Source organism: Apodemus sylvaticus, chromosome 1 (genome assembly GCF_947179515.1).
Source record: "Apodemus sylvaticus chromosome 1, mApoSyl1.1, whole genome shotgun sequence".
Classification (NCBI taxonomy): domain Eukaryota; kingdom Metazoa; phylum Chordata; class Mammalia; order Rodentia; family Muridae; genus Apodemus; species Apodemus sylvaticus.
Window position 1 is genome coordinate 57,986,460 of NC_067472.1, and position 243,464 is coordinate 58,229,923.

Here is a 243,464-nt window from a genome sequence, read left to right on the forward strand (position 1 = left end):
ACGAGCACTTGAAAAGTTCCACCAGTCAATTTTTTCCTCTTCCTCCACCCCCTGTGGTGTGTGATAAATGAATCTATTTACCAGAGTGTGTGCATATATTTGTGCATGTGCTCACACACACACATCCTTGTTAGTGTAGAGGCCACAGGTTGACACTGGATGTCTTCCTTGATCATGCTCCACCTTATTTTTGAGACAGGATCTTTCATGAACCCGGAATTCATCAATTTAGCTCATGTAGCAAGTCAGTTAGCTTCAGGGATCTCTGTGTTTCTGCTGGACCCCCAGTACTGGGTTACAGATGTAAATTGCTGTGCCCAACGATTTTACATTTGTCCCAGGTTTTTTACATGGGTGCTGGAGATCTGATTTAAGTTTTCAAACTGCACAGTAGGTGCTTTACAATTTGAACTATTTCCTCAGACTCTATAAGTTTTCTTTTTCTTTTCTTGTCATGTGTATGGTCACCCTTTGAGGCACCATCTCTCTCTCACCTGTACCCAAAGGCTGCTGGTCCATTTAGTCTAACTAGTTAACTTGTTCCAAGGATTACATGCCAGCCGCCATGCCCGCTTGCTGAACCTGGTTCTGGGCCTTGTGTTTGCTCAGCACACACTTGACACCACGAGCCATCTCCCTAGCATTGATCTCAAGCTTTCTTATAGTTGAAGCCTCTACTGACCACTTTGTTACAACTCTGAGCCGGAACCACAAGCCAAACTGTTCCTGAATTTCTATTCCTTGTAAACTGAGCACTTAACAGTGTTCATTGTTTTAAGATGCATGGTTCAGTGTGATTTGTTATTCCATACTAAATAGCTGTTGTGTGATTTTTATGAGACATCTAGGGTGGTGGTGCCAACAGCCTGAAGAACTCAACTTAATATTTCATATTGATGAGTGAGCAAGTTTATTAGGGTAATTTACTAAGCAGTAGACAATTGAGGACGAGTCCATTTTCCCAAGTGTTGCCACTCTCCACTTATTCTATTTTATATGACTGTAAATCTACAATAGAAATAATGAATTAATATAAACTGGGGCTGGCAAGACAGCAGTGGCCTCTTTTCCAAAGGACCCAGGTTTGCTTCCCAGGACCCAATTGTGATTCACAGTCCTATGTAACTCCAGTTCCAAGGGATCAGATCCCCACATGCTTCTGTAGGTCTGTGGTGTACAGACATGCATGCAGGCAACACATACAGACATACAACTGGATATGATCAAACGCACTTGCTTTTGCTTAGTTTTGTTGTATTTGTTTGTTTGTTTGTTTGAAACACCATTTCTCTGTGTAGCCCTGACTTTCCTAGAACTCACTATGTAGACCAAGCTGACCTCTAACTCTGCCTCTGCCTTCATAGTGCTGGGATTAAAGACGCACACCACTATGCCCAGCTATGGCACACACTTTTAATCCTAGCACTTGTGAGATAGAGGCAGGCAAATCTCTATGAGTCTGAGGCCAGGTCTACAACGCGACTCCCAGGCCAGCCAGGACTATCCCACATCAAAACACCCCCCCAAAAAAACCTCAGCACAACAACATAACAAACAACCCTCAGTACACATTTATGATCTTATTGTTTCTGGAGGATCTGGAGTCCAGGAATGGCTGAGAAGAACACTCTGCTTAGGGTCTCACAGAGTCTCATGGATGGTACTGGCTGGGACCATGGTCTTCTCTGGTGGTGTTAGGGTTGAAAGCCTTTCTTCCTGTTGGCTACTGGCTGAAAGCCATCTGTGCAGAGCTCTTTGACAAAATACCCAGCTTTTTCTCTTTATTTTGTTTTGTATCATGTTTTTTGAGACAGGGTCTCACTATGTAGACCAGGCTGGCCTTGAACTCACAGAGCTCTTTTTGCCTTGGCTTCCCAAGTGCTGCGATCAAAGGTATATGCCAGCACTCCTGGCTTGACCTCTGCTTTTTGACATATGGTCCCCCTTGTTATATCAGAACTGATGAAGGCGATTTGGAAATTAAACCCAGACAGCCTCTTCAGAAGCAGATTTTCCTTCATCAGAACAACGAAAGAGGCTTCTAAGTGTTTAACTCTTAGCCCTGAGCACAGCAGCTCCATTCTTCAAGGAGGAAGCCTCCTCCAAGACAATCACCGTGACCTTAGGAACTCGATTACCTCATGTGCATGATGTCATGTGCATTCCACCAGTTTTCCTATCTTCTGCTCAGAAGCAAGTCACAGCTCTTACACTCAAGGTGCAGGAACTATACAAGGGAGTGGGTGGGTGCCAGAGGGCAGAGGTTGTGGGGACTGCCTGAAGACCTTGCCTCATCTAGCCTTTAGGATACTGCCAGTAAACTTCTGATGGCCTTTGGCAAGGCTGACAGTCAAGACTAAAAGGAAATGAAGACCCTGTCACTGGATCTCAGGGCAAGCAAGTGTAGCAACACTGCCACCCGTGACAATGTGCAAAGTAGATGTGCCTGAGGAACCGTGAGGCGTGGCACAGGAGTTCCTACTGGAAAAGTTCAAAGTATTGCCCCATTTTAATTCTTGCTTGGATTAAATATTAGAGGTGAGATGTAAACTGGTAAGGGAAGTGCCAACTGAAAGAAAGTAGTAGTTGATGGGTTTGAAAAAATCCAGGCTCTTCAGCCTGCAGCCATTAACAAGCAGTTTCTGGGAAAGGATGAAGGAGAAAAAGAAGGGGAGGAGGAAGGGGAGGAGGAAAGGGAAGAAGAAAAAGAGGAGAATAAGAATAAGAATTTCAGCTGTCAGCCGGGTGGTGGTTGTGGTGCACGCCTGTAATCCCAGCACTTGGGAGGCAGAGGCAGGTGGATTTCTGAGTTCGAGGCCAGCCTGGTCTACAGAGTGAGTTCCAGGACAGACAGGGCTACACAGAGAAACCCTGTCTGGAAAAACAAAAACAAAAAACAAAAAACAAACAAAAAAATTGATCCAAAGACATAGGATTCCCCCCAGGAATTTCATGCAGGGAGAAGGGAAAGGCACCAGCTAGAAGGGAACTCATCTCCCAATAAGAGATTTCAGGAAGTTCTCACTTGCCAGAGCACCTGCCACAGGAGACTGAAGCCCAGATGAGGATGGCGGATGGAGGGCGTGGCCACACCAGACTGCGATTGTTGGGACTCAAAATGGACACTTGAAGGCTGCACCGGATTTCTTTGTCCCTATCCCCAGTGTGGCTAGCATTTAATAAATCTCATCTGTCTTCTTTTCATGTTTAATTGGTTTATTGAGGATGGGCGGCTGGACCTGACGTGAGGCATGAGGACCCCCCGCGAACTGTCAAATAGCTAAAAAAAAAAAAAAAAAAAAAAAAAAACCCAAACAAACAAAAAAAACAAAGCAACAGCAACAACCAAAAAAACCTAAAATGAGAGAAAATGGAACTAGGTAATATAATAAAGATAATAAACGTTTGTGATCTTATTTAATGTATTTAGTGGTACTGGGAGCTTGAATTTAGGCCTCGTGCACCAGGCAAACACCTCATCACTGAGCCATCTCTCCAGCCCTCTTTTTCACTTTTTATCATGAGACTCACTTTCACTATACTTCCCAGGGCCTGGAACACCCTCTCTATCGCGGGCGGGCATGGAGTCGCCACCCCCCTGCTTCAGCCTCCCAGGTGAGTACCTGAGGTGCCAGCGCTGTGCCCATAGGGCTGGCGTAAATGCTTGTCATTTCAGTTGTTAAATTCGCTGTTTTAAGACAAGGTCTCACTATGCCACCCAGACTGGCCTTGGACTCCTAGAGATCCCCCTGCTTCTGCCTTCTAAGTACTGAGATTAAAGTATGTACAAAAGTTCAGTTTTGCTATTTTGGTTGTTTTAAGACAGTGTTATACCACATACGTCAGATAACATGGACTCCTCGCTGTGTGAACCAGGGTTGCTTCCAATTCACAATCAGGGTGTGTACCACCTCACTGTAACTATCAAAAGGGAAGATATTTTAGGTAGAGATACTTGTCCTATCAAACTATTAAAATGATGGACTCCAAAGGATTACAATTTCTCCAGGAGTCTTATTTTAGAAGGGGAAGGCTGAAGCCTGATCCAGCCAGAGGAGGAGCCTGCTCCCCATGAGGAGATTTCATGGAGTTCTGACAAGTTATCAGGTCACCTGGCAGGACACATTGTGTGTCAATGGTGGGGACGTACCTTGACTAGGACCACTTAATTATAATATCTTAGTTATAACACATATCTCTTGCCCCATATTTAAACCTAAAACGCATGCCAGCACTTGGAGGCTGGACCAGAGAATCACTGTTTCTCTCTTCAGTGTGGCCACACGGATAAGTCTCCTTTCTATACTTGTTGCTATTACCTGTCTTTTTAATTAGCATGTCGAGGGGGGAGGACAGAGTCTAGTTTATTGAGACTGCCACAGTCCAGATTCTAAAAGTTCTAGTAACAGCACCTGGCTGATGTTTTGTTATAAAGCAATTAATAAGTAATATAGTCAGACACTGAGCTGAGCTATTCCCAGCAACATTTGTGTTTAACCTTCACTATGACCTCCCATGGGGCATCAGACACATCATTTGCAGAAAACATTAGTATTCTCAGTGTAAAGAGGAGATATAAATTATAACATTCACCACGTTCTAAAAACGGAAGTCAGCCAAATTTTAAGGGTCCAGCCATCAGCAGTTTTAGAATGGATAACTCTTCTACATCTCACAAGTACCCGGTCTTGTAGGGTATAAGTAAAAGGGTGTGGCTATAAAACAACAAAAGCATTCTCTATGGGGGCTGGGGAGATGGCTCAGCAGTTAGAGAGGACCAGAGGTCAGTTCCGGCACCCACATCAGGCAGATCACAATCATCCGTAACTCCGGCTCTAGGCAGATCCAACTCCTTTGGCCTCTGAGGTGCCTGCATTCATGTGAGCATGTCCACACAATATGTACACATAATTAATAATAAAAATATTTTAAAAGTATTAGCTACAAAAGCAGGTAGCAAACTGGACTTGCTTTGCATGCTGTAGTCTCTCAAGTCTGTTCTTCAAGGAGTACCCTCTTCTTATCCCTTTTACACCTCTTGGTGGGGGGGTAGGGGGGTGGGGGGAGGTGGGGGGGAAGGTGGGGGGGTAGGGGGGTGGGGGGTAGGGGGGCAATACATTCCCAGTCATTTCAGATTTCAAGAGGGTCTTCTTTATTTTATTTTATTTTATTTTATTTTATTTTATTGTTGAATTAACCCACCCACACACATATTGTGCCAACTGGTCATGAGGGTGTGTTCCTGTATTCTCAATTGTTAATTCATTCTCAGTAGCCAATGAATCTTTTTGGCTACCTGGTCCTTGTCACTCATTACTTATTACATGCTATTTTTTCATCTGGAATGATCTATAAGGCCCTATGATAGTTCGGCTATGCAGACCAAACTGACTTATAAAGATTGACAGATGCCTTTTACCTGCTTAGGCGTAAAGCAGAGAATCAACATTAGGTGATTTGTGCACAACACACAACACACATTTCATACAGGTGTTAAGACATAAATGTCCCTACAGTATTAGTTTTAGAAGTTTGTGTGTTTTCAGATCAAAATGACCAGATACCAGTGAAGTTAATGTGGCCCTCACAAGATTCATCCTCAAGGATGCTGAGATGTCTATCTGTTCCAGCATGCTGCCAGGTCAAGATGTTTCCTTGAAAATCTGCATCTGGGATAGTTTCAAAGTGGCTAGTCCCAGGTGGTGCAGCCTCCCAGACTACCTCAGTAAGGCCTGTACTTTTCTAGCCCTACATGACCCCACAGGGCCTGGACAGTGAATGAAACAGAAGAAATTAGATTCAGAGATCTCTTTTTTTCTCTCTCTTTCTCCTAGTCTTTCTCTCATATCTAGTGTTACAGGTGAAAACAGAAGGGGAAAAGGGGAGTGAGAAGGAAATGAAGGGTGGATTTATATCTAATTTTAAATTAAAAAGGCAACAAGTCTCAGATACTTTAGATTTGTTTGGATTTTTATATGATGATAGAAATTTTAAAATTACAAAGATCTATTCAGATTAACAAAGGCTAATTTAAGATTTATGTCCACCACCTACGTCTTTTCTTATTGCTCAACACCAAGTTACAAAAATTTAGTTAAATAACAACATATGTTTGGTAAATAAACTATATTTGATAATCACCTCCTTTAATGCGTTCAGAACTATACTTGTAGCCATGCTAGATACTAATATAGTTGATTGTAGAAGTAGGGTTTATTTGGCCTCCTAGGTATGTTTTCAAAGTTAAGCAAAATAAGTAACTAGAAACAAGCTAAGTTTGTCTATTTAGATATAGTTTACAGAAATGGTCCTCAAACACTTCAGAAAACTGCAGAATATCACACTTAAAATGTTTAATAAGAAAGCTTTTTATGATAGACAGACACATCAGTTCCTGGCAGTACTCTTAATCTCCTCCAAAGATGATGATGGGTGCAGGAGATCACCATCTGGAGTTTGCTGTAAATGTGGAAGAGCCGGCTGTGGGGCTACACTCAGTCCTTTCCCTTGCCCGCTGACAGCACGCCTGCCAAGTGGCCTCTGCAGAGTCAATTGTCCCGCTTTGCCTAGACAAGGTAGGACAGTCCCCCCCCAGGTTCCTGCTTCACAAAAAAAGTCTGTCAGATTTTCTGGGCCTGGTGACTGAAGACTGATGCTCCCCACTGACATAGAGGAACCTTAGGTGACTGTCCAGGTAGCCAGTAAGTCCTGCCATTTTTATTAGATTTGGAGGCTACTTGTTCTGCACTTCCTGTTTACTCAGGTGAAATTCATCCTTCTCCGGTCTCTGATGAAGTTGAAGTCTAGAATAGTTATAGTTTTATCGATTTAACAGCAGAAACCAAGGCTTCATCTGCCTTCTAAATTCTCTTCCTGTGTAAAAATCAGGCCCCGGGCCTCCCTCTCCTAGAGCAGCATGTGTGTCTTCAGTCTACGTTATTACTAGACTCAGAAAGATAAGAAACTTAAGTTGTGAAGATTTAAGAAGTGAGTTAGGGTCTAAGAAGGTTGATAAATGCAAGATATGAAGGTTGAAGGACATAGGAAAGTGATTTAGGATATATAAAAAGAATTAAATGTTTCAGATAGATACAGGGATATTTTCTCCAAAGTTGCCAGATACAAATAGACTGGACATTGTAAAAATAATTATATCCCTGATAGCTCTCATGATTGTTCTTGTTGTATATATTTTATTGATGTTAGAGATAAAGCCACTTCTTCGACTAAAAAGGGGGAGATGCTGGGATAACTATCCCCCATACGTATTATATAAACTGGCTATGAAGGTGTGTCCCTGTATTCACAACTGTTAACTGCTATTTCAGGGGCACCAGGCTGGCAGGATATGTAAATGTTTGTTGCCACCTCACTTGCCCACAGAGAAAGGCAAGCTGCTACAGAGGAACGCCGCGTGGAGGAGGTCGTAGCCCTCAATCTGGTCAAAAGGCTATGCTACTGAAAATAGTCTTGCTGTGATTGGTTCAGGGTAAGCTATGGAATTCTTTCCCACTGTGCTAATTGCTTTTTTGTATGGGAAAGAAGTGTGCATTTGAGCAGTAAAGTGCTGTTATGGCTGAAACTGAGGCACAGGAAGTGAGATCAGAGGGGCTGGCGCAGGAAGAGAGCAGGGCAGAGAGGAGAGCAGAGAGAACCACATAAAGAGACCCAGTGGCAGGAAGTCAGCGAGTCTGGTGGGCTAGCTGAGGAACTCCCCAACAAACAGGCCAACAGCCTCGCACTATATAGATGTCTCCATGGTTTTATTCTTAAACCCCAAGTGGGACCCCAAAATCCCTGAAATAATTTTTTGGTTTATTTATTTTTATGTATACGAGTGTTTTGCTTACATGCATGTATGTGCACCACAAACACATCTGGTGCCTGTAAAGATCAGAAGTGTCTGTAAAGACACTGGTTCCCTTGGAATTCAAGTTACTGATGGTTGTGAGCCATCATATGGGTTCTGGGAACTGAACTTGAGTCCTCTGCAAAGACATCAAGTGTTCTTAACCGTGAGCCACCTCTCCAGTCCCTCAGCTCAGCCTTGAGTCATCCATCTTCGTTCATACTTGTGGGATGATTACCTTGCTGACCTCAGGATGATTCCCTAGAGTCATAGCACTGGGAGGGTTGGGGGAAGCCAGAGGCTGGGACACCAGTGTCTCAAGAACCTAGCTGTCTTCCATGTTAGATTCTACAGAGATACTTGAATTTTGCTGTTTTGCTTGTCAAATCCAGGTACCCTGGGCCTTCTTCTCAGCCGTGAGTACCTCTCTGTCTTCTGAAGCATATAAATTCCAAGGCTCTCCCATGTCACTAATACCTTGGTTAGCTATGGTGCCTAATCAAGTACATACATTGCTGTTACCCCGACCCTATGGATTCTTTTTTTTTTTTTTTTTTTTTTTGGTTTTTTGGTTTTTTGGTTTTTCGAGACAGGGTTTCTCTGTATAGCCCTGGCTGTCCTGGAACTCACTCTGTAGACCAGGCTGGCCTCGAACTCAGAAATCCACCTGCCTCTGCCTCCCAGAGTTCTGGGATTACAGGCGTGTGCCACAACCGCCCAGCGACCCTATGGATTCTTGATGGAGTGATAGCATGTAAGGTCAAATCTCCTCTGCTTTGTTTTTTTTTTTTGTTGTTGTTGTTGTTTTTTGGATTTTTTCGAGACAGGGTTTCTCTGTATATCACTGGCTGTCCTGGAACTCACTCTGTAGACCAGGCTGGCCTCGAACTCAGAAATTCGCCTGCCTCTGCCTCCCAGAGTGCTGGGATTACAGGCGTGAGCCACCACCGCCCGGCTTTCCTCTGCTTTGTATCCCGAAATCCATCTGAGGGGCCCATCGTTTCCAAGCCCACCCTTTGGCCTCAGCATAGGCTTAAGGAAAAGTCGTTCAGTTCTGTCTCTCCCAAATGCCCAGCTGGAAGTTTGTTGCTGTTGCTTTTTGTTTGTTGTAATTTCTTTATTTTTACATGTCCATGTGTACGTATGTCCATGTGCATGCAGGTGCCCACAGAGGCCTTACCAGGGTGTCAGGTCTCTTGTCGCTGGAGATACCAGATATCGGCAGTTTTGAGCTGTCTTATGTTGGTGCTGGGAACTAGACTACTAAATCATCTCTCCAGACGCATTTTATCTTGAGACAGCATCTTGTTTGTAACCCTGGAACTGGCTGGCCTGGAACTCACTGTGTAGACCAGGGTGGCTTTGAATGGACAGAAATTCCCTTGCTGATACCTCTTGAACAATGGAATAAAACTGGTGATGCTGGAGCCCTTCTGCTCCCCACTTGGACTGGGTCCATATCAGGTGCACCCGGAAACTGTAACCTAGAAGAAACCTTTGAGCCTTGGTAAACTCTCAGTCCTTTACTGCTGGGTGGTAACAACGGGAGTTCCAGTTGTCGGCTCTGTACTTGTGAAACTTGAAGCAAGCTTTCCTCCCTCTCTGGGCCCCCATTTCCTCTGTGTAAACTGAATAATAATAGTTCAGTACACAGTCGTGAGGGTCTTTGCCGGCAGACAGTGTTGGGATACAAAAGGAGGACTTGCCTGCCTTCACAGTACAGGCCTTCAGAATCGAACCCATCCTCCAGTAAGGGATTTGTGTGGCCTTCTGAGTGGCAAGGAGGAGGAGGTTTCTCTATGACCAACAAGTGAGTTTCTTTGACTGCTGGGCCTCAAAACAGCTGGCAAAGCAGTTAGAGTTTTTACGTGTTCTTAGGCAGGGAGTTAGTGAAGTGGATGTGGGGCTTAGAGGGTCTGCGTGTTTGGGAGTGAGACTGCATTTGCTCCCTTTTAGGAACAAGTGGGCCCACCCACTTCCACTCATCCTCTGTGGCAGAAGTCACAGGCCGTGTCCTCTGGGCATAGGTCCTTGATTTCTTCATAAAACAGGTTTCAAACTCAGGGGTTAGGGCAGAGGTGTTGGCAGAGTGCCAGCTTAGCAGCTATGAATCACTCACTGTGTTTGATCCCAGGCACCAAACAGACTGACTACAGGCTCACACCTGTAATGCCGGCACATGGAAAGTGGAGGCAGTGGACTCAGAAGGTCGTCCTCTGAGTCTGAGTTCAAGGGTAGCCTGAACTACCTAGAAGCCTGCCTCAAAACAGATGAACAACGCAGGGGTTAATTGGCCACTGGGATATCGGTCCAGACCAGGAGGTACTAAGCAGGAGAGACCACACCTGAGCCTTTATCCTTCTATCTCTAGTTCATGGCAGCTTTCAAAGTCAGGAAGGAGTTCTTCAGACTGGGAGATCCTTGCTTTTAATTCCAGCTTTTGGGAGACAGAGGAAAGAAGGTCTCTGTGAGCTGCTCAGGAGGTTAGCCTGATGATGACATGGTGAGCTCCAGGCCATTCAGGGATATACAGTGAGACCCCTGTCTACAAACAAACAAACAGACAGACAGACAAAGTAAGGGGCAGAGAGACAGCTTGGTGGTTAAGTGCAATGGCTGCTCTTTCAGAGGGCCTGGGTTTGATTCTTAGCACAGACATGCTGGCTCACAACTATTTGTAACTCCAGTCCCAGGGAATGTGTGTTTCTGGCTTCTGCTGGCACCAGGCAGGCATACAAGTGGTGCACAGCCATACACAGACGCAAAACACTCATATACAGAAAAATAAAATAGATTTAAAATTTTAAAACAAAACAGACAACAACAACAAATCAAGTGAGGCGGTCCAGGGCTGGAGACTTTGGTCAGTGGTAAAGTGCTTGCTGAGCTGCGTGGAGCCGCGGCCAGATCCTCTCTTGGTTCCTCTTTAGCAAGCCATTTCTGTAAATCTGTTTCGTGGTTCCTCTTTAGCAAGCCATTTCTGTAAATCTGTTTCGTGGAGTCGGGTGCAGGGGTGATGGGACACAATTATTGTACCCGTCTCCCAGGGATTATAGGAATTAATTTGCTCAAATTCAACCCAGAGAGCCTGGTACTGACAAAAGAAAGCCTGTGGCCCCGAGGGACCGAGCACCCAAAAGCTTTCCTTTGAGGCTTTGCAAAGGATAGGAGGAGAGGACAGTGGTGCGGGTCTCTGCACAAGGAGGCCAGAGCTCACTGATTGTTGCATAGAGACAAAGTGGTTGAGCTGAACTGGAAGACAGATCTGCACTCAAGACAACCGCAGTGGCTTTCTTCAGTTTCCACCGGTGACGCACCTTCCTCCGCCTCTTCTAGTAGTTTCCTTCCTTCTGTTTGCTCTGGGCTTCTCTGTAATTCCCAGGTTTCCCCATATGGGAGGCAGCATCTTGGAGCAAGAGGTGGGGAGTCGCCAGTCTTAGGCTGGGAAAAGGAGCCTCTAGATTACTGTGTGAACGGAGGCTCCGGTCCACCCAGGAGACCCTGGAAAGAGGGTGAGGTGTCCGGTGCCTGGAATAAGAGACGGGTCTTGTAGACCAAGGGGAGTCCCTCAACCAACCAGGAAAGGATAGGGACTCCCTCAGTGGTAATCGCGAGCGGAACTTCTTTGGTTCCAGGGGCGGGACTCAGAAAGGGCCGAGGGTCCCTGAAAACCTCTAGCTTCGCAGACTACAGCTAGGGCAAGCCGCAGGAGGCGGAGCCTCCGGGTAAGGCGGGACCCTCTAGGGGCGGATCCGGGGGCGGGGCGTAGGTATGGGGTGGAGCGTGGAGGTTTGTGTGCACAGCCCTCCCTCCTCCGGGCCCCGGGTGTCCCCGTGACGCGGCTGCACGGAGCAACCGCGGGCCGGGCCCATCCCGCTGCAGCAGTCCCGGGGCGCAGTAGAGGTGAGGCGGGTGGGGGCCAGCAGCGCACAGAGAGCCCCAGAACGCCGCCAGGTAAGGCTGGCGAGGTGGGGGGCGGGGGACTGTGCCGGACGTGCGCTGGGGGCGTGTTTGAGTATCTGGGGGTGGCGGGGTTAAGGGAGCGGGTCTGAGGGCTGGCGCCTGTGGCGGTTAGCGCGTAGGCGCGACTCTGCCGTAGCCGGTCTTGGATTTGCTGCGCCCGTCTGGGCACTGCCCGCGGTGGTAGGGGTGTGCGGGACTGACAGCGGGTGCGCGCGTATTTGTGAGGGGCCGCCTGGTGTGTATCTGCGTATGCTGTCATTGTGCCCTTCCCGAGCACGGGGTGCGGGCCTGCCTCTGCGCAGACCTTCCGACGTTGGGGTTGTTAAGTAGGCAGCCTGCGGGCAACTGACTCTGCTGCAGGGGGTGCCCGACTGGGGAGCGCCTCCCCCACAGGCCTCCAGAGACCTAAGCGGCCTGAGGACCGCAGACAGACACCTAAGGGAGGGAGGATCTGGAGGCCTGTCTGCAGTGCCAGGTCAAGATAGGGAGACTGAGTCAGGTGGGTGGTAAGGGACAGACAAATAGAGGAAGGATAGAAGTAGGGAGCAGAGTAGGGAAGGAAAAGGACGCGCTGGGAGGACAGAGAGTCATTGAGAACAGACAGACTGACAGAGGGCCTAGACCTGCAAAAAGGGCAATGAGATTAGAGTGAGCACATAGATCCAAGAACCTGACAGAGCGGGTAACTGAGGTTTGGGGTTAAGAGCTTAAGCCAGGAATTAAGTCTGAGTCTAGCTAGAGGCAAGGCTTCCTGGCTGCTTCTCTGCCAGCATGTTCCATCCAAAGTTGGTCTATTTCTCTAACCAACCAAATACTCCGACTCTGACTTTGCCATTTCTTCCTTGGTCTTGTCTCACCTGTCTCCCTCCTTGGTATCCCAGCAACCTCACCATTTAGGGGAAATGGAAGTAGTTAGAATAGCAAGTGCTGGCCGACAACTCTGGCCTTGCCTCTAGCCAGAGCTTGAGGGGAGTCAGGAAGTTGCAAAGTTCTTTTCTCTTCTCCACTCTGCTCAGAATGGTGCTGGAAGGAAATCCTGAAGTGGGATCCCCCCGAGCCGCAGACCTTCAGCACCCGGGGAACAAGGGCTCTTGCATCCTCTCTTCTTCTGGTGAAGAAGCACTGCCGGGCGAGGACCCCATCAAGTATGGCGAACTCATCGTTCTGGGGTGAGCCTCCCTAGTCCAGGAGTGATGGGTCTTGGGGAACTGCCCCCTCAGGTCAGCCAAGATAACAGTGTGCACCGACTGCTCGTCCCAGGACTCTGATTCTTGTTACTTTCCCAGATGAAGAACAAAATTGATCAAACCCATTTCTGTGGTTTTGTTTTGGAGACAGGGTTTCTCTGTATATATAGCCTTGGCCTGGAACTCGATCAGTAGACCAGGGTAGTCTTGAACTCAGAGATCCACCTGCCTCTGCCTCTGCCTCCGGAGGACTAGGATTAAAGGCATGCACCACAACCAGCAGCCGGAGACAATTCTTAAAACTACTCACTACAGTTTGTGATCAGCCAAGAAAATGAATAGCAGAAAAAGAGTCTATAAGGCACCTACTATGTATAAGTGTAGGGTAAAGAATTCTGATTCTGCACAAAACTGCTTGGTTCTAATTCTAATTCATCATGTTGCCAAACTTTCCTGTGCCTTTGTGTCCCCATTTTGAAGACAGGGTTGATGCTAATCTCCCAAAGGTTATCTGAAGGAGGGAAAGGTGGAAGAGATTTTTGTAAAGTACGTAGACTGGTACCCAGCACAAACCAAGCATCTGGGAGACACGTGGTACTAAGCCTTTTCATGGACATTATTTCATCTCAGTCCTCACAAAGATGCTGTGGGGAAGGAGGTCAGGTAAATGAGGCTCAGAGAGGGGAAGTGACTGGTCCAAGAGCACACAGCTCATAAATGGGAGGGTTGGGATCTGAACCCAGATCTTCCTTATTGTATATCTAGCACACTATCACTAAACTGCAGCTCAACCTCATGTTACAGGTGAGAAAGTGGAGGTTATTACAGAGAAATTGATGGGACTTGATAGTTGGATGGGCCCTGTCTCTTTCTGGTCTTTTCTTGCCTGCATACCTACATCTCCCATGAAACTCTTCCCCCAGAGACAGATGCATCTCCCTCTCCTGATCAGCTGTCGGGTCATGATGGAAACTAACAATACATAACAATGGCTGTCACTTGGTGACTTTTATGTGCCACCTTGCCTTTTTCAAATACCCTCAGTAGCTAACTCATCTCAAGACTTTGCTGTAAGTGTGGCAAACTCGGTCAAGCATTTTAAAGCACTTTATCTTGTTTAGCTCTCAGAATCAACATTCCAAGTAGGTGCTGACAGGTGAGTTCCCTTTTATAGAGGTTGTGTGCTGAGTGGAAGAGTGGACGTGTGCCAGGCTCCTGTGAGCCCTCAGCTTGCGTCCCGGCCTGGCTCCCTGCAGGCTTGCCACTGCGGGTGTGTGAGAAGTGCTCAGAAGGGCAAATGAGATGTTCCTCACAGAGAAGCTAAAGTCTGAAAAGTAGGGAACGGCTGTGTCTCTGAGTGAAGGCAGCTCTCTGTCCTCCAAAGAGCAGGGAAGCCTCACTGTGTACCAGAGCTCCTGGGGAACACGTGGAAATCACACATAGGCCGGTGTAGTGCACATACCTGTAATCCCAGCACTCAGGAGGGAGCAACCTGGGTTGTCCAAGACCTCGTCCCCAAAATCAACAAAAAGAAGAGAGAGGGAATAAGAGAGAAAGAAGAGAGAAAAGAAAATAGGAGATATAGAGAGGAATCCCACACCTCAAGAGGCAGAATCTCTGGTCGGGTCTAGAGAATATGGATTTAAACAAACTCACCAGGAAATTCTAATTGGTCTTATATTTGGCATCTTATTTTCTCCCTTTTTGAGATAGGGTCTCACATAGCTCAGGTTGGCTTCCATCATTCTCCCTATGTAGCTGAAGATGACCTTGAACTCCCAATCTTCATTCCTCCCGAGTGCTGGGATTACAGGCATGTGCCACCAGACTGCACATATGTGGTGCTGGGAGTCGAACTCAGGGCCTTGTTCAAGCTAGGCAAGTACTTTACCCAGTGAGCTACATCCCCAGCCCTGTACTCGGCAACTGCCTGTGTCCTTCTCCAGAGCTTTCCGTGACTCTCCACTACTTAGAGAGAAGCATTCTTAGCTTGCTAGTTGTATTGCTACCACCAAAGTCACTAAATCCTCGTCTCACGGATCTCTGCCAGTCTCAGGGCCTTGGCTCAGAGCCAATAACTTCAGGGACTTTGGCAGATCTAGGTGAGTGTGACTCCAGTCCAGTGACCACAATCCGGCCTCTTTGTTTTGTTGTTATTATCTTTGCCTCTTTGCTTGAGACAACTCATTTTCCCTCCCTGGGCCTTGACTTGGCTAATTTATGAAATAGGAAGAAAGACACTTGCCTGGCAGGACATTCTGCAGATCCCATTAGGTAATTAAAAACATGAAGGGCCAGGAACAGAGGCAGCCATCCCCAGCAGCAATCAAGATGGCGACTCACCTCGTCCTTGCTTCTCATGCTCTCCCCCTGAATAGAAGCTGGAAAGGAAGGTGGAAATTAGACACATGTGGGGACGATGGAGGAGTGGAATTAGCAGCTGTTTTCTTCTTCTTGGTCATTTATGGACGTTGTGTGATGAAAGATCCTTTGCTGCAGATAAAGTCTTTACAGTTCTTCAAGGCCCAATATAGGTGCTTCCTCTCCGCACTCCTGATTCTGGGATTATTCCCACCTCCTCCCACTGGACCTGGTGTGTACTTGGCTTGTGCCTGGGTCACGGCAGGTGGAGCCTGGGTTCCTTGAGAAGCTGAATCCTTTCCTCCACCGAGCATGGCTGTGGTGCATCAGCCAAACCACCCTAGCACCTGCTGTTACAGCTGTGGCATGCAGGGAACACTTGGCTCCTTGAAGGAGGGACCCCCACTTCCTACCCCTCAATTCAGCCATTTGCTCTTCTGGGCTTTTCTAGCTTTAGATCGTTCTAGCCGTTGTTCATCAAGGTAGGGTCTGCCCCAAGTTGGCAGTTTCCTTCAGGTCTCCTGAGGGCTCACTCTCTCCTTTCTCTCCTCCCACTATCTCTCCACCACCACATCCACAGTTACAATGGGTGTCTGGCAAGTGGGGACAAGGGCCGCCGCCGAAGCCGCCTGGCACTGAGCCGCCGGCCACATGCCAACGGAGTGAAGCCCGATGTCATGCACCACGTCTCCACGCCGCTCGTCTCCAAGGCAAGCCGCTCATCCCCGGGGGACTGGAAGCATCCCGTTTGTCCTTTGTGCCCAGGCCTGGGTCTTCTTAGGCCTACCTGCAGTGGCCTTTGTGGATCAGGGGAGCACACCCACTATGTCATTGCTCACTCCCTGCCTGTCAGCTCGTCAAGGACATGGCGGCCATGGGTCTGGAGAGGTGATGGCTCTGTGGGGTAAGAGGGCTTGCTGTGCAAGCAGGAGGATTTGAGTCTGGATCGCCAGCCCTCGCAAATTAAAAGCATGTGTGCCTATAACCCCAGGATTGTTGAGAGCAAAGACAGGAGACTGGCTGGGGCTTGCTGGCTCTCGTCCTAACCCAAAACCACAAGCTCCAGGTTCAGTGAGAGACATAAATCTGAGTAATGGCCGACACCCAATGACCTCTATGGGCACATTCGTGCACATGCATGTACATGTGCCATAGAACAGATACACCCCAAAATGGCGATACTAGACACCCTCTGTAGTGTGCCCGACCCTTAACAACCCTTCAAATATTTCCATGACTGCCATACCCCATTCATTGGTTAGATATTTTATTTATTTTAAAATTTTTAAAAAGATTTATTTATTTTATGTATGTGAATACACTTTCACTGTCTTCAGACACACACAAGAAGAGGGCACCAGATCCCATTACAGATGGTTGTGAGCCACCATGTGGTTGTTGGGAATTGAACTCGGGGCCAGTGCTCTTAACTTTAACTGCTGAGCCATCTTTCCAGCCCCCTATTTAAATTTTTTAAAATTTATCTTTATGTATATAGATGTTTGCCTGCATGAATGTCTATGCACTGCAGTGCCCGTGGAGGCCAGAAGACAGTATGGACCTGGAGATACAAACCCTTGTAACCTGCCATATGGGTGCTAAGAATCAAACCAGGGTCCACTACAAGAGCAGCCAGTGATCCTAATCACTGAGTCATCTCCTTAGCACCTATCGGCATTATTTTAGAATTAGCCAAGACTCCGAGAGTGGAATGTGATGTTCACACAATGCCATTACTCATCAAGAAATAGAATGAATCTCTGTCTGCATGTCTATCTTTGTTTGTGTTTGTGTATGGGAATTTATTAGAATAGCTTACAGGCTGTGGTCCAGCTAATCCAACAATGGCTGTCTGCCAATAGAGTATCCAAGAATCCAGTAGTTGTTCAGTGTATAAGGATGGATGTCTCAGCTGGTCTTCACCTGAATATACACCTGAATCCCAAAAGAGTGGGCTGTAATGCCAGCAACGGAATGGACTTGCTAGGGAGAGGGAAAGCAAGCAGGCAGAGAGAGAACGTCCTTCCTCTATGTCCTTTATGTCTACGCAGCCAGCAGAAGATGTAGCCCACATTAAAGGTGGATTTTCCCTCTTGATAAGATCTTGATTAAAGTTTTATCTTCCTGCCTCAAAGATCCAGATTAGAAATAGGTCTCACCACTTCAGATGATTTAATTAAAGCAAAAATCCCTAACAGGTGTGCCCAGTCACTGTGTTTTAGTTCATTCCAGATACAGTCAAGTTGACAACTAAGAACAGCCCCTACATACAATATCACAGAGAAACCTTTGGTTTCAGAGAGTTGATGTGGAAGTTAAGTCTCTGCTGTTTGCAGCCGTGTGACTGAAGGCCGGTTCTCCTCTCTGAATTGTAAAAATGGAACAGTAAGCACATTTTTTTTTGAGGTAACTGAAGGATTAAACAAGAGAACCAACTAAGAGTTCCTTCTATGCAAGTCTCCTCTGTACAGGACAAAGCCTCCCCTTCCTGGGAGTGGCTATTGGGCCTGGAGCTGGCCTCTGGCTCAGAAGTTTACACCTCTCCTGTACCCTGGGAAGTGACTGCCTTCTCTCCACCAGGCCCTGAGTAACCGAGGCCAGCACAGCATTTCATACACACTGTCCCGGAGCCACTCAGTCATAGTGGAGTACACACATGACAGCGACAAAGACATGTTCCAGGTATGTCCAGCCTTTCAGCCTCTGCTCTGCAGGTCAGGGTCAGGTCATGGACACAGGGCCTGGGAAAGATGTTTCTGAGCCCTCATTGTAGTGGACTGCCCTTCAGATGGAGAAGTAGGATGTCTTAGACTGGGTTCCTGACTTTGCAGTCAATAGCAAGCCAGCAGCCCTCAGAGTCAAGACTCCTAGAGGGTAGGAGGCTCTACAGCTTTGAAGTTCAGAGTATAGGGTGACGCCTCATCATGCCTAGGTTTGGACGCGAGCTCTATGCACTTACCATTGGGTGACCTTGGGCAGGTGTCATGTAATATCTCTGAGTCTTGTTTTCCTCATCTGTAAAATGAGGCCCATAGTAACCTCCCGACGAGGAGAGTGGCTGAGGCCTTGTACATACAGTGCTTGGCTTGGCCCCAGAGAGCCAGGTCAGAGGTTAAGAGCACTTCTTGCTCTTGCAAAGGACTCAGGTTCAGTTCTCAGCACCTACCATCTGTTGACTTATAGCTGCCTGTTACTCAGTACCCGGGGAGCCATGCCCTCTGGCCTACATAGGTGCTTGCACACATGTAGTACAGTAAACTCACTCAGAAACACATACATGTACAAACATAATAAGCAGAGTGTGGTAACTTACACCTTTAATACTTGCACTTGGGAGGTAGAGTTCAGTGAATTTGAAGCTAGCCTGACTACATAGCAAATTCAAAGCCAGTGCAGGCTACACAGTGAGACCCCACTTAACAAAAGCAGCAGCAGCAAGAGCTGGGTGGCGGTACACAACTTTAATCCCAGGGCTTGGGAGGCAGAGGCAGAGTGAGGGTATTTCTCAGAGCTGTGGGGCCACAGAGCAGAAGTTGGTTCATGCCACAACTGATCAGATGTAAGAAACTTGCATGCAAGCCCACAGGGTCTAGACTCTAGAGAGGTGTGGTGTGCACTGTTCTCTTTGGGGCTAGCATATTCATTTTTTGGTGGCTGCTGAGACACTGGGTGAGAACACTGAATTTTGCCTGTGCATGTGTTCTGGCCCTCCTTTCCTTATAGATTGGCCGCTCTACTGAAAACATGATTGACTTTGTGGTAACAGACACATCTCCTGGCGGAGGGGCTACAGAGGGCCCTTCTGCCCAAAGCACCATCTCCCGCTATGCCTGCAGAATCCTCTGTGACCGCCGACCACCCTATACTGCCCGCATCTATGCTGCTGGCTTTGATGCCTCTAGCAACATCTTTCTTGGAGTGAGTGGTTTCCGAAGCATGGCTAACCCTTAGCAGAGAAGGCGGGGGTGGGGGGGGGGGAAATGCTGCATCCTGGAGCGATGGGCCAGAACACAGCCATCCTCTGTATTACTTAGCAGCCCATTTTTTGAAGAAGCAAAGTGAAGAACAAAGAGGTCAGGTGGTGCCCAGGACCTGAAATCCTCTCTGGGAAACCCGAGACCTCGAAGGTGGAGGAATACCATCTCTGGCATGCAGCCTCTGGGGAACTCTTGGACTTGTAAGCTCATCCTTCATGTGGTCCTAGGAACGGGCAGCCAAGTGGAGGACTCCTGATGGTCTGATGGACGGCCTGACAACCAATGGGGTTCTGGTGATGCACCCAGCAGGCGGCTTCTCCGAGGACTCTGCCCCAGGTGTCTGGAGGGAGATCTCTGTCTGCGGGAATGTGTACACACTCCGGGATAGCAGATCAGCTCAGCAGCGGGGGAAGCTGGTAGGTGGCCTCCTCCATTTCTCCCCACCCTTCCCAGGCCCCCATCATCAATTCCTTACCTCTCCACGCTGGGAGATGAATCTCCAGCACTTCTCTCCAAGGGAGTTCCACTGTGCTGTGCTTGGTGAGTCCCAGGCTCAGACAGTTGCTGACACTTGTCACTTACCCCACAGACAGGACCAGAGCAAGGTGCCTCGGCATATTTTATCTGCTGGGGATCTAGCAGGTGATGTGAAATAGAGCCATGATAATGCACTGTGTGGAACCAAATGGCTACCAGCAGCTTAGGAAATCACACCATCTTCACACCAAGGATGACACTTGGGCCTGTGCATGAGCAGTTTATAGCCCAGAGTGTTGGCAGCTTATAGTGTGCCTGTCACATTTGGGGGGGGGTGTTATTATTCTCTCCCAGGAGGAGTAAAGGGGCCTTTGGTGTAGTTCTTACACTGCTGGTCCGGAAGTGCCCCTTTGGGAGTAAGTTCTAGGAAAAACCTGAGCTGCATAGCTATGCTCATTGACTGGACCGCAGAATTGTCCCCGGTGTCAGCATGTAGGAAGATCATGAGTTCCCAGCCTGAGAACACAGCAAGAACCTGTCTGAGAACCAAACCAGAGGCTGGAGAGATGGCTCAGGGGTAAGAGCACTGGCTGCTCGTCAGAGGACCCAGGTTCCATCCCCGGCATCCACATGGCAGCTCACAGCCATCCATAACTCTAGATCTAGGGGACCTTCATGGGCACCGGGCATGCATGTAATGCACAGACATATGTGCAGGCAAAACAAACAAAACAAACCATGCACATGAATGTAACAGACATGTGCTTATTATGTGCCCACTGTACAGCAGGCATCAGTCCATGATTTTTTCAGTTGACTTATTTAATCTCCACAAGGCCCACTTGAGATTTGGAATTTACTTTGAGGTCCAGAAGACCAAGCTACAGAAGTTAAATTATTTTCTTGCTAACTGTGAGTAAGTGAATGGCCAGATCAGGGCTCAGATGGAGGCTCTCTGGCTCTAGAGTTCTTGCTATGATCCATGACCCGTGGGACACTCTCCTTGGGCTCAGTACCGTATCCCCCATGGATGGTGTCTGTTTTCCTTGTCATATCCTACTTCTGTCATTTTGGGAGAGCTTTGGAAAACGTTTCAGAGAAACCTTGCTTTGGGCCAGACCTCCTGATTTGACCTTTGAAGATACCAAAGCCCGAGTCCTGCTGAGAGTAAGGGGCTGTGTACTTGGGGCGTCCGCCTTCCTTGTCTCAGCTGGCCTAGGGTGTTTTCTTCAGGGAATGTCACTGGCCAGATAGATGGCTTCTCTGGGGTGAGGCTGCCTGTTGGCAGGGCCAGAGAGCTCTTGGGCTAAGGCCTTCTGCTGCCTCCGGCAGGTGGAAAACGAATCCAACGTCCTGCAAGATGGTTCGCTCATCGACCTGTGTGGGGCCACACTGTTGTGGCGCACTCCGGCAGGGTTGCTGAGGGCGCCCACCCTGAAACAACTGGAGGCCCAGCGACAGGAGGCCAATGCAGCACGGCCCCAGTGTCCTGTGGGCCTCAGCACCTTGGCCTTCCCCAGTCCAGCCCGTGGCCGCACAGCACCCGACAAGCAGCAGCCCTGGGTCTACGTCCGTTGTGGTCATGTCCACGGCTATCATGGCTGGGGCTGCCGGAGGGAGCGAGGCCCCCAGGAGCGAGAGTGTCCTCTCTGCCGCCTTGTGGGACCCTATGTGCCCCTGTGGCTCGGCCAGGAGGCCGGTCTCTGCCTGGATCCTGGGCCACCCAGCCACGCTTTTGCACCCTGTGGCCATGTCTGTTCTGAGAAGACTGCCCGCTATTGGGCCCAGACACCACTGCCGCATGGCACCCACGCTTTCCACGCCGCCTGCCCCTTTTGTGGAGCCTGGCTCACCGGGGAGCTTGGCTGCGTCCGCCTAATTTTCCAGGGGCCACTGGACTAGGCTCTCCAGGGTCCTTGCCGCCATGCTCGCCTGCCTACCCAGGTCCCCCATCTCCTGCTGTTCGGAGGGAGCTCTGCATGTGGGACTCTGCCTGCTGGCAATAACCACACCAGTTGGATGCATTGGATGGGCTGTGGCCCTCTCCTCAACTCTTGCCTCTAAGAGGGTCCCTGAGATCTCTATCCCAGTCATACTGATAGGGACTTTAGCACCAGCTCTGCCCCAGGCTGATGGAGGGCACCCCATGCCCCTGTCCTCCCTGGGGTACCCTACATCATGCTGCATACACTGTGCCCCTGGGGGAATGAAGGGGCCATGGCCCCTGACTTCCAGCTTAGACTGGTTGTGCCCTGAACCTGCCAATCCAGTAACAGCTATTCCTCCGTCCTGCTGCTGCCGTGGGTTACTCTATAAACCTTGCTGCTCAGCTGCCCCTAAAGATCCGCGTGTCCCGAATGCATGCAATGCCTCCAGCCCCGGTGAGTAAGTAACAAGTGGGCGGCGGCGGGCAGGCTGAGGTCAGCATCTGCTCACTTCCAGTACAAGCAGGATGGTGACAAGTGGGGGACACATGGACAGTCAGGATCACAACCTAGTGGGGTAAGGGTGGACAGCTCTTCATGTTTGTTTGGATCAGGGAATTCTAGGGCTAAAGAGCAGGCAGCCCTTGCTGGGTTTGGGAAAGTCAGAGGCTTCATGGAGGGGGTAAAACGAGTTCAGCCTCCGTGGTGACTTGGAATCTTCCAGGCCCACAAGGTAAGAGCTCTATACGCTCTTGGCAAAGGTTCAGGGTAAAGAAGCAGAGGTGGAGAGACAGATTAAGGGGAGCATGGGGTGTGGCTATGCCTGGTGGTGATTCAGATCCTCATTTATGGACAGTCAGGAGTCAAAGCTGGGAAGAGCTCACTGCTCCACAGCACCGCCTCTGAAACAAGGGCTACCATTGCTGAATATTCACTGTGTGCCCCACCCCATCCTAACAGTAATTACAGCTGCAGCCACCAGGTACCAGGGCTCTGCTTCTCCAAGATTTTATTTAATCCTCACAGTGATTCAGGAAGGGAGATGGCCCTACTTGGGTTCTTAGAGAATGATGATCTAGTTGGAAGCTATTATTGGAAGCCACAACTGTCCCTCTCAGATCATACTAAGACTGGGCAAGACTGAGGTAAGGCAGGTTAGAGTCTGTTTCATGGAAAAGCTGACAAGCAGACAGATAGATATCACCTGCTCAGTGCCTGATGTTACAAGAGCCGCAGCCATGAGCAGGGCCTTCCAGTCAGAGGAGGGGCCTGTGGGACTTGCCAGAAGCTGATTACCACATCCTGCTGGCCACCTGTACGCGCTGAGGTTGTTCTGAGAACTTGCATGGCCTAAAACCAGAGCCACAGCTTGAATGCCAGACCCTGTAGAGACAGGATGGAGTATGGATGGCAACCTGGGTGAGGGCACTAACATAGGAGAGCAGGGAGAACGCTTCGCAACCAACATGCAGGTCAGCAGAAAAAGGAGAAGGCTGTAGGCTGGGACCTGGTGGGCTGTGGAGTCTGTGGGAGTCAAGTCAGTGCTGAACCCCTCCCTGTGCCTCCCATGTGAGTCACAGCTTCCTTTGAGCCAAGGGCTAAGATGGGGTTTTCCCCTGACACAAGGAAAAATGAACGAGGTAGACAGAATATAGAGGGAAAAGGGCTCTGAGTGGAGAAATGATGCTGTCCTCAGAGCAAGACAGAAGCCAGAGCCCTAGGGGGAGGAAGAGTCCACGGGAACAGGCCCAAGGCCACACAGCTGCTGGTTGAGGCCATAAAAACCAGATGAGCTGTTGATAGGCCGGAAGGCAGCCATCCCAGAGTAGTCTACGCACCATAAAGCTACAGTGCAAAGCATGGCAGAAGGGGGTGCCAGGGTGTGTTGGGAACATTTCAACCCTCCCGCAAAGCACTAGAAATGGAACTCTACCCAGTTCTTGCTAATGATGACGTTGGGGTCCAGGCCAGGGAACACATCCTGATCTCATTTCTGGTGTTGAATCTCAGACTCTGCGAGAAAGAACAAACAAAATGTACTTGAGTGGGCTTTAGGGAGAGCTCAGGCTGGGGGTGGAAGCCAGCTCTTGGAGCTTCAGATCCAGTATTGTTCAGCGGAATGGCAGTCTCTAAAGCCAAGCACGGTGGCTTGTGCTTGTAATCCCAGCATTTGGTAGGCTTTAAGGAAGGAGGACCGTGTGTCCAATGCTAGCCTGGGCTACATGGCAAGACCCTGTCTCAAACAAACAAAAACAAAAAGTATTTTCATTACCAGATGGATGTAAACATACAGAAAAGCCATGACCATTAAAATAGAATATGTGTGTGTGTGTGTGTGTGTGAGAGAGAGAGAGAGAGAGAGAGAGAGAGAGTTGGTGCAGGAGTTGGAAACAGTATAATATATTGGAAACAGTGATATGTTATCTCAGGGTTTTTGCAAGAATTAAATGAGATTCTATATGGCAAGCTGCTGGTAAAGGACTTCATTTAATATGCACTCCTCTTAACTGAGATTATAAAATGGCACCATGCAACTTGGTTGGGGGTCTTGGGAACTGAGATTCTTCACTTGCCTGAAGTAGCCCTTGGTGGCTATACTTCTCCTGCCTGGTTATGATTATATTTCAACTTGATCTCAGACAACTTTATACCTAGTCTAAAAACAATGAGAATGGTGAAAGGAAAGAAGAGGACTCTCCTCAGGACACATTTTTACAGAATTCCCCCTTATAATGACACTCACCAATCAGAACCAAGAGCTACTAGCGCTGTGGTGACAGACTTGGCCTTAAGTACCTTTGTGAATGAGAAACTGGTGTCTGTGTTGGGGCACTGGTTGCACTGGGCCCTCTAAATAGGCAAGGTAAGGAAGGTGTGTTGAATTTCAGTCCCAAGACACTACCTCCTACACAACACTAGGGGGCAGCATACCTCTTGATGGTTGCCCATGCCTTGGAGTAGTCTCACTTATTAGTCCTGAAGTAAAGCTGACAACGTTCCAGAATAAGAGAAGTAACCTATCTGAAGTCACACAGTTGGTAAGAGACAGACATCTGATTTGACCTAAGTCCGCCCCAGGTCTAACCCAAGGACTTTTCAGCGCTTGCCAGGTTAGCCAGCAGGTACTCACAAGAGCTACAGGTCACCCAGAAAGACACCTCCCTCACTACCAAGAGTAGACGACATGCTTGCCAGCATCCTGGGCTGCGCTCCCGTCACTGGAGACTGCTTTTCTATTCTAGCTGGAAAATGGTCACACTAAGAAAATGCCTGCTACTGGCTGGCCTCAACTTTGAGTGCGTTGAGGAAACTGGGCTCCCAATATTTTAAGGATGGCTTCTAGGCCCAAGGTGACCCAGTGGAGCACCTGTAGCATTCTTCTGAACCCCCGCGTGAATGGGACTACTGGTCGCACAGCTAACATTCTTTGTAATAACTCTGTAGTCTCCAAATAGCATCCCCAAACTCTAAATCCAGAGAGAAGGGATCCACCTCACTATTCTCTTCTTTAAGTGGAGGTTCCTAACTGCCAAACCCAGGGGAGGGACACTGGAGGTGAAACCGCAAAGAGCAGGTTCCCAGCAACATGTGTAGAGACTCCCGATGTATAGGGACTCTTATGCTTGGGGACCTTGTCAGTCCCTTCTGTCGGTACCCGGCAGCAGCCTCGCGGGGTATGGAGATATTCAAACTACTTTACCAACCATCGCCCTACTCTACAGTGCAGTGAGGGCCAGCAGACAAAAGGCCAAGGCCTCAGGGTCCCTGCAAGCAGGCACCACCCTTAGCTCCTGCGGGCGGGGAGAAGATGAGGGGAGGTGCTGTCTTCCGTTCTTCTATTGGATGTAGCTGCTGTCCGTCTGATCCCTGGGGCGAGCCTATTGGTCGGTGGGGGGCGGGGCTTGTGTCCCAATGAATGGGGCGGGTAGCCGGAAGCAGGAAGTGAGTTTGCGAACGGAGCAGCTGCAGCAGGTGAGGTGCAGCGCCCTGGTTTCGGGGTTACGATGTGTCATCTTCAGGAGATCAGAGCGAGGCCTGGCTGTGCATGCAAGATCAACCTCTTTCTGTCCACTCTTCAGTGTCTCTTCCAAATCTCTCCCAGCTTTCGGGCAAGGAGAATTTCCAGACAGTAAAGAGTTAACACCTCTTTCCGAGCGAAGGGGTAGATGGGGCGGAGCCGCGCGAATAAGGAGTACAGAGGGTAGAAACGTGTCCTTAGTCTGGGGCGGAGCGTGGAGAACGTGGTGGGTTCAGAATTCCTTGAGTCCCAACTGGGCTGAAAAGCTTTGGCTAAGTTGCTTGCTTTCCAAGTGTCATATGGTTCCTATCTGGGAAATGGGTTGTGACCTTATGTGGCTTCCCAACAGAGCAACAGAAGAAAACAGGATAATGAAGGGCTGAAGAAAGAAATGAGACTGGGGCAGATGCTAGGAAGGAAAAGCTGGGGAGAAATCTTTTTGATTTACTTACTTTTTGACAGGGTTTCATGTACCCCAGACTGACCTTGGAATCTAACTCAGGGCCTGGTTGTTAGCTAGGCAAACTCTACCAACTGTGTTATAGCCCTGTCCTGGAAAGGCCTTTTCTAGTTTTCATACCCAACTGTTGAGCTTGGTGTCATAGTCACAATCAGTTTTGCAGAGGAGCAAAGAGATGCAGGAAAGTGAAGTGGCTGGCTTGGGTTTTAGAACCCATGGTAGAGCGGGGTTGGAACAGTGGGGTGGATATCCAGCAGGAAGCTTTTCTCAGCAGTTGTGATGAGCTAGAGGTGGTGGGAAATTCTGAACAGAGACTAGGAAATCTGAGAAGGTGGAGGTGAGACAGGGAGTGGCCAGAGCCGGGAGACTAATGAGGCTCTGTTCTGCTGGTTCTTTCTTCATATGTTTGGCATCTTTGAGCCTCAGTTTCCCCATCTGAAATATGAAGTAGTTGGATTCAGACTTTAAGTCTGAGAGGCCACAAGCCAACGCTGCCCCACTAGGTATTTGAGTCTTTGAATTTCAGCATTTCAGGTGAATGGGTGCAACTGGACTATTCCCCCCCTGGGCTTTTGGGTGGAAGAAATTAGTTAGCTCCTGAGATTTCAGAGCAGATGTGAAGATGCTGTGTTCTCTGAGATGACTGTGATGTGTTCTTTCAGGGCTCATGGCGGATACCCAGTACATCCTGCCCAATGACATCGGTGTGTCGAGCCTGGACTGCCGTGAGGCATTCCGCCTGCTGTCACCCACAGAGCGCCTCTATGCCCACCACCTGTCCAGAGCCGCTTGGTATGGAGGCCTGGCTGTGCTGCTCCAGACATCCCCTGAAGCCCCCTACATCTATGCCCTGCTTAGCCGCCTCTTCCGTGCCCAGGACCCTGACCAGCTGCGCCAACATGCCCTGGCTGAGGGCCTTACTGAAGAAGAGTATCAGGTCAGCTCTCACAGGCCAGCCTGGTTTCCTGAGGGGCTTCTAGAAGAGTATGAAGGACCAGAATCTAGGGCCATAGATCTCTCTCTCCAACTAGGTAGAGGATTAGACTAAAGAGTGCTATCTCAAACACACACACACACACACACACACACACACCCCTGTAGCTTCAGGCTTGTTATCTGTAGAATGTGCTCATGGTCTGCCCTTAGTATAGTGGTGGTCTACTTAGAACAGTGCCTGCTTCAAGATACAGGGAAGCAAGCCAGGCATGGTGGCACACACCTTGAATTCCAGCGCTTGAGAGGCTGAGGCAGAAAGATTGCTGTGAGTTTGAGGCCAGCCTAGGTACCATAGTTCTTGGCAGTCTGCCATGATTATACACCTGATACTGAAGGACAGAGGAATGCAGCCTGGGTAGGGACCTGGGTGCAATCTCTTCAGAGGTACCTAAGTACAATGTAGCTGTCTTCAGACACACCAGAAGAGGGCATCCAATTCCATTACAGATGTCTGTGAGCCACCATGCAGTTGCTGGGATTTGAACTCGGGACCTCTGGAAGAGCAGTCAGTTCTATATGCTGCTCATTTTGCAGATCTCAGTCTTGGAGAATTTCCTTTGAGTATATATCCTGAGCAATATTCATTTCATTTATTGGCTGTGAATCACTCTAAGTCAGTGTACATTGTAATCAAAGTAGTATTTGGGTTTTGTTTGTTTGTTTTGTTTTTTTCTTTTTTCTCTCTCTTTTTTTTAGCTGGGCAGTGGTGGCGCACGCCTGTAATCCCAGCACTCTGGGAGGCAGAGGCAGGCGGATTTCTGAGTTCGAGGCCAGACAACCAGAGATATACAGAGAAACCCTGTCTCGAAAAAAACCAAATTAAAAAAATCTTTCTCTCTCTTTTTTCTTTTCTCTCGAGACAGGGTTTCTCTGTGTAGCCCTGGCTGTCCTGGTACTCACTCTGTAGACCAGGCTGGCCTTGAACTCAGAAATCCGCCTGCCTCTGCCTTCCAAGTGCTGGGATTAAACGCGTGCACCACCACCACCTGGCTTGTTTTTGGTTTTTCAAGACAGGGTCTCTCCCTGGTGGTTCTAGAATTTGCTCAATAGACCAGGATGGCTTCAAACTCACAGAAATTTACTTGCCTCTGCCTCTTTTTTTTTTTTTTAATGCTGGACATTATAAATGGTTTCTAGTTTTTCTTGCAAACGTGCCGCAGTGCTCATTCTTGTATAAGTACATAAGTGGGAACTGTTTGTAGAAATAGAAATGCTGGGTTAAAGGCTCTGAACATTTATAATGATCTGATTCTGTCAAATTATCTTCTAAGGCCACACGTGGTGGTACACACATTTAATTTTAACACTCTGGAGTCAAGGGTAGGAGGATTGCTGTGGGTTCAAGGCCAGACTGATCTACATAGTTTGAGACCAGCCAGGCCTATATAGTGAGACCCTTTTATTAAAAATGGTTCAACACGTTACAGTCCCACAAGGAGTGTATGAGAATGTGACCTGGTTTTCTATAAGGGGAAGAAATTGATCAGATTGTTTATTTCTGAGCCAAGGTCACTATTTCTTCTATATCTTTGGAATTTTTGCTTATTGCATTCTGTCTCAAACAGTCCTTGGTGTACTGTTAAAAAGAGCAAATCTCTGTGATAGTGCCTGTAAGTAGGAAGTACTACCCAAGTGTTAACTATTTTCAGTGGGATGCCTTTGTTGGTAAGTAGCAGAGACCCAATCCAAAGTGGCTTAAAGAGAATTATGAGCCTCGTGTGGTGACATAAGCCTGTGATGGACCACTTGGGAGGCAGATGAGGCAAATCTCTCTGAGTTACAAGCCAGTCCACATAGTGCATTCCTGAACAGCTAGTAATACACCGTGAGGCCTTTCAGAGAATTACTGGCTCACATGATTGCGATGTGCAGGGCTAGAGGAGGCTTCAGGTGCCGTTAGCCGCAGCTGTTGGACGCTGTCTTGAGATGTGATCTTCATCTCTCCGTTTTCTCAAGCCATTCCCATAACAGAGCATCTCGACCTGGCGGTACCGGGCAGCTTGTCTATTAATAGCAAGAGAAGGTGATTCTCTGACCGCCCTACCCAGCTTCCATGCCTACCCTTAGAGCTGTGGGAGGCAGCCTCTTGCTATCACCAGCCTAGGTGTGTTTGGTAGCTACTAAAACCAGTTTTGCTACCCAGTAGGGTGGGGATAAAAATTCGTCTGTGACAACAAATTCGGCCAAATTGAGGCCTCTTAGAATCAGGGTTCTGCCCTGTGATTTCTTAGCCTCTCCCACACTGGTGTGACCTGGCGGAAAAAAAGGGCCACCTTTTCCTGAAAGGGGAAGGGTGTAGTCTCCTGTTTCTTACCGTGTTGTCTCTATTCCCAGGCATTCCTGGTCTACGCTGCAGGGGTCTACTCCAACATGGGCAACTACAAGTCCTTTGGTGACACCAAGTTTGTTCCTAACCTGCCCAAGGTGAGCTGGGGAGGGTGTCAAGGAGGCAGCAGTGGGCTGTGGTTAGAGAATAAAGAAGGGATTCTTGTTGGAGTCAAAGGTGCAGAATGATCCATAACCCTGTCACTGGGAGACTGGGACTGTGGTGTCACGTGGCATCCCCAGATACTGCAGATAAACATGTAAAGGAAAAGCATGATCCTTTCAGACAGCCCATCTGAGAGTCAAGCAAGTGTAGGTTGTGCGGATGTGAACTGTTAGACGCCTGCTGCTCGTCATTGGGAGTAGGCGGAGTCCACGCACTGTGCTTCCTCAGATACCTGTACTAGTGGCCTGGTAGTGTTGAATGCAATGTCTGAGTAGTTGTGTGGCAGCCTGAGGGTCAGCTTTTCTCGGGGCTTGCTGCTGCTGCTGCTGCTGCTACTGCTGCTGCTGCTGCTGCTGCTAGGCTATACTATGAGGTCTTAGGTTCAAGAAGAGGGAAGCTCTGGGAGTCTGAAGGACATTTGGCTAAACCAATAACGTCCTTTCTCCTTGCAGGAAAAGCTGGAACGTGTGATCCTGGGGAGTAAGGCTGCCCAACAGCAGCCAGAAGAAGTCAGGGAGCTCTGGCAGACCTGTGGGGAGCTTATGTTCTCCCTGGAACCAAGGCTTCGACATCTTGGACTGGGGAAGGAGGTGAGCCCCACCCTCCAAGAACTTGGTAAAGTGGAGGCATCCTTGCGGCTGCTTGGTATACGTGGAAGGGCAGCTAATGGTGGAAGACAGGAGGCTCTTACCCCTACTATCGAGCTAAAGCCACTTGGCACCACAGAGAACTGCACGGAATGTTTCTAGAATGTTCTTCCAGGTCTGTCCTGGCAGGATGTGGGTGCATAAACAGGGAAGGTGACATGATCTGGGAGGAGAAGGGAGTCTAGGAGAGAATGGTGCGGGGGACCAAGCGTCCCTGCCTCTAGGGCTTGCTTGGGGTGTGTGGAAAGACGCCATGGCAAGCCTTAGGGGTGGGCCAGCTAGAGAGGATGGGTGGAAGAGGGACTGGTCCAGCAGGGTGGCACACACCTGTCATGTCCTGTCATCGTAGCCCCCAGGACGGTGTGAGTCTGAGGCCAGTGTGGGACTCAAAGAAGAAAATACCGAAAACAACCTTTCCCCCTAGAAATAGATGGGACAGGGTGGAGGTGCTGGGAGGACACACAGAGCCTAGGCAGGAAGCCGTCAGCTGCCTCATAGGGTCTGCTCTGCGCCCTCAGTACTCCAGGCTCGTGTCTCTCCATACACCTTTTCTCTCTCTGTCTCTTCCCCAACAGGGAGTCACTACCTATTTCTCTGGAGATTGTACCATGGAGGACGCTAAGCTGGCCCAGGACTTTCTGGACTCTCAGGTTTGGGAATTGGCAATTTGGGATGCTAGTTTGATGGGGCTTCCTGACCCCGCCCCTTCTCCACAGCCACCTGCTCTTGGGTCCCAGCTTGAACTCACAGACATATGGGCACCTTAGGTCCTTGAGAAGGAGAAGACTTAAGTGTGTGAGAGGTAAGCCTGCGCCAGTCAGAAAGAGGGATGTCACACGCGTGCCAGGGTGCATCTACCGTGTCCGTGCTCCTCAGCCACATGGCAGCTCTGTGGCTGTCTCCCAAGTCCATCTCACACAACTAAGGGCTAACTGAGGTGGTTCTAGGCCTCACACAGTCAAGCTTGTGAAAATTAGTGCTGGCCGGGCAGTGGTGGTGCACACCTTTAATCCCAACACTTGGGAGGCAGAGGCAAGTGGATTTCTGAGATCAAGGCCAGTCTGGTCTGCAGAGTGTCTGCAGGACAGCCAGGGCTACACAGGGAAACCCTGCCTGGAAAAACTAAAAAGAAAGAAAGAAAGAAAATTAGTGCTCATGGGGCTATTGACTGGCTCAGTGGGCAAAGGGTACTTGCCAGTAAGCCCAAGGACATGAATTTGATATTCCAGGACCTCCTTGATGGAAAGAGAACTGACTCTTGAAACTATTGAGGCCTCCACACAAGCACCGTGGCACATGTGTGGGCCCCAGATATGTTTTTTGTTGTTGTTGTTGTTGTTGTTTGTTTTTTTTTCAAGACAGGGTTTCTCTGTGTAGCCCTGGCTGTCCTGGAACTCACTCTGTAGACCAGGCTGTCCTCGAACTCAGAAATCTGCCTGCCTCTGCCTCCCAAGTACTGGGATTAAAGGTGTGTGCCACCCCCTCCCATAGATATGTATTTTTAAATTAGAAAGTCTGTTTATTTTAGTGTGTATGTGTGTGTGTGTGTGCGCGTGCGCGCGCGCACATGCGCGCGCACCTAAAGTATATAATGTGTACCCGTGTACGTAGGAGCCCATGGCTAACCTGAGACTGGAGTTAGAGACAGTTGTGAGCCCCTGTTTACGTGCTGAGAACCAAAGCTGGGTCCTCTGCAAGAGCAGTGCAGTAAGCGCTCTTAACTGCTGGGCCACCTCTCAGCCCCAGTGTATTATATTATTTTATTCTTTTTGAGACAAAGTCTCACTATATAGATCAGAAATCTGCCTGCCTCTGCCTCCTGAGTGCTGGGATTAAAGGCGTTCACTAGCACTACAGACAGTTATCCCTTGCCCTCCCCTGTGGGCTTGGGAAGGTTCCTCAGGCCCTAGCCGACTTCTCCTCACTGTCCTGGGATGGCCACTCCACTCTCCTCAGTCTCCTAGATCTCACCGTTTTCTGTTTCTTTTCCCAGAACCTCAGTGCGTACAACACGCGGCTCTTCAAGGTGGCCGGCCAGGAAGGGAAGTCCCACTACGAGGTGCGACTGGCTTCAGTACTCAACACAGGTGCGCTCAGGCCCTAATGTCCAACGTCAGCCACCTAATGACCCAGGAGGCTCAGGCCAGCAGGCCAGTTGTTCCAGCAGAAAGAGTTCTTTGGTGTCAGTTCTTTCTTCATACAGCAAAAGAGTGGCTCTCGACTCTCCGGAGTCCTTTACTAATGTGAGCCAACACTTGGGGGTGGTCATGGCTGTCTGATTGGCTCTACCTGGTTTCAAGCCCACCCCAGAGCGCATTTGGCCTGTCCTCACTCACTCAGACACAGTGGCAGCAGTGACCTGTTAGAAAGCAAGGATAGCGAATATATTTAGGCCTCTGTGTCACCCTCTGCTCACTCGTTTTCACCCATCCACATCCCTAGTCAGTCCACATCTCCCGCTCCACACCTCCCGCTCCCTGATCTAGCCACACTCTAAGGCTTCTGATTGCTACGTCTTGTCACTAAGTCTTTTTACAGGATGTTGCCTACTTCCTGCCCAGAACAGCCTTGAGCCCATCTTGTCTACCCAGCCAGTTCCTCTCCATTCCACAGCTGGATGTGGGTGGCTCCTTTTCAGGGATCCTTCCAGCACGCCCACTAGTGCCCTGGTTGGGCTGTGTCTTGATGACAAGCTCTCTGCTAGAACGGGCTGTGTGTTTCTGTCAGAGTCTTTCCCAGTCAGTGCCCAGTGCTTGCTAATACTCAGGTGGAAATGTGGAAACGTGGGGCATGTAGCGGATGAACATGCCATATGCACTCCAGACAGAGGGACAGTATGAGCTGCAACAGGGTGATAGCAAAACTTAGGGGACAGCACAAAGTCTGTTTTGACAAAAAAGGAACACATTAACTAAAGATGGTTCTGCAGTTAAGAGCGCTGCTGTTCTTCTAGAGGACCTGGGTTAAGTTACCAGCATCCTAGGTACCAGGCGTGAGTGTGATGCACATATGTACACACACATACACACGTGTATATAGATACACATACATACACAGATACATCCATACGTATGCACACATTCATACATATACACAAAATAAAAACAACTCTTTAAAAAAGAAAGAAAGAAAAGGTTCACCAGTCCAGGAAACAGAAGGGGATCATGTTACAGTGGAGGCTGAAATAGATTCCATGCTCGCAGCACAGACTGCAGGGTAAGAGAGTGGCCAGGAGTGGCTTTGGGGCTGGGAATGTGAATCAAAGGTAGAACAGTGACCTCGAGTGCTCACGGCACTGGATCAAGCTTCTAGAAGACTCCCTCAGTGTCTGTCGTCCTTGGTTAGTGGTCCCTTCCTTGTCTCTCACAATCAGGAGTCACCCGCTTCTGTTCCCCAGTTACACTCAGCTCTCATAGTTTTTGAGATGTGACTCTTTTTTTATTCTTTTGTTTCTTTCAAAGATTGATTTCTTCCTCTTTTTTCTTTTTCAAGATTTGTTTTTATGTGTATAGTATATTTGAAGGTGCTTGAGGCAAGGAGAGGGTGTCAGTTCCTGTGGGACTGGAGTTACAGATGGCTGAGACACCAGATGTGGGTACTGGGAACTGAACCTGGGTCTTTCACAAGAACAAAATGTGTTCCCCACTCCCATCCCCCAAGACATAGTTTCTCTATATGGCCCTGGCTGTCCTAGAGCTCTGTAGGATGGGCTGGCCTTGGATTCAGAAATCTGCCCAATGGGACTCTTGGTGTGTGTGTGTATGTGTGTAGTATTGGGCTTTTGTTGTTGTGCTGGGATTAAAGGCATACAATGCTACCTGCTGGAGTATTGGGTTTCTGTGGAGGTTATTTTTTGGTTTTTTGAGATAGCATCTTCTGCAATCTCCGGGGCCACCCTAAACTCACTGTGTATGGATCTGAGATAGTCTTGAGTATGTATCTGAGATGACCTTGAACTCCTTCTCTCCCTAATCTACCTCTTAACCAATGGTGGTACGGTGTGCAGGCTCAGACACTCTCTCTCTCTCTCTCTCTCTCTCTCTCTCTCTCTCTCTCTCTCTCTCTCTGTCTCTCTCTCTCTCTCCTTTCACCCTGTGGAGGACCTAGGGACTACACGCAGGCTATAAGGCTTTATGGTCAGAACCTGTGCCCTCGGAGCCATAGCTCCAGCTCCTGTGTGTTTTGAGACAAGGTCTTACTCTAGCTCAGGCTGGCCTCAAACTCAGTGTAATCCTGTCTCCACCCCAAGCACAAGATTACAGGTGTGCACCATCACACCTGGTTTATGCAGTGCTAAGTATCAAATCCTGGGCCTTTGTGCATGGTAGGCGAGCGCCCTGTCCATCGAGCCACATCCCTAGCCTGTAACATATGCATGTTGGAATTTAGATAAAGAGAATTTATCCTAATTTCTGTTGGCAATGGGGAGCCATTAAAGTTCTTAGTGGGCCAGAGTGAGAAGCCTGCTGAGGTGCCCTGTCCCCATCCTGGCCTTTTCCCTGAGTGTTGCCTCATTCCTTAGACCCTGCTCTCGACTCTGAGTTGACTTCCAAGCTGAAGAGATATGAGTTCCAGGGGAACCATTTCCAGGTCACGCGGGGGGACTATGCCCCCATCCTCCAGAAGGTGGTAGAGCACTTGGAGAAAGCTAAGGTAGGGCCGGCTGGAGACTGAGGGGCCACTCCAAACCCTCTGGGCACCAAAGGTGGATGGTCCACGGCTGACCAAAGCCCTTTTCACCTCTAGGCTTATGCAGCCAATAGCCACCAGGAGCAAATGCTGGCCCAGTATGTGGAGAGCTTCACCCAGGGCTCCATTGAGGCCCATAAGAGGGGCTCCCGCTTCTGGATTCAGGACAAAGGCCCCATTGTAGAGAGGTGAGGTGCCAGCCTCTGCTCCCCTTCACCCCCATGCCTTCTGCCAGGTCACCTTCATCTCCTCTTTTCTCCTCTAGTTACATTGGCTTCATTGAGAGCTACCGTGACCCCTTTGGCTCCCGAGGAGAGTTTGAAGGTAACTTCTTGTGGAGTGGGGAGGGTGGGTGAAAATCCCTTTGCACAGGTCCAAGTTCACTTGCCCATTCTTCCTTGACGGTTCTGCCCTTCCTCCTAGAAGTAATAACAGAAGCCTGGGACAGTTCATTTACAATGCCCCGGGCACTGTAGTACAAAGTTAAAAGATTTTCCTTAGTGGAGGCTGAGCCCAGGTTACCCTGACTTTGAGCCATTTGGCTGTTAGGCCCTTTGTGGCTGACCTGACAAGGCTCTCGGGAGACAGGCAAACATGATTTCTTCACTTGGATTTGCCCATCATCCATCTGTAACCATAAGCCAAGTGGTCAGACGCCTGAGCATCACAGAGTCCCATGTGCAGTGATATGCTCAGCAGATAGGAGTGGATCTGCCACGCCGGTGAGACTGGTGTGGTAGCTTTCGTCCCTAGCGGCAGCAGACTGCCTCAGTCATCATCCCGCAGGCATGTCATTGCCGGAGGCTTCAGACTGGTCTCTGCCTACGCTTGTTCTCCCCATTCTGGATAGAGGGGCTGGACAACAAGTTGCTAAATCCAGAGATTAGCCTGGCAGGAGGAAGGAAAGTGCCAGCACTACATAGGGGCTCAGACATGAGGTCACAGGAACATGAAGGAATTCTGCCTGTTGTTTTCCTGCCTGGGGCCTGGGGCTTGGGGCTTGCGGTCCCCAGCAGCCAGCATAGGCTGTGCTCAGTGTAAATATGCGTGGGGAACTTGGAAGGGTGGATGGCATCCCAGGATGCTGCCAGACCACAGCCCCACCTCCCCATAGGCTTCGTGGCCATGGTAAACAAAGCCATGAGTGCCAAGTTCGAGCGGCTGGTCGCAAGTGCTGAGCAGCTGCTGAAGGAGCTGCCCTGGCCTCCTGCCTTTGAGAAGGACAAGTTCCTCACCCCTGACTTCACTTCCCTGGACGTCCTCACCTTTGCTGGCTCTGGCATCCCTGCAGGCATCAACATCCCCAACTGTGAGTGCCCTCCCCCCACACCACTTAGACTCCTCCCCCTTTGGCCACAAACTGACCTTTGCCCCTCATCCTTCTATCAGTGCCTCTTGACCTCTGCCCTTCCCTCTGTCAGCTCTCATCCCTGTTTTCTAGATGATGACCTGAGACAGACAGAAGGCTTCAAGAATGTGTCTCTGGGAAATGTGCTGGCTGTGGCCTATGCCACAAAGCGGGAGAAACTCACGTTCTTGGAGGAAGAAGACAAGGTGGGCATTGGCTATCTGAGCCTTGGGGCTAGGGTTATACTAGTCTGGGAAGGCGTATGGAGCAGTACTGTGGTGAAATCAGAGTCCAGCTTTGGTTCTGGCTTAGCCACCTTTCCTGCCATGGGGCCGACCCTTTGTCCCTGGAAAGTTCCCATTTCCTCACGGGGTGCATAGTGGAGGGTCATTATGCTGGCCCTTCCTGCTGAGTCATTGTGGGGGTGAGATTTGTTGCTCCACACGTGTGGACTGGAATAAGCTTGACTTCCTGAAAGCACATTCCCCACATGGGCCTTGCTGGGAGGACTGGCATGCAGTGCCCACAGTGAGATGGCGGCGGTCAGTGGGGTCCTTGTTTGTCTTGACAGGACCTGTACATCCGCTGGAAGGGGCCGTCCTTTGATGTGCAGGTGGGGTTACACGAGCTCTTGGGCCACGGCAGCGGCAAGCTCTTTGTACAGGTGAGGAGGACCAGCAGGGACCACCTGACCCGTCCCACCCATAGGTGGAGCTGTTCATTTCTAGGGAGCCATGGCTCCCCTAAGTGTCTGGAAAAATACAGGCTCAAGGTGCAGAGACAGACAGTGCCTGCAGCCTTGGCACAGGCAGTGGCAGAAACTGGCCCCTCCCTGAGTCATGCTTTTAAGGGGAGCTTCCCTGGCCTGAGCTGAGCATTCCCTCTCGGTCAGCAGCCACCAGTTGAGCTATCGTGGAGAGCCCTGTTACCCATTCATTTCTCTGGGTTCCTGGGGCATTTTGCAGGGAGGTCAATTCAAGTCTTTTGTGCTTAAGGGACTATCTCCCCAGAGCACTTCTTCCGCATTGGCCACAGTGCCTGAAACCCTTGGCTTGTACTTGGGTAACATTGTAAGGCCGACATCTTTACAGCATGCTAAGGAGACTTGAAGGCTCGCCGCGTGGGGCCACATAGCTGAACTATCCATGGGAGAGTAAGGTCCGTCAGTGTGAAGGGGGTTCTGGGCTGGGTTTGCTCTCACTGCTGGGGCTGCCTCCCTAGATGAGGGAGGGACAGAGCTACATCTGGTAAGGCCAGAGAATCCAGAGAGCAGCGGAAGGGGCCGCCCCCAGCACGCTGTCTCATCTAGCTTTTTATTCAGGCCATGACTTTAATTACGTCTTTTCTTCTGGCGGGGGCCCCAGTGGATCCATCTGTACAGTGGGGTTCCTGACATGATCATATGAACTCCTGTGAAGAACAGAAGGGGAGGTGAAGTATAAGCCCTGGCACAGTGGGGTTTTAGTAAACGTGTTAGTGTCTGGGAGGCACAGAGGTGACTTGGGCTGACTCCAGTCTGGGGCTCTCGGTCTCAGAGCCTCTGTTTTCTCACCGGTGATTTGTGTTGGTGATAGAGTCTTCCCCAGGAAGACGCTTGGCATGGTGGGCAGGGCCATGTTGGCAACATGAGTGGTAGCACCAGAAGCACATGGGGCGAGGCAGCCATGCTCTTTGGCCCACATATTGGGTGTCTCTTCACAGCTCTGGAGAGCGAGTTCCCATACAATTTCAGGTGGTCCCTCCCTTGTCTGGACCCCAGTTCGTGCAGTGAAGTGCATGGTGGTTCCTGTCTGCTGAGGGATCTGAGGGAGTAGTTGGCATACTAGAGCTCGGAGGGTTGCCTCAGAACTTCCCCTTCCTCATCTCTCTGAGCCACTCTGATTCTGCCCGGGGACACTGTCCCCTAGCCCACCCACATCCACCACCTTTCTTCTACAGGATGAGAAAGGTGCTTTCAACTTTGACCAGGAGACTGTGATCAACCCAGAGACTGGGGAGCAGGTAAGAGAGCCTCTGTGGAGCCAGGTGACTGGGACGGGGGACACAGGCAGGCCCTGATTTCTTGGGTCCTGTGTCATCCTTCTAGATCCAGAGCTGGTACCGGAGTGGAGAGACATGGGATAGCAAATTCAGCACCATTGCCTCCAGCTACGAAGAGTGCCGGGCCGAGAGTGTGGGCCTCTACCTCTGTCTCAACCCCCAAGTGCTGGAGTAGGAACAGTGGGCTGGAGGGGCGGTGGGCTGAGTCCCCATGCTGGGCTGCTACTGGAGCACGGGGGGAATCTGATGCTTCCTGTCTCCACTCCACCAGGATCTTTGGCTTTGAGGGAGCTGATGCAGAAGACGTAATCTACGTGAACTGGCTCAACATGGTTCGCGCTGGGCTGTTGGCTTTGGAGTTCTATACCCCAGAGGCAGCCAACTGGCGACAGGTGAGGATTCTGGGTGCAAGGATGGCACAAGTGCACCCCCTAAGGCAGACAAACTTATTCTAACCCCAGACTGTACTGTGAGGAAAGCTATGCACATTTCTACTGGAAGAAGAGAGACAGGATTCAAATTCATGTAGTCTTCCTTCTTAGCCACTGGGCTCAGCCACTCAGTCACAGTTTTTTGTTGTTGTCTTGTTTTGTGCTTTTCCAGACAGGGTTTCTCTGTGTAACCCTGGCTGTTCTAGAATCCACTCTGTAGATCAGGCTGGCCTTTAACTCACAGAGATCCCTCTGCCTCTGTCTCTTGAGTACTGAGATTAAAGATGTACACTACCATACCTGGCCAACATATAGTTTGAAACCGTGTTAACCAACAGTGATTTAATTTTTTTTAAACTTATGTGTGTGCATGTGTGTGTGCCCAGTTTTGGAGAGCTAGCTGTCTCCTTCCATTTTGAGTCCTGGGAATCAAACTCCGTTGTGAGATTTGCATGGCAAATGCTTTACTCGTCAATCCACTTTGCTGGATTTTTTATTTTTATTTTTTAACAAAATCAGATAAATACATTTTGAGGAGTCAGTATATGTCATCAAGAGGGGCACACTATAAAGCCTTGCAGCCACTAGAGAGCTAAAACGGGGTTTACCTGAGTCCAGAAGAAGCCGAGAAGCCCGAGCGACATAGCAAGATCCCATCTCAAAAGAGAGGGCTGGAGAGAGGGCTCCGTAGTTATGAGCACTGCTGCTCTTCCAGAGGACCTGGGTTCAATTCCAGCACCCAGATGAAAGCTAAGAAAATTGTCTCCAGTTCCGAGGAATCCAATACCTTCTTCTGGATTCCACAGACACTGCACACATGTGGTGCACATACATATAAGCCAAACACCCATACATATAAAATAAAACTGTAATATATTTTTTAAAATCTTAGAAAGAAAATGATGTGTGTGCACACACATACACACATAAAAGAAAATACACATTTTAGAGTCTGGACTGAGGTTTGACTCCTGCCTCCCTTGGCAGCTGGGTGATACTGAACCAGGCACTTCAATCCTCTGGACCTCCATGTTTTGCCATATGTGAGAGTGGGGTAATGGAGCCTGCCTGGTTCCATTGTTGGGCACAGAAAAGACTGGGAGAGCGAGTCCTCCAGGTCTTCAGTGAGGGGACCCCATGCGTAGCTGCTGTCTGGAGCACTGAGAGGCATGGCGGATTATGAGGGGAATAGGGCACCAGGTTCTGCCCACACAGCCCGCCTCACAGGAGAAAGGAAGAAGTGAAGGGGAGAGGTGTGGGCTGAGTGGACCCCCTCACCCCCGCCCCCACCCCTTCCCCCCACCCTCAGGGTAAGAGGGAATAAATGGATGACGTCAGCTGGTGATTAGCATGCTGAACTCATGTGCAGACTGTGCAGTAAGCATTCAGTATCTGCTCCACACAGCCTCTTTCCCTTGGCAGGCCCACATGCAGGCCCGATTTGTGATCTTGAGGGTTTTGCTGGAAGCTGGTGAAGGACTCGTTACCGTCACTCCTACCACAGGCTCTGATGGGCGCCCAGATGCCCGGGTCCACCTGGACCGCAGCAAGATCCGCTCAGTGGGCAGACCTGCCCTGGAGCGGTTCCTGCGGAAACTCCAGGTAAGTGAAGGTCTCTCATCTTGGCTGCCACCAGCCTCTTCTCTGTCCCTCTCTCCCACCTGTGAGTACCTCTTAACCTCCTGAACGGTTCCTTCATCCAGCAAGTCTTTTTAGTGGCAGAATAAGCTATGAGCAGTTTCTCACATGGACATGAAGGAATGCAGACAGCGAACAGATAAAGAAAGCAAACAGGACACCTTTAGACCATGACAAGAGCTGTGTGGCAGTGACGCTGCTGCGTGTGGTGATGCGCAAGACTGGGGGTCCACTCTGCCCACGCCTCTCCCCTCAATTTCTTCCTTGCTCCTGTGTTCACTGAGGTCATTTTTGTTAATTTGTTCTTTTTAAGAATTTTTTTTAATATTTTGAGACAGTCTTACATGTATCCCAGGATGGCCCAGACCTCACTATGTTGGACCAGGCTAACCTTCACTCGTGCCCTCCTGCTTCTGCCTCTACCTGCCAACTGCCAAGATTGTAGGTGTGTTCTGCTACACCCAACTAAAACACTTGTTAGTAAAGTTAAATAAAATTAAATTAGGGGCTGGGGGTAGAGTATGATTTAATACATCTAAGACCCTGGGTTTCATCCCTGGACTACCAAAAACGTGAATTAGGATGAAAGGCACTAGATAAGAACCGCAGGGTCCTTGGTGGATTCCAAGATAGGAAGGGGCACTGTGGGCAAAGCCGATGAGACAGACCTGGGTGGGCTCCGGTAGTCCCTAGTAGTCCGACTGTGTATGAATTGGAGGCAAACACGCTGCCCTGGCAGCTTCTGGATGCTCACTCTGCCATCTTTGCAACAGTTCTATGTGATTTTTGCTGCAAATGGCAAATGCTGTTGTCAGAGCATTAGGAATAGGAGTCAAATCTATCAGCTCCTAGGCAGTATTGAATCAGCCCCTTGAGCAGAGTCTCACTGCATAGCCCTGGCTGCCTTGCAGCTCTCTGTGTAGACCAGGATGGCCTCAAACTCACAGAGACTGAGCTGCTTCTGTCTCCCTAGTGCTGGGATAAAGGCATGCTCACCGTGAGTGGCCCAGTTTGGTCCTTGTACAGGGCAGTCTTACCTCATCATATTCAGTCTCCTCAGCAGTATGTTATAGACACAGAAGATGACATCATCCTTGATGTAGCTGTTTATTGTATCAGCCATGTTGGTTTTTTTTTTTTTTTTTTTTTGTCTTTCTGATGTTAGCAAAATTGGCTTCTTGGAAGGTCCAGCAACAGTGGGCTCAATTCGTATGTGACTGACTGGCTGGAACTGTGGCAGCCCCACATTCAGACATGGTGCAGGTTCCTCACTTTGCTCAGGGCTCCCTGACTCCTGTTATTCCTATGGTCCTCTTTCTGGAGCCCCCAATTCCACATCCATAAAATTCAACCAACTGTACACACCCACACTCACATACACATGCACATGCATACACACACACACACACACACACAGAGGAGAGTCATTTTGCATGTACTGGACATCCACAATTTTTTTGTCATCATTCCTTAAATAGTATGGATTAAGAACTAATTACATAGCATTACATTGGAAATTATAAATAATCTAAGGGCCTGAGCTATCAGCCAGTGGGTAGAGTGCTTGTATAGTGTACATGGAGCCCTGGGTCCGAAAGTGTTAGCTCATGCCTGTGACCCCAGCGCTTAGGAGTGGAGGCTGGAGGATTAGGAGTTTAGGGTCATCCTTCACTACATAAGGAGTTTGAGGTTAACCTAGGTAGGCTCTGTCTCAAAAAAAAAAAATGTAGGGCTGAAGAGATGTCTCAGTGGGTAATAATGCTTGCCACATAAACAGAAGGACCTGAGTTCAAATCCCCAGTCTTATGTAAGAAAGCCAGGCCTGGTTGCATACCCTGCAGCTGCAGCACCACTGAGGTAGGAGGATCGCTGGAGCTTTCTGACTCCAGATTTGTGAGAACTGCGTTTAAGGGAGTACGCTGGAGGATGATAGAATAGGAGCTAATGGCTTTCTCTGGTTTCCTATGCAGACACCAAACACACATGTGCACATACATCAGACACATATACATAACATTTTGTGTAATAAATCAAGTGCAATATAAAATATGCTATACCAGAAGACGCATATAGCACACCGATTTGGATTAGAGATGTAGACATTCAGGTTTTAGGATCCATTGAGGGTACCGGATCCCATTCCCAGTAGTCTGTTCTGCCTGAATCACTTCTGATGCTACTGGCTCCTTTGGTGTCCATGTTGCTAACTCTCCAGTTTGAGCTCCCCAGGTCTGGCTTGTTGGTGAGATGATCATGTATGAAGAGATTACATATTACTAAGAAGTGAGAGAGATGAACTCCAGAGTCCACATAGCAGAGGGAGATAATAGACTCTATGAGGGGAGACAACATAAGAGTTGGTGGAAGGGAAAGGTGACGCTTCCATAGCTGTCTCTACGGGGGTCTTAATCCTATTTACAGCGGAGGAGCCTGGGTGCTTTTAAAAGCCCCACCTCTTCCATTTTTCATTTAAATTGTGTGTGTGTATGTGTGTGTGTGTGTGTGTGTGTAATGTATGTGTGACATATGCACATGTGTGTCCTGTTCCATTACTCTCTGCTGTGCTCCCTTGAAACAGGGTCTTTCACTGATCCTGAAGCAAGACTGGCTGTACCTGCCCCCTCAGCACTGGGATCACAGCCCATATGTCAGGGCCTAGCTTTTAACATGGGTGCTCAGGACTTGAACTCATGCTTCTGGTTCTTACCCACTGAGCCATCTCTTAACCCCAAAGCCTAACTTCTTAATATACACTAGCTTTTTGAAAAAATTTAGCTGTCAGACATTCTGCCGCATACCTTTAATATGCACTCAAGAGGCAGAGGCAAGCAAGTCTTGCGTGAATTCAAGGCCCAACTGGTCTACATGTCTTTAAAAAAAAAAAATTAGCCACCTAGGATGTTAGGATGTATAGCTCAGGTTGTACTCCCTATGTTGCGAAGGATAGCCCTGAACTATTGATCTTTCTGTCTCTGCCTTCCAAGTGCTGGGATTATAGGTGCCACCATATTTGATATGGGTACGTCTTAGCCATTAGGTTTGTAGCTCTGAAATTTGTTCTTTTGTTTTGTTTTGTTTGCTTTTTTCGAGACAGGATTTCTCTATGTAGCCCTGGCTGTCCTGGAACTCACTCTGTAGACCAGGCTGGCCTCGAACTCAGAAATCTGCCTGCCTCTGCCTCCCAGAGTGCTGGAATTACAGGTGTGTGCCACCACCGCCCAGCCTAGCTCTGAAATTTTATAACAGACAAACCACAACAGATCCCTGTCCAGGGCTAGGTCCGACTGGCCATGGCTGCTGGCAGAGTCCTGTGGCTGTGAGGTGAGTGCCCATCGAAGGCACTTTATCCCTCCTCCCTACAGGTGCTGAAGTCCACAGGGGATGTGGTTGCAGGGCGGGCCCTGTACGAGGGCTATGCAGCGGTCACCGACGCACCCCCGGAGTGCTTCCTCACCCTAAGGGATACAGTACTGCTGCGCAAGGAATCCCGGAAGCTTATTGTTCAGCCCAACACCCGCCTGGAAGGTAACGGATGTTACAGTGATCGGTGGAGCTACCTGAGGTCTCTCCAGAGAGCACATAATACACTTGGTTCAGGGAGGGCTCCCTCTGCCACAGTCTTCCGACAGACTTTTGGCATTTCCCATCTCCCACACACAGGGACACTGGTTGTCAAACAGCAGGGAGAGCTCTCAGGAAGGCCAGCAGAGTAGGAGCTCGTAGAGGCCAGGCCAGGACCTGGAGGATCCTGACAGTGCAAGGTCCTAGAAGGAGGTAAAGTCAGGCAATGAGCTGGGACCGCATAGGACCTAAGAGAATTTGAATCAGCAACATTCAGGGTGGAGATGTCCTGGATCACCCCCTGCTTCTCAAGTAACGTTTCCATTTTCAGAATCCCTGACCCTGCTTGCATGGTGCTGGTACCTCGTGTGCCCTATCTCTCCAATGCACCAAAGCCTCTGCTCGAGCCTTTGTACACACTGTACCCTCTGCTTGGCACGGTGCCCCTCAAATCTGTGCCTGTCTGACTCTTCTTGTTGTCCCTGCTAAATGGCACCTTCCTGAGACATGTTGTCTCTAGCCCCTCAACACGAAACAGCCCCTCAGTCTCTTACCTCAGCCTCGCTTCCTTTGCTTTGATACACGGAGTTCAGGGGAGGCCACTGAGGGTTGGAGCAGTAGATGGAACTGAGACCATCTTCTGAAGTAGTTCAGAGACTGTTAGAGATGAAAACTCAACAAATATATTAACCCCACATCTGTAGCTTCAGAGTGCCCAGCAAAGGTCTTGGGAGGAAGTAGTGGAAGAACCAGTCTTGAGGAACAGGTTGGAGTTTTCAAAGGTAGTGGTGATCTGGGGTGTGGTCCATGGTAGAACATTTGCCTAATGTGTAAGAGGCCCTGGGTTCTACCCCAAGCACTTCGGTAGTTGGTGGTAGTGTTGACAGTGGTGGTAGAGGACTTGCAGGACCTAGGTGAAGCGTTTTCACGATAGGCCGGGATTGTAGCTCACTGGCCGCATGCTTTGCACTCCCAAATCAGGTCCCAGGTTCCAAAACTAGTACTGAAAAAACAAAACAAAACCAAAAACAAAAAAAGAGGAGCTTTTCAAGCATGAACTCCCCAAGCCTAATGAAGAATGGTTACTATATCCCCACACCAGTTTTCATCCGGGAACTGAAGTACACACAAATGATCTTCACAGAGTCAGGACTTGAACTTAGGCCGTGTTAGCTACTGTATACCTCTCAGTGCCACATGCCACACAGACTGAAAAGGTTGAGCAGCTGAGGAGTGATCGAGGGGACGATTCCCACCAATCCAGGGACCTTGAGACACACCCATTTAACAAGTCTGACGCTCAGAGCCGCTGCTTGAGCACACCACCGATGCTCTACCATGTGCAGTCCCCATAGCACAACAGGAGAGGTACTGTGCTCAGTCCCCAATTTACCCACAAGGCACTGAGGCTTAGAGCAGCTGGAAAACTTGCCCGTGGTCTAGACATAGGAAGCAGTTGCTGCACTGTAAGTTTCAAGAGGCTGAAGACTGTCTCATTTGATCTAATACAGCACTTGAAAATAGATTTCAGATTTATTTATTTGATGTGTGTTTTGCCTGCATGTATGTGTGGACCATGTGCATGCAGAGCCCTTGGAAGCCACAAGAGGGCACTGGATCCCCTGAGACTGGAATTAAAGATCATTGTGAGCCACCAAGTGGGTGCTGGAGGCCCAGCTAAGAGCAGTTTGGGTCCTCCACAAGAGCAGCAAGTGCTCCAACCCCTGAGCTCTCTCCAGCCCCGACAGCACTTTTATCAGTTATTTTTGTTACTGGTTGTTGGGGTTATGTTGGTTTTGTTGAGACCAGAATTTCCTAGGCTAGCCTTCAAATTAATGATCCTTTTTCTCAGGCCCCTTGAGTTCTGGGATTATGGTGTGTGCTACTATGCCAGACTTGATTTAATCTTGACTTAAGGGAAGGATGAGAGCAGGTGGCAGGTTATTTAAGTCTAAGTCTCCCTGCATGTAATCCCGCCCTTCCTTGCAGGGTTATTCTGATGCCTTAACATTGAGCAGTTTGTGCCACAGAGCTCAGTCAGAACTCGCTGCCCCTGTGAATGTTACTGTGTAACCTTAGCTTTCTGTGCTGCTGTTTTCCTCCATCTCCTCCCAGGCTCAGAAGTACAACTTGTAGAGTATGAGGCCTCAGCCGCTGGCCTCATCCGATCCTTCTGTGAGCGGTTTCCTGAGGATGGGCCTGAGTTGGAGGAGGTTCTTATCCAGCTGGCCACAGCAGATGCTCGATTCTGGAGGGACCAGATCCAGAAGGCTTCATCTGGCCAGGCTTGAGAAGATCTGTGTGCTCTCTCCCCTCTTTGTCAAACCAGGGCTGCCAGTGGCCCTGAATTGTGTGTGATTAGGAGTCAGGGGAGGGGCAGGAGCTTGGACTTTGGTGCTACCTCAGCTGAGGGTGGTGACGCTAACCCCTTCCATTTGTCAGCACTTTCCAGTTTACCAGATGTCCTCAGTTCCTGGATCTGCACTGCCATCTGTGGCAGGAGCTCCATAGGGTGCCTAGTCCAGTTTTCCACATGGGAAGGCGACAGTTCTGAGAAGTGACTATTCTAGATCTGGCGGGTGGCGTGTGACAGAGCCAGGGCTCAAAGCATTCTCACCAAATCCAGCGCTCTTCGTGTACTACTTTTATAGCCAGAAAAATAAATATGACAACCACCACCTTTGCAATGTGTGTGTTTCTTCCTCTTCTGGTTCAAAGCCTGGGGAGGGCACAGTACATCACTTTTGATTTCCAGTCCACAATAAGATTTTTATATCATTTCCAAAGGAGGGCACAAACTCACAACATGTGTTCTGGAGCTCTCCTTTGTGACATATCATTTTTTAAGATTTGTGAGTATGTGTGCATTTTCTCCATGTGTGTGGTGCCAACAGAGGCCAGAAGACGGCATCAGATTCCCTGGAACTAGAGTGAAAGAATTGTGAGCTGCCCTGTGGGTTCTGAGAAGCAGTCCAGGGTCCTCTGCAAGACAGCAAGCATTCTTGTACCTTGGAATACTTAAGGAGCTAAGGAACTCGAACACACTAACATGAGATCCCACCCTTTAATTTGTTTTTCAGCCTAGTCTTCACCTCTAAAAAGGGCTCCTCCCCAGGCCTCAAAGCCAAGGCCCCTGTTTTTGATGCAGAAACCATAAGTCAATGTTGCATAGGACAAGGAAACCAGCGCTTATTTGGTGGGGCAGCTAGGACAATTTCATCCCGGAACTTTTGTTTCGTTGTTTTCGGATGCCCGGATTCTATTGGGCGTCGCGCAACAGCTGAGCTGGTTGCCAAGGCGACGCCTGGGAAGATGGCTGCGACGTCTTCATCGGATTCCGACAGCGGGCGAGCTGAGAGGTTAAGTCCCGGGGCCTCAGTGCTCCCTTTCTCTTAGATGAATAGATGGTGCTTGGTGGCAGGTCCTGGGCTCTTGATTTCGAGCAGCGGTGGAAGTTCTGGAAGAGCCCTTTAGAAATCAGATACGAAAGCTGATGGTCGAGAAGTGTCCGTATGTGATTGGCTGGTCACTCTGGGCGCCAGTAAGCCCAGATCTAGACTTATTGTATTATCCTTTCGGAGTTTGTGCCTTCAGTCTCAGGCGTCATCTCGTTTAGAGCTTCCTTTTTTTTTTTTTTTTTTTTTCTCCTCCTTCTTCTTCTTTGCCTTGGTACACACTTTCCAACTATCTTGTTTCCCTCTCAGCAACGAAGCCAATTCTAAATGGCTGGACGCACACTACGACCCCATGGCCAACATCCACACTTTCTCCTCCTGCCTGGGTGAGTCTCTAGACAGACCTATGAACACCCAGAGTCTAGGAGGATGGGAGGAACAGGTAACAGTATCATGGAGACTCATTTATGACCCTTTTGTGTTTTCTAGCACTGGCAGATTTGCATGGCGACGGGGAGTACAAGGTAGGCAATCAAAATGTTGAGTGGAGGGAAACTCAGAAGTGAGATTTGCAAAGAGGCTCAACATACTGTGGAACTCACCAGTACTAAAAAGGCACACTTCGTTGCAATTTCTTTCTTTCTTTTAATGATATATTTATTCTTATTTTGTGTGCATTGGTGCTTTGCTTGCATGTGTGCTTGTGTAAGGATGTCAGATCCCTTACAACAGGATTTACAGACAGTTGAGAGCTGCCTTGTGGGTGCTGGGGTTTGAACTAGGATCCTCTGGAAGAGCACCCAGTGCTGTTAACTGCTGAGGCATCTCTCTAACCCCGGAATTTCTTTGTAATTTGGAAAGTGAACATTAATTTTATAACATGATATGCAGAAATTAAACAAAGCAAGATGTTGTGGATTTATAATACCAAAACATATGATTCTCTAAAAAATAATTTTGGGGCACATGCCTTTAATCCAGCACTTGGACAGTAGAAACAGGGAGATCTATGAGTTTGAGGTTGACTTGTGAAGTTCAAGGCCAGCCAGGTCTACTTAGTGAGACTGCATCAAAAACAAAAAACAGCCGGGCAGTGGTGGCACACGCCTTTAATCCCAGGACTTGGAAGGGCAGAGGCAGACAGATTTTTGAGTTCGAGGCCAGCCTGGTCTACAGAGTGAGTTCCAGGACAGCCAGGGCTACACAGAGAAACCCTGTCTCGAAAAAGCCAAAAAAACAAAACAAAACCAAAACACCCTAACAAACAAAGCAATCCACATCCCAAAACAAAATTAACAATAAGATTAATTAGTTCCAACACTAGATTGTGTTGGAAGGAAGCATGAAGTATAGTGGTCGGGTAGCAACCTTTCCGAGTCTGTTCTCTCCCGTCATGTGGCTCCAGTGACTGAGCTCAGGTCATCAGACATGGTGGCAAGCACCTTTACCCACTGCAGGTCCCAATTCTTATGTCTAATTATTATTGCTTAACTTTTTAGTTTATAATACAAAACAATAGGCTTGAAATATGATTCACAAAGCTGTGTGTCGTTTTTCTTTTCTTTAGTCCAAATTTTTCTATGTGGTAGTCTTGGCTGTTCTGGGACTCAGTATGTAGTGCAGGCCCCAGACTGGCCTCCAACTCACAGAAATCCACCTGCCTCTGCCTCTCAAGTGCTGGGATTAAAGGCATGCCCAGTTTCTATGTCATCTTTGAGTAGAGACCATGTTAATAATCTTCTCTGCATCATTCACGATTTAGTATATGTGCTGCCGAGTGAACACACAGCCTCTTAGTTTAAATACTGTGATGTGATTCTTAAGTGTAAGGGAAAATACCTTGATTAGGAATAGGCATTAGAGTCTCTTTAGGTAAAGGTGCTTGCTGCTAAGCTTGATGACCTGAGTTCAACCCCTTGGATGAATAGGAGAGCAGGAAAAAACCAACTCCCTAGTGCTGTGGCATGGATGTACCCCCCCACACATATACATATATGTAACATAGAATGTGGAGGGAAATAAAGCTCAGGGAAGTGAGTTTTTCTGTTTCTCAAGAGGACATAGATTATCAAGAGGCTGGCGATCATAGCGGCTGACAATGTTATTATGGGAATTTTCTTTATTTTTTTATTTTTTAAAGATTTATTTATTTTATGTATATGAGTACACTGTAGTTGTACTGATGGTTGTGAGCCACCATGTGGTTGCTGGGATTTGAACTCAGGACCTTCAGAAGAGCAGTCAGTGCTCTTAACCACTGAGCCATCTCTCCAACCCTTAATTGCAAATTTTCCTTAGTAAAAAAATTTATTTCAATGTAAATATAAAGTAAATATATCTTAGCCTCATAACAGAGACCATTACAGCTATGTTCAAAGTCCCAATTTCAGTCCTCACTACCACAGGAAATGGAAAGGAATGAATAATGAATGGATAAACTCCTCCTCTGCCCCTGAGCACTGGCCAGGCCTATAGTTCAGGATCTGATTTGATTTCCCTCCAGGTGTCATGAGGTAGGCATTCCCATTTTGCAAGAGAGAAACCTGAGCTCAGAATAGTTAGGTAACTTTCCTAAGGGATACCTCTTCTAAGCCTCATGGCAAAACCTTGGTGAATGTGAGGATGGATTAGTAAGCACCAGCAACAAGGGTGAGTGAGATGGCCGTTATGCTGAATGGTCTCTTCTCCCTGCAGCTGGTGGTGGGAGACCTTGGCCCGGGTGCGGGTGGGCAGCAGCCCCGCCTGAAGGTGCTCAAGGGACCCACAGTGCTGACAGAAAGCCCCCTGCCTGCCCTGCCGGCCTCGGCTGCCACCTTCCTCATGGACCAGCACGAGCCCAGGACACCTGCCCTAGCACTCGCTTCGGGACCTTGTGTCTATGTTTATAAGAACCTTAGACCCTACTTCAAGTTCAGCCTGCCCCAGTTACCTCCAAACCCTTTGGAACAAGACCTTTGGAACCAAGCCAAAGAGGTGAGTGACATAGCAAACAAGAACTCAGAGACAGCAGCCACTGAAGGAGGAGGGCCAGACTCTCAGGAGAGTGGGCTCGCCGTAGTGGATGGTGGGCCATAGCCCAGCTCTGGAGCAACAGTGAGATGCTGTGCTCGGCCCTGAGCGGTAGCTTCTAGGAAGGCACAGAGCCAGGTCCTTTGGAGAGCAGAAGCCATAGGATCCTCTGCACTATAACTACATCCCTTCCTACCTGTGGAGAAAGATGAACCAAAGAAGGAAAAGGCTCACCTGAGTGTGTGGGGGACACACTCCCTGGAGAGTAGGGACACGTTGGGCGGCAACGATAAAGAGGATGATGGGTGTGGACATGACCCTGAGACGATTCAAAGCAAGATCTCAGCCTTGGGGTTGAGTGGCAGGCCACTGGGAAGAAAGTGAAGAGGAAGGCCTGCCCCTCGTGCCCAGGTGCAGACAGTGAGCTGGCTGAGGGCATGGCTGCTGGAGCTCACAGGCTCTCTCTTCTCCCCGTGCTGACACAGGACCGGATTGACCCCTTAACCCTGAAGGAGATGCTGGAGGACATCAGGTGAGAGCCCACTCCCCACTCCGCAGCCCTTCACCCTGAAGCTCTCCTGTGAGCCCTCGTGAAAGGCGCCATGTCGGCTTCTCATTGCAGGGAGAAGGCAGAGGTGCCTTTGTCTGTGCAGTCACTTAGGTAGGAGTCCTGCGGGGGACAGGATGGAGGGCATCTGTCGACTGGCACCAGAGGCAGCCAGACCATGGCATGTGGGGGCCTGTCCTGTGTGTGCAGGTTTCTGCAGCTGGAGCTGAGTGAAATGGAGGCATTTGTGAACCAGCACAAGTCCAAGGTTATCAAGCGTCAGGTAATACCCTTTCTCTCTTTATTGCCCTATCAAGATGCTTACATTTTTTAAATTGTGTGTGTTCATAAGCAGACAGGTCCATGTGTGCATGGGTGTGGGGGACAGAGAATGACCTCAGGTGTCATCCTTGTCCCTTGAGATAAGGTTTGGCATAGAGCTCACCAATTAGGCTGCATTGGCTGTCCAGAAGGCCACCGGAACCCATCTGTCTCTGCCTCCCCAGCGCTGGCTTTACAGGGAGGTATCACCATGCCTGGTGTTTCTTGCGTGGCTTCTGAGGATCACACTCAGCTCCTGGTTGGTAGGCAAGCACTTTACCAACAGAACTGTATCTCCAGCTCCAAGCACTAAAAACAACCACGTAATCAGCGGTTAATTCTAACACCGAGCCTGGCCAGCGGCACTCTAGTTTTCCTTCCAGTGACACTACAAAGCAGAGAGCCTTCTATATTTCTAGTTAACAGTGATGGATGGCTATGAAACAGTTGTGACATAAGATTAGCACACTTATGTTCTTGAGGATAAAGATGATCGCATTCTTATTACAGAATATTCAAAAAATAAAAGAGAACTATAAAGATGAGTCCACTACCTAGAGACACCCACTCCTTGCCATTTCTGAGCATTTCCTTTGCAAATGTGCATTTTGTACTGCTTCCCTTGAGTAACATCTAGAGGACACCATATTTTGAGCCTTTGAGAACTCTAATTTTAGTAGCTCGTTAATTGGTTGTGATTTTTTTCATTTGTTTGGTCGGCTGGTTGCTTTTTGCGGCAGGGCCTCATTAGTTGAGTTTGGCTTTGCCCCCCATCCTCTTGCCTCTGCCTCCCAGTGCTGAGTGTGCAGGCTCTCACTGCCGCCCTCAGTGCTTGGCTTCACCATGTACCCAGCACCCCTCTGTGCAATTGTAATGATGCCTGCACAGCATACAACGCATTCATTCAAAAGAACATTTTGATTCTGCTAGTTTCCATAGAGAAACTTTGAAAATGAAGCCTTCCATTTTGATGTCCAGTAATGATTGCCGAATGAACAGGTGTCTCCCATAGGCAGTCCAGGAAATCTCTGGTCTGGTTGCTCAGAGAGAACCAGTATTCCTGCTTGAGGGTTTAGCTTCTAGCATGTTTCTATGTTCACATACATTACTTTATAATTTTTTTGTTTTTGTGACAGGGTCACACTATATAGTCCCAGCTATCCTGGAGCTTACTGTGTAGACCAGGCTGGCCTTGAATTTACAGAGAGTCTCCTGTCTGTGCCTCCTGACTGCTGGGATTAAAAGCTCGTACCACTCCTGGATTGTAAACATTTTTGAAAGATATATTTTATTTTTATTTTATGAATGTTTCCCACATGTACACATGTGTACTGCATGTGTGCCTGCTGCCAGCAGATGCCCATGTCATTGGATCTTCTTTTAAAACATGCCTTTTTGTTGTTTGGAGTGTTTGTTTGTTTGTTTGTTTGTTTGAGGCAAGGTCTTGTTAGGTAGTTTAGGCTGGCCTGGAACTGAGTTTTTAAGCCAAGCTGGCCTTGAACATGCAGCAGTCCTACAGCTCCTGCTGCCACAATTCTTTGACTCCGAGTGTGAGTCACATCCAGCTCTTAAGTGTGTGGCGTGTTGATTCTGAGTCTAAGTGGCACATAAGTGGCTTAGACAGTTGTTATTGTTAAGCATTCAGGTTTGTAGAGGAAACGCCTATCAACACTCAGGCAGCTTCTCAGAGAGCCTCTGGCTCTCGGGTATCTGGGAACATGGTGGGGGTCTTCTGCAGACAGTCATCACCACCATGACCACCCTGAAGAAGAACCTGGCGGATGAGGATGCAGTGTCCTGTCTGGTGCTAGGCACAGAGAACAAGGAACTACTAGTGCTGGATCCTGAGGCCTTCACCATTTTGGCCAAGGTCAGTATCAGGTCTCTCCCTGGTTACATATAAAGCCAGGCTGTGTTCCTCTTGTTCTCCCATTGTGGGTAGCGTCTGATCATAAAGTGTAGCTAATCATAAAGAAAGATTAGATGTCCCAAAAGCTCACCACTCCTAAGTCTGGTGTGAAAGGTTCAGCACGGATCCTTCCAGACATTCTCATGTGTGGAATAGTTGTCTAGCTTGGCTCAAACATTGTTGCTTTATAGATAGGTATATTTCTAGTTCATTACTGCTGCTGTGACAAAACACTCTGACCAAGAGGGAGTTAGGGAGGACAGGGCTTGGTGGCTTACAGCTCCGGGTTACAGCTCACCATTTCAGGGAAGGGAGGCAGGGACACATCCACAGTGCAGAGCAGAGAGGAAGGAACACAGGCGGGCTGTCTGTCGGCACAGGCTTCATGTGTAGCTGTCTGCTCCACTCAGAGAGCTCAGGGCCCAGCCAGTGAATTCACATTGCCCACATTCAAGGTGTGCCTTGCCAACTCAATAAGACAGTTGCCCACAGGACAGCCTGACCTAGGTAGCTCCTCCACTGAAACTCCTCATGGGCGAGTCTAGGTTTGGTAAAGTCGGAGTAAGTGCAAGCAGTGCCGTGTCCTTAGACAGACAGGCTCGTGCGCACACCCACCAGTTTGCTCTTTTCACCTTACTATATAACGTTAGTGTCTTCCTTTGTTCACAAAACCTCATCAACCTTTTTGTCGTTATTCTTTGCTCTTTTTGCAATGTAGCCCAGGATAGCCTTGAACTTGTGATCCTCCTGGCTCCATTTCCCAAGTGCTGGTATTATGGGGTGTACCACCACTGCAGCTGCTTATCACCCCTTTTAAAGGCTCCGCCTTCTCCATGTAGTTATGTATGTAAATACATACATATATGTAATTACTTGGCCATTTGGTGTCCATGTAAATGATTTTTACTATTATTAATGCTGTTTCGGGGTCTTCTTTGTTCAAGCATCTTTGTATATCTACTTATATAAGTCTCATACTTTGCTGGAGGTGACAGGGTTTAGACAAATGGTGTAGACTTAGATCTGTGATCAGTAGGAAATGAAAGAAGAGATCAAGATTTTAGTCAAGAATTAACAGTTTCTTCCCACCATGGTCAGTAGGTTTGAGCCATTTTCTCTGCAGATGAGCCTGCCCAGTGTCCCCGTCTTCCTGGAGGTTTCTGGCCAGTTTGATGTGGAGTTCCGGTTGACTGCTGCCTGCCGAAATGGAAGCATCTATATCCTGAGAAGGTAGCTACAGCTGGGGCCTCAGACAACTGGTGGTTTCGAGGGTAGAAGGGAGGGAGGAGCCTGAGGGGTATGCACCTGGCATGAGGGCTATAATGGAGAACAGCACAGCCAGAGGGTGGAGGAAGCAGTCAGAGGGCAAAAGAAGCAGATGATGATCTCTTGTATTTGTTACATGTGACACTTGCATTAGTTTGATATTCCAGACAGTGTTTGTTTGTTTGTTTGTTTGTTTGTTTGTTTGTTTGAGACAGGACTTCTCTGTGTGGTTCTGGCTGTCCTGGAACTTGCACTATAGACCTCTGTAGCCTTGAACTCACAGAAATCAGTATACCTCTGCCTCCTGAGTGATGGGATTAAAGGTGTACACCACTACTGCCCAGCTAAATTATTTTATGTTTATGAGTATTTTGCCCATGTGCATATCTGTATACCACATGAACATTATATCCAGAGGCTAGAAGAGGTCATCAGCCTCCTGGGACTAGACTTTTAGGTGACTGTAAGCAGTGATCTAGATGCAGGGAATCAAGCCTGGTTCTCTTAGAAGGGCGTCAGTACTCTTAACCTCTGAGCCAGCTCCCCAGCCCTCCTTGAGTTAAATGTCTGTTAACTCAAGACATTTATTGAGCATCTACTATGCATTCAGTACTTTTCAAGGGGTTGGAGATTCACTGGTAAGTGGAACGCTGTAAATACAGTTCCCGCCTTCCTGGGGAAGATATCTAGTAAAAATTAATGTAAGTTAGATGAGTACTTATTGAGAGGAGATGGAGACTCTGGGAAAAGAAACATCATCTCGGTTGGCAGAATGAAGAGGGCATGCACCTGTAGTCCCAACACTTGGAAGGCTAAGAAGGGAGAATTCCAGGGGCCCAGAAGCCAGTGAGATGCGGTCTACACAGCCTGGAGAAAGTGGGTCACAGCTATGGCTGAAAGGCAGAAATCACTCCCTCTGTCTGGAAAAGTAAAACTAAGGAGGAGAGACCAGTAAACTGATGGGCCACACTTTTCTGATAAGCCAGGAAACTTTCCAAGCCCAGTAGCACTGGCTAGAGCACTCTAAAGTAGACCGTATTCAGAACTCTGAAATCCCAGGACACTTGTCACATAGCGAAGGGCAGAAGGAGACAGGAAAACATACTTGGTGTCATTCAGGGTCACACATCTTCTAAATGGTAGGTGGAGAAATGATCTCATCATTTGCTCAGGACCAGGGATGCCCTCCTGTTAGTCTAGGGGCTCAGCCAGGCGGCTGGACGCAAGGCTTCTCTGGGCACAGGGATCATGTCTTTATTCCACAGAGACTCCAAACACCCCAAGTACTGCATCGAGTTGAGTGCCCAGCCTGTGGGGCTGGTCCGTGTACACAAGATCCTGGTGGTGGGCAGCACCCAAGAGAGTCTGCATGGCTTCACCCACAAGGTGTGGACTCTAGCCCCCTACCCCTCCACACTGTGTGCCCTACGAGCCCAAAGCTGTCCCTTACCTGCCACCCCAGCCACCCTCGGTTCCACATGAAGCCCTGGGCTCCCTGCAGACACTGGCCTTTTCTTGCCAGGGTAAGAAGCTGTGGACCGTGCAGATGCCTGCAGCCATCCTGACCATGAACCTCCTGGAGCAGCGGTCCCGAGGCCTGCAAGCTGTCATGGCTGCTCTGGCCAATGGGGAAGTCCGAATTTACCGAGACAAGGCCCTGCTTAATGTCATCCGTGCCCCTGTGAGCACGCCTCCAGCACTGCTGCCGCTTCTTCCGTACCTGAGCCCTGTTCTTTTTTCTTCTCTAATTTTTTGTTTAATCTTTGGCAGTTTCATACTTGAATGTAATTGATCCCATTCACCCACATTTCCTTCTATCCGCCCCCAACTCCCTGTGATACCCTCTTTCCCAACAGGTCTCCCTGTTTTCATGGGGTTTTGTCTTGTTTTATCTTGTTTTGTTCATATAACCCACTGAGTGTAGTTAGAGCTGTTTGCATGTGTGGGGGGTTTATTTACCAGGGCATGGCCAGTCTACTGGTGGCAACACCCCTGAATAAAAATGAGTCCCTACCTCCAGCAGAGCTAACAGCCAGAGCTGTTGGCTCAGGCGAAGCCTCATCAGCGGGTCCAACTCAGGCCTCCTTCTTCTCTGCCTCTCCTGACCCCACAGGGCGGGCGGGCCTTAGAAATGCAGGTTGAACCCTTCATGATGTGTACGGTTAGCAGCATCAACAAAGGCTGAGGGGCATAAAGATTCTTTGTTTTTAGAGATAGGGTCTCACTATGTAGCTCTAGCTGGCTGGAATTCACTCTGTGGACCAGGTTGGCCTCTAACTCACAAAGCTCTACATGGCTTTGCCTGCTGTGTCTCTATGAACTGTTTCTTCTTCTTCTTCTTCTTCTTCTTCTTCTTCTTCTTCTTCTTCTTCTTCTTCTTCTTCTTCTTCTTCTTCTTCTTCTTCTTCTTCGTCTTCTTCGTCTTTTTAACAATAGATTTTTTTTTAAAGATTTATTTATTATATGTAAGTACACTGTAGCTGTCTTCAGATGTACCAGAAGAGGGCATCAGATCTCTTTACGGATGGTTGTGAGCCACCATGTGGGTGCTGGGATTTGAACTCATGACCTTTGGAAGAGCAGTCGGTGCTCTTACCCACAGAGCCATCTCTCCAGCCCGTCGTTGTCGTCGTCGTCTTCTTCTTCTTCTTCTTCTTCTTCTTCTTCTTCTTCTTCTTCTTCTTCTTCTTCTTCTTCTTCTTCCTCCTCCTCCTCCTCCTCCTCCTCCTCGTCTTCCTCCTCTTCTTCTTCTTCTTCTTCTTCCTCCTCTTCTTCCTCCTCCTCCTCTTCCTCCTCCTCTTCTTCCTCCTCTTCTTCTTCCTCCTCCTCTTCTTCCTCCTCTTCCTCTTCCTCCTTCTCTTCTTCCTCTTCCTCCTCCTCCTCTTCTTCCTCCTCCTCATCATCTAATTTCATCATTTTCCTTTTCCTCCCTCCAACCCTTCATACATACCCACTTTCCTTGCTCCCTCTCAAAATTATGGTCTTTTTTTGGTTGTTATTGTTTTATACATACACACACACACACACACACACACACACAGTTACAGTCTGATCAGTCCATATAGTATGTATTAGATTTTAGGGCTGACTTGACTGTTGGGTTTTGGATAACCAGTTGGGATTTATTTTTAATTAATTTTGTATGTATGATTGTTCGCCTACATGCATGTCTGTGTACCACATGTGTAGTTTCCATGGAGGCTAGAAAAGGACATAGGATTGCCTGGATCTGGGGCCACCGTATGGATGTGGAATTCGAACTAGGGTCCTCTATTCAAGTAGCCAATGCCTTTAACTCCTGATCCATCTCTCCAGTTCCAGGGCTTTTTTTTACTTATAGTATATTTAAAAATACTTATAATATACTTATAATATATATTTTAAATATACCATAAATAATATGTTTTATGTGTGTGCATGTGCCATGGCATGCATATGGAGATCAGAGGACAAGTTTTAAGAGTGGTCTTCTTCCTCCAAAGGTTCTGGGGACTGAACCTCAACTGGTTATCTACTACCCAATAGTCAGCCCTGAAATCTAATACATACTATATGGACTGATCAGATTGTGTATGTGTGTGTTGTCAGACTTGCACAGTGAGAGCTTTTACCCTCCAAACCATCTCATCTCATAGAACTTAACTCCCTTCTAGAGTTTGGTGTCACTGTATAAAATCTGGAAGCAGTGCTTGGCCCTGTGGTACTGAGAAGGTACGAGGTTGGGAGAACTAAAGAGGAGAGACTGGGTAAAACAGGCTGGAATAAAAAAAAAAAAAAAAAAAACCAAAAAAAAAAAAAAAAAAAAAAAGCTGGGTGGTGGTGGCGCACGCCTGTAATCCCAGCACTCTGTGAGGCAGAGGCAGGTGGATTTCTGAGTTCGAGGCCAGCCTGGTCTACAGAGTGAATTCCAGGACAGCCAGGGCTACACAGAGAAACCCTGTCTCGGAAAAAAACAAACAAACAAACAAACAAACAAAAAAAAACCAGGCTGGAATCTGATGTGGAGGACCTGAAATATCTTGCTAGGAAGAGGAAAAGCCCTTGGAGGTTTGTGGTTTTGAAAAGCAGCAAAGGTAACCAAGGCAGATTAGGTAGTCCAGGAGACTGATTAGAAGGCCACCCCCAAAAGAGGGTAGGGGTGCTTAGTGTAGACCTTCAGCACAGCCAGGGAGATCTGAAGGGAAATGGACAATCCAAGCACTATTTCCAAGGCCACATTGCTGTTACTTCTCACACCGTTCCCATTGTAGCTTTCATTTGGGCTCTCCCCTCCAGCCTGTCTTGCATTCCTTCTCAAGATCTTTCCCCAGCTAAAGTCTGGTTTCCCCACGTAGGATGCCGTAACCAGCCTCTGCTTTGGCCGATATGGGCGAGAAGACAACACTCTCATCATGACTACTAGAGGTGAGGACTCCGATCTGGGAAGGACAGTGGGGCTGGAGTGCAGAGGCTGAGAGATTCTGTGGGGAAGGAAGGGCGTGGATAGACACAGGTGGGACCCCAGGCCTGCGGACATGGCCAGATCATAATAGTTGGATTTTTTTTGCCTAGGAGCTAATCCTGGTCAGGCTGTGCCTCTCCAGCCTGTGCCTTCAGCATCTACCCCAGTGCCAAGAACATCACAGTTCTTCATGAACAGCTGCTGAATGAATGAATGAGTGAGTGAATGAATGAATGAGTGACTGAGTAATAAGACACTGCTGACAGCCAAATGTGCTGTCACACAGCTGTCATAGCAGCACTTGGAAAGGTGGAGGCAGAGATTAGGAGATCAAGTCTGTCCTAAGCTATATGGATCCCTACTTCAGGAGAAAAAAAAAAAGACAGACTTGAGATATGTCATTTCTTCTAGAAAGAGTCTCATCAGAAAGACAGACATGCTTGGACAAGAGTGCTGTTGTTTTGGGAAGAATGGGAGTGTGGGTCGGACAGGGCAGTGGATGTTCTGTTTACCCACTTCTCAGGTGGTGGCCTGATCATCAAGATCCTGAAGCGCACAGCAGTGTTTGTGGAGGGCACCGGTGAGGCGGGCCCACCGCTGGCACAGACGACAAAACTCAATGTGCCCCGAAAGACCCGGCTGTACGTGGATCAGACCCTGCGGGAGCGGGAAGCTGGCACAGGTGAGACGGACGAACACAGAATCCCCCTGGGTGCATTGGGCAGGAGTGAGATTTTAGCCAGTGGGGAAAGCCAGAGGTCTACTGCCCTCAGGTAACAAACTAATCCTCCTGGCGGAGGGTGCTGCTGGTGAGAGCCAGGGCCCTTAGTGCCAGAGGCAGCAGCTCCTTTCAGATGCAGACACCAGGCCGGCCCCTTCCTGGGGAGCTTGGTCCATCTGGCCAGCTTCATCTCCTGTGCTGGTTGATTTCTTCTAAGGGCGGCTGGGGCACTGTCTGGAGCATAATGATGGCTCGTGCCTTTAATCCCAGCACTTGGGAGGCAGAAATAGTAGACCTCTATGAGTCTTGAGGTCAGTGAAAATTACATAGTGAAATTCTGTCTCAAAACAAACCAAACAAAATAACAACAAAACATATAAGTGAAATAATGGAAAATGTCAAAAAAATCAGTAGGGACTTAAGTTCTATAAGAGGACCAGATATAAAAGTCTTTTTTTTTTTTTTTTTTTTTTTTTTTTTTTTTTTGGTTTTTTACGAGACAGGGTTTCTCTGTGTAGCCCTGGCTGTCCTGGAACTCACTCTGTAGACCAGGCTGGCCTCGAACTCAGAAATCCGCCTGTCTCTGCCTCCCAGAGTGCTGGGATTAAAGCGTGTGCCACCATGCCCGGCATAAAAGTCTTAAAATCCCATAATTTGGGCTAAAGATATGGCTGTTCTTCCAGAGTAACCTGGGTTTGATCCCTAGCACCTGCATAGTGACTCACAATCATCTTAAGGCCTTTTCTGAGGGATTTAGTGCCCTCTTCTGGCCTCTACAGGCACTGCAGTCAGGTGCACATACCCACATGCAGGCATATATACACATTAAAAAAAAAAACTTGTAAGCTTTTTTTATATGTACGAATAATATCTGACAGGCAAATGTCAGGAAATGATGGGAAAAGGTCTGTTCACAATAGCAGAGAAATTCCTAGAAATAAATATTGACAAGAAAATGTACAGTCTAGTAAAGAAAATTGTAAAACTACCTTCATGATGTATGTGGTGGTCCACACATGTAGTCCTAGCTCCTGGGAGGTGGAAGGTAGCGTATCAAGTTCATGATCAGCTTTGGCTACGTAGTGAGACCCTGGCTGGAAACCAAAGCAACAACCCCAGAATAGCAGCACCAATGCAGTTAGCCACATCTGGAGGTAGATTTGAAGAAGGGTCGTCTGCACCTGGCTAAGGATCAAACAAGGGGACTTAAGGGTGGTGAGAGTGGGTGGGAGGTTGAGCTTGGTGTGGATGGACCTTAGATGGAGATGACCAAGAGGTAGTTCACAGCAGAGGCAGGCCTGGGCACCCACAACCATACTGTAGTGTCTGTACACCTGGGACTTAGCCTGTGGATATGAGAACAAATTTGAAGCCTTTAGGAGATGGAAGCTGCTATTCTTTGGGATGGCAGAGTCAGGGTAAGTCCTGTATTATCCAGAGAACAAGATTGGTGGGTGAGAAGACCAAGGCCAAAATCAGCCTTGAAACTGTGAAATCCAGCCTTGAGGGCTGAACTAGAGGAGCAGGGATGGAGACTGAGATTGTGTGAGCAGTGAGGTGGTAGGAGGACCAGGAAGGAGGATCAGGGTGTGGTCCACAGCGCCCAGCATGGCCCTCCCTATCCCGATCTTCCCAGCGCCTGCAGGCCTTGCCCTGCCTATCCTGTTATGCCTTCCTTTCCTGTTCTTCTCCTGTAATCTAAGCAAGAGTCTTGCCTTGCACTACGTCAGCCTTCATGTCTCCTCTGCAGCCATGCACCGGACCTTCCAGACTGACCTCTACCTGCTGCGACTGCGAGCTGCCAGAGCCTATGTTCAGGCCCTGGAGTCCAGCCTGAGCCCCATGTCAACCACAGCTCGGGAGCCACTCAAGCTGCATGCTGTGGTAAGTATCCAGGTGTAGGGACGTTAGGCTAGGGGCGAGTGGCATCCTCCCAGCCGCATAGGCAAGCACGCAGAGCCACTGCCAAACCACTCAGCCCTGTGCTCCCATCTCACCTGTGGGACATTGTATAGCCCAGGAACCTGAAGGGATTCTCTTGGCCACAGATGAAGGTATAGAGTGATTTCTGTTGGCACGAGCAGCCTATGGAATTAGTTACTAGGAATTAATTACTAGGACTGCCTGGTACCAGGAAGGTTCACCCTGACCCGACCCTAGGTGTACACACAGACACATGCACACACGCAAGCCTGAGGGTCCTCATCAGTTCTAAGTGAGCCTGAGTGTGTTTTCAGAGCCACCTGTATTCTGTATTCTGTGTTCCTTTTCTTTTCTTTTTCTCCCTCTTCCCCTAGGCATTTCTCTGTGTAGCACTGACTGTCTTAGAACTCACTCTGTGGACCAGGCTAGCCTCAGACTCAGAGATCTACCAACCTCTGTCTCTCCAGTGCTGGAATTAAAGGCCTGTGCCACCATGCCCAACTTCGGTTTTTTCTTTTCTGAAGAGAGGGCTAGATACAGAAGATAAAGGGTTACTGAGCCGCTTAGAATAGAAGGAGGTGGCCTTTAAATCACTGGGCCACCAGGATGGGAAAGGAAGGCAGTCACGCCCTGGGGTCAGTGATGAGCACAGCTGCAGCCCTGAGCCAACTGTACTTGGCATCTTGCTAAGTAGAATCCATCAAGACCTTCCCTGATCTGTGCCTTTGCCGCATTTCTCTGCTTCTGTGCCCTTTAAGAAGCAGAGAGATGGAACTGGAAGAGAGTATCGTGAGGCCCTTGATGGAGAGGCAACAAGCACGATGGTGGTATTCAGTGTTCAAGGCCAGTGGGTCCTAAGGGCCTCTCCATTTTACTCTCTCCACAGGTTCAAGGCCTGGGCCCTACCTTTAAGCTCACACTTCACCTGCAGAATACCTCAACGGCTCGGCCAGTACTGGGGTTGCAGGTCTGCTTCCTGTACAATGAGGCGCTCTATGCCCTGCCTCGGGCTTTCTTTAAGGTACAGATCTCCACGTTGCCATGGGCTCCAACAGTCAGGGCTGGGGCTGATGAAGTGCCCATGTTAGGTTCCAGTAAGAGTATGGGAGTGACCAGTAGACCGACATAGCCAGAGACCAGACTCAGCCCCTGTCTACGCTGCCTTTCTCCCAGCCAAAAAGACCCCAGGAAGCCACACAGAAGAAACTGGAAAAGAGCTGTGTGAGGTTTTCCTCTGCACCCCTGATTGGCAGAGGCTCCAAAACTCGTAGGGCTTCCCAGCTGTGCCTGCTGAAGAAAAGGAGCCACTCTGTGCCCCAGGCACTGCAGTAGCAAAGGACCTGGTCCCCAGGGCCAAGGTGTCCTCAAGTTGGGAGAAGCACTAATCAAAACTCTCAAGCAGAGAGGAGTCAGACCTCACAAGGTCTAGGCTTAACCACAGACACTTGGGCCCAGGCAAGCACTTACCCTCTCTGCACCTGTTCCCTGGAGCTGGTTAGACATACTTGCCCAGGCTGAAGCATCCTGAGAGGACAGGTGTAAATGCTTTGTAATCTGCCAGATGCTGTCTAAGTACGTGGGGTTTGAGGGCTAATCTATTTCTGTTCCCTAAATAGGTTCCCTTGCTGGTACCAGGACTCAGTTACCCACTGGAGACCTTTGTGGAGAGTCTCAGTAGCAAGGGCATCTCAGACATGATCAAGGTAGGTGGCTATTTCAGAGAGGCTAGTGGGACCCTGGGGAAGAGTAGGATAAGGGTGGAGAAGACTGTTGGGGCCCTGGGCTCTGATTGGGTGTGTAAGCACAGCAGATGCCTCCCAGCCTTCCCATCCCTTTGGCATGTAGGCTGGGAGCCTGTCACTTGAGCCGGCACAGACAATTGGCTGTTAGTGAAGAGGAGAGGTCAAGTTGCCCCTCTGCCGTGTCTTTTCCTTGCTAGGTGCTGGTGCTTCGGGAAGGCCATAGTGCTCCCCTGCTGAGCGCCCACATCAACATGCCTGTGAGTGAGGGGCTAGCAGCTGCCTGAGCCCTGGGCCGGCATTCAAACCTTCACAGAATGGAGCCAGTCAGATCCAGTGACTTCCAATGTCGCCAGACTACTTCCCCCAGCAGCAGCGTAGTGAGCCATCAGCTCCCTGTTCCTCTCTGAAACAGTCCCTTGCTGCCCACCTCTGCCAGAGGCCTGAGCAACAGGACACGGAGTGCTCAGAATCAGCCCCTCCTCCCCCGGAACCCACCCAAGCACTGTCCCCCATTCCTGCAGTCTGCCACTCTCCCCAGGTCCCAGGAGGTGGTCAGGGTGAGCATAGCCCCAGTCCGTCCTTCCTTCCTCTCTTCCTTCCTCCCTCCCTCCTTCCTTCCCTCCTTCCTTCTCCCCTTCCTTCCCTCCTTCCTTCCCTCCTTCCTTCCCTCCTTCCTTCCCTCCTTCCTTCCCTCCTTCCTTCCCTCCTTCCTTCCTTCCTTCCTTTCTCTGTTCCTTCCTCTCTCCCTCCCTTCCACTCACCTATTTCCTATCAAGACCGCAGTTGATCAAGGGCTTGAGATTTCGGCTGGTACTGATCCTCTGTTGCCCTTTGAAGTTGTAGGGGTGGGGATGCTGCCAGCTTAGTTTACAGGCACATGTGCTAAGCTTTCTCAGCTGAAGAGGGGCTCCACTTTCTACCCTGAGGCCCAGGGACATGGGGCTCTGTCCTCAGGTCCTAGATTAGCCACAGAGAGGAGCTGGTGCAAATAGAAGGGACCCATGTGAGGGGCTAGGTCCACACAGCAGCTGCTCATCGTGGATGCCCATGTCCAGAGACAGTGTTCTGAAATGGAATGCCAAGCTAGATAGCAGGGCTAGGGCTGGTGGCACTGGGAGAGGTGTTTCTGGGACCTGGGAAGTGACCCAAGAGGCAGCTGCCAACAAGTGCCTGTCAGAATGTACTTAGGTCCAGGAGCCCAAGATGGTCCCGAGGGTGGAATATTTACTGTGTAGTGGCCAGAATAGGTCACTGAACAGGTACACACCAGGGCATGGAATGAGGCAGAAGACTAAAGGAAGATGTGTTTAGATGTCAAGTGTCAGGACCCCTGGCCCCCCTCAGAGACTGTGCTGAATTGCTTGAGAAGCAGGAGCCCTGCTTCATGGAGAGCAGCATTCTCTCCAGTCTGATCAGGTTCAGCCTGGCGTGTGGCACCCGCTCAGGCTTACAGGCCCCCACCACCTCTCCAGTACAGAAGTTTGCCTGGATTCATTCTAAGCCGTTGTCAGTTCTAGCACCATTCAAGCTTGGCAGCTCCTCAGGAGGAAGGAAAGAATTGGACCAAGAAGGCATTACTTAACTGCACAGCTTCTGTCCACAAAACCACTGGCCACCACTGCCCAGTAACAGCCTCTGTGCCCACTCAGGGACCAGGGTGACACTGCCCACCTTGACCCTTCCAAAGAGACAGTGGGCCTGGACCCAAGAAACAGCCCATCCTCCTCCTCATACTGTCCCCTCAAGACAGGCACCTCCTGAGCAAGGGTAGCAAAGGGTTCTTTTCTTTGTGCACCAGTAGGGGGAGGAGGGGGGGGCAGAGCTGGACCAGGCGGGAGGTCTAACTGGAGATGGGAAGATTAGCCAGGGACAGAGGACGGAGTGTTGCTGTGAGTCAGAAGCCCCAGCCTAACCTGCAGCACCAAACAGGAAGGAAGGTCTACTCGAGGTGTTGAGCCCTTGTCACTGGTGTCATGTGAGTGGGGCTGTGCTATCATGGGGCCAGGTTGTGTGTTGGGTCATGGCACCCCATTCCCTTTCACCCAAGTCAAGCTGTGAAATCAGAACAAAAATATTTGATGTGTGCTCTTTGCATAGCTATTCACGATGGTACAAGGGGTGAGACGTGCCCAGGCCTACCATGAAACACAGTGGCTTACTATGCTTGCCCAGTAAGAAATGTCTGCCATGCACTTTATGCACATAAGAGAATGTGAAGCATAAACAGTGCAGAGTTCAGTACTCACGGCAGTGAGAGCTCTAGGAAATTGTGGACCTTAAGGATGAGAAGAGTCTCTTTTTTAACATAATACTTATTTTGAAAAACACACCTATGTAGTGATCTGGAAGACTATTTAAAGTAAATGCCCTCTTCCCATTCCACAGGACCATTCCTGTACAACATCCATTTTCATTAACTATTTTAAATGTGTATATATATATATATATATATATATATATATATATATATAATGAGAGAGAGAGGGGGGTTCTTTTAGAATTATGTGTATGGGGGGGGGGAGGAGGGATATGTCTGTGAATACAGGTGCCCAAGGAGGTCAGAAAAGGGCATTTGGATCCCTAGGAGCTGGAGTTACAGGTGGTTGTGAGCTACCCAGTATCCGTCTTAGACGTTACCTGTTGACTCCCTGCTGTAGCAGATGAGTGTTTGGTGCTCTTGAGACACCTCCCCTGCTCTCCGTGCTTTAGGTTATCAGTACTTACTGTTGGCATTGCTGTTTATATTGATTTGTGAAAGTCTCAGTAAAGCTTAGAAATAACTATAACCAGTTTTGAACTCTTAGATGTTTTAATGAATCGGCACTTGGTTTGACTTTAATTTCTTTCATTGCTTAGTTTTCTTATGTACCATTGAAAATTCCCCCATCCAATCTCAGTTCTTTTCTTGGGACACTTCTTTCATTCCTTGCTTCTGTATAGACTCCTCTATAAGAGAGTTCCTTTTCCTGTTATCCCAGGGTTAGAGCCCCTGATTCCTGGGTTCCGTGTCTTCTTTCTTATTCTGCCCTGGGATACCAGGGTGACTTCATTGTAAAACCCACCATTGTAAAACTGTGATCCCCAGTTGTCAACCCGACTATGTCTGGCCTGCACTACAATCCAGAAATGGAGGGCACACCTGTGATCCAGATCTTGAGGCCGGAAGACACAGGCTTCTGACCTGGATTTTGAAGCACAGTGACCATGGAAAGCTCAGGGCCAGGGAGGGTAACTCATGCCTTTAATCCCAGGAGACAGAGACAGACAGATCTCTTAACAAGCCAGCCTGGGAAAGAACAAATTCCAAGAACATCTTAGGTCCAGGTGTGGTGGTACACATCTTTGATCGCAGCCATTCTTTCTGCTGGAGGCCTACACAGCTAAGGACGATGGAACAAGGAAGGCTTGCTGCTGCTTTGCCTGCTTGCACTTACTTGCCAGCACATCTGGTGGAGCCGACTTCTTCAGGATTCCAGCCTATACAGAAGAGCAGCTGAGACACCAGCCTCGTGGGACTGAGCAACTACCAGACGCTTGGACTTCCCATTAACAGCTGCCCGCTGTTGGGCTGGTTGGATTGCCGCCTGTAAGTCATTCCTGTAAATTCTGTGACTCTAGAGAACCCTGACCAAGTCTTTATACCACTGTTTGTCTGGACACTGCTGTATTCCGCTCACATATGTAACAGTTTGGGTAGTAAAACAAAGCCAGGAACAGTTCTCCTATGACAAAGCTCCCGTGTCTTCTGTGATCTGTTCTTATTGTTACTTTGAGATAGATGGGCATTCCTCCTCTGGGCTGGCCTGTTGTTCTCTCTCTGGGATCCAGTTAAGCTCAATGTCTGACAAATGGTTGCTCCTGAAAGGACTAGATTGATCCTAATTTTCTTCTCTCTTCTTTCATGGTCATCTTTTTGCTTTGTTTTTTGAGAATGAGAATTTTGTAAGCTTTTCTTAAGTTTCAAACTGCTTTTCTTAGTTCTGAACTCCTCTGTTCATACTTATATTTTCTTCTCTTTAAGCTTTGCATTTGTTTGTATGTGTGTGTAGCCTAACAGCATCTAATTAAACAAAACTCATAATGAATTTATTTTATTTTGTATTTTGGGGGGAGAGGGGACAGGAAGCACTCAAGGGCTGTAACTGATATTGAACCAGAGCCAGAGAATGAAGCAAAAATAGAGTGCTTCATGGGGGGGAGGGGGGACGAGAGTTTCTTTTTGCACAGAAACCCAGGCCTCTCTGAGGGGCTTGTATGGGGTCACCTGCAGCCACAGCAGAGCCCCCAAGGGTCTGGCCTCTCCCTCCAGGCCAGTCTGAACTGCCTTCTCCACCAAAACTGTGTTTTAGAGGAAGAACAAAGATGATTGCAAGTATGGTAAACAAAAGAATCTACAGTGAGGGGGCCACTGAGACAGGGCAGCAAGTAAAGATACCCACTGCAAACCTGGTGGAAAAAACCAAGTTACCCTGTGACCTCACACATCTGCTGTGGCACAGGTGCGCCTCTCCCATGCACACAAAGGGAAAATTAATCTTTAAAAAAATCTAGTGCTCTTTCTGTGTGTTCAGCAATCTCTTCCTGAATCCTTTATAGTAACATTAAAATATAAAAATAAATCACTCAAAAGACACGATCTTTGTCAGAAAAAAAAAGCTTTATTGAAAATATTTAAAGCTGGCATGGTGATACATTTAATCCCAGTGCTTAGGAGGCAGCGACATCTCTTAAGTTTGAGGCTAGCCTAGTCTAAATAGTAATTTCTAGGCTAACCACAGCTACAAAGCTACAATGTAAGATCCTGTCTCAAAAAATAAAAATATTTAAATATTTATAAACCATGTTCATGACATGAAAAGTTGAATCTCACATTGATTTTCTCCAAGCTAACATACAGTCCATTGGATTCCACTTATTTCAAGGTGGGCTTTCATTGGTGAATCTGAAGCTCTGATTCTCAGATTGGTAAGGAAGAGCAAGGGCTCCCAGGGTGTGGTTCCCACTAAGTGGGGGGAGTATACATGGGGTGGGGGTGGGGTGGGAAAATGACCAGTGGGAGAAAATAGAAAGTGTTTGGTTGTGGTATATTCAGATCTACATGTGGAAAAGAAAAAGAGGACCACACCACTACATGCAGTAATTTGGACACATCTCAGAAACAATACGGCCTCTTCTCGTCTCCATGGGTACCCACACATACATGCCCATGCATGCACACAACCATGCTCTCTCTCTCTCTCTCTCTCTCTCACACACACACACACACACACACACACACACACACACACACACACATGAACTCTGGAGCACTTGAAAGCTGTTTGGCCCTGATGTTCCCTTCCTCATTTCAGCTGTGCAAAAGTAAACCATATTCAGAGACCTGGGTTCAAGTCTAACCTCTTAGGCCAGTCATGGTGGCATTTAATCCTAGCACTCAAAGGAGAAGCCGGTGGACTTCCTTGAGTCTGAGGCCAGTAAGGTCTACATTTCTACCCCACAATCTTGTCACATGGTCTAGCAAGGCTTCTCCGTTTCTTACAGAACAAAGATAGATCCTTACTGTGGTCCCACATACAGGTGAGCTACAAGAGCTTCCTCCAACCCCCTGCTGCAGACATGTTTCTATGGAGTGCTAATCTCTAGAGCATGTGTGGATTCTGCTTGCCTGGATCCCACCACACCCTGCCAGGGTCAGAGGAGGCAGAGCCCTGGCCCATTGGGATCTCAGGCCTTCTGTAGTCTCCAGGCCCGACATGGGAACTGGGAAACAACAACCAAACCAACAAAGTGAGGGATAGGAACCTGGCAAAGATGGGGAGGCCAAGAACCAGGATGGCACTTTACTGTAGAGGGGGAGTCAGTCAGGCCAAGTAGCCCCCTTGCTAGACCCTCCTCTGCCAAAATGGCCAACTACAGAGAAGAAAGAACCCACGTTGGTCAGGTTCAAAGGAGCCAGAGCTGCCCACTACACACATGAAGGGGCAACCTGGCCTCCCTCCTGTGGCCGGAATGAAGCTAAAAACAATCTCTCAGTTCGATCCTCTACTCCCTTCTGCCCTGTACAGTTCTGGCTCTACCTGGACTCAGGAAGTCACAAGACCCACATCTGCTGGAGTCTGGAAAGTGATCCCATCTCCAGGCAAAGGAGAGGCTAGAAAAGGCCAGAACCAGACTAGGGCCCAGCGAGGCCCCAGGGCTGCCTGCAGGTTGTGGCAGGTGCCCAGGTCGTAGGAGTGGTGACCCCGAGCCCACTCCCAGGTGGTCTGGCCCCGAAGCAGCAGCATCCCATGGAAAAGCAGCCCAGCACCACACAGCAGGGCACCTGCCACACACGTGTCCACCACAAAGGCCAAGGCGAACTGGGCCAGAGACACTTTGCCTGTGGGGAGAAAACAGGAAGGGTCTCAGGGAATAGCAGTTGGCTGGCCTTCTCAAACCCCAATCCTGCCCTCCTCCCACCAAAGAAGCTCATGCCTCCATTCTGTAAATTCAACTAGTTATGCCTGGGATCTGGGTTACATGAAAAGTCTATCATTTTCCATCTTGACTTCAGTAGGCAGCTAGTTCCTGCTGAATAATTATTTGACCGCCAGAGGCCATGAAACACTGTGCTAAGTGGAAGAAGTGAGGCGTGAAGGGCCAAGAGTCGTGGGATACGCTGGCTGTGAGCTGCCTTGAATGGGCAAACGCATGCGCAGAAAGCACACTAAGGATGGTCAGGGCTGAGGGAATCTAGGGAGTCATGAGAGGAGCTCTTACTGGACACAGCATTTCTCTCTGGAGTGAAAATGTTCTGGAATTAGATAGTGGTGATGGTTGTACTACACTCTATACTAAATGCAGACATTTGTATATTTAAAAAATATATTAAAATCTACTGAGTTGTACACTTCCAACTGGCTAACATGATGTTTTGTATCAGTAAGAGTTCTTAGTCTGGGGGAATGGTTCATGCAGTGCAAGTATGAGGCTCTGAGTTCAGATTCACAAGACCCACGTAAAAATCTGTATGTGGTAACATATGCCTGTAACTCCAGCGATGATTGGATGGGAGGAGGACACCGGTGTATCTCTGGAGCCCATTGGCTAGCTGGCCTGGCCCAGTTGATGAAGTTCCAGGCCAATGAGATACTGCCTTAAACAGAAGGTAGAAGGTGCCCACGATTGTCTTCTGACCTTCACAAGTACACACACACACACACACACACACACACACACACACACACACACGCATGCACCCATCCCCAAACCATGGCTGAAGTGCTGTACAAAAATAAATAAATAAATACATACATACATACATACATACATACTAAGGGTAGAAAGAATAGACTTCACTATTTTGATAAAAGGGAGAGAGAGAACATTCTGTCCAGTAGAGACTCTCCTAGGAGACAGTGTCAATGGTCTGGCAGTTTAAGTCCTGTTTCACAGCAGATCTGTACGCACTGGAAACCTGAAGGGAGGGGCTCCAAGAACAGCAGGACAGGCCAGAATGAGGGAAGAGGCTCCCTATACTCAAGTACAAGTTACCAAGTGTGTGGAGACCAGGTGAAAGGAAGACCAAGGGGCTGGAGAGATGGCTCAGTGGTTAAGGGCACTAAGTTCAAATCCCAGCAACCACATGGTGGCTCACAACTATCCATAAAGATATCTGATGCCCTCTTCTGGTGCTACAGTGTGTACTTAGATATAGTAATAAATAAATCTTTAGGCCAAAGTGAGCAGGGCCTAGCTGGAGCAACTAGAGCGAGCAGAGGTCCTGAATTAAAATTCCCAGCAACCACATGATGGCTCACAACCATCAGTACAGCTACAGCGTACTCACATTCATAAAATAAATAGATAAATCTTTAAAAAAAAGAAAGAAAGGAAAAACAAAACAGAAAGTAGAGATGGAAATATCAAAGCCTGAGCTGTAGATGATACCAAGGGCAAAACTGTCAAGATTGTGGCGCTGGAAGCATCTGAACCTGAGAGGTCCCTAAAGCAAGAAGAGCGCTGGCTTTTCTAGACAGCCTGGCTTGTGCCACCCTAGGAAGGGCAGAGCGAGACCAGGTGGGAGCCAGGAGAGGAATGAGCAAGAAGAAAGCAGCTGTAAACCTGCACAAGTCCTTTGAAAGGAGAAGGCAAAATAAGGAGGTGTGTGGGAACCCCCAAGAACGCCAATAAAGAGAGCTGTGCACTCCTGCTGACAAAAATAGCTCAGGCTCATCTTTAGCTCCATACGTAACACAGGTCACCCACGAACTCTCACTGCTCCTGTCAACCTGGGTTTCATACGGAGAGTAAGGTGAACCAGAGCATGAACATGGCTTCCGTGTGTCTGACAGCTCTCAGCCTCAGCAGCCAGGGAAGGGAAGCTGAACTAGGAGGCTGGCAGGAGAAAGGTGGAAACAAAGGGCTCTATGCTAGCAAGACAAGGCAAGACGAACAGTGACCCCTTCTGAGTTCTGACAAGAAGTAGGTGTGGGTGTAAGCATTGGGGAAACGCCACACAGGCCAAGAAATGGAAGCCAGAAGTGAGCACATGCCTGTAAGCCCAATATCTGGAGAGTTGTTGAAGTGGATTATGAATTCAAGGCTAGCCTGGACTACACAGCAAGACTGTATAGGAAGGAAGGGAGGGAGGGAAGAAAGGGGAAGGAAGGAGGGAGGGAGGGAGGGAGGAAAGGAGGAAATAGTCAAGAAAGGAAGGGAGGAATATCCAAGCAAGCCTTCTAGGCATGGGTAAGGCTGTTGGCAGTTGGTGCTTTTGGTTCGACAGATTCTGGCTGGGAACCCAAGTCAGTGTCTGGGGACAGTGAGGTAAGCTATGATAACTGCAGAAAAGCACCTAGCCTCAGAAAACACAGACCCACTGAGAAGAGCATTTGTGCATGTGTGTGCACGTGTGTGTGTGTGTGTGTGTGTGTGTGTGTGTGTGTGTGTGTGTGGTGAGCGCATGCACGTGCATGGATGTGTGTGTGTGTGGGGTAATGGGGGGATGGGGAGTGAGGGGAGTGGGACAGAGGTAGGATTCAATAAGATGAGGCGGCATGGTGATTTCTCTGAGTGGCCAGGGAGATTGCAGAACAAGGTTAACAGGAACAGGTCCGTAGATTCAGGAAACAAAGGAGTGTCTGGCCAGAAGGGACAAAGATACGCAAATCCATAGGAGGTGTCAGAGAAAAGAAGAGTGCTCACACCAGCCAGAACCTGGCCAGTAACTCAATCAAGTCTCCTCCCAATTCCCAAAAGGAAGACCTTCCCTGCATGTAACTTTCACTGGCTCCCCACTGCCCTGTCAAATCAGACCCGACCCGACTCACCCCATCATTCATGGCCTCATGGCCTCTACCACCCAGTCCTGACCCATCGTTCTTGCCCTAGTTCTCACCGTGTCCACGAAACTGCATTTGTTCCTTTCAGGGTTTGTATACACGCAATAAACTCATTCTCTCTCTCTCTCTCTCTCTCTCTCTCTCTGTCTCTCTCTCTGTCTCTGTGTGTGTGTGTGTGTGTGTGTGTGTATCTGTCTGTCTGTCTGTCTGTCTGTCTGTCTTTCTGTCTCTGTGTGAGTCTGTGTATGTATGTAAGACATTTGGACCATTAGGTCCACCTCCCCTAAAATAACCTTCTAGCATCCCAACAACCCATGGGCTCTCAAATCAGCCTCTCCTCTTCTGTAGCAAGCCCTGGGGTCCTTCTTGATTCTGGGGGCCAGAACTCTGCTCTTGTCTTGGAGCACCAGGTAAAGTACAGTACTTCACACTCAGCTAAGTAGCAGGCTTCCCTCTCTCCTTAAATAACCCTGGGACTGGGTCCCCAAAGCACTGGCCAAGAGAGCCAGCTGGACACACCTCCTATGGGAAGGGGCCTTGCTCCCCAGCCCAGTACAAGGGTCTCTGGCTCCCGAAAGCTCCCACCTGTGAGTAGCATGAGCCAGGGCAGCAGCAGGAGGGCCACGGTGTAGAGGGCTGAGTGGGCCTGCAGCAAGGCCGACAGGGCGGGGCTTAGCAGCACTGAGACGTGGAGCAGGGCACCAGCAGCGTGAAGCAGGAGGCACAGGAAGGGCCGGTAATTATGGAAGCCCACACAGCGGCCCAAGAGGCGACAGTGATGGTCACGACGTAGGATACACACACGGCAGGCAGAGCAGTGCCCACTACGTGGTGGCACCTGGCTTTGGCACTGGTAACAGTAACTGCAGGGGGTGGGGGCAAGGACACAGGTCAGTGCCCCCTGTAGCTCTCAGTGCCCCAGACCATGCCCAACCTCAGCCTGAGAAACCATCTTGGGAAAGCAAAAACTGTCACGGTCTTCGCCAGGCACCTCCGATTAGTGGTTACCTCCTGTGACAGGCCCACTGAAAAGCGAAGCTTTCAAAGGCTTGGCAGGACTTCCGCCGCCACTAACATCTCTTTCTCCCTCTCTACTCCAGTCACTGACCTTGTGGTTCTGGAATATTCTGGGCATACAGTGGCTTCTGCCTTTTCTTGGTCTGCTTTCCTCTCCCAGAAACCAGATCAAACATTTCCAAGTGGCTGACTCCACCACCTCAAGGCTTTGTGGGAATGCCTGAGTGACGTCCACCTTGACCACTTATTTATTTTTAGGTTTTAGTTGCAAATGAACAAGTTAGTCTTAATATATTTGCGGACGCTATGGCTTTTTAGAAAAATACAAATTAATTAGTCAAGCTAATTAACAAACCCATCACCTCAAAGTCTTCTACTGAATATTGACTATTTAAAATTGAAACTTTATGCTGGGGAGATGGCTGGGCGGTTAAAGGCATTTGCTTCACCAGCCTAATGATCTATTCACTCTTCTGAGCCCTCCCCGTGTACCTCCACACGCATGCCTGGACTTAGACACACATCATACATACAGACACAGATAATAAAAATAACTTCTCGCCTTCTTTACACTGATCTGTTTTTTGTTTCCCTGCCATCCTTTACCATCTATTTTATGCAATTTGCTTTTTTATTGGCTTATTATCTTTATTATCTGCCCCCTTCCGCCACTGAAATCAACTCCAGGAGGTCGGGCATCTGTTTTCACTTGAGTCCTCGGAACAGTGCCTGCCCGATATCTGAATGAATAAGTAGCGAATGCTAGGTTCTAAAGGAGTTCTACCTACCTACGGCTCTAACAACCCGGATGCTAACGTCACTGGTTTCTGACACCTCAAGTTCTGGGATCTCTCTAGGTACCAGCGCCCCCCAGCATCCCGCTTCTGCCCACAGACCCCCGAGCCCGACACTCACGCCCAGCCTTGGCCCAGGCTGCGGCCAGCCAGCATCACCCCCCGAATACTGGGATCCGAGCGCAGGAAGAGCCCCACGTTGCCCAGCAGATTGAGCAGCTGATAAGCTGCCAGCGCCAGTTGCAAGGCCCGGGCCAGTGGTCCCAATGGGGGTGGCCCAGGCCCCAGCACCATGACGTAGGCCAGCTCCAGGACCACGACGACGACCCACAGCGCGGTGAGCACCAGTGGCATCCGCGCGGGCGCTCCTTCTGTGCCCCGGGCCGCCCAGGGCTCCCCCATGGTCGGACCCACCAGCTTTCGGATCGCTGGGATCCCACTGCTTCCGTATTGGGGCGGGCATAGTAGAGGACTGATGTCTGCCGTGACCAATGGGAACTCTGTAAGGGTTGCATTGCGCGGCAGACTTACAGGGAGGAGCCACAGATATAGAGAAGTGATTGGCTAACTGACCAGATGTTCGAAAATCCGATTGGTGCTGCAGTCCCAGGTGTCAAAACGAAGCCGTCTCCCCGCGTACCGCAGGGGCTGCCCTCTGGTGTGGCTTGCTGCCACTTGGTGGGGATTGAATTGCAGCCCTCGGGGCGTCGGGGTTTCCCGGCTCAGCACATTCTCCCTACACTCCTCTACAGCCGCCCCGGTATTAATAGACCTGGCTGGCCCTAGCATCTGGCCCTGAGTTCTTCCCCATGCTCAGGTGTCTCCATCACCCTAGAAAACTCTCCCAAACAACTTGTTGCCTTGGTGTTACAGACTGTGAAATAGAAATAGGGGTCTGTTTCTCGCGTGCAATGCTTAAAAGGGACAGACTCAGGTCCGAGTGGCAGCCTTTAGGGTGCCTGCAGCCACCACTTGGACTCCACTTTATAGAGGAGGAAACAGACAAAGACCATGGCTGTCCCAAGATCACACACCAAGCTAACCACAGAGCTGAAATGCGAACCCGCTATTTAGGCCAGTAGTCACCCCAGCATCCCCCGCGATTCTGCAATCTTCGACTCCAGCACAATCTCTTCTCTGGTCCAGACCCAACCTCCCTCGCCCCCTATCTGGCCCCACCCACGTCCCCCATATTTAGTACGAACCCGATCTGGGGGCTGGGCCGGGCCCTACTTAACCCGGCCTGAGCGTGCAGGAGCTCGCCCAGTGGAGCAGAGCGGACCCAAGAGCCTGAGCAAGATGATGATGGTTATGCAGCCCGAGGGTCTGGGGGCCGGGGAGGGGCCCTTCTCTGGCGGCGGGGGCGGCGAGTACATGGAGCAGGAGGAGGACTGGGACCGCGACTTGCTGTTGGACCCGGCCTGGGAGAAACAGCAGCGGAAAGTGAGTGCTCACCCATTTCCCAAAGGCAAAAACTGAGGCTGGGAGGCCAGGCAGTTCTTCCCGGGCATCTGGGCAGTTCAAGGTCAGAGCCTGCCTGTAATCTAGGCTACAACTCCCCAAACCAGTCTCTGCCCACCAGCTTTCTGCTGTCTTCAAAGATCAGAAGGCTGGGAGTTCTCATGAGGGATTTAGGATGTCAAGGACACCGTGGAGTCCCTCGGTGACTCCCCAACAACTTAAAGCCCACTACCTCTCTTGTGTTGGTGAAAGTGGATTTTGGACAAGGTCCAAGAGACCTAACTTGTACTTGGGTGGGAGGTGAGGGGTTCTCAGGGAGTTATGTTCCTCTATGCACCCACCCTATTCTCCAGTTAAGTATCTCTAGACCCCATCCTGAGGAGAACATACCAGACACACAACCAGTGGATTTGGGGGTGTAGGAGAAAAGAATCATCTCATAGTCTTTCCCATCCTCTCCTATGTCTTCTGCTCCTGGTGATGTCCACAGACCCTCTACTGACAGTTGAAGAAACTGAGGCCCAGAAAATGACACAGATAGGCAGCCTGTTATATACTGTGAGGAAGAAAAGAATGCCCCACCTGAGGGTCTTTGTTCCTTGCCCCACCCCAATCTTTCCCAAGATATCCCTCCCTGTCTAGAAGCCCTGAGTCTGCTGAAAAGGCCAGAAGGTCAGGAGGAGGGGAGCCCCGGGTCCCCTTACCAGTAACTTAACCCAAGCCTCCCACATGGACACTTGTGCTGAGGCAGCGCCTTTGTGGGAGCTCAGGAGGGCCACGAGGGCAGCTGTTGGCCAGGCCAGGCCTTGTAGGGCACTGCCCCTCCTTCCCGGGATTATTTTCACTCCTAGCTCCCCAGCAGAGGGAGTAGGACACCTGGGTTCCCTGAAGAGAAAAGTATTCCATCCGAACTGAGAAATTTTTGTGGCTCTGCAGGCCAGATTTGGGTGGGCACCGTGAAGTCGCTGGACTTGTCTTTTGCCAGCGGTGCATGCTTTCAGGGGAGTAGAGGACTCTGCAGGACCTGAGAACCCCAGACTTTATAACCAGGTCATTTCCGCTGTGTTAGATGACAGGAGCTGACTGCAGGGTGAGAAGGCTGAGCTGAATGGACTGAGGCCTGGAGTGATCCACCCTCCCTCCTCCCCCTGCTTCCCCTCCCCCCTGCACCTGTCTCCAAGCATGGCTGTGGTCCCTGAGTTCCTGCAATCCCCAGGGTGATGTCATCCCTGCCCCTGACTCCAGTTGCCATTTGCTCCTCAACAGCCCTTGCCCCACCCCAGCCAGCTACCCCTCTCCTAGATCAGTCTGTGTGCCCCTGCCATAACATCTGTCAGTCTCTTTCTTGCCTTTGTCATTTAAAATATCAGAACCATCCTTTCATTCCAATTTCTAGCCATCCATGCCTATCAGCAATGTCCACCACCAACCCAAGTCCACCATTAATCCATCAACAGAACAGAGCAGATGCTCTGGAAACCAGATAGCATGGCCTGCAGATGGACATGTGGGCTCTTCTTCCTCATTCCACATTGTTTATCTCGCTGCTGCTGTAGCATCCTTGTGGTACAGCGGGTACCAACCACCCTGCCCCATCCCTCCCTGCTCCTGCATTCTGCCTCACTTACCAGGGGCTCCAGTATCTGTGGTTTCCAGCTTTGGAACACTCTGTTCTCCCCTGATACCAGAGTCCTCTTTGATGGACAGTATTAAAAAAATTGGTGCCAGGCAGCGGTGGCACACGCCTTTAATCCCAGCACTTGGGAGACAGAGGCAGTGGATTTCTGAGTTCGAGGCCAGCCTGGTCTACAGAGCGAGTTCCAGGACAGCCAGGGCTACACAGAGAAACCCTGTCTCCAAAAAAATAAAAACAAAAAAAATTGGTTCATAAACATTTCTAGGCTTTTTAATGGGCTCATGTAGCCCAAGATGGTCTTGAATTTGCCATATAACCAAGGATGACCTTAAACTTCTGATTCCCCAGCCTCCCCTTTTTTGAAAAAAAAGTTATGAGATTTCTTCATTTTATTTTATGTGTGTTTTGCCTGTATATATGTATGTGCATTACATCCATGCTTGGTGCCTGAGAAGGTCAGAATAGGGTATCAGATTCCTTGGACCTGGAGTTACGGGTGGTAATGAGCCATCAAACAGATGCTAGGATTTGAACCTGGGTCTTCTGCAAGAGCAACAAGTGCTCTTAATCACGGAGCGATCTCTCCAGGCCTTTACCCTCTGAGTGGAGGGTGCAGATCTGCTCTACCACATCGGGCCCTACGCAGGGCCAGGAGTCAAGCCCAGGGCTTCCTGTGTGCCAGGCAACTGCTCCACCAACCCAGCGGCATCTCAGAACATCCCACTAAAGATTTATTTTTATTTATATGTGTGTACACGGGAGTCCATGGAGACCAGACGAGGGTGTCAGATCTCTGGAGTTGGAGTTACACACAGTTAGAAGCCTCCTGACAGGGGTGCTGGGAATCCAATCTGGGTTCCTCGGAAGATCAACCAGTAATCTTACCACTGAGCAATCTTACCACTGCTCAAGCCCCCACACATAGGCCATCAGAAGTGTGGAACCAGAATGGAATAAACACAACCCCACCTCCTCATTCCCACTCCCATCTCTCCTTACCCCTTGTATCCATCCCATCTCTTATTTTTCCCTTCTGTTCTGACAACCATCACCCCTGCCCTGCAACCAGAGTGAGCCTTTTAGTGTACGGTTCTAGACTACATTTGGGAGAGAAAGAGAGTCAGTCAGACCTCTGTCAGTTGGCCTGTTCCACATAGGGAGTTCCAGGATAGCCAGAGCCTCTTGCCTGAGACTTTGCCAACTCTCTGTGGCTCTCGGGATCAAGTTCAAGCTCCCCAGCTTAGCACCCAGGACCATGCATGACCTGGCCCCTGCCACCCCTCCGGTCTGTCTCTCACCACTGATAGCCCAACACCCCCAGCTTCATTCCAGCAGTGCCACAGTGCAGTCCCATAAACAGAACAACTGTTTTCACTGCATGCTTTCCCGTGTCTGCCCCTGCCCGGCGTGCCCTTGTCTGCCCTTCCTGGGCCTGCACAAGCTCCTGCTCTTCCGTCGCTGCTCTGATCCAACATGAGCCTAAATCAAGAAAGTTCCACCTAGTTGAGACAGTCCCCTCCACCCCAGATCCCTCTGCATGTCTCTGTCAGTACACCTCAGAGACCAACGTGACTCTGATTGGCTGTGAACTCCTTCAGGACAGGGTGACATCTTATTAAAACTCGCATTTGAGAGTGAGGATGTAGCTCAGTTGCTAGTAAAGTTTTGACTTAGTCTAGCGTGAGTGAAGACCTAGCTTGGATTCCCAGCATCAGATAAACTGGGTATGGTGGTACAGGTCTGTAACCCCAGGACTCAGGAGATGGAGATAGAAGGATCACTACTGGCTACCTAGTAAGTTAAAAATTATATATGAAACCCTGGGATATTAAGTCTCTGTCTTAAAAAACAAAAAGCCCTCATATCCACATACACACAAGTTGCCTACCCGCCCCCCACTGCCCACCACCATTTGTAGACCCAGGGCATCCAGACTCCAGCAGTGGAAACAACTGTAGTAAATATGAATGCAATCTCTTGTGCTCAGTCCCTATTGACTAAGGACCCACTGACACAGCCCCTGTGACAGACGCTCACCCAGTTCCCTTAGCCATGACAGCTATCCGGTATTTATAGCAGGCCCTCTTCTACTCCAGCTCCCAGCACACCTGGCAATCTGACTGAGGAGAGAATTCCAATCGGCCTCCAGGGCAATTCTCTCAGGAACAACTGTTCTGTGGTGGGGGGAATGTTCTGACTTCCAGGATCCTTCCAGGTCAGAGGAAGAATGACCAGAGACTTATAGAGTCTGACTCCCTGCCCCTTACTTGGAGGAATACGGAATCTAGCGACAGAGAGATCAAGGGTTGGCCTTAGGTCATGGAGAGGGACGGCAGCTGGTATTGGAGCCGAGCTGTGGTCTCCATGGAGGATCCAGAGCTAGTGGTAGTGCTCAGAGCTTAAAGACCTTTGGATTGGCGAGTGTATGTGTAGTCATAGAGCACCCCCATTCCCAACAGGCGCAGGCGCACTCTGATGCTCTTGTCCCAGGTGGAAGCTGAGGCTGGCTGTAGGACCAGGTCCAGTGGATTGCAATTCCTGGCAAGCATCAACAGGTCACTTCTTTGAGACCCTGATGGGGTCATTAGGTGCTTAATGAATCATTCTGAAACAATAGACTGTTGATCATCCCTGCAAAGCTTTTCCTGCCAGAGTCTCCCTGGCAGGTGATCCCCACTTCTCATCTAGATATGGCTCCCTTGAGGATCTCTCAGTTTAGAGACCACATCTCTAGGCTGCCTGGACCTCGGGGAACTCCACACTTGAAAGTGTGGTAATGTTTCCTAGTCCCATCTCCAGTGATTAAGATTAGATAAAGCTGACACAGGGAGGTCCCAAATCCAAACTGGTACTTGCAGAGGCTCCAGGGCCATTTCTCTTCTCTCAGAGAACTAAAACCCGAGGAGGGAAAGGAGCAGAGAAGGATACATAGAGGCCATAGGCTGAGCCAGGATTCGCATTCAGGGCCTTGGATTCTAAGATCTATCCTAACGGAGGAGCCAGGACTGTGTGTCCCAGACTCAGTCCCAGGCATCCCCATCCCAAGATCCAGTCCCACAGTCCAATCTCTGTCTTCTGCCCTAGACCTTCACTGCATGGTGCAACTCACATCTGCGCAAGGCAGGCACACAGATTGAGAATATCGAAGAGGACTTCCGCAATGGCCTGAAGCTCATGCTGCTCCTGGAGGTCATTTCTGGTGAGGGCGTACATCAGAGTCAGGAAAATCTGGAGACCTATGGGAATGGTGGCACAGAGTGCTGGGAGGGACTCGTGTTGGAGAAGGCAGAGCTTGGGAACAGCAATTTTAATATTTTTAATTTTAATCAACTAATTATTTATTGCTAAGAATCCAATTCAGAGCTGCAGTCAGTCAAGACAAACACTATAGTACTGAGGTACATCTCAGGCTCATGACCTTTGACCCTTACCCACTCCTTTTATACTCAGGAGAGAGGCTGCCTAGGCCAGACAAAGGCAAGATGCGCTTCCACAAAATCGCCAATGTCAATAAAGCCCTGGACTTCATCGCCAGCAAAGGAGTTAAACTAGTGTCCATCGGTGCTGAAGGTGAGGAGGGGACAAGAGGTCTTGGCAAGGACTCGGGGTGGGGGGGATGTCAAGAGGTTTTTTCTACCCACAAGACCCAGTGGAGATAACTATTCCTGTCTATCAGAAGCAAATATACCTAAAATAACACTAGCTGACTACTGTGTGCTTCTACTAGCTACTAGGGCTTGGGAGGGACACAAGGGCTGGGAGACTGAGCCAGAGGATTGTGAACTGAGGCCTGGACACAAAGGTCTGGAGTCCAACCCTGTCCCCTCTCCCTGGCAGAAATTGTTGATGGGAACCTGAAGATGACCCTGGGCATGATCTGGACCATCATCCTCCGCTTTGCCATTCAGGATATCTCTGTAGAAGGTAAGGGGAGGAGGAGCCATGTGGAGAGGGCCAGCTCAGACCCTTCCCACTTCCCAACTAACACTTTGCCTCTTTGCTATCCAGAGACTTCAGCCAAAGAAGGCTTGCTTCTCTGGTGTCAGCGGAAAACAGCACCATACCGCAATGTCAACGTACAGAACTTCCATACCAGGTCTGTTTGGTGGCCTCAAGGGGCACAGTGAGGGTGGTCTGTGAGGGTGTAGACTGGCACCATCCCAAACCTCAGCAGTTGGTGGGGGCTCTGGTTCAGTTCTTGGAACAGCCTCTGAACTGTCCTGAAGTGAGGACTCAGAATATATTGAGGTGAATGAGACAGAATAAGGAGGTTGTGGAACACTTCCGGGGCAAGGAGCAGTTGTGACATCCCTGGAAGTATATTTCAGCCAGAGAAGATGTGGAGACCCGACACATCTAGAAACTGATCTGGTCTGGGCCCTAGGAATGGGAAGCTGGGAGAAGCTGGCAATGGGGGGCAAAGGAATTTGCACTTGACTACTTCTCACAGAAAAGGCTGTCCTGCAGGCGTGCTTCTAGGCTGAGGGTGGGGCATGGCCTCAGCCTGGACTGGGGCCTGACAACCCTTTCCACTGTCCAGCTGGAAGGACGGCCTGGCCCTCTGTGCTCTCATCCACCGCCACCGGCCGGACCTCATTGATTATGCAAAGCTTCGCAAGGTGGGCCTCTATCCCTCACGGACCCAGTTCTGTAGCCTGTGCCTTCAGCTGATCTTTTACCTTCCCTGCTTGTGCCTATCTAGGATGACCCAATTGGAAACCTGAACACTGCCTTCGAGGTGGCAGAGAAGTACCTGGACATCCCTAAGATGCTGGATGCAGAAGGTAGGTCAGTGAAGGAGAGCAGCATTAAGTACTCATCTGACCTGGTCCAACCTTCACACAGTCCCCACCTCTCCCCCACCTCTAGTGATATTTACTCCTGCTCTGTCCCCTTCTTTCTTGTCAAGGTCTTATGTTTTATAAGACAGGGCCTCATGTAGCTCAGGCTGGCCTTGAACTCCTGACTTTACTGCCTCCACCACACCCAAGGGCTGGAATTATAGACCTATGCTACAGTGTTTTCTGCCATCATTCCTCTTCTCCATGAGCTTTCCATTACACTCTCCCTGCCCTCCCTCTCCTGGCTTTCCTCTATGGAAGAGATTCACTCTGTTATACAGCCAAGCTCCCTGATTATCCAGGATAATTGGTTCCCATGACTGGAAGCTTCTCTGGGGCACATTCTTCCTGTGGATCCTGGGCCAATGGAATGTTCAGTCAACGAAGCATCAGATATTTTCTGAGCAGTTGCAGCATGGTACCCCAGATGCCTGTGTACCACAGAGAACTGCTTTCTGTTGTGTGTAATTTTAAAAACATGCTTCCGCCTTTCCTGAGAGTTTGTCCTCGCTCTGACCTCTCCCTGTTCCCTTTGCTCCAACTCGATCGCAACCATTCCCCAACCCAGAAAAGCCAAAGTCTGGAGCTGCTGGCCTTGCTTACTGACTCCTTCTCTTTAGTTCCTCCTCATGGTTAGCCCCACTCCCCACTTGGCTTTGCCAAGCACCATCTGTGGCCCAGCGACTGTCTACCCACCTTTGCTTCGAAGAATGAAAACCACTCAGACAGCTTTATCATCTTAGAACTTGCTGGATAACACAACTGCTGGGCACAGAATCTCCTGCCCTAACCTTACCAGCTAGCCTGTATCAGCCATCCACTGGTGGTGGACAGAGGCTGCCAGTTCTAGCTACCCCAAGATTTTACATGGTTGTTGGGTGCACCTTGTTCCAAAGCCTGGTCAAAAAAGCCCTTTCTCTTTTCTCAGGTCTTTTCTTCCTCCTGGGACCTGGAAGTCCTACCTTTACCCTTCACCCAAGCAATTGGCTCCCACCTTCTTTATTGACCAAATCAAGAACCAATTAGGGAACCAGATTTTAGTATCAGCTCCTCCCCCTGCAGCTTTCATCCCCAAGGAAATCATAAGACTTAAAGACTTAGGGACTCAGCCGGGCTGGTGGTGTGCCCGCCTTTAATCCCAGTACTCAGGAGGCAGAGGCAGGTGGATTTCTGAGTTTGAGGCCAGCCTGGTCTACAGAGTGAGTTCCAAGACAGCCAGGACTACACAGAGAAACTCTGTCTCGAAAAAAAACCAAAAAAAAAAAAAAAAAAAAAAAAAAGACTCACTTACAGAGTGTGCACTGATTCCTCACGAGGACCTCAGTGGCTGCACACTCACGCATGGTCTCACACCAAGACCTGGGGTGATCTTAGAGGATTTCCCATCATTCTGTCATTCTGAGGATATTCTCTGAATGGAGGGGAGAGTCTTGAGTTCATTCCTCACTCTGGCTTTGGTCAACATACATACTATAAGAGAAGAGTTTACCTATCATGAGAAAAGCCCTGAGTTTGATTCCCAGTGCCTCAAAACAAACAAACAAACAAAAACCACCTTGCTGTCCCCCCCCCCCAGATATTGTGAACACCCCCAAACCAGATGAGAAAGCCATCATGACCTATGTTTCCTGCTTCTACCATGCGTTTGCTGGGGCTGAGCAGGTAAAGGGGGCCCTCACTGTTGCCTCACTGAGGGCACTGCTGCCTAGGTAGGGGCTGATGGCCCAGCCTTGGTGTTAGCCCAACATTTGTAGGTGCCAAGGCATATGTGGGAGGGAGGGCCACTGTGTCTGTTTTAGACAACGGGCTTTCAGAAGCCTTTGAGCTGAGTGCTTCCTCTCATCTTAACGATGTGCTTACCTGCCCTTCTTGATTCATACACGGGCCAGGCTTTTAAGAGCTTTACAGAGGGAGGGAGGTTGGGCTGTGTGGGGTAGCTTGTCCTAAGCCCTCTTGCTGTCTCCACCTCAGGCAGAGACTGCTGCCAACAGGATCTGCAAGGTCTTAGCTGTGAACCAGGAAAATGAGAAGCTGATGGAGGAGTATGAGAAACTGGCCAGTGAGGTGAGGCTAGGGCTAGAGAGCCCCTTCCTCCTGTGCTCCTCACTGTCCCCGCTGACCCTCTCAACTCTTCTGACCTCTGGCATGAGTCTCCAGCACCTCCTTCCAGCTTTTCTCTGGCCGGCCTCCCCACCATCTCCACCCAGTCTGTCAACCCAAACTCACCTGGTCATTGCTGATTCCCCCGTTGCTCGTTCATTCACCGGTCCCTTCCTTCCCTTGTATTTAGGCAGCCATATGGCCCTTGTCTCCATGCCAACCTATGTTGGCCCCTGGACTCAGAGATTGTCCTGGAAGTGGGATGTGGCTCAGTGGTAGAGTGCTTGTCTAGACTATAGGAAACTCTAGATTCATATCCCAACACCCGCCCCCTCCCCACACTTAAGTATCCCATTCCTTCTCTGACAAGTAAGGGCAGACTCCCCGGTTCTGTGCGCCATAGTTTTGAAAGTCCCTTCCATGTCTTTGAGGCCCGACCCTGTGTGTGGAGTGGAGATGGGTGGGTGAGGCGTGAAGCCCAGCTCAGAACTCTGCCCTGCTCTGATCCTCGCAGCTGTTGGAGTGGATCCGCCGCACTGTCCCATGGCTAGAGAACCGCGTGGGTGAGCCCAGCATGAGCGCCATGCAGCGCAAGCTGGAGGACTTCCGAGACTATCGACGCCTGCACAAGCCTCCCCGTGTGCAGGAGAAGTGCCAGCTGGAGATCAATTTCAACACGCTGCAGACCAAGCTGCGTCTGAGCCACCGACCTGCTTTCATGCCCTCAGAGGGCAAGCTGGTTTCGGTAAGCTAGGCTAGGCATGAGGGTGCTCTAGCTTTGCCCGTATGTCCTGGGTGACCTTGAGTTCTTGATCTTCATCTGTATAATAGGTGAACCATGATGGAGGCCACCTTTGTTTTCCACACAGGACATAGCCAACGCATGGCGGGGACTGGAGCAGGTGGAGAAGGGCTATGAGGATTGGCTGCTTTCGGAGATCAGGCGTCTGCAGAGGCTCCAGCACCTGGCTGAGAAGTTTCAACAGAAGGCTTCCCTGCATGAAGCTTGGACCCGGGGTGGGTATATTCCATGGGGCTAGACTCTTTCCTGGGACAAAATGCACAGGACACAGGCAGATGCTCTGCAGGGAACTGGAGACAAAATTTTCTCCCCCCACCCCCACTTCAGAAATTGCCTTGCTACATAGTTAGTGCTAACTAGCTTAGAATTCCCTATGTAGACCAGGCAGAAATTCACCTGCCTCTACCTTCCAAGTGCTGGGATTAAAGATATGAGTTACAGAACCTGCCTGGAGATTAGATTTTTTATTCCATCCTGACTTGCTGTTATGCAATCAATCTGGGCTCCTCTTGGGACTAGTTTTGTTGTCTATAAACTTAACCTCCCTCCTCCCAGGCGCTGGTCCTCTGTACTCTTGACTAATTTGTCACTTAGCTTCTGTATATGAAACAGGTGTCCAAAGATAAGCCTGCCCCTAACCTCAACATCACTGACATATTCCAAGTATATTAATACAGAATACTGTATAAGTCAAATATATCACTCTCCATAAGATCATCCACTCAGGAGTCTATGAGAGATTTCAGTCCTACAAAGGAATGAGGCCTGGGGGAAGGACTCAGGAGTTAAGAGCATTGACTGCTCTTGCAGAGGACCTGGATTCAATTCCCAGCACCCAGATGGTCGCACACAGCCATGTGTAACTACAGTTCCAGGGCATCCAGAACACTCTCCTTGTGCACCAGACACGTATGTGTTGTACATATGTATGTGTAGACAAAACACACATAAAAATGTTAAAAAAGAATGACTCGTGAAAAACCAGTCTATTCAGTTAAAATAAGTGAACAAAGATTCATGATGGATTACAGCATAGTGGATAACAGTAGTTTGGACTTTTTTGTTGTTGTTGTTTGTTTGTTTTTTGAGACATGGTTTCTCTGTGTAGCCCTGACTGTCCTGGAACTCACTCTGTAGACCAGGCTGGCCTCGAACTCAGAAATCCGCCTGCCTCTGCCTCCTTAGTGCTGGGATTAAAGGTGAGTGCCACCACTGCCCAGCAGTTTGGATATCTTTATAAGAACTTTTGAAATTATGGTGACACACTTGTTTAACCCCAGCATGGGGAGACAGAAGGAGGCAGATCTTTGAGTTAGAGGCCAGCATGGTCTATATAATGGGTTTCAAGACAGCCAGTAGAGAGACCCTGTCTCAAAAACAAACAAACAAACAAAAAAGAATTTCTGACATTTACAGCTTAGGTGACCCGGGGCAATCTCTGAACATATATACCTGTTACCTCCAGCAAAATGCAGGGGCCTCTAATGATGTGTTTCTACCACTGTTGTGATGATGATGGTGATGATGCTTTTTATTTGGAAGATTATAGCAATTATTATTACTTATAAAACAATTTCACACACATGCACAGCGCTTATTATTCATTCATACAGTAACTATTCATGGAGGGTCTGCCATCCACCATTTGTCAGACACTGTGTCAGGTGCGGGGGAAGCAGTGGTGTATAAATGAAGCCAGGTCAAAAGATTGAGGGGTTCACAGAGGAATGGAGTAGTTCAAAGTCGGGGTGGTGATGGCAGAGGCTAGCGGGTCTCTGAGTTCGAGGTCAGCCTGGTCAAAATAGCAAGTTTCAGTACTCCAGGACTACATAGAGAGACCCAGTCTCAAACCAGCCAGCCAACCAAACCAAAAAAAATAAACAACAAACAAAAAGTAGGGGGCGGGGTCTCAATATCAAGAAATTCCTTGTAGCAAAGGTCATCCTAGCCGGTGCTGGGTCAGGGTACACTGACATCAGTTTGCAAAGCAAAAGATCAGGCTGGTATCTCAGAGTATGCTGGGAAACCTAACACTCCAGCTATGGCGGCCTCTAAGTGGCAGAACCCTGTCTTCTTCCCGAGCAGGCAAAGAGGAAATGTTAAACCAGCATGACTACGAGTCAGCTTCGCTGCAGGAGGTGCGTGCGCTCTTGCGACGTCACGAGGCCTTTGAGAGCGACCTGGCTGCGCACCAAGACCGGGTGGAACACATCGCTGCCCTAGCCCAGGAACTCAAGTAGGCGTGGCCAGAGACCCTGCCCCACCACCACCCCCTCACTGAGCCCGGCTCTACTTCTCTGTCAGATCCTTAGTAAACAAGTGGTTGCATCCTGCTTCCTCTCATACCATTACTTGGTAACGCCCTTCCTGAAACACAATCGCCAACCCTTTACCCACTCTGCTGCCTGTACAGTTATCCACTCACTGTCCCACTCTATGGGGAGACCTATCCCCCACAACCTGGAAACCCTCTTCACCTCAGGATATTAGCCTCCCACTCCAGTCAGCCTTGGCCTCACCATCCACAACCTCCAGTTTCCCTTCTCCCACAACCCTGCTTCTTTTTTTCTTTTCTTTTTTCTTTTTTTTTAAGATTTACTTATTATTATGTGTAAGTACACTGTAGCTGTCTTCAGACACCAGAAGAGGGCATCAGATCTCATTACGGATGGTTGTGAGCTATCATGTGGTTGCTGGGATTTGAACTCAGGACCTCGGAAGTGCAGTCACTGCTCTTAACCACTGATCCATCTCTCCACCCCCACAACCCTACTTCTCCAACACCAGGCGCCACATCATGCAGGACACCTCCAGGACTGAGGATCCCGAGTGCCAGTCTTCCTGAAGGAACACACTGAGAGCCCTGGAAGAACAGCTCCTCGGCTCCACGCTTGCTCTGGCTACCTAACCCCATAGCTCCCGCACCCTCACCTTGCCTTGGGTCCCACCAGGGTCTGACTCTACGCTCATTCCCCTTTTGCCCCATCAGTGAGCTGGACTACCATGAGGCAGCCTCGGTGAACAGCCGCTGCCAAGCCATCTGTGACCAGTGGGATAACTTGGGTACACTGACCCAGAAGAGGAGGGACGCACTAGAGGTGGGCAGGAGGGCCGGGGGACTGAGGGCAAGGTGACTAGGCCAGCAAGCTGGAAAGGATGTGACCCATGGTCCCTCTGGCCTCTAGAGGATGGAAAAACTCCTGGAAACCATTGACCAGCTGCAGCTGGAGTTTGCTCGGCGGGCAGCCCCCTTCAATAACTGGCTGGATGGGGCTATTGAGGACCTGCAGGACGTGTGGCTAGTGCACTCTGTGGAGGAGACCCAGGTGAGTGAAGACATTAGGGAAAAGTATGAGAGGCACTGGATGTGATGAGAGGAAAACTGGTCTCACATCTCATCAACCAAACCTTTGGGTTTCTGCATAATAGAAATAGGAAGCAGGAAAAACGAACAAACAACTCAGTTATGGAGTGCTGGGTGAGAGGCAGGGGCATGGGCTTTTGGACCAGTCCTGAACCAACTACTAGGTGTCCTAGCTCCCTGTTCTGCTGCCTGTGATAAATGGGTATGCTGGCTGAATCTTCCTGTTTCCGCAGAGCCTGCTAACAGCACACGAACAGTTCAAGGCAACATTGCCTGAGGCTGACCGAGAGCGAGCCGCCATCCTGGGCATTCAAGGAGAGATCCAGAAGATCTGCCAAACATACGGACTGCGGCCCAAGTCCAGCAACCCCTACATCACCCTCAGTCCGCAGGACATCAACAATAAGTGGGACACAGTGAGTGCCACCAGCAGCCCTGTGTGGTCCCCACTTGATCTCCCACATTTCAATCAAGGAGGTCTCTGATGACCCAAGATATGGGGAGTAAAGCCCACTCCCATGCATCTGGGGCCCACACAGATTCCACGTGGCACTGCATAAACCTCCAACATCATCCCTCTATCAGGTCTGATAGACATAATAGAATATTGTTTGTATGCCATCCACAAGCCCACCTATATGTCATTGGCCCCATTTTACAGAGGAGAAACTGAAGTCTATAAATATGAAGTCATTTGTCTCAGAGTTTATCCACATATCCCAACTTGGCTCATGAGAACAAAAACTGAGGTTTGAGGTCCTGAAGGCCATCTTGTCTCAGCACCCTCTCCTGGCGCCCACAGTTGGCTATGGTATGATCACTCTCCTCCCCAGGTCAGAAAGCTGGTACCCAGCCGTGACCAGACACTGCAAGAGGAGCTGGCCCGGCAGCAGGTGAATGAAAGACTCCGGCGCCAGTTTGCAGCCCAGGCCAATGCTATAGGACCCTGGATTCAGGGAAAGGTGGAGGTAAGGGCTTAGAGAGCTGGGCTGGCACAGGTATTGGGATGAGGACTGGCTCCATGGGGAGCCGAGAGTTCTTATTCTGCCTGGGTACCCTTGCAGGAAGTAGGGCGACTGGCAGCTGGGCTGGCCGGCTCTCTGGAGGAACAGATGGCAGGTCTGCGACAGCAGGAACAGAACATCATCAATTACAAGAGCAACATCGACCGGCTGGAGGGTGACCACCAGCTGCTGCAGGAGAGCCTAGTCTTTGACAACAAGCACACAGTCTACAGCATGGAGGTGGGGCTCTAACCCTTGGGAGAAAGGCTGGCCTGATCACAGCTGGCTTGTCTGTACTGCAGGGTTGCCAATCAGCCTGGCAACCATGTGGAGGCCAGCCAGTCACACCTGGTAATGTCTTTATGACAATTTGTCTAACCTGCAATGCAAAGTGTCTAGGCTAGGTATGGTAATGCCTATCTCTTATGCCATCACTTAAGTATCAGGAGTTCAAGATCATTCTCAGCTATGTAGCAAGTTCAAGATCAGCTTGGGCTTTATGACACAGGAAGGAAAAAGGGAGGGAGAAAAGAGACTTGTTCAAAGTCACAAAGTATTCTAAACTCAAGATTGGCCATGCTGGTCAATCAATACTTAATCAAACTTTAAGACAGAAAGGGCTGCTTCGAGTCATTTAAGGGGATCTTGAGGTAGTAGGGTTAAGACGTCCAATAAGGGGGAGGATTTGCCCAATGACACACAGTGGATTAAGAGTACAATTAACTAGACAGCTAGGTATGGTTGTGCATGTCTTTAATCACAGCATTTGAGATGCAAAGGCAGGTGGATCTCCGTGAGTTTGAGGTCAGCCTGATCTATAGAGAGAGTTCCAGTTCGGCCAGGGCTACATAGAGACCCCGTCTCCAAATAAACAAAAACTGGAATAAAACTGGAGTAAGGACCAAGCCCTGGCCACTCACTGCCCGGTCTCTCGCTTTCTAGCACATTCGCGTGGGCTGGGAGCAGTTGCTCACCTCCATTGCCCGCACCATCAACGAGGTAGAGAACCAGGTACTGACCCGAGATGCCAAGGGCCTGAGCCAGGAGCAGCTCAACGAGTTCCGCGCATCCTTCAACCACTTTGACCGGGTCAGTGGGGGTTCAGTTCTGTGGGCTAACAGACTTGTGAGCTAGTGGGATTTAGAGACCAAGCCTGGTATCCATTTGCCCTCAACAGAAGCGGAATGGGATGATGGAGCCGGATGACTTCCGAGCTTGCCTCATCTCCATGGGATATGATCTGGTGAGTCCCATGGCCACTTCAGAAGTGTCATCAGATCCCCTCCTTCTGCCTGGCCGCCTCTTCACACAAATGATCTTTTCTGCTCATCACACTCACACAAAGGCTATCTTAGACACTGAAGGGTAAATTAACTAGTCCTACGTGACCTTAGCTTGGACCACTTTCCCCTCTAAGGAACAATGCTAAGTTGTAAAATATCTGAACCATGAAGCAAAAGGGGGAATTGCCACAGGCAAATGGCTACTTTTTTCTGCCTAGCATGAAGGACTCCCTAAAGCCAAGCTGCCTGATATCTTGGGAAGATGGTAACTTGTCACTGGGGTGATGATATAAGACAAGTATGAAAAATCCCCAGGAGGGGACATGAGGAGCAAGACCTCTTGCCTTTAGCATGTATGGACACAGTGCCTGACCCCTATCTCTGCAGGGAGAAGTGGAGTTTGCTCGAATCATGACCATGGTGGACCCCAATGCAGCTGGGGTTGTGACCTTCCAGGCCTTCATTGACTTCATGACCCGAGAGACTGCTGAGACAGACACAGCTGAACAAGTGGTAGCCTCCTTCAAAATCCTGGCAGGAGACAAGGTGACTCACTCGGTGGAGGGGCTGGAAGGCTAGGCCATGACCCCAGACCCATGGGCTCTGAATGTCTCCTCTTTTCCAGAGCTACATTACCCCGGAAGAACTGCGGCGAGAGCTCCCAGCGGAGCAGGCTGAGTACTGCATCCGTCGGATGGCACCCTACAAAGGGTCTGGGGCTCCACCTGGAGCTCTGGACTATGTGGCTTTCTCTAGTGCCCTCTATGGAGAGAGTGACCTCTGACAGTCTTAGTGGAAAAGGAGAGAGGTCATTTCTGTGGTGGATTCCACAGTCCCTCAGAACAAGGGCTTCAAATCATCCAGTACCATGTTTCTGAATAAAGATCAAGCTGTGGGCCTCTCCCATCTGCTGTTTGTTTGTTTTTTAGATTTATTTATTTTATATAAGTACATTGCTGCTGTCTTCAGATACACCAGAAGAGGGCACTGGATCCCATTACCAATGGATATGAGCCACCATGTGGTTGCTGGGATTTGAACTCAGGACCTTTGGAAGAGCAGTCAGTGCTCTTAACTGCTGAACCACCTCTCCAGCCCTGCTTCTGGTATCTAAGAGGAACCTGATCTCTGGAGCTCCTTGGTGGGACCATCTACCCCACCCTGACCCACCAGGGGTCCCTTAAGACCCATCTTTTCCTTTGGAGACTAAGCACTTACACCACACAAGGGAAGCAGACTATTTCTTTATTGCTCTTAAAGAAGGCTGGTTACAACTTTCCTGGATGTAGAAGGGGACCAGAAAATTTACAGCATCAGACTGAGGAACACCAAAGCAGAAAGACAGAGCCTGCTGAGGACAGATCTAGTTTCATGACGAGCATAGTTTCACCCTGCATCGTACTGTAGCCCAGAGTTCTTGTCCCAGCACTGGCTTCCATGACAGCCTCCTGCACCTCAGGATCCCCCTAGCTACACGATCCAACCATGATGCAGCTGGGGAACTTCAGGTGAGCAAGAGAGGAAGGAGGGGCCCAGGGCCCACTGCTCGCCTTGAGGTACAAAGTGTCTGTTCCTCAGCCAGCTCTGTCTCTTGAGGAAGAGCCTGAGCATGAGTCAGGCTAAGGAGGGGCCACATCATGTGACCACCTGATGTGGTCGACATCAGGTCCTGAGCCAGCAAGTTTCTCAGTTCACCACTGCTGAGCTGGCCATGGTATTCACACCACAGGCCCCGGACCCACGATACAAGTAGTAGTAACCCTGAAGGAGAGTGGGGCTTGGTTAGAGGGCTTGGGTAGGGGAGAGGCTGGAGGGCCAGGTGCCAAGCAGGCAAAACTCACCTCCTCACCCCAGTCGCTGCCCCAGCTGTTCTTGATGGCCCAGTAAGGAATGTTGGAGCCTGGAGAGCAATATGGAGTACAAGAAGTCAGACCCGCTGGGCAGCGGTGGCACACGCCTTTAATCCCAGCACTTGGGAGGCAGGGGCAGGTGGATTTCTAAGTTCGAGGCTAGCCTGGTCTACAGAATGAGTTTCAGAACAGCTAGGCTATACAGAGAAACCCTGTCTCGAAAAAAAAAAAAAGTCAGAAACCCCTCTCCACTCAGACATTTATACACTGCACCCTTTAAATATCTTCTGTGGGCCTATGGTGTAATAAGAAGCAGGAAAATAGCAAAGAGCCGGTAAGGCCCGCCTACCATCCTCATGGAGACCTCACACACCTATAAGGCGTGGGGGAAGCACTTGTCCAGTTGCCTCTAGAGTAACCCTCCAGCCTCCCCCAGCCCCAGCTTTCCAGCCTACAAGACACACGGGTGTTTTTCTGAGGCTGGGGTTCAGGACAAGGTTCTCAGGCATGACCAGGATGATCCCCTCAGAAGGCCAGAAGCTGCTATCTAGTCTGACTGGGGCCTGAGGTAGATGGAAGGGAAGCAGGAGGCCAGTGGAACTCACGGTTGCCATAGCCCACCAGTAACACTGCATGGTCGATGAACCAAGGGCTGCAGAGGGGCCGGAGTGGGTGAGCAATTCCGTGGCGATAGAACTGAGAAGGAGGGGGAGGGAGGGAGGGTTAGAGGAGAATCAAGGAAGGCACAGGGGAGACGGGAGGGACGGAGAGGTCAGGGCCTCACCTGCATGCCGAAAGCATTAATGGCAACTGAGATTGGTCCTTTCTGGGCCAGCCAGGCTGCTATCTCTGAAAGGGAAGGCAGTGCCAGTGGAACCTTGGCCTAGCAGCATTGTAGTGGCTATTCCTGGTTGTCAACTTGGACCCACCCACGGGGACCCCCACTCACTATTCTCATTCCGACTCAGCTCCACTGAATCATTGATGTAGACTTTTGCCATCTGTGCTGAGAAGTTACACGCCTGAACGTGGCCCTGGTAGCCATAGTCGTCCTCTGTCTCCAGTCCTCCTGGGGAATGAGTAGGCTCCTGTTTATCACTTACTCACGGTCTCCCAGACAGAAGACAGCCAAGCATCCCACGGACATGAGGTCACATGCTCCTTACATACCCCCAGGGCCCCGGCACCCCTCTGAGGAAATCTCCTCAGACTAGCAATGATGACACATCTAGGGATGAGAGGGTGTGGGGAAGGAACTACAGTATCAACAAAGACAGAACTCCACTCCCATCTCCGCCTCCTTGCTGAGGCCTTATCTCAGGCTGCCTGGCACCTTGGCCCTCTGCTGCTCGTCCTGTCTGACAGTCTGCTGCTAATTAAGGTAGTCCACACCCTTGAAGGCTCTTGGACCAGCTGCTTTCTAAGCTACCTCAGGCCCTTGGCTCACCATCCTTCTACCACTGCAGCCCATGGCTGGATTTAAGACCTCCCCTCAGGAGAGAGAGGCAGCGCTGTCTAGTCTGGTGGAGTAATAAGAACACACACTTCCAGGAAGTGAAAACACCAAGATTCACTGGGCCCTCGTCAAGCACCAGAAGCTACATCACAGCATCCACTACATCACTTGCCCATTGGAGACAATCATACTAAGTGGACATTGTATATCCCATTTCACAGATAAGATAACTGAGGCTCTGACAAAACTGACTTACTATAGGTAAGAAATGGTCAGTCAGAAAGGGTCAGCATAAAGATCAGGACCCAGTTCTGTGTGACTCTCAGGCCCTCTTGCAAAGAGGTGGTACCTGCTTCCCCTCCTGACCAGATTAACACATACCCAAATTCTTTATGGCTGTGTAGGCGTTGGAGGGCAGTCCACCCAAACAGGCCTTGTCCATCTTGTCACAATCCAAGAGCTCTAGGAGACAGAAGGCTGGTTCCAAGGGGCCCTCTGAAGGGGCTAGCCTGGGGAAAGGGGACTAGAGCAGGATGCTCACCCTGCTCGGACAAGGAGAGCAGAGTCCCCCGCTTCAGGAACCATTGGCCCTCCACGTTGCCTGTGACCGAGAAGGCCCAGCAGGAGCCACACATGCCCTGCAAGACAATGGTCACGTCGAGGCTCTGTCTTCAGCCCCATGCAGCTGCCTCCTATTCCCACCTCTGGGACTCCAACCTGGTCCTTCACTTCAGTGACAGCCCCTTTCTTCCTCCAATCCCACTCAGGTGGGGCAATGTCATTTATGGACTGGGCTAGCCTCATCTTCCCGCCAGACTCCTTTTGTAAGAGGGGATTCAGGTAGATGGCGTGGAATTCCTCCTCTGTAGGTAGAGATGGGCAAGGCAGAGAGGAATGAGTATTTTAGGCCAGCCCTCATGAGGAGCCTGAGGAGCACACGTTCTGGGCAGGCCTTGGTCGTCATTCCCACCTGTGAGGTCACTGAACTTGGTGATCCCATACTGAGCTGTGCCACGGTCCAGGGCCTGAATCTTCTGTGCTCGTATCATATTTCTGGCAAAGACAGCCAAGCGCCGCTGGGCTTCTGAGGACCAAAGAGAAGGAGGGAGCCTTAAACCCAACTGGTTCATAAAAGGAGAGATAAGTGGGGGTAAGCTCCTGAGTGTGTTTGAGTGTGAGTGTGAATGATTGTGTGTATGAGAATTTGTGTGTGTGTGTGCACATGTATGTGACTTTGTGTATGTATGTATGTATGTACATACATGTGTGCGCATGTGTGGTATGCGTTGTGTATGTGCACATGTGTGTGCCTTTGTGTATACTTCTGTATGCATACATATGTGCGCGTGAGTGTGTGTTGTGTGTGTGTTATGTATGTGGTGTATGTGTGTGTGTTGTGTGTTAAGTATGTGGGGTGTATGTGTGTTTTGTGTGTGTGTGTGTGTTGTGTGTGTGTGTGTGTGTGTGTGTAGACCAAAGGACAACCTCTGCTGTCATTTCTTTCTTTTTTGTTTTGTTTTTTTGTTTTGTTTTGTTTTGTTTTCGAGACAGGGTTTCTCTGTGCAGCCCTAGCTGTCCTGGAACTTACTCTGTAGACCAGGCTGACCTCGAACTCAGAAATTCGCCTGCCTCTGCCTCCCAAGTGCTGGGATTAAAGGATTAAAGGCGTGCACCACCACTGCCCAGCTGCTGTCTTTTCTCAAGGTTTTTATTTGAGGCACAATAGTTTCTTTTTGGCTTGGAACTCAAGTAAGTCAGATTGGCTGCAATGAGCCTATCGCTTTCTCCCTTTCCACTGCTGCTGGGCTTACAGGTCCAGGCCACCATATCGGACTTCTTCAGTGGATTCTGGGGATTGAACTCAGGTCTTCACACTGGGGATTGAACTCAGGTCAGGGCTTTATTAACTGAGTCACTGCCTTAGTCCCTGAAGCTGTTTGTAAGGGTTGAGCCCTGGGGCCGCAGACTAAGTCATGAGGGGGGCAGACTTCAAAGCGAGAGACATGCTCAACTCTGGCGGCCCAAACCGGAGCAATGGCTTAATGAATACAAAAGCAGTAACCTAAAGGAGACCTAAGGGTGACAGAGGAAATCCAACAGGGAAAATCTGGTCTAAGCCTTACCCCATCCTGCCTAGAGGGAGGAGACTCATGGTTTCTGGTTAGGAAGACGGAAGGAGGAAACAGGCCACTCCTTGACAAGATGGCTACCTAGAAAGCTGGATAGGAGCTTAGGGATATGGGGTCCTTGAGAGACACAAGATCCTTTTCAGTTGGTTTCAGACCCCTGGGCCTGGGACTGAGGTGCACACGTCACATATCAAAGCAGTCCTGGCCTCCAGGTTCTCCCAGCCTCCCTCAGTCCCTACCCTGGCATACCTTGTCCCCAACCCTGAATTTTGCAGCCCAGTGACTGGGCTGCTCCCAGAGGCTCTTCCGGAGATAATCCAGACATTGTAGTCTCCCCGCTCTCTCCCTTTTCTCTTCTTTCCCTTCTCGTCTCTCCCTGTGTGTGCCCTTTCTCTCTTTCTCTCCCTCTCCCCCTGTTCCCATGGTGATTCCCATGGCCTATAGTCCCCAGGGCCGGGGAACTCGCCAGAGAGCAGCGTTTCAATAAGTCTGCATTTAATATAATCTAATCTGGCTTGACTTGACTCATTTTATAGGCAGAGAAATAACTTATCACTTGTGTCCTTCATCTCCTCAGTATCAAGGTGCCAGGACAGGGGAAGGGCCAAGGCTGACTGAGACAGGGGCGGACAAGGCTGGGGCCTACCTTCCCTTGATTCGTAAGTCCGGTTATAGGTAGTCATGAAGTCCTTGAAGAGCGGAGCCATCTTCACAGCAAAGTCCTAGGAAGGCAAAGGGTGCTCGTTTACAAGTTCAGCCAGACCCTAGAACGCTGACTGAGAGCTTTGCCCTAGAGGGCAAGACAGGGAAATCACCATGGGAAGAGGAAGTGAAGGGGAAGAGAGAGAAAGGGCGTGCAGAGGGAGAAGAGGAGGAAAAGAGGAGCAAGGGGCCATTGTGTCTCCTAGACACAGGGTCCTCACCTGGGGCAGAGGATCCTTGTCCAACAAAGGAAGGAATGGGCAGAAAGTCTCATTTCTATACTCTGGATAGGGTTGGAACAGAGAAGTAATCAAGGCTGGATTCTGACTCAAGTTTGGTCTGGGCTATCCCACTCTCCTTGCGCTATCCCAGCACCTGTAACCTTGGCATTCACTGGGCTACAGTCCCTCCTCAGCAGCAAGTGTTCTTTTAGCTCTTCCAGGACTTCAAAACTGCAGAGCTGGGGGGAAAGAAAGAAGACAGTCTGGGACAGTGTGGGACAAGGTGCTGGCAGGAGCAGCCAGAAGTTCTTCAAAGGAGAGCCACACGGAAGGCAGTGTAACTTGGTGAAAGGAGGGAGGCCAGCAGCAGACACCCAGCACCCAAACACCCACCCTCTGGGAGCACCCTGGTCTCTACTTGGTATCTCAGGGGTAACCGATGCCTCGACAGGACCCATCATTCCAACTGCTTGCCAGCTAGGGCCAACAGTAGCCGACCCCTTCACTCACCACTGTTTTCTTCGTCTCAGGTAGCAGGCACACCAGGGGATCATTGCAAGGTGGCTCCTCTAGTGTGGCTTCCAGAGAGAACAGAGAGCCCCGGCCCGCCTGAATGGAGAAGGTGGGGCTAGCACAGCCATGTCCCCCGCCCCACTTTGCTCCTCTTAGAAGACCATTGCCCATCTGTGCCTCCCTACCGGGAACAGGTCCTTCCCTTCCCACCCCCCTTCCTGGCCATCACCCCAAATTTAAGCCAAACTCCACTTTGCACCATTCCTGGGTCCAGGCCCCGCGCCTCCTCACCCGGCGGACGCGCCCGCGCACGGCCCCTAGCACAGCCCTTGTCCCCGCAGCACGGCCGTAATTGTACATGTCCAGCGCGAAGCGGGCCGGCGCCAGCAGCTCCTCGGACGACAAGTTCCAGGCCTGCTCGTCATCAGCCTGGGGCTTGGCGTGGCCTCTCATGGCCACGGTCGGGAGCAGCGTCAGCAGCCACAGAAGTTGCAGTCGGGGCGCCATGGCCGGGTCGAGGCTGCTCGCCCGATTCACTGACCCACAAAGCCGTGGATCAAGCGACCCGAGGCGGAGCCTACAGTCTGCGGCTGCCGAATGTCTCTCCCACAACCCTGGAGAACGCCGGGGCAGCCAATGGGCACCGATTCCTGGCGCTTGCGCTCTTGCTTATTTACGCGAGGCACGTGGACCACGGGGGAAGGGGGCGGGTGAGGAGAGGAGAAGACACTAAGTTGAGAATAAAATAAAAAATCTACGACCTTTTCTGTCTTTCCCAGGAAAAGCCAGATCCCTTTAACCATGGCAGACCTGTGACGTATGTGCTGTCCCATTTCGTAGATAAGGAAAAAGAAGTTTACAGATAGATGGCTCTGGTAAGAGTTGAACTTGAACCCAGACAATTGGTTCCTGAGCCTGCCTTCGCGGTGTGATCTCTTTTGAGGTCCCTATCGTCGTCATTCACGAGATGGCCAGTAATATTATGGGTTCTGGGACCAGAGCATGTATGTAGTTCAGTGGATAGTGCTTGCCTAGCCCTGTGTACCATCCCCTAGCACGGAGTAAACCTAGCATGGTGACGCACTCGTGAAGAGACAAGAAGTTCTAAAGTCCAAGGACATTCTTGGATACATGAGTCTGACTGCTGTGAGGCTTAAAGACGTCTTCTCTACATATCATCAACAAAACTGCGGAGGGTGGGATCACATCTTAAATCACTTAAGTACTTCGTTCCAGGACTGCCAAGGGACAGCATCACAACTGAAAATAGGGGGTGAAAAAAATCTCCAAAGTGTAAAAATGTATGAGGGAATAAAAAATGAATCATAAACCAAGATGTGATCTCTGTAAGCCTCAGGTACTCTTGGAGAGGGCTTTTATTACTGAAAGGGAAATTTCCATAAACTGCTTGGATACAAAAATCCACTGGTTTTGGATCAGAGAGGCAGAGATTACCCTGAGCTCTTTGGAGGAGCTGCTGCCTGGAGTATCTTATCTAAAGCTGTTAAAATAAGCCTTGCTAGCCGGGCAGTGGTGGCACATGCCTGTAATCCCAGCACTTGGGAGGCAGAGGCAGGTGGATTTCTGAGTTCGAGGCCAGCCTAGTCTACAGAGTGAGTTCCAGGACAGCCAGGGCTACACAGAGAAACCCTGTCTTGAAAAACCAAAAAAAAAAAAAAAAAAAAAAAAAAAAAAAAAAAAAGCCTTGCTACCAGAAATCTTGTGTATACGTGTGTGGTGTTCAAAGTATATAGGAAGGAATTTTTTTTTTAAGACTTTAAGACATTTCTCTTGGTTTGTTTGTCTTCAAGACAGGGCCTATGTAGACCAGGCTGGCTTTGAGCTCACAGAGATCCACCTGCCTCACTGCCTCCCTAACGCTAAGATTAAAGACATATACTGCCAAGACCAGCTACGAGATGTATTAGTTGGTAAAGCACTTGCCTCGAAAGCTTGGTAATTTAAGTTCAATCCCCAGCACCTCCCTGCTCCCCTCCCCCACCTACATCTAGGACACTCACTGTAATCCCTCTGCCTGGAGGTAAAGGCAAGAGGATCCCTGGGGCACATGGACTATCCACCATCCTGTGTAGTCTAATTGATGAGTTGGAGACCAGTGAGAAAACCTGTTTCATAGGAGATAGACGACTTTCTTGATGATGACATCCTAGGCTGTCTTCTGGCCTCCATATGTGCACATGTACACACACACACACACACACACACACAAAGATGGATGTCATCCATGGAGGAAGATATGCACATCTCTCTCTCTCTCTCTCTCTCTCTCTCTCTCTCACACACACACACACACACACACAGATAACATCCAAAGCTTTCATCTGGCCTGCCCATAGATATTCCTGTACAGAACTATCCTCTGAGCCAAACTAACATCATCCTGAGGAATTCTTCTCCTACTCCAAAGATCACCACGGTTTAGATGTTATCTGGGGGCTTGTCTTCGCACTTTTGCTCTTAAGTAACAACAGGGCATTTCTATGCCTGCTCTAGCCGGTTTCTAAATAAAATGGCACAGAGACCTAACAAATTTCTGAACACGCTGCAGGCAGTATGCCGGGCAGATGGATGTTCATCTACCCCCACCCTCAACAGCGGCTTCCCAGCCACGTGGTCCTTTTCCTGCAGTCTGAGCCTTGCCCTGGCTTGCCCTGTTCCACTTGTGTCCTGGCAAGTCCTCCTGGTCCTTCTCCTCTTCCTCTCTTCTTCTCTGTTCCTCTCTTCTTGCTTGTCCCCCCCCCCCCCACATTGGGGTTGGAAGTCTGCTCCTATTCTCTTCTGTCTATCTTTAGGTTGAATCACTTCATTTTTAACCAAGCAAAGGTAATGGGAAAAAATTTTTAGACATCATTGGGACAGGAGGTGCTCCAAATGTCATGATGACGCCAATGTCTAGACTGCAACCAGATCTCCGGGCATGGCAATCAGCATCTGAATACAAAGGGCATAAAACCCTAACATCACAGCTGGGCTTGTCATCTATAAACTGTTCTGTTCCTCTTGGAAGGAGAGGGCAGGACATCAGACCCTCACCTGCGTATTCAGCTATTCTACCAACCAGGTGTTTGCAATTCTATCCTTATTGCACATGGCTTCTGGTCTGTGGGAAGAGCTAGGGCAGTGGTTCTCAGCCGATGGATTGAGACTCATTTGGGGGTCAAATGACCTTTTCATGGGGTTTGAGTGCCCCAATATCCTGCATATCAAATAGTTACATTGTGATTCATAACAGCAGCAAAATTACAGCTATAAAGTAGTAACAAAAATAATGTTGTGGCTGGGGTTTACCACAACATGAGGAACTGTATTAAAAGGTTGCAGCCTTAGGAAGGTTGGGAACCACTGGTTAGAGGAAGGATTAGTGACAGAGCCCCATTTACACAGCCACATGTGTTGGCTGGCATACAAATCCCCTGGGCTCCTCCCGGGGACCTGGCAATAAGGACTTAGCACTAGAGACACAGCAATACCTTGCTTGCCATTGCTTGCTGTGCACTAGCCAGGTGTGGCAACAGCCATGTACAAAAAAGTTTTCACGTGTTCCTGGCTGACCTCTTTTTCTTTCTGTCCTTTCTGTCCTTCTCTGTCCCTGCGTTCTCTGCCCTCGTGGCTCTGTCTGCCTCTACCCCTTCTCCAGGTCCTCATTCCCCTTCCTTCCCAAATAAGCCTCCCTCACGTGGTCTGTCACGTGGCATGATTTCTCAGGGGTCACCTTGGTGTGGGCCCACCAGGTAACTCCTCGCCCCGCTGCCACTGCGTTATATTTCAGAACAATTCATGTGTCTCATGCGTCTGGGTGCAAAGCTTCCAGGGTGGCTGCTTCACGGTGCTCCTAACTTAAGCTCTCACCCCTCACTCTGAAGAAAGCCCGATAAACTCTGGTTCTGCAGAGTGGGACAATACCCCGCATTGCTGCTGGGACCCTAGGAGCAGGGCAGACACTGAGAGAGGCATTACGTGAATCACCCCCAGGAAAGGAACTTTAGCCACACACAAACACACATACACAAAAGAGAAATGAAAACAATAAATGAATTGTAGCTAGAGATCTTGCAAAATGCAAATTGAATTTATATTTTTTGATATAGCATAGAATGATTAAATCAAGCCATTAACCTAAACATCAACTCAAATGTTTGATGTTTGAGGGGATGAGGATATTTGAGATTTATTCTTCTTTTGTCTGTGGAAATGACAGCACTTATTAGCCATGATAGCTTTCAAAGGGAAAGAATCTAGACCCTTAACCTTTATAATCTTCTAAAGAAGTCTTGACACTTAACCTCTTTACAATGCTTAAAGCTTTATCACCTTTGATTTTCATCTCCCCACAGCTCCCTTACCCCCTGCTCTGCCCCCTTCTCTGCCCCTCCACTCCCACCCATCTCTACCCCACCTCTGCTCTACCGCCCTCCCCCTTCACCCCCCACCCCCACCCCCACCCTCATCTGGTAGCTAGCCATCATTCCACTCAGCTTCAGTGAACTAATTGCTTTAGATCAAGTGTGTGAGGTCATCAAGGGTTTGCCTTTCTGAACTCGGCTTTCCTCACTGAATGCTTTTCAGTTCAGTGACTGCCGGCTGGTATCTATTTATTTTGAGGATCCCCCCCACCCCCACCCTTCCTTGCTACTTCTAAATTTCCCACAATTCGTAGTCTTTCACTTAGTTGGACTTTTTCTCCTTCAGGTGGAGCAGATGAAATCTGGGAGTCCACTGCTGCTGTGCCTCCTCACTGGCACAAGGTGGCATTGTTGAGGCTGGATCCTGCACCGGCAGGTGTAAGGAGCCCTGGAACTCCTTGAAGGCCTGGAGATTAAGATTCGAAGCTTCCACTCCGAATATGCAGACCCCTGAAATTTCCTCAACTGTTGGAAACTTAACCACATGATTTGTAGTAGTGGGTAACTTCGTTCACACTTCCCTCTAAAAAAGAAAGAGATTAAAAAAAATTTAAAAACTTTTAAAAATTTAAAAAATTAAGAAAAAATATTTTAAAAAGATTAAAAGTTTGAGATGAGGTAGCAAACACTTGTTTTCTTTTTTTGTTTTTTTTGGATTTGGTTTTTTTGAGACAGGGTTTCTCTGTATAGCCCTGGCTGTCCTGGAGCTCACTCAGTAGACTAGGTTGGCCTTGAACTCAGAAATCCGCCTGCCTCTGTCACCCAGAGTGCTGGGATTACAGGCATGAGCCACCACTGCCCAGCAAGTGACAAACACTTTTAATCCCAGTAGGGTTATCTCTGTGAGTTCGAGGTTATCATGAACGACATAAGGAGCATCAGAGGAGCCAGAACTACACAGAGAGAACCTGTCTCAAAAACGAAGGAGATGGGGACGAAGAGATAGGTAGTTTAGGCCATCCTAGCCCAGCCTGAGCTACAGGCAACTCTGTCTTGAAAACAAAGACTCATGAATTCTCTGCTTTAAAGGGAAAAATTAGGTTTAACTGAGTCATTTGAAGAGCATGTTGCAGTTAGCAGAGCATGGGCAGACATTGGTTTAATATTAGACCCGCCAAACCTATGAACAGGATCAGCAGTGAGCAGTAGATCTTGAATATATAAAGAGCCCGTACAAACTGAGAAAATAAAAGTCAAAACCTTGGGGGCTGCTTGGTGGTTAAGGACACTGGCTGCTCTTGGAAAGGACCCTGGTTTAGTTATCAGTTCCCCATGGCAGCTCACAACCACCTGTAGCTCGAGTTCCAGGGTATTCAGTAGCCAGCCCTTCCTGGCACCACACATGCACAGATGTGCATCCTATACACATGGAACAATTTAAAAATGTTAAAGGTTAACGAAATCAAAACCTTGAATCAACATGCCATGAAACAGAACTAGAATGACTAGAGACCAACAAGGATTTGTCCTTTTAGAGAGTGCTCTTGAGTTTCTATATGGGAAAGACGTTACAGAGTTTGTGGCCCCCTGGAAAAGACCATAGACCCAATCCAATTATAATTAACAGATTTACTGATTAGCTGCCACTGGAATAACCAATTTCTGAGTCAAATTTGTGATTTGCTGTAAAGGAGTGGTTTGGGAAAGGACTTCAGTATCTATGTAAGCAAGTAAAAATTGTTCTGTTCTACCAGGTAAATGATTAAAGCAACTCAAAACAGTCTTTGGGTATCTGTGTAAGCAAGTTACAGAAGCAAAAAAAAAGCATTTAGTCATATCATAATAAGCAGAAAGGCACGGATGTACATTTTTGGGGGTGTGTGTGGGAGTCACTGAGTCAGGGTTACTGGGAACTTATCTTCCAGGAATTGGAGTCAGAGACAAATGACTGGTGGGTACCAAAATGAATGATTAAATGTCTAGCATAAAATAGAGCTTCTTTAGTCATTAACACTACATATAAAAAGATGAAATTGGGCAACTTGAAGATAAAAACTCCAAATCTGTGACGGATCTAGAATGGCATAGGAAATTCAATGACGTGGGCTCAGGGCTCAGGGCTCAGTTCTCAAGGTCAGGGTGTGTCCTCCTATGCTATCTTTTTTTTTTAAAAACGGGTTTTACCTTATAGCTACAGTTGAACTTGGAATTCACTATATATCTCAAGCGAACTTCTCAGCAGCCCTCCTGCCTTTTTCTTACTTTTGTGTCTTACTAAGTTACACAATCTGGTCTTGAACCCATTCTGTAGTCCAGGCAGACACTGGAGTTGTGAGCCTCTTCCTCCAGATTGCCTACGTAGCTAAGGTTACAGACTTCTGCCACTAGGTGAGACTATGTCTCAGCTCCATCCCTGGCCTACCCTGCCCCCATTTTTGAGACAGGTTCTCACTAAGTAGTCAGTCTAGGATGGTCTTCAACTTGTCTATGATTCTCTTGCCTCAGTCTCCCAAGTGCTGGGGTCATGGGCATGTACAACCATGTTCAGCTCCAAGATATGATCAGTTTTTAATTGTGTGTGTGTGTGTGTGTGTGTGTGTTTACAGGTGTGTACATGCCACAGCACATCTGTGAAGGTCAAAGGATGACTCTTGGGGGTCAGCTTTTGCCTACTACCTCATCAAGGAAAGGTCTCCTTTATTTCTGCCATCGCCTGGTTTGCTCCAAGCTGGCTGGCCCATTGCTTTACTTGAGTTCTGGGGACTGAACTCAGGCTGTAGACCTGTATAGCTAGTGCTTTTACCTTCTGAAGCATTTTCCTAGCTCAAGAGCTAAGACATTTATTCATTCACTTAAGTACTTTTGCAAGACTGACAGTTGAATCCAAACCTGCACACTAGATAAGCACTCTATCACTGACTGATCTGAGCTCCAGTCCCCCAAAAGATATCCCCACTTTTTTGAGACAGAGTCTCTCCACATAGCCCTGGCTGTCCTGGAACTCAGTGTATAAACAAGGCTAGACTTGAACTCACAAAACTCACCTGCCTCCCTAGGGCTGTGACCAAAATTTTATACTCAATACAATTGACTCTAAGATAGTCTTGATATCCTTAAATGCTGGTGTCTGTGATGACTGTTCTTGGATGTCAACTTGACTACATCTGGAATTAACTAAAGCTCCAAAATGACTGGGTGGACACGTGAGGAATTTTTTTTGCCTAATTAAATCATTTGAAGTGGGAAGATCCAGTTTTAATCTGGATCTTTGATGTGGGAAAATACATCTTTAATGTAGATTTTTTCAGGTGGGTAGATCCACCTCAGATCTGGGCCATACCTTCTGCTGGCAGCCTATAAAAAGGAAGTGGGAGAAGTAAGATTTTCTCTCTGCCTGCTTGTCACTCTCAGAAGAACATCCCTTCACTGGCATTAGAGCCTACTTCTTTGGAATTCTAATGTATACTCAAAAACAACTGAGAAATCCAGCCTCATGGACTGAACAACTACTGGATTCTTGGACCTTCCATTGGTATACAGCCATTGTTGGACTAGCTGGAAGCTAGTTGTTGGACATCCTGTAATGCCATTTTAATAAATTTTTGTCTATTATCTATTTACCTATATTCATATGTAGATATAGACATACATATATAAATTTATTCTCTAATTTCTGCTCATTTTGAGAACCCTGACTAATACAGTACAAAGTTATGAAAGCTTTAAAAAAATATACAGCTAGCAGCTGGGTGGTGATGATGCACACCTTTAATCCCAGCACTTGGGAGGCAGAGGCAGGTGGATCTCCAAATCTGAGGCCAACCTGGTCTGCAGAGTAAGTTCCAGGACAGCCAGGGCTACACAGAGAAACCCTGTCTTGAAAAAAAAAAAGAGTAAAAATAAAAAAAAATACAACCTATTGCTATCCACCCCTTCCTGAGAAGTGGAAGGTAAGTCCCAGTTGGTGGAAAAGACATGAGCCCTCCTGAGGACCAGCTTTCAGGTTGTACTAGAAAGATTCAGTCAAGCTTCCAGAGGAGGAGGCAACCTACACTCCTGCCACTGTGACACCCACGCTTCCAGCGTGGCACAGTCACCCTAATTAGACTTAAGGCCCACTGAACAAGAGGCAAACCATTCCTGGAACTGAAAACGTAGCTAGCGACTCAGGGCTAGTGAAGTCACAGAGCTTGGAGAATTTACAACCACTACTTTACTCAATCAGCATAATCCTTAACAACTAATGAGACATTTGTCTTTATGCCCACAGATAGTGTGGTCCAAACCCCTCATCAAGAACACTTCTCTTTGCAAAAGATGGAGTGTATACAGAAAATCGCAACCAATAAAAATGTAGAGTAGTGGGAGGCAGAGGAAGGCACATAGATCTTTGTGAGTTTGTGCCCAGCCTGGTTTACTACATAGTGAGATCCTATCCAAAAACAAAACCAACTAACCAACCAAAAACAAACAGAATGAAGAGGAAAGCGACATATAGTTTGAGCGTTAACACCTTGTAGGTGCCTCAACAAAACTTGCTAAATGCAGAAACTGATAACAATTGTTTTGCAAGGAAGGAAACTGGGGTTTGGAGGGTTTTTGTCTTTTTATTTTTAATTGTGTTCAGGTGCCCACAGAGACCAGGGGTGTCAGGTGCTGGAGTTACCTGTGCTTGCAAGCTACCAGCGAGGGTGCTGGGAATCCAACTCCAGTCCTCTGCAAGAGCAGTGTGTCTTCTTAACCACTAGGCTCTCTCTCCAGCCCTGGAGACTTACTCTTCAGTATATACCTTGATATACCAAGTGATTTTATTACAGGTAAAAATTTAATAAAGAACGTTTCAGTCCTGCCAACAATGTGTAAGCACTACAAGTGACATGGACCTAACTCCTCGCAGAGAAATTAGGTGACTTACCATAAGTCATACAGGCAGAATTCACATATGTCTGTTAATTCCAGAGCCGTAGCAATCAAGGATTATGCTATTGGGCTTAAGCAAGTGTGATTTGGAGCTCTAATCAGCCAATTTAATGCAGTGAGATAGTCAATATATATATGTATATGTATACATATATACATGTATGTGTGTGTGTATATATACATACATACATGTATATGTGTGTGTGTATATATATATATACATATACATATATAGTGTCCTCTTCTGGTGTGTCTGAAGACAGCTACAGTGTACTCATATACATAAAATATAAAATTAAAAAAATAAAGATAATGGCTTGCTGTGTCTGACCTCTATAATAACTCCAAGAGACCATCTGATACGGGATTTTGGTTGTATTGTGCAGGATGGTTGTTGACACACACGGGGATACCAAGTTTGGGGATCCTTTTATTTAGAATATCGAGAAAAATAATCTCAATCTCTTTTGAAGATAATTTATATTTCTTCCGAAGTCATTGAGCATTTGCGGGTGGGGAGGGTGGAGCACTTGGCCCCCTTAGCGAGTAGTGGGAGTGTTCCCAGGGGCAACTAAAGCCTGGCTGCTGCCCCTAGTGGACGTGGACAATTGCGGGATGGTTTTCTGGGCCCGGAGCAGATTGCGAACCCGCCGCTGCTGCTGGAGCCAGTAGAGCATCTCCACTTTGTCCTGCTTCATCTTCTTCAGATAGCTCCGCCCCTTGAAGGTCACTGGCTCCCCAAAGACTGACTCTATCTTTTCCAGCAAGGAAACCAAAGACGATTCCATTTGATTGAGTTTCCTTTGGAGATAGCTACGGAACCGATTCTCCTCCAGGAATCGATTCGTTAACAAATCAGGCTTTTGGAAGAAGCGGTTGGGGTCCGAGGCCTGTCGCTCAAACCACTCCAGTCTTCCTAGCAACAACTCCCGATTTTGAATGGGCTTCAGAACCCGCTCCCAAGCCCTGATCAATGCTGGTAGCTGCTGCAGGCGTGCATTGGAGCTGTACTTGATGACCATGTCTAGCCGACTCTGTTCAGGGACTTCCAGCATGACCCACAGTCGTTCTAGCCGCTGCTGCAGGTTACTGATGTAAGCTTTCCCAGGTCCTGGCCTGTCTTTGATCACTGAGCGCCAATCCCATTCTCCCGGCACAAACTCTGGTTCTTCATCTTGCAGCACGGGAGGGGGGTGCTGAATCTCTAGGGACTCTTTGACAGGGACTGGTGTCTCCACAGGAGCCTCTTCTTCATACATTTGGAAGATGACATGGAGGAAATCCGACTCCTGAGAGGCGAGGTACTTGAAGTAGTCATCCGAAGACACAGAGGGTTTCATCCAGTTCAACCATAAGCCCTTGTTTGGTCGCCTGTCCCAGCTTTTGTGCCTCTGGAATAGTGTGAGAGAAGGCATCTTCTCAGGTAATAGCTGCATAGCACTTGTTCTTCTGCAGTAAAATCCAATCAGACTATGGTTGATGATTGGCATATGTTTATCTTGGTGTAGAAAACATGATGCCAAGTAGGAGGACCAATCTTTATCTGCCGAAGGCTCAATTTGGAATCCTTCCTCAAAAGAGAAGTGACTAGTAGTGACTCGGCTTGTCAATTCCTTGTATACCTCTTTGGTGGTGTTCCCAACAAGACGGTCAGCATCCATTTCTTTGATGGCTTTACAATCCAGTTCCCCGGTCAGATGGTTGTATAGGACTCCAGCCCCCTCAACGTGGAAAGAGTCAGAAAAGTATCTTTCAGAGAGTTGCACAGTAGCTACCTGGACTACGACTTGATCGTGTACCTTCAGAGTAACAGTGACTGGCTGTGGGTGAAGTGGAGTGATTCTTGGGGGTTGGAAATCCCACTTTCCAGAGGCTTCTTCCTCCTGCAGGCTCTTCAGCATTTGCTGCAGTTCCTCTATGTGCTGCTGGGCAGTTAGGCGCCGCGTAAGGACCCCGAGGAGGGGAGGCAGGCCAGAGTCCAGCAGGGAGTAGCGACTCCACTCCATTGTCATAATCTTCATCTTCTGCTTCAGATCCTCAGCCACTATATCCCGGAATGGTAGTGGCTTGCTCTCTGAAGCCAAGACCAGCGGGGTGAGGGGATGAGGAGAGAGAGGAAGAAGGCCCAACTCATCTGCCAGACTCCACCCCTCACGAAGACAGGGCATGGACTGGCCCCTTTGGAGCCAGGAATGAACTGGTGAGGTGGGGAAGTGGGGAATCTCACTGCTGAGGGGAGAATGGCCAGGCAGGGAGGATCTCCCTTCAGTTTCTTTTTCCTTTATCATGGAGGACATCCAGAGGAGCTGCTGTCTACTCTTTAGCTGGGGGATGGATTTCAACTCTTTCACTGGATCAGATTCGGGCTCACTGTGGAAATCATATGGGCGGCTGAGTTGAACAAGGTAGTTCAGGTTGAGGCTAGTGCATGGTACTTGGTCCAAGCCGGTGCTGTGAGGCCAGGAGATTGGACAGAGCTTGAAAGTCCCAGGGGGACAGGTAGGGGGACGCACCTTGACTGTGCCTCCCTGGGTGTGCTTTAAATTCAGCAGGTTCTGAAAATCAGCCAGCAGGCAGCGATAGACATCGGGGCTGGTGAGGAAGACTGTGCAATCCCTGGCAAGGTTGACTGCCAACCGGCTGAGGGTGGCAGATTCAGTGAAGACCCTTCTAGAGGTCGGCAGGGTCACCAGCAGGTGCAGGTAGCGTACGAAGAGCTGCTCACTACAGATCAGCACGTAGGACTCCAGCCGCTGCCACAGCTTTTGGTTGTTTTCGTAGTTCAGAATGGGTTCTATAGGAGGTTCCCGCCAGTTGCACTTCAGCTCCTCCAGGATAACCTCAGTGAGACAAAGTCGGTCCTTGGCAGTTACCCGTGCCGCCCGCCCGCTGCTGGCTAGCCGCTTGGACACCTGGCGGCACAGCGGCCCAACTTTCAGCTTAGCCAGCGGGATGGATTGCAAAGACGTGGCATCTTGAGAGCTCTGCTTCGGAGGCTCTGGAGTCTTTGCCTTGCTGGGGAAGAGCGACAGCGGACTCAGCAACCGGTGGTAAATCAGCTTAAGGTCAGATTCCTGACTGTGAGGTTCCATCTTTACCAGGTGGTTCCCGCTGAGCTGGTAGAGGACGCCAAGTGGTTACTAAGGAAACTGCATCAATGCGCCTGCGCAGCCGATAGCCGCTACCGGACCGCTCAGACGCCTGGGACTAACAAGCGCACGCGCCAAGGAGGTGGAGCAAAGGGCGGCCCCCGAGGCTCCGCCCATCCCGCAAAGCAGAGTTGTGTTGGTCTCTGGACCCTACCGCTTGTGCGGCCCAGGCGAGTGACCAGTCAGGATGGCTTCGAAGTCGGGGGACGGTGGGACTATGTGTGCGGTGAGTGAAAGCCTCCTGTAGAGCCTCGCATAACTTCAGCCCTTGCGGGGGAGGGGGGGCGACGGGGATCGTTATCTTGGGTAGCCAGGAAAGAGCAGGCTCCTAGGGAGGTGAAATTCTGGGGTTAAGGTAGCGATGCCCCTCACAGTGGGAGTGTGAGACCACTATCCTGGAATACACATAAGATAATAAAGGAATTTGAAGAGAAGTCATGTGCAATGTGTGATTAGAGACATAGGGCAGGAGGCGAATCAGGATCATGCCTGACATGTACCCGGGCCTTGCTTCCCTTACAGCTTGAGTTCACAGTGCAGATGAGTTGTCAGAACTGTGTGGACGCTGTGCACAAGTCCCTGAAAGGGGTGGCAGGTAAGAGCGGAATACATCTTTCTGGGATCAGCCCAAGGGTTTGTGTTTAGAAGTATTCCCGTTGCACAGATGCAGAAAGAATGAAAGGAAGTTTCTCAGGGTCCCAGAGATGCCGGGGCAGAGCCTAGATAGAATGCAGGCCTCAAGCTTGCCTAGCCAGAGCTTTCTTCTAGCACTAACTGCCTGTCCAGCTGCTGAACATCATGAACTAGCCAGAGTATAGAACACCTCCTACCCAGGGCATTCTGGCGATGGGAGGGCACTTGAGGTCTTGCTTGGGGAAAAAGCACAGTTCTTAAAAGAGAAACAGCACAGTTCTTAAAAGGGAAACAGCACAGATCTTAAAAAGCAAACAGCATCCCTGGCCCAATTCAGGGAGCTTAAGCCAGGGGTCTGCAGGTGACCTGGCAAAAGAGGAAAGATATGAAAGGCAGAGTCATCTACCTGACACTGGAAACTGGCTTTTTTGATTCTGTTAAGTGTTCATTCAACTTTTCAACCAGTATAGATTAGACACTGGAGGCTGAATAAAGATCATATAAACATTGCAAAAGGAGCACTCATAGAGCACTTCATTGGGAAGCCATTGTGGTGAAGGGAAGGAAGGAGATAAGAGTCTGAAGTCAGGACTCTGGTTGGGGGAGGATCAGTGTGTATAATTTCACAGGTGCACTTTGGAGTTGGATCTGTTTACATTTAGACGCCCTCTTTGCCACATATTAGCACCACTTCATGCTTGCTTTCTATGCTTCTGTTTCTGCAGTGTTTGAGCAGCATTCATAACTCAGTGTTGTTGTGGGGAGGGAATTAGTCGATACAAGTCTTGAGCATGTAGTGAGGGCGCGCACCCCCCCCCCACACACACACACACGAACACAGTGAGAGTGCAGTCAATTTCAGGGCATTGTAAGAGGAAAGAGAAGAGAAACTTACAGGCAAAGGTGATGTTTTAGGAGGGAGATTGGGGGAACTGGTTGTTTTGTGTTTTGTTTTATTTTGACATAAGGTCTCTCTACATAACCCTGGCTTCCTGGAACTCACTGTGTAGACCAAGCTGACCTGCAGTTCACAGAGATCTGCTTACTTTTCCTCTCTCCCCGAGGGCTGAGATGAAAGGTGTGCGTCACCATACCTGACCTGAAACTGTTATTTGATTTATTATTAGTGAATGTGTGTATGATGTGCTTTGGGGAGAGGGTCGTGCAGGTGGAAGTCAAGAACAACTTCAGAGTCGGTTCTCGGCTTCCAGCTGTCAGTTGTGTAGCAAGAACAGGTCACCTGGGGCTAGGAAGATGACTCAGCGGTTAGGAGCACGGACTGCCCTTCCAGAGGTCCTGAGTTCAATTTCCAGCAACCGCATGGTGGCTCATGACCATCTGTAATGGGAGCTGATGCCCTCTTCTGGTGGGTATGTACTCATGCACTTAAAATAAATAAATAAATAAATAAATCTTTAAAAATATTAGCACCATGGGCTGGAGAGATGGCTCAGCGGTTAAGAGCACTGACTGCTCTTCCGAAGGTCCTGAGTTCAAATCCCAGCAACCACATGGGGCCTCACAACCATCCATAAAGAGATATGACACCCTCTTCTGGTGTGTCTGAAGACAGCTACAGTGTATTCACATTAAATAAATAAATAAATCTTTAAAAAAAATTAGCACCAAAAAAAAAAAGAAAGAAACCCAAAACAAAACAGAAAAAAACAACAAACAAACCTGAACAGTTCACCCATCAAGCCATCTGCCTGGCTTGGGATGAATTTTTTTTAAGGCTTACTTTTAAAATTTGATTTATTTTATATGCACAGGTGTTTTGCTTGCATGTTTCTGTGCACCATGTGTAGTCAGTGGCTAGGACGATGGCTGAGTCGGTAGAAGCGATAGCTGCATCAGTGTGAGAGTCCAGTTTGGATTCCCAGCACCTGAGTAAATACCAGACTGGTGTAGTGGCTCACCTGGAGCCCCAGCCCTCAGAAGATAGACATAGGTCCCCCAGGGCAAGCTAGCTCGCTAGACCAGCCGAATTGGTGAGCTCCAGGTTCAGGTGACAGAAACTGCCTCAGCATAAAAGGGAGAGAGCGATTAAGGAAGACAGGTGGGGCTGGAGAGATGGCTCAGCGGTTAAGAGCACTGACTGTTCTTCCAGAGGTCCTGAGTTCAAATCTCAGCAACCACATGCTGGCTCACAACCATGTGTAATGAGATCTGATGCCCTCTTCTGATGTGAAGACAGCTACAGTGTACTTATTTATAATAAATAAATAAATCTTTGAAAGGAAGACAGGTGGACACCATATGCACCTGCACAAGTATCTGCCCCCACACTCCCAAATATGCATGTATACTATACACATATACACACCAAAAAAAAAAAAAAAAAAAAGTAAAAGCCATCACCTTGGCCCTTATGTGGAAAGCTACTAAAAGAGAGGATTTCAGCTCAATTTTAGTTAAGATCCCTTTGGAGTTTGCCTAAGACCATTGTAAAACACAGATATTTACATTGCAATTCATAATGGTAGCAAAATTACAGTTATAAAGCAGCAGCAAAAATAATTTTATGGTTGGGGATCATAACATGGGGCACTGTATTAAAGGGTCAGCATCAGGAAGCTTCAGACCCACTGGACTAAAGACAGAAAACAGAGAGTCCATAGACAGTGTTCATGAGCAGGCTACGGAGAAGCAAGGTGTCTAGGGTTAGTGCTGAGGCCTGGTTGTGTTTTCCATACACAGCAGATAAGGTTTCCTGATGGTCTGACCTGGCATAGCATGGATTACCAGACCCAAGCTCTCCCAGGAGGAGCTGATTCTGTGCCTTGGATGTGGGAGGGCCAGAGCAGATTGTTCCTTAGAATTCCCAGCCTCACTCTGAACCAGAAGGAGGCAGGGCTTCCAACAGTGCAGCAGGTAGGTCTGTTTGGCAGGTGGATCTTGGTGTGTAGCCAAGCCAGCCTTTAGTGAGGGCACAGTGGAGAAAAAACAGAAGACACAGTTACGGTAGGGCAAAAGTAGTGAAGGACTTCGGCGGTAGGGCAAAAGTAGTGAAAGACTTCGGAGACAAGCTCCTCCCATGACATTTGGGAGGAGAGTAAAGTTCTCTTTCCTGAGGTCTTGGGCAACTCTCTCCCTCAGTGTATTCTGTAAACTGAAACTCTTCTGCTCAGCTAGGAGAAAGCCAAGTTGATTTCACTTACTGAAATCAGAAAACATGATTATCTGAAGTCTCCTTTTGGTGACTAAGCTGCCCACGGAAGCCTTGAAATTGCTTAGGGTTCAACCAAAGTCCCACGTGTTTTCCCAGCAAGAATGCTCCTTAGAAAAACTTTGCCTGGCATATGTTACTTTTAGTGGTATGTCTCTAACTCCATTAGATCTTCACTTACCATTCCAAAACACAGTTTAGGCAAACCTGGCTTCAACAATATGTCCCTTCAGTCCCTGAAAGCTGTCATGGGTTTGTAACCCTAGCACTCTAGAGGCTGAGATAGAGTGTTCAAGGCCAATTTAAATTACAAATCAAGACCATGTTTCAAAAAAAAAAAATAGTGTGTAGCTGAGAGATGGTCCAGTGGTTAAAAGCACTCCTGCCCTGGGGAGAACCTGTTGGGTTTCCAGATCCACATTAGGTGGCACGGTTACTTGTAACTTTAGCTTCAGGTGATTTGATACCCTCTCATGGACTCCACGGGCATCTGCACTCACATACACACCCTCCCCCAACATACATATAAATACATAATTAAAAATAAAATAATTTAGGTGCTAGAGAGATGACTCAAGAATTAGCACTGGTTGCCCTTCCAAAGGACCCAGGTTCCATTTCTAGCATCCTGACTCTCAACTGTCCATAACTCCAGTTCCAAGAGATCTAATGCTTCTCATCTCCACAGGCACCGAGCATGTGTGGTGCACAGACATATGTGCAAGCAAAACACCCACATTCATAAAATAAAAATAAAATTAAAAAATTTATTAAAAGTCATAATTCAGAGTAATATGGCATTAGTTATGTAAAAATCTTTCCATGAGAATGTAAGAATTATCTCATAGGATTATACACACTGAGGTGACTTAAGGATTTCAAAGGTAATAGAACTTAACTAGCACTTTGATCTGACACACTTACTTTAAATTTGATCTCTGTGGACCACAAATAGTTTCAGGCCTCACTGACTTGACAGCCTGATGAGGGAAACAATGGGGTGTAATCAGAGCAGAGTGAGTGCAGTAGACAATGTGTTGTGTGGGTGGGTCCTGGAGCCCCAGGAAGCGTGGGCTAGGTCTTCCTACCATGAGTAGAAGGTTTGGGCTAATTGTTTTTGCTCTGTAGCTAGGCCGCCTGGACTGAGTTCCAGTTCTGCAACTTGTATACTTTCCGTACATTGCTATTGTTCTGTCATACATTGTATCTTATCTGTCAAATAGATAAATTCCCAGGGTTACCCTAAACATGAAATAGAACAATCTAGGTAAAGCACACCGAAAAGGGCTTGATGGGCTTTAGCAGGAAAGAGCACTGACTGCTCTTGCAGAAGACCTGGCTTTGGTTTCTAGCACCTACATGGCAACTCACAGTGGTCCAGGAGAACCCTAACTAAGACAGGATCCAGTGTCCTGTGAGGGTCATCGCAGGCACTGCATGCAAATGGTGTGCATACACATGGGTAGACAAAGCACTCGTCCACATAATCAATAATCTTAAAGAAAAAAGAAAGCTTGGTTTATGGTACATGCTCAGTGTCAGCTCTTAGGATGGGAGCCACCCTCGGTCCTCCTTTGTTTGGGTAATAGCTTTATTGTGCTAAAATTCACATGCTATAAAGGTCACCAATTTGAAGCATATGGTTCAGTTAATTCATTTACTGAGCTGGGTAGCCATCCCCTCCATTAGTTATATATTCTTTGCCTTATAAAGAAATCCTGTATCCTCTATCACCTTCCTGTTCCTCCACTCTGTCCTCTAATCCATTTCCTGCCTATAGATTTGCCTGTCTCGGACAGTTCATACAAGTGGTATCATGTAATTTATGTAGCCATTTCTGGCTTCACATCTTGCCGTGCAGTTGATGGACACTTGGGCAGTGTCCACCTTTCAGCTGTCATGGAGAATGCTAATATAGTTAGCCTACTTTTAGCATTTCTTTATTTACTTACTGAGTTGGGGACACACGCACCATAGCACACACGTGGAGGGCAGAGGACAACTTTGGTTGTCGTAGAGTCAGCTCTCTTCTTCCTCCTTTATGTAAGTTCCAGGTTAGCCTACTTCTATAAAAAAAATTAATAAGAATATTCCATGTTTCAAAAATCTGAGGTGATGGTACATGCCTGTAATCCTAGAATTTAGGAAGCTGAAGCAGAAGAATTCACCTCAAGTTCAAAGGTCACCTGGGTTAACTATTGAATTCCAGACCAGCTTGGACTACAGAGTGAGACCCTGCCCTCAATAAACCAAAAAGTCAGATAATATCTGACGTGTAATAACTCAAAAAAAGGAGTGAAGCTCAGTGATAGAGCACTTGCCTAGTATGTGAGAGGCCTTGAGTTCCGTTTCTCCCTCCCTTCACCTCCGCCCCCCCACGACTCACAAAAATACCACACCCAAGTTCTTAATACTAGAAGGAAGCTTCTAGGTTTCCCTCTGGCCATATGAAGCGTTGCAGAAGTAAAATTGGGATGGGAAAGCGCTGTGCTACCAACATGTGGTGCCAGCTCTCTGCTGACCCCTCCCCTCTGTCTCTGCTAGGTGTCCAGAATGTGGACGTTCAGTTGGAGAACCAGATGGTGCTGGTGCAGACCACTCTGCCCAGCCAGGAGGTGCAAGCACTCCTGGAAAGCACAGGAAGGCAGGCTGTGCTCAAGGGCATGGGCAGCAGCCAATTACGTAAGTGACTGTTTATAGTCTCTGTCTTGGCCTTTGGGGGTGGAGTTCTGGAGCAAGAACTGGTATTAATCTAACCACTGGAGTCTCAGGACTGGGCTGGATTGGCTTTGGGGAGTTATGAAAATTATGTGAGATTCCTTCCTCCCTCTTCCCGAGCCACTGAAAGGAATGGATGTTGATTCCTCTGAACAAGAGTTAAGGCCACTACCCAAATTCTTTAGTCAAATAAGTTTTTTCCCCGTTAGACAGGGCTGTCTCCCTTAAAGCAGTGTTTGAGAAAATAGAATTGAACATAGGAAAATGTTGGATATATATATATATATATATATCCAAACTAACAGAACAAAAAACAAACAAAACAACCCTATAAGGCTAGGGGGTTTCCAAGAGTTTTTGGTAACTTGGCAGAACATCTCAAAATTAATTGGCAGAGCATCCCGTCTTAGCAGGCAAGAGGTTAGGGTATAGAGTGTAGGAATATGTTAAATTCCAGAAAATATGTCAAGACACAGTTAAACCCAAGTTTTACAGAAAACAGGAATGAACTTATTTTGACCTTGTAACCAGATGGCTTTTAATCTAACAATGCCCTCAGGCTGGTCCACTAGGGGCCAGGTGAGATGGGAAGACAGTGAGTATTTCCTACCTTGCAGAGAATCTGGGAGCAGCAGTGGCCATTCTGGAGGGCTGTGGCACTGTACAGGGGGTGGTCCGCTTTCTACAGCTATCCTCTGAACTCTGCCTGATTGAGGGAACCATCGACGGCCTAGAACCTGGGCTGCATGGACTCCATGTCCATCAGTATGGGGACCTTACAAGGGATTGCAACAGGTGAGTCATCCTTTACATCCTTGTAGCGTCTTCAGCTACATACTTTCATCTGTCCTCAAGAGCACTCTCGTGGGAGGTGCATATACACAGGCCCAGTGTACAGATTAGGAAACTGAGGCTTACAGATGTTAAGTGGCATATAAAAGGCTTCAGAGGATATAAATCAACATCTGAGATACAGGGTGACTCATGGGCACAGAGAAGGAAGAGGCCCTGTGTCTAGTGGTGTCTTCTGTAATATGATTGGTTGTTTACTCTTCTGCATCTTCTGAAGCAGAAACTCGCAGAAGACACAATCTACACGATTAGTTTCTATGTTTTTTGCCCTAGTCCTGGCACAGAATAGTTCTGTTTGTTGAATAAAGGAATGAGTGAATGAATGAATGAAAAACAAAGGTAGTCAGAGAAGAGGGTCGAGACACAATTCTTTGGATACCTATCTGCTACTTTTCATCCTTAGCTGTGGGGACCATTTTAACCCTGATGGAGCATCTCATGGGGGTCCTCAGGACACTGATCGGGTAAGTGTAGGTTTGGGCTGGGTTTGGGCATAGAGAGAATTCAGGGACTCAGAGGTAAGCAGTCAGTTCTTGGGCTTTGCACTGTGATTGCTTTATGTGTGGGTTTTTCATTGCATCTGATGTTGATTAATTTAGTAATTTTACTTGAGAAGTCTTGTGATCAGGGCCCTAGGGATACAATACTATACACCCTAGTGCCTGCCCTGAGGAATCTCAGTCTAGCAGGGGAAGTTCCTGCTAGACTCTTGCCAGGGACCCTTGTGGCTCCTTTTTCCTGTTTTTCTTCATTCTTTGTCCCCTTTGTCCCTTCTTTACTCAGCCCTCTTCTGTCTTGTACTAGGCGTGGCGCCTAAGGCTGCACACCTGCCAGCCAGTACTCTGCTGCTCAGCTGCATTTCCAGCAGCGCTGAGGTTTCATTTTTTTCACCATAGAATTCTTTTCCTGTTTTCAGGGAGCTCCTGCCACTTTAGTAGTCTTTGTCTTAAGTGAGTAGTACATCTGTACAGTTAATTATTCCATTGCTTCATTGAGCAGGAGGTCAATGTGGAGCACAGGTCAAGGTAGAGGACAGTTCACATAATGGTAGCCAGAAAACCGAGAAAAAGGTCACAGGAAAAGGACCGACAAAATATGGCCCTCAAGGACATTTCCCTGTGGATGATTTCCTCTGAAAAAGCCCCACCTCCTACCCTTCCTGGTCTCCCAGTGATGCCAACATGTCATGAATCCATCAAGGGGTCTATCCATCATTTAAGTCTTCATGGTTTACACATCTAGAAGTGTGCTTTACAAATCTCCGAGGTGACTGTCAGTTCAATCAAACTGATCATTAAACTCAGCCATCACAACAACATTGCTTTCTTGCTCAGAGATTTTTGTTCCTTAGTGCTCTTGTGGGACTTCTCAGAGGAGTGCATCCCTCCTTGTACTTGGAGTTAAATCCTAAGCTGAGTTCTTGTTCTGAAAGCTAGAAAAAACACAATTCCTTCCTGGATCTTCTCAGGACTCCAGAGTTTGTCTTAATTTTCTATCATTTTTGTTTGTTTGTTTGAGATAGTATCTCAGGTAGCCCATGCTGACCTCAAAATCATTACATAACCAAGGATGGCCTTGAAGTTTTGGTCTTCCTTCCTGTATCTCTCAGACGCTGAAATGATAGGCAAGAGTCACTGTGTCCTGCTTTCTATCTCAATGCCACTCCACAACTTCCTGGCACAAAATTAGTGAAACCACGGTACAAGCCAGGCATCCCAATCCAGTAGAATTGTGGTACAGCTTGAACATTGCTATCTGCAGGCCCCAGATCAAGTGTTCCAAACTCAGATTCTATTAAGAGTGTATTTTTAATTAGGAGTGCTCAACCAGTAAAGTGTATGAAAATGTTCTAGAATTGTGGGGCTAGAGAGACGGCTTGGTGGTTAGGGTGCTTGCTGGTCTTTCAGAGATGAGTTCAGTTCCTGGCAGCCATGTTGGGTAGCTCACAATTGCCTGTAATTCCAGATCCAAGGGATCCAACACCATCTTCGGGCTTCCACAGGCACCCATACACAATGTGCTATACACACTTACCTAGAAATATAGACATGAAGAAAATAAAAACCAGTGTGTAAAGCTGGGCATCCTGGTACACATCTTTTCTCCTAGCATGTGGGAGACAAGGAAAGCAGAGCTCTGTGAGTTTGAATTTAGCCTCATCTCCAGTGAGTTCTAGGCCAACCAAGGATATGTAGTGAGAACTTATCTCAAAAAAAATATTTTTTAAAGAAAATTCTTTAGAAGAAAACAGAATAAAGCACTACAACCAACAAAGGGCACAGAAATAAGACATGCTGGTATTGAATATTTTACAGCCTGAGTGTGTTTGTCTGTTTTTCCTTCCTTTATAGGTTGTTTTTTTTTTTTTTTTTTTTTTTTTTTTTTGAGATAGGGTTTCTCTGTGTAGCCCTGGCTGTTCTGGAACTCACTCTGTAGACCAGGCTGGCCTTGAACTCAGAAATCCACCTGCCTTTGCCTCCTTAGTGCAGGGATTAAAGGTATGTGCCACCACTGCCTGGCACCTATGTGTTTCTTTTCTTTTCTTTCTTTTTTTTTTTTAATTTATTTATTATATGTAAGTACACTGTAACTGTCTTCGGACACTCCAGAAGAGGGCATCAGATCTCATTACGGATGGTTGTGAGCCACCATGTGGTTGCTGGGATTTGAACTCAGGACCTTCAGAAGAGCAGTCAGTGCTCTTAACCACTGAGCCACCTCTCCAGCCCCCGTTTCTTTTCTTTTTAATTAATTAATTAACATTCCCAAACACTGGCTCGCTCTTCCTGGTCTCCCCCTCACACACACAGAGTCCCTTCCCCTCGCTACTTCCTTTCTCCTCTGAGAGTGTGCCCACCCCCTTGTATCCCCCTCCCCTGGCACATGAAGTTTCTACCAGATTAGGTACATCCTCTCCTATTAAGGCCAGAAAGGGTATCTCTGTTGGTGAATGGATACCACAGTCAGTCTATAGTTTTAGGGAGAGCCTATGCTCCAGTTGTTAGGGGACCACATAGAGATTGAGCTGCATATCTACTATGTATGTGCTGAGGGCCTCGGTCCAGCCTGTGTGTGCTCTTTGGTTGGTAGCTCAGTCTCTGAGAATTGCCACTCACACCATATGAATACCAGTCACAGTTAAGCAAGAATAGTTTATTGAACGCACTAGACGTCCAGGTCCACAAGAAGGAAAATCCTAATTGTGGCACTAGTCTGTGCTTAGGGCAGGCTTTTTATAGAAAAAAACAGGTTCAAAAGTTAGGACATGGGCTAGAGAGATGGCCCAGCGATTAAGAGCACTGACTGCTCTTCTGAAGGTTCTGAGTTCAAATCCCAGCAATCCCATGATGGCTTACAACCATCTGTAATAAGATCTGAAGCCCTCTTCTGGAGTGTCTGAAGACAACTGCAGTGTACTTACATATAATAAATAAATAAATCTTAAAAAAAAAAAAAGAAAACATTAGGACACAAGCAGTGAAGTGGTATGATGTTTTTGGTTACTTAGACAAAGCATTATCAGCTAACCTTTAAGCTGACTGGTCCTGAGTGAGGTAAGGTGGTGGACAGGTGGTAGACAGGGGAATTTCAGAACATTGTGATAACAGGATACAAGTGATACAACCACAACCTTTTGGCTTATTAGCATTATTCAGTGTCAGGGTAATAACTATTAATTTCACCTTGTGAGGAACATGGAGTCTGAATACAAAATGGCTACATTTATGTTAAAAAGAGCAGGCCTCAACAATTGTTTCCCAGTTTTTCTGGGACAGATACCTGGGTGCCTCTGGCTCAGTCTCTTGGATCCTGAGTTGTTATGGACACCAACATGGGAAATCTGTTTCCCCAATGGCATTGGCAGTTGGCAATGTTGCTGTTGGGAGGCCTTGGGTTCTTGGCTAGAAAACAGTCCTTTGCTCTGTGAGCCTCTTCCTAGAGCAGCTCACCAAACATAAGCTGGTGTCTCCTAGGACACGAGATTCTGTAATCTAATCCAGGAAATGATACTTGCTCCAGTCCACACAAAAGTGGCTAAATCACACAGGAGGTGAACACAGGGAGGGCGTCCAGAGGCTTTCTGCCTCCTTGAGTTTTGAAGGGTGAGGGTGAGCTCTACATGTGGACAGGCTAAGGCAGGTTGGCAGCTTTGGCAGAGGAAACCATTTAAGTCACAACAGAGCAGAAATGTTCCTAAAAGACAGAAGACTGCCTTGGGACTTGGGACTTACCCTCATACCCTTGGAACAGGGGATCAGAAGCAACCAAGGAAACAAAACCATAGAATTGTCTCAGTTATAGCAACACATGCCTATAGTCACAGCATTTGGGAGGTAGAGACAGGAAGATTAGGAGTTTAAGGCCAGCCTTGGCTACATAGCAAATTCAAGGCTACCCAGGGTTATATGTGACCTTGACTCTAAAGATTTATTTATTTATAAGTAAGTACACTGTAGCTGTCTTCAGACACTCCAGAAGAGAGAGTCAGATTTCCTTATGGATGGTTGTGAGCTACCATGTGGTTGCTGGGATTTGAACTCTGGACCTTTGGAAGAGCAGTCAGTGCTCTTTTTTTTTTTTAAAGATTTATTTATTATATGTAAGTATGTATGTATTATTATATGTAAGTACACTGTAGCTATCTTCAGACACTCCAGAAGAGGGAATCAGATCTCACTACAGATGGTTGTGAGCCACCATGTGGTTGCTGGGATTTGAACTCAGGACCTTCAGAAGAGCAGTCAGTGCTCTTAACCACTGAGCCATCTCTCCAGCACCGCAGTCAGTGCTCTTAACTGCTGAGTCATCTCTGCAGTCTGTGACCTTGTCTCTAAACAAACAAACAAACAAACAACCCTCCCAAAAAGCAAAACAGGGGGTAAAGACATTTGTTTCCATGTCTGACAACTTGAGTTTGACCTCAGCAACCTGTGACAGATGGAGAGAACTGTCTCTTGTAAGCTGTTGTCTGATTTCCATATGCTCATGTCTGTGTGTATGTGAACATGCATTCACACACACACACACACACACACACACACACACTAAATAAATAAATAAATAAAAAATAAGTACATGAATAAATGTAAAAATAAAACACCAAAAAGTTATGTATCTGGTCTATTTGTAGAGCATATGCTTAGCATGTCTAAGAGTCTAAATTGTTTGATGTTTTTAAACCATTTGCGCCATCTCTCCAGGAGATGAAGTAAGAAATGAACTAGCATGCAGTGATGAGGCCCAGGATCAGCAAGTTTCTTCTCCATCCAGATGGCATTAAGGGCCAGCATGGGAAATGATATCCAAGCCTGGCTGTCTCTAGCTTACCCGCTGACAGTGTCTCAGGGCCCATTCATCTCACCTCCTTTAGTCCTCTGAAGCATCAAGGAGACTTGGCATGCTCTATGTGACACCCTCTTGGTTCCCCAGGACCCAAGAGTATATAGGCTGGGCCCAGCATCCTGCAGACATGAAGGCCTCTGACCCAGTCTACCTGTTGTGTGTTTAGGGGCGGGATTGAAAGGCTGCCTTTCCCTAATACCCTGTCAAGATCATGCCTTCAGCCACTCTGCCTGGCTTGTTCTTCAACCCCAGAAACAATTGGCAAGGTCCCTGTCATCTTCTCCACCTTTGGCTCTCCACCATTTAACTCTTTAGCACAGGGCATTGTAACAAAAACAAACAAAAGAAATCATCATCATCATCATCATCATCATCATCAACAACAACAAAACAGGTGCCACCTGTGTCAGCTGTGCCTAGAGACAAGATGAAGTTGAAGCCAAATTTCTGTTTGTTGTTGTTTCCTGATACAGGGTTTCTCTGTATAGTCTTGGCTGTCCTGGAACTCACTGTAAACCAGGCTGGCCTCGAACTCAGATCTGTGTGCCTCCCACTGCTGGGATCAAAGGCGTGCGCCACACTGACATTCTTCTCTGTTCAGCAGTGGGACTGTGGGGACCAGCTCACCCGAGGCAGACATTTGTGTCTGCTTATGCATCAAGCTGGGAATATTCCATTTGTACGGATGTAGTTTTCTGAAGCTCACTACTTGGGTCCTGTCACCTCAAAGCGCATGATCAACTCTCCTCACTCTTCTCTAATGACCTCTGTTTCCTATTGTAGGCTCTTAAAAGTAGGGCATTGTGTATAATGCTCACTATGCCTGGCAGAATGCCTTACATTGGGCATGCGTGCGTGCGTGCGTGCGTGCGTGGTGTGTGTTATGAGCACTTACACACACACATGCATGTACCCCAGTGGTTGACTTTAGTTATCTTTCTTTATCGCTCTCCATTTAATTGTTTGGGACAGGGTCTCTTCATTGAAACTGCAGCTTGCTGTTTTCACTAGACTTGCTGACCAGTACGAGCCCCCAGGCTCTGTATCCGTACCCCTGGCACTGGGATTATGGGCATGTACCTCCATGCTAAGCTTTCACCTGGGTGCTGAGAATCTGAACTCTGGCACCTATACTTTCATGACATCCACTGAGCCATCTCCCCAGCACTATGGCTTTTTTTTTTTTTTTTTTTTAACTTCACAGGAGAAGTAGGCAAAGCCATTTCTTTGCCCGCCCTCTCATATTTCTCCCCTCTTGTTCCTTGAGGCTGGGAGTTAGACAAGGAATGCTGCCCGCTGTGATGTTAAGAAAAGCTGGATGTAGCCAGCTTAAGCCCCAGGGAATGGAGGCTGGCCTGGCCTAGGGATCCCAGAGTTCCTGAACACCTGGGCTTAGGAAGGGACAGGAACTCAGCTGATGGGGATGGAAGCCACACTTGGCAATAGGCTTGTAGGGAAAGAGGTTGAGTCTGACTGAGAATGCTGGTTCTTTGCAGCATGATGGCTTTTTGCCCAGAATTTCACTCTTAGGAAAGGGAGTGTCTGGTGATGAGTCTGTAACTTTTTCTTTCCCCTATGGGTCTCATTTCAGCACCGTGGAGATCTGGGCAATATCCAGGCTGAAGCTGGTGGCCGAGCTACCTTCCGGATAGAGGATAAACAGCTGAAGGTAAGATGAGAAGAATGTGGGGACCCTCCTTGGAGGACAATGGAGACCAGGCTGTTGTTTCCCTTCAAAGGTGTGGGATGTGATTGGCCGCAGCCTGGTTGTCGATGAGGGAGAAGATGACCTGGGCCAGGGAGGCCATCCATTATCCAAGATCACAGGGAATTCTGGGAAGAGGTGAGTTATGCCACCCCCAGCAGGAAGCAGTGATGTACCAGTGGGGTACATGGGACCCTGAGGAGGCCCAGGGGAGGCCTATGCTGACCATAATACATCCTCCCACAGGTTGGCCTGTGGCATCATTGCACGCTCTGCTGGCCTTTTCCAGAATCCCAAGCAGATCTGCTCCTGTGATGGCCTCACTATCTGGGAAGAACGAGGCCGGCCCATTGCTGGTCAAGGCCGAAAGGACTCAACCCAACCCCCTGCTCACCTCTGAACAGAGCCTCATGTCAGGTTATTTGGCGCTCTTAGCTGAATATCTTCTTGCAGAGGGAGTCGTGGGCCCTTGCTTGTACAGGCCTAAGTACCGGTGGTATTGTATCCTGAACAAATTAAATTGTTACTTTCATATGGCATTCCGTGTTTCTGTGTCTCTGTGTCCTTTAATGGGCTTGGTGAGTAGACTCTCTCTGCTGTCTCTATCCAGAGCTACCACTTGGCTTTGGTATCAAATGAACTTTAAGTCCACATATATCCTGAGTATTCCTCATCCTCTTTGAAGTCATGCGAAAGGCCACAGCAGTAACGTGTCTGTGTGTGATCTCCCTGGGTTCCTCACTATTAATGAACAGAACTAAAAGAACTCTTGACCTAAATCAGGGCTATAGCATTAGGTCCTGTGGAAGGATTAGGGAAACCACAGTGGCCCTCTTTTTTTCTCTGTCAACTCTGTCAGAAAAAAAGCCAGGCCAGCTGGGTGGTAGTGGCGCATGCCTTTAATCCCAGCACTTGGGAGGCAGAGGCAGGCAGATTTCTGAGTTCAAGGCCAGCCTGGTCTACAGAGTGTGTTCCAGGACAGCCAGGGCTACACAGAGAAACTCTTGTCTCGAAAAAAAACAAAAAGAAAAAGAAAAAAAAAAAACCCAGAAAAAAGCCAGGCCAAAAGACAGAGGAATGAGGCAGATGCCCAGTGAGAACCTGAGAACTGCTGCAAAGTTCTGGCTACCCTGCCATCCCCAAATTGGGTCCCTGTATAGCCAGCTGCTTCCTGTCCTGAGATTCAAGAGGTACACTTATATCCCCCTGCAATCCATATCCCTTCCTTTTTAAGAACTTAATATGTCTTGAGTTGATTTATTTTACTCATTTTGTGTGTACCTGTTGTGTATGGCTATATGCATGCAGGTTTGCATGTGTATTTACATACATGTCATGGTTTGAATATTGACGCATTATTTGGAGGTATGGTCTCGTTGAGTAGGTGTGTCACTGTGGGCGTGGGCTCTAAGACACTCACCCTAGCTGATTGGAAGTCAGTCTTCTACTAGCAGCCTTCAGATGAAGACGTAGCACTCTCAGCTCCTCCTGCACCATGCCTGCCTGGATGCTGCCCATGTTCCCACCTTAATACTGAACTGAGCCTCTGAGCCTGTAAGCCAGCCCCAATTAAATGTTGTCCTTTATAAGACTTGCCTTGGTCATGGTGTCTGTTCACAGCAGTAAAACCCTAACTGAGATGCATGTGGAGGGGAATTGACATCTAGTGTCTTCCTCAATTGTTTTCTACCTTAAATATTGAAGCAGGGATCTCTCATTTGAACCCAGAGCTAGCTTATTTGGCTAAGCCATTTTGTTCCACCAAACAACTATCTCCATCTCGTGAGTGGTGGTCACCATGCCTACCCAACATATATATGGATGCTGGGGATCCCAGGTCTTCAAGCTTGTGTGGCAAGCCCTTGAGTCATTGCCATCTCTCCCTATCCTATTACTCTTTTTCATGTGTATGAGCACTTTGTATGCATGTATGTCTGCACACCCAAAGAGGGCATTGGATCCCATTATAGATGATTGTAAACCTCTGTGTGGTTGCTTGGAATTGAACTCAGGGCCTCTGGAAGAGCAGCTAGTGCTTTTAGCTGCTGAACTATCTCTGAAGCCCTCACCTTAACTCTCAATTAACCTAAATAATGTTAATAAAACATTTTTTAATTTGGTTAGAAAGAAGATCATGAATAAATTTCTGGTTATATTTTTATACATATATATATCATAATTAAATGTAATATACTATGTATGATTGTATATTGCTATTTTTGTTATTGTGACAAGGTATTCATGCGGAGTTCAGAGGATGACATTTTGGAGTTGGTTCTTCTACCTTTATATGAATCTAACTCAGGTTGCCAGATTTTTGTGGCAAGTCCCTTTACCCACTGAGCCATTTTGTATTATACATTATTATCTGTATTATATACATTTCAGATTGCTAAAATATATTTCTATTTCTTCTCCCCAGGATATTTTGGTTTAGAGATGGGGTCTTAGTGGGATGGTGGTATATGTCTTTAATCCCAGCACTCAGAAGGCAGAGGCAGGCAGATATTTGAGTTGGAGGCCAGCTTGCTCTACAGAGTGAGTTCCAGGACAATCAGAGTTATACAGAGAAACCCTGTCTCAAAAAACCAAAAGCAGAGAGAGACAGAGCATCTCTGCATAGCTCTAGCTGTCCTGGGACTCACTCTGTAGACTGGGCTGGACTTGAATTTGCAGTGATGCACCTGCCTCTGCTTCCTGAGTGCTGGGATTAAGAGCATTGCCACAATGCCTGGCTCCCTTAGGCTATTTATTTATTTATTTATATTTTTTAGTTAATATAGAACACAGTGAGTTTCATCAGGACATTTCATCCACATAGACCATTGTACCTTGTACTCTTCACCTTCAGCCAAGTCATTCATTCATTCATTTAATTTTTTAAAGACTTACTTTTTATTTTTATTTTATGTGTCAGAGTGCTCTGGCTGCATTGCATGTATGTCAGTGTACCATGTACATATCTGATGACTTTAGTGGTCAAAAGTGGATGATACATCCCCTGGAAACTGGATTTATAGACAGTTTTGAACTGCCATATTGGTGTTGAACCCTGCTCCTCTGAAATAACAATATATGCACTTAACCACTGAGTCTTCTCTTCCACTACCCCCCTGCTTTTTTTTTTTTTTTTTTTTTTTTTTTTTTGAGATAAGGTCTCATGTAGTTCAGGCTAGTCTCTGACTCCCTATACAGCCGAGGATGACTTTAAACTCTAGACCATCCCATCTCACCTCCAAATGCTAAGATTACCTTGCCCTGACTTATGCCCAATTAAATGGCACAGAACCTTAGATACACAAGTTCAGGATGATGTGGCTATGAGCCTGAGGCTACATAGAGCACTGGAGAAACTACCAACAAAAATCCATTCTTGGCTGATGGCTTGCTAACTAGGAAACGGCATGTGGGGCTTAGATCCAGTATTCATACTCATCTGTTCTGCCCCAACAGCATTCCCTGAGGCACATCAGGCTTGCTGTTCTTGACAAAGCAGCTTTTATGACTGCGTGAATGCCAGACTAAAGGCCTTGTCCCTTTTGCTGAGCTGGGCAGTGGTTTACGCTTGGCCTTGCCTTGGAGCCTCCTGGCTCGGTTCCTAGTTCCAGATCCTGCCTCTCCTGCTTCAAGGCTGCTGGCAGTGTCAAGCCATGGACTCTGTTCCTTCTGGCTGCTCTGCTGATTGTTTCCCATCTCTCCTTGGGTCCAGGGAGCCAATCTTGTAAAGCTTGGGGCCTAAGAGCTGTTTCCCCACTTTCTGGACATTTGCATGCACTCTTGTTTATAGTCACCCTTTCGAGTAAAGTGAGCTGAAAACCACATTTAATTTACATCAAATTAATGATTAATTTCCAATTAATCATTCCCCAGTATCCACATAGTTTCCATTTAGGACCCTAGTAAGTTATTAAAATTCATGGATGCTCAAGTACGTATATAAAATTGTAAAGTATTTATTTACATTGAACCTATGTATGCCCTTTAATATTTATTTGAGACAGGATCTCAATGTAAATGTAGCCTTAGCTATCCAGGAACTTGCTATGTAGACCAGGCTGGGTTCAAACTCACAAATACCCACTTGTTTCTACTCCCAAGTACAGGGGGAAAAGGTATGTGCCAGTACACTCAGTCTGACTCAGGATTTTGAGTTGACTTTTTTGCTCATGTTTTTAGAACTTTTCACTTTGGCCAACATTTCTGAACCTACCCCTACATTAAGTTACATGACCCCATATAAGGTTTGACTCACAGTTTAAGAAGCTACTCTTTAATTCATTATCACACCCAATAAAATAGATGCTTTTGTATATAAATGTTAGCATGTATTGTTACATATTTTTTCCTGAGTTTTTTTTTTCACATTCAGTTTTTGAGAATTTTACACTTGAGTATTGTATTTGCATCCTTTCCACCTTGAATGTTATCAATCTGTGGTTGGCTGAATCTGTGTATTGTGGTTAATAGTATTTGGGTGTTTCTACCCAATCTCTGATCATTTAGTTGCCAAATAAAAGATAAACTTTTATATTCATAATAGGCCTTAAAGCATCAGAGCTGGGCAGATATCAACCCTCTATGCTATTTTGTCTGCTTTTCTGTCAATAATCCTGAGATATTCACTTGCCATGTTCCACCTGGGCTGCTCTTACTCCAGCAGGTCAGCTGTCTTAGGGTTTTACTGCTGTGAACAGATGCCATGACCAAGGCAAGTCTTATAAGGACAACATTTAATTGCAACTGGCTTACAGGTTCAGAGGTCCAGTCCATTATCATCAAGGTGGGAGCAGGGCATCATCCAGGCAGTCATGGTCTGAGAGTTCTCTTTTTGTTTTTTGGATTTGGATTTGGGGTTTTTTTTTGTTTTTTTTTTTTTTCTTTTCGGGACTGGGTTTTTCTGTACAGCCCTGGCTGTCCTGGAACTCACTCTGTAGACCAGGCTAGCCTCCAACTCAGATATCCGCCTGCCTCTGCCTCCCAAGTGCTGGGATCACAGGCGTGTGCTACCACTGCCCGGCTAATTTTTTAGTTTTTAAATTTAAAGTTATTTTATGTGTGTGGGTGTTTTGCTTGTTTCTCTGTGTACCACATACACGTAAATGGCCAAGTTCCCTAGAAACTGGAATTAGCTGTTTGTAAGCCAGTTTTCTGGGAAAGCAGCAAGCTCTCTTAACCAGTGAGCAGCTCCTCTTAAGTTTTTGTTGTTTTTTAAAGACGGGGTCTCTATATATCCCTGGCTATCCTGGACCTCACTAGTCCAGGCTGGCCTTGAACAAATTCCTCCTGTGTTTGCTTCCTGGGTGCTGGGATTAAAAGGGTGCCCACCACTTCTGGCCCTCTCGTATTTTTTAAAGATCCAACTTGGCTTCCACATGATTACTGCACTTCTATTTTATGGACCACTATATTATGATAGAAATTCCATCAGGTAGAGACTGACAGACGCTCAGTATTCAGTGTCTGCAAAATCCTCCAGAGCCTAAGCAACCCCAAGTAATGTGCTTGCAAAGAAGGATATTGGCTTTTCCCGAGGAGGCGCCTCTCGGTCCCCTCGGATAGCCAAGCATACAGTGTTGGGGGCCAATCCTAGACTAAAGGGGGTTCTTTCTGGTTTCTCCCGCCGGGCGCGGCCTTACCGCAGACATTTAGGCTGTCACCACAACACTCGGGGTTTGGCTGAGGCAGCTCGAACATAGGAGCCCGGACTTCCCTAGAGAACAAAGTTTTCCTAGGGGCCCCGCCGGCACGCCACACCCCGGCCAGAGGCAGCTCTTCCGACTAGGCCTCTGCCGACTCAGCCGGAGCGCGCTTCCCGGTCCCAGCCCTTCTTTCCCCTCCCCCCGAGGGTGGCGGTTGGTCGCGCGCCTCTATGCCTTTTCCACCCTCTCCGTTAACAAGGGACTCCAGGCCCTCTGGGATTGGCTGCGTCAAAGGACATCTGCTCCCAACCTCTTTGATTGGTTGCCATCCGCGCGCGATGCCGCCTCCAATTGGCTAGGTTAGAGCGCCTGCGCGGCGGGGTTCTCGGTCGCCAGCCATTCCTGTGGAGGACTGCGGGTCGTTCGGACGTTTTGCCTGTCGCTGTAGGAGAGGTCCCGTCTCTCCGAGAAGGCGGTTGCGGCGGCAAAATGAAGATCTTTGTGGGTAATGTCGATGGGGCGGATACGACGCCGGAGGAGTTGGCAGCCCTCTTCGCGCCCTATGGCACGGTCATGAGCTGCGCCGTCATGAAACAGTTTGCCTTCGTGCACATGCGCGAGAACGCTGGCGCGGTGCGCGCCATCGAGGCCCTGCATGGCCACGAGCTGCGTCCAGGTCGCGCGCTCGTGGTGGAGATGTCGCGCCCGAGGCCCCTGAACACTTGGAAGATTTTCGTGGGCAATGTATCGGCTGCATGCACTAGTCAGGAATTGCGCAGCCTCTTCGAGCGCCGTGGACGCGTCATCGAGTGTGACGTGGTAAAAGGTAACGCGGGAGCGCGCTCGGGGGAGGGGACACTCGCGGTGCTCTCTGCCTGTTAGCCACTCCCCTTACCCTGGGGTTGGTCCTCAGGGCTAGGAATGATGGGGAAGTGTGCTGGAGCTGGGCCTAAGATGGCTGGGGGGCGAGTTCGGTAGAGCCATCCTTCTCCCCTGCGGTCCAAGCAACATTCATCAAGTGGGAGGAGTCGGCTCTGGGCCGGTTCTGTGGCCACTGCAAGCCGAAGCCATGGGGCTGGGGACGCGCCAGAGATTTGCGAGTGTGCGGGGTTGGGAGGAGGCGCCTTTTCTTGGTTGCAGGAGCCTGGCACCAAAACGAAATTGGGAAGGGCACCAGTCGGATTGTGGAGCGGGGAAGATTTCGCCACTTCCCCACTTCCTCTCCAGACTTTGGTCATCCCGAGGGAAGAGGGAAAAGTTGGGCTAAAGCCCCAAGGCCGCTCGCCCCCCCTCCCCCGACGAATGCTCCCAAGCAGAAGGTAGTGGGGCCCTTGGTGATTTCACGGGTTCGGGCCTTTTAGCATTGTCTGGAATGAATCTGCTTGTGGGTACGGGAGGGGCCTTTTCCGAACCCCTTTTGGCCTTTCAGTATTGGATGGGTTAGCCTTGGCGGTTTTGTGCTTTTTTTATTCTATCCCTCCACTTTGTGTTGGGTTTACAAACCAAGTGGAAGCCCAGGTTTTCTTCGTTATTTTGCATGTAAAAGAAGGCTATTAAGCCTCTCCCCAGGTAGCCTTTACTTGGCTAAGGTCGTGCCTCAGGGCACACGTTTTATAAGCTTGGTGAGATTGCAAGGTGGTGTGCTCTGGCGGAAGAGGCGCGGTATTGAGGGGTGTGTGAGGTTTCTGTTAAACTTGAATTTAACATTTATTCAGTTAGTACTTTTTATTTCTTGAATAATTCTTAGGACAGCTCACTAGTTTGCCCTTTTCTTTGAGGAAATGTGTCTTTTTCAGACCCTGTTGATTTTCATAGGTTGGGGTTTCATTTCTTTATCTTTTAAATACTGGGTATTTGTGTGTGTGTGTGTGTGTGTGTGTTGGCAAGATTTTATGGGACACCCAGACCAGTGTGGGTTTCACTGATCAGAGTTAACTTTGCCCTGTCATTTTCAACAATGCACCCTAGGAGTGAGGCCCTGTTTATTTCCTCGTTCTGCTGTTGTTGGATTCATACCTGCTCTTGCCTTTGTAAGGGATTTTGAGGACAGAACTAAATGTGGGTATAGGTACTTGCTCATTCTCATCCAAGGGTTCATTTGCTGTTCTGGAAAGTCACATCTTTTAGTCCATTCCTTGTCTTTTCAAAGAGGGGTGTGAAGGGTCATAGGGTGTACATTAATAGGAACAAAATTTTTGTTCTGCCTTAATACTGTATTCTGTTTTCTTCAATTCAGGTTATATCTGGAATCTGACTTTACTGCAACTTTGAGCAAGCTGTGTGGTTTTGGGGTTTTTGCTTCTGTTTAGTGTAAGAATGGGAAAGATCTCAGTGTGGGCACTTGGTCAGCAAAGGTAGGGGATATATGAGCTTTTACAAAAGTCATGTATTTAATTGACCTATTTAGTTTCTTTTGTAGTTCTTAGGTATTATGGCTAGTTGGGTTGGAGTAGAATTAGTACCTCAGGGGACAGACTCATTGGAATTTGTAAGGTTCTATAAGCTTTTTTTCTCAGATGGTAGGCCAGAAATTTGCTTGAATTTGTTTGGGACTGGCAGTAAGTGACAGGGTGGTGGTTGGGAATAATATCACGTGAGATGTAGAACTCTAGTTTGATTCCCTGTGAGAGAAGGTTATGTGCATTTCTTTCCTTTTGAAAAAATATAGCAGAACTACACTCTAGACTGATATGACACAGACTCTTTCCTTTGATATAAGAAATTGGTGAGATTTGAACATAAACTAATGTCTATTGGGATATTGGGATGAAAGATTTTAAAGTTGGAAGTGGAGTAGAAGAGATTGGCTCTGCTTCTATAAATAGCCTACTCATTTTGGGAGGGGAGACTGAAGATGGTCATTTGGTTGAGGCCATCAAGTCTTTGAAAAGTGCAGGAGCTTGATCTTAAACAGGATGGTTAGCTCTGTTTCACAGGAAAAAAACATAGTTGCTTGGTTACTTGTGCTTTGGTATGATTTGTAGAGCAAAAATCTCCATAGCAACAATGATAACTATTCTCCACAGCTATATACTACTGGATATTCAAAGATGAACAGTTTCAGGAATCATACAGGTTTCAAAGGAGGTTTGAATATCAGATAAGAAAAATACTCTCTTGGGGGGGAAGCGCCAGACATTCTTTCTGTATACAGCTTTGTTAATTTAAGCTAAAAGTATTTAGTTTCCATTTGGAAAAACTTTTGGTATTCTCTTAGTCTTGTTGCTAGAGCGATTATGGAGCCATAATACCATAGAAAGTCCTAAAAAACTTGTTTGTTTACTTGTTTATGAGACAGTGTTTATCTGTGTAGCTCTGGCTGCTCCTGTGCCTCTGCCTCCCTAGTGCTGAGATTACAGGAGTGCCATATTGCTGGGCCCAGCTTACTATTCTTATTGTAGTAGTTTCTCTGAAGTAGTTCTCCAGGCAAGTGGGTCTTTAGAGTTCCTCAAAGTCTAGTTCTTCATTGTCCCATTAGTCAGCTGGCTTTTGAGTGTCTTTGACAGGTCGGAGTTTGATTACTTACTGCAATGAGACTTAGGTCTCATCAACTAATTAACTTAGACTCCCTGGGATTCTACTGAGCTACATCTGCGCGTGGACACACACACACACCCCTTTTAGATCTATTTTATGCCTATTGCATTTACGTATGTGTATTATGTGTATGTATGCTTGATGCCCACAGAGGTCAGGATGGTCAGGAGGGATCCTTGTGAGCCACAGGCTTGAGTGCTGGGAACTGATTCTGGATTCTCTACAACAGCTGCATCTTTCCAGTCCCCCTTCCCCTTTTGAAACAGTGTCTACAGTCCAGGCTGAACTTGCAGTGTAGCTGAGGATGGCCTTGAAATCCTCCTCTGAATTGCCACTACCTCTTATGAGCGGGTATTTCAGGTGTGTATCGCCATGCCCACCTCACATTCCCTTCTAATATCAGGCTTAGAAACTTAACTTCCTGATAGAAAATGACTATGTTTGTATCAGAGGCCTTCCTTCATTAGAGATGATTTGGGTAGTCATTTGAATTAACTCATTTGAAAGTATTGTTTCTCTTTTCTTCCCCCTCCCCTTTCCACTTCTCTCCCTGGCTTTTATTTATTTATTTTTTGTGGTGTGGTGCAGTCAAATCAAGGGCCCTATACTTGTCATATATACACTATTCAGTTCTTACATTTCTTTTCATTGTTGCTGTGCCCTCCCACTTCCCCCTCAAGACAGGGTCTCATTGTGTAGCACTGGCTGTCTTGGAATTCACTATGTATAACAGACTGGCCTTGAACTCAGATCCACCAGTGTTGGGATTAAAGGTGTATGCCATGCCACTGTGATCAGCCAGTTCTTAAATCTTAATTTTCTGATTTGCTGTGTGTTTTATTTTTATTTTTTTAAATTTTTTAATGTATTTAAAATGTAGGAGTGTTCTGTCTGCATGTACATGTCAGAAGAGGACGCCTCCTTTTTATAGATGGAAATGAGCCACCATGTTGTTGCTGGGAATTAAACTCAGGACCTCTAGAAGAGCAGCCAGTGTTCTTAATCATTGAGCCAGTTCACCAGCTCCCCCACCTATTTTAAACAGGGCCTTGCTGAGTAATGTATGTTGGCATCCCATCTTTGGTCCTCCTTGCTTTCCCTCCTGATTGCTACCATATGATGGGTAGCACTTGGCTTTTAAACTCAAAACCAGGTGTAAGGTGTAGGTGGGATATCTAATTTCTCTTGTAAACCCATTGAAATTTTTGTTAGATGTTTTTTTTTTTTCTTTTCTTTTCTTTTCTTTCTTTTTTTTTTTTTTTTTTTTTGATTTGTTTTTTTGGTTTTTTGGATTTGGTTTCTCTGTATAGCCCTGGCTGTCCTGGAACTCACTCTGTAGACCAGGTTGGCCTCGAACTCAGAAATCCGCCTGCCTCTGCCTCCCAGAGTGCTGGGATTACAGGTGTGCGCCACCACTGCCCGGCCTCATTTTTTAATAGAATGATAAACAGGTGGGTGGTCATGGTGGTACACAGGATTTATTTATTATTTATTATGTGTATATGTGGAATTTAGAACTAGAGGACTTTAGATCCCCTGGAATTATTATAGGGAGTTGTGAACCACTGGATAGGGGTGCACAGTACATGCTCTTAATCACCAAGCCATCTCCAGATCCCATTGCATGCCTTTAATTTCAGCACTCGGGAGCCAGGCAGGCAGATCTATGTGAGCTGAAGGCTAGTCTTGTCTAGTTCTATGTATTCTCTCTCTCTCTATATATATATATATATTGAGTTCTAGGACAACCAGAACTACATAATGAGGGAGAAAAAAAATCAAAGAAAAAATAAGGTTCCTTTGTCCTTCACAGTGTTTGTCTCTTTTCACCTTACCTTCCTGCCCCATCTATCATTAAGCTTTAGCTAATCTCGACGTTTTCTCTTCATTTTGACTGGGTGTTTCTCTCCTGGTTGAGGGCAAGTTCAGCTTTTTAAGAACATTTACTTATTTCTTTATGCAGTGCCTCACTTTGAAGCTCTTGTTGGTCTCTAACTCATCTTCTGTCTACTTCACCTCCTGAGTGCTGGGGTTGTAGGCAAGCTTTACTATTCCTGGTCTCTCCGCTTTTAAAGAAATCTTAGACCACAACTGCTATTTTTAACTGATTCAATCCATAGTGGAGATCAGCAGTCAAAGGACAATTGAAATGTCCATTGGCTAGATGAACGGTTTACTTTTCATAATTGAGGTCATTGAAGACTATCATTTGTTGAAGTAGGAACATTAAACTTGGCTTTTTTTTTTTTTTTAAATTAAGCCAGGCATAGTGCTCCACACCTTTAATCCAGTACTTGGAAGACAGAGGCAGGGGGAATCTGTGATTTGGAGATTTGCCTAGACTATGTTCTGAGTTAAAGGACAGCCAGAGCTATAGTGAGAACCTGTCTCAAACCTACCCTCCCCACAAAAAATAGATTATTTCATGTGTATGAATGTTTCTGCCTCCATGTATGTGCATAGGTCAGAAGTGAGTGTGGGTTTTTTGGGAACTGGAGTTATGTATGTAAGTGGTTGTGAGCCTAAGAGTGCTGAGAACCCAGCATGGATCCTGTGTAAGAGAACCAGTGCTCTTTACTATTGCTGGCTCAATTCTCCTGCCTCATTTTATCCTTTTATTATGGTAAGCAGCTCTCAGGTTATAATGTGGCATTATGTTTTATTAGAGATTAAAAATATTTTCTAGGGAAATAAATCTCTGGTTAGTTTAGGTTTGAAGAACTGTCATGACTCCATTATTGCCCTTCATTCATTTTAATCTCACAAGGCATTTCTGTCTTCTTACTTGAACCTTTAACTTGAGGTTGGTAGGATAAATTTTTTCAGTGGGGAAATAAATGGAAGGTTTTCTAAGGTCACCTAAATAGTCAGTGATGAATGGATCTAATAAAGCTGGGCCTTTTAGTTTCTAGCCCAGAATCATTTACATTATACTGCACTTGGCTTTTGTCTTTTATTTCTTTGGAGGTTGCATTGTCTTCAAATGCAGGAAATGACTACTAGTCTGGGAACAGCTTAGAAAAGGCATCTCAGAATAAAAGCCCTAAAAGTAGGGTACTTGCTTGGAGGCTTTTGAATGTCATTTCCAATAATCTGATTAAAATGGAACCTTAGTCCATCCAGATAACTTTTTATTTCTTAAATTGAAATGACAGAGATTGGATCCTAGCTCTTGAATGCCTTAAAGTAGCCACAGGTCCAAAATGGAGTTAAGTGCAGAGCCTTATTTCTCAAGATAGGTTCCTATTATTGCTCTTCAGATCCTGTGGATGGCACTATTATAGTTTGTGGTAGGGATGTTACCAAGAATTTCTTCCACTTTAAAGTTTTTCCCTATGTTGTGGTTAGAGTTCTCGGATCAATATCATGTCTTTGACTTTCTCCCAACACAACTTACTCAGGCCTTTAATGAGAGGGTGGAGATAGGTGGCTGGTGTCATTACATTACTCAGTCATGAACTAGCATATGTGAGGCCCTTCTATGTTAACACTTGCCTCTCCCCCCAGAAAGTGCCACTTATGGTAAACCTGAAAAAGCAGTAAACAGTCTTCTAAACGGAAGGTATTCCTCTGTCTCTGAAGGTGGAAATAGAGGAAGTAATGTAGGATTATATCTATTCTCTTATCTAATTGACACTCACAGGTTCTAACTTCTGTCCAAACTAGCATTTTTAATCATATTACACAGACCTGTCCATGGACTTCTCAGGATAAAGACTACTGAAACAGAGGGACATGGAAGAATTAGCTAGGCGGTTGCATTGATTGATTTAGAGCAAGCTACATAAAAACACTGATCATGCTTGCTTGAAAGAGAAGACAATGGTCTTTTCCTAACAGGATTGTTGAGACTTCCTGTGTATGAAGTGACTATGAAAACTGGAAAGTAATGTGAAATGGGAAGGCTACATTGGAGGAATTTGTGAATGCTTCTTGTAGTCACTCTGCTTTTACTAAATTGTACCTAGACTGAGAAATGAGTCATGCCAAAACGTGAGTGGTTTCTAGTGTTTTACGCTCTTAGCTTTAGAAGTGTGCAGTAAGCAGTATTAGATGTGCTTGACTTGAGAAAACTGAGTAATTGAGTCATCTAGGAATAATTTCTGTTTGCTTGCTGGTTTATATTTATAGAAGCTGTGAAGATTTTTTTATCTTGAGTTGTAGTTCATCTTTGGTTTTCCTTTTCTCAAAGTTAGTGGTTGAGGTGGCAGGGTAACAGAGAAGGCCAAAGTTAAAGGTGACTGACTGCTTGAAACAGTCAAAAGTTTTGTTACACACCAGCCACACTTCATGGCATACTCACATAGAGGAGGGTTTAGCGAGCCCTGGATGTAGCTGGCAACAGCTGGGTGCTGTTGTGTGTCCAGTTTGGGACCCAACAGGTAGCATGCCCTGCCCCCCTAATTGCTAACCCTCTGTCTGCTGCTTTATCAGACTACGCGTTTGTTCACATGGAGAAGGAAGCAGATGCCAAAGCCGCCATCGCGCAGCTCAACGGCAAAGAAGTGAAGGGCAAGCGCATCAACGTGGAACTCTCAACCAAGGGGCAGAAGAAGGGGCCTGCCCTGGCTATCCAGTCTGGGGACAAGACCAAGAAACCAGGGGCTGGGGATACAGCATTCCCTGGAACTGGTGGCTTCTCTGCCACCTTCGACTACCAGCAGGCTTTTGGCAACAGCACTGGTGGCTTTGATGGGCAAGCCCGTCAGCCCACACCACCATTCTTTGGTCGCGACCGCAGCCCCCTGCGCCGTTCACCTCCTCGAGCCTCTTATGTGGCTCCTCTGACGGCCCAGCCAGCCACCTACCGTGCCCAACCCTCAGTGTCTCTGGGAGCTGCATATAGGGCCCAGCCTTCCGCCTCTTTGGGTGTCGGCTATCGGACTCAGCCCATGACAGCTCAGGCAGCTTCTTACCGTGCTCAGCCCTCTGTTTCCCTCGGGGCCCCATACAGGGGTCAGCTGGCTAGCCCTAGTTCCCAGTCTGCTGCGGCTTCCTCGCTTGGCCCATATGGTGGAGTCCAGCCCTCAGCCTCAGCCCTTTCCACCTATGGGGGTCAGGCAGCTGCAGCTTCTTCGCTTAACTCCTATGGGGCTCAGGGCTCCTCCCTTGCTTCCTATGGTAGCCAGCCATCCTCTTATGGCGCCCAGGCTGCCTCTTCGTATGGGGTTCGTGCGGCTGCTTCTTCTTATAACACACAGGGAGCAGCTTCTTCCCTAGGTTCCTATGGAGCTCAAGCAGCCTCCTATGGTGCCCAGTCTGCAGCCTCCTCACTAGCATATGGAGCCCAGGCAGCATCTTACAATGCCCAGCCCTCAGCCTCTTACAGTGCCCAGTCTGCCCCATATGCTGCCCAACAGGCTGCTTCTTATTCTTCCCAGCCTGCTGCTTATGTGGCACAACCAGCCACAGCTGCTGCCTATGCTAGCCAGCCAGCTGCCTATGCTGCACAAGCCACTACCCCAATGGCTGGTTCCTATGGGGCTCAACCAGTTGTTCAGACCCAGCTGAATAGTTACGGGGCTCAAGCATCTATGGGCCTGTCAGGCTCATATGGAGCTCAGTCTGCTGCTGCGGCCACTGGCTCCTATGGTGCGGCAGCTGCTTATGGGGCTCAGCCTTCTGCCACCCTGGCAGCTCCTTACCGCACTCAGTCATCAGCCTCATTGGCTGCTTCCTATGCTGCCCAGCAGCATCCCCAGGCTGCTGCCTCCTACCGTGGCCAGCCGGGCAGTGCCTACGATGGGACAGGCCAGCCATCAGCAGCCTACCTGTCTATGTCCCAGGGGGCCGTTGCCAACGCCAACAGCACCCCGCCGCCCTATGAGCGTACCCGCCTCTCCCCACCCCGGGCCAGCTACGACGATCCCTACAAAAAGGCTGTCGCCATGTCGAAAAGGTACTGTATGCCCCCCCGCCTCAGCCCCCAGCTGGGGCTTAGGGCAAGGGGCTGAGGTTGGAATGGGAGGGAAACAGGAGCCATTGGCCCCTCACTTGGACTTACTTCTGTGGGATGTCCAAAGGTCATGAGGGCAAGTGTCTGAATAATTCTGGCCCTTGGGATTCAGGTGGAGCATAGTGCTCAATCTGGGGTGACACCAACAAACTTAGGGCCAGGAAACATCACCATTCTAGGATAGCCTGATGAACCAGTGGAGCCACTTTTTGCAGGATTGGCTCAGATTTTTCCCACTGTCTGAAGGATCCTTAAACTCACTCCCTTGTTCTGGTTTTGGTGGGATGGATGTGAAAGAAAGTAGTCCTTTTGGCACTCACTGGCTGAAGGCAAGCTTATGAGGTGCGTCCACCCTGGGAAGTTGGGGACCCTACTTTCGTCCGTCGTTCTGTTGATAAACCAAGGTCTTTTTGTGCAGGGCCCATGAATGGGAATAGTTTGTTTGGGGATGTAGACCAGAATTCACCTTGGCTGGTTTGGAAGGGAGAGAGCTTCAGCAGAGGGCTTGTTTTCCCACTGACTTGAAGAACCCAGGTTGATTTCTTGGCCTGGATAGGATGATGAGCCTTCTGACAGGGAAACCAAACTGTTTGAGACAAATCTGGTATACCCTTCCTGTCCCCAATGGCATCTCCCCTAGGCCTACCTGGAGCCCTCCCCTCAACTGTCTCATTCACCAACTGTCTTCTTCTCTCGACTAGGTATGGTTCCGACCGGCGTTTAGCCGAGCTCTCTGATTACCGCCGTTTATCAGAGTCGCAGCTTTCGTTCCGCCGCTCGCCGACAAAGTCCTCGCTGGATTACCGTCGCCTGCCCGATGCCCATTCCGATTACGCACGCTATTCGGGCTCCTATAATGATTACCTGCGGGCAGCTCAGATGCACTCTGGCTACCAGCGCCGCATGTAGGGCCATCCTGGGGATGGGGCACCACAGGAAGGGAGAGAGAGGAAGAGGTAGGGTAGGGTGCAGACCCAGGTTATCACCACCCTCTCTCATACCTCTCCCAATGGTGGCTTTTCATTCCCTCCCTCCCTCTATCATGTGGGCCTTCCCCAGGAGAGGACCTTTTTGTGTTTGGCAGTAACCTGCTTTGTTTCTTTGCCTCAGCAGCACATCTTGCTACTGGCTTTAGATCTGTGGTTTGCCCTCTACCCAGGCATCTCCCCAGAATGGGAATTTCTTTTATATTTTTATTTTTTTCCTGGCTCCCTTTTATTTTTGTGCGCGATACTTAAGGTTGTTTGGAGGTGATACAACCTACAGCTGAGGTCAGGCGGTGCGTTTTTCTTTTTAGATGTGAGGGAGGCCAGGAAAGGTTGCTTTAACCATTTCCTATGTGCCCAGCTATGCCAGCAGTCCAGAGGGGGGCCCTGACTGTCCTTCTGTAGAGACTGTTGAGACTGAGATCCTGTTGGACAGTCAGTTGGTATGTGTCCAAATCCCTGCTTACCACTGATGTTTTAGCTGATGGTGACTGGAATAGTCCCAATTCCCTATCTCCCCAAGTAGGTGGTGTTAGAAATCTTAATTTTTCCCCCCTCTTTTGTATGGACTACAAATAAAACTTGGGGCGATTCGTGGTTTGGAAACCTGGTTGTCATTGTCTTGATTGCACTGTCAGGTGAGCCAGTTTGACATCCAGGAAGACGTGACAGCTAGAAGAAAGGCAGCCAGAAGACCCAGAGTGGGTGTGGAAAGGTGCTTGAATGTGGGGATTGGAATGGTTCCCTGGTAACCAATGGAATTAAGCTCATTGTCTTAAATAGCATGCCAACTTTGGGACTGGAGAGTTCAGATCAAGTGGTTGGACTTTCTCAGCAAACAATTGTAGTTGATCACATCAAAATTCAGTAAACGATACCCATTTCCCCTGCTTATTTATGTTTGACCAAAGTCCCTGATTTTTTTTTTCCCAGTTCAGGACAAACAAAAATAAAAGCTACAGTTCAGCAGCATGGTTCTGGCTGGGATGGGTAATGGGTAATGGGCAGCTGCAATGTTTACAAGGCTAATGAATCCTTCAGGCAGTGGGCTTGAGGGAATATTGAGCCTGGGAACTGGGAAAGGAGCTACAGTGGGGTGGGAGTGATACCATTATCTGATACTGCCCTGTGGTTGGAGAAATGAGGAGCAATGGGAATTTGAAGCATGTGGGGTGTTCTGGCCAATCCTGGTACTTTGCCTATTGAACTTCACCACGGAACATCCTTCCTGTATCCTGCCAAGCTCAGTCATCACAGCACCTGAGACTCCTTTTCCCCCGTCTGCATCTATCACAGTTTTTAGATGTCATCTTACTGGGTTTATATTTGAAGGTGTTACAACAGACATATTCTTGAGAAGGGGCTGGGGTGAACATTATCAAGTAGGGATGCCAAGATTGGGTAAAGAACCCAGAATTCTTTTTATACTTTTGGAGTGGAAGACCTGGGTAGTTTGAACCAGGGATAAGATGGAGGCATGAACTTGGTGGGTAAATGAAAGAAGACTGGATAAGTGGAACAATAACTGAAACCCAATAGTCCTTGGGGAAGAATGCTTTAGAGACATTTTTGGGTCTTGCTGAAGGAAGATGCCTTAGCAAAAGGGAGGGAGGGAAGGAGGGAAGGGGGGAGAGAGAGAGAGAGAGAGAGAGTGTGTGTGTGTGGTGTGTAGCTGACAAATTGACTGGGTGGGTTGTATATGCCTCCTTCATTGGCTTCATATGAACTTGGCTGTGATAGTAGCTTGCCCCAGATGTCTTCTTCCTTCTGCCCATCATGTAAAAATGCCTCAAAGTTACGAGTTATTTGTGGTTAAGTGGGATAAATCTCAGGCTGTGTAGGGGTCAGAGTTCTTTTATTTGCTTCTCTTTCTGCTCATTGCCTCTTTTGCCTTCAGGTGCTTTGCTGCTCATTTTCATTCTTCTGCAGGACTGGGTAGGATGGGAGGATAGGTGTCTTACTTAATACTTTCTCTCTGATGGTAGAATGACTTGAGAGCCAAGTTACAGGCTTGGCGTGACGGGGAATAGAGGGTTGAATGTCTCTGAGATTGTGGCCTTTGTATTTGCAGTATTCCTTTGTCATTTTCCTTTCCAGTTCTTGGTCTGCCACAGTCACAATTCTATGGTTCCTGCAAAAAAAACCAAACACCACTAACAAACAAACCAAATTCCCCTGCTCCCCAAACCAGCTTAATATGCTTCCAGGGCCAGTGTTGTTCATCTTTATTGCAGTCCAAACTCTTCAAAGTGCTTTGGCCTGTGTCTGCCATTTGTAGATCTGCATGCCTTGTTGCCTCAGCCCTTGGGATTTTCACTCAAGCCAGAAGAAGCTACAGAGCTAAATCATTTGTCACTTTCCTTTCTCTTGCAGATTGTTTAAAAACATCTTTTTATTTACATTACCCACCTGTGTTAATTCTATAACCCACTCATACTTTGTTTTTTATAGATTTCTGAGTTTCAAGTTCTTACAAGTTGGTTGTGGTGAACAGGAGGACAGAAATGTAACGAGTGTTTTGGGGAACGGGGCTTTCATTGTATCTTCAGGTCATTCAGCTTCTACTCTGCACTTGTATACCTTGGCCATATTGGAGAAGTTGTTGGTTTATTCCTGGAACAGTACTGCATAGAGGCTTCTAGCTAGCCTTGTCAGTCTGCCCTCTTCTGAGGGTTGGCTTTTTTAAATATTTTGGGTGGCCAGTGGCTCCATTTCTTGCAGTAGAGATAATGAGACTATCAGTGAGGACCCAGTCTCTAGAGGTGCTACATTTCTATCTATACACAACCTTCCTGTCCCCCAGCTATGTCAACAGTCTTTGCACATCTGTTGGTCTTTCAGGCATTTTGTCCTATCAAGGCCAAGTCAGTGGACAACAGCATGAATGCATAAAGTCACGGTGAAAACATGTTCACTATGTTTATGCACTAGTTTTATTAGTAGTATTTTTTGTTTTGTTTTGAGATCTGTCTAACTGTGCTGGTTGTTCTGGAATTTACCATATGGACTAGATTGGCCTCAAACTCACAAGAAATCTGCCTGCCTTTGTCTTCCAAGTGCTGGAGTTGAGGGTGTAAGCCTCCACTCCTGGATGGACTAATTTTCTTTAATAGAAGTTTGGAGCCGGGCAGTGGTGGCACACGCCTGTAATCCCAGCACTCTGGGAGGCAGAGGCAGGCGGATTTCTGAGTTGGAGGCCAGCCTGGTCTACAGAGTGAGTTCCAGAACAGCCAGGGCTACATAGAGAAATCCTGTCTCGATAAAACCAAATAGAACAAAAAGTTTGGATAATAGAGAAGCTAAATATTTATCTAAATCCTATTTTAAAATGTTAAATGAGAGTTTGCAGAAGAAAATTTCTTTAAATTGATTTCAAAAGTCTGAGTCTTTTGAAACCGTATGTGGGAGCTTGAGATAGCAGTGCTTGGGGAGCCTAGTCTTGTTGACCTAGAGAGAATCTTGAGAATTCTCTGGGAAGACTTGCCTCTGGTTCATTGAGTTTGAATGCTGGCTCCCTGCTGCCTCTCAGCTGTATGACTGATGAGTCAGAACCTCTGTCTCATTTTGTCAACCAGCATTTTTTTTTTCTTTTTCAGTTTGAGTCAGGGTATCATGTAGCTGTGGCTGGACTGGAATTCAATATGTAGATCAGGCTGACCTCATACTCAGCTGTTTGCCTGCCTCTGTCTCTTGAGTGCTGTAATTAAAGGTATGCACCACCATAATCAGTTTTTTCTCTTTCTTTTATTTTATTAAGACAGGGTCTTTTGTGTCAGGTTGGTCTTCCAACTCCATATGTAGCTGGAGATGACCTTGAAATTAGATCTGTCTTCATATCCCAAGTGGCAATACCACCATGCCCAATTTATGTGGTGCTCAGGATTTGAATGACTAGGGACTCCTTGTTAGGAAGCACTCTCCCAAACAAATTGTATCCTTAGCTCCTTATCTGACAGTGACAATAGTTCTAAGTATTGCTTTAAAAGTCTTTTTTTTTTTTTTTAAATCAATGGACTCAGAAATGTAAAGAGGCGATACTTTTATTACCAAAAAAGTCCCCCACCCCCATCCCCAGACAGGGTTTCTCTGTGTAGCCCTGTCTGTCAGTCCTGGAACTCATTCTAGACCAAGCTGTCCTCCAACTTAAGAGATCTGCCTGCCTGCCTTTGCTTCCCAAATGCTGGCATTAAAGGTGTAGGCCACCACTGCCTGGTTTAAAGTAATTTTTATGTTAATGTTCATGGAAACCAAAATGCATTTACCCCTCTTGTAATTGTGATTATTATCCATAGTTGTGCTGGATGGGGTAAATGAGCACATGACAAGTGATGGGATCATAGTCAGGTACTAAATCTCATCTTAGGGCTACAGAGATGGCTCGTTGGTTTAGAGTCCTTTCTGCTCCTGGGTTTGGTTCTTTGAACCTTCTTGGCAGCTCAGAACAACCTTTAATTCCAGCTTTAGAGCATCCATTGCCCTCTGAAGGCCCTGTATATGGTGCACATAAATTCACTCAGGTTCATACACATGCACATGAAAAGATATTAGATCTGGGTACACCAAGATGACCTAGTGAAGTGCTTAGTTGTGCAAAGAACTTGGGATATAGGTATGAACGCAGCGCATATAAGTCACATTAAAATCTGAACTTTTGCTATGAGTAGTGCATAGTCCTCCTTCAGTATGTGTCCTAGCATCACATTCTTTGCTTTTCAGAAATAAAGTTTACAGTTCCAGAAGAGAGTTCTGAATGTAAGGTGATTGAGGTGGCATGTCTGGCAGTGGGGTTGGAGCTGGCACACTTGGTTGGGGTTATCCTTTTGATTCCTATGACCATCCTTGAAGGATACTGGCTTTTAATTTGAACCTTTGTTGGACTCGTAACTCATTTCTGGACCAGGAGCTAGTTATTAGTGTAAATTATTAGATGAATGTGTTGGTTCATGCCTATATTCCTAGCATGAGAAAGGCTAAGGCAGGAGGATTCTGAGATTGAGGACAAATGAGGCATCTAAAATTTTTTTGTCATGTTGCTGGGGGAAAAACCCAGGCCCTTGCTAGGCAGTCATTCTGTTACTGAGCTACATCCCATAGACAAGATGACTTTAAAAAATATTTCAAGATAGTGAGGGGACTCTGAATAGTCTGTAGGTGGGATGATGGACTAAAATAGAGAATTTGGTGCCTTAATTTTTTTTTTTTTAAACGTGAAAACAAGTTTGTATAGTTGTGAATAGCCTATATTTGGGTAAATAGACATCTGTATGAAGACACAAGCAAGCTATAGTTAACCTCTTTACCTATGCTTTCATTTTGCTGCATTTGTCAAAGTAAGGATTAAAAGCCACTTTTGATTACCAGCTTTTTGTTTTGAAGAGACTGGAAAGTTGTTCTAGGTGATACAGGGGACAAGAGTATGTTTACACTACCAGTAATGTTTTCCTTACTACTGGGATTTTAAACAAAGAACCTATAGGTTAGGCAGTGAGTGGCCCTTATTAAGCATATAACCTTTCAGCCAGCAACATATCTTGTTACTGAAAAGTCAATCTCTTCCTTATGGTTATCAAAAAGTTATCTCATACATTAGTTTTCTTAGTTAAGGATTTTGAGTGTCTTTCATGTTACTAGGGTAGTTCCAACATTGAGGCCATATAATAAAGAAAATGAGCAAGATAGAATTTCAAATGATAGTAATTATTTGCTGAAGTGAATAGTTACAAGTGAGAGTCCATTCCTTTAGATGGAGTGGCCAGTAAAGCGTCTGAAGGAAGAATGGTGTATTCTGAATAGGAAGAGACAATACAGCCAGCCTATCTGGAGGGCTGGTAGTAACTAAGACTGAGAATGTAGTAACAACCTGGATAGGTAGATTTGTTAGTCCACAAACAAGCTCGAATCCCCTTCCCCATTTTTCCTTTAAACCGAGTCACACTATATAGGCTTGGCTAGCTTAGAACTTGCTGTATAGAACAGTCTGGCATTTAACTCAAGTGCTGGATTGTCTGGCTCACCTGTGATAGATTTTAAAAACCAAGATTATTTCCATTTGGGTTTGGTCATAGGATGAGGTCTGGTGGTCTTGATGTCTACACATTGGTGGGAATTGTGATTCCTTGAATTGTTACTAGTCTCTTCCCCTTCAAACCTGTAAAAATTCTAGTTTAGTGGTCTTGTTTGCTGTTACAACCCCCACCCCTAGGAATTTTATTTCGGCATAAGAAAACTTAGATGATTAGACTGAGAGAAAATGATTTCTATACCTTATGCATTTCTGGGTGCATATTGAGATGCTGTTATGCATGTTAGACCCCCCTCAGAAAGGGCCTGTGCAGGACAGTAGAATTTGGTTGTATTACTGATCTCAGGTGGCTTTTACTCAGTCTCAGGTGCACCTGAATGAAATGAACTGAGGCCATATTTAATGCCATATTGTGACTTTTTAAGGGGCCTATTTCCTAGCCTTAAATTATAGACTAATTTTCTGCTACTGAACCCAGTAGCTTATTTTCTCTCTGCCTTTTGTTTTGTTTGGCTTTTTCTTTTGTGGCAGTTTTGGGTGATAATATACTCTATTATTTTACTTCTGATCATCCCGTTCTCATGAAGTCTCCCTGCTTTCCGCCTGTTCACGTTTAAGTTCTCCATTCAGCACCTTTCCGTTTTATTTTCATCTTCAAAAGCTGCTTTGCAGAGGGTCATGACTAAAGTTGCTTGCTCAGTGAGTATGGAATTATGTGAAGCAGCCAGTGGGTGAAAGAGAAAAATGTGATTAGGGAATTGGACCCTGTGAAGAATGTTCTTTTGTACTTGTTTACAGCTGATTGTCACAAGCCTTTTTTTCCAAGGTCAGTTTTAGGGAGTTTAAACTTAACAGTTTTGGCTAATGGCGCCCAATAAAACGAAACAAAACCAAACTTTTGCTGTTCCCGTTTTTTATTTTGTTTTTTTGTTTCTTCTCTTGGCGGGGTGAAGTTGGGGTGGGGGTCAATTTTCAATCTCCGTGTTTCACACCTTTTGGGGAGGTGGGAGGCTGTTTCCTAGAGGGAACTTTAACCCCAGTGCCTCCTAGGTCTCTGACCAACTTATTTTTTGGACAATTAAACTGTTATCAAAGCTGGATCCATTGACTTTTGGAGTTTTAAAGTTACCTACAGATACCTTTAATTTCGGGGTAACTGGGACTCAGGACTAAATTGGAAAGTGGGGGTTGATTTTTAAGTAGGGGCGGGAGCTTGGCTATTCCTTAGCGGGAGGTCTATGTAGGTTGGGCTGATGCAGCATCCATGCTGAGGGGTGTGGTGATGCTCTGTTGGAGAGGGGTGCGGAATCATGGATAGAGGACTTGAATCCTGTCAGGGTGTGCACATGTAAGTGGCAAAATGTGAAAGCTTAAAGTTGGAGCCACGAAGCTACACATTGCCACATTGAGGCACCTTGCTCATTCTGCCTAATGGCTGGCCGCGCTTCGAAGAATTCCGCGTTTGTAGCTCCTCCCTCATACATCTTGCCCAATCAGTGGTTTCGATTTCACTAGGCTGGGTGCTCATTGGCTTTCATATAAAAGCTCCGGTTACTGACGTTTCCACCTCTTCCTGGCCTCTCAGGTAATTGGCGTTCGGGGTAACCAATCAGGAAGAGGATCTTCGGGAACGCCAGCCTTTTACTTTACCGAACGGCCAATCCGGTGGGTAGGTTCACCCTCTTTCTACCCAGAGTCACTGCTGTGGCCGCCGCCATTTTAGCGTTTTGTCAGAACCGTCCGCGCTAGCTGGAGGACCTGCAGGTTTCCATGCGGTGAGAGACTCCACGTTTTTCCACCACCTGTGTTCTTTGCTCTGCTAAAACCTTACCTGACTCCCTTGGGCATCAGGGCGGTTCTAGTGGGGTCGCGGTCCGCGCACCCGTCCCTGAGAGCCGACATCGGTACTCGACTTACTGTGGTAAGCCTGAAACAACCTTCCTCCTAGTCCCCACCCCCGACCCCGGGAATACCTTTCTTTTGTCCACCTTACCCTCTGCTTTGCTCAATTTCCTTCTTTGGGGTTTCCGCCTAGATAATTTTTAGATTTAGACTTGAGAATCTCTCATGCCCCGAGGCATTGCTGGCCTCCTTAACAAACTGTAGCACCCGTCTTTGACCAGTTTTTCTGTATGAGACTGTAATGACATGCCCCACAAAAAGACTTCCCTTACTCGGGAACTTTCCATATTTCCCATGCTTTTTATCTGGCTGATCCCAGAATTCACTACTCCGAGTGAAATTCCTGAACCATAGTTACTGTAAGGCTCACTTTTCGGAAATGGTTGTTAAGAGAGGAAGAGCTAATTTGAAGCAATTTTAATTAGCAAGTCTAGTAGTAAGAACCTTGTTTTCTGGATGTCCTCACAGTGAGTAGCTTCTCAGTACCTGTAGCTATTTATGCTGAAAACTTACAGCGTTAATTGCTTTTTTGTCTGAGTTAGGGGATGCGTAACTCAGTAGTAGAATACTTGCCTGTAATGTTGCGCTGTATGTTTGATCCTTAGCACCACAAGATCCCCTTTGTCTACAAAAGTCTGCCTTGTTATAGTTTTCTTCTTTTATAGATCTTGTGAGGAGTAGAAGCAGGCTCTTGTTGAACTCCCCATTCGTTATTGTTTAGATGTGAGAGCATGCCTGTAGGAGAAAACATTTGGGACTATATGCTAAAGTGAAAGGAGATGATGGGAACCATTTATTTGAGATTTTTGTTTTGTTTTGTTTTGTTTTGTTTTTTTAATTAGTTGTATGGACTTGAGATCTTCTCTTAAAAATCTTGTTTCTTTACTTGCAGGCTGTGTGGAGATGGTGAAGCTCTTCATTGGAAATCTTCCCCGGGAGGCCACAGAGCAGGAGATCCGCTCACTCTTCGAGCAGTACGGGAAAGTGCTGGAATGTGACATCATTAAGAACTATGGCTTTGTGCACATAGAGGACAAGACGGCCGCTGAGGATGCCATACGCAACCTGCACCACTACAAGCTGCACGGAGTGAACATCAATGTGGAAGCCAGCAAGAATAAGAGCAAAGCTTCAACCAAGTTACATGTGGGCAACATCAGCCCCACTTGTACCAACCAAGAGCTTCGGGCCAAGTTTGAGGAGTACGGCCCAGTCATCGAATGTGATATCGTGAAAGATTATGCCTTTGTACACATGGAGCGGGCAGAGGATGCGGTGGAGGCCATCAGGGGCCTTGACAACACAGAGTTTCAAGGTGAATCACTCTTTTGGTAGAGTGCTCAGTACAAGGCTGTTAGGAATGAATTGGTTGAGAAAATGAAGGAATTGGGATGGGAAGGTTTTGCTGGCCGATGAAGGATGGGGTTTTATTTATTTAGTGTTCATCAGCATGCATTGGAGGTCAGAGGACAGTGTGGGTGAGTTTGTTCTCTCCTACCATGTGGGTCCCATGTGGGAACTCAGGTAGTTAGGTGACAATGGCTTCTTTACTTTTTGAAGTCCGCTGACTTTTAACCTCTTTGTGACGCCTTCAGAAACAATGTTGGAAATGTGCAATAAATTTGGTAAAATGGAGAATCTGGGAGGTAGGGGGGAGCTTGAGCCTGTTTTGAAATCCTTTATCTGAAGACTTTGCCTATTCCCCCCTCTCCCTTTTCGGTATTAGAACACACTGCAGAGTGCTTTCCTATGGTTTTATTGGCCAGCACAGCATCACCATTGTGTTGTACTTGATGGAGGAAGATCAGGAGAAGACACTTTTAGGGACAGAGTTCTGGGTTGAGCTTACCTTCTTGTCTCAATTTTTTCCAGTAAAAATAATGAACTTTGAAAGTTGTGGCTCTATTTAATTTTGTTGTACATTTGTGCCAAGGACTTATATTTGAAAAACCACTTAGAATTAGGATTTTTTTTTTTTTTTTTTTAAAGAATCTAGGGAGGAGACATTGGGATTTGGAGCAATAATGGCATGTCTTCCATTGGGTTTCATGGGCATGTAGGGGTCGATTGACTTAGACATCTAGACATCTTGGGCTAGCTTATGTGTTACTGTGGAGTCCTGGTTAGCTGAATTGTTTTTATGTAGAGGGCAGCTTGGTGTCGATGTGCATTATCATTTGTTTTGGAAGGTAATTTGTTTTAAAAGTTTCTTGTCAAGAGTGGCATTTAAAAGACTGTTGAAGCTAGGTGGTGGCAAATGCCTTTAGTCGGTCCCAGCCCTTGAGAGGCAGAGGCAGGTGGATTGAGACCAGCCTATTCTAGTACAACCAAAACTACACAAACCTGTCTCAAGAAAACAAACAAAAAACCAAACAGAAAAAAAAAAAACCCAAAACACTAAACAAAAAAATAGGTTGAATTGCCCGCTGAACTTTCAAATTCTCTCATCCTTGTAGATTCCAAGAGTCAGAAACAGTTTTTAACTTGCAGATCAGACCTGTAACTCATAGCTATGTTTCTTTTTTTAAAAAAAGAAGAAGAAATAAGCCCACACACAAAGAATTTGACAGATTTATGTGTGTGGCCTCTAGAGGTCAGAAGAGGATGTCATCCCCTGGAACTAGAGTCTGATGGTTATGAGCCACAAAATGATAAAGGTGCTAGGAATTTAACCCAATACCTTGGAAGAACAGGAAGTGCTCTTAACTGTTGAGTCATCCCATCAGACCTATAACTGTATTTCTTTTTAAAATCACATATATAACTTTATGTGTGTTCTTGAGTGTGTGGTGTGTATGTGCATACCATGTGTGTAGAGTTCCCTATAACTATGTTTCAAACTTGGCTTCTGGCTGTTTTAACATAAAGTAGTGGCTAGTTCTTTCTTCAGTACTACTTTTGAACAGTACTTCACAGCCATCTTTGTTCATTTTCCTTAAATGTTTCTGAGAATCTGACTCCCCACCCCCATGTGACAAATGCCAAGTGTCATGGGCATTGCTGTATATTATTAAAAATGTCACAGGTCTCTTAGGTCTAGTTTGCTTTTCTCTTTTAATTAGCAAGCTCAGAGTTATTTTGTCAACAACTTAATTAGAAGCAAAGACTGCTTTTGTGGAGGGTTGTGGTATGATACCTAATTTTTGGAGACTTCTCAGCACTTCACTCACAAGAGTATGTGCTGGTGGCAGTTCCATGTGTAAAGGGGGAAAAGTGTGTTTGAGGGCAAGTGATTTTGCAATTGGGTATCTGAAACTATGACTCTGATGTTGACCTATGTCTGGCTAATTTTACACTATTTCCCTTAATATATTTAGAAAGTGTTATTAGAGATGGATGGAGCCCAGGCATTCTGCTGCTGAGCCACAACTGGAGACAATCTCTTCTCCCCTCCTTTATTCATGATATTACCCAAGTTGGCGTTAAACTCCTGGGCTCAAGCTATTTTCATGCCTCTTAACTTTTTCTAGGTGTGTGCCCCTCAAAACCCTAGCATTACTGTTTCATTTCTTCATAATTGACTAAACCTTTGTGTTGAGTAATGTTATTTACCTGATTGATCTTTTCAGTTTATTCTAATCTGGTATATTTTCTTTTTTGTTTGCCTACTTGAAGAAAATTAATTTTAGATTTAAAAGATTTAGTTCCTTTTTTGGATGCCAGAGTCCACAAATCATTAGATCAGGGTATTTATCAAATACTTTCATGTCTTAAATGTGTCTGCTGGTTTCTTGGTTGTGTGCCTTTTCTCTAATTTGTTATGTACTAAAAAGTAGTCTCCTGGGCAAATGGGTAGTTGTTATGGTTTGTACATACTAATTGCCTATCTTCTTTTGATGATCTGCAGCCTAAATTTACTGAGATTTACTGGTTTTGTATTTTGTTCCTCCACTTCCTTTTCTAATTTTTTAGAATCTAATTTTGATTTGCATGAGAGATTATTTTACCACTTTCTCTGCTGTTGGAGAATTCATCTTTCTAGTCACTGGTCTTTGTTTTGTTTTTTTTCACGACAGGGTTTCTTTGTAGTCCTAGCTTCCCTGGAACTCTTTATGTAGACCAAGCTGGCCTTCAACTCCGAGATATGTGTGCCTCTCGCTCTTGTCACCTTTTTTGAAAATTATTTTTTATTTTGTAATCGGTGCCTGCATGTATGTATTTGCACCACATGTGTGCCTGGCACTGTGTGTGCTGTCAGAGAGGGTGTCAAGTCCCCTGGAAATGAATTACAGGTGGTTGTGATCTGCCATGTGAATGCTGGTTAGAACCTGGCTTCTCTGGAAGAGCGTGTGATCTTAACCTCTGCGTCATCCTTCAAGTCCCCTTCTCTGTTCACCTCTTAAGATGGGGGTTCCATGCATTGTCTATCATTCATTACATTATGATTTTGCTGGATTTAGATCCCTTTTGAATTCATTTGCCAGTAAATTGGTTGACATGATTAGTAGAAGTTTCTTAAGGTGAAAGATTGAGAATTTGGTTTTAACTTTTATCCTAAAAGTTATCTGCTTTTCTTTTATTATAGCTTTTAGAACTAGCTTTTATTTTTGATACATGTTCTTAGAATCTCATTCTTACTTAGTTTTTGAGACAAGCTATATATAACTCAAATTGGGCTCAAGCTTAACAGTCCTCAGCCTTAGCCCTTAGAGTGCTAGGAATAAGGCATGTGTCAGCAGGCCCAGCCGTTGTCATCTTCTCTCTTGTACGAGAAAGCACTTTAATTCTGCTACTCTGAGCAGTTTATTTCACTTAGCATTGGTGGTTATTCTTTCTACCTTTCTTGTCTTCTTTTATTAAAATTCACTTCCTGTGTGTGTATATGTTGACAGCCTGCCCTATTTTCTTTTGACTTGGAGAGTCAAATTTTGGAGAATCCCTATTAGAATGATTATCAGATGAGAGAGAACAATTTAAAAAGACTACTTCTACCTTATCTTGTGTCCCCGACTTCCTTAATTCATGGCTGTTCCACAGATCTAGCCTGAAAATTGCTCCCAGGCTCAGCTTTGAAACAAATCCTGAGCATTCTGAAGCGATGGGAACTTTGGTTTTGGGTATCGATGCATAATATTGGCTCAGAAATTTTTCCTGTGTGATAGAATCAGTCTTGATATAGAAGTGGAGCACTCTAGTTTGAGTCTCTTGTATTGGGCTACTGGGATGGGTATTTATCCAGTTGTCAGTGGATGAAATCTCTTTCTGTGTAGTAAAATTCTTAGAAAGCTGGTGTCAGTGGTTATAATATTTCTTCATCTGCTTGACCTTTGCCTGGAATCAGGTCATTTATACTAAGTCCATATTTTGGGCTTCCCCTTCCCCCAACGAAAGTCTTTTTGACAATTTGTCACACGTCAAGAGTTGTTTAGGTGACCAGTGGCTGGGGTAGGGGTTTGGGCTATTACTTTGTGATAGCAACCCTTCTTGCGTCTGTTTCTTCAAGGCAAACGAATGCACGTGCAGTTGTCCACCAGCCGGCTTAGGACCGCGCCCGGGATGGGAGACCAGAGCGGCTGCTATCGGTGCGGGAAAGAGGGGCACTGGTCCAAAGAGTGTCCAATAGATCGTTCGGGCCGCGTGGCAGACTTGACCGAGCAATATAATGAGCAGTATGGAGCAGTGCGTACACCTTACACCATGAGTTATGGGGATTCATTGTATTACAACAACGCGTACGGAGCGCTCGATGCCTACTACAAGCGCTGCCGTGCTGCCCGGTCCTATGAGGCAGTGGCAGCTGCAGCTGCCTCTGCATATAGTAACTATGCAGAGCAGACTTTGTCTCAGCTGCCACAAGTCCAGAACACAGCCATGGCCAGTCACCTCACCTCCACCTCTCTTGATCCCTACAATAGACATCTGTTGCCGTCTTCAGGAGCTGCTGCTGCAGCGGCAGCAGCTGCTGCTGCTTGTACTGCAGCTTCTACTTCATATTACGGGCGGGATCGGAGCCCCCTGCGTCGCGCTACAGGCCCAGTCCCCACTGTTGGAGAGGGCTACGGTTACGGGCATGACAGTGAGTTATCCCAAGCTTCAGCAGCTGCTCGGAATTCCCTGTACGACATGGCCCGGTATGAGCGGGAGCAGTATGCGGATCGGGCGCGGTACTCAGCCTTTTAAAGTTTGAGGTGAGAGTGGGGGGTGTCACCTGTTGGTTTTGCCATCCCTCCTGTGGCCTATAAGGCTCCAATTAGGCTGCTTTGCTTGCTTGCTACTGCAGGGCTAGGGTGAGGTTACTAGCATTGTTCAGTCTACAGACAAATCTTTGAAGTTCGAGGTAAACATCCTTTGCTCTTGTGCCTATTTTTTCCAGGGCTTTTAATAGTGGGGGTCATTCTCATTGAATTATGTCTGGAAGAACAAACAGTGGTATACTGGTGAATCTTGGGTCAAACCTGCATGCGGTAATTTGATCTGGGATCTAGACATTCAGACTGAGTTAGGTGCACTGCTTCTCAAAGTCTGTTGAATTTCTTAGCTGTGGGGCAGTGTTTTCAAGTTGCTGTGATCTATTACGCTGTGAAAGAGTCTGACCACCAATATAAAGTTTGTAATTAGTTAACTATTGTTCAAGTCCTATGAAAATCTACAAAATGGAATCATCTTAATCTTGAATATATTTCTCATATTCTCAAAGGTCTCTTATAGGCATTTAAAGAACTTAGTGATAAGTTGAGGCAGCAAATAGTAGAAAACACACTTCTCATAGAGTAAGGAGTCTGGCATGAACTTCAAAGTCCAATTAGCTGCTCAGTCCAGCTTCATGTCCTTAAGAGTCTGCTTTTGTTATCTTTTATTCTCTTGTGTTGTAGCTTCTTATTTTATTCAGATTTAAAATGTTTGGCCCTGGGTTTAACATCTTCCACTTAAGGTAATGTGGCAACATAAGTCTGTTGTGCATACCTGTGTTTATTCATTGGTAGTGGTGAAATCTAGGATTAGGAACTTTACCATGAACACATCACTCCCTCATCTTATTCAGGACATTACTCAACAACTTCACCTGTGTCCATTTGACCATGACCATGACAGGGTCTAAGTTTGTAGTATAACCTGGCCTCAAACACAATTTGGCAGTCTACTTTCAATCTTGAGTGCTGAGATAATAGGTGTCTACCACCATGGTGGTGCTTCTGTTTTGACTGTATTCTCTTTTGATGCTTCTTGTCAGCTTTGGTCTTTCAGGTTTTTTGTTTGTTTTTGTTTTTTTGAGATTGCTGTTGTACTTGGTAATTTTCTTTTAGTTTTGAGAAGCCCTATTGTATTCCTGGTATTGTCATAGATTCTTAATCTTGTGGTACAGTTACTTTGTCATCTTTCTTATTAAGGCAGAAGGTATATGACTTGCCCAGGTCCATTGGATAGGAAATTACTGACTGGGCTCGTTAACTAGGATTGTACTTCAGGAGAAATTTACATGACTTGATGTAGCTTACATCTTTTAAAAGTTGATGTATGAACCTTGAAACATGTTCCGTATCCTGGGCAGTAATTCTTATATTGAAACATACTGTTTGTTCACTTTTTTCCCAGAGGCTAATTGGAACTTTCTAGGTTTTTTTTGTTTGTTTGTTTGTTTGTTTGTTTCTGTTTTCTGATGAGTTTGTGGAATTACGTTATTTTGGGAATGCTAATAATGTTAACATTGAAAGTAATAGAATGTCTTCCTACTATCATGAAAGATTTGCTGTTTAATTTGGAGAGAGGCCTTTGTTGAGGACTGTTTAGCCTTCCCAGTGATTCTCTGACCTTCAAGCTGTTTTCATTTTTAGAAATTGTTGATACTAGGGAAGGGTACAAGTAAATTTAAAAGTTGTAAGATGGTCTTTGAAGTTCTAAGTGGGAAAGCCCTTTTGAGCTTTGCTGTAAAGCCCCTGTACTGTGCTCTCTTTCAGGTGGGATGTGTGTGGGCTGAAATTCCGAGCTGCGGTTGTGCATGAGAATACACCCTTCGTGGTACCCCATCTCCGGGACGCTCTCGGCTCTGTGCATTCAGTCCCTCAGGAACCATGGACCTTAATTTACCTTGTTAAGTTCTTTCTCTTTCCTATTCTCTCTACTGCTCAATTTCCTGTTCTCCTGTTTGTTCTTCTGTAGCTTCCCATTTGAGTTCTGTTCTCCTAGCATGCCTCCTATGCAGAAACTGGTGGGGGCTGTGCTGTCTCCTCCCTGCCTCCTGACTGCAGTGGGTATTGAATTTGGAAGTGACCTTGATGAGAATCACTGCTCCTAGTTTTCTTTATCGGCCCAAAGACTAGACTTAGAAATTTGGAGCACTTTCCAGTGAAATAAATGGTTTTTCAAATTAGGGTTTGTGTGCTTTGAGAAAGTTCTTGTTTGGTTTTGTTTCTGGGTTCTTTGTTTATTTGTACTCTGAACAGAAAGTGGGGGAGTGGTTAAAGTTTAAGCTACTTAGCTTTGGCTAATATTACAGAGGTTTTTAAATTTTGCTTTTTAAAATAGTAGATGACTTTAGGTACTAAATAAAAAGAGGTTATACAGAACTCAAGTAGGCATCTTTGTTTCCTACTGATCTACTTTTGATAAAGCTAGTTAATTAGTGATTTAGAGCTATAGATCTTTACTTGCTGGGAGAAATAATAATTATATATATGTGCATCCGCTGTTAACATTCAGTAAACATATCTCCCTTGACTTATTTTCAGGAAAAAGGTGAAGGTTTGAGGAAGAGGAGGTAGCTTTCATCTTTGGGGAAAATGAAGGTATGGCTCCCACTAGAGTATATTTAGCTACTCCATAGGCCAGAACTACCTCAGGATGCATTTCAATATTTGTATAGTTCTGCCAGAATTAAGAGACTACATGGGTAGTTCCACAAGCATCTCATAGCTTATACTTAATACCTTTGGATGAGAAATAAAGGGCCCAGCAGGTCCTTTATAAGTCCTTGATAAACTTACTGAGTCTTAACAGTGAAGCCAAGCTTGAATGCAGTGAGGAGCCACTGTCAGAGTGTCATGTTTTCATTAAAACAATTTATTTTCCATGTTTTATTTTAATATATATAGGGCCATGTCTCAGAATCATTTACTTGGCCACTACTGGATACCTTGTTATGCCAGATATGCTTTTAGTAAAGGGCTCACAAATGATAAAAGGAAATTATGATAGAGATAAAAGAGCTGCTTTTGTCTTGGGCGACTTCAAGTTTTTCTACTAACTGCTCTATCTCGTTGATGCATTCTGATTTATAGACGACTGGAATTGTGACAGCTCTCTGTGGACAAAGGTAACTTTTTTTGTAGTGTGAGATCCTGTGCTAGGTGATATATATATATATATATATATATATATATATATATATATATATATATATATATATATGTTCTTCAATTTTTCCAGGAAATGTTTCCCCTTCCTGGTTGAGTTTTCTTTGCTACTAACTTGGAAAGGTTCATACCTATGTTGTTTTCCTCTTTCTTTAATGGATAGATGTAACTACTGTTGTGCACTTACAGTTTTAGCATGATTTCTTGATATGATAGTTGGGAATGGCACAGTCTCAGAAGATAGACTTATGATTTGTTGATTCAACAGGCTTGAGGATACTTTTACAGATGGTGACCCAGGTGCTGGGGATTTTCGAGCTTTTGGGTGGTATAGAGTGAGAAGCAGAAATAAAAGATCCCCAAGCCAGGCTTTTTTGGCATATTCCTTTGTCTTAGCTTTTAGCACTTAGATCTGGGTGTGGTGGTGTATGCCTTTTTTCCAGCTTTTGCAAAGCAGAGACAGGCAGATCACTTGAGTTCAAGGCCAGTTTGTTCTACAGATTGAGTTCCAGGAGAGTCAGAGCTGCATAGTGGGACCAACTTCAGAAATAAGATAAAATTGCATATCAGATGGAGCATCCAGTCTGAATGGATTGTTTTTATTGACTTGTTGGAATAGACCTTGGTAGTTTCTCACCATGTTGCTCAGATGGTCCTCCTGCCTCTTACTTTCTGAGTAATTGGGGCTAAAGGTGTACATACTACATTGTGCTATACTTTTTACATTATTAAAACATTCAGAGGTGAAAATTTATCTGAATCATCTTGCTTTTTGTTTTAAGAAACCGGTTCCTTTAACAGCTTAGCAATGTTTTCATCACTCAGGTGTGGGCTGGCTCAGAGCTTCTTTTAAATAAAAGATGTTTTTGCTATGTGTGTAACCAGACTGGTTTAGAACTCTTGTCTGCTTCAGGTAGAAGGTGCTTGTAGGCAAGCTTGATGAACCCACTTGGAGAAACAACTTCTTAATTGTGTCCTCTGACATCCACATGTTTACATGTGCACATAGAAGGGGGAAAGCTATTGGCTGAATGTGATGGCATACTGCTGTAATCTCAGTAGCACTTGAAAGTGAAGTGATTCAGAGATCAAGTACTAACCATATTACATAATGTGGTTCAGCAAACAAAATTCTTCCACTCATTGACTTGCTGGAAAACTCTAAAGTGCAATGGAAAAACAGTGAATTGAAAAGTATGAGTTGGGGCTGCTGATGTAGCTAGCTCCGTTGGTTGATAACATGGTCAGCATGCTTGAAGCCCTCGGCCTGATCTCTAGCATTTACAGAACTACTGATATTGGTAGTCTAGCACTGAGGAGGTAGAAGCAGGAGTTCCAGGTCATATTTGTAGCTATGTAGCCAGTTAGTAGAGCAGTGTGGTTTTCAAACTTCTTAATGCTGAAACCTTTTAATGTAGTGTCCCACGTTGTGGTGACCTAACCATAAAATTATTTTTGTTGGGGCTTCATAACTAATTTTGCTAGTGTTAGGAATCACAATGTAAAGATCTGATATGAGACCCCTGTGAAAGGGAAGGTTCTTATAACACAAAGGAGTCATGGTCTACAGGTTCAGAACCAGAGTTAGAGGCTAACCTATGCTATATGAGACTCTGTCTCAACAATTTGTAGAAACTGAATACAACTGATTTTGAGCATTAAAATGGTTTGAAATTATTTTAGTATAAGTTTCCAGTTAAGTGAGTGAGCATTTCATGGGGTTATACTGATGTGTATGTAGACAAAGGTAGCACTGGCATGACTGAATTCAGGAATCTGTTTCAAGAAAAATACCTTAATGGTAAACATGTTTTCCTTAGCACATAATGAGCATCTGTGAACTGGCTTTGGACTTTTCCTGTTTGCTATGTATGGGGCATGTAGTGAATGCATATCAATAAGGGCATCAAGCCTAATCTTACCTTTGCTTCCATTAACTGCCTCACCCCTTCCCGCATGTCCCCCAATCTTGGGTATACAGAGATTTGGTATGTCCTTGGAAGAAGACTGGGTGACTGAAATGATCACACTATTTTGTATTGAAAGTATGATCCATTCTGGTTCTAAGTGGATCAAAGATGCTATGAGGGTAGTTAGGGAGTTCTCAAGTAGTGGTAGACATTTTGTTTTTGGCACTAAGGCCTTTTCTTGGGGCCTCATGAAGACTCAAGAATATGCTCTTCCCTCCGAGCTATACCTTGTACACTAGACCAAGTTGACTTTGAAGATTTTTTTTTAGGACTCTTCAGAAGCAAAGTTGACTTGGTAATGCCAAATTGAGTCCTCCTTACCCTAATGCATTAATACTAATGTAGAGTTAAGGAGGAAGGAATAGTGAGAGGTGTTGATCATGCGTGCTGTGGGAATGGAATGCTATTTTCAATTGTTGGAATTAGTTTTCTCAGCTCTCTTAATGCATGAGGTTATACTGAGATAAAGATTGACTTCCCAGAATGATGGTAGTGCAGTCCAAGAACTAGTCTCTAGTGCATTTAGAAAATAAGCAGGCTTATTAGGTAGAAGCAGGAGAGTTTCAGAAGGAGACGGCTCAAAGACAAAGTATTTAAACATTTTGAAATGTGAGATTCTTTTGGAGATTTAAGAGTTGAATTATCAAGTACAGATTTTTTATTTTTTAATTAGAGAAGAAAAAAACCTTATAATAAATTTAAATATACTATGAATACCTATAATCTTGGCATTTAGGATGCTGAAAGAGAATGATTGTGTATATTCTGGTCACTCTGAATAAATAGTACATAATGATGGGGTTTCCAGGTTAGTGTAGGCTGTATAGAGTGACAGGTGGAATAGTGGTTTGTCTTAGTTTGAGGTAATACAGCAAAGTACCATGAATAGAATAGTACATGCACCCAGTAGAAACAAATTTATAGTTTTTTAAGACTAAAAAGTCAGAAGTTTTTTTTTTTTTTCCCTGAGACAGAGCTTCTCTGTGTAACCATGACTATCCTCAAACTCGTCTGTACACCAGGCTGGCCTTGAAACCAACAGATCTGTCTCTTGAGTGCTGGGATTAAAATCATCCGATACCACTGCCCAGAAATCTCTGGTTTCTTTATAAAAGGCAGTTCTAATCTCATTTGTGAAAGCTTTGCCCTCATGATTTGACCACTTCCTACCTACTAAGGTCTCTGTCTTGTTTGGCACTTCAAATGAAGTGAAAGAAAACAACACATTGAATCCATAGTAGTGCGTACTGTACACAGAGGCAGTATTTTCTTTAACTGAAGTATGGATTGGGTGGGGTGTATAAATAAGGGCAGTACTCTTTGTTTTAAATATTAGAAATTGGAAGGTAAACTGGGTATGGTTGTGCATGACTTGGATCCTAGAATTGGGAGAAGCAAAGGCAGGTGGGTCTTAATGAGTTTGAGGCCAGCCTGGCCTAGATTTTAGGACAGCCAGCAGTATGTAGAGAGACCATAAAAGAAAGAAATTGGAAAGTTTTTGGTTTTGGTTTTGGTTTTTGTTTAGCCCTGGCTGTCCTGGAACTCATAAATCCACCTGCCTCTGCTTCTCAAGTGCTGGGATGAAAGGCATGTGCAACCATTGCCCGGCTCTGGAAGGTAATTTAGAAACATCTTAATCAGAAACAGGAAAGGAATGTCTAAAAATAACCGGTTGGTTCTGGAGAGGGAGGGGGATTTTGAAAGTCTCATACATTTGTTCATGTTTTGCACTAATTGTTAAAAATAAAGGGTTAGTCGTGCTTGTACTGTATCCTTCTCAAGCTGACGAATGCCTTTGAGATTCACATTTTGTGACAGGAATAATGACTTTCTAGCAGGTAAATAGCTAGCTTAAGAACGAAAGATGATGCCCTCTGTAGTAATGAGCTAAGATAGTTTCTTGGAATAAGGATACCACCCATTTGGATTCTTGTGTATAGGACTTAGTGGTAAGCTGAGCATTTTATTCCCACATGTTTTACCTAAGTTGCCAAGTCATATAGGAAGTGCTAAGAGTATGCCTTAATTTCCTTTAGTTCTTCTGTATCTAACACATCGGCTTCAGGTATGCAACAAGGTGGGACCAATTTTACAATGTAAGGACTATTGATACCAACTTAAGAGAAGTCAATAGTACAGAATTTAGTATAGAACATTAGTACAATATAGTCTAATCTGTTCCATGGTGTAGAAAAGGGAAGAAAAATGGCTTTTAGTTGCTGACTTCAACTAAACTAGAACATTGTGATGTATTTAAAAGGCATGTTAATACAGACAATGAGACATTTTGTCTGGTGGATAGAACGGTAGGGTGATAGAACTGCAAGTTTGAGACTATCCTAGTTCTCCATAGCAGTTCTCAGGGCTACATATCAAGATCCTTTCTGGGGAAACAGAAACATCAAAGATTCTGAGAGCCAGTGTAAGAACTAAAATGGAATGAAAAGGTCCCAACAGAATTATAGCATGGAACATCTGTGGAGTATGGGTGGCCTAGAGGGAAAAGGGAAAAAACATCTGGGCTTAGTATATGGCCATAATCCTGGCTAGTCATGAGGAAGAGGCAGGAGAATCACACATGATAATAGGCTCCGCAACTTTTCTAAGACCCTTTTTCAGAGTTTGGGATTGTAATGCAGCTGTGAAGGGCTCTGAGTATACAAGCCCAAAACTGCCAAAATTAAACTCTGGCATTTGCCTTAGGTGTCAATTCAAGAAGGCTAGTTTGGATAACATAATGAGAGCTTGTCTCAGGAAAAAAGATTTATGGGATGAAATGACTTGCTATATGTGTTTCCAGTCCTTAGAATGTGATTTTCACAATGTATCTGAATTTGATTATACATATGCATCATTTTATATTCTAAGAGCATGAAATAGTGTACCTTAAAATTTTTTTTTCCATGTATAGTGGATATATGCCTATAATCTAGCTTTGGGGCATGGAGGCTGGAGGATCGTTTTCAAGGTTATCTTTAGTGAATAATGAGTTCTAGGCCAGTCCAATACCCTGTCTGGGGATGGGAGAGAAAAGGAGGAGTACTATTTGTATTTAAGAAGGCTGATTTACAGTACTTTCTCTGAGATTCTGACCATCAGGCACAATAACAACTAGAGCTGGGATTGCAGGTCAGGGCTTCACTTGATGTCATTCTCATCTGTTGGGTTTGTGATGTTACCTTATAAACATACACCTCTACATTTACATCTCTTTTTTAAACTTGATTATAAATGGTCTTTGGGCTGGGTTATAGCTCAATAGTAGAGTATGCAGGAGGCTCTTGATTCAGTCTCATCACAAGAAGTGGATGTTGGGTACACTTGTTTGTGACTCTTACACATGGGATCGGAGGTTTGGGAGGATCAATGAGCTCAGGTGCTCTAGACAGGCCAGAGCAATATAGTGCCGCTCTTTAGAAAAAAAGATTAGTAATCATTATGAAGGCCATATGTCTATAGAAAAAAAATGATAGTGGTTCTATTAAGAGCTCTTTTTGGTTGATTACTACTTCCTACTGTGCGAACTAGGTGAGCTCTAATTCAAAAGCTTTGTCCTTAACTTCATAATGTATGATACAAATCATTTTTGCAACTTCTTTACACCATGGCAGGTCATTTCTTTCATTTTAAGCTTTAATATTTCTGTCATTGCAGCTTTGCCTGAGGCACAGCCACAGTAACCAGATGAAATACTTGATAGGTCAGCCATACAGAGCTCTCTGTCCTGTCATTTGCACTATCAGACCCCAACACAACTGCAGCCCAAAGGTCTGTTAGCATTGTAATGTGTATAAGCATGTACATACATGATCACTCTTATCTGTAGTTCTAGGTTTTGGAGATGTTTAGAATCTAAAGAAATGATGCAGTCAAAGTTATATATAAAGTTGGATGTTGCTTTTTCTGCTATATCTTCTCATGGAAGAGCATGTGCTAATAAACATGTTCCTATCATTCTAACATGCCAATCAACATTAAAAGATTTTGGAGACATAAAGTTTCCAAAGAACTAATTTTTTTGCTCCAAATACACTGCCATCTTTACGTTTTCTCTTAATTGCCTTTTATTGTTTCCCCAGCCTTTATGGCACATTCAATTTGAAAAACTCTTCCAATAGGAGAGTAACAACCGACAGGCCATACCTGGTGCAAATGGAGTTCAGGGTGCTGGCCCACCATACAGGGTCCTCTGTGTAGCCCTGGCTGTCTTGGAACGTCCCAAGTGGACCAGGCTGGCCTCAAACTTCCTAAGATCTACCTGCCTTTGCATCTGCTTTTTATAACATTTTTATGTTATAAAACATACATTTTTCAAGAGCCCATTGATAAGTGTTAGGTATTTTTGGTCATCTGACAAAGAGTTTGCTTCTTCCTATGTAATCCAGTCCAACCTAGAACTGAAATCCTGGTTCTGCCGGTGAAGTACTATGAGATATGTTCTCCCTCTGTAGCCCTGGCTGATCCTGAACTTAAGGTTAACCTTCTTCTAATCCTCCTGCTTCAAGTCTCTGAAGTGCTAGGAATTACAGGCCTGTGTGGTCATGCCTAGCCTTTTTATCTTTTTTTTTTTTTTTAAAGATTTATTTATTATATGTTAAGTACATTGTAGCTGTCTTCAGACACCCCAGAAGAGGGTGTCAGATCCTCATTACAGATGGTTGTGAGCCACCATGTGGTTGCTGGGATTTGAACTCAGAACCTCCGGAAGAGTAGTCAGTGCTCTTAACCGCTGAGCCCCTAGCCCCCTTTTTATCTTTTCATGTCTAAACTTCCAATTTGTTTATAAATTGGTATGACTTGGATATAGATGATAGCTTTTTGATACTTCATTTCATAGTTTTTCAGGTAAAGTTTAACAACATACTGTCACCTGGGTTTTGAGCCTTATTAGATAACCAGTGTTTTCTCTTGGATTGGAAGTTTTTTGTACTTGAATATAAGAATACTTTTCCTTTTTGTTTTATGTATATGAGTGCTTTGCCTGCATGTATGTCAATGTACCATGTTCATGCCTAATATACTCAGGTCAAAATAAAGTCATCAGATTCCCTGGAACTGCAGTTACAGGTGGTTGAGAGCTACTGTGAGAGTGCTGGGTCCTCTACAAGAGCACCAAGTGCTGGTCACTTGAGTCATCTCTCCACTTTTTGCATTTTTGTACAATTTATACTTTTGCGTATGTATATCTAATGTGCACCATGTGCATGCTGCTACCCTTAAGTCTTGAAAAGGGTATATTATATTACCTAAAACTGTAGTCCCCAGCCATTGTAAGCTACCACAGGGATGTTGTGAATGAATCTCCAGGTCCTCTGCAAGAACAGTATTTGTTTAATTCTTGAGTCTTCTTTCTATTCCCACATTTTAAATTTACTTGATTTGCAGTGTGGGGTGAGTAGCTGAGTTTGATTTCTGAATGACTATTTATTTAGTTGAAAGAATTTAAATCTCTTCTGAAAGAGCCAATGAGCTGTTTTAGTGGGTTAAAGCCGACAGCTTGAGCTCAATACCTAGAACCTTTGGAAGGAGAGAATTGGCTGCTGAAACTTGTCCTCAGACTTTCATGTATGTACACTTAGATATTCATATACAACACACATACTAAATAAAAACCTCAGTTACAATATAGGTAGGGAATTATGGTCCTTCCTCCCTTCCTCCCCTCCCTCCCTCCCTCCCTCCCTCCCTCCCCTCCCTCACTTCCCTCCTTCCTTCCCTCCTTCCTTCCTTCCTTCCCTCCCTCCCTCCCCCTTCAGTGTTGTCAAGGTGGGTCTCTACAATGTCCTGTCCTAAAGCTTGCTATGCAGCTCAGACTGTACTCATATTTTCATAGATCCTCCTGCCTTTGCCTCCCAAGTGCTGGCACTGAAGGGGTGTACCGCTGTGACTTTTTTTACTGAAGGCCTGACATGAAGACAGGATGTTCCTTGCCTGTAATACCTTGCATTTCTAGGGAAACTACTGTTCCAGACCAGTTTAACTTGGCTCCTGGGGGCAGAATTAGGCATGGAATAAATTGGGCTGGAATCCTTTGAGGGTCAATAGATTTGCTGTAATTTGAGATGTTTTATGTTTTAGAGAAACCTTTGGTGCTTCCTCATCTACTTGTCACATAATACCCAACATCTGCTTTTCAGAATTGAACCCATAGGGGCCTATTAGTCATAACAGGTAATATCTGTCTCCTGCCTATTTCTTCTCAATCTAGTAACAGTTTACTTTTTTTTTTTTATGGGCAACTTGGAAACTTTGAAGCAAGAATATAGTTATTTTGTACTTAGGACTAAACCTAGGGCTTCATGAATGATAATAAATGCTATGAATTCCAGTTGTGTATTGAAGGGGAAGGAATTTATGCATACTTTGTATGTGAGACCTGAGTTTCAGCTAGATGTTCTCCACGTTTTGTTTTGGAGAGGGCCTCTGAAGTCTTGGCTGCCCCACTTGCTATATAGACCATACTGGCCTCTTAACTCAGATTTACTTGTCTTGAATGCTAGATATGCACCACAGTGTCAGGCTCCACATCATCTTTAAAAATATTCTAAATTTTGTGTTTTTGTATGGGAGGGTGCAGGCATGCTAATTGCTGAGCAGTCTTAGGCCTGTTGCTCCCCCCCCCCCCACCCCCAAGCAGATGGCTGGGTAGGGTCTCTGTTATAGTCTCTTGGGTATTCTGAAACTATGTAGATTAAGCTGGCCTCACATTCATAGAACTTGCATCTGCTGGGATTAAAAGTATATGCTATCGTGCCCAGCCCTACTGCAGTTTTTGAGACAGGGTTTCTTAGTGAACCTGAATGTTTTAGGTTAGACAAACCCACTGGGAGCTTATTTGTTTCTGTTCCTGTTCCTGGGTTGCTTTTTTATTTAATGTTAGGGAATCATATCTTAAGTTGCGCTTATACAACTAGCATTTTATCCATAGAGACATCCCTCCAGCTCCCTTTCCAATTTAGTTTTGTGTATTCTTTGGTTTGGCCTTTTCCCTGTATATATTTTAGTGTATGTAGCATATCCATGACCTGGTACCCTTTGAGGCCAGAAAAAGGCATCAGATCATTTAGAACATAGTTACAGATAGTTGTGAGCGGCCACATAGGTGCTAGGAATTGAACCCAGGTCCTCTGAAAAAGCAGCCAGAGCTCTTAAACTGATAAGCTATCCATCAAATTTTGTTTTTAATTCTTGCTATCTGGTATTAGTAGCTTTCAAATGGTTTATCTCCTGCCCTTGCTTTCCAAGTGCTGGGATTATAGGTATGCACTATTCACATTTTAGCAGTCTCACTACATATACCTACCTGCTTTCAGGTATTTGAATCCATATCATGTTCCCTCTTCATTAGTCTTAATAAGGCCAGTCCACTCGCACACATTTAGGGCCACTTCCTCTTTTCTATTTCACAGGTTTATATCCCGTAGTTTCCTTTTTTTACTGGATCAATGTATCAGTATTACATTGTGTTATTTCATGTAGAGAGAGTTTGGTCATGTTTTACTTACCAGTTAACTTTGTTACTTTCACTTGTTTGTAGCAAAACCTTTTGTATTGTTTGCTTTCCACTATTTGCTTTAATTTATAATTTTTGTGTGTGTGTGTGTGTGTGTGTATGGTATGCATGTGGGGGTCAGAAGTCAGGTTGTAAGAGTTGATTATCTCATGGGTCCTGGGGATGGAACTAAAGTTGTCAGGATTAATGGCAAGTGCCTTTACTAGCTAGCTGAGTCCCTTGCTTCAGTTTTCTCTTAAAACTTATTTTCATCCAGCTTCTATTTCTACCAATCCAAAGTTAGTTTTGTACTAAGCTGTGTCTTTTTTTATTTTAAAAGACTAAACTCATGTTCTGTTTGTCTTATATGTTGTCTTCACCACCAAGACTAATGGAAGTGCCATCATTCAAATAAGCTTTTTATTACGGACAGTGAACACAGTAAATAAATAGAATTATGGGTTAGGATTGTATTGTATTATAGTGCATGATAGTGTTCAGAGAGTGAGGAGAACTTATACAATGAATATATGTTCATGTTTTTATAGTAAGTGAGGTCTAATTTTTTTTTTTAATGAAATTTAGCAAAAATTTAGAATGAGAGGTAAATAGACACCTGGGGAGTAACTACTCTGTTTTCAGGCACATTACACTGATGTTTTAAAACATGTTAGATCCCTTTTCTCTTAGCATTTGGATCTGTCCGTTCCTTAGGTAATCCTGATAAGGGATTTGTTTTTAGAATAGTAGGTCTTGAGTTTTCTTTTTTCCAGTACTGGAGATTACACAAAGGTCATTGCACATGCTCACACAGCCTTTGAAGTTAAATTACCTATTCTGGACATGAACTAAGGCTGCTGGAGTAACTTGGATTATAGAACTGCATAACCAGGCCTAACTCATTTTGAAGATGAAAAGAAAGTTAAGTTTTTAGGCAGTGAAACTGCTATGGTTTTGTCTTTTTCCCCCTCTGTTGTTCTTTGAAATTATTTTACACATAGACCAAAAAAAAAAAAAAAAAAAGTGAATTCATGTAGATCAGGGATATTTAAACATTTTCCTTGTTTTTGGTGACACATTTCTTACCATGTGGATATGCAAATGTAAAAGTCTATATACTATAGATGAGCAAATTTGCATGCTGATAAAATAGATGTGCTTATTTTATAGTTCTTAGCTTGTGTGCAAGTATGCCTGTCAATGTGTCTGAATGTGGGTGTGCATATGGCACTAGCTTGCTCTGAAGCTCCCTTAAGGCAATTCTGTGTTCGCCTCTATTCTTTAGGAATGCTAGAATTATAGAAATGTTTTTATCCAGAGCCATGTCCCTGGTCTGTGTTTATTTAACATAAAAGTTTAAATGTTAATCAACAGTTATTAAGTACTTTTCAGAGTTGCTTGCTATTTTGATTTCAACTGTCAGTGCTGAGCATATTAATTATTTTGTATAAACACAGAACACAAAATGGCACAAACTAGGGCTATTTGAGAAATTGTTGGAAAAATTTATCCTAATCCTAAACCATAGTTCATTTAATCAGTTAAAAACTGTAACTGTAGTCAGCAACTTAAAACAACCATTTGTAGAAGGAAACATGTTAACACAATACAGGCCAGGGATATACCAATGTGCTGCAGTAATGATAGGAAAGTATTAAAAGTCCATTTTTCTATGTTCAACCACTGTGTTTCTATGAAGGCATAAAAACAGTGTAATTCATAAGACACAATAGTCTGGACTTAGCACTGAAGTTTTTCAGTGTTTGTTGACACTGGATGGGTGTGATGACATGTCCAAGTGTTGTTTTGTTCAGAACCAAGATTGTTGATGACTCATGCACTTGGTTTTTAAACATCCTACATCTATTTACACGAGTGAGAGAGGAGAGAAAAGAGGAGCAGAGAGGTATATAAATGGTGCAAGTGTGCAGGTCTGAAGACGAGTCCTGGGAGTCTGGTTTTGTCCTGCCTTGTGTATTCTGAAGATTGAACTCGGATCATGAGGCTGTGTAACAGGCACTTTTACCTGCTGGTTCATCTCACTGACCTCATACACATTTTTTTATTTGCAGATTCACCTTTCATTGTTGCCAATTTTTTTTTTTTTAAAGATTTATTATATGTGAGCACACCATAGCTGTCTTCAGACACACCAGAAGAGGGAGTCAGATCTCATCAGATGGTTGTGAGCCACCATGTGGTTGCTGGGATTTGAACTCAGGACCTCTGGAAGAGCAGTCAATGCTCTTAACCACTGAGCCATTTCTCCAGCCCCATTGTTGCCAATTTTTAATGACACACTCCTGCCTGCCTGTCTCCCCAAATATTACACCATTCCCTATGTCACAGTACCACAGTTCAGGAGACCAATCTCCATTCTCAGCTATGTATTTCTTGGGATCATGGGGCTTACCTAGTAACTTCTGTTAGGATCAAGGCTTCCTGAACATACTTGTGATTTCTCTTTAGAGACCATTGTCCTCAGTAAATCTTCCTGGTTGTTGGGAAGGAGGACTAAGAAAAGATAAGAGTCAAGCCAGACACACACACACACACACACACACACACCAACAATCTTAAGTTACTAAAGTGTAAGGTAGGAGGATCTGGAAGGTCAAGAGCTGCCTAAGCTATGTGGAATCAATCAGTTCAAGGCCATCCTAGGCAAATTACCAAGTTTCAGGCAGAGGATTGTCTCAAGAAGTAGAAGAATGCTTGTCTAGCATACCGAGACACTATATTTAGTCCCTAATATTGTACCAAAATGTGGGGGCAGGACATACTGAGCTAAGGATGTAATCTCCATACATATACTACCTATACAGATAAAACATAACAATTTAAAAAGGATAACTCAATTGGGGTAGAGAAGATAAAAGTAGTATACTCAAGGGAAGCTCACTTTTACCTGCTGGTTCATCTCACTGAACTTATACACATTTTAGATGTTTATCACTGCAAATTTGCTTTTTACTGTTCGACCTAAGTCACAACCCTGCAGTTCACTGATCTCTATTCTCAAGTATGTATTTCTTGGGGTTGGTGGACCCCAGGAATATATGTTGGAGAGTTCACCTTTGACTTTTTTTTTTTTTTTTTTTTTGGATTTGGTTTTTTCAAGACAGGGTTTCTCTGTATAGCCCTGGCTGTCCTGGAACTGGAACTCACTCTGTAGACCAGGCTGGCCTCTGCCTCCCAAGTGCTGAGATTAAAGGCGTGTGCCACCACCGCCCAGCTAAATTTAACTTTTTCTTGTTGGTGATCACAGGGTTATAGTCTTGATTGTCATAAAGCTCACTATATAGATCAGACTGATCTCAAACCCATAGATTCTCCTACCTCTTTACCTCCTGAGTGTGGCATTAAAGGGGTGTGCCATCTCTACAGTGTTCTTAACTGCCTTAGTAACTGTCCTGTAAAATCTGAGGATCAGTCCAGAGCTAGATTCTGAATTCTGGAGTGGTACCACAGGAAGCCAGGAACCAACTTAGGCACTGCTTCCCCATTTTGCAGAAACCAACCTTTCTGTCCTTGGGAAAAGCTCCATGCAGTGCAGCACACACTATTCTGTGCATCTTCACTTTGTGGCTGGACGTCAGGGGAAGGAGTAGGTGGTCAAAGGCTGGCCCAGGCAGACCTAAAAGATGAAGCAAGGCTTTGTTACAGGAGCTTTTTAATCTTTTTCCTTTCCTTGCCAAGCAGAGCTGAGCCTTAGTAGTTCTGTGCCTCTGTCCTAAGCAGCAAAAGCATTCATTGCACCAGCACCAGCATTAGGAAGTTTTCAAGGAACCTGGCCCCTTTTCTCCCAGGTAGTGGTATTTAAGTCAACATTTAAATGATATGTAAATTTACCTTCCTTTTTTATTTACTGTATTTGCGCAGAATGCTGCTACTAGGGTTGTTCCTTGCCTGGGGGCTGTGCACAGTCCCTAGGGTTTTGCCTCACACAGGTTCAAACAGTACAGGAAGAAAATCATGGAGGCAAAAGGACAGGGATATTATTTTTCCCACTCCACCCCAAACTGGGCCAGTAACTTACCTCAGTTTTCACCATTCCTCAAAATCGTTATCTCTTTGTAGACAACTGATAAGTGTCCGTTTTTTTGTTTGTTTGTTGACAGAATCTCTGTATCCTGGCTGGCCTGGAACTCATGTAGACCAAGCTAGCTAGCTTTGAACACATGATTCACCTTCCACCCCTGAGATTAAAGAAAGGCATATGCCACTACACCTGACGAGTGTAGTTCTGCTTTAAAGTTTTTTTTTATTGCCTGCAAGTGTGTATGTGTACCACATTTGTGCCTAGTACCCATGGCAGTCAGAAGAAGGCATTGCATCCCTTTGGATGGGAATTAAGAGTTATGAGCCACCATTTGCATGCTGGGAATGGAACCTGGGCCCTCAACTTCTTTGAGATAGGTACTCATGTAACCCAGACTATGTAGAAGATAACTTTACATTCTTTTTTTTGTTTGAGTCCTCTATCTGTGGATACACCTGCAGCCCAGAAGAGGGCATCAAATCCCATTATACCTGGTTGTGAGCTTTACCACTGAGCTATCTCTGCAGCCTAACAAAATTCTTGATCCTTTTGCCTTTACCTCCCGAGTGCTAGGATTACAAGTGTGTTTCACCTCATGAGGCTTTGTAGCCTTTAAATGCAAGTAAATGGTTGCAATGTAGTATATAGTATTAACCCTACAACTTTGATTTTAGACCTACGCTCCTAACCCACTTGTCATACTCAGTTCTCCAAGGGACTGTTCTGTACTATTCAATTCAGACACAGCCTGGCCCACAGCAAGTGCTCAGACACTGTTCAACAGAACTGGCTTGATCAATTTCAGAGATTTAAGCCTCCATTCAGACTGCTACTTGAATGCATATATACCTCTGGATCATTTTATATCTACAATGTACTTTTCTTTTGATCTTTATTTTACTGGCTTTAGAGCAGTAAGCATACTAACCTATAGTACTGTTTATACTTTTCCTCTTCCATCAGTGATTTTTAAAGAAAAATTAATGAGTTTATGATAAGCCTGTGTTTTACAAGATAAAAGTAAAGTTCCTTCAGTTTACTATAAAGTTCAGTGTGAGTGGCTCCCATCTCTTTAACTCTTCTGGTTTTCTCCACAGCTTTGCTCAAGCTCTAGAGCTGCCTTTTTGGGTAATGAGTGTCTCTCTCTACCCCTTCATTTGCCACCAGCTCTGTATAGCCCTTTGATGTTTACACATTAGCTCTTAATGGTGCTTAACACAAATGAATTAAGGTTTATTTCTTTAGAAGTAATACATTGATGACCATATCCTGGTGCATAGCAGGAATTCAAACAGCAGATAAAGAAGTTGTTTAGGAACATTTAGAGAAGTTTCATAGGATTCTGGAATAGTCTATATAGAAGAACTTTCTCTTGGTAAATGAAAGGAATTTTTATACCTACAACATGTAGCTTCTCATGTAAAAACTGAGGTTTAGAAACAAATACCTTTTACTCTTTGGCAGTTCTAACTAGCTGAACACTTAGTCTTTCCCAGTATTTATTTATTTTGGGTAAGTGAAAGAAAAAGAAATTTTACCATCACAGTTGTTGTAGTCACTAACTACTTAGATTATGTAAACATTCATGTACTTGGAGAGATGGCTTTGTTAGCATGCTGCTCTTGCAGAGGATGTGAGTTTAGTCCCCATCACCCTTATGGTAGCTAACAACCTTCTGTAACTCCAGCTCCAGGGTATCAGTGCTGTCTTTTGGCTTACACATGGCATACAGCAGTTGTATAGATAAACACACAAATAAAATACGAAATACCACTATAGAGGTTCTGGGGATGTCAATACCTGCACATTTTATTGTTATAATTTTTTGATCCAAGGTCTGTGTAGTACTGGCTATCCTGTAGCTCACACGGAGATACTCCTGCCTCTGCCTCTGCTTCCTGAGTCCTGTGACTTAAGACTACCATGACTGGCTCAATCCCTACACATCTTAATTTTGTCTGGTGCTGTGCATACCAATTACAAAGAAATCTCAGTGGCTTTGTCTGAATTTCTTTTGTGTAACAACAGGGACCATCCCACTTTCCTGTGGGATGTTGGAATTCACATGGGCCTTTTGTGCTTCATTTGCTAGTAGGAGTGTGGGCATGGACTTATGTTGATTGTCATTCTGGCCTTTTCAAAAAGTCAGAAAACTGTAGGGTATAAAATATGTGGAGTCGGAAGTGGTGGTGCACTCTTGTAACCGAAGCATGAGAGAATGATGCAGGGTGACAGTTTGAGGACAGTCTGGATAACAAAGTAAGCAAGATCCTATCTCATAAGAAAGTGAAGGGGATAGAGAGATGGCTCAGCAGTTAGGAGCACTGGCTTCTCTTTCAGAAGACTTAGGGTTTGATTTTCCACATCCATGTGGTAAAAGTATAAAATCTGTGCAATGCCCTCTTCTGGCCTCCATAGACACAAGGTTTATATATGCAGGCAAAATAACCATTCACATAGTCTTGTAAAATTTGTTGGGTGGGGTTATAGCCTAGGGGCATTTGGAATACATAAGGTTTTATGCTTGGTCTCAAGCACTCTCATCCAAATAAAGAAAATTTCACATGTAATCAATGTTCATCTCACCATTTCCATATAGGGGAACAGTAAAACTTAAGTAGGATTTAGTTCATCATTCAAATTTAATATACAGGAACTCAAGATTTATAAAATATCGATTAAAATAACTTATCAGATTGTTTCTTGAAGCTTATGCCTGCTTATAATTTTAACACTTTGGGGGTAGAAGCTGGAGGATCAGGAGTTCAAGGCCAGCCTCAGCTATATAGCAAATCAGAATCCAGCATGGGATAAATGAAATGTTTCAAAACAAAAAATGAAAAATAAAAAAAGTTTTGGGTTGGGGATGTAGCTCAGTTGATAAGGTGCTTGCATACCATACATTGAAGTCCTGGGTTTGGTCCACAGGACTACATAGAACTAGACAGTTGGATATATATAAACCCAGCACTCAGGAGGCAAGGACCTCTTCAACTATAAAATAAGCCTGAGACCAGATTAGGCTACATGTGACCCTGTTTCAGGAACTAAAATGGTTAATGTTTTAAGCATAAGACCAGAGGTCAGATTCCTAGGACTCTTAGGAGAAGCTGGGTTCTTCCTTGAACACCAGAGATCGGCAAAGTAGGATGGGGACAGGAGAGGATACTAGGACTGGTTGGCCAGCTAGTTCAGGTGGACACCCCATATTGACATCTTATTTCAGTCTTTGTGCATGGGTGCAGGCGTGTATGCACACACAAGATATTTTTAGAAGAGCTGGTGGATAAACATTTGCTATCCCCTAGGACCTATGATGAAGGGAGCAAAAAACCTCTGAAAGTTTTCTTCTGACCTCTACCTGTGCTTCTGCATTGGCACTCACCCACATACAAACTTAAAGAGGGCCTGTAGAGATGGTTCAGTTTTTCTGAGATTGGGTCTCATAGCTCAGTCTCCCATGGCTATGTACACTCTTCTTGAGTGTTTAACAGGTTTATGCCATGGACCCAGCATAGTTGTTTCTCTGTACAGATACTTGTTTCAGATCCAGCATTACTCAGGTGTGGTGATCCATACGTGGAATCCAAGCACGAGGCATTAAAAGAGAAAGATCGGTAGGAGTTCAGAGAAAGCTTCAGCAACATAATGATTTCAAGACCAATGCACACTATAAATACTGTTTTAAAAATTAGCTCCCAGCCGGACAGTGGTGCACTTGGGAAGCAGAGACAAGCAGATTTCATAGTTCGAGGCCAGCCTGGTCTACAGAGTTAGTTCCAGGACAGCCAGGGCTATACAGAGAAACCCTGTCTTGAAAAACCAAAACCAACAAAAAAAACTTGCTCATTTTAGCCAAAGCCTAACCCTAGCAGAAATATTAACACTTTTAGGGAGAAATCACTTTTAAGAATTCATAATTTACACACACTTTGGAAGAATCTAGGAAACTCACCCCGGCTTTGTGCTCTCTACAGCTAGCCTCCTATTTTTTTACTTTTTATTATTTTTGAGATTTTAAATTTATGGATGTTTTGCCACATGAATGTTGCACCTACCCTTGGGGGTCAGGAAAGGACGTTGACTCCCCTGGAACTAAAATTATAAGCTAGTTGTGAGCCACTAGTATGGGTACTGGGAGTTGAACCTATCCCCTCTGAAAGAGCAGTCAGTCCATGCTCCTCGCTGCTCAGCCATTTCTGCAGTGCTTTGCACCCCACCCACAATTAACAAAAGATAAACATCTAGATATGATGGTTTATGTCTACTCCCAAGATATGGGAGGCAGGACTATCAATACAGGTATGAAACTGGTCTACATGGCATGTTCTAGTCCACCAGAGCTACACAGGGACAATTTGTCTTAAAATATATAGAAAGGAAAAGATGAGCAGGAGGGTGTTAAGAAATTCTAAAATGGCTGGGCGGTGGTGGCGCGCACCTTTAATCCTAGTACTTGGAAGGCAGAGGCAGGTGAATTTCTGAGTTTGAGGCTAGCCTGGTCTACAGAGTGAGTTCCAGAATAGCCAGGGCTACACAGAGAAACCCTGTCTTGAAAAAAACAAAAACAAAAAAAACCCTCTAAAATGTTCTTTAAAAATTTTTTTCCTAAGTGTATCTGAGTACCTGCATGTGTGTGGGAGCATGTGTACACTCATGTCTGCCTAGTGCCTGGAGGGCGTCATCACTTGGAAGTGGAGTTATGTATATAAATGGTTGTAAGCTGTCATGTGGGTGCAGGGGACTGAACTGGGTCCTCTGCTTTCTCTTAATCACTGATACTGGTCCAGAACAGTATGTTGTTAAATTAAGTCCACTTGACAGGATTTAGGAGCTACCCTAGCATAGCCTTTTTATGATGCAGTATTTTCTATGGGGCTTCTATCACTAGTACCTGGTCTTTTTGGGTGGGCTAACCTTTTAGCTGTATAATAGCTTTGGTTAGAGAAATGAGCTTGACCAGATATACTTAAATGTCCAGTGTTTCAAGATTCTAGCTAACCTCTGAAACCATATTGCTGTGCCCAGTTTTTCCCCTGTACATTTTGGGCATTCACACATTTGAATTTTGTAGCTCAAGTACAACTTAAGAATCAGAAGACACTATGATAAATTTACTATGGTAAATAATGGTCACTCAGTTAAGAAAAGATTAAGTAATAGAAACATTTATTTTTTTTTTTCAAAAAAAATGTGGGAGGAGTGGAATAAAACAAGGCTAAATTTCAGCAAATGCTGTACCACGATCACAGGTCAGACAAAACCGAAAAACAAAACAAAATCAAACCAAAACAACAACAAAACCCCAATGGTTCTAGGAACTTTAGAAGACTAGCTTCAATGTTAAGAGTCCAGCAACTAACAGAAGAGTTAAAGGTTGCTTGCCACTACATGGTCATTTTAAAGGGAAAGGAGATGCTGCAGGAAGGCAGGGAGAAGGGCTTAACTCCTAAGGAAAGCAAGATTAAGAAGGGCTTCCACCGTACAGGAAAAGGGATGCCAGCATAATCCTTACCTAGAGCTGTTCAGAGGCTGAGAATATAAGGAACAGAGTGAAAAGCTACAGACAACTAGCATTGAGGAAAGAAAGTCAACTTAGAATTAAATTAAGAAAGAAAACATAGTTGGTCACAAATTCCTTTGTTTACTGAAACATGAAGCAATGGAAACATCCTGGCAAAGGGGACCGCGAGGACCAAGTTCTCATATATGACCGCAGCCCGAGGGTTCAGTCCGCAATTATCCTACCTGAAAGAAAGCAGAACACAAGAGGCTTACACAATGCCTGGAGTGCAGTCTTGTTCCGAGTACAAGGGCCCTGGTCCCGTCCTGTATTCCAATGGGGGGGGGGGTGACACAAAGAACAAAACAAAATCAAGTCAGGTTTTGGGTTGAATGTATATCCCACAGAATCACCCCAAAGTCTAATAGGTACAGCTAGGAACCTACTTAAGCTGTATGCTGCACAAGATATAAAACTGCTGATAGTATAAACCCATTCTATCTTTTAACTCAGGTAACCCCTATAGTAGAAGGCTTCAAGGAAAGAAGGTATAAATTTTCAGTAGCTACAGATTAATTTTGGGGTCCAGAAAAAAAAGTAAAAGATGCTTAGATATCAGATAACGGTCAATTTCTTTTAAGAGTTGGGATCTAAGTATGAGCATAATAAACTGTTCTGAAGCAAACCTGAGTAGCTGGGACTACAGGCATCCACCACCCATGCATGCCCGGCCCAATTTTACTATTACAGATGTTCCAAAGAAAACATTCAAAAAGCATAGTCACAAAGAATACTGTTAAAGAACAGTGGTCATTCACCCTTTAAGGTATCTATCTGCATGTCACACTGTCAGTTCAGAGCCATAGTTGCAGTAGTTTCTAATTGACCAAATAACCCCTGACAAATCAAAAGAAGAAACTACTGCTAGGATTCTCTAATGCCTCCATTGATGGTGGGAACTCCAGACACCAATGGCAGTGGGAAAAAAAAAATTAACTCACACCAAGCTCCTCTACTTAATACAGACACAGGGCCAAATCTTGGTCTTGATCTGTGCCAATCGACTTCAAAAGCTGTGATGTTCTTGCATCAGTTCTGTTAGGGTGAGACCCGAATTTGGATCCCCAATAGTTGTGGAGTATTTCATCCTGGCAGCCTCATTAACATCAGGCTCCTGGGACTGCAACCAACTCAGGGTTATTCAGTCCATTTGAGGTTCACACCTGGAAGGTAAGTTTCTTTAAAAGTCATCACTAAAAAGGTTAGTTGAGCACCTAACAATTGAAGTTAAAACTCACTTTTAAAATGTCCCAAAAACACCATTAAAGGCTATAATATTCTAATTTAATGTTTAAATTGAAACATACTTGAGAGAAAAAAAGTTATCTAACAGATTATGCTAACTTTACCAGAGGTATCTCACAAAGTAGACCCAGGTGTAAAATTAGCAAACTCCATTCACATGCTGAACACATGACTGACTGATGGAATCCCAAGTCTCAATGACACAACTGTATAGCATATAAACTTAACCAAACATGCATGCCATTCTTTTCTCAATACATATATGAGCACAGGGGATAAGGTGAGAACATTGAAGTGTCAGTGGTAACTGTACTGTTGGGGCTTTAACTCAAGTGATGCTCAATTTCAGTGTACAAGGAAAACAAAATCTCAGAGAAACAGGAATTTTATCATAGGCTACAAAGAAGGGGTATAAGTGCCTATATCAAACAGATGGATGCTTTGGGCTAAAATAAGGACTTCATAGAATATAAACAAAAACATGCCAATACTGAAGTGTCTTAGGGCTTTATCTGATGTACAAAGTAGCACACTTAAGAGCTTCCTTTGATAAAGGCTAATAGATAGTTGGGTTTTGTTTTCTGTAACTTGGGGGTACTGCTGTATTTCCTAGACTTTGCTAGAACTGGCTGTGTAGCCTAAACTTTCCTCTAACTCATCATAATACTCCCACCTCATCTTCCCTGGTACTGAGATTAAAGGTATGCACTGCCATGTACTACTGTAAGAAGTATTTTATTAGCAAACTAGAAGTTAGAACTCTCACTGTGCTGTCCATTACTAGCTCCCAAATGGCATCCTTTACCTTAATCATCACAGCAGTTTAGTAGTGGAGAGTGATTTCGTTTGGGTTTTTAAAGACAGGGACTATCAATGTAGCCCTGGCTGTCATGGAACTGTATGTATATCAGGCTGGCCTCAAATTCTGAGCTCTAGCTGCCTCTGTCCCAAGTGCTAGGATTGGGTGTGTGCCACCATCGACTGGCAGAATTTAAGAGTCAGCTCTGAGTCTGAATTTTGGCTCTATCATGAGATACCCAGATGATCATAGGCAAAGTACTGATGCTCTCTGAGCCTTAGTTTTTTCCTGGATGAGAAAATAACTACACAATAAAGGGCCAACATGTTAGCTCTCTCCAACTTTTCTTACCAAGTATTATTTTACAACTGGTTAAATAATATTCTCACTGAGCATGTTCATGTTTCAGAAGAAACACATTGGAATCACACTAACTCAACGGGCCAAGTAAACCTGTGGCCTAAACTACAGAAAATACTCAAAACATGTAATTTTTGCTTTTTGGTATGGTCCTGTTTGGTGAATTGGCTCCTCAGTGAAGCAAAAGTCTCTTGTAGGGAACTAAGTGCAAATTTCAACCACATCTACCCCATTCTCACCTCCAGTTTTTAAAAGGCTGAGTACCGTGCTCGGTCCACATACTGCTCCCGCTCATACCGGGCCATGTCATACAGAGAATTCCGTGTTGCTGCTGAAGCCTGAGACATCTCACTCTCTGGCCCATAACCGTAGCCCTCTCCAACTGCGGGGAGCACAGCTGCATTCCGACGTAGTGGGCTCCTGTCCCTTCCATAATAGGAAGAGGAAGCGGCAGCAGCCATTGCAGCTGAGGTGGCAGCAGAGCCAGAGTTCTGCAATAGGTGTCTGTCATAAGGATCAACAGAAGTGGAGTTGAGGTGACTGGGTACAGCTGGGCTCTGGACTTGAGGAAGATGAGACATGGTCTGCTCTGCATAGTTGTATGCGGAAGCTGCAGCTGCTGCCGCCACAGCTTCGTAAGATCGGACACGGTAGCGCTTATAGTAGTCGAGTGCTCCATAGGCATCGTTGTAATACATGGACTCCCCATAACCCATAGTATAAGGTGTGCGCACTGCTCCATACTGTTCATTGTACTGCTCAGTAAAGTCTGCCACACGCCCTGTACGGTCCACTGGGCACTCTTTGGACCAGTGTCCTTCTTTACCACACCGATAGCAACCACTCTGGTCTCCCATCCCAGGGGCAGTCCGAAGCCGGCTAGTTGATAACTGTACATGCATTCGTTTGCCTTGAGGAAACATTAAAATTATAACTCATTAACACTCTTTTCACTCAAATAAAAGTAAACATAAAATACATAGAAATACACACTCCTGGGCCCCTTCATTCAGCAATCCTTTCCAAAAAAATTGATGTTTCAACAGAAGTGAGACTCATAAAATTGGAGTCCTTAGAGATCAGTCAGATCCTGTTTATACCAGTAACATAGGAGACTCTCCCCTACTTGTATCTCTACAGCTAATTTTCTTCCCCAATGCAAAGAGTGCAAAGATTGTGATCTTTTACTATGACTGCTACTACCTCCAAATCAAACTAGATATCTAACAAAACCTCATTAATAATAAAACTAATAGAAATTTTAGAAAACATCTTTTCCACCTTTGAATTCATGTTAGATCTGAGAAAAGCATATGTCCCTCAGCATGTATGTATGACACCATGGTCAACTGCAATCTTCTACCTACTATGTTCTATAGATTTCAACTCCTTTCCTCACAAACAGAATTTTTGAACATAGCCTCTTAGATACTAAAAATTACCAGGTTCTGGGGTTGGACATGGATCTCTCAATGGTTTAACACTTGGCTATTGTCATATGAAAGGCCAAGTTTGATCCCCAGCGCCAAACAAAAATAAAATGAAAACAGCACTTGCTTTTCAGGAACTATGTTCTCATGTAAAAGAATGATCAACATTTTATTCCTACCATGCAGAACATAACTTTTCTACAGTTGCCTAAAAAACTATGAGCACTCATTCAAGCAATACACATATACATATTTCTAGAAAACTACCACTGAGAAACAGCTAAGAAAAGAACTCTTGTCCAAGAGTTTATGTACCACCCAACCCAGGGACCCATGTTGTCTCCAACATAAACCATCTTTAGTGAGAACAAAGATGCTTAGCCAGGCTGTAGTGGTGAATACCTTTAATCCCAGCACTCAGGGATCAAAGCAGTCAGGTGAATCTCTGAGTTCAAGGTCAGCCTGGTCTACAGAGTGAGTTCCAGGACAGCCAGAACTCTGGATAAACCCTGTTTCAAAACAAAACAGTGTTCAAGATTGTGACCCCAGCTAATAATAGACAGTCTTCATAACCACTGATGCTGTCAGTAGTTAGATGGTGTTAATCATGCTACATGTACTCATCAGAAACATTTCTGTCCTCATTTATACCTTATATGTAAAAGTTCTCTATAATTTAGAGGATTAAAAGCCACTTTCAGACAGACATACATAGTGACATTAGGCTGTGTAACTGACACATTGCTCCAATTCTGAAGTCAGAATTGCCAATCTACAAAGAAAACTCTGGGTTGGCCTAGAGATCTAGAAGTCTACTTTTAAGAGAAAAATACAATTGAATTTGTTGACTCATGGATTCTGACAGTCTATTTTCCATTGAAATACAGTGATTTTATTGGATTTTCTGCCCTATCCTAGTCATGCTTGTAGTGTAGAGGATGTGAATGCTTTAATGTGGCAAAATCTATTTCCACAGTTGTGAAAAGGATGCTAGTAATTTTTTTTTTTACTTAGAGCTAGAAACACTTGTAAAATAAGTGATAGGTGGCTTATTTTGCATTCTTTCAAAAGGTTATGTGTGCTTTTTTCAATTTAAAATCTCTAAAATTCTGTGCTTTAGAAACAGGTAAAAGTTTTACCATTCTACTAGGTATAGAGAGACCAAACTCTTAGATTTTGTGAAACCTCCAAGTTACTGAAATTTTCCAGTATTTACCAGAAAGTCAGCCCAGAAAAGGCATTTTTTCTCTTGAAAACTGGAACAAAGAGACTATTAAAATGCTAAAAGGTGGGAAGCTTAATCCTAATTCTGCAGTTCTATTTTAGGTAAGGGTTCACAGAAGACTGGAGATGTAGGTGACATATTGCTACTAAAACAACACCCCTAACTTCTTGCATATCCTTCCCAACTCAGCTGCCCGGATGGTTACTTGGGAACAGCTTCTTTATGGTTTCCAATTCAAACTGCATTCACTGCTGCCTGTGGAGAGGAAATATCTTGAAAGCCTCAGGTAATCTTAAATCTATGTTTAGAAGTTATACAATGCAGAAACTTAAATATTAGACAACCATTAATGCACAGAAGAGTCAAAAGATGCTCAGAGTGGTTCTTTTTAGATAAAAAAAAATGCATTAAGTTAAACAAATTGCCAAGTTGGCATCTAGATTGTAATTTCAAGAAGATATGTGACAAGCTTATATGTACAACTCCAGCACTGAAAAATCTGAAGCAGGATTGTGATTTTGAGGGCTGTCTCAGCAAAGAAACAAACCAAAACAACCAGTTACCCAATACTAAACTTTACATTACATCCTAGGGAAAAAATTAGTTGATTACAAAAATATAAGCATATGTAAGCAAGAGTAACTCACTCTTCAGAAGAGCCAGAAAAAGAATGTGATACCAATAAATGATTCTTTTTCAACTCAGTTTATTGTCTGTACTTTCTATGGAAGTGAATAGATGAATATATATATATACACACACACACATATATATATATATATGTCCATTTCATTATTCAGCCCCTGTTTCTTATGTAATTCTATGTTATTAAGCAAATACAAGGAATAAGAAGCATAACTCAGTGGCGCTGTGTACACAGCATGCTCAGGATCCTGGGTCCAATATTCAGCACCAAAAGAACAAGCAGACAAACAAAAAAATCCCACGTACTCATCCCTTTAACTCCCGTTTCCTTTTTTTTTTTTTTTTTTTTTCCGAGACAGTGTTTCTCTGTATAGCCCTGGCTCTCCTGGAACTCACTCTGTAGACCAGGCTGGCCTCGAACTCAGAAATCTGCCTGCCTCTGCCTCCTAGAGTGCTGGGATTACAGGCGTGTGCCACCACCGCCCAGCTTCCCGTTTCCTCTAAAAAGTAAAAGGGCATATAATATTATACATTGAGAGTCTTATCTGCAAATATATTTATTTTTTTCATTTTGTTACCTTCTTCAGGGATGGGGACATACAGACTCATGGTAGAGCACTTGGCTAGTGTTTGTGGAGCCCTTGGATGACCCCAGAACCAAGAGGGGTGGGGCAGGAACTCCTTCCACATAGAGTAAGAATAGTTAGGAATATTTTGAAAATTGAAGTGTGCTAGTGTTGTTCCAAAATAAAAGAAAAATAAAAGATGTAACTGTCACATTTTAAGTACTTTCCTAACCAGAGTAGAAGCAATCATGGTTGCAAATAGCACTTAACTTTCATTATATATTACTTTTACTGTCAAAATGTACTTATTACCACTGCCAGCCTTTCACAGAGGAACATGAGAGATTATTTTATAATGGGGAAAAGCATAGGAATACCCTTGTCAACTTGCTGGTTAAGGACAGGAATTAGCTCCAACTTTTACCCTAGGCTTTCAATAACTAAAGGCAAGGGTATTGGTGATGAAGCTAGAATATATGATAGTGAGCCTCCAGTAAGTTTCAGTAATTAAAATATTTACACTTTTCTGATTAAGTTTCCCTTTTCCCCCACCATTTCATTATTTTCTAGGTTTAGCAGAGGACTTTTGTATATTTAACTTTTAGGCCACAAAAAGATGTTGACTTAGGAACTGCAAAAGTAGCCTTGAATTTGTGATCCAACATGACAGTGTCATTAAAGACTTGTAGAACTGCTAACCAATGAACTTTCTGCAATGTGGGTCTGATCTGTTTACTAATACAGTAGCCATTCCCTCATATGACTCTTGCCCACACTGGAAAAATCTAATTTGAAAATTTGCTTCAACTAATTTAAATTTAGTAGCCACATGTAACTAGTCTATAGTAACATGATTCAAGGGTTTTCAGACAAGCTCCTATGGTATTGGTGATAATAAATACACACTTATAATCAATGTAAGCAATATAGTAAGCTCTATAATTCTTTTGGGGGAAACTGGAATTTCCCCAAAAGCAAGACCATCATTCTATCCAATTTCCAAAGAAAAAATTTTTTTTTCCTAACCTGTTAGATAAAGTAATAGTTAAATGGTGCAGAAGAACCTACGACATGTTTCCTGGCTTTGCTTGTAGTCCACAGACTGAACAAATTTGAACGCCCCAAATATACCATCACCCAACCAGACTCAGCACAGATTCTCACACAGTGCTTGCTCTAGATGCCCTTTCTCCTCTTTACTACTACCATCTATCACTGAAAGCAGCAGAGCGTAAAAACTCTCAAAGGCTTCTGGGTCATAACAAACCAGCAATGAAGTCGTAACCTCTAGGCCTCCTCACACTAGCTACTTATCTGCCTAGGCAACTTAGACTTCTGACAGCACTCAAGTGAATGAAGACCAAAGGAAGGAACCCACACAGTGGTGGAGAAACATCTTGGCAAACAATGGAAAATGTTCCCTTTCCTAAGAGAAAATTGTACTTCAGAATAGTAAACATAATCTATTCTTTTCATTTAAAAGAATGGTAGAAGCCACTCTCATAGCCCCATGGTCGTGTGTTCTTCCCTCTGCCTTGAGCTAGAGACTCCACGAAGGTCTGCCACCCAAGCCCCCCGAACAGTTCACCTTGAAACTCTGTGTTGTCAAGGCCCCTGATGGCCTCCACCGCATCCTCTGCCCGCTCCATGTGTACAAAGGCATAATCTTTCACGATGTCACATTCGATGACTGGGCCGTACTCCTCAAACTTGGCCCGAAGCTCTTGGTTGGTACAAGTGGGGCTGATGTTGCCCACATGTAACTTGGTTGAAGCTTTGCTCTTATTCTTGCTGGCTTCCACATTGATGTTCACTCCGTGCAGCTTGTAGTGGTGCAGGTTGCGTATGGCATCCTCAGCGGCCGTCTTGTCCTCTATGTGCACAAAGCCATAGTTCTTAATGATGTCACATTCCAGCACCTTCCCGTACTGCTCGAAGAGTGAGCGGATCTCCTGCTCTGTGGCCTCCCGGGGCAGATTTCCGATGAACAGCTTCACCATCCTGACAAGAGCCTGGCAGAGAAGAAACAAGATTTCAAAAGTCAGGTGTGAAGTGAGAAACTAACACTGCAGCGTTTCCCGACCCTCACAGTTCTTTTTGAGAGAGGAACTGCTGTGTGACAATGCCAACAGAAGTCCAGGCTCAGAATGCACAACAAGGTCCAAGATATATTATTGGCGAGGTTAGGCACATTGAATCTACAAGGTTAGCTGCTTCACGGTTTAGCACAGGGATGGAAAAGACAAGCGGGAGGCATGAAGTATCTGAATGTCCCTAGTTACAGGATTTTGGAGGGAAATCTGTGTACCTCTCCACAGTGTGGTATCACCTCCCACCATACTCCAGGAACGAAAGCCCTCTTTCACCCAGCACCTGAACCCCTTTCCTCGGCGGCCCAACCTCCGCTCCTACATCCCAACAAAGACTCGGCCCGACCCCTGCCCCGCCCCCTCCGGAGACCCGGCCCCGCCTCCTTTCGTTGTCTTCCCGGGACCTTCCTCTGAAGATGGGTGGCCCCAAACCCGAGCCGTCCGGGCCCTCCGAGGTCCGGCCCAGCCCGCTCCTGGACTTCCCACACACCCACAGCATCCTCTCCTACCTCCGGGTGGTGGCGGCGGTGGCGGCGGGTCCCGCGTCAGAGAGAACCCTACAAAATGGCGACGGCCGCTCGAGCCTCGGCGCGACCGGGCGCTTTCTCGCGCGCCAGCTCACGCACGCGCGAGTGCGCGCTGCCTGCCTCCCCTCCCCCTCGCAGGAGCGGGGCGACCAATCCTGCGGCCGCACACAACTGTCCGCCCCCCGTGCGGGGGCGGGGTCATGTGGTGACGGCACTGCGGAGCGAAGGTCAGCCCGCCCCCAGCCCCGGCTAGCCAATCACCGCCTTGGGAGAGGGTCGCGGCTGGCGCGTCAAAAGGGCTTAGGAAGCAACCATTGCCTTGGCAAAACTGTAAGGCTCGGGGGAGTCTCTAAGCATCACAATGGATGGTAGTATTAGGCTCACTGTCGAGGGGGCTGATGACAAAGGGTTGTCTCACTGGGCCCGCTAGAAGGGGGTTTTCTCAACGTCTGGCGGCTGAGAGCGATACTTCAGAAATCCAGGCACTACTACATCCTAACCTAATCTCTCCCTTGTTTGGGTAGGAAGGGGTAAGAATTCCCTTAAAACAATTGATTTTTCACCGCAATAGTGTTGTTCATTGGTAAGAAGCTGAGAATCGAGGAGTAGAAAGATAATCTGGGTTAAAACTGGGTTAGTCTGAGGGAGGCATTTCTCTATCCAAACTATACTTTGTCATGTTTATTCATGAATATACGTGGGCTGGGCTTTCCCTCGTAGTGTCTGTCTGTTGTGGTTCCTGAAATGTGGTGAGCATTACCAAGGAATATGTTGTCCAGCGGTCCAGAAAGAATCCAGGTTTGGGGGATGTGAGTGACAAAGGTTCCACATCCATTCCAAGCTGCCTGAGGTACAGGCGATTGTCAAGCTCCCAACGCTCAGTTGCGGTCCATGAGCACCTCCTGGTGGCAAGCAGGGTACCAGCTTGATGGACCACTTACTACTCCATTCCACAAAGCTGAGCCGGTTACAGACATTGATGGTAGAGGCACCTGCATGGTTGTCAGACCATCCCCACTGTTGGCAAAAGTTTCCCCCTTGTGGTGGTTCCAACAGCAGCTCTTCCAAAAATGTAGAGATCAGTTTTCCAAATTGACTTCCTCCACTCAAGCTACTTGGAAACATTTCTTTACCAAATTCATGTTTCCCACTCATTTCAGAAGCCATTGTAATAATAGACACATTTCTAAAACTACATTCTTTTTTCGAGATTGGCTTTCTCTGGTAGTCTTGGATGTCCTGGAACCTCCTCAGGGTCTGCTGTTGCCCAACGCTGAACATTGTATTTTGGGATCCATCCTTTTCCCAAATTTGCGGGGGCACCACAACTAATGCTCCACTGACAGTTCCCATCTTTCTATACAATTTCATTTCACTCCCCTTCTCCACAATCCCCTTTTAGACTTTCTGTGTAGTCAAGGATGTCCAAGAACTGGTTGTGTAACCCAGACTAACCTTGAACACACATTTCTCCTAACTTGACCTCCCAAGTGCTGGTAATTACAGGTGTGATACCATTTCTAGCCTCCAGTTTTTCTTTCTTTTTTTTTTTTAAATAATAAAAACATATGTGAGCTGGGTGGTGGTGGGCATATTCCCTTAATCCCAGCACTTGGGAGGCATAGGCAGGTGGCTCTCAGTTTGAGGCCAGCCTAGTGTACACAGCAAGTTCCAGGACAACTAGAACTACATAGAAACCCTGTCTCAAACAAAACAAAGCAAAAACCCACCTCCCAAAAACAACCAAGCTAAGACAAACCCTAACGTGTAAGTAGTACCAAGTTCTCAGAAAAACTACTAAAATATACCTCCTACTTTGTTTTTTCCTGTCATTACTAAGGTTTGACATTAACTTTTCTAATTTTTGTCAGTTGAAGAGATGTAAAGTTTCATTCACAACTCGCTTTGTTTTTTGTCTTGTTTCTAATAAATTTGAAAATCGCTTGTTCTTATCATTGTGCTCATATACATTTCCCGCCCCTATCTTCTGCCTAAATTTTAGGATTCAGCCTTTGTGTTGAGCTGTAGAGATTTCCTGTGTATTGTAGCTATTTCTAATTGGCCTCAGATATCTTGTCATTACACTAATAACTCTGTTTTTGAGGGAAATATTTTTTAGTGTAACCAAATTATTGTTTTCTAATGCTTTCTCTTTAATGTTCTCTGTAAGATACCCTCTCCTACCACAACTCATGTAGTCTATTCTCCTCCATTCCTCTTACCTTTCACTCTTAGATCTGTGGTCCATTTTGAACAGTGCAATACAATGCAGATACAATGAGCCTTATAAGTAATTCATGATAAACTGGGAAAATGGTCTGTGGGTTCAACTAAAGCATTAATCTAACAGCGACAAGGTTCTGGGTTTCATACCTAGCACCGCAGTGAATAAATACAAATTTCCAGGAAACATCAAATTATACAAACTTGAAATCTATTTTAATATTTTAGACATTTTAACATGAGATCAATATAAAAATTGAGATATTAGAATTTCCCTTGAAGTCCTGAAAACCTGTTATTTCATACCTTCAGTACATCGGAGTTTACACTTGCCACACGGTGTACTCAGTAGTTCAATGTGGTCCCTGGCCACCATGTGGGTCAACACAGGCAAAATCCACCTCTTCAGTGGTGGTCAGTAAAAGTACAAAGTATAAGCCCGTTTATTTCTGCTGATTCCTGTTTCCCACCAGTTTGCAGGGCCAACACTGGTGTTATTTTTATCCTAACCTTTTTTGTAGCCTTCAGGGTCCTATTCTATCTTTCTTTTCTTCTCTTCCATCAATATTCAAAAAATTTCTTTCCTGAAGACTTGCTTTCTAGCCCTATGCTTACCCTCTTTTCCGGAGAGGCTGTGGTCAGGAAAGCACCACCACCAAGATGCAGCGAGAGGAGCTGAGCTGTTCAATCACCTCCTGGGACAGACGCAAGGATGTAGCTTTAGTTGCCACATATGTGTAAACTTTCACCTATTTCCTGTCCTGTTCTTTTCATTCAGTGACTTCTCTGTAGGTGCTTATTTGATAGCAATGCAATAATTTTTCCATGAATCCCTCTCACACATCTGCTTCTAAATTTTTCTAATTACTGCTTTTTCCCCAAGCCCCATAATCTGGTGTAACAGGGCAGGTTTCACAGCTGTACTTGAATTATAAGGAAAATGTGTGCTACTGACGATTGTTTTGCCTGAGAACGGGCTGTTGCTGTTGTACTGCTGCTGTATGTGGGTAATTGAAACCACTTAATAGAAAGGGCATCCTTAAGAAAAAGAATGCTTATCCTGTGAATAATCTGATGTGTGGAGCCCATTCTGGGGCTGTGAGGTCCTAGTTCCTAGTCTTCATACTTGTCTGTTTTGACTGATGGTGCCAGGGCTGCTTGGGGTTCCAGGCCAGTTATGCTGAAGACAGTAGTTTTCCTGAGTCAAACAGACCCAAGACTTCCAATTTTAATACCTTCTTTTTAAACAGTGCAAAGTTTAAGAACAAGCACTTCTCTCTCTGTCTCTAGAATACATTGTGTTGTGTTTATTTACATACTCAGGATATACCTTATGGCTTACTAGGGTGACCTTCTAGAGTTCAGGAGGTGGGACCTGCCACTCTTCTGATTCTGTGTGAACTCCCTTGATTCTATGGGAAAGACAGAAAGGCGCTCACCTTTCGACTGTTGACTGATTCCAACAGTAAGCAGTAGTTAAGACTAGGTTGTGGTAATATCCCTCACTACTCCTTGTTGAAAACAGTTGAGACACTTGAGAGTGAGGAAAATTATGGGGCGAGGAGTGTAGTTTAGTGGTAGAGTGCTTGCCCAGCATGTACACCACCCAGGGTATCACCCCCAGCACTGCAAAAAAATTAACAAAAGTGTGCACCAGGGAGAGTGACTTACTTCCTTTGAACATGAACACTGCTAATTATCAGCCCAACCCATAGAGGATGTCTTTGGTTTAAACAGAGCACAGGTCAACCCAGTGAAACAGATCACTATCATGGGAGACTAGGCAGGAAGGATCTCAGGATCACACAGATTTTGGGGGCTCAGAAGCTGGGCATACAGTGGGTATCTGACATGCAGGAGACCAAACTGGAGAGGCTATGGTCAGGAAAGCAACAACACCAAGAGGCAGTGAGAGAAGCCGAGCTGTTTAATCACCTCCTTGGATAGACTCAAGGATGTGGCTACTCCTGAACAACTCACACTTGGGAGCCACCTAGAGTGGCTAGAAACAAGCAGCCCCTTGAGTCAGAGGGTGAGGCAGGACAGGCAGGGAAGGCTTCAGCACCTCCGATTTCATCATCTGGCACTCCTGCCCTCCAGTCCTGCCTGCTTCAGCTCTGAGGGTCCTGGCTGATCCCAGAGGCAAAGAACTGAATGGTGGATGGCACACCCTAGCTGTGGTGGCACAATGACCCTGAGGGACAATGGTTCCCACATAGCCCGCATTGAAGGTGACGCTATCTGCACCATGGTGGGGGGGGGGATAGTGGTATAAGGCTTGGGAAGAGGTGACAAGGTGGGAAAGGGTGGTATTAGGGGTAGCCTGGGTCCCACCACCAGTTGAATTAAATAGCAGAAAAGAAGGTTGTGGGATCACTCGTTTGTCCCCAGTGACAGTTCCTGGTGATGGGTTGACCTTAGCAGCAGACCCTAGCAGCAGGCAGTGGTCCTGCCAAGAGAGTGGTCTCTGTCGACAGTCCCTGGCAGTTTCCTGAACAGAGGGGAGGGAGCTGGCCTGGGAGTCTTGCCCCAACTACTTGTTCTTCTTAAAGAAGCTGAATCGCTTTTCTCGCTCTCTTTCTCTGCCATCTTTGCTGCGAAGCACGATGGAGCCCTCGGGCTGTGACACTGGGGGCATGGTCATGGCCCGAGTGAGACCCCGGCTGGCACTGGGCACCACTGGCTCTTCTGGCTCTCCAGAGGCAGAGGACGCAGTGGCAATGGCTGCATTCACCACTCTCAGCCACGAGCTCATCTCTGCCTGCAGGGGACAGGGAGACATCAGGTCATACACAAGGACTTTGACCTGGGGCAGCCTGTAGCAGACAGAGGGGAAATATGAGAGGACGAAGTAGAAAAAGAGAGTGAGGTTTTCATCTTAGAAAGAAAAGGGACCTCGTTAGGATGGGGAGCATCAGTTGGTCACAGTGGTATATACCTGTGAGCTCAGATTGGAGACTGTGGTAGGCGGACTGGTATAAGTTCAAGGCCACTCTGGAGTAGGAACTAAGTCTACAGAGTGAGACCCTGTCTCATAAAACCCAGTGCTGGCAGGGAGAGAGAACACAGCGGGGCAGGGGCATGCTCACCTCATCCTTGGCCTGGAATAGGTATTCTTTCCCATCCTGTAAGCTGTTGGGAGAAAAGGCACAGGGAGAGCTAAGAACCTGTATTTGGCATATCAGTGGTGCTGTGAGCTCAGAATTCTCCCAGAACTGGATTGACTCAGAGGACACAGCCCTCAAGGCCAGATTATATTTTATACATTCATCATAGTTTCAGAATTCTGCAGAAGTGCAAAAGCAAATTCTCTCTCTCTCTCTCTCTCTCTCTCTCTCTCAAGACAGGGTTTCTCTGTGTAGCCCTGGCTGTCCTGGAACTCACTCTGTAGACCTCGAACTCAGAAATACGCCTGCCTCTGCCTCCCAAGTTCTGGGATTAAAGGTGTGCGCCACCACCGCCCGGCAAGCAAACTCTAATAGACCACAGAGGGCCATGGTAAGCTCATGTCTTCCACCTACAAATATACCCAATCACCTAGCATGGCATCCCTGGTCATGTGCTTTCTCCACGGAACTTCCTTCCCTCTGGGCCTTGCGTATGATCCATCCACCTTGCTTATTTCTGGCTCCTTCCATCCCAACCTGAGAGTAGCCCAGGTTCCTACCCCAGCTTGAAGACATGTTTGCGTTTCCGATATTCAAAGGCCACACTGCCCTGGGCCCTGGCCAGACTGACAGGCACTTCTCCATGGTATGGCACTCCCGCACTAGCTGCCCTGGCATCTTTGTAAAAGCCGAGGCTCCCACGCCGAAGTACACAGTACACGTTCTGCCAGGACCTGGGGGAAGATATGTCAGGGTCAGAAACTTAGTGGGCAAGCCTTTTTGGGACCTGTAACATGGGTCACTTGTGGCCATCCTTGGAGTCCCTTTCTCAAAGGATGAACTCCTATAGTGCCCCCCTCTCTGTCTAAGAGGTTTCCAGGAAACCCTCTTCAGAAGTAGAAACCTGAGAGGCCACAGGCTCTGTCTAGCCAGGGCCGATACCTGTTGGCAGCTTTCTTGTTGAAGGCTTCCATCTCTTGTTTGCGGCACAGCATCCCTTCCATCTGTTCCTGAGCAGAGAGCTCAGGACCTCGTGTGGGCAGGGTGGCACCATGAGCTGATTCAGATGATCTGCTCTGAGGCATTGGAGAAGGAGCAGGGCCCCGGGGCAGGGTCTGCCTCTCTCCCCGGGGCCCACTGGACTCTTCTCCTGTGCCAGATCCCTGTGGGGGAAAACAATGTCGTTGCTAAAAGATGGCATGGATAGTATCCTTCCTTGGAGTTAGAAGGTTCTATGGGCAACAGCTCATCACTCAGCCCAAGCTTCTGTTGTGCTTCATACCCCAAATCCCTACCCACTTCTTCTGTCCCTTCATCTCCCAGGCACCCACACCCATCCCTCTAGAGAGACTCACAGGCCCTTCTGGGACATTGCTCTGTTCAAGTCTTTGCTGTTCCAACAGGGGCTGCAAAGACAAGAAGCTGTGAGGATTTGGGGGCTGGCCAGGTTGAAAGAGATGTTCAGGGACATGAAATTACCTGTGAGGACTCTGTGTCCGTGCAGACCCCGTTAACACTGGGTGCTTGTGCAGATGGTGGCAATTTTGACTGGGTCCTAGAATAATCAAATGTGACAGAATAATTAACTGGTGGCTTGCTTGGCCTTAGCTTCAGCATCCTGGCCCAGGTATCTAGCTCTTACCCATCCCAGGCAGTGTCAAGAACTCTCTGGCCATCTACCAGACTCCCTTCGGGCTGACTAGCCATGGGCTCTGATGTAGGGGGCTGTTTCCTCCGCTCCTCCTCCTCCCTCTTCCTTTTCCGCTCATTCTCCCGCTCTTCCAGCTGTTGAGAAATGCTGAGGTCAGCAACCATCATGGTGAGGTGGAAAGCTGAGATGTCTCACCTCTAGCCCAATAAAGCAGCAAAGATGGACAAGAGACTCTAGCAGGGGTCTCAGTGGCACCCAGGCTGACATCTGTGGTCCTGGGACAGAAGAGCACTCTAAGCTCACATGCAGAGAAGCCCTGTAGTGGGGTTGGGTGCCTCTGAGGTCCCAGTGCTCACCGCAGTGAGCTTCTCCAGGGCACTGAAACGCTCTTCCCAGGCCACTGCCGACTTCTGAAAGGCTTCATGCCGCTTGATGAGGCTCTCCACTTCGTCCACCGTGCAACCCAGCTCTGCACTTCGCACCAACGGCTCCTGACTGCACAGCCAGGCCTCTGCCATCCCTGCATCTCTCCCAAACACAAGCACCTCCAGAACTGCCACGATTGGGGTAGGGGGTCATAGAAAGACGAAAGGTTAGAGTGCACAATGGCATGGTGGCAGGTCAAGCTCAAATATAGGGACAGCATTGTTAGGAACCTGGGATTCCACACCCAGGGTTCCTGGGAGCATGCGCTGTGGCTACCACATATAGGCAATGCCCAGGTGTTCCCTCACAAAGCCCCTCCCTCCCGCCGGCATTCCCACAATGGCTCACCAAGCTGTAGCCAGTCCATCTTCTCCTGCCACTTATCAGCTGTCTCCTGGCGCCGGGACTGTAGCTGAGACAGTTTCTCTGAGATCTGGGGAGTAGGGAAAGGAAGCATGACTTAGGACCTAATGGGGCTTTCCCAAGGTCTCCGGGAGCTACCAAATACAGCAATGATTTTTAATGTCAAGAGGAGAGGAAAATAGTCCTGTGAGGAGAAATGAGATGTTAGAAATCTATGAACAGTATTGAGATGAGAGAGTGAAAGAATTTTTGCTAAGAGAGAATGACAAAAAGCAGAAGACAGGCAATATCAAAGCTGGGCATGGTGGTGACACCTGTAGCTCAGCACTTGGCAGGACAGAGCAAGCGAACTGTGACCAGCCACAGGGTGAGCCCCTGTCTTAACAAGCAAACAAATAAAATCCACAAATAAACAAAAAAGAGCAGAAAGAGAAAGTACAGGAATGGGTCCTATTTGGTGTAGCCAGGTTCTCTCCAGGCCTCACCTACCTCCTCAGCAGCATAGTGGTTCCGGGCCAGCAGCTCCTGCCCCATGTCAATGCAGGAGGAGAACCGGTCTGCTCTGGCCTCTATCTCTGCTTTGATGCCTTGTTGGTTTTTGATGACTAAATCTGCAGAGGACACATCCCTGGGCCAAGACAAAGGTGGTATTATAGGCTGTCCCAGCCCTGCCACAGCCACCAGTAGCATCACACAACCAGAGAAGGACGCCAGGCACGAGGTCTTACCGGGGGCGCTCCTGGGCATCCATCTGTAGGTTAATCCCATCCATCCACAGCATCAACTCTCGGACAGCCTTGAAGAATCGGAATTTGTCTGTGGTATCCAGTAACAGTTGACGGCGGGCAGCAGAACTTCCCTGGAGCTGGGCCCAGGCCTCAGCCACTGCCTGCATGTGACGGCCAATTTCCTCGGCCTTGTCTCCAGCATAGGCCTTTTGTAGCCTCTGGCCATCGTCTTGAACCTGCTGGACCTGAAAGTGGGAACCCAGGTCTGAGTCAGGCAGAGCTGGGAGACAGCAGTGCTGAAGTCCCTCTCACCCCACATGGCTCTCTACTTCCTGTCTGATCCACCAGTCGAAGGTGCAGAAGGAGGAACCAAGGTTCAGAGCCCTACCTACCACTGAGGTTGAGGCTGAGGTCAAACCTCACCTCACCTGGGGCCCAGGCCTAGCCCCGGGGATAGGGGCCTAAAGTCGGGTTGAGCTAGTCTATCCAGGGTATAAGGGACATTAAAAACCACTAGAATGAGATGTGCAGCCTGCAGAGGAGGAGATTCGGGTTGGGACTGAAAGAGTTATTGGTGTTAAACTTATGAACAGAATTCTGGCCTGAATGGCATCAAAACAGGTAGGATCTTGCAGCCATTGGACCCATGAACTTAGCCAGGGAGATGCCTCAGTATGTAAAAAGCACCCACTCAAGCCTGATCTCCAGAACCTAAAGTACAAGGATAGAATCACCTCTTAAATGTTGTCCCCTGACCTCCATATACATTGTGACATGTGTGCTCTGACGCATGTGCATGCACACATGCTATAAACGAAATCCTGAATGTGATAACTGATAGCCATAGGCTGGAGATAAATTTCCAGAATGATTTTGAACCATCTCCAAATGCCCCTTCAGGGGTGCCAGGTTCTCAGAGACCTTCCCAGCACAAAAGACCCCTCTCCAATTTCCCACCAAATTGTTTCCTCTCAGCCTTTCCTTCCCAACTAGTTCAGGTAGGGTCAGACCTGGGTGCTGAGGGCTTGGATGTCGTGCTCGTAGGCACAGTGCCGGCGCTGCAGGGCCTCAGCAGCATTGAGGTCGCGGCCGGTTCCATCTGGAAGCTGCTGCTGCTTGTGCTGTACCCGTGCCAGGGCTTGCCGGGCCCCATGCAGGAAGCGCTGCAGTTCATACGCAGCAGCCAGCACCTGACCTCTTGTGTCCAGCAGCTCCAGCAGGTCAGCCCAGGCCTCATTGAGACTGTCCTTCCACTCGGCCACAGTGGCCCGGGCAGCATGGCCCCCAGCAATAAGCCCATTGGCCAGCGCATTGGCACTGTCTACACGCTCCTGGCCAATGGTGCTGGTGTCCCTGGAGAACTCTCGGAATTTGTCGCGAAGCATCTGATGGAGGAAGCATTTGTAGAGACAGAGATGAGACCTTCTGTGTGAGGTCCCTGCTTCAAGGAGCAGTCACCTCTCTGAGAACCTGCTGGTCAGTGAGCAGGTATGGCAGCTTTAAATTTACACTTGTGAGTTGATTAATAGGAAGGACACAACCTGAGAAATGCATCACTGGGGAATTTCACCGGGATACAAATGTTAACTAAAATGGCTAAGGTGACATAATACCAGTGCTATATGGCACCTGGCATCCTACAAAAGATACTTAGAGATACTCCAAACCTATCTCTCTTAACAAGGACACCCTAACTATGGGCTAGATTTCTGCACCAGAGGACCCAAACCTCCAATCCCAGCAGCAATTCTGAAAGTCTCCCATTTTGTTGAGGTCTGTTGGGCAAGAGTAGCAATTTCATTTTTATCCTCCCCTATGGTCATCCCCATGCCCCTCTTTCTGCACAACTGCTCAAGTTGGATAACTCAAAACCCACCTACTCTGGCTCTGTGTCCCCCACCCTCATCACTCTGCCTGGGCCACCTCTTTGGTGTCCCTTTGGGCCCTGATCCATCCTGGTGCTGATCTGCATGGCACTCACAGTCACATGCTCATAGTCCTGGCCCAGTTCATGGGAGGCCGCCACGACTTCACGCTCCTGTATCCACTGTTCCAGGTCATCCAGCTCTCTGCGGAGCTGGCACAGCCGGAGGTGCTCCTGCAGGCGCTCACGCCGCTCTCCTGCCAACTCCTTTAGGCTGGCATACAGCTTGTCCACCTGGGCTTGGCGTATTGTTAACCTTGTGCTGCAGAGGTAGAGAGAATGGCTTGCTCTGCGGAACTTTGTCACCTAACTGCTCTGTCTGCTAACTGCTTGCCAAGTTCCTGCTTCTTCCAACTTTCTATTCTACATGGACAAAGTTCAAAAGATGCCACAATTCCTATACTTTCCCAGAACCAGCCCTCCTCCTCTCCAGGGTCTAGGCTCCTTGATACTCACACACTCACCTCTCTGGGTGTTCATGGTCAATCATATCTTGACTGCTGGCTGCTAGTTGTTTGATGGTCTGGGCATAGTCAGCAAGGGCTTGTTCCAGTACCTGATGCTTCTTCACCTCTGCCTGGGCACTCAGCTCATCCTGGGGGAGAGTTGAATGTGAGGCTGCAGGGGCCAGGGTCAGAAGAACTGGCCACACAAACCAGCCATCGCTCTGACTCTTACCTTGGCCTTTTCTTGGCCCATCATGTGTAATTCCTGCTCACCCATCCAAGCCTCGGCCTCCGCAGCGTCACGATAGAATTGCTGGGCTCGAAGGGCTTCCTCCAGTCGCTTACCCCGGAGCTCCAGCTCATGGCTCAGGCGTTTCCACATTTCCTGGAGCTCAGCCAGCTCTGGACCTGCTGCTGCTGTTCCCAGAGTGCGCTGCCTCTCTTTGAGGTCTGCAATCCGGGGCTCGTGGCCCTGGATCTCCTTCTGCAGGGTCTGTCCGGAGGAACAGAAGATACACTAAAGGGCTTGCGAAAGGAACTGCAAGCCTATATCCCCTTGGACCTGCTCCACCTTGAGCCCTCCCTACATTCTTCCCTCTCCTGAATCATCTCTAAGGTTCTTTCTTTGTCAAGACTCGGAGATACAATGTGATACTCCTTCAATCCTCATGCTTTCCTGCCTACAGAGGCAGCTCTCCTGAGCTAGGGAAAGGCAAATCACCAAGTCTAGGGCTACAAGCAACAAGATAATGCCATCGACACCAATCAAGGAAAAACAAGGGCCTGGACATGGTAGCATACATGCACCATTAATCCCAGCAGATAAAAGTGGATCTCTCTGAGTTCAAGGCCAGCCAAAGATACACAGTAAAGCCTTATTTCAAACAATAGCACTCATCATCCACTTCCCATCACTACAAAAGGCAAAAGAACAAAGGTCTGAGTGTGAAGATGTTCTGCCCTCTGCCTCACCTGGTTTTTCTTCATGAGAAGCTGGACGCTGGGCAAGTCCTTGCCATGTTCCAGAGAGCTGGCCATGGGAAGCCGCTCAGTCACCCACAACTGGAGAGAGAGAGAAGGTTAATGGAGTTGCAGAGAGGTGCTACCTACAGCTACAACTGTGTATGCTAAAAATGGACATCTCATTCTAGGGTAGGGGGCCTTGCAGAGCATCCATGAACATCCTTAGCAGGGCTGCGGCACTTGCCCAGTGCCCAGGAAGTAGGGGCTCCAGAGAGCCCATGTCTGGAGCAGCTGGTCATTCCATGCCCTCACTCACTATCTCATCCTCCACATCCCGGTGGAACTGGTGCTGCTCCCGGGAGGCTTGCAAGCGCTGGCAGCGTTCCTTCATGGGTTGACACAAGGCCCTGAACTTCTCCTCCACAGCCCTGGAGGTCCTTTCTACTTCCCCTGCACTCTGGTCTTCCTGGGCCAGGGCCTTTGCCTGGGCCTGGATTGCCTCCACCTCTTTCTCTCTCACAGCCATCTCTCGTTCCAGCATCTACAAACACAAGGAGGTGAGATCAGTGCACATTTCTACCTCAACTCATAAGACATAAGCCTGTATCAAACCAGCCATGATTCTGATTCCTGGGGCCTCCCCACAGGAAGAACAGCCTCTTATGGTCTGGATAGATCAGTCGCAAACTTACACACACACACACACACACACACACACACACACACACACACACACACACGCACGCACATACATTTTTTAAAAATAAAAATGCCAGGACTCTGTGACAACTCTGCATATTATAAACTCATTGTCTCTCAGTCACAGATCCACTTTAGCCTTACTTTGAGATGCTGAACTAGACAGCATTATTTTTTCCAAGCTGGTACAATGCCAGCCTTGTCAGAAGAGGGCGCTAGAGGAAAAAAACAAAACGGGAGCAGGCATGCTTTGCTTTTTGCTTGGGCTTTAAAACTAATGTCAGAGTACAAGGGATCTCCCGGCTCTTTCCTCTCCAGGGACAGGAATCCTGCTGTTCCGGATTTTTCGGGTCAAGGAATCAGCAAATACAGCCTATTTCCTAAATCAGATATAATGGCGCACAGCTCCATTTCTCATAGTATTGTACATGGCTTCATTTATTTACAAATAATAAAGGCAAAGTTGAATTGCTGTAACCTACAAGATGCAAAGTATTTATCATTTAGCTCTGTTGAACTTTTTTATATAAATTGTATTAGTTTGTGGGTGTATATGGGCTTCTCTCCTTCTACCATGCAGGTTCTAGAGATTGAACTCAAATAGTCAGGCTTGGTGAGAAGCATTTTACACACAGAGCTGTTGTTGGCCCCACTGCCTCTAAAGAGAAAAGGTTTTCTGACACCAACTGTAAATTCTTTTTAGACTCACTCTGGCCTAAGTTGTAATATGTTTCCTCTAAAACTTATGCTGAAATCTGGTCCTCAAAGTAGTGTTGACAGACAGTAGAAGGGCCTTTACAAGGTGAGTAGACCATTAAAGGGATTTATGTAGTTCCCATGGGACTGGATTAGTTACAAGAACAGGTTGTAAAGTGAGGCTGCCTCTTGGATTTCTTGGATTCACTGGGTGTCTCTTTCACATGAGCTAATTTCTATTCTGTTCTTCTGTCATTTTATAACACATCAGAAACAGAACTGGCGCTACGCCCTTGGGCCTCCAAAACTGCAAGCCAAGATAAACTTTTTTTTTTTTTGGTTTTTTGGATTTGGTTTTTTCGAGACAGGGTTTCTCTGTATAGCCCTGGCTGTCCTGGAACTCACTCTGTAGACCAGGCTGGCCTCGAACTCAGAAATCTGCCTGCCTCTGCCTCCCAGAGTGCTGAGATTACAGGCGTGCGCCACCACTGCCTGGCTCAAGATAAACTTATTTAAAAAATTAAATCACCCAGTCTCTGGTATTTTATTGTAGCGACAGAAAACAGACTGAGATAACACTTTTAGTTTCCCTGTCCATGTTATTAGTGTGGTCTGTCTCCTGACTTCCCCGACTGACACACAGCCCTATAGAGTATGATAGAGTCTTTAATTATGATCACTGTCAGAAATGCTACAAGATGTCAGCTACCAGGCCGCCTGAATTTCAAAAGCTAGGCACCCTCTTCTACCGTCTGGCTGTTCATCGCCCCAAAGGTCCCTTGCATACCTGTTGCTTCTTTAGCAGAATGTTGACACTGGTGAGGTCTTTGCCATAGTCATCTGAGTGCAGCTGAGCCTGCAGGCTCTCCAGCCAGCTCTCCAGGGCAGAACAGCTTTGGGCAAATAGCTCTGCCCGGTTGGCATCAAAAAGACTGCGGGCCTTGGCTTGGGTAGTGGTCTCCAGTTCATCCCAGAGCCTGTGCAGGTCCTCCAGCTTCTCTGACACTAGGACTTTGAGTTCTGGCTTTTCAAGAGTCAGCTCCCGCCCTTCCTAGGTAATGAGACAAAGGAGACGTAAGTGTCAAAGTCAGACTCCACTGAATGTCGGAGGCTGATCACAGGCATCACAGGGATCTGAGCAGTAGAGAGCTGAAACGTTCTGAGTAGTTCTAATGTCCTGTATGAGACAGGCTCATTAGCAGACTCTCCCCAGAGGTTTTGAAAGCCTTACATACTGCTCTTCACTGTTGACCATACTCAGCTCCCTTTTCAAGATCAATCCAACTTGACTCTCCCTTAGGAAGCCATTGCAAGCTGGGCCACACTTGGGAAGCTGAGACAAGCTGTGAGTTTAATGACAGCCTGGTCTACACAGCAAGATCCTGTCTAAATAAAAAAAATTTAAAGGCATTTGGAATCTTCTAGTATTATGTTGCACACAGACTTCAATTATCTGCTGCTGTTTTGTGTTTCTTAACTCATGTCTTCTCACTCGCACTAAAGCAATCTCACATGGTCTTCCCATCTTCAGCCTCTCATCTTGAGGATTTGTCTCTGTGGGAGTGTGGGAAGCACGAGTGGTGAGTGAGAAGAACCCTCAACCCACGGCACACAGGGATGATGCGTGACTACTCAGCAACTTTGTGCTCTGTGTCAGTAACAGTTCAGGTTCTGTAGTCTCTCAGAGTGGCCCAGTAGCTCCGCGCTGCAAAGCCTGGCGTGATGATGCTCTCGCCTCCTCCTCCCCCTCCATGGTACTGGGGATGGAACCTGGGCCTCACACAAGCCAAGCGCATGCCCTACTACTGAGCCACATCTCTACCCTAACAAGTCCTGTCTGGATACTCTCTCCTGTCTCGTCTTCCCACTCCCCACCCTGGCGTTTTGTGGGATCACCTCTCCTGAAGCTGGACTGCTCCAAAATTCTGGTTTGAGAGTCTGCTTCTGAAATGTCAACTCAGACTTCTTCGAGTCCTTTCCGTGACTGCTGGATGCAGAGGATCAAAGGCTGGTTTGTCCTGTGTGGCTTCAAAGCCTTTATCACGCTCCTTGCATAGTGATTCATGCTTTTCCTGACCTTGCCCAGGACACTTTTCCTACCTTTGCTTCCAGGAGCCTTGTCACAGTCATACAGGAGCCTTCTGTGCTCCCGGCAGGCTGACTTCCTCCTGGTCCTCCTCACACTGGTGGTTTCCTGCTTATCATCACTCTACCTAGAACCTGCTGTTTGTGTCTGCTCGCCTCCCCTTCCCTTCCACCCACGGCCCCAGTGCCTTCCTTCACCTCTGCTGTGTCCAGGTTTGTGAGCTCTACCTCCGGCATGCAGTGTGGTCCACTCTGGATCTTTTCACTTATTTTTGCAATTCTGGGCACTGAACAAAGGACCTTATATGTGCTAGGCAAGGCTACACCCCCTTTAACTTTCACTCTGAGATAGAGTCTCACTAAATTGCCCAGGATGGCACTGAATTTGGGATCCTCCCACGTCAACTTCCCCAGTAACTAGGATTGTGGGCCTCTGCCACCAGACTAGCCTTCGGCTCTGGATATGACTTAGCTGTCTGTGTAGATCTCACATCCTGACTACAGTGCTTTGCCTTTTCGTCCGATCCAGAGATAGCATCACCTGACTTTTGCAAATGGGATTACTATGTATGAATCTCCCGAGCAGATGCAAACACGCACACTGCTCTCCTTTCCCCAGGGACTATGCTCTTGAGTTGAGGGAGGGAAAATGTCTTCTGACATGCCATGAAGCACCTAGCAACAGGCTAGCTCACATCACCATCTCTAGGAATATTTGCTGAGAAGTAATATTTACTTGTCCCTAGCAACTGAGACAGAGATGTGTGGGAGACAAAGTCTTAGGAATAACAATATTAAAAGACAAGGGTTGTCAAACTGTGGCAGATGGACAAAACCTGGCCCCACCCCCTGCTTGTTTTTATAAAGTTTTATTGGAGGACAGCTATGTTCATTGGTCTCTATGACAGCACAAAAGTGCTGTGACAGCAGAGATGAGGTAGGACACAAGGTATATATTGCCTACAGAGCTGGGAACATTTCTTATCAGCCCTTTATAAATGTTTGCAGACCCCAGGTGTAGCGGGTTGTGGTGTTGCAGATCCAGAAACAGTTATGACATTGAACCCAAGCCACAACAGGCTTTCTAATCCACTGTATTTTCTTGAAGCTCTGTCTGACAGAACTTCTTCCTTTGGCAATGTGAGCCTCGGGAAAGAACATGTCCTGGAGTTAGGCTCCCTGAGCCTATATTTTGTGCAGGATCTGCCCAGAAGCACTACCAAAGGCTCAAGCATCGTGTGGCTCTGGCCACACTCATTACCTTGTCCACTTTGTCCAGCCAGCCCTTGTTGGCCGCCAGCTCAGCCATGAATGCCTGGTGTTTTTGCCACTTGGTGTGCAGGTTGCGCGCCTCGTCATAGGACACATCCTGAGCTGTCAGCATCTTCTCATCAATCCAGAGTTTCAGCTGGTACAAGCATAAAGCAAGAATGAAGGAGGAGCTCTTTTAGAGGGGAGGGGTGGTGGGGCAGACAATTCAGGAGATGCAGAAGACCCCAGACAAAGCCATGAAAGGCTTCTCTGTGTGTAAGAGAGGAACAGCAAGGAAATGCCACAGGGGTGACAGACTGGACTGGGCCTCACCTCCTGACAGTCCTGCAGGAAGTGCTGCTGCTCTCGGTTGTCCCGGAGGCGTCCTAAAAGCTGCTGCACTGCCTCCTGATTCTTTCTGTGCCTGTAACAGACAGCCCAGGATGAAACCATTACCTTCCCTAGAAGGTCCAGTCTTCCTCCTATGTGACTACTGTCCCTCAGGAGTCCCAAAGACACCCAAGGAATCTGATTTCCAGGCCTGCCATCCTAGTAGGCTCCAATTTGCCTTGATGTGAGCAAGTCTCTCATGGATTCTGGCCCAGCCTCTACAACTACTCTGATCTTCCTGTTCTGTCTTCTGCCTCCAACTCTCTGCCATCTACCAGTTCACCCGTACACAGATAAATTCTGTCAACCATCTTGCTCTAAGCTTCCTCACCGGTCCACCATCCTCACCACACCTCTTCTCGATGGAGTCGGCCTTCTCTTGGATCTTCTCAGCATGGATATTGCCCTCGGACACCAGCTGATGCCCAGCCTCTAGGAGTCCACGGATGCGTTCTCCATTGGCGTCCATGGTGCTCATGAAGTCTTCCAGCTTTTTAATGGCTGCATCAGCCGCTTGGAGTGTCCCTGGCATCTCCGTGTGAGACAAAACGTATTCCTGGGTGGAAGAGAGTACGGCAAGCTCACTTCTCATAGCATGTAGATGCTACCCCTCTAAGAACACCCCCCTTATTTGTAACTATTGATTTATTTAGTATTTACAGGACTAGTCAGGCTTTTCATTTCTTCTAAAGTCAGTTTATGTTTACATTTAGATTTTGTAAGAATTATTATATTCTAAAAACACAGCAGTTTTCAACAGTGGGTCACAACTCCTTTGTGGGTCACATCTCAGATATCTTGCATATCAGATATTGACATTATAACTCCTAACAGTAGCAAAATTATAGTTATGAAGTAACAACTAAATAATTTTATGGTTGATGGTCACCACAACATAAAAAACTGTACTAAAATGTTGTAGTATTGGGAATGTTGAGAACCATTTTATTTTAATAATATAAAAAAATTCTGTTATTAGAGCGCATTTCTAATATATTCTTCCTGCCGATCTTGCTGGTTCAACTACTCCACTCACTTCTGCCACGTTGTTTTGTCCTCCCCTGGGTCCCCATTTTCCTCTTCTTCCTAGCTGAACTGTTTTCTGGACTTACCTGGCTGCTGAGAACGCCCTCGGCCTGGCGAGCATCTCTCAAAAACCCCTGGAAGCCATGGGCCTGGGCCAGGCGGCTTTGCCGGCTCTCCCACATGCGACCCAGCTCCTCCCAGCCGGTTCCAAGGGCTTCCAGCCTCTGTCTGAGGAAGAGGCACTGGGGATCAGCCTGGTCTCTGGTCACCTCCTCGCCCAAGGTCCTGAGGCGGCTGTACTCGCTCTGGGCTCTCTCCACCTCTCCTCGCAGAGCTGCATGCTGGGCTAAGAGGGCCTCTGCCTCAGGAAGGGTGGCTGGCCCTTCTTCAGAGGCTACAGCAGTCTGTGTGCGGCCTAGCCAGGCCTGGAAGTCATCCAAGCTGCGCAGGAAATCCTGCAGCCTCCGAGCCTCACCCAGGGACTCTTCTCTCCGCCTCATGGTCGCCCGAAGATCCTCCCATCCAACTTGTACCTCTCCAAGCCGGGTGTTGATGGCAGGGGCTTGGGCTGGGTGCCCAGCAGCCAAGGCATTTGCCTCTTGGGTCAGCTCACCCACCCGGGCAGAGATGGCTTCCAGATCTCTCTCAGTACCCGCCAACTTCCGCTGCAGGGCCAGCACACCAGCGAGATCATTGCCCAGGCCCTGGGTAGACTCAATGACCTTGGTCTTTTCTCTCATCCAGGCCTGGGTCTCTGTGCACTCTAGGTGGTAATTCTGGATGCTCAGAGCTGATGTCAGAGCTGCCTTTTTGCCATCTGCCAGGGACCTAAACTGCTGCCACCTGTAAGTATGGAAAAGGTCTACATGTGGAAGGGTTCAGCTTCCTTGCCCTGGCCAGGTGCTTGCAAACCTCTCCCTACTGCTCTTCTTTGCACACAGCTCCTGCTTCTGCCTTTACAAGAGGTTGCTCAGCCCTGCTCCTCGCTTCCTTTCTCTGATAGTTCCCAGTTCTGCGGACTGCCCCGATCTCTCTTATTCCTCTGTAACTTCTTTTCTCCCAATGTCTTTCTATTCCAGTCAGGTTTCTTTCCTCATCTTCAGTCCCCTTCCAGGCTCTGCCACATCCTTCCCCTGAGTGCCATCTGCACTGCCTAGTAAGTAAATGCCTTAAAAAAAAAAAATCAGTCCTTGGGGCTGCCTCCACCTCAGCCCACCTTTGGTTGAGCTGCTCCTGGGTGCCAATGACGCGGTCCCTGCCCGGTGGACTGGCCTTCAGCAACTGCTCAGCTATGTCGTTGACAGCAGTGACCCGGGCGGCCAGGGCGTTCATTTCAGGCTCCAAGGTCTCAAACCTGCAGCGAGGGAGAAGGAGGCCCTGAATGATGTGACACATCCCTTAGATGCCCACAAAAACACTGTCCCTTAAACACGAAGCTTCCATTCCAGCACTGCTGAGCCTCTTGGCCTATAAAGTTCAGAGTACCTGTGAGTCAGTCCCCAACTCCCTCAAATGAGAAGAAAAATTATCCACTGCAGGCCTGCTCAAAATATAGTGAAGTCCCAAAGTCAGGAATGCCTAGACAGTCAACTTCAAGTGTGGCATGGGTGGGTCCCCGCCTGCAGCAGAACCTCAGTGTTCCTCTGGAGCTCCCCACACCCCACCCTGCTACTATGAGCAAAAAAGACAACAACAACAACAACAAAACCAAACAAATGTCTAAGCATAAAGATGTGAAAGACAATTTCTGTGGGAGGGGACACCTGGCATTTCTGAAGAGTCAGGTGAGTCAGAGTCAGTGATAGCCGTAAGTCCTCAGCTCTGCTAGGTGGACAAACAGCCACAGAGAACCATGAAGGAGGAGGCGGCTCTGCGCCAATAAAACTTTATTTACAAAACAAAACACAACATAACAAAACAAAGCGCCACCTTGGGCAGCAGGCTCGATGCAGCCTAAGGATTTTATAGTTTGTCAAGTCCACACTGTAATAGGAGATCTTAAAAACTAAAACCAACAAACAAAAACCCTTATATTTCAAAAATTGCCAAAAATTTGATTATAGATTGACAGTAAGTGATATCTAGCAGTTACTGATTTTGTTTTATGTAATAACGGTATTAAAGTTCAATAAAAATGTTCAGCTCAACAGTTCAATAAAATGTGCAGCACATTTTAATTCCAACATTGGAGACAGAGAGGAAAGTAAATCTCTAAGGTCAAAAATAGCCTGGCTTACACTGCAAGTGCCAGGACAGCCAGGGCTACACAGTGAGAACCTTTCTCAAAGAAAATAGAAAGAAAAGAAAAAAGATGCCCTTTCTAAATGACTGTAAGGTTTACTGTTCTTTGGACACAGCTCAGTTTTTATTTTTATGTGTGTGTGGTGGGCAGTCTGCTGAGTGTGTGTGTTTGTGTGTGTGTGTGTACACCAGCGGCACAGGATGAGATGGTGTCAGATCCCTAGAACTGATTTCGAGACCTGATGTGGGTACTGAAACTCAAACTCAGGAAAGGCAGTACATGCTTTTAACTGCTGAGCCATCCCCCAGTCCATGTATATACATATATACACAGCTGCCTTGAACTTGCTATACAGTTCAGAATGGTCTACAACTTAAGAGGCTGCCATGGCCTCTTGGATCCTGGCAACATAGGCATATTCCATATCCAGCTTCCAAACACGTAGCTATTTTAAGTCCACACATAGCTAAAATGTATTATTAGTCTATATAAGGATACTTCCCCATTTTTCTTAAAGGGGCCATCTTAGAGGAATCAATCAAATAGAGCAACATATTGGTAATAATGGAGTCTGGGGGGTGGCCACACGGATTTGTGCTATCTTCTCTACTTTTGAGTATGTTTAACATTTCATTAAAACTTTAAATAGTTGGGCATGGTGGCACACCTGTAATCACAATACTCAGGAAACTTAGATAAGACAATTGTTACACACTCACCAAGCCTAGGCTATAGTGCAAGGCTGTCTCAATGTTCTAAGACATCGAGCGACGACCCACTGGCTGAGAGCACTGCTGCTCCTGGAGAGGACATGTTTGGTTCCCAGTACCCATGGTGTGGCTTATGTAACCAACCATCTGTAACACCAGTTTCAGAGGCTCTAATACCCTCTTCTGACTTCTGCAGGCACCAGGCAGTCACAGGCAGTGCACAATATACATACAGGCAACACACACACACACACACACACACACACACACACTACAACTAAGAGAAACAACAACAGGACCTTATCAAGAGATCATACTTATGGCTCAGAGCAGTTGAGGCTCAGAGAAATGCAGCGGGCAGTTGATAGTGTGGCACTTGGCATCCCTCCCTGTACCAGGCCCCCCAGCTCACATGCGATGCACCTCAGAGAAAACAGTGGATCTTACCTCTGTTGGACCACCTCCAGGTCCTCCAGGCGCTCAGGTAGGGCCAGCCCGTTGAGCCACTGCTCCTTCTCCTCTACCCAGAGCCCACAGGCCCCAGCCTCGCTGAGCATGGTATAGAGTGCTAGGGCTGCCTCCAGGGCTCGTGCACGCTCACCGGCTCGGGCCTGCAGCTCCTCGTAGTGCTGCTCCAGCGTGGGCACCCGGCCCTGTACCTCAGGTGTGTGGCTCAGTGCAGGTGGCAGGGCTGCAGCCTGTTCCCTCAAGGCATCCAGTGTAGGCCGGTGGGCTCGGATCTCCTCCTCAAGGGCCCTGTGCTGCCTGGCCAGGGCCTGTGTGGAGAACTCATCGTGCCCTACTTCAGGGCTAGATACCAGGCGCAGTGCATCCACCAACCAGGCCTCCATGTCATTTGCATCTGCCTGAAACTGGTAGAGGCTGGCAGCCTGTGCTAGCTTCTGGGCTCGCTCCTCAGCCAGGGCTTCTAGTCGCTCCCACTGGGCCTGGAGCTCGGCTGCACGGGTTGAGGCTTGGTTGGCTCCAGGGTGGCCCTCGGCCACTAACTGCTGGCCTTGTTCCAGGGTGAGCTTCAGGGGTCCCAGACGGCCACTCATCTCACCCCGTAGGGCTGTGTGCTTGTTGAGCAGGCGGAGGACACCAGTCAGGTCCCGGCCTGTATCAGCTGAGGCCAGGAGGTGCTGTTGCTCCCGAACCCAGGCCTCGGCCTCACCCACTTCCCAGAGGAACCGCCAGAGACGACGCGACTCTTCCAGTCGGGCCCTTCTAGTTGCTGCCAACTCACACAGGGCCTCATAGCTCTGCTCCAGAGTGGCTACCCTCTCTGACACCAGCTGTGGGTCACATGGTCTATACTCTGAAAAGAAAGGAAAGCCAGAGTGCCAGGGTTTTAGTTGCTACCCATCCACCCTTGCCATGTGGACCACCCCAGCTCAGCAGGTAGGTCTCCCTTCAGGATCTAGCTAGCACCATTATCTACCCATCAGTGATCCTGCCCTCCACCCCAAGTTTTCCCAAATTACAAGCCTGTGTTCCCCGTTTCCTAGTCCTTCCACATCAAGCCTCCTGCCCCCCAGTTTTCACCTTTCCCTGGGTCGCAGAAGCGCAGGGCAGAGGCGCTGACTGCTCGCACCCTCTCAGCCTGAACTGCGATGTCCGCCTCCACCAGTTCGTGTAGCTGCAGGAGGTCCTCCACTCCAGCCAGGTGCTTGCCCAGGTCCTGAGACTGCAGTCGGCCCTGCCAGACACACATGGCATGCCAGTGCCCATCTAAGAACTGCCTAATGCCCTGCCAGCATGCCAACCCTGCTGCATCGTCCTTCCCTCTCTCGGTAGTTCCATGCCACACGCACTCTTGTGAGCACGCACACAAACACGTGCTTGCACACGAGCGCACATGCACCCCAGTTCTGTTCTCACTCTTGGTTCCTTGTCCTCGACTGCCCCCATGGAGGTGTTCTTACTAAAGCCTGCTCTGGAATCTTCACTGTGACTCAGCTCGACTCCAGAATCATAGAAACGCACTACTGTCACTATTCCAATCCAGCATCCTTCAGTGTTTTCTCCCAGACCCACCCTCGAGCCCACCTCTCCCCTAGAAGGCAGTCTGTTTCTCTCCTCCCACTCCTGCTGCCCACAGACCTTCTGCACACAGTAGCCCAAGGGATCTTTTTAAAACAGGAGGTGGAATAACACCTTTTCCTTTCTTTGAAACCCTTTCAACACTTTAAATGCTCTGAGTAAAAATCCAAATTCCTTGACCAAACCTGTGGGATTCTAATGAGTCAGCCATTCCTCCCTTTTATAGCTTACTGGTCTACCATGTGCCCCACTTGCACAACCTAAGGCTTTAACCTCATTATTCCTTCTGACCGGAGCCTGCTCTCATCAGAGCTCTCTGGGCTGGCTCCTTGCCTCATTTCAAATGGCCTTCTCTCAGAAAGGCCTTGCCCAACCACCTGCCCAGTGCCTGCAGGCCTTAGAAGCACCTGCTATGGTGTCTATGGTTGTTTTTTTTTTTTTAACCAGACTCTTTCCCCCTTAGGCTGGGAGTCCCATACTGACAGTCTGTCACCTGTGCTCATGAGAACTAGGAGGGATTGGCTCTGCACTAGTACACTCTACACAGAAACGGGCTGAGTGGGTGAGCAGGGTAGACAGCCACACCCTGGAACTCCTTCCCAGATGAGTCGCACCACAGGCCACTACTACCTTCATCTCTGCCATCCAGTCCATGAGGTAGAGCAGGTCCTGAAACACTTTCTGCAGCTCCAGGTTGAGAAGAAGTCGCTCGCGGCGGGCAGCCACCATCTGCCGTAAGAAGTCCCAGAGCCGGGCCACATTGTTCTGCCGTGCAGCAATGCGCTTGATGTCATGGTAGTGCTCAGCAGCCAGTTCCGCGGCGACGGCGTCCACCGCCTGCACCCGGCCACTGTAGGCCACAATGTCTGTCTCAATGGCTTCGTGCTTCCGCACTGCAGCCTCCACCGCTGCCAGCTCCAACCCAAAATTGTCCTGTAACAGAGGTGGAGAGGGGAGGGTTAAGAACCAAGGGACGGGACCTCTGCTAGCTCTGTCTGTTCCCCAGAGCGCACTGCCTGCCAGATGGTGACTTTAGGTAGTGGCTGTCTGCCCCTCTGGATCTCTCATCTTGCCTCGCTGTCTTTTCTCCTGGGCAAGCCTTGGGCCCCCAGATCCTGAGTTTCCTGCATGACAGATACTGTGTTGTATCTTCTTGGCACTCTGCAGGAACCCTTCCCTGGGACTGTCTGTCTCCCACTTCTCTCCATCAGCCCGAAGATGTCTGAAACCTGAGTCCTACCTGGGACACAAGGCGCTGGTTCTCACTGAGCCAGGTCTCCCGCATGGCAGCCTTGCGGTCGAAGCGAGCAGCCAGTTGCTCCAGCTTCTCCTGGCGGATCAGCTCAGTGCGCAGGGCCAGCTCTCGCTCATGTTCAGCTTTCTCCAGCCTCTCCCAGGCCTGCGAGGTAGAAACTGGATTTAGTACAATGGGACCAGGGTAGAGGTCAGAAGGCTGTGCCACAGAAGCATAGACCCACTAGACCCAGGTCAGGGCCTCCAAAGCTGGGTCTAGCGGATCCATGGAACTGTCTCAGCGAGGCACCTGGGCCTGAAAGGGGAGAGCTTCCAGGCACATCGTGAAGCCACATAATAACTGTTTGCTTCTGGACAAGAGATGACGTCATCTATGGAAAATGTCTCATTTGTCTACAGAGGTTGGACTCTGTGGGCAAACCTTAGTTTCCCTGCATTAGTATCATACTTCTGTTTGTGAAAAACAGGAGTAGGGACAGTGGAATGGGACATGCTGAACAAAAGCCTTATGGTCTGATTTATTTCTTGGCTCTGTATGGAGAGTGAGGGGGAAAGAGACCACAATCATGAGAGGATACCAGAGTCATGTCTGGCCCCGTGGACAGTGGATAGCAGGGCTTGGCGGAGGTCAAGAAGGCCCTGGGTCACAAGAGGCATGAAAAGTACAGAGGCAGAGGATGGCCTCTGTGGATGTTATATTAAGGGAGGCCACGGACCTTGTTGATGTCCGAGATGAGCCGGCCTTCACGCGGCGTGTAGACCTTCTGGTTGTTGGCCCGCAGCTTGCTCTGGATGGTGAAGAGCAACACCTCCAAGTTCCCTTTCTCTGTGAACCTGAAGCAGAAGCCAAGTTGAGATCAGAGGCAAAGACTTCAAGGGACCAAAACCCGCAACTCTATGACATAGTATCCATGCTGCTTTTTTCCTCATGAAAGCAACACATACTTTTTGTGTGGAAGCAAAAAATACTAGCAGGTAAGCCAAAAGGACACACTTTGGTTTGCTTTTTTGTTTTTTTCTTGGAATTCACTTTGTAGACCAGGCTGGCCCTGATCTCATAGATCTGCTTCCCTCTGAGGGCTGGCATTAAGTTGTGTGCCACCCTCACTCTGCTTTTCTTTCTTTTGGGGGCAGAGATCTTGCTAGATAGCCCAGGCTAGCCTTGAACTCAGAATTCTTCTGCCTCAACCTTTAGAGACCTGGGGTAACAGGTTAGCATCACTATGCTTGTCTTTTTGTTTTGTTTTGTTTTGTTTTGAGACAGGGTTTCTCTGTGTAGCCCTGGCTGTCCTGGAACTCACTCTGTAGACCAGGCTGGCCTTGAACTCAGAAATCCGCCTGCCTCTGCCTCCCAGAGTGCTGGGATTACAGGTGTGTGCCACCACTGCCCGGCTGACTACGCTTGTCTTAAGAACTTTTTCTTGCTGGGTAGTGGTAGCGCACACCTTTAATCCCAGCACTTGGGAGGCAGAGGCAGGTGGATTTCTGAGTGAGGCCAGCCTGGTCTACAGAGTGAGTTCCAGGAGAGCTACACAGAGAAACACTGTCTTGAAAAAACAAAAACAAACAAACAAAAAAGACAACAAAAAAAGAACTTTCTTTCTTTCTTTCTTTCTTTCTTTCTTTCTTTCTTTCTTTCTTTCTTTCTTTCTTTCTTTCTTTCTTTCTTTCTTTCCTTTCCTTCCTTCCTGTCTTTCTTTATCTCTCTTTCTCTTTCTTCCTTTCTCTTTCTATTATTTACTTACCATAGTTCAGGGCCTCACGCATACTAAGCAAATGCTCCACCGAGCTACATCTGTACCTCTTTAAGAAAACTTCCTGCCTTATGAAAGGTCTAAGTTACCCAGGTTGGCTTTGAACTTGAACTTGTGATCATCCTGTCTCAGCTTCCTGCATAGCCTGGATTATAAGCCTGCAACTCCAGCCTCAGCAGAAACATCATTTAAAGGAACCAGAAGCTCTACGGAAATGATGACTGTTGCTACCATGCAAGCACTAGCTTCTGCCTCCTCCAACAGGGAGCTACAGTCACCAGAGTTCAGAGACCAACAGCGTAGCTGCGACCAGGGCCTTGGCTCTCACCATTCCCAGCTCTTCCTGCGTGGTAACTTCCATCGCCGTCTACATTCTCTCCTGTTTTCCAGATGATAAAACTAAACACAAACATGCTATCCAAGTTCTCCAACACTCACAAACGCAGGGTGGCAGAGGATCTGAACTCAGGCATTCTAAACATGGATGCTTATAACTCTGTTTGTGGCTATGAAGAACTCTTGCAGCCTACTTCAGCTATGGCAATCTTTTCGTGTCATTTGGGAGGTTACAACTTTCAGTTGGTTGCTTCGAGAATGTGACTTATTATTACTATATTACAAAGGTCATGTTACAGAGTGTTCTTGAGATTTCATCTTTGCTTAATGCCCAGAAGAGAATTTTCCAGGCAAAGGACACACACACACAGAGTCACACAAACCCTTGTCTGTGCTATGTAGCATTGCTAATAGCCATCTTACACATGGAAGAAACAAATAATTATCTTTGTGATGCTCATGCTATCAGCCACGCCATACTGCTAGCTGCTGACCCGCCTGTCAGGTCTGGTTCTGTCTATTGCTACACTGAGACTACACTGTTGCATGGCCATATCCTGTCTGTCTGTCTGTCTGTCTGTCTGTCTGTCTATCTATCTATCTATCTATCTATCTATCTAACTATCTATCTATCTTTTTTCCAGGTAGGGTCTGACTCTGATGCCCAGGTTCGAACTCACCATGGCTGGCCTTGGAACTCACAGTAAAATCTTCCTGCCTCAGACTCCCAGGTGCTGGAATTTGCAGGTACGAGCCACAGCAGCTGGCTTATAACCAGTAATTTTTATCTGATGGATTTCAGTGACTCAACGTGCCACGGCAATCATTCTTCCATGCCATGCTTTTTAAAAATGGCTAGTCATTAGAAAATGTGTTTTGGAACAACTGTGCTGTCTGAATGCTTCCAGCACTTTTCGAGGAGGGAAACAAGCCTTGGCTGGACTTCTGTACTGCCAAGTGTCCCTCCCAAAAGGCTGTCCTCATTTAGGCTTTCTCTCAAGTGAGCACAGCTCTGGGCAGGCATGCGGGCAGGCATGCTCTGGCAGGGTGAAGCCCAGGAGACACCTACTTGGGTGGCTTCTCCACAGTGCGATAGGAGTTGAAAGACTGCAGCTGGTTCTGGACTCCACTCAGGGAGTTGGCCAGCTGTCGGTCATTGAGGGTCACAATCGTTTGCTCAATCCACTGCAGTAGTTCAGAGGCCAGGGACTCATATTTCTCTACCAGGTGCTCTGCCTCCATGGCATGGTCCAGGACCTGTGGGACAGGAGACAGGCAGGTGGGTATCTCACCTGGTGACATGGCTCTACCCGGTCCCATTTTAGGAGTAAGGCCTCCACCAGGCCTCCTCTGGCCCTTCTGCCCACCGTCTCACAGTGAGGGTACCTTGCCAATTCTTTTGCCTTCCACAGCCAGGGCCTTCATCTTAGAGAAGTAGTGGTAGTAAGTGGCCACGTAGGTGATGATTGACTTCTCATCGGGTTGGTCTACATTCACATCTGAGGAAAAGGACCACCTGGGTGAGTCAGACCACAAACCTGCCTCCCTTCCAGAAGTAGCCCAAAACCTGACTCACTCACCTCATGTCCCCCAGCCCTCCAAGGCTGACACATCTTTTCAGATACCCTTAGAGCAGTGGTTCTCAACCTTCCTAATACTCTTTAATACTCAGACTGGGCAGTGGTAGCACACACCTTTAATCTCAGCACTCAGGAGGCAGAGGCAGGCGGATCTCTGAGTTGGAGGCCAGCCTGGTCTACAGAATGAGTTCCAGGACAGCCAGAGCTACACAGGGAAACCTTGTCTCAAAAAGCGAAAACAAAACAAAAACAAAATATAGTTCCCCAGGTTATTGTGATCCCCAACCATAAGATAACTTTTTTTGCTGTTGTGAACCATAATGCACATGTGTGATATTCGGGACATCTGATGTGTGACCCCTGCGAAAGGGCTGGACCCACAGTTTGAGAACTGTGCTTTAGGGCCAAGTAACAACTCAATCATTCCAAATTTCTCTTGGATATGGGAAGGGCCTGCTAAGTAGAAGAGAAAAAAATAAAAATCCAGGTGACATTTTACTCAGAATACTTGATATACAAGCTGGCTGTTTACGGAAAGAAAAGCAAGCAAAGAACTGCCATTCCCAGGTGGCGGATCATGGACCCCTAGGCTAGAGAAATGACTAAAAAGTCAACGGGCTGCGGGGCAGTGGGACAGAAACTAAGCTAAGCCTCCTGAGCCGGGTGCAGCACAGCAGGGACAGACACCAGCACTTAGCACCAAGGTCACTGCTGCTGTTTTCAATCTGTCTCCCTGAGTTCAGCCACGGGCACAGCTAAGGGGGTGAGCATCCTTGAGACCTAGCATTCCCTCCACTCAACCACAGCTGACGAGGACTTGGGATCCCTAAGCTGTCAGACTAGGGCCACACATTCCTCCTCTCAAGGCCAGACTATGGGCCTGGAAGCCCCTCACAGCCTTCAGAAAACACTCAAGAGAGCTGGAGCTCCTGAAGTCATCATCTCAGTCAAGCCACAGGCCCTTCACTGTGCTCCTGAGTTCTGCAGAACTGCTGTGCTTTGCAAATGTTCCCCAAGGAGCTTTGCCCTTAGCCTCACTCTGTGTCTAAGTAGCCAAGACACTCTGAGTGACAGCTGGGTGCCATACTGGTCATTCTGAACTAAGGGCACAGGAGACACGGCTATAAGGGTGTGGGGGATAAAAAACAGAGAAAGAATCAAAGCAGCCAGTCAAGGAATGCTTCCAACAGGGGCTTGTAGGCTGGCTCTCTGCCCTTTTCTGGTTGCACCCAGATTGTTCTGCCCTGCAGAGGCAGCAGGGGAAACAGGCTCTAGAGTAGGGCTGTGCCTGAATCTCAGCTATAACAGGTCTATGACCTTCAGCAGGTCACCTGACCTGCGAAAGGTCCCATCTCTTCCGTAAACTGAGGACAGTAATGGCAGAGGGGTGTTGTTGGGACAAGTAAGGTATGTCAAGAGGAGTGCAGCACCAGGTACAAAAGTAAGAGTCCTTTAATCTTAGCACCATCTGAGGCAGCCAGCAGGGGCATCTGACCACATGCTAGTTCTTAGAACCAAAGGTCTTATAACTTAACTAAAATCCTAGAATTTTAGAGTCAATCATGAGATCATGTGATCCAAAGTCCTCTCATTTTACTTTTTAAATCTTTATTTAAGTTATTTTTGTGGTGCTAGAGCATTCGTGATGGCCGCATTAGCTCTGAGTCCCATTTCCATCCTAGTCACTAGGCCAAGTGACTGGCTCTGGGTCATGCAAGTGCTCTGGGCCGAGAGAACCCATAGCCAGAACTCTCTCTGAGGCTGAACTCCCTTTGTTTTGAAGTAGAGACTCATGTAGCCCAGGCTGGCCTCAAACTTGCTCTATAGCAAGGCTGGGCTTAAATTCCTAATCCTACCTGGGCCTGTTGAGTGCTGTGATTACGGCATAAGACACCACACAGACACTTCTTGTTTTGAGACACAACTTTCTTCTTACCATAAAAGTTATCCTTTAAAAGTGTACAGTTCAAGCAGCTTGGAGTATATTCAAGGCTGTGGAAACCATCGCTACTAGCTAATTCCAGAGCATCTGCATCCCTCCACTGCTGCTGGCCCTCCCCTGGTAACCTCTGTCTTCCCTACACCTGTCCCGCAGAGTTCTGTCCCACCTTCAGGATCCAGGAGTTTCGTCAGGCCAAGTTCCTTTTCAGCCAGATTGAAAGCATTCTGCAGATTGTAGTGTGCGTTACACTTCTTCAGGGACTCAAAATCCAACAGGTCTGGTCTGAGGGTCGGGGAAGGAACACAGAAAACATCAAAAGCATGTCAGAGCCTAAAGAGGAAAAAGATGCATTTCTTCCTGGTTGGAAACACCCCAAACCCAGCCCCAGTGAAGCATGCACCCCTGGCCCCTCTCCACACTCTCTGAGACAGGGCCTCTCTTATGTAACCTTGACTGGCCTGGAACTCACCGTGAGACCAGGCTGACCTTGCATTTACTACTCTTCTACTTCTGCTTTCCAAAGACTGGGATTTTCCTTTAATTTTTTTCCTTTAAGGCTATGCTATAGTTTAGCCACTCTCCTGGCCTAGCTGTATCCCTGGGTCATTAACCCATGTGTTCACTAACCCTGCCTTCTTACCGGTGTTTGTGAACGATGGCATTAAAGGCCAGACCATCTCTCCAACTGGTGGTAAAGTTGTGCACGTTGACATTGGGATATCTAGAAAGAAAGACCAGGAAAACCACTGAATGCTCTGTGATACAAGGACTGTGGTGAGGCTGTGAACCTCAGAACCCATCCTTTCTATACTGTCCATCTGGGTGGGGCTACCCCACCCCCATGCTCCTGGGCCTCTCTCTCACCCTGCAGTCTTCATCTGGCACCACAGCAGCAGGGCATCCTTGGCTGACTTCTTCTCCTTGTTGTCTTCTGTCTCCACACTGATGTCTTGGATCTAAGAAAGCAGTGAGCAGGGCCTTCACTCCCTAGTGGTGCCTTGGTGTTTTTCTCAGAGAGAATCATGGAAAATTGATCTTTAAGAATGTATCCTGGGCTAGTGACGTGCATTATCAGGTCCAGGAGATTTGAAGTGGGATGGGGTATCAATGTAGTGTAAGTGCCTACAAGTGAAGGCATCTGGCTCTGTGGAGAATCCTGGCATGTGAATGAATGTTCCCTGAGAGCCAGCTTTCAAAGGTGGAGCTGAAAGAGCTCTGCTCAGAGGTCAACTGGAAAAGGAGCTGATGCGGCCCTGAGTATAATGTGGAGAATGAGAAGACAAAGGCAAACTGATACCGTTTGAGATGCTCAGATTTTTTTTTCTCCTTTTGTTTTTGAAACAGGGTTTCTCTGTATAGCCCTGGCTGTCCTGGAACTCCATCTGTAGACCAGGATAGCCTCAAACTCATAGACATCCACCTGCCTCTGCCTCTCAAGTGCTGGGATTAAAGGTGTGTGCTACCACTTCCCAGTTTAGATGTACAATTTTTAAAGTTTATGTATTATTATTTTTATGTGTATTATTTTTATGTGTATGTGTATTTCACCCGAATGTTAGTCTGTGCACCACACATGTGCCTGGTGTTCACAGAGGCCATAATATGGCATCAGACCTCCTAGAACTGGATTTATAAGTGCTTGTGAGTTGCCGTATGTGTACTGGGCATCAAACCCGGGTCCTCTGGAAGAGTAGCCATTACAGTGTTCTTAGCTGCTGAGTCATCTCTCCAGAACCTCAGTTTTTGTATTTATCTTGTCATGGGCCATCAGTAGCAGTGTGGGGGTATAACACTGGTTCATGCCCAGTTTACACCTCAGACAGCATTTGGAGGATACCTGAAATCGGAGGATGATGGTCCACACCAGCCCAAGGGTCAGACGGTGGTTTCCGTCCACAATGTCATGGGAGCCCATGTTTTCCAAGTGCACCTTCTGCTCCTTCAGGAACTGCAGTGCTTTATCTACATTCTCCAGGCAGTGAATCCGCATTCGGCCCTTGGTGGGTTTTGGCTGTTGGCGGACGGAGGGTACAGTGGCTTGAGACCACATCGACATTTTTTTTTTCAGCAACCTGCTCCATCCCTCCCTTTATCTCCTTCAGGGAACACAGGGCAGCCCAGAGATCAAGGAGCCCAAAGAAGGTCACAGATGAGGCTTGGGCAGATTAAGATTCCCAAGGGAATTAATTGCACTCAGAGTGGGTGGGAGAAGAAACAAACGCTTTCAATAGCGTCACTGTTCCTGTTTCTGCACAGCATGGCTCCCGTGTAATCCACGTAGCAAAGCCCCCTGGGATGAGAACCCGCTGGGCAGAGGAGCCATGTTTTTGCTCTGCTTTCTATGGCCCCTCCTATGGTTTGCTCCCTTGGCCAGTCTCTGAGGCTTCCCCCCTCTCCCATCCATCACCCCAGCTCACCAGGGTCTCTCCCGAGAGCACCTCCAAGAGCCTCAGGAGGTTGCGCCCGTCCCGCAGGTCGCTGTACAGGTCTCCCACCCGGCATGTCACCCGGGCCAGGTGGGAGTTCACCCACTTGGTGAAGGTTTTCTTCTGCACGGCTTCTCGCTCATCTGCAGTGATAACAAGGAGTCATTTCTGTCCTCAAGGACAGTGTGCCAGCACTGAAACACCAAAGGGCAGGGTGTAGGAAGGGCCTTGGGATGCCAGAGAGAGCAGAAGCGACAGCTGGGGCAGGGGTAGGGATGGGCAAGGGGGGGGGGGAAACCGTAATCCACCCAGCTAAGAAATGAAAAGGCAGGGGTGAGCTCAAGAGCAAAGGAGAAGTAAAGCAAGACAAACAAGGGTGGGCCACGAAGAAGGGTGGGCCACGCCTTTAATCCCAGCACTCCAGAGGCTAAGGAAGGTCGGTCTCTGAGTTCCAGGCTAGCCTAGTCTACAGAGTGAGTTTAAGGACAGACAGGGCTACACAGAAAAGTCCAGTCTTTTTTGTTGTTGTTGTTGTTTGGATTTGTTTTTTTTCAAGACAGGGTTTCTCTGTATAGCTCTGGCTGTCCTGGAACTCACTCTGTAGACCAGGCTGGCCTCGAACTCAGAAATCCGCCTGCCTCTGCCTCCCAGGGTGCTGGGATTGCAGGCTTGCGCCACCACCGCCCGGCTGAAACCCTGTCTTGAAAAGTCAAAAAAGAAGGAGGAGGAGAAGGAGGGGGAGGAGGAGAAGAAGAGGAAGATGGAAACTGCTCAGGGGGACTAAGGGTTCAGGGATTAGGCTTCATGCTGTAATAGTATTGAAATACTGGGCAGCTTACTCATTGCCTCAGTTTCTCCATTTGTAGGATGAGTATATTACTTCTACTTTATTGGGTCACTGTGACAATTAAGTGAGATACATCTAGCGGGTGCCCAGAGCAGCATGGCTCCCTCTGGAGGAGCTTCCGTAAGCACCTCCTCCTTTCTTTCAGATGTGGACAGGGAGAGGGTGGAGCCTGTGAACAGGGTAGCAGTTCTCAGCAGATTTCACAGCTTCAGCGGAGAGGCTGTGTGGGCCCTGGGTCACGCACAGAAAAGGTAAACTCCTCCTACCCTAAGGCAGAGGTGCAAGCTGGCTGCTGAGGATCTAAATCTAGAATGCCAATACCTAAACATTAAGAAATAATTTATAAGAATTTAGATAGGGCAAGGTGGCAAATGCCTTCAGTCTTGGGAGGCCTAGGCAGGAGGATCTCTGAATTCCAGACCAGCTAGGGTAGATCTTACCCAACAGTGAGATCCCATCTCAAACAAAAACAAAAACAAAAGAACAAAAAGAAATAAGAACTTGCAATTTCAAGGGAGCAGTTCAGGTAGAGTTGAGTGCCAACCTTCAAGAGAGGCAGGCAAGGTGAGGGTAGTCTCAGCCCCAGGGGAGCACCTGACGGGGATGCTGTCCGGTTGCACAGGAAACTGATTACAGACTTTGTAAGTGTAGAGGGAAGATGTAAGCTCTGCATGGTAAACTACTTTGGAGGCTAGGATTCCTGCCAGTTGCCCTTTGAGAGCCCCAAGTAAGGACCCAGCCCAAATGGGAAGAGTGTAGAGTTCCATTTGTCCCCACCTCAGCCCCGGCACCTCAGAAATTTAGACTCATCCCTTAATTTCACATTCCTGTGCACCTCTCCCATAGAACAACCACACACCCGAGTCTATTCCTGACTTTCTCATCTCCAGTTCCTGTGCCTATGCCATTCCTGGGGTCCTAATAACCCATGGTGACTCTGGGCCTCTTTTAGGATCTCCAGGCTCTATATGAGTTGAAGACAACTTAAGTCATCTAACCTTTACTGAACCCAGGGAGACCTCCCTGATACCTGGCCCACTGGTGTGAGGTACACAGGTAGACTAAAAATGGAAACTGTACCTAGGAAGACCTGATAAATCCAGGCACCAAAGAGTAGCACCACAAGACACCCACAACATCCTTAAACACACATATCATGAAATAAACTTATTTGGTCCATGAGGAAGATTGCTGTTCAGGCATCTATGTGACCTGTGAGGACAAACCCTCTCCTTCGACCCGCGCTCTCCCATTCTCCACACATCCTCCCTTCACACCCAATCAGAAGCCCAGGAAAACATGAAAGCTCTAGGTCCTAGGACTCCGGGCCACTGCCCTTCCTTAACAAGGCCAGCATGGCCAAACCATGAGGGTGAGCTGCCAGGGGAGAGTGCTGCGGGCCTCTCTAGCTGAAGACATTAACCCTCCATCCACACCACCTTTGCACCTGGCAGGGCACCTCAAGGTCACACCCCTCAGGGTAGCCCAACGCCCACCTCCAGTCCCATCCAGCGCAATTCCAGTTGTCTACTGGAATGCCTGCATTAATGCCTGCATTCTCTGGCTACTTTTATCAATTCCCTCAAAGCTTCACCACATTGTCCCTCAACATAAACACTTGAGTCACAGAAAGCGGTAGGTTCTGGGTCTGCGAGCTCCTCGGGCTCGGGCTGGCCCCCCCTTTGGCACAACAGGCTCCCCTCTGCCCAGGGAAACTCACCTTGAAGCTGTTTGAAACGTCCTTCCAGCACACTGGCATACTGAGCAGGATTGATGAAGGCAGCTGGCGAGAGCAGGACGCCCCCAGGGTTCTGAGACCCTTCCACAGCCTCATAGTAAAACTCACCAGCCCCGTTCAGGCCATTCCCATGGACCCTGCCCACTCCGTTCGTACTCATGGTGCCTGCTGCCTCCTACTCAGCCTGTGGCCCAGAGTCCATGCTCCCCTGCCGGGACAGGGCCTGGAGTGTGTAGCCCCTGAGTCTGTGCTGGGGGCGTCCAGAAAAAGGCTTCCTCCGTACCTGGTGGGTGGAGTGGTTTCAAGGATGCTGGGAGTTTCAAGGAGTGGGGAAAAAGTTATGGGATGCCTCAGCTTCTGAGACAGTGAGTGGGGCACACCTGGTTGTAGGGAGAGGAGACAGAGGCAGCTCCAGACAAACAGGTCGGACAGTGGCGGGGGGAGGGGCGGGCCGCTTAGGAGGCGGAGCCAGTTGGGGCATGGCCAGGCCCTGCAGGGGCGGAGGAGGGAGTTGCCAGCACCCAGAGACCTGTTCAGCAGGCTACTAGTTGCCCAAGACTAGGGAAACCCTGCCAGAGGGGGCCCCAAAGCAAACTCCTGCTTTCAGAAGGTCTGCAGGTGGGCCAGACTCTCTGGGCACCTCTAGGTGGGCTTGTTCCAGGACGCCTGAGCTTTGATCTCAGCCCTGAGAGCAGAGAACCGCGGAAGCAAGGAGATCCTGGAAGAGAAGCCAGGTGTTGACTTCTATGACCTTCTCTGGGGAGTAAGTACTGTGACTGTCCTCCAGTACTAGCCTTTTCCGATGCCCACCAGGCTCCGCAGTCAATATCCCAGTCCCTGTACACCCTAACATTGGGCACATATCTATCGTGTGCCCGTCCTATCCCTTCTTGGGCCTCTGCTCCTGCCACTCTTAGCCTCTGCTTGCTCCTCCTCGTTTTTAATTATTTAGGATTTATTTGGCTCCTACTGAGTGAGTGACACTGTACAAAGCAATCCCATTCACAGATGCCTCTTCAGGGGAATAAACACTCAGTGAGAGCCCTGAGTGTGCTCGCACACTCCTGAGTGCATGCACACACTGTGCCGGTTCTGATTGGCATGGGTCTTGTGCAGAGTTTGACAGTATTGGGAAGTATGTGTCTAATGCTTGGGCATGGTAGCAGGGCTGGGTGGTAGGTATGTGGCATGCTCACAGACCAGAGTTTTGGGTAGCACCTGTCACATGAACTAGACCTAGCAAATGTATTGGGTAGCAAGTAACCATGTGCACATAGATATCATGATCACATTGGTTGGCATGCGACCTGTACTGTACAGATGCAGTGACAGTACTGGGAGGTATAGGTCATTGCTGATACCATGGAAGTTTTGGGTTACATGTGCACCATAACATCAATGATAGTTGATAGAAGATACATGTATCCTCTATCTAAAACCAGGTACCAGGCACACTTCTCCAACAGCACTGACATCTTCCGTGCCCCACGTGTTGTCTTCCTGAGCTGCTGAAGTACTAATATGAGTATTTCACCAACTGACCTCCTGTCCCAGCTAGGAAGATGGCAGGAGAAAGTGACCCAATTAACCCAACAAGTTGGAACCATTGTCTGATGCTGGGCTGGCGGAGATTAGCTTCCTGGGAAAGCTGTTAAGAATCATGAGCTTCTGGACTACATGTCTAAAGATTCTGCAGTTTGTCCTTTGTGAGAACTGGTATTTGTAAAAATCATCTAGGCCTCCAAATCTCTTCTGCTGGGAGTTCCCAGCTTCCACTGAGAAATCCTTCCTTAAGTGGAAGTACTGAGCTCCCATATGGGAACTGGCCGGGCCACGGTCAGGTCAGTGGGAGGGTGGGACAGAGGTGGAAGGCAGCCTGGGTGGGTGGCCTTAGGGCGTGTAGGTGACTCAATCCCCAAACAGCCACGGGCTGGCGGTGGTGTCAGGTGGCAGCTGCACTCCTGTTGCTATGACCACTACCTGCCCCCCTCCCAAGCAAGAGGCCAGTCAGACTGGTTTGTTTGTCCCAGCTCAGCCAAGGGGAGAGCCCTGGCCATAGGGGAGGGCAGGGGCCGAGGGGGTGGGTGGAGCACAAGCCCTGAGAGAATGGGAGGGCAGCTGCTGAGAGAACTGCTTCAGGGAACAGGTAAATAAAATAACTGGAGTGACAGGCAGCAGGCAGGAGGGGGCGGGGAGAGTGCCAGGAAGATAATGGTCCAGAAAGGGAACAGCTGTGGGAAATGGCTGAAGAAATAGGGGCTGGCACCTTGGGAGGGAAGGTGAGGGAGAGGTAGATGGGGACAGAAGTGACAACTAGAGTAAAGCACTACAGGGACAGAGACCTGATGTGGGGCTATGGTCGTGAAACTGTGCTCATCTACCCAGCTGGCTCCTTCCAGGGGTTAATGTGTGTGGCATCTCTAGGCTAGGGAAGGAGAAAGCTAGGGGGCATTGTACACTGCATGAAGTTTGATCTTGAGGTTGGATCTGGTGACCAGGAGTCAGTATCTCTTCAGAACAGCAGCTTAGAAAACGAGGCAAGTCTTCCCATAAAGACAAAAGATACTCCATCCCACCCTCATAAACCCACCTGTACCAATCTCTTCACTTCCCTGCCCCTCCCGTACCTGCCAGGGCCTTAATTCTGGACCTCTCAAAGAGGCGGGCTGAACTGCTGTCATTGTCCCAATCTGAGTCGGGCAGGTCCCAGCGGTTGTTGATGTCACTATACTGGCCCTGGATCTCCAAGCTGTCGAAGTCAGTGGGTGACAGAGTGCTGCTCATGGTGGTGGGTGGCTTCCTGTTCCTACGAAGAGAAGAGACACAGCCGGTGAGCAGAGCCTGGGGAGGCCGAGCCACCGCTCACCATGCCTTTCTTCGACTTTTTGTTCATTAGTACTTTTCAAGACATGGCTTCTCTCTGTAGCCATGCCTGTCCTGGAACTTGCTTTGTAGACCAGGCTGACCTTAAACATAAGAGATTCCTCTGCCGCAGGGTGGTGGTGGCTCACACCTTTAATCCCAGCACTTGGGAGGCAGCGGCAGGCAGATTTCTGAGTTCGAGGCTAGTCTGGTCTACAGAGTGAGCTCCAGGACAGCCAGGGCTACACAGAGAAACCCTGTCTCAAAAAAAAAACAGAGAGAGAGAGATTCCTGTCTGTGCCTCCCGAGTGCTGAGACTGAAGGTGTACATGGCCATGTCTGGTGTCTCACGCCCTTCTCTGTTTGCTCTCCTTTGCTTTGCTGGGACCAGAGGTTATGGCTGGGTAGCTTTCTCTTAGTTGGTGAAAATCAGCCCCCAGTGGGAAGCCACCCTGAGGGAGTGGCTAGACAGGAACAAGGAAAGACACAGGAAGGGAGTGAGGGAGGGAGGGAGAGAGGGAGGGAGGGAAGCAGGCAACATCAGAGCCTGGAAGGGCTTCAAGGGCCATAGGCCAGAGTTCCATAGAACAGAGCAGCTATGCTAAAAGAAGCAAAGGTCTCAGGGTAACGCACGCAGCAGCTTTAAGCCTCCTTGGGCAGTAAACAGAAAACGATGGTTTCAGTCTCCAGCTCCACTCTTGTTCTGAGTCTTCCTCATAGGTACCTGGAGATTAAAGACCCAGATTCTGCTCTAGAGCTGAGATAAATCTACCAGAGATACATAAAGATGGCTGTACTGAGACAGGCATGGGCCAAGTGTCTAGGTGTTCACAGGAGGACACAGCATGGCTCTTACCCCTGCCGTTCCTTTTGTTGCTACAGAAAATGCTTCCTATGTTCTTTACAAATGTCAGTTGTGCTGTGTATCCCTGTCACTCATGAGCAGAGGCCTTCCCATGCTGCTGCTATTAACCCATTGGCTCAAGCTTGTTTGGCTTGAAGCTACAGCACTGGGTTTTGAAGCAAGGTTCTTTCTGACTTTTAAAAAGAACATCTTGCTCAAATTTCTTTCTTTTTTGTTTTTGTTTTTTTTTCGAGACAGGGTTTCTCTGTGCAGCCCTGGCTGTCCTGGAGCTCACTATGTAGATCAGGCTGCCCTCGAACTCAGAAATCCGCCTGCCTCTGCCTCCCAAGTGCTGGGATTAAAGGTGTATGCCACCACCGCCTGGTTTATATGTAAGTCTTTATTTATTATTATATGTAGCTGTCTTCAGATGCACCAGAAGAGGGCATCAGATCTCATTACACGGATGGTTGTGAGCCACCGTAATGTGGTTGCTGGGATTTGAACTCAGGACCTTTGAAAGAGCAGTCAGTTCTCTTAACCGCTGAGCCCTCTCTGTAGCCCCTCTAATTTTTTTTCAGTTTTGTTATATTGATATGCAAGTTTTGCTGCATGTGTGTGTACCATGTGGTTGCCTGGTGCCCAGAGAGGCCAAAAGAGGATGCTGGATTCCCTGGAACTAAAATTACAGATGGTTGTGAGCTGACATGGGTGCTGGGAATTGAACCTGAGTCCTCTGAAAGAACCACCACTGCTTTTAACCACTGAGCCATCTTCCCAGCCTCCTTCTACCTTGATCATAGCCTCTGATACAGAGAACATTCCCTGAGCCTCCCAGAGACCTTCAGCAGTGCCCTGAGGGATCAGCACTCATCTCTGCCTTCCGTGGCTGGGCCGCGGTAGCTGGGTCATGCATGCTAGCCACTACCACTTATGACCTTAACCCAAGCAAACATGCTCTGTCCTCAAACGAGCTTCAGGTTAGCTGCTGGAGATTTTTTTTTCCCGAAAGTCTGTTAGGTTCAAAGTTCTTGTGTAATACAACATTTAGTAGCCAATCAAGGGAATGGGGGTAGAGTTGTAAACTTTAACAGAACTCTAAATCCTACTTTTCTCACTTTCCTAATATCTCGCCAACATAGGCATTTTAAACTCAAGAACTACTTCCTAGGCAAGGACTATGACCTTGTCAATACCTGGTCTGGGAAGAAAGGAAACAAACTCCTCATGGTCTGGTCTGGGGAAGGCTGGGTGGGGAGGATGGTGTGTGTTCACATGGGCACACAGAACTTGGCTACTGTGATTAGCTGGTTCCAAAAAGCTGAGCCTGGTCTTCTTTAAGGGCGGGGCTGTCCACCTGACTCACACCAGGATTTCCTTAGGTGTGGCATGAAGAAGGTTCTTCTTTCAGTTGTGATAAAACCCTCTGACCAAAATCAACTTGGGGAGGATTTATTTGGCTTATAAATTTCAAGTCATAGTCCATCATGGAGGGAAGTCAGGGCAGCAACTTCTGTTACACACACACACACACACACACACCCCGCTTCTTTCTTTCTTTCTTTCTTTCTTTCTTTCTTTCTTTCTTTCTTTCTTTCTTTCTTTCTTTCCTTCCTTCCTTCCTTCCTTCCTTCCTTCCTTCCTTCCTTCCTTCCTTCCTTCCTTCCTTCCTTCCTTCCTTCCTTCTTTTCTTTCTATAGCTTAGGACCAGCTGGTCAGGGAAAGGTGCCACCTCCCCCACCCCCCCAGTGGACTGAGGCCTCTTACATCAAATAATCAACCTGGACAATCTCCCACAGATGTGTCCACAGGCCAGTCTGCTCTGGGAGATTCCTTAATGGAGGCTTTCCTCTCAGATTACAAGGCTTTACCACATTGACAGTTAAAGCTAAGGAGGCCAAATTATAAAGAATAAACGTCCCTGGTCCCGAGATTTGGGTCTTTCGTTAACTTCTCCTATAGACAAAGAGCTTGGTTCCCATTAGGGCTAGGACTCCTTTCCCATCATTTTATACCAATAGAGTCCCTAGATCTGCTCTGTAAATATTTATACAAAACTAAATTGTAGGGCAGAGTTGAATCACCCTGGGCAAAGAGCACTATAAGCCGGGCATGCCCTGAGTTTTGGTCACCCGATAGTTTTGGGGTGGAACAAGAAACTAGAGTCTGGCTGGAAGCACAGCCCTCAGCCCTGCAGTGTTTGGAGTTAAAGTCTCCCAACTAGAGGCCACTCAGCTCAGCTAAGGTAAGGGTGTGGGGACACAGGCTTTCCAGTGGATGCACTCCCATTCAGACACCCAGCTTTCCTCATTAGTTTTCCTATTTTCCTTTTATAGGACAAAACCTCCTACAAACCTACTAAAGCCAGCCCCCGGGGGCTATTTTTTTGTTGTTGCTTATTTGTTGCCAATGGATTCCTTTAGGTAGGGAAGTGCTGCCAACTTCTCTGCAGACCCCACCATGCCCCTTTGCTCCTCTCAGACCCCACTAGTGTCCAGGCCTGGGATCCTGACCTTGCGGGGATGTGTGGCTGGGAAGGTCTTGTTGGATCCTATGCCCGCCCAAGCACTGCTGGGTACAGCCTGCTTAGCTGTGGGTTGGCCCTGCAAGCAGCTGACCCTCTCCCCTTCCTCCACTGACACTGGTTCGAAAAATTAGAAACCCTATTTCCTGCCCTGCCTTGCCTTCAGTAATTTTGGGGGAAAACATCTGGAGCTAGAGTCTCACTAAGTCAAAAACAGAACATTAGAATGCTCTTCTTCACAGACCAAGGCTAGGACGTTATATGCTCTGGCACCTGAATCTCCAAGCATGCAATGACACAGATAGTTAACACGGCATTGGTGATCTCAAAGTCATAGACGGCCCCCAGGGCCATTATGCTATGCCTCCGTGGGGTTTATTCCAATAGATCACAAGGACAGTACCAGGTGGAATTGTTCAGCACGGTGGCTCTGAGGCTCTATCTGTATCTTGACAGTTCCCAGGCATTCCAGCTCTGCACCACCCATCACCTTCTACAATATATTTTCTGTGCTCTAACAATCACCATCTCCAGATTCTTAAGGTTTTCTGCTTGAGTCTTCCTACCTAGATTGTCCCTTACATAAGACCTGGATCTCCATGCTCACACATGGAGCAAATCCCAAGCCACACAACTGTCTTCTCCCTTCAATGGGGAATCCTCAATTTTATTCTCCAAGGATTCATGAACTCTGGCAAAAGGGAGGTGCCACTGTTAATCCAGATTACAGTTCTGCATTCCCTCATTCCTGGCCACTGACCTCACCCGGGCCCAAGAAGCTTATGTGGTTAGTGTGAGAATAGTGTTATCTCCCACTAGCTTCAGGCTGGAGGTCTTGCTGGACCCTATGCCCACCCAAGTACTGCTGGGTACAGACTGCTTAGCTGTGAGAAACCCCATTTCCCCTGCCCTGCCTTCCAACCCCCCACTCTTTACCTCCCTCCTCTTTGCTTCTTTTAGCACTGTGCACGCCGCAGAACTGCTCAACACAGTTATGACCATTAGTTGTTTATGTGTCTCTGCTCCTTCCACTTTTAACTTATTGAGAACTGGAGTACTGGTCATTCAGCAGAACAGGTATTTAATAAAGAGGTATCACAGGAATTTCCCATGTTCTTATTCTGGTCACTGAATCACTGTCTTTCTTAGGGATGAGGAGAAGGCTCACGGGAAGACTGAAGATGGGAGGAGAAAGACCTGCTTCTCGGCTGGAGGGCTTTCGGGGCTGAGCACATGGCCCAAGGAGTCTCAGATACAAACCGCATGACCTGAGTGCTGGGCCGCTGAAACAGATCAGGTGTGGCACATCTGGAATGGGCCTGGGACTTTGATTCCCAGGCAGCTCATGGAGGGCCACTAATGTCCAAAGATAACAAGCAAAGCAGCTGGGACCACTTAGGGACCTCTGAGAGCTGAGAAGGCACAGTGTGTCTAGAGTGTGTCTGTGGGTGGCTTCTGTGCACAGACCCTATCCCAAGCTAAAGGAATACCTCTTCTCGCTCAGGACAGGAGCCAGGACAGAGGGAGGATGATGATGAAGTGTGCTCTAGGACTCATCAAACGGATCTGACAACTAGAGGAAGGAGTGCAGGCATGACAGCCTCTGGAAGTCAAAGCTGAATAAATGACCAGAGGGTGAATAATACATTAGGGCAGATAGGGAGGGACTTTGGCAAAGTTAAAAATCTCATTTGACTCCAAATATAAATGGATGGATTGGCATGGAGAAAAAAATAAAAAAGAATTACAGAGAAACCCAGGGTGCTTTAAAAAGCAAGAGAGACGCATCACGGTAAGGGGCAGGAGGAAAAAAACAACCCCCCAGTCAGTGAGAATTTTGGGAGCTGGGCTGAAGACACAGAGACTTTCATTTTCTCCTTTAGAATTTGCTATTTAGGCTGAGCATGGTGGTGCACAACATGTAATCTCCACACCCAGGAAACTGGCAGGAAGATCACCTGGTCTAAAAAAATAAATAAGCGAAAAAAATCGTTTACCCGGGGCATAATTATTCAGACTCACTTCCCCTCGATTGCCACCCCCGTCGCTAAGCTTGAGCTGACATCAGTTTCTTTACCGGAAAAGTCTAAGCTCCATCTTAGCTTTTCCTTCACCCTCCCCCCCATCCTGTGCTCCCCTCAGCATGCCGAGAGAGGCTGCCCCAGGCTCGAGCTGAGATACACACGCACACATCTGAAACTCACTCTTCTCTCTTAAAGAGAAACTGGGTTGTGGGATATCGACTGGCCATACCCACAAACCCAGGCTCTCAAAACTGGAATCGTAATGGGGGAAGACAGCTGAGAAACAGCCCACAGAGAAATCAAGCCTGCATCTCTGACAAGCATGCAGTGTCATGGGCTCCTAGGGTGCAGGAGGCTGAAGCCAAAGTGGATGGCGTTTATAGAATGTGGAGCTTGGGTTGGAAGCCCAGCCAGGCAGCCTTGCTGGGTAGTTGTGTGACGGGCAGAATCCACAGGCCTATAAATGTACAGGGCCCCGGAAACACCTTCCATAACGCTTCCTCACTGCCTGAAGAGGTTTTATCCTCTCAAGCAGCTACAGCCATCTCCACCAACCGTGTCCGCTTCTCTTATCAGTGAGAACCCTAAAAGGTAGCATGGAGCTATAGCTACCACAGCGGAGAGGAAAAGCCCACGCAGTCCCATAGCCAGCTGCCAAAAAGCTGCGGAGCTAGATGGAGCTGGGTATTCACAGGCCCCAGGCAGACCTAGTGCGTCCCCAGTCCCACTACCAGCACTGGCCGGTCCGCCGCAGGAACCGACGCACCGCTAAAAACACGCGCTGCCAGAAGCGCTCCGAGCCCAGGCGACCCCGATCCATCAGCGCATCTGTCAGCCCAACTCTTCCAGACTCTTCTCTGCGCTCCATAGAGGTCCGCGTGCCCCAAGCCTCGGCCCCCACAGTCTTCACAGTGGTACCTGGCTGGCCCTCACAGGACCCGGGCACTCGGCGTCGCATCCTCCCTCCTGAGCTCCCCAGGACCGACCCCGCCGCCTGCACGCGGCCGCACAAAGCGCGCCTCCTTGCCGGCCGGGACAAAGCGGGCCGGGTCGCCGGCTGCACCTACCTGGGTGCGGAGCGCCTGTCGGGCAACGGGAGCGCGGCTAGCGGGGGCGCACTTGTCGCCGCGCCCACAGCCGGGTCGCGAGGGGTGGTTGCGTGAGGCTACTGGCGGCGGCGGCAGGGCGGCCCGGGGCGCACGGCAGGAGGGCGCTGTCACAGGGCGCGAGCGGCGCGGGGGGCGCGCGGGGCCGGCGGCCGCGGGGCGCGTGGAGGCTGCGCGCGGGCGCGAGCGGCGGGACTGCGGCGCCGCGGAAGGAGGACAATAGCCTCCCCCTGCCGCAGGCCGCCGGCTCCCGCGGGAGGCCGGGGACCATCTGGAGCTCGCGGCCCCGCGGGGCTTGGGGCGGGGCGCGAGTCACCCCCCTCCCCACCCGGCGTCATGGCAACCGCGGCCCCTCTAGGTTCCTGCTGAGGTTCTCCGGTAGGGGGTCTCTGACCTTCCCCGGGGCAAATGCAGGGCGGCCGCTCCTTCGCCAGTTCCCGACCCCCCACTGTCTTCCGCGTAGATGCCCCGCTTGACCCCCACCTTCCGGTCCTCGCCAGCCCCACGACACCCTTGGGCGTCGGGGTACCACCCACAGTTAACCCGGCTTATTCTTCCCAGTTTGAACATTCCACCTTTGTCTCTGTCGCTCCTTTGCCTGGATGCGCAACCCTTTTAAATGCTACTCACCTCCGAGGTTTCCCCGAGATGCGGCCTCCGTTTCCTTTTCAAATGTCTCTTTTTGGGCACCTCCAGGCCATCTCTCTTAAGCGTTTCTCTTTGCCTTGTTCCCTTTCTCTCGTCCTCCTTCCGGCAGGTAGGCTGGCCCGCTTTCCAAAAGCATCTCCATGGTGCTCCTGGAGATTCGCCTTCTCACAAATCAGATTCTCGGAACCGTCATCACAGCGGCTCCTCAGCTCCTCTCATTTATCAACCAGGAGAATTCCGGCCTAGTCACTGTCTTAAGGGGGTTGGGGGCAGGGATGGACATTTCTAGTCCTAGCACGGCCGGGTTTCTTTCTGGTTTATTAGCAGCTGAGTGGTCTACGGTTTAATGGCATTAACCAAGGTGAGCTGCTATCTGCTTAGGAGAGGAAGGAAATATGCCCAAATCAGAGCAAATGCACAGAGTGGGTGCTAGCAGTGGGTGCTAAAAGTGCGTTATGTCATGTGACACTCCCACCCCCACTCCAGCTCTGAAAGTACTGTTCTTCCAGATTGGAGAGCTAACTAAGCTCAGGGAGGAACCAGAAGGAAAAAAAAGATGGATTTTTGTAGAGAGCTTTTGGGTTATATACTCCTGAGAAGAGATTGGCCCTTTCATACATTAGGAATGCCTGAAATGGACAAGTAAGGGCAACAAAAAGAATGCTCCTTCAGTGAATTATTGAGCTTAGGGTATTAAAATAGCTTTATCATTAGCTAAATTTTAGCATTTTGCTTCTTTCTGGAAAGGTATGCATAACTAAAACAGCTACATGTAATCGCACTACTTTCCAGGTATGATTTTCACAAAGTGAAATCACTGTGTTAAATGTAGTTTAAAAAATCTGTAAGGTAAAACAAAATCTTGCTACCACCACCAAACAGTTGTATTGTTTCATCTATCTGGCCTTGGTTTTCCTCAGGTAAAAAGTGGGATGGGGAGGCACTGGGGAGTTTTGTTAGATTGCTATCTGAGATTCTATCATTAAACCAGAATTTAGCCTTCTGTAAACTGTATTTCAGGGTATTTCAGAGTTTTTAAAAAGTCACTTGTGTAGAATGTGCTACACCTTTAATCCCAGAATTCAGAAAGAAAGCAGAGGCAGGCCCTATGAGTTCAAAGCCAGCCTGCTCTACATGGGAATTCCAGCCCAGTCAGAACTACAAACAAAACAACTACCTCATTCCTTCCAGCCATGTAACACAGGCTTCTCCTGTCTCTGGAGTCAGCGTATTCAGGATGCTCAGGAATAGGCCAAGGTGTACAAAATGGTCATCATGGAAACATGGCCAGGAGGCATTAAAACTGATGATGCGGTGGAAATCAGCTTAGCATCAGACAAACTGCAAACCGTTCGTTGCGGCTGATCCTGAGACAGCCTGTTAAATTGTGCTTAGAGGAGAGGCAAGGGTGATACTAGGTCTTCTGATTGACCTAAGGAATAGTTTTTGTAGATTAATTCTTCAATTTCAGCATTGCATACTCTTTCAAAAAGCCCTATAAGTATTCTAATTTTCATTCTTATTAGTCAAAATTATATTCGGACACCTAAGTGGGATTCCAAATTAACTCACTACAGAGACTCTCATCTTCTGATTCCTAGTCTGTTCAGAGAAAGAGTAGGGTAGAATAGTTAAAAGTATCGATTTGGGGTCTGGGGTAGCTCAGTGGTAGATCAGGCCTTGCATGCAAAGGCCTTGACTTCAATCCCTAGTACAGAGGGCTGGGGAGGCAGCACTGGCGTTGGAGTTGGAAGCCCTGAGACTAATATCTAGTTGGGAACTGTGAGTGGTGGTTCCCACATGGAAGGGAAGCACTCGGTAGGCTGAAGCTTGAGGGTTCCAGGATCAGCCTGGACTACAAAGTGAGACTTGTCTCTAAATAAATAAGCAAACCTGGCTTTGTAGTATGACCTTAAACATTTACTTAGCTTCTTTGCGACGGAGTTTCTTCACCTATAAGATGTGAGTGTCAAGTGAATTATTGCAGGGAAAGTACTAGAACAGATTCCAGCCATAGTAAAGCACTCAGTCCACGGCAGCCATTATTTTACCAAGTCCTACTTTACTGTACTGTTTCCCAATTTGGAAAGGAAGCATGCGCAGTAAACAGAATGCTGAGCTCACTTGTCTCAGCTCTGCGACTGGGTTGCTTTGGAAACTTGTTCTTTTTCACTGTAGTGAATCAGTACAGTCAATGACAAAGAGAACCTCTGCTTCCTCTTCCTGAGTTGCCGAAGTGAATGGAATGATATCCACCTAGCGTGCTGAGCTGCTCCAAAGATTCACGTTTCGTGCTTGGGCTAACCCTGGCTCGTGGGAAGGCCTCGGCTATGCTGTCATGCCTAGAGCTGGAGCTGGATTTTCAGCTTTTTCTGTACTCTTCTTCATCTCTGCTCTTCCCTGCTCTAAATCTCATCGCCTCCCACATCCTCACGGCCCTCACTCCTGGTGAACACTTAAGCACGATTGAGTGCGAGTTTAACGAGCAAACAGTGCTGACGGCCTGTCCATGTTGGCACCCTCCATCTTCTCCCCGTCCGTCTCCTTCCCTTGGTTGGAACTGAACCCATGGCCTTGTGCTTGCTTGGTTAGTATTATACACTGAGATGTAGCCTTCTTGAGTCGTCTGTGACCATTGGCTCTGTCTCCTCAGCGATATCAATCCTGATCACAGACCAAGAGGATCTGTGATCCTCTGGCAGGGATCACAGACGGTAATCAAATGATTGCTCATTATAACCACAAAGTACAGTCAGTGTTACAAATGAAAACCTCAGATGCTAGAAGACAGTTTAGCAGAGAGCAGAAACCTGGGTAAAAAGGGATAAAAGAAGACACTCATCCTTTGACTGAGATGGGAAAGGAGGAACACTGACAGGGCGGAGGACGGGGAATAGTAAGAGCAGTCACTAACATGACTTGTTCTTGAGGTCCACACTATACTTCTCCCTCTCCTTTCTTCCTCTTTTTCTCTTTGCCCCTAACTTATTGGGATTCTCCTGCCTCTGCCTCCTGAATGCAAGCCTATTTTATTTATTATTTATTATATATTTTATATTATATTTATTATATATTTATTATATATATTTTTAAAAAGATATATTTTTATTTTTTATGCATTGGTGTTTTGCTTGTATGCATATATGTCCACCATATGTGGGCCTGGTGCCCACAGAGGCCAGAGGGTGTTAGAGTCCCTGGAACTGGAGTCGCAGATGATTCTGAGCTACCAGCTTGGGGCTGGGAACCAAATCTTCATGCTCTGCAAGAGCAGCATGTGCTCTTAAACCCTGAGCCATCACTGTAACCCCCCACTTTTAAACTCTTTTAGGAACATGGAGAGGTAAACATTAAGCCCATTTCACAGATAAGAAAATGAAGACAATGATAGAACACCTTACCATGATCACTGAAATGGGAAAGGATAGAGATATCTATAACATTTAAAGAATTTTGATTTTTTTTATCTTCAGTGTCCTGGAGGCTTTAAAAGTGTTAAAACAAGAATAACAAATGGATGGTTTTGTTTTTCCAAAAGGTTAGCTGGTGTGTGTGGAGGTGTTGGAGAGAGTGCCTGTTTGGAAAAGAAGCCAGTTAGGATGTTACACTGGTACTGGGAAGAGAGAAGCTGGAACTCGGGGTGGCAATGGGTGCAGAAGTGCATAGTAAGGAAACACTGGTCAGCTGTGGATAGACGAATTCAGTGTAGCTATGTTGGAGAGGAAGGGCTTGTGAGCGATGTAATGAGCAGGCAGAAGAAGGGAGGGTGACCATGTTTAAGGGGCAAGTGCTTCTGATTTTAGAACCTTGGAATTAAGGTATCTTTGGAGATATTAGGCAACTTTACACGGGTTTGGAGTAATCTGCATTGAGAAAATCCGTTTGAAAGACATCAGTGCAGAAATTGGTGTGACCCATTTAATTGCGCACATATGCATGCAGTCTCACCTACCTAAATCTAGTTACACTGCGGATCAGAAAACAGACCATCTGCATGTGCTCACTCTGTGTGTGCTCACCCTGTGTGTGCTCACTCTGTATGTGCTCACTCTGTGTGTGCTCACTCTGCGTGTGCTCACTCTGTGTGTGCTCACCCTATGTGTGCTCACACTGTATGTACTCACTCTGTGTGTGCTCACCCTGTGTGTGCTCACTCTGTGTGCTCACCCTGTGTGTGCTCACCCTGTGTGTGCTCACTCTGCGTGTGCTCACTCTGTGTGTGCTCACTCTGCATGTGCTCACTCTGTGTGTGCTCACCCTGTGTGTGCTCACACTGTATGTGCTCACTCTGTGTGTGCTCACTCTGTGTGTGCTCACTCTGTGTGCTCACTCTGTGTGTGCTCACCCTGTGTGTGCTCACTCTGTGTGTGCTCACCCTGTGTGTGCTCACCCTGTGTGTGCTCACCCTGTGTGTGCTCACTCTGTGTGTGCTCACTCTGTGTGTGCTCACCCTGTGTGTGCTCACTCTGTGTGCTCACTCTGTGTGTGCTCACTCTGTGTGCTCACTCTGTGTGTGCTCACTCTGTGTGTGCTCACCCTGTATGTGCTCACACTGTGTGCTCACCCTGTGTGTGCTCACCCTGTGTGTGCTCACTCTGTGTGCTCACTCTGTGTGTGCTCACTCTGTGTGTGCTCACTCTGTGTGTGCTCACCCTGTATGTGCTCACACTGTGTGCTCACCCTGTGTGTGCTCACCCTGTGTGTGCTCACTCTGTGTGTGCTCACTCTGTGTGTGCTCACCCTGTGTGTGCTCTGGGTGTCTTCCTCTATCACTCGCCACCTTGCTTTTTTTTTAAAGATTTATTTATTTATTTGTTTATGTATGTATGTATGTATGTATGTATGTATGTATGTATGTATGTATGTAAGTACACTGTAGTTATCTTCAGACATACCAGAAGAGGGCATCAGATCTCATTAACGGATGGTTGTGAGCCACCATGCAGATGCTGGGATTTGAACTCAGGATCTCTGGAAGAGCAGTCAGTGCTCTTAACCACTGAGCCATCTCTCCAGTCCTCCACCTTACTTTCTGAGAAAATCTCTTCTTGAACCTGGCATTTTCAGTTTTGGTTGAGCTGGGGGACCTGCCTGTCTCTGCCAGTGCCCCCAGTTCAGCGCGACAGGAATTTTGCCCCCATGCCTGGCATTTACACAGCTGCTGGGGATCTGAACTCAGACCCTCATGTTTGTACAATAAGCATTTTACCCATTGAGCCATCTCCCCAGTCCCTGGTTTGATGGATTTACTGCGACCTACATGTATCTCCCTGAGGCTCCTAACAAAATGGTCAGCAATGATCCTATTTTTTTCCTCTTGGTATTGATGACAACTCTTTGCTTATGGTTTCCATACTTTAATTCGTTTTGGTTTGGTTTGGTTTTTGTGTGTGTATGGTTTTTCAAGACAGGGTTTCTCTGTATAGCCCTGGCTGTCCTGGAACTCACTCGAACTCAGAAATCTGCCTGCTTCTGCCTCTCAAGTGTGCTACCACTGCCCGGCTGTTTTGTTTTTTAATTCCTGTGGTCCTCTCTGTTTCTTTTCTGCTTGCTTCTGGTGGTGTTGGCGTTTTGTCTAGGCTCGTTCTTATTCTCTGTCTCTTTTCTGGACTGTCTTACTCCCTAGGCAGCTTGAATGGCGTCTTTAATCCATCAATCTGACAGAGAACATTCACCTGCTGAAATCCTTGGGGACGGTGTAGCAAAGCTTACATGCCTTGTGTATCTCTCCAGCCTTACCTCATTCCTCCTTAACTTATATCATAGCCACGTGGAACTCTAGACATTCCCCAGTATGTGTGAGATTTTTGAACACACTTATTTATAGTGGCACAGACCTGTAATACAAGCATTCAAAGGCAGAAGTAGGAGGCTCAGAAAGCAACCCAAGGCTAACTTGACTACATAGAGAATTTAAGGCTGGTCTGGTTACAGATTCTGTCTGAAAACATGGTGGGGGGCAGCACCTGGACCTGCTATTTCATCTAGATCATTCCCCCATCCTTTCAGTATAGGTTTTAACTTCAATATCACTTTTTGGTTTGTTTGAAAGATCTTAGTATGTAGGCCCAGTTGGCCTGAAACTCAATGTGTAGATTATGCTGGGATTTGAAGTTGTGATTCTCATGCCTCTGCCTCAGTTCTGGGATTACAGTCGTGCATCATCCAAAACTCCATACTGGATCATCATTGCCTAATGGTCAGGTTCCCTTCCAAGCTGCGAGCACCATGAAGAAAGATAACACCCTCATTCCATAGGCTCGTAGATAACTGTGCAACAAACTGATGCATGGTGGGGAAGAGGATTCTGTATTGGAACGGGATGAAACTGAGTTTTCTTCATATTAAATACTATGACCCCACTGTTTGTGTGATAGTGCTGGAGATGAAATTCAGGGACCTGTGCATGCTAGGTAGATGGTCTACTACTGAGCCATATCCCCAGCTTCTTTCTTTCCCAGGTATTTTGTCTCCAATCTGTGTTCCATGACTGAAGCAGCAGAAAGCTGGACTGCTGTCTGAATTACTACCAAGATACCCAAATATCTGAGTTAAATTCTTAACATTTAAAAGCTACACCAAGGCCACGCAAGTGGTGCATTCCTATAGTTCCAGCTACTCAGGAGGCTCTGAGACAGGAGGATTGCTTGAACCTAGGAGTGTGTCTCAAATCAAATCAAATCAGATCTACAGCAAGATGATATTCTTGAGACATTTGGCTCTTCAGTTATAAGAGCCAGGTGCTTTAGAGAGATTTTCATTTTTTTCCACCAGAAGCTTCCTTTAAATATCAAGAGACAGACAGATCCGGTAAGCCTAAAGTTCAGAGATTATTCCATCATCTGTTGATTGGAAAAGGCATGTGGAATTTCACATTGGAAATATGACAGTTTCTGGGACTGGAGCAGCATTAGAATGGCTGAGGGCAGGAGAGCAAGAGTATTCCTATGCCCTTGGCCCAGCCAGGCAGTGGTGGACAGAAGAGGCATGGTCTCTACTTCATTCCTGGAACTCTAAGGAGACACAGTCTGTCAAAATACCTGATGCAGTAGTGGGCAATGGTCTCAGAGTATCAGTGTACTATCTGTGTAGATCCCGGCAAGCAAAGGTCTGGTGGAATCCTCCCTATTGACCCCACCCTACTCTTTCATCTCATCCTCTAAGCCTGGATCTCCTTGGCTCCTTGATATTTGGAGGAAATTTTGAAAAGTTCCTTGGTACTCATACCCTTAGAGATAAATATGGTGTGTTGGGGTATGATGGGAACTAAAAGCCAGGATGCTTAAGGGGTTGGTGTGTGAAGCCCAGTCCAGGGTCCAGATGGGAGTTCAGCAGTCACAGGAAGAGCTGTGGTGACAGTTAGAAACCATCACTGTGCTTCAGCTACTAAGACCACAGAAGCCACCCAGTAGGGATCTCAGCTGCAGACTCAGCAGTCTCACCATCCAGTGGCCAAGCTCAACTGAAGGAAGCCGCATTTTTATCAGACAAGAAAGACAGAAACGTGCTACTTGGCTTTGGTGCTCCTTCTTTGGTATTAGAGTGACCTTGAACCTCTCAAGTAGAAAACCTCAGGAATGGAGCTGGTAAGGGGATCCTAAGAGACAGAGTTTAAAGCTCAAGACTGTGTGGGTTGTCTTGACTTTGTCAGCTTTATTTTCTTTCCTTCATAGAGATGGGGGCTGAGAAATAAAATTACATTTTCCCACATGAGTCTTTGATCTGTGATTTGAAACAAGCCTGCTGCCCAAGGGAAGGTCAGAAAGTCGAGCTCCCAGGGGAGCACACACCTTTAGAGAATGGGCTTAATTAACTGTAACTAGCATACACCAGGATGCCAACTTGCCAGCTTCACACATGGTTTGCAAAGGACCCACATGGTTGGAAAGCAAGTCTGCACATGAGACTGCAGGTAATGTTTTAGTTCAAGGTGGCCTTTGATAGATGGGGGCAGTTGCCATGGGCACAAAGGACTGAAAAGAGTCCCATCTTAAGCTTTCTTTTACAAAGTAGGAAAGTTTGGGGTCTTAGGAACCCCAAGGGCTGTGTTCTGTTCTAAGCAGTGCTTTGAGCACATGCTGGTATTGACTAAGTGGGGAAGCTGGAAGTAGAAGACACTGAGGTATTGCATCCATTTGTCTCTGCCCAGTTTGGATTCGGAAACAGTACTTTCTTATTAGGTTCCATCCCTGCCAAACTATTTTTAACTCGAAAACCTACATGCCATTAAAAACTGGGCTCACCCGAATGATCTTGACCCATCTAAGAGTGGACTGGAATCAACCACGATATCCAGCAACTTTCACCAGTCAATAGTGAACCATTTCTTCCTTCTAAGAAGCTCATGCTATTAACTCCCGGGGAGTACAGAGACCTGCTCTCAACCATATCCTGGAAATAAATTTGGCAGCATCTATTTACTAATAATAGCTGAAGGGAAGCTGTTGACGGCTCCTCAGTTAAGCTGTACTGGAATTTGTAAGTTGTTCTGGGAAAAGTACAGTGCCCGGATCTAAGATAAGTCAGTTTTCCGTAAAGCTGTGAATCTATAGACATTTAGGTCAGTTCTCAGTGCCTTAGCCCAGTTCACTCACATTGTGGTGTCCTTACTTGTTCTGTCACTCATACCTGAAGCTTCTGATTGGCAAGGACAACGGACTGTGGTCCGTCTCATAGGCTGTGTTTGGACTCTGGTCTATCACTTTCTAGTTGAGGGACATTAGAAAAGGAATGAGCTTGTCTGAGACTGAATTTCCTCATCTATAAACAAACTGGATGATTTTGCAGAAGAATGTTGTGGTTGAGAAATCAAATAAAACATGGCAGGTATGAGACACCAGGTGCCAGATATGCACTCAACAATGTTTGCCTATTATCATTATTTTGCATATGGAGGCAAAATTTGTCTTCAGGAAAACGTAATATATGAAAATTTAGATTAGCATGAAAGGCAAATAGGGGAGGTTTGTGTATTACATAAAGATTGTCCAGGTCTAGCCTGGTGGATCTCAAGCCTGTAAGACTGAGGTGACATGAGAGTCTCATGACCTGCCTGGCCTAGAAAGTGAACTCAAGACCAGCCTGGGCTACTTAGTAAGACAGAGCTTGTTTCAAAAATAAAGAGTGAAATGAGGAGCAGGATGCAGCTCAGAGGCAGAGTGCTTGCCCATCAGGGGTAGAGTGCTTGCCCATCATCAGGGGTAGAGTGCTTGCCTAGCATGTATAAAGCCCTGGGTTCAATGCCCAGCCCCCATTTCCGTTTATGAAAGAACTGATAACAGGATTTTTAAAGGAGTCAACTTCTCTGTTTAAAATTATTTGATTCACACAGAACTGGTTTATACAATGTTTTAGGGATACAACATGTGTGCCAAGCTCAGGTCATCTATAATACAATCATTCAGGCCAGGTCTGAACCACAGTGACAGGTTAACAATAACTATCCCAAGTATTCCCCAGGGCCTTTTATGAAGGGATTAGATGGATTCTCTGTGGTTTCAAAGGACAGATCTGTGACTAATGAGTGGAAGACATGGGGCTAGGGAAATGGGAAAGACAGTAGCCCCATATGATGGAAAAACTCTTCCAAACCACTGCTTTCCAAAGTGCAATGGTTTGGGGTGGTGAATTTCCTAATGTAAGACATTCAAGTAGACACTAGATATCAACCCGAATAAGGGATGGCTTAACTATTGTAGGAAATGGGGACATGGAGTAGGTTAAGTATTTCCCAATCATAAGCACACTGTGCAAGCTGGCAGATTCTCTGCCTTGGATGCCAGGAAAAGACAGGAAAGAGAGTGGCTGTCCAGGAGGAGGGAAGGAATTGGAACATTGCTTTTCTGGCTGGGAAATACTAGATTAAATGGCCTCTAAAATTGCTTGTAATTTAAACATCCAAACTCTTACATTGTGTCATAGATGCTATTTTAACATTTTAATTGATCTATTTTAATTGTGGGAGATCAGGACTTAACATCTGAAGTAAGTGGTAAGATGGAAGGAGGTAGGCATCCAGATCCTTCAGGGGTTTGATCCTGTAACCTCTTCTCAACCTGAAAAAATGGCAGCGGGGAGGAGAGAAGACAGCCATGAAAGCCAGAGCAGAGACAATCAAGTCTCCTTTAGAGTGAGTGAAGGATCAGGTCAGCTACGTTCCAGATTACTGCCTTTGAGATTGCGTAGGCCGGAGTTCCTGCTGAAGCGCTCTGGAACGCTGGTCTCCAAGACTGACCCAAGACTGACTTCCGGCACCAACATCTTTTTAATGGGACTCCTAGAAGATGAATCTTTGTCCCTATTTGCCTGCTTGTCTTTCAAATGTAGCTGACTGTCTGACCTTTAGACCAACAGGCCTACGCGTGACCAGATTACTCAGCTGCTTCCATACCCTTGGTCACAAAGCCGGCTTCTTTTCTAGTGCGTATCAGCTGGCAGAACAAATCTAACTCCTTTTATAGAGAAGGTAAAAAGTCAGTTATGGAGGGAGCAACCTTTTGTGACATTGTGATTTTGTAGGTTTTGTTTTTTGTTTTTTGTTTTCCAACAAAGGAGAATTAATAGGAAAAGCAAAGGCCTGAAATCTCCTGGCTGGCCCAGCACCTGCTACTGGTACATGAGAAATCAGACTGTGTGAAGGGTGACTCAGCCAGGAAAGACAGGAAGCCATGCTGTACCATAGCCAGTCATGTTAAGAAGGAGAGGAAGAAAAGCATAGGGAGTTGGGGCAAAGAGGAAACTATTTTGGTTATGTAAGTCTTGGTATTGCCCTTTGCCTGCAAATCTTAAAATGATGCCATAGCAATGAACTGTTATGGAAGTCAGCCCCACTATGACCTCTGGTGTCCCCTCACCTATCCCTCCAAGAGAGCATCCCTATCTGACCCCTGATGGGAAGTCAGTGGTGAGGTTGCCCCAGATTCTGTGCTCCAGGTGGAGAAGGCCTCAAGAAGGTGAAGGAATGAGCTAATCTGAGCTAATGGCCCCATTTGCAAGGATGTGATTAGTAGAGAGACACCTGGGACCTGCTCCATTTCAGGAAACCCGGTTATGGGAACTGGTGGGGGACAGACTTTTCTCAGGACCTGAGAGAAGTAGTTAACCCTTTCTCATTGTCTATGTGGGAAACAGCCTCTTGGAAGTCCTCAAATGAACCCTGTTCCACAACAGTTTAACAGGGAGTGTTCCAGGGATACTTTCCATCTAAATTCCTAAGGTCATTTATTTTTTTCAGGGCATGTGAATAATCTGGAGGAACTTGAGAGTAAGGGACAACCTAAGGAGTTTCTAGAATACATATTGAGAATATATTGAAAACAGGAAAGGCATCTTAACAGTTCCTAAAATGTCACTGCCTGGCAGCATCGTTTATGACATTCTAGATCCATTCAAACTGCCTTTTTGTCTTTTGGGGGTTTCAGAGTCAATATGGGGCTCTTAGAATAGGGTCTTTACTGTCCAGACAGGGGTTTGTGTCTCAGAACAATCAGTATCAGAAGCAGACATGAAACACAAATCTAATTTCTGAGTAGACAGAGGACAATACAACCAGTTGGACACAGTCTAGGGATCAGGGAGGACCGGTCCCTGAAAACATGTCAAGTAAGACACCAAGGTCAGGACTGTCGTGTTTACAGTTACACACGAAAGCTTCTCCGTTGACCTGCTTGACCGTGTGACCTTACCTTAGTCAGTCATTTAATTTCTTTGGGCCTCACACATCTTAATTTATTGAGGAGAAGTGGTCCCTCAGCAGTCCCTAATGACTGCAGCCACTGGCCCGAGGAAGGAATCTGAGTAGACATGGTTTCATAACGTGGTATTCAATAGCACAAAACTTACAATGTTCCAACAGGTTGGAGACACAGACTGATGAGTAAGAAAGCTCGGTGGAAGCCATAACTTATTCAAGCCCTGGTCTGTGGCAGATGAGGGCATCCTTGGATCTTGTTGAGGGGGTCAGCATTTTATGGTAACATCAATAAACTCACAGTACAGACCTGCCCGGCAGCTAGGCAGGTCACATCCAAGCAAAGAAACACTGGATAGCTGTAGAGAAGTACAGAGAGGACTTAAGAGATGTTTTTAAGAGTCTGACCTGGACTGGAGAGATGGCTCAGTGGTTAAGAGCACTGATTGCTCTTTCAAAGGTCCTGAGTTCAATTCCTAGCAACCACATGGTGGCTCACAACCATCTGTGATGAGATCCTGTGCTCTCTTCTGGTGTATCTGAAGATAGCTACAGTGTACTCATATACACAAAATAAATAAATAATTCTTAAAAAAAAAAAAAAGAGTCTGACCTGAAGGTTAAAAACTGAGTGCTAAACAGCCTGTCCCCGGCCTGTCCCCGGCCTGTCCCCGGCCTGTCCCCGAGCCTTGTCTTCACTGTTTGTAATACCTGTTACATAGATGATTACTTTTAACAAGTGGAGCAACAAAGAGGTAGAGTGTATAGCAGAGTCAGAGCTCAGCAAGTGCATCAATCCTTGCCTAATTACAAGAATAAAAGACATGGGAGCCCTGAAGGTGAACCTTCATCAAAGGTTCCTCCAACTCTGTTCTAGATTCAATAGTGAGAGCACTCTCTCTCCGCCTACCTTTGTTAGGCGCATGCCTACATATAGAATAGTGTTGGGT

General features: G+C 47.1%; 11 protein-coding genes across 23 annotated transcripts; 6 read left to right on the top strand and 5 right to left on the bottom strand.

Moving 5' to 3' along the window:
• The first annotated feature begins 9,526 nt into the window (after positions 1 to 9,526).
• On the top strand, positions 9,527 to 22,688 carry Peli3 (pellino E3 ubiquitin protein ligase family member 3). Of its 5 annotated transcripts, none has more exons than XM_052193170.1 (7): positions 9,527 to 9,659; positions 12,829 to 12,981; positions 15,941 to 16,070; positions 17,941 to 18,042; positions 19,084 to 19,278; positions 19,565 to 19,753; positions 21,147 to 22,688. In XM_052193170.1, the coding sequence occupies exons 1-7, from the start codon at positions 9,649 to 9,651 to the stop codon at positions 21,714 to 21,716; spliced, it is 1,350 nt and encodes a 449-aa protein (XP_052049130.1). In that variant the 5' UTR covers positions 9,527 to 9,648; the 3' UTR covers positions 21,717 to 22,688. The 5 variants fall into 5 exon arrangements, with proteins under 5 accessions (XP_052049130.1, XP_052049148.1, XP_052049166.1 ...); XM_052193188.1 differs by lacking the exon at positions 9,527 to 9,659 and adding an exon at positions 10,856 to 11,157; XM_052193206.1 differs by lacking the exon at positions 9,527 to 9,659 and adding an exon at positions 11,261 to 11,361.
• A 2,964-nt stretch (positions 22,689 to 25,652) lies between these two features.
• On the top strand, positions 25,653 to 46,736 carry Dpp3 (dipeptidyl peptidase 3). 2 transcript variants are annotated; one of them, XM_052193155.1, is made up of 18 exons: positions 25,653 to 25,711; positions 26,880 to 27,154; positions 29,548 to 29,637; positions 30,157 to 30,294; positions 30,927 to 31,001; positions 32,345 to 32,438; positions 34,874 to 35,004; positions 35,098 to 35,228; positions 35,306 to 35,364; positions 36,155 to 36,349; positions 36,482 to 36,594; positions 36,960 to 37,052; positions 38,327 to 38,389; positions 38,475 to 38,599; positions 38,700 to 38,820; positions 40,282 to 40,461; positions 43,860 to 44,022; positions 46,174 to 46,736. In XM_052193155.1, exons 2-18 carry the CDS (start codon positions 26,885 to 26,887, stop codon positions 46,347 to 46,349), a joined length of 2,217 nt encoding a protein of 738 aa, XP_052049115.1. In that variant the 5' UTR covers positions 25,653 to 25,711; positions 26,880 to 26,884; the 3' UTR covers positions 46,350 to 46,736. The 2 variants fall into 2 exon arrangements, with proteins under 2 accessions (XP_052049115.1, XP_052049104.1); XM_052193144.1 differs by lacking the exon at positions 25,653 to 25,711 and adding an exon at positions 25,924 to 25,983.
• Positions 46,737 to 47,354: 618 nt separating this feature from the next.
• On the top strand, positions 47,355 to 67,396 carry Bbs1 (Bardet-Biedl syndrome 1). Its single transcript, XM_052193218.1, has 17 exons — positions 47,355 to 47,417; positions 47,763 to 47,839; positions 47,943 to 47,977; positions 50,148 to 50,426; positions 50,948 to 50,994; positions 51,085 to 51,123; positions 51,220 to 51,292; positions 53,069 to 53,200; positions 54,363 to 54,469; positions 55,771 to 55,891; positions 56,028 to 56,186; positions 58,840 to 58,909; positions 59,470 to 59,628; positions 61,418 to 61,551; positions 62,477 to 62,611; positions 63,207 to 63,293; positions 63,530 to 67,396. Exons 1-17 carry the CDS (start codon positions 47,371 to 47,373, stop codon positions 63,614 to 63,616), a joined length of 1,788 nt encoding a protein of 595 aa, XP_052049178.1. The 5' UTR covers positions 47,355 to 47,370; the 3' UTR covers positions 63,617 to 67,396.
• A 574-nt stretch (positions 67,397 to 67,970) lies between these two features.
• Zdhhc24 (zinc finger DHHC-type containing 24) lies at positions 67,971 to 74,921 on the bottom strand. Its single transcript, XM_052193230.1, has 3 exons — positions 74,588 to 74,921; positions 73,241 to 73,518; positions 67,971 to 69,711 (listed from the first exon to the last, which is right to left on the bottom strand). Exons 1-3 carry the CDS (start codon positions 74,866 to 74,868, stop codon positions 69,416 to 69,418), a joined length of 855 nt encoding a protein of 284 aa, XP_052049190.1. The 5' UTR covers positions 74,869 to 74,921; the 3' UTR covers positions 67,971 to 69,415.
• Positions 74,922 to 75,716: 795 nt separating this feature from the next.
• Actn3 (actinin alpha 3) lies at positions 75,717 to 91,856 on the top strand. Its single transcript, XM_052193239.1, has 21 exons — positions 75,717 to 75,909; positions 80,648 to 80,762; positions 81,014 to 81,133; positions 81,401 to 81,487; positions 81,572 to 81,659; positions 82,104 to 82,182; positions 82,266 to 82,347; positions 83,981 to 84,066; positions 84,376 to 84,468; positions 85,019 to 85,249; positions 85,374 to 85,521; positions 87,392 to 87,542; positions 88,296 to 88,404; positions 88,492 to 88,632; positions 88,904 to 89,086; positions 89,504 to 89,638; positions 89,735 to 89,914; positions 90,617 to 90,763; positions 90,852 to 90,917; positions 91,345 to 91,503; positions 91,583 to 91,856. The coding sequence occupies exons 1-21, from the start codon at positions 75,766 to 75,768 to the stop codon at positions 91,739 to 91,741; spliced, it is 2,703 nt and encodes a 900-aa protein (XP_052049199.1). The 5' UTR covers positions 75,717 to 75,765; the 3' UTR covers positions 91,742 to 91,856.
• Positions 91,857 to 92,185: 329 nt separating this feature from the next.
• Ctsf (cathepsin F) lies at positions 92,186 to 98,449 on the bottom strand. 2 transcript variants are annotated; one of them, XM_052193260.1, is made up of 14 exons: positions 98,120 to 98,449; positions 97,826 to 97,924; positions 97,470 to 97,554; positions 97,316 to 97,377; positions 97,039 to 97,114; positions 95,234 to 95,347; positions 94,981 to 95,126; positions 94,805 to 94,901; positions 94,645 to 94,725; positions 93,757 to 93,876; positions 93,592 to 93,656; positions 93,429 to 93,503; positions 92,799 to 92,857; positions 92,186 to 92,718 (listed from the first exon to the last, which is right to left on the bottom strand). In XM_052193260.1, exons 1-14 carry the CDS (start codon positions 98,333 to 98,335, stop codon positions 92,676 to 92,678), a joined length of 1,338 nt encoding a protein of 445 aa, XP_052049220.1. In that variant the 5' UTR covers positions 98,336 to 98,449; the 3' UTR covers positions 92,186 to 92,675. The 2 variants fall into 2 exon arrangements, with proteins under 2 accessions (XP_052049220.1, XP_052049210.1); XM_052193250.1 differs by having other exon boundaries at positions 93,413 to 93,503; positions 98,120 to 98,447.
• Positions 98,450 to 107,651: 9,202 nt separating this feature from the next.
• Positions 107,652 to 110,204, bottom strand: Ccdc87 (coiled-coil domain containing 87). The gene has a single exon (XM_052172290.1). The coding sequence runs from the start codon at positions 110,202 to 110,204 to the stop codon at positions 107,652 to 107,654; it is 2,553 nt and encodes an 850-aa protein (XP_052028250.1).
• Positions 110,205 to 110,339: 135 nt separating this feature from the next.
• Positions 110,340 to 125,220, top strand: Ccs (copper chaperone for superoxide dismutase). Its single transcript, XM_052193269.1, has 8 exons — positions 110,340 to 110,487; positions 110,784 to 110,856; positions 116,608 to 116,745; positions 117,399 to 117,576; positions 118,037 to 118,097; positions 124,568 to 124,645; positions 124,716 to 124,819; positions 124,928 to 125,220. Exons 1-8 carry the CDS (start codon positions 110,449 to 110,451, stop codon positions 125,079 to 125,081), a joined length of 825 nt encoding a protein of 274 aa, XP_052049229.1. The 5' UTR covers positions 110,340 to 110,448; the 3' UTR covers positions 125,082 to 125,220.
• Positions 125,221 to 130,684: 5,464 nt separating this feature from the next.
• LOC127692682 (RNA-binding protein 14) lies at positions 130,685 to 182,843 on the top strand. Of its 5 annotated transcripts, XM_052193297.1 has the most exons (4): positions 148,497 to 148,742; positions 149,616 to 150,038; positions 154,167 to 154,851; positions 156,619 to 157,031. In XM_052193297.1, the coding sequence occupies exons 2-3, from the start codon at positions 149,627 to 149,629 to the stop codon at positions 154,841 to 154,843; spliced, it is 1,089 nt and encodes a 362-aa protein (XP_052049257.1). In that variant the 5' UTR covers positions 148,497 to 148,742; positions 149,616 to 149,626; the 3' UTR covers positions 154,844 to 154,851; positions 156,619 to 157,031. The 5 variants fall into 5 exon arrangements, 4 of the variants coding, with proteins under 4 accessions (XP_052049256.1, XP_052049257.1, XP_052049265.1 ...); XR_007979516.1 differs by lacking the exons at positions 148,497 to 148,742; positions 154,167 to 154,851; positions 156,619 to 157,031 and adding exons at positions 130,685 to 131,146; positions 148,407 to 148,490 and having other exon boundaries at positions 149,616 to 149,714; XM_052193296.1 differs by lacking the exons at positions 148,497 to 148,742; positions 149,616 to 150,038; positions 154,167 to 154,851; positions 156,619 to 157,031 and adding exons at positions 130,685 to 131,146; positions 138,292 to 139,756; positions 140,515 to 141,405.
• LOC127692711 (RNA-binding protein 4B) lies at positions 176,670 to 186,084 on the bottom strand. Of its 2 annotated transcripts, XR_007979517.1 has the most exons (5): positions 185,950 to 186,084; positions 184,939 to 185,362; positions 179,724 to 180,394; positions 178,022 to 178,243; positions 176,670 to 177,346 (listed from the first exon to the last, which is right to left on the bottom strand). XR_007979517.1 is itself a non-coding variant. In XM_052193325.1 (4 exons), the coding sequence occupies exons 2-3, from the start codon at positions 185,348 to 185,350 to the stop codon at positions 179,733 to 179,735; spliced, it is 1,074 nt and encodes a 357-aa protein (XP_052049285.1). In that variant the 5' UTR covers positions 185,351 to 185,362; positions 185,950 to 186,084; the 3' UTR covers positions 176,670 to 177,265; positions 179,724 to 179,732. The 2 variants fall into 2 exon arrangements, 1 of the variants encoding a protein (XP_052049285.1); XM_052193325.1 differs by lacking the exon at positions 178,022 to 178,243 and having other exon boundaries at positions 176,670 to 177,265.
• Positions 186,085 to 188,384: 2,300 nt separating this feature from the next.
• On the bottom strand, positions 188,385 to 230,260 carry Sptbn2 (spectrin beta, non-erythrocytic 2). 2 transcript variants are annotated; one of them, XM_052193280.1, is made up of 37 exons: positions 230,139 to 230,260; positions 223,445 to 223,623; positions 218,224 to 218,375; positions 217,644 to 217,817; positions 216,671 to 216,762; positions 216,447 to 216,527; positions 215,973 to 216,088; positions 213,671 to 213,783; positions 213,354 to 213,541; positions 210,911 to 211,028; positions 210,181 to 210,339; positions 209,571 to 209,873; positions 208,443 to 208,596; positions 207,345 to 208,215; positions 205,162 to 205,299; positions 204,032 to 204,788; positions 203,273 to 203,475; positions 202,863 to 202,953; positions 202,540 to 202,686; positions 199,981 to 200,244; positions 198,115 to 198,339; positions 197,808 to 197,897; positions 197,068 to 197,328; positions 196,854 to 196,984; positions 196,447 to 196,651; positions 195,476 to 195,850; positions 194,466 to 194,710; positions 194,227 to 194,365; positions 193,723 to 193,807; positions 193,305 to 193,501; positions 192,940 to 193,082; positions 192,777 to 192,852; positions 192,653 to 192,703; positions 192,240 to 192,460; positions 191,858 to 192,031; positions 191,280 to 191,322; positions 188,385 to 190,951 (listed from the first exon to the last, which is right to left on the bottom strand). In XM_052193280.1, the coding sequence occupies exons 2-37, from the start codon at positions 223,599 to 223,601 to the stop codon at positions 190,724 to 190,726; spliced, it is 7,167 nt and encodes a 2,388-aa protein (XP_052049240.1). In that variant the 5' UTR covers positions 223,602 to 223,623; positions 230,139 to 230,260; the 3' UTR covers positions 188,385 to 190,723. The 2 variants fall into 2 exon arrangements, with proteins under 2 accessions (XP_052049240.1, XP_052049246.1); XM_052193286.1 differs by lacking the exons at positions 223,445 to 223,623; positions 230,139 to 230,260 and adding an exon at positions 220,800 to 221,182.
• Between the last annotated feature and the right edge of the window lie 13,204 nt (positions 230,261 to 243,464).

Bases quoted from the DNA above. Each gene is read 5' to 3' on its own strand.
- Actn3 (XM_052193239.1), top strand. From the start codon at position 75,766: ATGATGATGGTTATGCAGCCCGAGGGTCTGGGGGCCGGGGAGGGGCCC. The intron at 82,183-82,265 runs GTGGGCCTCTAT...GTGCCTATCTAG, and splicing joins ATTATGCAAAGCTTCGCAAG to GATGACCCAATTGGAAACCT. The intron at 90,918-91,344 runs GTGAGTCCCATG...CTATCTCTGCAG, and splicing joins TCTCCATGGGATATGATCTG to GGAGAAGTGGAGTTTGCTCG.
- Peli3 (XM_052193170.1), top strand. The intron at 18,043-19,083 runs GTATGTCCAGCC...CTTTCCTTATAG, and splicing joins GCGACAAAGACATGTTCCAG to ATTGGCCGCTCTACTGAAAA. The intron at 19,754-21,146 runs GTAGGTGGCCTC...TGCCTCCGGCAG, and splicing joins CTCAGCAGCGGGGGAAGCTG to GTGGAAAACGAATCCAACGT.
- Dpp3 (XM_052193155.1), top strand. From the start codon at position 26,885: ATGGCGGATACCCAGTACATCCTGCCCAATGACATCGGTGTGTCGAGC. The intron at 27,155-29,547 runs GTCAGCTCTCAC...CTCTATTCCCAG, and splicing joins TTACTGAAGAAGAGTATCAG to GCATTCCTGGTCTACGCTGC. The intron at 37,053-38,326 runs GTGAGGAGGACC...TTTCTTCTACAG, and splicing joins GCGGCAAGCTCTTTGTACAG to GATGAGAAAGGTGCTTTCAA.
- Zdhhc24 (XM_052193230.1), bottom strand. From the start codon at position 74,868: ATGGGGGAGCCCTGGGCGGCCCGGGGCACAGAAGGAGCGCCCGCGCGG. The intron at 73,519-74,587 runs GTGAGTGTCGGG...CACCCCCTGCAG, and splicing joins AGCCTGGGCCAAGGCTGGGC to TTACTGTTACCAGTGCCAAA. The intron at 69,712-73,240 runs GTGGGAGCTTTC...TTCTCCCCACAG, and splicing joins CTGGCTCATGCTACTCACAG to GCAAAGTGTCTCTGGCCCAG.
- Ctsf (XM_052193250.1), bottom strand. From the start codon at position 98,335: ATGGCGCCCCGACTGCAACTTCTGTGGCTGCTGACGCTGCTCCCGACC. The intron at 92,858-93,412 runs GTGAGTTCCACT...ATTGCTCTCCAG, and splicing joins ACTGGTGGGCTATGGCAACC to GCTCCAACATTCCTTACTGG. The intron at 92,719-92,798 runs GTGAGTTTTGCC...ACTCTCCTTCAG, and splicing joins GCAGCGACTGGGGTGAGGAG to GGTTACTACTACTTGTATCG.
- LOC127692682 (XM_052193296.1), top strand. From the start codon at position 130,810: ATGAAGATCTTTGTGGGTAATGTCGATGGGGCGGATACGACGCCGGAG. The intron at 131,147-138,291 runs GTAACGCGGGAG...CTGCTTTATCAG, and splicing joins CGAGTGTGACGTGGTAAAAG to ACTACGCGTTTGTTCACATG. The intron at 139,757-140,514 runs GTACTGTATGCC...TCTCTCGACTAG, and splicing joins GCTGTCGCCATGTCGAAAAG to GTATGGTTCCGACCGGCGTT.
- Ccs (XM_052193269.1), top strand. From the start codon at position 110,449: ATGGCTTCGAAGTCGGGGGACGGTGGGACTATGTGTGCG. The intron at 116,746-117,398 runs GTAAGTGACTGT...CCTACCTTGCAG, and splicing joins CATGGGCAGCAGCCAATTAC to AGAATCTGGGAGCAGCAGTG. The intron at 124,820-124,927 runs GTGAGTTATGCC...ATCCTCCCACAG, and splicing joins ACAGGGAATTCTGGGAAGAG to GTTGGCCTGTGGCATCATTG.
- Bbs1 (XM_052193218.1), top strand. From the start codon at position 47,371: ATGGCTGCGACGTCTTCATCGGATTCCGACAGCGGGCGAGCTGAGAG. The intron at 51,293-53,068 runs GTAATACCCTTT...GGTCTTCTGCAG, and splicing joins CCAAGGTTATCAAGCGTCAG to ACAGTCATCACCACCATGAC. The intron at 58,910-59,469 runs GTGAGGACTCCG...CCCACTTCTCAG, and splicing joins TCTCATCATGACTACTAGAG to GTGGTGGCCTGATCATCAAG.
- Ccdc87 (XM_052172290.1), bottom strand. From the start codon at position 110,204: ATGGAACCTCACAGTCAGGAATCTGACCTTAAGCTGATTTACCACCGG.
- Sptbn2 (XM_052193286.1), bottom strand. From the start codon at position 220,977: ATGAGTACGAACGGAGTGGGCAGGGTCCATGGGAATGGCCTGAACGGG. The intron at 193,808-194,226 runs GTAGGTGAGGCC...CCTACTCCCCAG, and splicing joins ACCACTATGCTGCTGAGGAG to ATCTCAGAGAAACTGTCTCA. The intron at 192,461-192,652 runs GTGAGTCTCTCT...TTTCCCCCACAG, and splicing joins GCAATGTCCCAGAAGGGCCT to GGATCTGGCACAGGAGAAGA.
- LOC127692711 (XM_052193325.1), bottom strand. From the start codon at position 185,350: ATGGTGAAGCTGTTCATCGGAAATCTGCCCCGGGAGGCCACAGAGCAG. The intron at 180,395-184,938 runs GTGAACTGTTCG...TGTTTCCTCAAG, and splicing joins TGACAACACAGAGTTTCAAG to GCAAACGAATGCATGTACAG.